The sequence below is a fragment of the Trachurus japonicus genome, chromosome 13 (assembly GCF_045865225.1).
Source record: "Trachurus japonicus isolate A0001 chromosome 13, Traja_1.0".
Classification (NCBI taxonomy): domain Eukaryota; kingdom Metazoa; phylum Chordata; class Actinopteri; order Carangiformes; family Carangidae; genus Trachurus; species Trachurus japonicus.
In genome coordinates, this window is record NC_140919.1 from 28,055,817 (window position 1) to 28,325,810 (window position 269,994).

At 41.6% G+C, this 269,994-nt stretch overlaps 13 protein-coding genes and 1 long non-coding RNA gene across 29 annotated transcripts; 6 read left to right on the plus strand and 8 right to left on the minus strand.

The window, feature by feature from the left end:
• Positions 1-254: 254 nt before the first annotated feature.
• LOC146976161 (cdc42 effector protein 3) lies at positions 255-9,800 on the plus strand. Of its 2 annotated transcripts, none has more exons than XM_085795716.1 (2): positions 255-386; positions 7,287-9,800. In XM_085795716.1, the coding sequence occupies exon 2, from the start codon at positions 7,804-7,806 to the stop codon at positions 8,743-8,745; it is 942 nt and encodes a 313-aa protein (XP_085651842.1). In that variant the 5' UTR covers positions 255-386; positions 7,287-7,803; the 3' UTR covers positions 8,746-9,800. The 2 variants fall into 2 exon arrangements, with proteins under 2 accessions (XP_085651842.1, XP_085651843.1); XM_085795717.1 differs by having other exon boundaries at positions 7,295-9,800.
• Positions 9,801-11,022: 1,222 nt separating this feature from the next.
• Positions 11,023-23,790, plus strand: ercc2 (excision repair cross-complementation group 2). Its single transcript, XM_085795742.1, has 23 exons — positions 11,023-11,186; positions 11,850-11,949; positions 13,042-13,119; positions 13,846-13,908; positions 14,048-14,161; positions 14,323-14,439; positions 14,707-14,823; positions 15,566-15,689; positions 15,856-15,952; positions 17,111-17,244; positions 17,369-17,537; positions 17,831-17,949; positions 18,092-18,161; positions 18,619-18,688; positions 19,106-19,207; positions 19,377-19,440; positions 19,589-19,710; positions 20,057-20,149; positions 20,311-20,383; positions 21,034-21,104; positions 21,543-21,686; positions 21,921-22,064; positions 22,654-23,790. Exons 1-23 carry the CDS (start codon positions 11,182-11,184, stop codon positions 22,744-22,746), a joined length of 2,283 nt encoding a protein of 760 aa, XP_085651868.1. The 5' UTR covers positions 11,023-11,181; the 3' UTR covers positions 22,747-23,790.
• A 2,122-nt stretch (positions 23,791-25,912) lies between these two features.
• On the minus strand, positions 25,913-37,003 carry klc3 (kinesin light chain 3). The gene is made up of 14 exons (XM_085795748.1): positions 36,784-37,003; positions 34,388-34,636; positions 33,783-33,848; positions 32,331-32,495; positions 31,616-31,691; positions 30,310-30,455; positions 30,129-30,211; positions 29,833-29,920; positions 29,501-29,602; positions 28,403-28,576; positions 28,192-28,291; positions 27,354-27,525; positions 26,856-26,922; positions 25,913-26,749 (listed from the first exon to the last, which is right to left on the minus strand). The coding sequence occupies exons 2-14, from the start codon at positions 34,595-34,597 to the stop codon at positions 26,666-26,668; spliced, it is 1,533 nt and encodes a 510-aa protein (XP_085651874.1). The 5' UTR covers positions 34,598-34,636; positions 36,784-37,003; the 3' UTR covers positions 25,913-26,665.
• Positions 37,004-48,951: 11,948 nt separating this feature from the next.
• On the plus strand, positions 48,952-54,430 carry ckmb (creatine kinase, muscle b). Its single transcript, XM_085795749.1, has 9 exons — positions 48,952-49,021; positions 50,578-50,690; positions 50,954-51,050; positions 51,298-51,452; positions 51,986-52,118; positions 52,233-52,404; positions 52,880-53,003; positions 53,474-53,663; positions 53,842-54,430. Exons 2-9 carry the CDS (start codon positions 50,598-50,600, stop codon positions 54,018-54,020), a joined length of 1,143 nt encoding a protein of 380 aa, XP_085651875.1. The 5' UTR covers positions 48,952-49,021; positions 50,578-50,597; the 3' UTR covers positions 54,021-54,430.
• A 129-nt stretch (positions 54,431-54,559) lies between these two features.
• Positions 54,560-119,330, minus strand: mark4b (MAP/microtubule affinity-regulating kinase 4b). Of its 6 annotated transcripts, XM_085795741.1 has the most exons (19): positions 114,641-115,820; positions 95,951-96,148; positions 94,133-94,186; positions 81,845-81,893; positions 81,665-81,730; positions 80,810-80,880; positions 80,184-80,240; positions 79,537-79,773; positions 79,022-79,141; positions 78,546-78,645; positions 77,965-78,074; positions 76,421-76,613; positions 76,118-76,338; positions 75,435-75,538; positions 72,575-72,853; positions 71,043-71,125; positions 60,092-60,136; positions 59,027-59,072; positions 57,433-58,268 (listed from the first exon to the last, which is right to left on the minus strand). In XM_085795741.1, the coding sequence occupies exons 1-19, from the start codon at positions 114,686-114,688 to the stop codon at positions 57,935-57,937; spliced, it is 2,415 nt and encodes an 804-aa protein (XP_085651867.1). In that variant the 5' UTR covers positions 114,689-115,820; the 3' UTR covers positions 57,433-57,934. The 6 variants fall into 6 exon arrangements, with proteins under 6 accessions (XP_085651863.1, XP_085651862.1, XP_085651865.1 ...); XM_085795737.1 differs by lacking the exons at positions 59,027-59,072; positions 114,641-115,820 and adding an exon at positions 119,112-119,330 and having other exon boundaries at positions 54,560-58,268; positions 60,092-60,128; XM_085795736.1 differs by lacking the exon at positions 59,027-59,072 and having other exon boundaries at positions 54,560-58,268; positions 60,092-60,128.
• A 5,395-nt stretch (positions 119,331-124,725) lies between these two features.
• On the plus strand, positions 124,726-128,366 carry LOC146976166 (uncharacterized). Its single transcript, XM_085795744.1, has 2 exons — positions 124,726-125,049; positions 126,182-128,366. Exons 1-2 carry the CDS (start codon positions 124,828-124,830, stop codon positions 128,036-128,038), a joined length of 2,079 nt encoding a protein of 692 aa, XP_085651870.1. The 5' UTR covers positions 124,726-124,827; the 3' UTR covers positions 128,039-128,366.
• Positions 128,367-128,974: 608 nt separating this feature from the next.
• On the minus strand, positions 128,975-137,575 carry LOC146976167 (uncharacterized). 2 transcript variants are annotated; one of them, XM_085795746.1, is made up of 8 exons: positions 137,313-137,575; positions 136,490-136,588; positions 136,007-136,217; positions 132,514-132,584; positions 132,044-132,166; positions 131,503-131,788; positions 130,291-131,036; positions 128,975-129,241 (listed from the first exon to the last, which is right to left on the minus strand). In XM_085795746.1, exons 1-8 carry the CDS (start codon positions 137,424-137,426, stop codon positions 128,975-128,977), a joined length of 1,917 nt encoding a protein of 638 aa, XP_085651872.1. In that variant the 5' UTR covers positions 137,427-137,575. The 2 variants fall into 2 exon arrangements, with proteins under 2 accessions (XP_085651872.1, XP_085651871.1); XM_085795745.1 differs by having other exon boundaries at positions 136,007-136,226; positions 137,313-137,556.
• Positions 137,576-138,705: 1,130 nt separating this feature from the next.
• LOC146976168 (uncharacterized) lies at positions 138,706-143,003 on the minus strand. The gene is made up of 4 exons (XM_085795747.1): positions 142,795-143,003; positions 141,628-141,955; positions 140,562-140,624; positions 138,706-140,314 (listed from the first exon to the last, which is right to left on the minus strand). Exons 1-4 carry the CDS (start codon positions 142,921-142,923, stop codon positions 138,876-138,878), a joined length of 1,959 nt encoding a protein of 652 aa, XP_085651873.1. The 5' UTR covers positions 142,924-143,003; the 3' UTR covers positions 138,706-138,875.
• Positions 143,004-143,054: 51 nt separating this feature from the next.
• On the minus strand, positions 143,055-148,064 carry LOC146976169 (uncharacterized). Its single transcript, XM_085795718.1, has 5 exons — positions 147,474-148,064; positions 146,610-146,920; positions 145,784-145,853; positions 143,776-145,634; positions 143,055-143,708 (listed from the first exon to the last, which is right to left on the minus strand). The coding sequence occupies exons 1-4, from the start codon at positions 147,889-147,891 to the stop codon at positions 144,043-144,045; spliced, it is 2,391 nt and encodes a 796-aa protein (XP_085651844.1). The 5' UTR covers positions 147,892-148,064; the 3' UTR covers positions 143,055-143,708; positions 143,776-144,042.
• A 3,332-nt stretch (positions 148,065-151,396) lies between these two features.
• On the minus strand, positions 151,397-151,742 carry LOC146976170 (uncharacterized). The gene is made up of 2 exons (XR_015037479.1): positions 151,616-151,742; positions 151,397-151,582 (listed from the first exon to the last, which is right to left on the minus strand). It is a non-coding gene; the product is annotated as an uncharacterized LOC146976170 (long non-coding RNA).
• Positions 151,743-153,264: 1,522 nt separating this feature from the next.
• On the minus strand, positions 153,265-234,498 carry sptbn4b (spectrin, beta, non-erythrocytic 4b). 4 transcript variants are annotated; one of them, XM_085795722.1, is made up of 44 exons: positions 234,070-234,498; positions 220,511-220,668; positions 220,005-220,156; positions 219,530-219,703; positions 213,028-213,119; positions 212,803-212,883; positions 212,391-212,506; positions 211,154-211,266; positions 210,742-210,929; positions 209,601-209,718; positions 209,126-209,284; positions 208,461-208,763; positions 208,037-208,187; positions 207,364-207,500; positions 206,150-206,299; positions 205,430-205,798; positions 205,097-205,311; positions 204,858-204,995; positions 200,687-200,927; positions 200,417-200,575; positions 199,619-199,749; positions 198,333-198,558; positions 195,602-195,804; positions 194,394-194,484; positions 188,626-188,772; positions 174,314-174,577; positions 171,041-171,265; positions 170,346-170,435; positions 169,825-170,103; positions 168,863-168,993; positions 167,966-168,170; positions 167,036-167,281; positions 166,182-166,316; positions 165,139-165,383; positions 164,641-164,779; positions 163,702-163,786; positions 163,332-163,528; positions 161,274-162,313; positions 161,095-161,155; positions 160,494-160,750; positions 156,915-157,085; positions 155,948-155,990; positions 155,685-155,813; positions 155,206-155,648 (listed from the first exon to the last, which is right to left on the minus strand). In XM_085795722.1, exons 2-44 carry the CDS (start codon positions 220,653-220,655, stop codon positions 155,448-155,450), a joined length of 8,142 nt encoding a protein of 2,713 aa, XP_085651848.1. In that variant the 5' UTR covers positions 220,656-220,668; positions 234,070-234,498; the 3' UTR covers positions 155,206-155,447. The 4 variants fall into 4 exon arrangements, with proteins under 4 accessions (XP_085651847.1, XP_085651845.1, XP_085651849.1 ...); XM_085795721.1 differs by having other exon boundaries at positions 153,265-155,813; positions 156,915-157,082; XM_085795719.1 differs by having other exon boundaries at positions 154,201-155,813.
• A 4,615-nt stretch (positions 234,499-239,113) lies between these two features.
• Positions 239,114-242,941, plus strand: blvrb (biliverdin reductase B). The gene is made up of 5 exons (XM_085795757.1): positions 239,114-239,285; positions 240,880-241,041; positions 241,743-241,832; positions 242,127-242,258; positions 242,714-242,941. The coding sequence occupies exons 1-5, from the start codon at positions 239,201-239,203 to the stop codon at positions 242,866-242,868; spliced, it is 624 nt and encodes a 207-aa protein (XP_085651883.1). The 5' UTR covers positions 239,114-239,200; the 3' UTR covers positions 242,869-242,941.
• A 1,233-nt stretch (positions 242,942-244,174) lies between these two features.
• Positions 244,175-247,639, plus strand: sertad3 (SERTA domain containing 3). 6 transcript variants are annotated; one of them, XM_085795754.1, is made up of 4 exons: positions 245,057-245,194; positions 245,366-245,441; positions 245,984-246,387; positions 246,499-247,325. In XM_085795754.1, exons 2-4 carry the CDS (start codon positions 245,410-245,412, stop codon positions 247,077-247,079), a joined length of 1,017 nt encoding a protein of 338 aa, XP_085651880.1. In that variant the 5' UTR covers positions 245,057-245,194; positions 245,366-245,409; the 3' UTR covers positions 247,080-247,325. The 6 variants fall into 6 exon arrangements, with proteins under 6 accessions (XP_085651881.1, XP_085651878.1, XP_085651882.1 ...); XM_085795755.1 differs by lacking the exons at positions 245,057-245,194; positions 245,366-245,441 and adding an exon at positions 244,175-244,313 and having other exon boundaries at positions 246,499-247,639; XM_085795756.1 differs by lacking the exon at positions 245,366-245,441 and having other exon boundaries at positions 244,956-245,194; positions 246,499-247,639.
• A 3,913-nt stretch (positions 247,640-251,552) lies between these two features.
• On the minus strand, positions 251,553-267,033 carry kcnk6 (potassium channel, subfamily K, member 6). Its single transcript, XM_085795725.1, has 3 exons — positions 266,619-267,033; positions 258,847-259,239; positions 251,553-252,859 (listed from the first exon to the last, which is right to left on the minus strand). The coding sequence occupies exons 1-3, from the start codon at positions 266,932-266,934 to the stop codon at positions 252,609-252,611; spliced, it is 960 nt and encodes a 319-aa protein (XP_085651851.1). The 5' UTR covers positions 266,935-267,033; the 3' UTR covers positions 251,553-252,608.
• Positions 267,034-269,994: the final 2,961 nt, after the last annotated feature.

Sequence of the window (269,994 nt, forward strand, 5' to 3'; positions counted from 1 at the left end):
ATCCCTTGGTAGCTCATTTAAGAAGAGGACAGACATAGCATGTAGACCATATAACAAGAAATGACACAAATATTTGGCACAGTAACTAGTCAGTAGGCAGCCTCTAGGCTACTACACGTGTTCGTGCTTGAAGCTCTTAATTTGAAAGTCCTGACGGGACACAGACCGGTAGTGCTGCTGATGACAGTGTGTTGACGCCTCCTTGTGTGAGAGGCTGATCCCCTCACTCACTTTCTCAGTGCTGCTGCTCCACAGACAGACAGTCCTGACCCGGAATAAGAGGCTTACCTGCCCCGCCGCTCCGCTCCGCTCTGTGTCGGTGGATTGTACGACTGAACTACACTGGTTTATTGGAGCGACGCCTCGGTCTGTGGACACGACTTCAGGTAAATATCACTGATAAACCTACCTGTCCGTTGATTTTGTTAAACTTTTTTTCTTTTCTTTCTTTCATTTCATTTCATTTCTTCTTTTTTTGTATCGCGACTCGTGTGTAAATGTGGTCAGTGGACGCACCACGGTCTGTGGCCGCTGCCTACCTGTTGAATAGAGCCATTGTTTTCTATTATATTACCAACAAAAAGAGGGAAAACGACCAGAGGAACGTTTTATTTGTCAACATAAAAGCATCTGCTACACTGAGTGTGACACTCCCTTTAGTGTCAGCGTGAGCAGCGTGTGAGACAGATGTAGAGGAGAGAGAGAGAGAGGCTATACCTGAATAATATAGGCGACACGTTTCTTATTATTGACTTGTGATCACATAACAGCAACTCTCAACTCAGTGGTGGTGGTCGTTATTTATTTATTTTTTGAGTCACAGCCAATGGGAGTTCTTGGTTGTGGCATTTCTTCTATTAATAGGCCTATCCAGATTAGTTTTACCCAAGTTTGTAGCTATTGGAAAGTGTGAGTGAGTCCGGGTTATAATGGTTTAATAACTAAGCAGATTAGGTGTTGGAGGAGCGCTCAGATGTGGAGCGCCCCGGCTGGCTGCTCCTGTGAGAAAATCCCCAAAAAGGAAGTCATGATCATTGTTGAGGAAATATTACACAATTTGGAAACACGTCCAATGAGTCAGGGTGGCGATTACACTGCTACCTGTGCTGCTCCAGGAATTAAAACAAAAAACAAAACAAAACAAACCCTCTGTCTTGCCAGAGACAGGATGTCAGGATGTAGCTGGGGGGTTGGTGTCCAGATGTAATCTGAGATAATGAGCCTTATGTTTATGGACATTTCGCCTGAATTTCTTTCTCTTTATGATCTACAGCTGAGTTTCATCCTAAAGCAGGGCGCATGGCTCCTTTTGATGTGTGATTGACAAGAGGATTGGCCGATCAGACCCGCGGGTGATTGAAAATAGACCTGTGACTGTCAGTGCGGATTAGACTAGAAAGACACTGTTTGGTTTGCTCCACTGGTAGCCTACCAATCAGTCGGGCGGCGAGACGGTCTTCAGGAGGACAGGGATGATCTCACAGACTGCAGTTACACAACAGGGAGAGAGAGGAGAGAGGCTGAACTGGACTCACGTCTTTGTCTTTGCGCCTCAACAGTGGTTAGATAGAGGGATCTTCATTTGTTGTTGGCATCCATGATATAAGTAGCCTACAGAAGAGAGGGAGGAAGTCAGAAAGAGAGATGCTGAAATCGCTTCTCAAAGCCGGAGGGAGGCCCAGAGGACTGAGATGACTCACAGGGTATTGCACTGTATAAATATGAAGATTTACTGGTAGATTATAGTAGCCTAAAGTCTGGAAATAAAACACATCAGGGCTCCACAGAAAAATTAGTCATCACCAACTCACATCACTGCCAGACACACGATAGTGAAACTCTGAGGGAGCAGACACATCAGAGAGGACACAAAATTTGTTTGCGTCTATGGTAGCTAAAAACAAACGGATTAGCAGACAAGCAAAAGGCATTTTTTTTGTCAACAACCGCCTGCTGTGTGCGCAATTACGCGTGACGCAAGACCCCGCGGATGACAACAACAATGTAAGGAGCGCGCATTGGGGCGTGTGTTTGTCCTATAGAAGATGACAGGGCCCACGGGTGGCTCCACCGGGGCTCTGTCCTGCTTTAATGGAGACAGGCAGCAAATGGAGCCTGAGAGCAGAAACAGATGTCAGATCAGCCTCCACTGTGGCCGATGATTGCATCACCAGCACTGTCCCAATTTCCAGCTCCCAGCAAAGGTGATGCATGGAGGACATGGGACACCGACTCTGTTTAAACTGAAGCATTTTAACTACGGTGACCTGCAAGGAGCAATGTGATGTCTGCTTGTCTGGAGAGAGAACATCTCTTCTTCTAAGGGATGTTGAAGGGCTCAGACTTTATTTGAGCGTTAAGGTCAATTACTTTTAGGTTATTGGGCCTCAGGGATCAGGCTCTTATAGTACACTATAGATTAAGTCTCTCTCTGTGTGTGAGAGCAGAATAGACCTGGGAACCTTAATGACTGAACTGTAGGACAAACATGCAACTCATGCCTCACTGACACCGGAAAGCTTCTCATAGGGCTGTGTGTGTGTGTGTGACACATACGTAACATTTTCAGGATGTAAAAGTATGGTTTGTTTGAAATTGTAAAATTACACAAGTAATTATCTCATATTAAAATTGACTAAATGTCAGCCTGACCCAGCCCAGAGCCTGGGAATGTGTTGGGGTGACCCTCCGCTGATTAAATTTCCTCAGAAGAACAACCTACTTGCTGTCACTGATGTGGAAGTTAACACACCATGTCCTCTGCTTCAGCCCTATGTTGCTCACAATGCTTTTTGAGTGAAAACAGGACAAAGAAAAGGGATTAATATTGTAATTGTGGACCCATTATGGAGTTGTTAAGCCATTAATCAGTGGACCATGGCTACACAGTTAAATTGCAGGAATGAATGAGGTAAAATTGTTATCTCTCAACGAGACACCATTAAGTCATCTGTCAGATCCAGAGTGATGAGAACACATTTTCAACAGCACTACAAAAAAAGTACCAAATCAACTCAATTAATCAATGATCGACAAAACAGTCAGTCTACTAGAGAGGATGACATCACAATAAAAAAAAACATTGGTTTCAACTGGATTTTCAAGCCCTTTCAGACAAAGTTCAACATGAAACAACCTGCAAACCACGCAGCGAATGTTTTCAAGTCACTTCATGAAAAACAAACTCTGTCTAACAATAAAGCTCCTGTATTTCTATTTGTAGTTAATCGATTCATTGTTTTTCCTGGTGTTGAACTGTCAAAAAGAATATCTGCCACACCTCAAACAGCACAAAACTCAGTTTGAAAAGATATAAAATGATGCAACAGAAACGTTTAACTTATTTTTTTCCTCATTCCACAGCTCATATAGCCTCTGTTGTCAGAGGAGCAAGATCTGTTCTCAGCTGTGCAACTCAGAGTCATTGTTGATGCGTCTGATGTAACATATGATTTAAGGTGAAACACTGGTTCCACGTTAGGTTTAATGATGATGGTATGTGGCAGGTCGACAGGTTTATGACAGGGTTATCTTTATTTGGATGAACTGTTCCCTTAAATATCTGTAGGGCAGATTTAATTTCCCAGCTCTCCTCTGAGTCAAACACAGTAATTAATCAATGGAAAATCAATCAGTGTTGAAATGTAACCGAAGCCGTCACCTTTCTGAACTAGTTCTAACCGGTTCACTACACTGTTATTATTTAGGTGTGTTTGTGTTGTTGTGGTCACGTGGCTTTCACATTTCACAGTCTGCTTGTTTTTGTGGACTTTAATGGAGCAAACAGAGCGTGTCCTCCCTTCATTAGGCTACATGTGATAGGTTTTTAACGCTGTTATTTGTTCCACTTCTTTGCATGACTCTGCTGAGTAAATAGAGTTATTGTTTTCTTTGGGTTTAAATGAGGGCTGGCAGGTTAATGTCTCCCTTTTTACTATTTTTAAAAACCTCATCTTTGGTAAATCTGGGGTTCAGACGTTCAGACAGTCACATGGAGAGACAGTCTGTTGTGTCATTTGTGGATAGGGTAACATTAAAATTGTAATAACAACTAATCTGCACTTTAGTACTATTTCTTCTTGAATGCTAAGATAAGCCGTCGGTTATTTAAACTCAAAACCCGATTATTTTAAGATGATTAAACCTTTTCTATCATCATACCTAATTAATTTAATTGGAAATACTTTAATGTGACGTATTATTTATGTCCGTCCACTTCTCTGAGTGTGAATGAGACTGGGAGTCCACAGCTGTGCCAGCAGCTCTGTAGCCTACAGCTGAGGCTGGTGGAAATGTCACTAGTTCGGTCATAAACCAAAGACAAAATTAAATCTTAACCTGATGAACGCACACAATGAAAGGTCCAGAGACCACAATGTTATTAATATAACCTTGTCTGGGGAGCATGAACGCCTCCGCCAAATTTAACAGAAACCCAATCCAAGAGTTGTTTGGATGTCTCAGTCTGGACCCAAGTGTTAAGTCCATAGTCTGAGAGCATGGCACCACCCGTCTTTATGAGAGCAACACAGTAAACTGAGCTGCGTTGCTTTAATAAGGACCAGTGGCAGCAGGAGAACCTCTTCATCTGGGACAGTCATGTGTATGTGTATGTGTATGTGTGTGATCACAGATGTGTGTCAGCACTGAGCTGATTACAACAGATCTACAGTGAATGTCTCTCATGGATGGACCAACTAATCTGGTGCTTGTTCCACTGGAGCCACTTCTGTCCAACTCCTGTTGGCTCAGGGTCAGGGTCAGGTTAGTGACTCAGCACTTTACTGCAGAAGATCATTACACAGAACTTAATATCTGTCATCTACTAACAATACGGTTACATCTACAACAGTTGTTTCAATAGGATATAAATGATGAGATTCAAAGTGAAACAGGCTCCTTTCACATGTTGAAATACAGGAATTTAAATCTATGAATTACTTTGGTAATCCCCAAAGGGAAATTCACGTATGGCCAAAATCTCAACAACCATCGACTTTCCAACCACGTTTATCTCAGTTTGAAACAAGAAATGTTGTCTTTATGCGTTTTAGCCTGTAAATTGCCAAATCAGTGTTTACTCAGACGATTTGTGTGGGAGAGGTTTTTTCCCAGAATTGTGGCTCGTGTATAAAATGAAACCTATTTTCCTTTTGTGCAAACTGTTAAGTGAGTTTGTCAAAGCAACTCGGAGGCTTTGTCTAAACACTGTAAACATTTAACTGTGCTTTCTTCATATATTAAGATAGTTTATCAACTTTGTGATAATGTGATTTAGTTTTTTTTTTCAGTGCAAAGTTTGAAAGATACACTGTAGACTAGATACACTGCCTCTAACCAAATATTTTGCTCATAAAAAATTTAAAGAAGGAAAAAATATGGTAGTTGGTGTTGATAGTGTGTCCCCAAGGTGTGTAACGTCATACAAGAGAAACACTGAGCAGCTCTGCGTGTTGTAATGTGAAGAGACTCCACCAAAAAATGAAATACTGCAGTGTGTCACCACTCTGAGGAAACCTGACAGCATGTTTATTCCAAAGAACTGTGAGGACATGTAAAATACAAGAGGGACATATTAACTTGAGCTGATGTTCAGCCCCAGAATGAAATCATAGAGGATGTCGGTTTACAGAAGAGTTGGAGCAGAACGTATTGAGCATAGAAAGAGTGTGAGGCTGATTATTTGAAATGATATTACTACTACTGTACCATTCAACCTCATGTCATGCTCACCTCAGACTCTCTTCTTATTTTAAACTGTCATACAACTGTCATACAATGTTAGAACAAAAAGCAGAAGTAAAAGTAAAGTCATTGAGAAATCATGGGCAAGTCGTTCAGATATATTAGAATTGTTCTAAATGTATCTTTGTGAAACTGACTCATGAGCAGAAACCTAGACCTTGCACAGAAATATTTGAATAATTAAGCAAAAATGCAGCCAAGGGATCCTTTCAAAAACAGTCACAAACTAAAGCAAAAAAATAAAATAAATAAATAATGACATTTAACAATTCTTGTTGACAGAAGTCCTACACTGGTTTGATTAAAACCCACTGAAGAATATAGATGACTCTTGAGTCTGTGTAATAAATGAAAAGGTTTGAAGTGTTATTTAATAGAAATGATCAAGTTCCAGCCATAATGTCACTCACATGACATCGCTCAGTGTCCCTCTACATAACAAGGGTCTGTCAACTGAGGGTCATAAGATAAACACCACACAGTGATTTTCTTACACTCAGAGCTCTGCTTCTTAACAACAGTGAGCATACATTCAACCGCTCAGGATCCAGACACACGTCAAGTCACAAGATCTGAAAATTACATAAGAATAAAAAACTGCATTCATGATTAAATAACTGTTAAATCTTCAGTTTGTGTGATAGAAACTTAAGACCTGATTATTTTTAGACAAATTCAAATCCAAACTTTATTTAGAAAGCACATTTCATGCAGACTCAATGTGCAATTCAACCTCATTCTCGTCCTCTGTTGAAACCAAACAAAAGCAGGTGATGGTACTCTCTTAAAGTGGCTTTTTTTGTTTAGATTTTATGTCCTAACTTAACTTTTGTTGAAGCGTGGATGTCCTTCTTTAAATGGTCACAGCCTCTTTCTGGTACTGAATATCTGAGGTTTCCCTCTCTCCTAGCATCAAACAGTGCATGTCTTTATGTTTAAAGAGTTAAATACCAAAAGGGACATGTAGGACGGGGATGGGATCACAAGATCACAGAGCCCTCAGGCTTGACCCGGGAGTCATCTCATAATTCACAGTGCTTTTCTCGGGGAAAGAGGTTTTAAGAATTTTTCACTGATAACAGGCCGCCACTTGAGACGAAGATGCAGCGTTGTGCGGCCAGGAGCTTTTAAAAAAAAAAAACAACCATTTCCATGCAGTAATTTGTGTTTCCACCAACGATGCTGATGGGTCTTGGGGAATGCGTGACCAATTTTCTGGGCTGATTCACTGACTGACTCACTGTAAGAGCAGCCTCAACGCCCACGAGTGTAACTGCAGTCACATTGTCACACAGTTTGGGGCAGGCAGACCCCGCTGAAGCAAACACTCTGGATTCTTGGAGTGTTTTCCAACATCATGTCCTCTGGCTCACTGAAAAGGAGGTTGTAAATCTCCCCCCTGCCTTCATTCCTCACTCCCCCAGCTCCTGCCTCCTCCCTTCCCCTTCGCCCCATCTATCTCCCCCCGGCTTTTCCTCCCTCCACCTCCATCCCTTTCAGCCACTTTCTGACTCGTTTTTCTCTCTGGTTTCTCCTCACAGATCTCCAGTGTTTTGATGTCACATTCCTGAAGTGTCTGAAGAATTCAGCGGACTAACCCGACAGCAGACAGAGATCATATTCTTCATCCCCTCCATCCCTCTTGCCTGAAACGGGATAAACAGGAGAGTGTGTATGTTTTGAGGAGAGGCGGGCCCAGTGTCTGCTTGGATATGGCTTTTCTGTGTATGAGAAAAAGACAGAGGGTGCTGATCTGAGGTCAAGGCCTTCCTCCTCTCCCCCCTTCACCCCCCAGAGTCACATGTCAGTGTGAGGCACAACCCCCGGAGTTGCTGTTGCTACACTGACCGACCTAAATACTTGTATACTCACTCTGAGAGGCAACACAGACTGGATCTCTCAGCTGGAAGTGGAACGATCCCACAGAGTTTCTTATCCAGTGAGTTTGCTTTGTGAGCTGCTCTGTTTGCTTTAGCTACATTTCTCCTGCTGGTGTGAAACACCCTGAGAAACCGACCTCTCCTCACACAGAGACCGATCCACCTTTACAGGAGCAAAATGCCGGCAAAGACGCCAATATACTTAAAAACCACAACTCCCAAGAAGGGAAAGAAGCTGAAGCTTCGTGACATCCTCTCAGGTGACATGATCAGCCCCCCACTGGGGGACGTACGCCACAGCGCCCATGTGGGTCCTGAGGGGGAGGGCGACATGTTTGGAGATGTGGGTTTCCTCCAGGGTAAGATGGACATGCTGCCGTCCCTGGCCCGGGCGCAAAACGGTCACTCGCGCTCGCAAAGTGTGGAGAGACGTCTGGACGATGGCTACACCGCCAAACAGGACTCGCACAGCTACGCCTACAACGGTTTCCACTACCAGCACTCCTCCACTGGCCTGCTGAAGACCACCATTTCTATGCCCGTGTTCATCGCCCATGAACAGGCCCCACCCAAACCCCCACGCCTCCACCTGGATGACCCCTCCCCTCCCTCTCTGCCCTCCCAGCAGAACTACTTCTACCAGCAGCAGCAGCAGCCGCCCACAGAGACCGGCCACAAACAGGCCAACGGCCACAGTCACACAGAAAGCCAGCAGCACCCGACTCTGTCGCTCTGTGAGAATGGCGTGGTGGGCCGTTTGGCGTCAGAGCCGTGCCGTGACATCTCCCTCTCCCCCGCCATCCGCAGGCTCGTCCCCTCCTCTGGCTCCTTCTCGGAGGTTTCCTCCGAGGACTCCATGTCAGAGACCTGTGGGCCTCTGGATGTTCGCCGGGGCCTCAGTCTGGACTCTGACGCTGGCCTGAGCAACGAGGATCTGAGGAGCGAGCGCAGCGAGTCTCCCTGTACGGCCTTTCATCCAGTCGGTCTCACAGCCTCGTCCAATGTGTCACGATCAGAGTCGATGGCAGGGTTAGACCTGGATCTGGGGCCGTCCATCCTGGAGGATGTCCTGAGTATCATGGACCGCTACAAGGCTGTGGACGATCGCTGTGAGCTGTGAAAGTAAAGACTGACATGATTTACAGATATTTTTTTATACATGGGTTAATATATCCTTAAAAACTGTGAGACAAAGAGACTAAAAGAGGACATGGCATGGAGCAGTGTGAAGTGCAGGTGGAGAAAATGACAGCTGAGTTTAAAGGAGGCATGTGGACATGATAGTGCTGAGACGAGATGACAGCAGGCGGGGCCACAGGCTGGTCCTTAGGAGCCTTTTCAAAGCTGAAGCTCAGACTCATAAACACTCAGACTGTCGGACGATAATGAGCAGATCTGCTGTCATCTAGTTCTCATGGACCCTGGAAACACACTCCTCTTCTCTCTGGACTAAATGTCAGACACTATCCATATTGTACAGGCTGAGGATCTTCTCTCCGTGTCTCTGCTTGTTAACAGCCAACTGACTTAGATATACATGTCTAGACCGACCTGGGAAAATGGGAGAAATCACCAACTGTGAACAATATTCAGCAGCAGCAGGACTCACTTATGGTGGAAACCACAACTACTAATACGTTGTTGTTTTTTTTACAATATAGGATGTGCATTTCTTCAGTAGAGATCAGACTACACACACTCAGTCATACAAGGCTGAACTGCAATCATAAATAGATGATCTGTGCATCGTCTGTGGCCATTCACTACAATGCTTCAATTGCAGATTAAATGTGAAGAATGCTAATTTTACTGTGTTTCTGTAACAAATGAAGATATAAGCTTAAGTGGTTTCTACCTGTCCTCTAGTGTCTCTTTTGAGAACAGCAGCTCTGATCTTTCAGTGGCAGACCTCTTTCTTTAGAGAAGAGGGAAATGGAGAAAGTTTATTCCGGTAGTTAAAATTACAAAATGCTTTTTACATGTAAGACAAATGCAGCTTTGTAAATCATTTTCAGATATCGGTCTTTTTAAAAAAACACTCATCTTCCATGTTGTGGCTCACTGTCGGTCTCCCTGATATTCACTGTCTGCATTATCACAGTAGCCTAATATTCAAATGTCATTTATGCTGTATGTATCACTGTACATGTATGAATAAAAGGTTCCTATAATAATGCTTTGGATTCATTTATTAATCTTCATACACAAACACGGGTTGCAGTGACATTTTAAAACAAATTTTTATATTTAAAAAAATACTAAAAGTTTGACTTTGATTAACACAGTATAAGAAAGAGTCAGATATCTGTACACCTGTTTTGAATGTTTTACCAGAAGGGTGTGTTTTTATAGTTGCCTTAATTGTTCTCAGCATACTTTTCATATACATGCACTGAATGTGTAACTATAGATTTGTTTCTTTTGCTATGTTTTTGATATCTGCCTGAAAGCTTCATGAATCGAGGTTCTTCCTGATGGTTATTACATTTATTTCAATGAGTTTAATCAGCAGCATCATCACTGATGTATCACAGTAGGGTCTGGTTTGTAAGCTATTAGTAGAGTCTTTTATTCCTACTTCCACTGTGAATTTAAGGACGGCTGAGATGGAAGCCAATGAGGTGTCGGGTTTTGCTGAACATCACACAATAGGAAAGGCAGACAAATCCCCCAAGCCTTTTATGTAACATCTATTATCACTGTTTCAGTCAGGGGCAGGTGCTGACAGCACATGGGAAACACAAGAGGGCAGGAAGAGGACACAAGAGATTATCAAAATAAGGCAGGAAAGGTCAACCTTAAGAGGAGAACAGATGAAGGGCGTGACAGAACGTGTTATATCCATGATGGTTAGACTGAAGTTCTTAAATGAGGCACATTTGTCCAACAACCTTAAGACTCTGCAGAGGTGTGCGTTTAAATCTTCAGCAGATTCAACGAAGTCTGAGATCCAGCAGCAACAGCAACAGCAAAAATCTTCCACAACCTGAAAGTGGAGGTACAGCCAGGTGGTAGAGGCCGAGAAGCCATGTCTACACTGAGAAGGCTTCTGCTCTGTTTTGATGAGGAGGAAAGAAAATGGACAAATGGAACAAAAAAGAGTGCTGTTTCTAAACCCTGGATCTTGTAGCCTACAAATGTTTTCATTATGACTTATCTGCTACCCCCTGCTTATTTTCTCTTGCCCATGTGCTCCTTTTTTTCATTCTTTTTTTCCCTCTTTCTCTGTATACTGTAAAAATAAATGACTCAGTGAAAATGAAGTTGTTATTGTTGTTGTTTTTTTGTTGTTGTTCCTACTGTCAACAGTGTCACTAGCCGCAATGCAGTTTATCATTCCACCTGTAGAGGGCGGAAGTCCTCCAGGAACCACAGCGGAAGGAGACGAAGGAGAAGCGGGAGGCGGAGCTTCAAGCTTTGAACCGATGCTGTTGCGTCTGTGTGTGTCTCTGTGTGTGTGTTGTTTTCACTCACACCACAGTTATTAATGATTATTTCAAAATAACCCCAGTGGCTGTTGAAGTAGAGGAGCTGCTGTTACACACGTCTCATCAAAATGAAGTGAGTGTTTTCCCGCTTTGACAGAAAATATTAAAAACACTTTTTATTGTTTTGTCAGAGTTAGCATCATGATAGCATCAAGTTTAACAATAACTAACTCTCCGACATGAACTTAGCTACAGGGACAGTAAACGTGACCCTGGCAGCCGAGGTTTTATTCAGGCTTTCCTCTGTGTTTGTTTAGTCACTGTGTTTCCGTAAGAAGCGGCTCGTTACAAAACTAACGTTACGTCAGTGCACATTAGCTTAGCTTCATGCACATGTGAAGAGCTGCACTGACACTGTCACATCCACACCTCACATCTCTGACATCTCTGTTGTCTTTAAATGTCTCTGCTTGTGACAGATAGGTAAATAAATACAGTACTTGTTTATCCAGGCTCAGACCATGTTTAATGAGTAGCCTAGCCTAATGATGGTGTTAATACTGCTGCAACTAAACGGGAAGTACTGACTAAAAAGATGTGAAATACGGGACAATTTTTCAGATTTATGCTCTTCCTAAATAATTTGAGGTTTTACCATTACTTAATGGCTGTCACAGTGTGGTTGGTAAAAGTGTCGGGAAATGTAATTGTATGTACTATAATTATAAGATTTTGCCAAGTTTCAAGAGGCAAATCTGAAAAATCACTTTCAAATACTGTATTGTTTTTATTCCAGGCTCAACATCGAGGGTCTGTTGGTGTACTTTCCGTATGACTACATCTATCCTGAGCAGTACTCGTACATGCTGGAGCTGAAGAGGACACTTGATGCTAAGGTGGGTGCTGTTTCTGTGTCTCTGTTTATTGCACATGATATAGATCATTTAGGTAAATTACACTGTGTGTCGTAGGTCAACAGCTCATTCTCATCCCCTGTTGCTTGCTGCTCTGCAAGTATATTGCACACTCATAAGAAAACATGATGAAGTCTCAGACCTTAGTATGATATACACATACACACTCACAAAGAAAATTTAATTGTGGTCATAATTTAATGAACATGGGTAGCAACTATACAAAAAATTTACCCCAAACCTTTTAATGACCACCACCTGTCTGGACTGTGGACACAATTCAAATCGGATCCATGGATTCATGTTGTTGACCTAATCATCTACTGCCTCGGCAGAAATTCAGTCCCCTCAGACCAGACTCTGGTCCAGTCCATCTGGACAGATGATGGACCGCAGAACGGCTGCTCACTGGTGTTTCTGCACGTATTTGTAAACTCCTGAGATAAAACCTAGGAGATGAGCAGTTTCAAAAAGACTTAAACCATCTTCAAATCAGGTCAAAGTTATAGGATTCAGATGTTGGAACTGGTACCGCTGGCCTGCATTGGTACCATGTGATTGGCTGATTGGATAATTGCATGAATAAACAGCAGTACAGGATTTCTTAACAGTGCATGTCAAGACCAACTGTGAAAGAAGTGCTCAGATCTGAATTTGACTGGATCAGAAATGGTAAAACCATGGTACTGTAATACTATTGCAAGTAAAAGTTGCGCATTTTAAATTCCACTTGAGTAGAAATAAAAAAGGTTTCACCATTAGAGTGATACCATGTAAGTGCCATTAGAAAACAAGTCTTCTTTAACCTACAGTATAATAAATACATCACAGTTTATTCCCATGAATATATTTGACATTAATTATCCAAATCTGCAAACAAACTGCAACTGTCAAATAAATATAGTGTAGTGAAACGTGTATTTGTTTAGTCATTTAAAGTAAAACTTACTTCAAAATTTCACTGAAGTGCAGTACTTGAGTAAATTGACTTTCCAACCTGTTGATAAGTACAGAGTAGACACTGTCTTCACGCATGTTAGAGTCACAGTCTCTCTGTCTCTGTGTGTTTTTCAGGGTCATGGAGTCCTGGAGATGCCCTCAGGAACAGGGAAGACCATCTCTCTGCTGTCGCTCATCGTTGCCTACCAAAGGGTGAGTTCAAGTGTCTCTGTGTTTTCAGATTGTGCCGGAGTGATCGTCCACTGTGGCTTCGCACTAGCACAGTGGCCAGATGACGCCTCATGAAGCCTTGAAGCTTTCCATCCAAATGGTTTGAAAAAAGGTTCAGAGGCTTCATGTGCACACAAACCCCCCTGCTGGTCAAAACTTTTATTGTCATTTCAACTATTTGTGATGCCTCTTGGCTGTCTGTCTTGCAACAGTGTCAAAATGGGAATTATCGCCAAGAATAAAAAAATAAACACTAACTTTGATTTTGTGTGGTCCACTCATTAATTTATCTAACATTTTGATTAATGTGTAATGGTAATATAGGTCTATTAATGTCAAAAAACTTGTCATGTTTAAATAATTCCAATAGGACATGAGATTTTTATTTAAAACTGTTGCAGTGTTTTCAAAGATGTGAGTTGTGCTTATGAATACTAGGATGATGGTGTCTTTATTCTTTTTTATTAAGAAACAATATTTTTCCCACTGTGCTTGAAAATTGGCAAAACTCCAACACGAACAGTAACGGAAATTTTGCAGGGATCTATATTGCAAGTAGTGACGTCACTACTAAATGAAGCAAGCCTCGATGTGCGCTTCATAAAAGACTTCCTGGATTTCTCGGCACATGCCCCGAAGCCTCTGCACAGTACGTCCCATCACTACATAGTGCCACATAATCATATGTGACCTTCTTCTCTCCTACAGGCCTTTCCTTTGGAGGTGACAAAGTTAATTTACTGCTCCAGAACCGTTCCCGAGATCGAGAAGGTGAGTCCAGTGTCAAACAAACTCACACTCAGCTCAAGTTCTTTTCATATGTCCCATGTACTCTTTAACAATCAGCTCAATATAAATAATAATAATAAGATGTTGTATCATCACAACTTGTATTACATTTTGTAATTAGGTTGTGGAGGAGCTGAGGAAACTGATGGAGTTTTATACCAAGGAAACTGGAGAAAGCAACAACTTCTTGGCTCTCGCTCTTTCTTCCAGGAAAAATCTCTGCATCCACCCTGAGGTACGAACACCTGCTGTTTTAATCACATACCGCATAGGAAACATGAACGTGTGTGAAGCTTCTCTTTTAGATACAGGAGTCAGCTTTTTCTTCTTTGTGTAAATGAGTAAACAAACATTTGTCTGCCTTGACTGGAACCAGGATTCTGTGTTTGTGTCCAGGTGAGCGCTCTTCGCTTTGGAAAGGAGGTCGATGGGAAGTGCCACAGTCTGACAGCGTCCTACATTCGTGCACAACGCCACAGCAACCCGGACCAGCCGGTCTGTCGTTTCTATGAGGTAGGAAGTCACCTGAGTTCATCTGATTCAGAGCAGAAGTAGATGACTGAACAAAAATTATCAATTGCAGCTAAATACAATTGTGGTTTTGCTCATTTATAAAAAAAAACCTGTTTGTGAACCACATTAAGTAAGTGAATGACTAATATTTACAACAGATAAAGCAGATCTTGATCACAATTTAAAGTAAACCCAATAAAAGACTTTTGTTGGTTTGCTCCTCTTCTTTCCATGACCTCATCACTTGCTGTGGTTCCTTTTCTGCAGGAGTTCGATGCAGTCGGCCGACAGGTGCCTCTGCCTCCTGGCATCTACAACCTCGATGATCTAAAGGATTTTGGCAGGAGGAAGGGCTGGTGTCCTTACTATCTGGCACGCTACTCAGTACGTTGTATTGCAGACAGATACATTACTACACATTCAGCCTGGTAGATTTTGAGTTGGTAAATCTTAAAGCAGAAGTAAGTGATATATTTGTGTTAATATAAGTCTTAAATAGTTATATCTTCCGACAGCAATCACTTACATAGAGTGTTTGGACTGAAACACGGGTCTGTCAGTCACTCTGCTCTGCTCTGAGCCGAAGAGAAAACATTTATCGTATCCTACAGTTTTTATCCAATGAGGAGAGAGAACGGCATGCAGGGCTGTGTGTGCAGCCAAGGGACGCCGTGAATGTGGCGACGTAGGGACGAGGACTGTTATGGTGCTTTCAAGGAAACTCGTATTTTTCCGACCGTGAAGTGGTACCAGTTCGATCTGGTACGAGTTCACCGGTCGGAAGTTACGAGTGGCCGTTATAGTGACTTTCACCGGTAAAACAGGTCGGAAAAACACGAGTGGGTTGCCTGAAACGCTACAAAGTCGTAAGTTGTGACTTGAAGCTGTAATTTACGATTTCAAAAGCCTGCCTGGAACGCGGCATTAGCGAAAACGACCGGACCACTTACTTCTGCTTTAAGGCGAATGCATTTTAAGAGCAAAATAACGGAATGAACAGCTCTGCAGATAACTGTGAGAGTATTTTATTATGATAAGAAAAGAAAAAGGTTCTTTGCAAAAATTTCTTTCAGTGATTGTTTCATTAACTGAAAACCACCGTTGTCCTGACTTTATTTCCTCTAAGATCCTGCATGCCAACATCGTGGTGTACAGCTACCACTACCTGCTGGACCCCAAGATCGCTGACCTGGTGTCCAAAGAGCTGGCCAAGAACTCTGTGGTGGTGTTTGATGAGGCTCATAATATAGGTGAGGAACTGAACTGAGTTTAATGTAATAAAAGGAAATGAAATGGAAATTAATCTTAGGTGCCACAGAATCTGAGCTTACTTTTATGATTCAGGTTTTTTTTAGAAGTGCTATCTCCTCTTCTTTTAATTCCACCTCTTTTCCCACGCTCTTCCTCTCTCCTCAGACAACGTGTGCATCGACTCCATGAGTGTGAACATCACGAGGCGAACACTGGACCGCTGCCAGAACAATGTGGACACTCTGCAGAACACTATACACAAGTAAGAGGCTGGAGAGGTCGGCAGCAGGAGCTCTGAAACACCGAGCCCGCCCCACCTCAGTACACACCTACAAGATGGTGTTCAACATCTGAAACCTTCTCCACACTCTGCACGTAACCCACACAGTAGTCAGAACCATGTGTATCCCACAATCCACCATGGTTTTCTGTGCCTATTGCTCCCCAATCATCTTATGTGAAGTCTGCACACTTATCATAAAATGAGTTATAGACACGACATTGTCAGCATTAAACCATAAACGAAGAGCTTCTGTCTCTCTGATGTTCATGACAGCTGCTCATCTGGTTGACTTCAGCTTTCATGTATGTGTTTTTAAGGATCCATGGAAGAGCAGCATTGACTGACTGTGAAGGTTTCTTGAAACATTAAATGACAGTCAACTAGGGGCGTCGTATAGCTCACTCGGTAGAGCAGGCGCACCATAAACAGAGGCTGCAGTCCTCGCTGCGGTGGCCCCAGGGTTCGATTCCACCTAGCGGCCATTTGCTGCAGCTGTCCTGTCAAAATAAAGGCATATAAGCCTGAAAAAATACGTAAAAACAAAAAAAATTACTTAAAGGTCCAGTGTGTAAAATGGGGGGAAACAGTGACATCTAGTGTTCAGATTCTAGTTTGCAACGCTCGCTCGCACTCACTCCTCCTGTTGGCAAAGTGACGGTGGCATCCAAGGACAAAAAATCTTGTTAGGGTCAAGAGCATGGAGCGATGAGGTGAATATCTAAACCATTTTACCATATGTTTGCTGTTTCCTACTCCTTCTTTCCTTCCGCCTTCTTCTTCATTGGTTTATTTATGCACACAAAACTCGTGAAACGTGCTCTCTGGTTGGCTGGATTTTTTTTCAGACCCTTGCTATATGTATATCTAAAAGAAGAATTATAAGGCCACGAAAACCAAACAAATTGTATTTTATAGCAATTATACACTTATGCATATACTGTATATATACATATATATACATATACATATGCATATATATATATATATACATATATATGTAGTATATTCAGATTTTGCCAATAAACCGTACCAATTATTACACACTGAACCTTTAATACAAGCATGAATATTATCATAGTTACCAAGTGGAGTGCATCAGCTTGTTGTCTCTGCTCTGCCTCTCCTGCTCTCTGACAGGATAAAGGAGACGGATGCTGCTAAGCTGAGAGAGGAGTACAGGCGACTGGTCGAAGGGCTGAAGGAAGCCAACGTTGCCAGGGAAACGGACGTCTACCTCGCAAATCCTGTGTTACCAGATGAAATTCTTCATGGTACAACCAACAGGATTTTACAATGATTTAGTTTCTCATTCTTTTCTTTCCATTCATTGCAGTTTATTGTTTATACGACAACAGAAAACCAAGAAGTTGACTCTGTCTGCTCTGTCTCTCTCAGAGGCAGTTCCTGGTACTATTCGCACAGCCGAGCACTTTGTCGGTTTCTTGAGGCGTTTCCTGGAGTATCTGAAGTCTCGTCTGAGGGTCCACCATGTCGTACAGGAGAGCGCCCCACAGTTCCTCAAAGACATCTTCGACAAAGTCTGCATCGACCGCAAGCCCCTCAGGTGAGTGTCTTTCTGCTTGAATTTGGGCTTTAATCAGGGCTGCGGCCTCCTATAATCAGCTGCTGCTCAGTTTTTTTGCTAGATTGTTCACCTCCTCGGTCTCTGCTTCAGTAGCTTGATTACTTGTTCTCATTCCTTTCCTGTCAGCAGCTTCCAGCTCACTCAACCTCTCTTAAACCAGGCGAAGCAATCCAACACATACCTGAGATCAGATCAGATCTGATCTTCAGCACACCAAATTGTCTCAGATATCCTATAGCACTTGTCTGTTGTTCCCCACTGCGTCTCACCAGGTTTTGTGCAGAGCGGTTGCAGTCTTTACTACGGACTCTGGAGATTGCCGACGTTGCTGACTTCTCAGCTGTTACTCTCATCTCCAACTTCGCCACCCTTGTCAGCACATACAGCCAAGGTACTGAAACACTGAACCTCTGTATTCTGACTTGTCTTTTGAGTGAATTCTGCTGTGATAAAAGGGATTATTGAGGAATTGAATTTGTTTCTTTTTGATAGTATTGCTCTTTTGTTGAACATCTTCCTTTCTCTCTCTGAAGGATTCACCATAATCATTGAGCCCTTTGAAGACAGAACACCGACCATCGCCAACCCTGTGCTGCACTTCAGGTGGGGTAGAGTTAATAAACAATATAATGCGTATAATGTTAGCAGAGGTGCACAACAGTGTGAAATGTAAATACATATATAAGATTTATGGTCGTTAATCAGCACCAATGAGTCCAGAGATAGTTTTACAAGTGGCAAAGACTCCAGGTTTCAAAAATCAATGTTCACATTTTGAAGCAAAAACATCCTCCATCTACCCACTAAACGTCTCAGCAGTCGACCAATCCTGCAAGACTGAAGCCTGGTTCTGAAAGTCAGAAAAGCAAAGCTGTTGGATGTCATTTTACGCACTGATGATGATGATGATGATGTTCTTTCGATGTTTCTGTTGAATTGAGACAGGTTACAGTCAATCAAAGGGTATCAAGTATGTAAGACGATGCAGATCTGTGTAACATAAACAGTGAAAACAAATGATGGATGTTGATTTTCTGTCTCTGTTCATTTCTGTCCTCAGTTGTATGGATCCATCTATAGCGATCAAACCCGTTTTTCAAAGATTTCAGTCAGTCGTCATCACCTCAGGGGTAAGAGCTCTCACTCGGTCTCTGTTTGCTTACGTTGGGGAGAGAGGATGTTTCAGTCCTGTAACACTTCAGACTATTGCCTTCTTTGGGGGGGGTTGTTTGAATAGTTAAGTTAACTTTACTCCTACTGGAGAGTCTCCACATCTTCATGTGTCTGAAATATAATCCTGCAGCTTCGTGTCATAATTGACTGAATTTGTTAACTTGTCTTGTCACTTCAATTTCACTTCGGTTCCCAGTCTTGGGTACTTTTTTTTTCATAACATATTATTGCCATTTTATTCACAACTGTCTCTTCTATATTAAATCCATGAGTCAATATGATGATGTTTTTTTTTGTTACATAAAGCCAGGAAGTCTGTGTTTACAAGATAAATGACTTGTTGACTAGGACTAATGACTAAATGTCCTTCTCAGACTCTGTCTCCACTGGATATCTATCCCCGAATCCTGGACTTTCGCCCTGTTACCATGGCGTCATTCACCATGACGCTGGCCCGTACCTGCCTCTGTCCTCTGGTGTGTAACCACTTTCAAAAAGCACCTGGTCTGTGGCTCCTCCAGTGGGTTGACGGACAAACTATGGAACTGTTCAAGGACCAAAATTCACAAATGGTCTCACATCGCCATATCCTTGATCATGTGCCTCTTCTTCTTTTTCTCTTTCTCCCTCCGTTGTCCTACGTAGATCGTTGGAAGGGGAAACGACCAGGTGGCCCTGAGCTCTAAGTTTGAGACCAGAGAAGATTTTGGTCAGTAGAAACATCTCCACTGTTATTAATCACAGCAAGATGTTCCAAAGAAAAATATGAATTGATGTAAAAACATTTTTGTTTTTATCTTAGAACAAAACATGTTATTCTTATTTCACATACAACTGTTTTTCGTTTTTGTTTCCAGCTGTGATACGTAACTATGGCAACCTCCTTTTGGAGATGTCTGCCATTGTTCCCGACGGCATCGTGGCGTTTTTCACCAGCTACGTCTACATGGAGAACATTGTAGCCTCTTGGTATGAGCAGGTCAGTGTATGAACACACACACCTGAGGGACTGTGCTGTGCTCCGACTCTTTTAATCCTAGTGTCAGAATTAATTTGGTGGATGACACATCACAACTTCACCAAAGGTGAAACTGACGGAATTGGGTCAACTAAAAAAGTACAGCATTCATTCTTATCACACTGGTCATATTAGCACTCTGTATCAATAACATGCCACAAGAGGAAGAAAAACAATGTGTTCTCGTGTTGACCCTTTAATCTGGGATATTTTGGGTTAACTTTTGGACAGAGCTGTGATGATATTTCTTTTTGTAAATGGAAAATAAGCAGACCTGTGGTGTACTTTTTCCCACATCTATTTTCAGGGTATCCTGGAGAACATCCAGAGGAACAAGCTGATCTTCATTGAGACTCCGGATGCTGCAGAGACGAGCATGGCCCTGGAGAAATACCAGGAGGTCAGACTGACACCTGGCACCTTATCCTAGGCTCAATATATTGTTATTCATAGTCAACAAATCAGAAATCTAATAGTAATATTTTATTTTCTGTTTTTCTTTGTGCTGATGGTCCCAAACTTTTGTCCTCTGACCTTTCTTTATTGATCTCGGCTCGGCAGGCGTGTGAGAACGGCAGAGGAGCCATCCTCCTGTCTGTGGCCAGAGGAAAGGTGTCTGAAGGAATAGATTTCGGTAAGTGATGCTGCAGGAATAGCAGGAAATGAAACAGACTCTTGATGTGTTTACAAAATATTAAAAAAACAACTTACATTTAATTTTAAGTCACTTGAGTTTCTTCAGATTCTTAAAGCAGAAGTAAGTGGTCCGGTCGTTTTCGCTAATGCTGCGTTCCAGGCAGGCTTTTGAAATCGTAAATTACAGCTTCAAGTCACAACTTACGACTTTGTAGCGTTCCAGGCAACCCACTCGTGTTTTTCCGACCTGTTTTACCGGTGAAAGTCACTATAACGGCCACTCGTAACTTCCGACCGGTGAACTCGTACCAGATCGAACTGGTATGACTTCACGGTCGGAAAAATACGAGTTTCCTTGAACGCACCATAACAGTCCTCGTCTCTACGTCGCCACATTCACGGCGTTCCTTGGCTGCACACACAGCCCTGCATGCCGTTCTCTCTCCTCATTGGATAAAAACTGTAGGATACGATAAATGTTTTCTCCTCGGCTCAGAGCAGAGCAGAGGGACTGACAGACCCGTGTTTCAGACCAAACACTCTATGTAAGTGATTGCTGTCGGAAGATATAACTATTTAAGACTTATATTAACACAAATATATCACTTACTTCTGCTTTAACTCTGTCTTGTTCTGTTTTTTCTTCAGTGCATCATTTTGGCAGAGCAGTCATCATGTTTGGAGTCCCTTATGTGTACACACAGAGCCGCATCCTGAAGGTCAGACTGTCACTCTGCCGATATCTGTGTCTGAACTCACTCAGTATTCACCATAAAATGCACAGTGTATTTAGCAACAAACTGGTATTTGAGTTAACATGTCATAGTTTCCAGTTTGAGGATTTGACAAAAACCATTCGGAACATAAATTAGTCATGATATTCAAGATGTAGCTTATTCTACCTACTGTACCTTAGACAATTTAAGTGATGTTTGATTATCAGGAACAACCCTTACTTCAGGATTTGTGTCTTCTATCTGAGCTCAAATAAACTATCCAGAGTGTCAGAAAAGCCACAAGCACAGATGTTTCAGTGTGAACGTGGTGTGTCGTCTATAAATCACATCCCTCTCTTCAGTGTGACTGGATGGTTTCACCATCTTCACTGTCAGAGCTTCAGAATATCTTGTCCACACTGACTCGAGCTGTTGTTGCAGGCTCGTTTGGAGTATCTTCGCGATCAGTTTCAGATCAGAGAGAACGACTTCCTCACGTTTGATGCCATGCGTCACGCAGCTCAGTGTGTGGGCAGAGCCATCAGAGGCAAGACTGACTACGGCCTTATGATTTTTGCTGACAAGGTGTGTGATCATTTTCTCCCAGCTTGAGTTTGTGTTCTCTGATCCTGCGGTACAACAACATGCACGCAGTTTCTCAGCATCATAGTGCTTCTCTTTCATGTCTGGCAGGTCCCACAGTCTTTTGATCTTAGTATGAAGTAACTTTATTGGAGCAGATTTTGCTCCATTGCTCTGAGCGCAGAAGAATTAGTAAGTGATGACTGAAGCCGGCGTAACTCTCTTCCCTCTCTGCAGCGTTACGCCCGTGCGGATAAACGTGGGAAACTTCCTCGCTGGATTCAGGAGCACATCAACGACGGCAGTCTGAACCTCACCGTGGACGAGGCCGTCCAGCTGTCGAAGCACTTCCTGCGGCAGATGGCTCAGCCTTTCAGACAGGTGAGATTCACACCTGCCATTCAAAATCTTTGCTTCTGATAATCAATTTCTTCACTGCATGGGGTGTTAACTAGACAGCGTTGTAATTGTTCACCGAGAAGTAAAAAGGTCACAAGAACCAAAAAAAGACCAAGACAAAAAATGTTGATAGTAAATAAAAGCAAGTGATAAATTATTGTCTGTTTTGTGTGAAAGGCCAGAGATGGACATGGGTAAACATGGGTGTTTCTTTATTTAGTTTTTTAAAAAGTGATAATTCACATTAAAACCATCAGTTTTCTATATTGTGATCGTTCTATCTCATTATGGTTTACAAAGCAGCTTTTTGTGATCACTGAATAAATATTTCATGATCACACTAGATACTAAACGCCCAGAGAGGACATACATTTGTCATGTTGTGTTGACTTATGATTATGGCATAATCAAAGGTAATACTGTACGGCTGAACTATCTTGGACCTCTGCACTCATTCAACTAACAATTATTTTATTATTGATTTAAGATTATGATCAATTCTGTTCCCTTCACCGTCGTGGCTCTTATTATGTCTAACAGTCTCTGTCCCTCTCTGTGTGTCTGTCCTCAGGAGGACCAGTTGGGTTTGTCTCTGCTGACTCTGGAGCAGCTGGAGTCGGAGGAGATGCTGCAGAAAATCGCTCAGATAGCTCATCAGACTTGAAGGTGATATACACTCCATGATGTCGTCACTATGGCAACACCCACGACGGGGTCAGCAGCGCCATGAGGGCGTCATTACTGTGTGATGATCAGAACTGTGGTGACTATCAAAGCCACTCACATCCAGATGTGCAGGGTTGACCACGTCAGGACAGTTCAGATGTGCATTAAGAAGTAAAACATGAGATGGCACTGAAGATGCTCTGTGCTTACGTATGTTATTCTCAACAGTAGGATTGTTATTCCTTCTGTGGGTATGACATCAGTCCTTATGGTGTCTGTCACACAGACAAAACTGCTGTTTACTTGACTCCTGCAGCTGTACAGAGTCACATTTTATAGTTCATGTGAATATTTGTTTTTCAACCAGAAGTAAATACACATGTTTGTATTTGACAAATGTTTTGTGTTTTTCTTCTCAGCAAATAGTTTTAATCATGAGGATTTTTTTTTCTTTCAAACAAAACATCTACATCGCAGCCATCTGAAAACAACAACTCACAAAGATGCAAAACACATCAGGTAGTATGTCCATGTAAACAAAACACTAAAAAGTCCAGGGTGTTAATGTCTTAATGTAATTTATTTCAGCTTCAGTTTGCAAATACAAAATACAAACGTTCATATTTACCAGAAGAAACACAGCATCAGAAGAGATATCATCTGTTTTCTACACATTTTCCTCCCCACTTTGTCACAATCATACAGGAGCTTCATAAAGCTTGTAACAGACGGTCGTTTCTACCGTAACTAACATCAAGTGATTTGAGCCCTTACAACAAACAGCAGTGACCTCTTCTACCACAGCAAATGTACAGTCAGTAGTTCTCCATTGTGGAAAAAATAGAATATACATGGTTCAGTCGGAGCGAGCCCTAGGAGGAGCAGAGTGGAATAAAATCCACGAAGGTCCAGTGTCACATCATTTTGAGAGAGATACGATTTCCTAGCAGCACTCGTTTATTAGCATTCGTGTCTAACTTTAACTTAACTTTAACTTTCCTGAGAGTTAAGTGAGAGTGTGTGAAGTTATTAAGTGATTATACAGCTCTGAAAAAATGGAGACCACTCTAATTTTTTCTTGAATTATTTAATTCCAACAGAAGCTCAACTCCTTAACTTAATGAAGTTTCCTAAATTAAAAAAATCTGTGTTGTTTTGTTTAAAAATTAATATGAACCTGTTTTCTTTGTATTATTCAAGGTCTGAAAACACTGCATCTTTTTTGACCAGTTGGCATTGTCTGCAAATAAATGCTCTCAAGGACAATATTTTTATTCCAAACTTGGGATAAATGTTGTCAGTGGTTTATGGAATAAACCAAAAATGTTAATTTTACTTGACAACAAATAATTAATAGGTACTATTAATACTAAAACCAGAGCAACTGATCATTTTTGAAGTGGTCTCTTAATTTTTTCCAGAGCTGCATCTGAATTAACGTAAAATGTTTTACGCAGTGTTGATGTCAGGACACAAAATCTTGACTTAGAGTCTTCAATAACTAGTTTGAGTAATTCTCTCTAAAACAAATTCAAAAGAGCAAAGAAATCTACATCATATTAAAATCTATTTCATCATTTATAGTTACTTGCATTGTGGATTTTAGGCATTTTAGTGAATATGCATAGAAGATGAAAGACCCACTCAAAGTGGCTTTTAATCAGAGTTACAGAGACTTGTCCCGATTCTCACTTTTCTCAATAGTGTTGTTTTGAGCCACAACAGGCAGCTGAAAACCCACTGAACACTACCTGCCCAGCACCACACATCAGACACACACAGTTAGAGGTGAACTTGCAGAGCTTTCAGCAGTTCAAGAGTCAGATCATCCCCCACAGGTGGGACAAAGACAAAACAGTGAATATCAGGCCCGGAAACATAACTCCAAATAAATAAAGTCCTGTTGTGAAAACTGCAGTAAGAGAAAAGTGGTCAACACAACAGTGGCATATTATGTATCGCTCTGGTAGCTCACCAGGTGGAGGGTGTGGTCGGGATTAGTCCGTACCACAATAACCTCTGTGCCCTTTGCTGCATGTCAGTTCCTCTCTCTCTCTTGGCTGACTTCCCTGTCTACAGTTACTCTGGCTATAAAATACAGCAGAAATGCCAAAATAAAAAAACAAATGTGCTACTTATGCCTTCATATGTTGACTTGTTTTCATGAGACAGATACATAACTAAAAAAAAAAGATCAAATAGTGTTTTTGAATTTAACATCTGCATCACATGCACATATTGCGAGTCCTGCTGGAGTCAGGTATAGTGTGTTTTGTACTTGTGTCATCTTTTGTTGTCTAAGACATTTTATAATAACTGATGCCTGTTTACCTCTATTCAAGTCAGCCTCTTTGTTTACAGTCACTTCAAAAGTTTTCTTTACTTTCAGTTTGTGTGACCTCTGTGTCTTGTTGTGCTGTGCACCGCATGTGTTTGACACAGCTGAGGTGGAACAGGGAGCAATGTTTAAATCCAACACAGAGACTGGCTCTGAGTTCATCTACAGCTGGTGAATCTTAAGACTGGAGGTCATATACATTCAAGATTACTTCTTAATTTTGATTTTGAAGTGTGTGTACTTTAAGAAAAATGAATAACAGGGATGATACACCAGTGTTACAGATTAGACCAGGCTATAGCACACGTGCTGGCTCAGTGTGTTTGGTTTAGAAGGAGTACTGTACATTTTTTCCCAAATAGGTAAAATCACTCACTCGCCAAGACTGCCAGACTGAGCTCACTGGCCGATCACAACATGCAGGACTTTTTACATTTTTAAATAAATAAATTGCTGTGTCCATCTGTTACAAACAGTATCATCTCTCAAAGTCAGATACATGTGCATTCTGTCTGTTTTCAGATGGTCTGTCTCGTTTTCAGTTTCCTTAATTTAGTCAAGTTATAAAAAAAGGTGGTCCTTGTTTTCTGGAATGACAGCAGTGGACGTGGTGCAAAACAGCTGAAGTAAACACATTTATGTTTTTATGATTATCATCTAGACATTTAAAATATTTCCAAAATATAATTTGAACGACCTGCACATCTTAAAGGCAAAAGCACTTATTACATTTAAATACGTTTCTTTAACAGTATAAACTCTATAGCTTAACTTCTCCCTCGTAAACCAATGGTAACATTTATATTTTGACAAACTTCATGTTTTTGATCATTGTGCAAACAACTTAACGTCCCTGTGTCCTCCAGAGAGCATTTTCTTTTAAAAGAAGCATCTGGGAAGTCATACACTTGTTTAACTTTAGAATTCATTTTAAACTAAAAATATTTTTCTTATTGTTGTTAATAAAAATGTACCTTAAAGAGTTAACATGAGGGACAGCCTCAATTTAGTTACACTTTGTAATGTAAATAGGAATAACATCAGAGAACGTGCTGGTGGTCTGGTTCATGTAAATGTGTCAAAGTGTACAGTGTCTTGCTGAACCTTCTTGCTGAATGCTGCTGTTATCTGAAGGAGTCTTTATGGTCAACAAACCATACTGTTCAACATTAACAACAACAAGGAAACTGAATTAGTTTCTGATCTAAACTGAGGAAGGAGGAATGATGCTGGAGTTCAAGTGAACAGGAAGGAAAGGTTATAGTGCAACATGAATAAGTCAGTGTGCAAATCACACTTTTCATTACTTCTCTGAGACATGTGTCGTTACTGGAGACAAACATATCTTTCATAACTCTGTAAGTCAGTATTTGTGTGTGTTAGAGTCTCCACACATGTAGTGGTGACAGGTATCTGAGTGTTTCTCGAGGGGGGATCAACTTTGGTGTCGGGCATCTGATGTGAGCAGTGGATACAGGGCTGTGGGTCTCTTTCTCACCACAGTCAGAGACTTGAACATCTGTCCAGTGAGTGACTGTATGAGAGAGTTGTATCTAGCAGGTGTGTTGGAGAGTGTGTGTTAGCTGGTCCCACCGAGTGACCCGCGTCTTAACAGGCTCTGCGTGCTGCAGCTCAGGCCTCGAATATCTGACAAACGGCTCGACTGAGGAACAAAACAAAAACATAAATTACATAAATACACATGATCACATAATAAGAGAGACACATGTTACAGGTAAAATATACCGAAACACCAACAGTTTGCTCACCTGGGCTCCATCCTGACCGTCTCTGTCTCCAACATTTAACACATTCAGTGAATTGGCCCTCTTCATCCTGAAACAGACAGCATGTAAAAATCAAATGTTAATCATTGTAAAGCTGCTGAGTGTCTGAACCCCACAAGCTCAGTTTTACTGTTTGGAAAAATTGAAAGAATTGTTTTGGAAATGAAACCAACAATGATTTAAAGGCAAATGTGTCACATACAAATACTTGAAATGAGTCATCGATTTAGAGAAGTTAGAATCACACCCTGTATAAACTGTCTTTCAGTTGCTCAACATCTACATTTTGTCAGTTATAAAGTTCATAATCCAAATACTGGATAAAACATGAGGGGCTTTGTAAAAAGTGTGAAAATCCTCAAAGGCAAAAGTGATAATTTGTTTTCTGGGAGGAAAAAAACATTACCCCTTGAGCTTCTTAAATAAAAAAACAAAACAAATAGTAATAAGAACTTTGGCATTTCGGTAACAGAATATTACCCAGCATTCCTCGGGGTTGTTTCCTCCATTCCGACGCCTCTCAGCTTGCGGACCAGTTTCTCGCTGCTTCTCCGTATTGACTCTCTGAGTTTGGTGAAGGAGCCGCTGCGCTTCAGGTTGCTGAGACCGTCCTGTCTGTCGTCCCCTCCGGACCAGCTGGGACGACCTTCTCCTGGAGGACAGACGGACAAAAAGCTCCTTGTCCATTTGTGTTCATGTCTCTAATATTCATTTCAAATATGTACATCTGACCATTGAAGAGAAACCTCTGCAGCAACAGATTTGTTGTGCTACAGTCTCCACAAAGAGGCCTCATTCAAAAACAAAAGCAACATGGGAAGAACACAAACTATCACACTCGGCTTTCATTATCCGACTCACACAAAGTTTTGTTGCTATACACAGAACATCACAAACTGAAATTGAAACAATCTTTGTTTACAACCAAGATTTAAAAGCCTTACTGACCATAACACACAAATATCTTGTTATTTGTGGCCATATAAAGTGTTAATTAATTCCAAATGCATAAAGTAAAATTTATCCCAACAATGCTGCAGAACACAGATATATTGATGATGAAGATGAACCAGGAATGTATTGATAATAAAAACAACATTTGGACTGTCAATATTCCCCTGTTTAAACAGATTTAGATAATACAGTAACAGATCCCTCTTGGCTGCATCATAAATTGTTGATGCCAATATAACAAATAAGTTTAGCTACAGAATAAGATTAACCATTATGATGCGATGCGTTATTTTTCTCATAACATGTAATAAATCAAACTGACCAGCCATGAATTATAATGACATCCTGTGTCAGTGTTTTGTACCTTCTACAGAGCCAAACTCTTTTTCATGTGCTCTGGTCAGGATCTCTTTGTACAGAGCCTCGGCCTGTCTGTATTTCCCCTGTTTCAGGTAGCATGACGCCTGAGAGGGAGAGAGAAACAAAGGCATGACTGAAGAGGAAGAGAAGGTCTGAATGTCTGAACAACAACAAAACACCTTTGAGGAAAATATGGGACCCTTGTCTCATCTCACCAGGTTGTTCTTTGTCTTGGCCACGTTTGCGTCGTCCGGTCCCAGTTTGCTCTGGTAGATGTGCAGAGCACGTTCGTAGTACTGCTCCACCTCCTGGTACTTCCCCTGGTTCTGACACAGCAGAGCCAGGTTGTTGAGCTGCTTGGCCACATCTGGATGGTCTGTACCCAGAACCTGAGGGAGAAGAAAAATACACAGAACTTCCAGTAAAAATCACATTATCTGACGCATAACACTCTTTCACATTACATCACATGACGTTCTTTACTGAGGTAACAGTAGAAATACTGCAGTGTGAAACAGTCCAGTACAAGTTAATGTCCTGGGTTCAATCATGCTTAAACCAAATAATATTAATTGAAAAATAAACTTCTTTTTTTTGGTGGGAGAGACTTTTTATGTCTTTGTTAGTATAAGACAGTGTGAGAGACAGAAAATCGGTGGAGACTAGAGAGACAGAGATAACCTGCAGCAAAGAGCCGCGAGTCGGGGGTTGAACCTGGGCCGCTGCGTTTAGGACATTGTCCACATGGTGTGAGCCACCAGAGCGCCCCAGAAAAACAAACTTTAAATAGGAACGGAGAAACAAAGCCTGTAATGATGTGTCACATACAGTATCCTATTATCACTGAGGATGTGTAAGTAGAATGTAACTGTTGGCTTCATGTTTTACAAAGTCTGGAAACTGATAGCACTGGAAAGGTCGAGATAGAAACTGTGTATTTAGACAAACAGTATTTTGGGAAACTCTGAACTACTTGAAACATCCTGACCACATTCTGTGTATAGACAGAAAAGCCGTGGAGGGGATTTATAGAACTTTCAAGTAGAGAATATAGTAGTAATAGAAATATTTCCATGAAAATTTGATCCTTTTAATGATTTAAAAATAATTAAATAAAGAAAAGAAAATTCCTAAAATAATACTTTTTCCATGTTTAGGACCAAGTTTTTCAATCAAAGTTATATTAGTTGATGTTAGTTAGGGTTAGGGTTGGTGATTAGGTGTTTAGTTCAGTAGCAGTAAGAATTAGGAGTGGTACAGTATCTCAGTATCAGTATCTCTAGTCTCCTCATAAGTGAAATAATAAAACTGACCTTCTCTCTGATCTCCAGAGCTCTTTTACACAGCGGCTCTGCTTCTTTGTATTTTCCTCTTTTCCCATAAAGCACTGCCAGGTTGTTGAGCGTTGCAGCCACCTGCACACACACGCACACACATGTATGTAAATCAAACAGTTCACTCAGTACGACCGTCATTAAACAAGCATAAACGCAACATGTTTTTCAGGTTATGTAGATAACAGAAGATTAAATATCTAGTATTAAACATCACTCTCTGAAATTTGCAATGATAAAACAGCCAATAGTTTCAGGAGTTATTAAATTGTCTGTGACCGCGGCTGCTTCGTGAAAGAGAGGAGACTCACAGCTGGGTGGTCCATCCCAAGAGTTTTCTCCCTGATCGCCAGAGCATCGTTCAACAGGTTGGCTGCTTCTTTGTATTTGTTCTGGTCTCTGCAGGAAACAACACGTCGCATTGTGTCACCTCTGATCAGACTTTTCATTGAAAATCACATGTTTTGATAAAAACTCGTTATTTTCATGTCATTTCTGCTCCTTTTATTGCAGAAAGTGTTTGGTAACTACACAGTATTGTTAACAAAACTGATCCATTTATTTCTTCATCAGCTTCAGCATTTGTCTCCGTGGTAACTGGCCTCACCTGTAAACCAGTGCCAGTATATTCAGCATGGTGGCTACGTCTGGGTGGGTGTGGCCCGAGGACTTCTCCAGGTCCTCCAAAGCCTGTTGAGACATGATCAGACGTTCAGCTCTTCACAAACTGCAGCAACAGTTAGTGCGTGCTGTACGGGGGGAGAGATGGAGATGGAAGTCCCACACACCTGTTTGCAGAGCGGCACAGCAACTTCATACCGTCCCTGGGACGCGTACTGGATGACCAGGTTGTGGAGCGTTCGAAGGCGGGCGGGAATCTCGTAGCCGCCCTGCTGGGCTGCAGCTGCTGCACTGCTGTGGTGAGGCTGAGACACTGAGCAGAAATAAACAGATCAATACAATGCAGTGTTTTCATCCCCCTTTTATAATTAGTGACACTTTTACTCTGGCAAACAACAAACAAACCAAGTGAACTGGCTCCAACTAAATTAGACCAAGATGGAAGGAGTCAATTAAATTAACTTACAGTCATATTAGCACCTTCCTTAGAGTCAAGCATCCCAGCCTATAATTAAACTTGTTTTGTGTATCTTCAGTTTAAGAGTCACGTCATACTCAATTTGGAAAGTGATGATTCATGAATTACTTTACTCATCACATTGTTGACCTGCTTACTGCAAGGCACTGGTTTTTCACTCATATGCTTTAAACTGCTTCACACTATGTGATGCAGACGCTCAAAATGTGACATCAGAGGTTAAAATGTTGTCGCTGTGTGTGAAGTTGTGACTCAGATCATGAGCAGTGGAAGTACAGTTGCACTGTAAAACAGAGTGAACACAGGAAGTCAAGCAGATTATAAACATCAGTGAGAGAACAGGAGGAACTGCATCGACATTTAAAGGTCAGTTCATCCACATTACGAGCATAAGAGCATTTTCACACCAGTTACTAATCAGGTACCAAGTTTGAGTTTGAATAGTCTAAAACTTTTAAGATCTCCATCACTGAGACTTCTTTACCTCACAGTGAGGTTATTATTGTTAAGTTAAACTAACAAAATAATGAAAACTAGATGTGAAAAAAACATTTTTTGTAGAATTAAAGTTACAAACGATGCTTTATTAAAAAGAAAAGTCATCAGTTTTCATCTCTGTCAGTTTATTTTACACCAAAGCCTACTTACGTTTCTCTTTTGGCCCTACCAGCTGTCAGTTCATGACCAACATTGACTGTGTAAACGTTGTCAAGTACAAAATGTGAAGTATTTTATGGTTAATTAGCTGCAATGATGTGCCACGGAGCGGGAGTGGAAACTAATGAAAGACTATTATAACCTTGACTGATCTTCATTTTGATGACACAGAGTAAACACCATGGCAACACAAGTCTCCACACATTCAACATACAATTAAACAAAAATGAGCAAATCACACGTTCCCTAAGATTATTATGAACATGCATTAAATATTATGAACATGCATTAAACTGTTGTACAGAGGGACACGAACGTCTGCAGTAAACACGACTTACTCTGCGACTGCTCCTCATCCTCAGTAGGGAAGAGATCATCCAGAGACTCTTTGTTGGAGGTCGTGTCTTTTTCATCCTGAGGGGAGAGACAAATATACTGCAGATAAATTATCTCAGCACATCACATCTGCAATATTTCCCCATGATATACATTTATGAGGGTTTTAAATTCTGAACTATTAGACATCAACAGTTAATAAAAAAGACAGTGCAGATTTACACAGTGTTTTGGGGGGAAGGGGGGAGAGGCAGCTCAACAACAAATATTCCTTTCAAAACCAAACTAGAACTGAGCACAGTGAGTTGCATTCACAACCCAAATGAACATTGATGCTTTTCTATTTCTGCTGAATGTGTGAGTAAATCAGGAATGCTACAGTTTTAACCTTCACAGTGATAATGTGTCGGCCCTCTCTCTTCTGCAGCTTTAAAATCAATTGAAACAGTGGTTTGTCTCGGCTTCACTGTTTTTAAAAGTTGCAGATCCAGACACTCCTAAACTACATTTTCTCAGGTTTCAGTCACAGCGGGTTTAAATTTCTACCAGTCCTCTCACACACACACACACACACACACAGGGCCTACTGCCAAAATGTGTTCATTCAACCAGAGTTGCCATGCTCCTTATCCACATTCAGACCACTGTTATTCGATCTCCTGGTGGTGGACTGGTGAAGAAGTGACAGCATAAAGACACATTTGTGTTTGTCCTCACCAGCTGTGGCTCGTCCTGGTCATATTTGCGTATGGAGGACATGAACTGCAGATGTCTGTTCTGCTCCTCCAGGGTGACCACCGTCTGCTCCCTGTCCTGCAGCCGCTGCTGGGCGCTGGCCAGCTCGTCCCTCAACCACTGGTTCTCCTGACAGAGACGCCGCACCTGAGGAGGGGTAGGAGGACACAAAGACAAAGGAGGGGGGGGGGTGTGGGGAAAAGATAGAGGGGAGGAGAGAGGATTAATGATAAGGGTAGAAAAAGGAGGACAACAGACGACAAGAGGAGACAAGATGGAGGAAGAGGATGGAAACAAGTGAGGCAGAAGAGGGTGGGTATGTAAGAAATGGAAGAGAAAAAACAAAGAGGAGGGGGTGATTACATGAAGAAGCAGGTGAAGGAGGAAGATTTCAATATATTTATTGTTTTTCCATCCATCCTCTTCCATTTATATGGGGTTGTGCCGTGGTGGTGGCAGGTCAAACAGAGAGACATCCCTCTCCTCAGCAACACTTCCCAGGTCAGGAGGGATACATGTATATAGTCACTCCAGGGTCTGTCCTGGGGGTCTCCTCCCAGTTGGACATGATGGAACAGCTCCAGGCATCTTTATAAGATGTCAGCCACCTCGACTGGCTCCTTTCGACATGAAGGAGCAGAATCTCTACTCTGTGCTGATTCTCATCCCAGCCGCTTCACACTTCACACTGAAAACCGTTCCAGTAAGCGCTGGAGGTCTTGTTCTGATGAAACTGAGCCTTGGGGTCTTGTCCAGCCCCTCTCCAGGAACATGGGTCCTGAACCCTTGCTGTGCGTTGAGGTGAGCCCAACTCCTGCACCGGTTTAGGTTTCTTTCCCACCTCACTGGTGGGAAAGGACTAGGGTTAGTCCTTGGTACCGGGAATCCGAATAGCTCCCTGCTTCGCCTACTGCCCAGATGCCAGTGCACCCAACCCCCGATCTCCTGCTCTGCGGTAGTGGGTGGCAGCACGTTGTTCCTTCAGGCTGTGTCCGACCAGGCCCCACCACCAGATGCTCGCCTGCAAGCTTCCCTCCCAGGTCTGGCTCCACGAGGAGGCCCCAGTTCCGGCATGGTCACTCCGGGCGTGGTCTTTGTGGTTCGTCCATTCAGTGTATGTGAATGGCCCCTCCACTCAGAACAACTGGCCTTGGGAGACCCTAACAGGGCTAGTGACCTGGACAACACAGCTCCCAGGATCTCTGAGACACTCAAATCCCTCCACCACAATAAAGTGGTGATTATTTATTGTTAGAAACAGAAAAATACAAAAACCCTCAAGCAGAAAGTTGGATTAAAAGTACCCACGCAGAAAACACAATGGAGGATTTAGCAGAAGGACTGTTGAGTCACTCAGTATGTTAACTCCTTTAGCAGAGGACCTCCCACCTGCTTTTTCTCTCTTCAGTTGTTCTTCCTCCCACATAAACTCACCTGAGCTCGCAGCTTCTGTTTCTCCGCCTCGAGTGATCCCAGGTGAGCTGACAACGCCATCATCACCTGGAGAGACAAGAGACAACTGAACATGATGCACAAAGGGAAAGGGCCACAGCAAATCCAAATGAACATCAAAATTATACCTTATGCCTAATACCAAACCTCAAACTTTCGACAGACAAGTAGAACTTGGACACAGTACGGGGAATCATGGCAGATAGCAAAGTTAATTAGATAAGATAAGAAAATTGAAAACTAATGATTATAATAATGATAATAATTCTATTTTCAAAGCATATCTAATTATTAATTTTGTACATACAGTCATTTCTGCATTATTTTCTTTCTTTCGTTTTATATTTAGCCTGCATTTATTCTATCCCATTTTACTTTTGCATTTTTGTGCAGCAAACTCAGCTTTTGAGGAAGATGAATTCACTTCAAACCTCAAAATTGTGATTTTCCTGCCGGTTATAAGAACGTTTCAAATTCTGTGACTTTCCTATTTTGTTAGTAATTTTAACGCATAAAATGTTTTATTGTTTAAATGAACACATGCTTACACCAGAACCAAAACTGTAATTTAGGCCGTGTGTTTGTACCTGAGCCTCGCTCAGCCCCAGCTCGATCCTCTCCAGTGATTGGCAGATGATGCTGCTCTTCTCCTGCTCCACGCTGCCGCTCTCAGGCTCCGGCCGGCTCTCCAGCGCCCCCTGCAGGCTCTCCAGCAGGCCGCGGTTCTCTCCTCTCAGCGCCTCCAGCCCTGCGATCACCTGCTGCGTGTTGCACAGAATCTCCTCCGCCGACAACATTGCTTCACCTCTGAGGTTTCTCTTCTTACAGCAACTGACCTGAGAACAGCACAAACAGGAAAATGGTAATTTATGATAAAGTCACTTTAGAAGCACTTGTAGTGGTACGGACAATAGCCACAACTATTACCCTAACAACACCAGAAGAGGAAGTAATATATTTACCATCTGTAGTAGAGGTAGCTGTAATAGCAGCAGTAGTGGTAATATAATAATAATAGTAGTAGGTAGCAGTCATAGTTGTGACAGGAGGAGTCAGTGTCACTGTCCAGCCTTGTTGAGGACGGCTCTGTGTCAGGCTCAGAGAGACTTAGGTTTGCCCGGATGTGCTTGCATTAAATCTGGTTGTTTTAGCCAAGATTATGCCACAATATATTTTCCACAACTATATCCAAGTTACCTGCCACATGAATACAACCAACACTGTTGCTCAGTATTGGTTGTATTCATGTGGCTCAGTGTTGTATGTTGATCAGTGACAGAGTGTGAAAACAAATTTCCCTATGGGACAATAAAGGCATTCTATTCTATTCTGTTAAAGGCCAACCTTCAATTGTGTATACCCATATATTCTTGTAATTTTGCAACCCTCAGTAATAGTAGCCTACTACAATGATTTCAGCATCAAATATTAGCACCTTCCTTAAATTCAAACAGAGTTTAAACTGCATTTTGCAGAATTTAAAAATCAGCACTCGGCTGTTTTACTATAAACTCTGCCTTCCAGTCTCCGTTGACAAAGGTCAACAGAGGAAGAGAGGACCTCTGGATGTGGATGATGGCTGGTGACTGAGAGAACCACTTGTTCTACAGGCTGGATGCACATCTACAAACTTCCTGTTGATTTCACTGAACAAATCCAGACAACAGACTGTAAACAGACTTGAGTGTGAAGACGAGGAAGAAGTGACACACATGGTGTTCACAACATGGTTTCATAATTGTCAGGAACAAAGAAGTGGGAAATGTTACTGTTAACATGCAGGTAGATCATTACCCATAGATAAGCTTGGGTAAAAATAGTCCATTTTGCATGTCAGGTCATCAGCTGTATGAGTAGGCTATTTAGTGTCCGTTTACGTCTAAAAAAGTTTTTTTTTTAAATACTGAAACTGACCATATATCAGACTTCCAAACTGATTTCTGAAATACGGTTCACAACACCGTTACGACTGTCATGTAGTTCAACATCAACTCTGCCTCTATCTGTTTTGCTTGATTTTTCTGTCACAAACAACCTCCATGTAGCATCTTGTCCAAATATTCACAAGCCTCGGGTGTCGTTTTATGTATTCAAGAGTTCAATGAGCATGTTTTGTTATAGCAAAGATACTCTACAATGCTTCCAACCGTCTTTGTTTAAACTTTATAATAATATAATGGTTATGTTGTAATGAATTGTGATAATTAATAGGCTATAGCTCAGGTCTGATCTGAGTGAGTGCTGGGATTTTCACACAAGATCGTAGCATGAAACAAGAATTAATATTTTCAGTCATTTACAAGCATTCAAATCAGTTTGTCTTACATTACAATGCGTATCTTAGATAGTTTCTGCTGAGTGTGTGTGTGTGTGTGTGTGTGTGTGTGTGTGTGTGTGTGTGTGTGTGTGTGTGTGTGTGTGTGTGTGTGTGTGTGTGTGTGTAAACAGTGAATTCTTTAACTTGTGTAAATTGTGATCATCACAATTTATTTGGAGCTCTCTCTGGACACTTGTGTCATATCTATCTTTGCATATTTTGAGGCTCGCAATGAAACTATAATAACCCAAGCAAGTTAACATGGACGCGAGAGAGTTAAGCCTGAAATGTAACACACACGCTCAGTCTATGCGCTGTGTTTACTGTGGGCGGCGCAACAGGCCTCAGGGTCTGTTTTCATCACGTCATGAGTAACGTAGTTTGAAGTCAATGCAAAGCTGCTTCAACTCTGTCTGTTGGTTTCACAAATACTACGTCACATCACCTGAGGTTTCCGTCTGATTAAATAATAAAACCAGTTTTATTTCGCTGCGACTGAATGAAAACACTTAGCTGCTGCACAACATCAGCACGTTTGCGTGTGGATGATAATAGTGCACAACTCCAGGATGTAAACACACACATAAACACACACACACACACACACACACTCAGACGCAGAGTTCACGTCACCTCCACATCAACATTAAGTTATTTATAGCCCACCTGCTAAGTCCGGGCTCCGCGGCGTGGTTTGGTCTTTTTGTCCACGCTGAGCTGCTGCTGTTGTCTCGGTGTGGACAGCGGCTCCTGTCAGACACAGCGGAGCATTTCCTCTCACACTATCTGTCGGTTTGTTTAACGTTGAACAGGTGAGACGGTGGAAACTGGAGGCTGTAAATCATCCACCTGCCGCCTCCTCGGCTCTCAGCTGCTCCCTGCTACACAGAGCCCGCAGCGGCCACTTCCGCCTCTCGCCTTCAAAGTAAAAGTCTCCTGTGCGCACAACAAACAGCAGAGACATTGTGATGTTACTGTAGTCTACAGCATCTTCAATTATATTTTTTTTCTTAGCTTTTAATGACGTGCCATACACTGGCGTGGATTAGGTTTAGTTTGGTTACAATTACCTTATAAATAGTCTGTTTTGTTTTTCACACAAAGTCTGACACAAAGTTAATCTGATTTGTTTTCAACAAATATTTCAATCCATGTTGAATTTCTTTCTTTCTTTTTCTGGTTTTCTTCCTAGTCCCAGTAATGGTTTCAGAGTGTCCAAATTATGAGTCATGTCCGGTTTTTGAACAGATTTTGGATATGATAGTTGAATCATAGTCTTGTACACCCTTTCCACAGCACTGAACTGTGGGAAAACCATAGAGGGGAAAACCCGGTTATTCCATCTCCAAGCATCTGACTGCTGTCTGTTATCTGTGCGAGCTCATCTTCATATCCTTGAAATTCTTCCCATACTGCAGAAGTGCCAAGTGATTACCTGCACTGACAAGTTGCACTAAACTGGCATTAGGGCTTAGTCACATTATCATTTTTCCATAACAGAATGATGGACAGAGGATAGAAACAAATAAATAAACACATAAACATAGAAACTGTGGAATAGTAAACTTAAGTATGATTGCAGTAGCCTGATATGGTTGATGTTTCTAATCTGAGTGGAACATTACAGCTTTAATACTAAAGTTGATGTTTTATTAAATTTATTCTGAAGGCAAAGTCTCATGATTTCCTGCATTTGTCCCGTTGTGTCCGTCAGGCTTGACGAGCTGAGGAGCTTACCTGATCCCATGTTTCCCACCATACACCGCGGCACCGGGGTTGGCCGTCATGTCCTGCCCGTGACACGTACGGCCATCTGCCGGAGAGATGAGCTGCTGCAGGAGGAGAGATTAATAATGACACATAATCAACGGTTCACTCTGACAGTTTGTGTTTGAGCCTCAGCACATGACTGGAGGGAGCATATAGGCTCTGCCTTTGTATACACATTGTTTAGCTATTATAGCCATGTATAAGTAGCCTACACATATATCCTAATGATACTTTTGAATTAACCAACCCTGTGATACTACCACTTGGAAATTGTTTTCAATTTTGAAATCATCCATCCATCATCTCTGTTCCTCTCCTTGGACCAATACAGTTATTAATTACTGTAATCACAATTTCAACAAACACAAATGTGTTTCACTGCAATTATAACAATTATTATTCGTATAAATAAGTGTTCAAAATCATAAAACAGTATAAACTGTTCCTTTTTACCAGTCAGTTAAATGAGCATCTTATTGTTTGGTGGTTATAAATGAGGGTCAGTGTGTTTGTTTGAGCAATCAAACACACACATGTTCTCATGCTCCAGTGTGTTGTTGTGGTTTGTCTTAGGTCTGGTTTAATTTTGTGCAGTGCTTGCATTTTGTTTACTTATGCTGCTCTCACAGATTAGCATATCCATGAAGTCAGATTAACTGGGTGGTCTGTGTGTATGCATGTGTGTGTGACCCTGAGGTCGTAGAGTGGAACCAGCATTAGTCTTATTAAAGTCACATTAGCTATAAGCTGGTGGAGAAATAAGGTTTCAAGACATAATCAACTTGAGTCACAGTGAGATTTTACAGCAGAGTCAGAGGGGCAGTTCAGCAGCTTAACACAAAGCCACTGTAAACAAACAGGAGATAAAGAACAAACACTGTGTGTTTATGTTGAGTGTTACAGTTGGGCTGCTGGATCCGTGCCTCATCTTTTGTCTCATTCTGTTCTCTTTCATCTTCTTTGTTTCTCTCCAGTGTGTTTGTCTGGCTGGGCATGGCTACCAAGCCAAAAAAAAATCTTCTTTTTTGGCTTATCATGCCTAAATATAATACAGAAAGTCATTCTCAAAAAGACTAACCAAGAGGGAAGGTGTGTTTTGGGTGGTGGGGGTCCTGGGGAATTATGGGGATGAAAGGAAGCTGGGTAAAAAGCATTTACATGGATATGTAAGAAAGAAGAGAAAAAGACTGAAAATGTAAAATAAAATGAATAAATTGGGGGCTGTTCTAATCAAAACAAAAATGCAATATGTGGCTTTAAAAGAGGAACAGTCACTTTAAGATTTAGGGCACTGTCCCAGAGGAAACCTGAACTCTGACAGTTGCAGTTCTGCTCGATAATTTGTCCTGGCTCCTCTGGGTTTGTTGATGTCTTTGAGTCCTATCAATGGTTTTATTTTTTCTTTTATTCATTCATTGTACTAGCATGCTGCTGATGCAAATGACTGCAGGGTTTAAGTGAAACAAAGGGCACCTAGCGGTATCTGTTGATGGAAGTGTGCTACCGTGCAGGCAAAATAAATGAAAATGCAGAAAGAGAAAGAAAGAGAGAGAGAGAGAGAGAGAGAGAGAGAGAGAGAGAGAGAGAGAGAGAGAGAGAGAGAGAGAGAGTGTGTAGTTCAAACAAACTGCAACCATCAAACCTGTGAGTGTCTGTGTTCTGTTTCCTATGCGCTTATGTGTGGCAGTTATATGAGTCGGTTGATGGACAGCTCAGCTGTTTGGTAGCAACTGACTGTGGTGGGCGTTTAGGCAGGGTCCAGCCATATAAGGTCACTGGTCCCTGGGGAAACTCCTCCCTGGCTCCCTGCACACACCCAGCCCCCCCCCCCCCCCACAGACTAGATAGTATGACTGGTAGAAATGCACTTGTGCACCATCAGGGCTGTGTCCACAGTTAGCCGTTATTAGTGCAGATGGTGATTATCAAAATTGCACTTCATGTCAATCAGACTTTGATCTAAAAAACATTTCTGGTCTGATCAATAATTCGGTTGGACTGAAATCATCAGTGCCACAAAGCTTTTCAAGTACCACAGACATGGAGCCAGTGACAGAGCAACAAGACAGACAACATAACATAACATGCTTTCATTTGCCCCTCCTGTAGAGAGCCGACTGTAGCTGAACCTTCACAGACCTGCAGGTCCATGTCTTACGTAAGACACTCAAGTTTAAAGAGCCAACACGTAGTCTGTTCTCTCATGTGCAGAGTTTTGCCCCTGATGACAGCAATTAGACACTGATAACAAAATACTATATTATAATTATGACTAGCCCAGAGCAAGACAACTGGACACAAAGACCAATCTGAGCCAAAAATCCTAATCATGCATAACTAAGGCTGCACTGGGAAGGGCAGAAAGAAGAGGGTTACATTTCACATAATTAAAACAAAATGTAATGTGTTGGCATTTAGTATGTTTACTACAGTATGAGATTCAAAAGCCTGAGTTTGCTTGTCCAGCGTCTAAGATTTTCTTCAGTGATTTGACTACACCCTCCAGGGGGGATCTATAGAGTTAATGACAAGACACATTGGTGAGAAACTTTACAAATACAGCTCATAACAATGTTAAAACTCCTTTACCAAGTAGTGTTCAGTGAACTCCACTCCTCCTCAAAAATAGTGTCACTGAACTATGCAGGACCACCAAATATTTCCCATAAAGCATTGGGGGTCAAAGTTCATTCTTTCCTCAACCTCTGACCTGACTGCAGAAAATAGACATGACTTTATTTGCTCATCTGTTACTGTGAAAATATTTGTATGCTTTTATCTATCTTTATTTCTTGTATATATAAAATCATATGTGAAACTACAAAGAGATTAGGACCATTTGATCCATGCTTCAGCCTCTCAGAAAGCTCTACACTTTATTTTATGTGTGTTATTGGGTCTTGATGGACATTTCCTTAATATTCTTTTACTAAATATGAGTTGATATGGACATCACACAGTTAAACTGTAGAGAGCTTTGATATAAAACCTCCTTTCTAAATCAGTTCAACCTCCCAAAGCTACTCATACAGTGAAAGCCACTGACCTATATAATATATTAAGTTATAAGTAAATACAGGCCTATCAAATCCAAAACAATCAAACATAATTTGTCCAAAAAAGTCCAACAAAGTCACAGAATGTGATTATTGTCAGGAGGGGAGCTGCAAATAACGACATCTCATATCTTATGTTGTTGAGTTTGTACAGGTGAGTGACAAAAAGGACAAACTTAGGAGAGAGAGAGTGGAGTAACAGGATAACAATGTCCCTATCCACACAGGAAACGCTGAATGGCTTGATGAGTTATGAAAAAGTTGTATGTATGTGCGTATGTGTGCGTATGTGTGCGTGTGTGTGCGTGCGCGAAAGAGAAGGTTAGATAAAAGCCTGCTAAGCTGCAAAGCACAGAAGTTAAGATCAGTCCTGATATGAGATTGAGAGGTGGTGTAAGTGCACGCTGGCAACACTTCACCAGACAGCTGACAGCAGGAGGAGTGGTGGTGGTGGTGGTGTGTGTGTGTATAGATGTGGAAAAACCCCTAGAGATGTGATGCACAGGAGCACATGCATGATGGTAGACACAACTGCATTGATACAGCATGTAGGCCTATGGGGTATGCATGTACAGCAGACAATGCTTAAAGTCCCCCTCCCGCGACCCTTTTTGGTTATTTTAAAACATTCTCTGTGGTCTTTAAATTGTGATTATGAAGTTTTTAGCCAAAATCACAAAACCTGTGCCATTTCCCAGGGCTCTCCTTCTGCACAGCGCCAGCAGCTCATTAGCAATGCACCTCTGGAGGGTGGGCGGAGACTGCGCTGCTACAGCTACACCGAGCTGTCCAGCCTTTCACCTCTGAGCCAGATGTAGAGTGGGGCGGGAGCTTGTAGCACTAGTGCCCTCCCCTGGGGTTGTGACACGTCGACTCCAGTCTCCCTGAAACTGCCAGTTTGCGTCTGCCATTGATTCACAGCAATTTGAAGGCAGAAAAACTCAGAAATGCAATTTTGCACTTCCTTTTCTGCTGATATGTCCTCTAACATAAGAAAATGCCACAGGAACATGTGAAAAGCACGAAAAACACAATTTTCATGGGAGGGGGTCTTTAAAGACTTATACAACCCCCACACCCCTACCTCTCTCCACACACACACATGCACATGAGTCTGCAGAGTTAAACTGTTTCAAAAGTCTTGGCCAATGTTAATTTTTCTCCTTGGCCATCCTGCTGCTTTGGTCAGGTAACATGAATGTGATCATTCTGGCCATTTGGCAGTGGATGGACGGATGAACGATGGAGGGATGGTAGGAGGGGTCAGAAACACTGACAGCTGAGTCAATGCAATTCAATCAGGAGAACTGGCACCGGAAACCTCAGGACCTGGTGAGGTGGCACTAAAGATAGAAATCCACAGATCATCCGTGTCCCCCTGCTCCCCCCACAAATTACTCAGGTCGCTCACATTTCATTGTAAGTCCACCACCATCACCTTCACAAAAAAACACACACAAAAATGACATGAATTCGATGCTGTGACCAAACAAAAACAAAAACCCTAAATTTGAAATGCAGTATAATGTTACTGAGTGCAGATGGTTCACATAATAAACGGGTCAATGACATGACCCAATTTTTTTTGTGTCCATATGATTTGGTCAAATTTAAACAATTTTAATTTTTTTTTTTAATGTTTCTGTTTTAATCAGTTTTAAGAGAATATATTGGAGAATTATGGCAACAATCTCTAAGTGGTGTTACCATAAAAACTCTGTTCTTTTAAAGGCCAATTGTGCCAAATATCAGTTGTTTATAATGCTAATTTAAGATGTATTAAAAAAAAGGGGCATCGCGTGGCGTAGTGGTTAGAGGTGACGCCCCTTGTATAGAGGCACAGTCCTCGCTGCAGTCGGCCCTGGTTCGAGTCCCGCGTCGGGCGCCATTTACTGCATGTCATTCCCCCTCTCTCTGCCTCCCCGTTTCCTGTCTGTCTCAACTGTACTATCTATAAAGGCATAAATGCCCAAAAAATATACTTTAAAAAAAAAGATGTATTGAAAATAACAAAAACAAATTTAAAGCGTTTTTAGTATATGTCCTGCTCAGTATTGCCATTGATTGAGATGAAGGTAGGTTTCCTGCTGACAGGACAGTCCATGTATTTATCACTGTAACTATGACAACCAAGGTCAGGTACGCTTGGCCTTGGTTGTCATAGTCAGACTTCTATGGGTCATATCAGAGGACTGACTGGTCATTCTCAGCGTTTGTATTGTAAAATAATTCCACTGATGAGTATTGTACTAAAACTTTTAAAGGCCTTTTTGACAGATCTGACCCTTGCAATAGATGTAAACAATCGCCAGCAGACCACATGCATATGCTCTAGTTATGCCCCAAATTGTCTCAGTTCTGGACAGAAATACCTCGAAAAACTGACATGCCTATTGCTTCAAAACAAGTCATAGCCTTCACGATTTTATTAGCCAGGAGACTTATCCTTCTTAAATGGACACATACGTATAACCTCCCCTACGCATAACTGTTGGATAGCCTACATGAGATCCGATATTGTGTTAAACTTGAGAAGATCAGATTCTCCCATCGGGGTTCCTTAATAGCCTTTAACAAAACTTGGCAACCTTTTATAGATCATATCGAATCACTCAGCATTAATGACGAATCTGAAGAATTTAATGATTGATTAATTGCGCAGAACCACCCCCCCCCCTCCATCAAGTGTTTGTGTGAGTGTGTATGTAACATCCATGTCCAGGGACCTGTGTTTCTCTAGTTTTGACATACCAACTGAAAAATGCCAACACTATGGTTCTTCTTTTATTTTTATTTTTTTGCTGATGTTGTTGTTGTTCCCATTTTGAATTATTGTTTATTATCTTTATTAGGCTACTATTAATTTGTATTATTTCATTTCCTTGAGAAAAAAAATCACGCACTAGCTACTATAAGCATAACATACGAACCTGGCAATCAAAGTGTCCGGTGACCACAACAAAGCAAACACAGACACAGACAAAAAAGCAGGTGAGTCTCCTGCCTGTTGTTCTGCTGCTCTGGCAGTGTCAGCAGGTGTCTGCTGCACCACCTGCTGACATTTCCAACCTGTGAGTCGCTTCAGAGTTCAGACGCCAAATAAAGAGATCTAATTCAATTTCATGGGGATGGCTGTGATCACATTCCTATAGCCACTCTGTGTGGAGAGATTACTCAGCCTCTGACACAAACAAGCTGATAATCCTGTCAGATATACAGTTAATTGGTTTCAATCACAGCGTTTTGTTGTAGTCAGTATCAGCCGAGAACCAGCCTGTCCCCAATTACATAGAGGCTATGAGAAGAATATTCAGTTTCTAGATGAGCTATACTGAAAATGTTTGTTTCTGAATTATGTCTTGTGTCAATAAATAGGGTGATTTACTGTTGAGAGAAGGGTATTGAGCACTAATCTCTGTCAAGCTTCAAACATAATAGCAAGGCCTTTTCATTAGCTCCATCACCATTTAGCTGCAATATTTATTTTCATTTCACTCAAAGTAAAACAGTTTATTTTCTAAATCTTGCCAACCAACCTTGCCCACAAGTGGAAATGCCCTGTGACCATAGCCCCTCCCACTGTCGTGGAGGTTCACCTGGGCCTAAAAGCTGTCCTGTGCCTTCACTTGTTTCCCCCCTTCCAACTGCTGACATCCATTTATATCAGGGCCATCTTTTGCTCTTGCACCAACAGCAGCACACACTCATCCTCACATTACCACCCTTGCTTAATGTGCTGTTTTCCACAGCAATGTGTCATATTTGTCCTCTCAATAAGCCGTAATAGTTTGCCTTTGTGTGAACTCCCTTTCATGTCACACTCCTGTCCAAGCCTTGTACTTTCCTACAACAGGACACTGACAGTCTGGACTATGATTCGGGTGTGTTATGTCAGTAACAGCCAATAGCTTTTAGTCTTGTTTAGTGCATATGTCACATGTCCAACATGTGACATGAAATTGAGAGTTGCCATCTGAGGTTAGAACCATGTCTCCCCTGATCATAACCATTTTGTTTTACTGTAGTAACCTGAATCTCTGTGTACCTGAACACACATGACCATGAATACCAGTATAGTACACACAAACATGAAACCTCACATCTCCATGGCTCCAACACCACCACCCCTTCACATTCAACCCTGCTCATTCCACTGCAGCACTTTTCACCATGTCTCAGACTTAGCATGCACACATGTTGTCAGAGTCATCTTACAAATGCCTGGAGTCTATTTAAAGTTTCTTCAAACTACCAACTGTTTGTCTGAAACACTTAGTCCTGGTCAAATCAGAGGGATCCAAAGAAGGCATGAATCCTAAACATCATTGCTGCTTCTAGTAGAGATCTGAAGACTCAGACCACTTTGTTGTTACATCATGAGGTTTCACATCAAACAGCTTCTCTCCCTATGTACAGAACCACAAGGGCAAATTTTGGAGCTATAAGAAGGTGTATACTGTAATGCAAATAGAAACATCACACATATGCGTCAGTAGCCAAGATTGCCAGCTGTTCCTAGCAGCACCCATGTGTGAATGCGTGAATGCATGTAACTCTCAACTGCTCCCTATGGCCTTTACTGTGAATAGGAATCAGTGATCACACCAGCTCCAACAAGGTTGATAAAATGTGGGAAACAGCAGCTTCCTAATGGACGTGTGATGTAACAGATTTCAGCAAACTGCAAGTTGCCACCACCTGCATGTATATATAGTATGTAGGCCTACACATAAGTATGTGCATACACACAATCAATGGACCAAAGCTACCTAACATCCATTCACAACAACACATTTAAATATATATTCACTTCAATATCATGGTATTTGGTATGAACTAGCCCCATAGAATATATAACCATCTTGATTTCTTGTACATCATGATAAATTATTCACACAGAGTTGGTGGTTACATAACTGTCCTTGGTGCCTGTTTCTGCAGGGCAGCTGCAGCGATCTGGGGCTCTTTGGCTCTGTTGTGGGTGGGTTGCGACTGTTGCGTGTGCAAGGGGGGTGGGTGTGCTGAGGGATACAGTGACAGTCTAAACTGGGGTACTGGAACTGTGCCACAGTGGTATCCGAGCTACAGAACTAACTGGTCTGAATGGGCAAGAGGCACACACAGCACATATTGCACGTCAGTCAAGTGTGACCTTTCAGTTTTATTGACGGGGGTTTGAATGTAGTGGGGAATAAATTAGAGTTTCTAGCCCACACCAAGGTCTTGATTGTAATTAACAACATCTATAGGCCACTAGAGTCTGAATAATAACATGAAATGTTATTGAGTTTATTTCAATACAGAATTCAATTTGTGCCAAAGTGCCATGCCATGCCTGAAGACATAAAGCTAATCAAGGAAAAAAAAAATGAGAAGAGATTTAAAATTGATCAGTCAGTCAATAACTTTATACTGTACGTCCCCAGTGGCAGTTGGGTATGCAGTGAGGGAGGCAAGCAGCAGCATTTCATATCAAATGGTGAAGGGATGTGTTGTAATGAAGAAAAGAGACAAAACAAAGTTTTTATAAATCAGAAACTGAAAATGTGAAGTCATACGCATGTGGTTGCAGTCAGATATCACTTGGTCACAATGTTTACACCCTTGTTAATGGACATTATGGTAATAAGTAGGTGTGTATTTGTGTGTTGAATCATATGAGTGTGTTCATAGTGGATGAGCAACAAGCAGCAACATGGAGGAAGACTAATTTGGAGTGTCATAATGTGAGGACGGTCAGGCCACAGCTGTGAAACTGGAGCCAGTGTGTTGATTTAGAGCAAAGGAACTCAGCTCATCAACACAACTGTCACCTGCACAATTTAAGTTACATAAACAAACTGAAAAGATGGATACAACCACTGCTGCTTAATGCACATCCATTATTTGGTAACATGAAAATGCAAGTTTATCATGATTAAAAACTGGCTGTGCTAATTTGCAACATACAGCTGACTGTCATCAGCATAGCAACACACTCGAAAATAATAATAGAATAATAATAGCATGCAGGACACAATTTCAGGCCAGATGTTTGACTGCTGCCCAAGGCCGCCCTCACAAACCATGCACCAGACTTCTGATTTTGTGGTTAACTCCATTTATCAGTGTAACAGGTACCAGGGTAAATCTAAATTTGGCCGCTATTTTAATCTGGGAGGAAAAACAGCCAGGGTACAAAATAAAAATGTTGTAATCTGGCTAAATATGAAAAAAAAGTTAAATTACAATATTTATCTATTACACATATTTGATAAAATTTCTTCAACATTTTCTTTGCAGTTGTATTACAGGTGAAGGCTACACTTTACCATCTAGTCATAGAAGAAATATATTAGTACATGTGGTATATTTATTATTAAAACAGGGCATTAGGTGAAGGGCAGTCATTCTCCAGTGGCTTGCTCTCACTCACTCTGAACAGGGAAACAGAAATCACGTAACTGCTTTAGACTTTTCCTTCTGGTCAGCAGCACTGGATCATTGTATTTGATGGTCATTATCAAAGGCTAACTCAGTGTGGACAGACTGCAGCTGCAGCGGTGTGGAGACACTGTGAGTCATCATACCCAGGTGAAGTGATGCAGGACATCCCTCCACTCATTCTGGTTTGTTATCACTGGTTTAGGTGACAGTTCACAGTAAAGGCCAAAGTGACTCTTTGGCAGGCAACCAGGAAACACCCTGGCTTCCCAGTGTGCTGTCCACCACTGATAGCATGAGCGCAAAAAGAGTGTATCAACAGGCCAAAACAAAACTTTGTGATACACGAAAACAGCACTGAGCATTGCTGTGCATTTCTTCAAAAAAAAGAAGAAAAAGATTCTAATGTTAGTGCTAATTACACAACTCCTACCACTACAAAAACACATGTATATGTATCTGGATATGTACATTACACAAACATATAATCAATAATGAATCTACAGAAAATAACAACAACAACAAAAAGTTGATAGAAAGATCAAATAACAGGAAATATCTGACCTCCAGGTCTCTGCTGAGTTGTTGTGGGGAAACCTGGATGTGATGTGAGACTGCTCTTTGCGTCACTGTGTCTCTCAGCTCCGCCCCCAACGTCTGCTCTGTCACATGATGTGAGTGTGATTTAATATCTGTCCGCGGGTAGATTACTGGGGCCTATCACATCACCTTCGGTGTGTAATACCACTGGCACTTGTGCAGTTGAGGTTTGACAAAAGCAAAATCTGAGTCTGAGAATAACCTCATGTGAGCCCCAATTCAACCAATGACCTTTTACATTGCACACAAAGCGTTGTATCCTTACACACGTCATGACATTGATGACATGTGATACACATGGTCGATCAAGACACATCTCAGCATAAATTGTATGCTGAGATACTTGTGCACTTACTCACAAGCTTTGATACCGAGGTATAAAAAAAACACTGGAGTTCATGTTTTCCTTCCTCTGACTTGCCAAATGTCTTGAGTTTGCACAGCCTGTCACTATGTATGACTACATAACATTTCACACAGGGACCAGTAACAAGTATCCTAAACTCACACTTGCAGACACCTCCAATTAGCAGATTGGTGGGTGAATGAGCCACGACTCAATGAAACTCAATCTGTAATTGCAAATATTACTATGATGTAATCTAAGACAAAGTAGTTATTTTTAACAAAATATGGTGACAGACATTATTCAAGTTACAGGTTAAGTTAAGTCTCATCGACTCACAGGGGACAGACACATGGAGGAGAGATTCAGTACAATACATGTGCATGAACGTCTGGACTGAGTGTCCAAACCATGAGAGCAGTTCTAGCAGGCTGAGGGTGAAAGGTTGGAGCAGGCAGCTGCAGCTGTTGCCTTGTCTCTCGTCTCGAGTGTTCTGTGATGTTCGTTCTTGCCTTTTAGAAACTCACCCGGGCACAGAAGACCCCCTGTGGCCAATCAAATGAGGGGACCCCAAGCCCAGTCAGCCAATCCGGGCAAAGGTCTGGGTATAAATACTTAAGTCCTTCACCTGGCAGAGTTGGGCAACCCCTACATTCGTGGACAGGATCTGATCCCGGGATCTGTTACCTCTTTCTTTTCTCCTAAGCAGGTAAAAAACCAAAAGCAACAAATATCTGTCAGACAGATTCCTCCATTGGTGGACTCTGGAGCCATGAAAACCTTTTCTCGTCTTGGATTCCTCTGAGGCTTTGCACAATTTTTCCTAATATGGAAACTACTACTAAAATCTACTTTGGTCATTCTGTTCTGAGTGCACTTTATAGCCTGAAACTTAGGGTTTTTTTGTTTTGTTTTGTTTGTTTTGAAAGACTTGATGCTGTGTGTTTCGTGGATGTGGGCACCACTTGTCTGCTGATGAGGGGACAGCTGCGTTAATGGCAGTGTGGCCAGTTGTGAATATCTATCAGCTGTTGCTGGCGTTAGCAGGACAGGTTTGAGGCGACTGTGAATAATTTAGGAGTGCTCAATGTAGTCAAGAAACCATCCACAAGCCATATACACACTTTGACCTTTCAGTGTACCAGGTGTCATCACTCTGCTGCTGCACCTTCAGCAAGTGACACAACTGCGTTTTGACCTTTGACAGAAAGAGGCATCAACCTGGAAATAGACACAGAGTGACGGCTCGGCTGGTAGTTGTAAATTTATTCCTGACCCCGCACGTCTATTCTGACTGATTCTGCAGCTGCAGCTCATTCACTCCAGCTTTGCATTTAGACATTTGTCTTTAAGTAATTGGAGTTTAGCTACTGGATCATTAAGTCCCAAGATGATGATGCATGATGCATGTTGGAGCAAGAACATACAAAAATATTCTTTCCTCTTTGGGATACCTTTTCAGTTCACACAAAGCTTTGATGATTGAATGCTGAAGATAACGTTTTTTGTTTTTTTTTACTAAATGTACCACCTTGATTTTTAAACATTGAAATCTTTCTGCTATTTTTACTCTCAAAAGCATAATATCAATATAAAGTATTTTGTCTCTTGAACAAAAGTAAACCTACTGCTGTATAATTGGCTGCTAAATCAGCCTCAGTCTTAGGGTGAATACAGCAACTTCAGAAAGAGAATTAGTTGTCATAATGTAGTGAAGCTCAACGGTGAGGGGGGGTGGGTTGCAGGTGCAGGGGAGGGTGGGAGGGGGGGTGCTGGTGGGAGGGAGGTTGGTGGGGCCGCAGTGACACTATAAATAACATTGGCTGTGAAGGGAGGGTGCAGGTGGCGAGGCAGGGAAGACCAGAGAGAAGCATGTAGAGAGTGAGAAAGAAAGAAAGAAAGAAAGAAAGAAAGAAAGAAAGAAAGAAAGAAAGAAAGAAAGAAAGAAAGAAAGAAAGAAAAGTGGACAGACAGAATGAGGAGGTGTCTCCTCTTCACCAGAAGGCTTGTTGACAAAGCCCTTGAGAAACTTGGAGAAACACCAGACAAGGAGCATGGTACCACATCACTGTGTTGTGTTTCAGGTTGTTCTGTTACTTTAGTGTGACAAATAAACTTCAAATGACTGATCAAAACATCTGCTCATTATTGAGCACGATATGGAATAATAAGTGAGTGACTATCATATTGCAGTCTCTGTGAACGACACACTGTAGATAGTGAGTAAATAACACCTGCTCTCCTCTTTTCCTTGTCTCCTCTCAGACGGAGTAAGAATTGCAGCCATGGCAAAGAACTGCCACAACGACTACAAGATGAAGTTCACAACGGACGATGAGTACCCTGATCTGTCCCTGCACAACAACCACATGGCCAAGGTACAACTCCTGCTCCGTTCACGACCACACACTCAAAACACACAGATGCATGGGACCAGCAGCCTGTAGCGTGACATTAGTATGATCCATCTCAGATTACTGACGCTCTGACACTGAGGCTACCTCAAAGACAGAGGTCACATGTAGCATGATTCCCATTGCTGCTTTTAGAGGCCCTGACGTTGTATAAGATACTCAGCTGCCATACAGCACACCATTAAGTCACACGGTCACTGACCTGCACCATGTGTCATCTGCTGTAGGTGCTGACCAAGGACATCTATGGCAAGCTGAGAGGCAAATCCACCCCCAGTGGCTTCACCGTGGATGACGTCATCCAGACCGGTGTTGACAACCCCGGTAAGAGAGAGTCATCAGCATAGAGATTACACAAACAGCCAACTCTATATATCATCACATTCATCTCTACCATTATATAGTATAGTGTATACATAATCACATTTACATCAGAGGATTGGCAAGTTTTCTATTTGATGTGTTCAGGAACCACATGTGGTGTAGGAACAGAAACTCACTGTGAACAGTCTTCATGGTTGAACTAGCTCACAACATCACCGTCTTTTCTCGTCCCCTGTCTTGTGATCAGGCCACCCCTTCATCATGACCGTTGGTTGCGTTGCTGGTGATGAGGAGTCCTACGAGGTCTTCAAGGATCTGCTGGACCCCATCATCTCCGACCGTCATGGCGGCTACAAGCCCACCGACAAGCACAAGACCGACCTGAACTTCGAGAACCTGAAGGTGAGGAGAGACGATGGTGATTCAAGAAAATGAAAATGGCTCGTTGGCGAATCCACACAGCAAACTGACAGCCTTTAATTTACTGACTGTTGAGGCCACATGACTTCAAGCTTAAATTTCTCCCCAAACATTGACTCATTCTTTAAATACATTTTATTAAAATAAACTTTTAGCTCACAAAGGCACACTAAAAACACTGGATTTACTGTGCTCATAGTCTCTGCTGAAACCACCAGACATGTGCTGTTAATTCTCATTTAAACGTTGTACGGTGGCCCTGAGAGCTCAACACACTGCACCTGAAGAAAAACACTTGCAAAACAATACAAAACAGGAACAAACTCAGAAACATCTTCATCACTTATAGTTTTGTAACTATAACATAGTTTTGTGTCTCCTCGAAACACTTCCATTGTGAGAATTTGCTGTCAACGTGATGAAGATGTTTTGTGTGTTTTGCAGGACACACCTCAAGTGGTCGATCCAGTAATAATGTGTCTGTTGTGTTTTTCTGTCCTGCCTCCTTCTCTCAGGGTGGTGATGACCTGGACCCCAACTACGTGCTGTCCAGCCGTGTCCGTACCGGCCGCAGCATCAAGGGATTCACCCTGCCCCCCCACAACAGCCGTGGAGAGCGCAGAGCCATCCAGAACCTGTCCATTGAGGGTGATTATCAAACTGATGACACTAATCTGTCAATGTGACTCAGAATCGCTAATTCACAAGCAACACAAATGTTTGTGACCGAGACTGACACCTCTCCTCCGTCCCTCCCCTTAGCTCTGGCCAGCCTGGAGGGTGAGTTCAAGGGAAAGTACTATCCCCTGGACGGTATGACCGACGCTGAGCAGGAGCAGCTGATCGCTGACCACTTCCTGTTTGACAAGCCTGTGTCCCCCCTGCTGACCTGCGCTGGTATGGCCCGTGACTGGCCCGACGCCAGAGGCATCTGGTGAGAAACACAGACACACAGGATGGAAGTGAAACAGAAGATGTGATCACAAATGAGGTCGTTCCTGATCTGTTTTTTTAAAAGATAAAAACAATTGGACGGAAATATCACACCAGCAAAACATAACCCCCCTCCCTCTGAGCTGAAATCTCCCATATGGCCTCCCCAAGCCAACCTCTCACACTTTCACCATCTGTCACTGTCTCCCACGGCCCACATATGAAAATCCTCATTATTCCTGTTTCGGCTAAAAACAAGTATGTCATGAATGTGGCCACAGCTCACTAACCACAAACCCACCCTCAGTAAATTAGAAATACTTTAAATCCACCACTGTGGGTCACATCATTCACATTTTCGTCTTAATACCACTCAGACTCTCTGTGGCAGATTTCTCCCCAAAAACTGCAGATTGTAATGTAACCGTGACGTATAAATACTGAGTGAAACTGAGCTGGATTTCTTCCTCCAACAGGCACAACGACAACAAGACCTTCCTGGTCTGGGTGAACGAGGAGGATCACCTGCGTGTCATCTCCATGCAGAAGGGAGGCAACATGAAGGAGGTCTTCAGGCGCTTCTGCGTTGGTCTGCAGAAGGTAACACACAAAACCTCTGTGCATATATGTACACAAACACATGAGCATGATTCAACCAAGAACACGGGTGCAGGGGTTAAAGCCAGTTCACCAAGGCCGTAATTACCCTATACATTGGGGGGGACACATCCCCCCCAATATTCAAATATGCTCAAAATGTCCCCCCCAATATATAGATAGCTGATTAAAAAAATAAACTGTCGAGCACACCTGAATATAAGCCGCACCAGCTAAATTTTAAAAGAAAAATATTTAGAATACTTGAATATAAGCCTCAGGTTTTCATGTTGTAACATGCAATATTTCCACAGAAAGACAGTAGGGAACTATGCAAGTCATGTGCATTTGTTCACAACAAAGCCGGAGAAAAAGCAATATATGATGTTACAGGTGTGTGTTTGTGCAGTCTTAACTGTCATAAACCTTTCATATCAAACTCTTTCAAACTCACTTTCCTTTTTGTTGGTCAGATTGAGGAGATCTTCAAGAAGCACAACCACGGCTTCATGTGGAACGAGCATCTGGGCTACATCCTGACCTGCCCCTCCAACCTGGGAACTGGCCTGCGCGGTGGCGTGCACGTCAAGCTGCCCAAGCTCAGCACACACGCCAAGTTCGAGGAGATCCTGACCAGGCTGCGTCTGCAGAAGCGTGGCACAGGTACTGAAATCAAAACAAGGTCACGCATCCATTTCAATGCCAGCAACAGATGAACGTTTTCAGAGATGGTTTGAGAGTTGTTGGGTTCACACTAAAACAGTCAGCAAGCTGCAGGTTTCTCCTCCTCCTGCCACTTTTTGACCGTGGATTTGTTCCTCTCCCCTTTGTTTCTGTGCAGGTGGTGTTGACACAGCCTCCGTGGGTGGCGTGTTCGACATCTCCAACGCTGACCGTCTGGGCTCCTCCGAGGTGTACCAGGTCCAGCTGGTGGTTGATGGTGTCAAGCTCATGGTTGAGATGGAGAAGAAGCTGGAGAAGGGAGAGTCCATCGATGGCATGATCCCCGCCCAGAAGTAAATAGAACAGACAACCAATGACTGAATGACTGTCTGTGTTTGTTTTTTTTATATTACAAAAAAATGAACGGGTAGCCTTGTTGTAAAGTTATCTTACTGGTCTTGGCCACCTGGCTACTTTCTGCTTACTTCACTCCGTCAAAAGGAGGCTCAACTTTTCTCTCCACTCTTTCCTTTTCTTTCTTACCTCTGTTAATCTTACTCAACTTTTACTTTCCTGCTTTTTCTTCACTATCTCTTTCTAAGCTCATGTCACTTTTATCATCGCTCTGCCCATCTTCTCTGTAACATCCTGGGATCAATCCATGCATAGTCTGGTCGTGGCTATGTATACACACCAAAATAATTTTTTTTTGGTTGTAAAATATAACTTAACTGGATAATTAAACTATGCCCCATGAAACAATCAAACCTTCTGTCTTCAGTTTTCTTTATGAGAAACACTCATGGATCATTTTGCAAGTACTCAGAGCAGACTCACAGTACACTCACTCATCAAACCTCATACAAAAACATGACATCCATACATGACAAAAAATATTAAAGAGGTTGAAAGCCTTTATTTTTGTGTCACACATTATTTCCTAGGAGACATGCAGGATTGCAGGTCGATCATTTCCGCAATTTTAGCCCATAAGTTAACTTTTATTGATAACAGTGACAGCTTCAAACACACTACAACAGAACGGTAGCCTTAAAGCATGGCCCTAACTGTATCTAGAGAACAGGTTCAGAGAGTGAGGCCCAATTGTACACAAAAAAAAAAAAAAAAATTGCAAAAACTAGCCCTAAATCACAGCTTCACATTTTCAGACAGTGGTGGACACGTGCTGCAGCTGAAATCTCCCATGAAACAGATAAATATGTCGACTTTACGGCCGTAAAGATCACAAACCTGCTGCAACATCAAACTCTTCCTTTTCCATCTTTTGTTAGATGCTGCATACTTTGAAAGTACAAGTTATAATTGCTTGGCTTTAAAGAGTTACAATATAAGTACGACAACCTTTTGATTTTGGAGTTGTCAGTGTGGATGCAGCAGCACATGACGGATGTAGCTCAGTGGAGTGTGTGTGTTTTTTTCTAGTCTTTTGTTTTGTAGTCTTGGTTGATTTGTTCTGTGAGGAGTGATGTGCGACACGAAGCCAGGTCAGGAACAGTCAGTGTGAATCTCATCTAATTTAGTACAAATATTCACTTGGACTAAAAGGCGAACCGATTAAAATTTGGTCAAAGGTCCCTCTCATCTCTAAAACATGTTGTTGTTGTTTTGGATGTAACTAAAGAATTGATACAGTTATATGACACAGATGTTGTTCAACAGGATTAAAAAAGACGAAGTGATAGCATTTTAGATCCACAAGTCATAGGTCTACTTCACTGTGACATCATAATGCTCTGCACAGCAACACGCTGTAACTGAGGAGCAGAGTGGGAGATCGTGACAATATTTCCAGCAGCTTGATTTGTTTGTTGAAGACGTAAAACTGCAATGAGCTGATTCTGGTTATGAAAGAAGATGTAATAATCAAAAAGGTCATTCAAGGTCACGTTCTGGTCCTAACCCTCTGCTTCATGACTACACATGTTGCATGCCTTTTGATTTAAACACTGGCTTGATGAGGCAGGAGTTTCATTGGTTAACAGTCATACACCTCTTACAGTAGTAACGGGATCTGATTGGTCAACAGTCGTACACCGCTCATAAGTGCTGCAGCCTGATTACTCAACAGAGAGAAACATCTACGGTTATAAATCAAAAGTGTTGCTGAGGCTCAAAATATGAAATAAATATGAAACTGGACAAAAGAAAACCTGACAAAGATTTTGTGGAGACAACTGACCATGAGTTTATCAGAAATTTTGTATCTTCCAAATGTTTGGTTGATATGACTGTGGCATCAGTGGAGTCAAATGGCACCTCTGCCTGGAGACATTAAGGCAACACTCGAGTTGGTTTTACTGCGGAGATGAATGAAGCCAAGTGTCACTAGGTGCATGTAGGTGAAAGAGAGAAAGGCATTCAGAGCATCAATTATTCACTTCAGTTGGCGTTAGATGTGTGAAACAATTGGATTTTTAAAAACAATTTAATAAAAGAAAAGATTAAAATTCTGGCAGAACAGTTCACATTATGTCTCCAAGCTACACAGTTAAAAAAAAAAAAAAAAAAGTGCTCAACGAATTTAACAACAAATCCACGATATCAAAAAGAGAAAAGGTAAATAAAACAAGGAGCCCTATTAAGTCTTAATCGCTGCCTTTTCAAGTCTTCATTCTTGGCTTTGTGGCTGTATTGCACTACACTTGAAAGTGTATGCGATGGCATTTTAACAGGCAACACAGTATATTAATACTGTAGTGAAACCCTCCATTTACTTTACACCAGAATGAGCTACAGTAATTTGTGTGTGTGTGTGGTCGAATTACACTGAACAAACAAAAACCATATACAAAGCTGTGGCTGCTTAGTTTGTCACTTAATCATCATGCTGGATGAAGAAGTTTCTCCCAATTGTACCTGCACTGGCTTCACAGGAAGAGGATTGAAAGTGAGCTTTTTATTTATTTTTTTACTCTGTATGATACAATGGTAAATTACCATGACACCACCTAAAACCTTGGATGCCATGCCATTTGACCATTAATCAAATATTTGCTCAGAAAAGGAGATTTTTTTTAAGCATTTGCTGCACAGACAAACGCACGAAAACATTCGATATGTGCTTCGAAAAATACATTTCAATTTTCTTATGGGTGAAAATGTAGTAAAATTAAATGCTGACTTAATTTACTTGAGGTGATGTTTGTTAAATAGGGTATAGGTTTCTGACTGGATGACAAAACCTGCTCTTCTAATATACAAAAGCTGAACCTGCTTAGTTTTTTTTTTGGTACAACAATGCTGAGTGGCTCTTCTTGTTTGCTCAGAGTCGGCGGAGACATCCTGTTGTGAAATAAAATGAAAACTCTACTTTGCTCTTTAAACCAATGTTTTGCTGGTGGCAGAGAACTAAACATTGGGTTAAGTTGAGAATGAGCTGACACGGTAAGGTTATCGAGGTCAACATCTCAGCTTGGGTCCTGTGTTATTAGGCAGCTTTGCTTGTCCCATAGCAACTAATTCGCCAGCGGAGACAACATCTTATCAGAAATGGTGCAAACGAACATCAAAATCCCAACTGAGCGGTAAAATGGGCTTTGTCAATGGATGGGCAGAGAGGCTGGGGTGCTTCATTCAGTCTGTCACAAGTCTCTGCATTTCTGCATGTCTCCCTCTCGAGGCTGGAGGTCAGACTGCGCCCTCCCTCCGTGAATATGTGACCTCTGCTTCCGAGGATGACAAACAGGTGTCAAACCTCTGCCCATTTTAAAAGCATTAAAGAAAGAAAATAAACTTAATACACAAAAAATTAAAAGATTTCTTTAAATAGCAGCTCTTTAAAAAGGAATGATGACAAATATGATACAATAGGAACAACAACATCAACAACAACAAATTATCAGTCTCCATCGTTCTCAGCAACAGCATCCTTATCAACATCAAATATGAAATCATGAAAAAAACAACAACAACAGTCTGACTCCATGGGCTCACGTCGTATGGAGGTGGTGGCGTGTTTGTAAGCAGAAGTCGTGGGTCACTGACAGCTCCAAGGTCAAGGGGTCATCATAAGTCTGCCGATGGCGGTCTATCCGTGTCTGTGCATCTGTTTGTCTGGCTGTGATCGGTGGCATCAGAGTAAGAGGGTCTTTGGCGGAGGCGAGGCATCGCTAGCCACATCAGATGAGGTGAAGCCTAGGGAGGAAGAGGAGGAGGGGATGCGTCTGCCTCATCATTCCTCCTCCTCCTCATCCCTCCTCATTCATTAACCTGTCCTCTCCGTCGTCAATCTGCCCCGCCTCCTGTCGCCCTCAGAGCTCCAGCTCCTTGGACACTTTGGTGGCGATGTCTCTAAAGGCTAACGGTGCCCCCCACAGGCGCTTGAACTTCACACCGCTGCTCTGGCCCAGCCCGCTGGGCAGCTGGCAGACCTCGGCCTCGAAGGCCACGCGGGCTCCGGCTGCTCCGTGGGTGCAGGACAGGAGGAAAGGCCCGGCCAGATGGACCTGGCAGCCACAGCCCTGTGCCGCCTCACGCAGCGCTAGCACCACCTCGGCCGGGTCGCGAGGGCTCCGCACCCTCACATCCCAGCCGCATCGGGGGGTCCGGGGCTCGGCCGCTTTCTGATGCCCAGATAGATGGCGACTGGAAGAGGAGAGAAAAGGGGGTGAGGGAGGGAGAGAGGGAGGGATGCAGATGGGGGAAGGACCCGGAAATGTATGAGGGTTTGAAGCAGAAGGGACAAAGTGGGGTTGATATGGGATGTTTGTATGAGGAGGGGATCAGAGGTTGAAGTAGAGGGTGAGATCAGATATGAATGGGAGGACGAACAAACACATTTAAGGGTAAAGGAGTTAATGTATTGAGTGTTTGAGTGAGGTAGATGTGTGAATAGACAGGGAAGTGAATGTGTGAGTGTATGAATGGTTGTGTGAATGAATGAATGAATGGTCAGGGAAAGGGGAGAAGAACAAAAAAACAGTTAAAACAGATCAATGGATGCAGACATTTTGCTACCTAGGTTACAGTCAACACAGGAAAATGTGTATCTTCTAGTCAACAACATGTCGTCTTTCAGACAGTGGATGTACAAAAACAACAGAGGAATAAGGCAATCACTCCTACCTGAAATGTATTATTCATGTGAGGGTTCAGGGGCATGCTGGGATTGATTCTATTTTATAAACAGTGATGTGTGCAATTGATAGCACGCCATACAAATACATTTAAAAAAATCTGATCACTTTGCTTTGGAGCACAACAACAACTATATAATTAAAATACAATTTTTTTTCCCATTTCAATCGAACATCACAGGATCATCTACCACAAGGAGCCACGCTCAGCATCTACGGCCACACCACAGTCTGTAGGTCAGTGTTACTCTGGTGCTACTGGTTTACCTGCTGTTTTTAGCCTGAGACTGACACTGCGTTGGAACAGCTGAGGCTGAGAGGAAGTATGTAACACCTTTAGTAACATACTGATAAGACTGATGAGACTAAAATAAAACAGTATAAATACAGTCAGAGCAGAAGGGATCAATGCAACTTGTATATTGAAGGTTTCAGTTGTTTACTTGAAGACTTGAAAATGCTCTTTCAGAAAATGTTTTAGCCTTTAACTCGGAGCTAAAACAAGTCACTGGTCACTGATGGTGATTCAAAGCGAAAATGGTTGCGTTGCAGTCGAATTAGATCAAAACTCAAAGTGTTGCAAAAATAATGATGAAGTTAGATACTTGGTTTCCTTTGAGCTGCTGTGGTTGTTTTACAACCAAGGAGTGAAAAGCAATTATTTTGTCAGCAGAGCAATAAAGCCATGGCCTCAAATAAATAATACGAAAAAGCAACAATATCAAAGTCAATATCAATCATTAGCGCTTGTCTGCTGCTATATACAGATACAGAATGAATATAGGTCAGGCGGTTATTGATGTTTGGGTTTCAAAGTATTTACAGCAATTACAAGTTTTTTTCTACAGTATGTTGAACAGTAATTAGTTCTTAATCATGAATGTATCATACATTAAAATAGATTAAAATGTATGTATAAAGAGTTCATTTTCTCCAGAGATTTAATGGGAATAATATTCTTATAGACGACACACACAATGTGTCATTCAGGTTTAGGCAGAAGACCTTTAGCATCCTCACACAAGATGCTAAACTGATTGTGATTGATTGTGACCTCTGAGGTTGATTCTACAGGTATTATTGTAACATAAACAGATACATAAACTACCAATATTGAGGAGAGAACTGTGTTCTTAAAAAGATAGTACAGAAGAAATTGAGGGAGAATGGTCAATATTATGGTGTCACTGTTTTAGTTATCGCAAATTTGACCGCGTCTTGTTATTATTGGCCAACACATACAGAGACGCTGATATACCGTAGGTGTCAGTTTCTATAGTGATGATACTTTGGTTGGTCTGGTGGGTTGAAAGAGTGTAAATGATTACTCACCTTGTGACCGGAGATCTGCTGATTCTCTCAGGTTCGTCTGTGACCCTCAAGAAGAAGACAACGTATCTGTTAGGAATCAATCGGCCAATCGTGTTCTCACACCGACCCCTCTTCCCCTCAACCCCCCACCCCCCACCCCCCACTTCTGGTTTTAATGCAACAATCAGCAGCACAGCTTTATCAGTCCACGTCAACGACACAGAACATGACAACTCATCCTCAAATCACAGATGGATCATCACCAGCCTACACTCACTACAACTGGATGGGTCTGAAACAACATGTCAGAGTCGCCACGGAAACAAAGGGAGACGGAGAAAACAGACGTACAGTGAGTGAACCCAGAGCAGACTGTCAGGGATCAACAGACAGCAGATACAGTGTGTGTGTGTTGCAGTGAGTGACACAAATACTGATGCAGGGAAAACCACAAATGGATGAAGTAAAACACAACAGCTCCATTCATCTGCTGATTGTTTTCTACATTGATTCATCATTTCATAATATCGGACTCACAGTGATGTTACTGAATTGTTCTGCTCTGACTGAGGGATAACTAGTTTGTGATCAAATAAGACGGACACCAGAGGAGAGGTATGGCTGATGCTAACTTCAGTTCAAACAGCCTGTTGGCCTGGTACAGTTTGACCAATGCTTGTTTCCTACTTTCACTACAACAGCTCCCACAGCACACTCATTCAGTCAGCACCGATGCTGCTAATGTTACCAACAATATGTCAATCTGGTATTTCAGCTTCATTTCTAATACTTAACACAAATCTTTTTATTTTAGCATTGGGCCGCAACATAAGAAAATGTGAAACGAGTGAAGTGTAAGTCATGAGGGATCCTCCCTTTTGTCCTGCTACGACTGGGATGCAGAAGTTTGAAGCTGATCATTGCACTTCCCTTTCATCACCACCAGAGGTGGCTGTTGCCATTTCCTGCGAGTACACTGCTGACTTTTTCCCCACCAACCTGGCAACCTGATCTCTATTCCAGGAACAGGGGGTGGCCTGGAGAGGCTAGCAGTGAGATTTCATTGACAGATTTTTTTTTCTTTTTGCTGAAAATAAAATCTACTTTAACACGGGCCTGGATCCGACTCAGGAGCTGCTACAGTGAAGTGGCTTTAATCAGATCTAATTACATTTTAAGACTACGTGTCTAGGCTTTTTCGCTGCGTCACTTCATAGCACAGGGAGAGGTCTAATGCTGCTAATCCATACAGATCATCAGAGATATGAATCAGCATTTATGAATGAATGGCAACATGATAATCATCTTGGAGGGGAATTCCTGCTGGATTAACTGAACCTTAGTCCTGACGGGAAGATTTGACTTTTAACACCATTATATTGTTGAATTTAAAAAACACAGAGGTTGGTGTATAAATGTTTAGCTAAACAATTTACATTTTGTAATCTGATCTCTTATCAATCCACACTTTAAACCTGTTGTACAGTAGTAATTATGTAAATGGTTTTTAATTGTCCCATCTAGAGCCTTCCTAGTCTGCATCCCTCAGAAACGAGGTGCCCCGTTTGGCAAGACAAGTGCCACCACACTGAAGATGGACAACTAACAGTGGGACAAATCAGCCCAGGTGTTTTGTAAATGAAGAGTAAGGAGTGACAGACTGGACAGACTCTTATGCTCCGAGCCAGAGACTGTCTATAAACTGTGCAGTGTGTGTGGCAGACTGTGAGATCTGTATGAAGGCTGAGAGCTGACGTCTGAGACAGAAGAGCAGAGAAAGAATAGAGGAAGACATGAAAGCAGAGACAAGACAGAGGGTGAGAGACAGACGGAGAAGCTAGCAGCAGTGTAACAGAACAATCGGTGTGCATCTTGAGGGAGCGCTGTGTAAGATCCCTGTTTCAGAGAAGGATAAATCCCAGTTACATAACTAATCCTGATTTAAAACAGCAGTGACGCTGGGTCAGTCAGTCAGGATGACTGGCGCAGGCTGAGATGCTTCACAAGCATCTGCTCCTGCAAAGGGCCCAGACGTACGGCAGGTACCTTTAATGTCACAAGTTTGAGGCTGAGTTAGTGGAGTTATGCCAAGTTTGTGATAAAGTCAGTTTACTACTTACTTTACTGTTCCCCATCATATCCCTGCTCTTCACCCTGTGACAACCAACCTCCAGAAAGTAATGTGTGTATACCATACTTACAAATATTAATCAAAAGGAATTGTGATACCGAATGTATTGTTTTAAGTTTTTTTTAAAGGAAAAATAAATCTCAAATGTGAATATTTGCTCCCCCCCCAATATTTCTATGATTATAACCCAAATATTTTTTGGGTTTAGACTGAAAAAAGTCATTTGAGGATGTCCCCTTGGACTCTGATGGACCATTTTGGACAATTGATAAAAATAAAAAAAAGTGACAGATTAACTGATAATGAAGTCATTATAGCTGCAGCCCTGGTAATTGTAGCGCATTAAATTATTTTATGATTATTATAATTCTTCATTGTTCTGTCTCCACATTCCCTTCAGCTAATCCTACTTCAGTCATCAATTTCCTGCCGTTCTCAGTACCACATTTCAAAACAGGCCTCACCAGAAAACCTGTCTCATCTTCTGCTTGACTCTGTCTGCACTATATAAACCCTGGTGTCTCGGGCACATATTTCTCCTTTGTTTAATGTTTTAAGCATCAATTTACTCTGATTCAACTCGAAAAACTACACATGCTTTTAAAGTTTTTAGATCACGCATTTTCTAATTAATAATTTTACATTATACACGCAAACTAAACTACAATACCACTGCTTCATTTTAACAGTGAAAGATACATTGTTTACTCTCCTCCTCTGTCTTCATCACTACTCTTCATCCTTTACCTCCGCCTGTGTCTTGTATAAAACCCCAATAAAGCCCCATCCCCCTCCCCCGAGAGCCTGCAGCCCTGCTGCAGGACTGCTGATTTGTTAACAGCATGGACAAACATGTGGTGGTGATTACATGACTCAGACGAGTACAGCTGAGCTGCAGTAAATGCACATACTCAAGGGAACACACACAAACAGACACACATCTTCACAGAGCGGTTTGTTCTAAAAAAGTTGTGTGACTCCAAGTCAACGTCTGTGTGGCTGCTGATGTCTACTGTAGCTACATGATGAACTAATACGGACCTGCCCCAGGCTGATTATACCTTAACGCTAACAATCACTAAAACAGGAGAAACCAACTTCTCAAAAAGAACAACAAAACAAGTCCACTTCCTGTTGTTCCAGAAAACAAACTCTGTTTGTGATGGACTTTGTTGGAAGCAGGTGATGGTGCTGTGCCACCTACAGCCTCTAATGAGTGCTACAGCATGAAGCCCAGCCAGCAGAGACACAAGTCGTCCAGACACACACAGACACACAGACACACACAGACACACACACAGACACAGACACACACACACACACACACACACACACACACACACACACACACACACACACACACACACACACACACACACACTCACACACACAACACACACACACACACACACACACACACACACACACACACACACACACACAACACACACACACACACATTCTTGTACTTGCTGCATAGTGAGGACCGAGTGAATTTCCTGCAAAGTTAGGACCCGGCAATTTCAAGACCTCATGTCAACACAGGAAACATATGTCTGAACACTAGGGGGAACCAACAAACTATACATTCGTTCAGATTGTGGGAAAAACAAAGTTTCTGGAAAAAAGTTTTTTAACCCAATCAAGTGAGGACCGATTTGAACTTTTCACCTTGCGCTCTGATTGGCTGCTGTTGATGGGCCATTAATTAGCAGAGGCCCCAGCTTCTGCTTCTCCAGCAGCTCTCAACAACTCTGTTACTGCTCTGCCTTTCTGATGAAGGCTGACCCTAACACCTGAACATATTTTCACAGTTCCAACAAGTGCATTCTCAAAAAACCCTCATATACATTTTGTGTACATATTCATAAATATGAATAAAAATATAATGAGTGTATTTTTTTTATATTTTTTTTTCCCACATTCAGTCTTGATCATAAAATAATCTCCATCATCATAAACAGGATTTTAACCCTTCAAATGACAGATGGAAATTCCCTAAAATCAAAGGTGACAAGATGTGTGCATATTGCTCTCTCAGGATAACAAAACTTTTCTTCTTAAAATAAGATTTATCTTGTTATCATGAGGAAACAGAACACACTTGGCCAGCGATGGCCGGCGATGGCCGCAATGACGGCGGGGTAGCTATCCATGGCTACTTAACCAAAAGTCTTGAACTATCAAACAAACAAGTGAACTATGGACTATGGAAGCTTGAAATGGCCAAATATGAAGTTATGACGTGAACCATATGTTGCGGTGTGTAAAAAAAAAAAAAAAAAGGCAGTTGATTCGGTGGAAACCCTGCTTACAAAACTGGCAATCAAAGATGATGTGGAAATTAAATTGGAATGAGCACACAGAGCTATCGCCCCAGAATTTAAAGTTTTATTTTGATGAACACTTTCACTGCGGTGAAGTGACTTCATGGTCTCTTTGACATATAAAGAGCATCAGAGTTTCACATAACTCAAGGGGACACCTAATTAAAAAATTCAGATTAAATTTATGTCAATATTGATTTAACCTCTTGATTTATTTATTGAGGAAATGAACAAATGAGTGGAGAAACATATTAAAATTGTACAATTCAGTCAGGCAACTCCAAAATTAGAAAATTAATAACAATGAGCAGGCAACAGGCTCTGTCTCAGATATTCATTCCCTGAATAATGATCTACTTTGACAGACATTACAGGAATGAAAGCAGGGCCTCGCAGGAAATCATAGAGACAGAGCCCACAGGTGGATGCTGGGGAGGTGGTGGGTTTGCAAAACCTCATGGGTAGTGAGGGGCAACAGCAGTAACATGAAGAAGCAGTAAGGGTCCCAGCAGGGCAGCAGCAGTGTCGCAGCAGCATAGCCAAGACTGACTGTTATCTGTCTTAACTAGCTTTGCATCATATTGATTTTAATAAATATGAAAAAATAACATGAATTAACTCTGTAGCTACAGACTTTCCAGATCTCAGTCTGTTATTATCTCTTGGAGACTGTGGACCCACTTGTAGTGCTCCACCACCATAACACGAGCTACATGATATGATAAACCTCTGATTAAAGTTAATTCCGGTATCTGTAACTTTCTCTGATGTTCTTTTGTGACATACTGTTTGAGTTCACTATTCTGTCTGTCTGATATACTTTCAGCAAAAGTCTCAAATAGAATTCCCAGAGTAAATAAAATTTTGTGTTATTGAGGAGGAAAATCTTGAGGGGATAGTTATCTGTCCTGTACAGTTCTCCATAAACTGTAAAGATGATCTGTATATTGATTTTCCTCCTCCTTGCACTCTAAGCATATAACTCTTAGAATCTAAGAAAATTAGACCTCAGCCATCTCTCTAGCTGAACCGTTCTTCAGGAGCTGTATTAGGATGGTAAATTTGAATCAGATGGAGGAAGAAAATGCATCAATACTTTACATTTCCTGAAAAATTTCCAAAATCAAAAATTTCATAGTCCTTTGAATTAATATGATCCCTCCATCATTGTTTTTATATAATTGAAATTGCAGTCTTTTAAATTTCTCCATCTGTCTCTTTAACAGGTGAGAGGCAGCCAGTGTCACTCAGCCGGTGAACTCTTCACCTTGCACAGAGTGCTCTGGCTGCTGAGTTGATGGGTCGTTAATTAGCAGAGCCCCAGTCCTGCTTCTGCTTCTCCAGCACCTCACTAAAACCCTGTTAACCCCTTTCAGTATTTTGCCTTACTGAAGACGTTTGACCATAAAACACAAACATATTTTCACACAATTCCTTTAAACTGGATAAAGTCTAAATAAAAAAAAAGTGCATCACTTTTTATGCCTTTAGATATATTTTCTTTTTCACATTAAGGGCTCTAATTTCGTAGCTCTCTCCCAGTCTCTGTCGTGTTTAGGCACACTTTGCAATTTTCGTCCACCACGCACCCTACTGCAAATCCTCCTCTTTCCCACCTCCGTCCCTCCAACCAGCGCAAGTGGGAAATAGAGAAGGCGTGAGAGGGTTTAGAACAGCTGATTCAAATCTACACCAAATAATTTCACTAACGCTTTAAGATTAGGAGGCAGACATTTGAGTTTGTGTATCAGAAGTGAGGCCCATCAACTGTGTGGAGTTCCGTGCGACCCTCAGACGTGTCAAAGGTCACCGTGTGTTTGTCGTTCTTGTTCCTCTCAAGGACACACAACATACACACTGTCCCATCGGACTCCTTGGTTTGTGTTTCAAGACGAGTCAAGTGCAGCAGACCCCTGGCACCTATTATGTGGCCGATCCCCACCATGGCGACTGTCGTCTGTCTTTTTTTTTTTAAGTAGCCTATATACAGTATTTTTGGCTTTTCATACCCTTTATTTGATAGGACAGTTTCAGAGTGTGAAAGGAAATGGGAGAGCAGAGAGGGGGGAATGACATACAGGAAAAGGGCCGTAATGTTCACTGTTGACTTTAAATCATGTTGTTTGTGCTGTGAAAACTAATGAAAGCTCAAGTCCCATTGTCATGGGCATGATGTGCATGTAAAAAAATGTGTAAAAATGCTCTGCTATGACTATTTTTTGATAAAAAAAAGTTGTTTAAAATAAATCTCCAAAGACACTAACAACACGTCCATATTTCTCCCTCATTGAAAAAATTCACATCTTATTAATATGCATGATTTGCTTGGTCAGGGTTGCTAGGTAACGGCGGTGCGCGCAGTGTTGCCAACTGGCGACTTTCCAAACCCTCTTGGCGACATCTTTTGTAAAAAGCGACTAGCGACAAATCTAGTGACTTTTTCCAGAGATATTACAAAAGTTTCAGGACCTGAAATCACGTTATTACAGCTGTATTCAACGAGCAGCGGCGCTGCCGCGAGCACATTGGCTGCCCCCCCCCCCCCACCCCGCGTCAATGCGTCAGGGGCAAGGAAGACAGACAGGTGATTTGAAAACACGAAGCTCACGTCAGGTTTCAAGTGCAAGCTTGGTTTCCTCTGGGGAGTCTTTGTATTAAAATGCAAATTTGAATGTAAAACCGAAAAGTGAATGAAGTTAAAGACAGAGAAAGAAAATGGATCACAGGATTCGAACCCAAGTCTACAGATTATAAGTCGCGACATTACCACATTGCCACCGCTGCCACACATAATTTTGTGGTGCATCCAGCTGTTATGTAGGAAGTGAAGTGCCGCTATCGCGGTGAATTACTACAACAAACAGCGCATGAGCTCCTGAGCCGCCGCTTGCTGTGAATTATAAAGTTCTTTAGGTGCTCGCATCCAGAGGCCACGCCCACAGTCTCGGAGCTACTGGTAACAGGCTGGTATCCACCGTCCTTAAACCGCTCCCTCACCGAGCACAGAGCAACGTCGCCGTCATCGCTGTTTAACGTACGTTACTCCAGCTTTACACCCTGTGGGTAATTTATATAATGAGATGGGGGGGAAATCAACGGGATTGGTTGCTATAGTTTCGTGACGCACGAAAACGGACTCCAATTTGAAAAATTGAATTCAGTTTTTTTCAGACTCTGGTACTAAAACTGCATTTTCAAGTCTAAAATGCTCAGTTATTGCGTGGATTAGCAATTTTGCTCCTGAAATGCCTTGTAGCAGAGCCCATACACTAAATTGACATGTTAATTATTTTAAAAAGACGATTTTTGGTTTAGGGAATCTTTAAGTATTTATATTATATTAATAAATAAAGAATATAGTACTCAACTAGGTAATGATTGAAAAAAGATAAAATATCAAATTTTCCTTGCCACATATTTATGGCCATGTCATGTCTTTGTATCAGCCAAAACTATTAAAATGAATAATCATTATAAAACCGTGAATTATCAACATTTTCCTGAAGTCAGACCACTTCACATATTAAAACAGATATCAGCGATCCGGTGGTTTTGTCTAATGCTGCGTTCCAGGCTTTTGAAACCGTAAGTTTACAGCTTTGTACGACTTTGTAGCGTTCCAACCCCGTAGCTCGTGTTTTTACCGTCCTGTTGCTGTGAAAGTCACTATAACGGCCACTCGTAACATCCGACCCGTGAACTCGTACCAGATCGAACTGGTATGACTTCACAGGAAGAAAAACACAAGTTACGAGTTTCCTTGAACGCACCATGTGTTAGCAGCCCCCGCCCTCGTCAGGCATCTATTTGGTCCTCGTCCCTACGTCACCACATTCATGCGCATCCCTTGGCTGCACACACAGCCCTTCATGCAGTTCTCTCTCCTCATTGGATAACACTTGTATCCTACTAGGAAAGTTTTCTCCTGGTTTACAGCAGAGCAGAGTGACGGAGAGACCAAACACTCTATGGAAGTGATGCTGACAGAAAATAGGACTATTTAGGACTTATATTAACAAAAACATTCACCTGATATCTGCTTTAAAAGGCGACTGGAAGATAGGCCTAACTATAATGAGCCATAACTGCCCTCTTTAAAAAAAAAAGTCATTAGTTTCCGCATGCAGCAGTAGAGTCATGGATGACATGAGGATGGCTTCTGGTCCACAGCCTCTGATGTAGAGGGGAAACTGTATGGTAACAAACAGTGGTCCTCTCATTGTTGCTCATCTGTTGTGATGGCACGCCATACATTGTAAAAGTAAGGAAATGCCTCACCACCACTGTGCTTTAATTTATGATAATGAAAAAAAAAAGACATTTTAATTGTTTTTCTTTTCCCCCAGATGTAGACCACATAGACCAGTAGTGCTCATGCAAGAAGATGATTTGTCCAAAAAGACAGTATTTAATCTAGTACCTATTACTAGTTGCCTCTGTATGGTGATTTTGGATATGGACCTGGTCCAACGTGGTCTACGTGTCAAACAGAAAAATGTTTCTTACTGAACTATAAAACTAGAAAAAAAGCTTTCACTATTTCGGAACATGAATGGTCTAGACGTGGAAAAAGAAAAACAGCAAAATGTCTCTTTATTGCATTTTCATAAATAGAATAAAGGTTTTATATAACTAAAATTGGTAGTCTCCAGCTCTGTCATGATCTAGTAATGTAACTAATGATCTGTCTTGTCTAAGTAGAGTAGTTTTGGATCTGGACCATGTAAAAATGAAGTCTAAACGACAATAAAAGTTTCACAAATATGACAGTGGGTTTTGGACAGCACTTAGCCTTAATTTGCTTATTATTATTATAATTATTATTATTATTAATAATAATAATAATAATAATAACATTTTAAATGTTAATCCTTTTAAATTTAAACAAATCACATGAAAAATATTGTCATAGCAACAAATTCAATATATTATCCATTGAATTAATTAAAACAATTTTTCAAAAATCACATGGCCATGCAAAACAAAACAAACATGATTTCTAGTAATGTCTTAGTACAGCAGCAGGAGATTAGTCCTATATGCCTAAGCGTTTGGTGAATATTTGGGTGCAGTACCAAATTTCACCAGTAGGCGGAGCAGAGAGCAAAAAGTGTGTGAAATTCTGGCGAAAAATTCTTAACTTACTATCAAACTGAGGACCCTCTGTGAAAAACAGAGGGGAGCTTATTTATAGCATTTAGAGCTAATTTAAAGCTTGACAAAGTGAGGACCGGCCAAAATGTCCTCACATCCCAAAAGTGTCCTCACAGTGTTGGTTAAAAACTCTCGCCGGTCCTCACAATGTAGTATGTACAAGAACACACACACACACACACACACACACACACACACACACACACACACACACACACACACACACACACATTCAGGCAAGCAACTGCTGGTCAGAGGTCTAGTAACACAAACATGATGTTTAGAGATAAGGCTGCTCTAGAGGAAGAAACAAACTGTGTAAATTCAGCGACACTTATATAGACTTTTCTTTCTTTTTTTTTTTTAGTAAGAATTAAAATGAGTCTAAATCAGATGCATGCTTTCAACTCAGGGCTTCAGACTACCCCTAAATGGGGGCTTTTTGCCCCAAAATTTGAGTGTGTGCAAGTAAATTTGTCATCTACTTGCGCATGTGCAACCAGTAAATTTGCTGGGGGTTTTTTTAACATGGGTAAAATGTAGAAGGGGTGACTGAAAATATCTGGTACCTGTCATTCCAGGTGACAGGCCATTGTGTGTGAGGATCATGAATGTAAAGGAAATGTGAATATTTGCTTCGCAAGTCGATTTACGAGTCAGTCAGGGGCCACTATGCTCCTGGTAAAAAAAGTTAGTCTGGAGAACCTGTTTGGACTTCTCAGGATCCTGAATGTAAGTCTTATCAAAATACTACACCAACTACAAATAAAACTACCGGACATAGAATAACTTTCCACCATTAGAAGACTCTTAATTACACCGACATAACCCGTTCAACCTACATGGGTAACTGTGATTGGACTGATTTGAGGCCATATTGGAATTCGTAACAACTCTGTATCAATATGATAAAGTGAACTGTATCTTCTTCACTGGATTATCCAGAATCAGGTTTGTCTATCTATAAACAGTTTCTAAATTTAACCTCCAGGAAACTGAAATCTACTGTGATAGAAAACTGCATCTATTAATATGGTGATCATGGTTTTCTAAGTCTGAGTCTCTTCTTAATGGAACATATATCTACAGAAGAACATCCTTTGACTTGACTCTGTGTGTCCAGAGAAACAAAGTTTTCCACTTCATTGCTCAGTTTTCCTGAGGCCAGAAACCTGCAGGCTGAATTAAACTCAACCACTGATTAAATTCCTGCCTGTAAAGTAGCTTCACCTCGGATACATGTTTGTATAACTAAACCTGCCACAGACACGGTGGAGGGGATGACAGTGCACTGGCAGGCAGGCAGAGAGACAGACAGACAGACAGAAGCAGCCAGAAAACATGGGAAAGGAAGACTTACTAACTGTTTTTGTCCCCTGTGGGAGTGTGCAGCCCGACATGGACTTGTTTGAGCTCTGACGTTTAGTAGGGTCAAGAGTGACCCTAGGAGCAGAGAGAGGAAGAAGAAAAGGAGATGAAGAGAGTATGGGAGGAATGGAAAAAAAGGAAAAATAACAGCAGAGAGTCAGACATTGAATGAAAGAGAAGTGAGGAGGGGGAGGGGGGCACAACATAGAGATGACAGACAGACAGTGAGAAGCACGGGGAGAAGGCAGAGAAGTACAAATCAAACTGTGTGTACTGTAGTCGAGGAGAGAGAAGGGGAAAACGACTGGCAGGTGACTGGCAAGGAAAAGCAAAACTCGTTAAACTCGAACCAAACAATCAAACAAACAAACAGATAAAGCAACAATAAGCAGCCAAGAAGAACTGACTGTGAAAGACAAAGAGTGAGTCCGCCTGATCAGCAGACCTGGGTCCAATAGGTTCGTCAGAGTAGTGACTCATAACTGGATCTGAACAATACTAATACTACCTAAACTAAACTAAACAAACTGTCCTGCAGCATAGATGATGACGGGTGACTGGTTAAGAGAGAGGGACATTAGAGGTGGCCATATTTGTTGCCTTTAAATACTATTAGAATAAAAGGGGGACAAGATGGAAAAACATACCTAAATCTGAGCCTAAAAACCAACCAGCAGCATCACTAGTTTGTATCAGAAGGACACAATATACAGTGGAGAAAATAAGTATTTGATCCCCTGGTGATTTTGTAAGTTTTAACAATAAAAAAATCCAGAAATATTATCATCATATTAAGGTTATAAATTAATTTACATTTGATTAAGTGAAATATGGGCAAAAAACATCAGGGGATCAAATACTTATTTTCCCCACTGTAAGTACGTTTAGTGGTTTTGTTTTCTAATCTTTAAAAAGGGCTTCGAATGCGTCTTACATTGTTATTTACTATTTCAAAAGAGCCTTTATCCTCCCAGGAGGAAGGCGCAGAGAGATTTTCAAAGGCAAATGCTGTAGGATGCAGGTGGTAATGGGAGGAAATCCTACAGCTGTTGGCAGGTGTGGGACTGGAGAAAAAACAAACACACGCACACAAGATGTCTAATTTAAGTCAGAAAAACAAACGGTGAGAAAAACGTTTGAACTCTGAACTATTAGACCCAGGTCTGAGACTCAGAAGGACGAGGCCTGACGCCCTCTGAGAAGCTGTATTATTAGAGAAGGAAGGCTGGTAGGTTAGTACTTGTTAAAGGAGAGACGGTGAGAGGCAGCAAGGTTAGCTAAATGACCTTCATGTACACGTTTACAGCAAAAGAGCTACACTGTCCAGTTACAAGCCTTTAAACATACAGTCTGCTGTCACGTCACCACACTGGGATGATTTATTTCTTAGAACAACACATTGACTCTCTTCCTGTTCCTACTTATGTCCCCTCTAGGAGAAACAAATCTAATTTATTTTTGTTCTTAACAGTTGAGGCCATATACAAACTTCCCACTTCTCACTCTCCCAGCTTCTCCCCTTACCTGCGGGTCAACTTGGAGGTGAGTTTGCTCAGCAGGTTGCTCGTGGCCCGGGTCCTGGCATGGGGCAACGGGCTGGCATCGTGGGACGGTGTCGGGGAAGCCGGGGGAGCGTGGGATGGAGGCCGACGGTCTCTGATCTGCCCTCCGTGGAAAGTGCTCCTCACCGTGGAGCCTCTGGAGAGGCGGGAGGAGGGCGTGGAGGACGAAGAGGAGGCACCGGAGGCACCGGCGATGCTGTGGGTGGAGGGCGAGGCGGGGGGAAGGCGGTGGGATAAGGTACTGGAGGGAGGAAAAGGAAAATCAAGAGATAATAGTTGGTAAAAAATCATTTCAATTGGTAAATGCTGCCTAAGAATCACATATGCATAAAATTATAGACAATTCTGCCTTAAATATATCCTGTTACATAATCCACTGCTGATTCATTATGCCTCATTATCCCTTAATGATGGATGACAGGATTGTTGACCCAATAACTCGTCTGTGCTACATGAGTCAGCAAAGATGATTCAGATTTTTTTTGTCAGTTTTAGACGTACAAATGATTTCTGTTGTCTTTTCACTTCCACACTTATTTTACAGTTCTGACAGATCTGACAGAACACGGCGGATAATTGTGTCTTGATTTTATGATTACAATGGCATTGAAATCCCTATTATTATTTAGTCTTAAAACTAGTTTATTTTATTATTTTTTCCAGGCAGCATAAACACCTTACAGACAGGAAATGTCAGAACCATAATTTCTCTTCCAATATTAGAAAACCTTAGTCAAAATGCTCTCTCTCTCTCTCATCTACAGTATCTACATGCCCCCTACCTCTCATCCCATTTTGTTCTCTTTATCCAACACTCATACTTTGTGACACCTCCGCACACACGCACACGTGTGCACACACACGCACACACACCTCTCCACCCCTGACTCTCTGGCTGGCTGGTGGCCCGAGGCTCCTTTTCATAACGCTCCAGATAACACCCACACACAGGGTTCAAGTGGGGCAGAACCATTAGATGGGTTAAGTTGAAGTGCAGCCGTTGCAGAGCAAAATCATTTAATGTCATTGTGATCTAGCTGCAGTAGGTAGAGACGACCACAGAGTGGTAGAAGGGCTTCGATGTTAAATGGTGGAGAGAGGATCAGAGAGTGAAACGGTTTCAGAGTGGGAAAGAAAAGTATGGAAACAGTGAGACAAACTAAAGATGTCACAGTGTTTTTCCTCATCCCTGCATGATGATGGTCAAATTATACATGTCACTGTAACCTGAATGGCTGGGTTAAGATGATGGGAAGTGATTTGTGATCAAATCAACCAAAGCTAAAGATGGATATACGTATTCCTGAATATCTACAGTATCTACCTTGAAATGAGGAGACGTATCTTTCTGTGTCTTGTATACACAGTATGTGTGTGTGTTGGTACACTGCATGTTTTACACAAACAACATGTGTTGAACCAGAGTGTGTGTGTGTGTGTGTGTGTGTCATCAACCACTCTGGCATGGCATCACATTGACAAGGCCTCTGAGGCAAGTGGAGGTTACACTGGCACAATGCCAGTCCTCACTTCATCCTGCTGCTCACTACTGCTAAGCCCCCCCCCCCCCCCCGACCTCACCCCGCCCATCTCTTCCTCCTTTTCTACTTTCTCTTTTCCTCATCCCATCATCACTCTCTGGTTATAGCTGCCACTTTCTCTTTCCCCTCTATCCCTGCATCCCTCAGCACCACCTGTTAAATCAGAAAATGGAGCTGCAGCAGAGAACAATGGCTCATTGTAATGGCTGAATCAATGTAAAAGTGTTGGGTGTGTCTCTGCTCACAGGAGAGCCAAACCAGAAAAAAAAAAGAGTGAATCCAAACGGTATCATCAACACTAGTCTGGTGATATTTCTTGTGCAGTTAATTTACTTAATATGATTTGTACAAAACCTCATACGTGTTTTTCTTTGTTGCCTTTCCATGAAGTCTTATATTTAACCCCCCCCCCCCACCCATCCATCCACACACATACACACACACACACAATCTGTAGAGGGACATTTTATCGGAGGTCACACAGACAGTCCCCTCTGGCTTTTCCTTCGAGAGGCGACAAAATACAGAGTGAATAAGAGAGAGGGATGGAAAATGGGCCAGCTAGGATGAAAGTGAGAAAGTGACCAAAGGAAGAGAGGAAGGGAGGGAGAGAGAGAGAAAGAGGGAGAGGGAGGAGATAGTGCTCACCATGCTCTGGGAATGACAAGCAGACAACCATCTGTCACAACAACAGACAGTGTGTAGCTGGTACATAAACACACAGAGAGATGAACCCACTCATGCACAGTTTAAGCCCTTTATCCCCCCTTGAAGAGACAAACTGTATGTGAGACAAACACCCTGTGTCAGACACTCTCTCTGTGCAGTGAAGATGGAGAACAAGTGTGGAGCTCGTCTTTATAAACCAACCAACCAAACCTCTACTGCCAGTGTTTACTATGAATATGAATATGAATACATCTCTCACATCTTTCACATTGTCCAGCTCTGCTGTTGTTTTTACACTGACATTTAACAGCCAACACAACCAACCAGTTAATTAATAGCCTGTGTTTTCATATAATACAATCTGCTGATGCTTTTTTACTGAGCAATTACAATTTCTCTAACCTAAAACTAATTCAGATTTCTATTCACACAGTCCACAAGTAAAGTGAAACATGATCTTCTGGTGTATAGAGACTTTCAGCACAAACTATGACGATGATGATGCTCCAACTTCTGATCATGCTAATAAACATACATGTGTGCTCCATATGTCATATTATATACAGTGACAAGATTAACAATGACACAGACAGACACTGATTCTCCTCTCACCTGTTTTCCTTTCCATTTTGCAGCAGTGGATGTCTGTCAGTGCTGGACCGGTCTGTGCATACATACGTGTTCCTTCGAGTCATGGCACTAGCAGGGATGTTGTTCTGGGGGAAAGAACCAGAAATCTTACTGCTGGTGATGAATCAATTACGTAAATGGTAAATGTTTTTTTATCATGATATCTTCAAATTCAGGAAAGATGTTCAGGATGCCTTCATGTGCCTTACAATTTGTTTGTCAGGATTTGAAAACAGACACTTCTCTGCCTTGGCTGTTTGACCTCAGATGGTCGGCAGCAGAACGTATAAGAGTTAATCTCAGGTTAATCAGGCTTCTGTCTTCACAGTGTCAACTCCCACTCCCTCTCCTCCTAAACTTAATTTAACTGAACAACCATAATCTCCATACACCCCCTCCCCCTTGCTGGATGAATCTACAGTTTGTTATTCAGCTGTAGCTTTGTGAATGTTGTACTGTTGAGCTTTTCTCTAATCTGTGGAGGATGTGAATGTTTGCAGTCTCTATAACATCTGTGTCAGTGTGGCCTCCATGTGCTGTAATCTGAGGAAATGGGATTAGGAGGACTGTGAGGATTCTGCCATCTGCACATGTTGTATTGATAAAGGACTCAATGCGACAGATTGGTTACACTGGATGATTCATCGCGCCCACAGAACACTCACTGTGGTGGAGTTGACCTCCTTGCGTCGGTCAGGTATCTCAGACTTATTTGGGTTGTGAGCGGAGCTGACCATGGGACTGGAGGGGGTCGGGATGCTACGGGAGCCGACGGTATTGGTGCTCGGCTTGCGGATGGACAGCCTTTCCTCTTTAAGCCCCGCCCCTTCGCCTACACCACTGGGACTCCTTTTGGGGTGCGTTGACCCTGGAACCGCTGGACCACCTGAGACACGGGAGAGGAGCCGTCAAAACAATCCCATCAAGCTAAACCCGAGGATGTGGCTAATCTCTGTAATCTGCCTTACAGAAGTCAGAGTGTCTTCTCTGGCGGTGGTATGTCGAGGCACTGCGCTGCGCCTTGTGGCCAGAGGAGGAAGCAGGAGCACCGGAGGAGGAGGAGGAGGAGGTGGAGTGTTTGCTGGTTCCGTTGGTGATGGCGCTGGGACGGACTCGAGCTAGACTCAGGCTGCTGCCGGACCGAGACTCATTGCCATCATTCTGAGATACGGTCGCACAAACACAAGACAGAAATTTTCAAAAATGACAGGATGAATCGAGAAAAGCAAAAGTTCTGTTGTTTACTAAACCATTTAGTCCTGAACAGAACCAGGTTTCCAGATCCTGGATTAATTAAAGTCATGAGAGTTCAACACACTGCAATTTAAGAAAACACATGCGGCCTGGTCCAAAGACTTGAACTCTGAAATATCAGCAGAACTTTGGGAGGAGGCACTGTCTCGTGTCCATTGTTGTTCTATTAACTCACGTTACAGGTTAATTCAGTACAAGGTGCTGCACAGGTTGCATTATTCCAAAACAAAGCTAAATCGTATTTTTCCATCTGTGTCCCCTGTATGTGATAAGTGTGATATTGCTGAGGGCTCACTAGCGCATCTTTTCTGGTTCTGTCCTAAGTCGCACAATTTTTGGTCAGCTATATTCGAACATTTGTCAAAAGCCTACTCTAGAGCCATTCAGCCTAACCATGAGCTGGCTATCCTTGGATGCTCGGCTGAGACTTCTGATCTTCTGCATGACACTCAGGTGGCTCTGCACCTAGGGATGGTGGTGGCCAAGAAACTTATTCTCTTAACTTGGAAGTCTACCACTCCTCCCACCTTTGCTCACTGGCTCAGCGAGATGTTATCGGTTATTCAAATGGAAAGACTGCGCCTGCACAAACCCAATGAACAGAACAGATTCGAGAGAATTTGGGGACCCTTCCTGACCCAATGTCAGGTGTGATACCCGACTTAAACTTTCACATGGTACTTGCTTTACTTTAACAACTGCAACTATGTTTTTCTTTCTGTAAGACTATTTATGTAAAAGGTACATTTACAAATGTCTGGCAGCCCCTTTTTTCTTTTTCTTTTCTTCTGTTTTCTTTTATGTGTTACTGTTCCTTTAATGTGTTATGTTTTGTACAGTTTTGTAAAGTTAAAAACTGTAAATAAAGTATTAAAAAAAAAAGAAAACACATGCAAACAGACAAAAAACATCAAATCTTCATCTTCAGTATTAATGACATCACATTTCATCACACCTGCACACAGTACATCCATGCAAGTGTGTCAGTTTCATCACTTTTTTGTGTCTCCTGGAAACACTTCCTTTATTTAATTGATAAGGATGTTTGCTTAAGCTGCGATGGATTGAACTCTCAGGGCCACCATATATTTCAGACTGGTGAAACAGATCTCACAAATCTCACAAACCTATAAATGAGTATTTCTGCCGTTAAAGAAAGTCTTTAGTGCTGTACAACTGTTAAAACTAAAACCACACCCATATAATTGAGCTACTTTCCACAATGACATAAGGAGAAAACAAACAAACCAACATTTACCTCACTCTTACGTCCCAGCAGGAGGTATGTGGCGGTGACCTCGTTGTATTTCAGACTGACCAGAGAGTCCCTGATCTCGTCTCTGGCGAAGCCCATTCCAACCATCACATCTGCAATGAGACCAATCAAATTAGAGGCAGTCATTCCACAATTTCCACAGAGTCACGAGTGACGCAGGAAACACACACAGGTCGACCTTCTGTGGAGTTATGAAAGGTTTGACCTTGATGTGAACCTTTAGCTATTGATCCGTGTGCAGGGCCTGAATTTCACACCTGCCAAGAAAGAGCTCGATGGCAGCACCACCTGCCTGGAGCAACACGTAGGTTCAGTTCAGCCCCTCTAGTTGTTAAACGATGACATCCTGAAGGACATTATTCATGTAAACAAAACTTTGAGTGATACAAAACGCCAGAATGCTGACTCTGGTATAAGCTTTTCCTGAGGGGCTGAACAAAACCAGATGTTCCCAGTTATCCCTCACTGAATTTAACTGTTATTATAAGATGCAACACAACCCAGCAGTGGTCAGTGTTTTTTATGATCATAAATAACTTACTCATACAAGGTGTGTTTCTTACCAATGCGACCGGTGTCATTGTAGTCCTCCACTGGCTCTGTGTGGGGCTTCAGCTCATCACCATCATAGCCGACATTGATCCACTTATCTTTCATTATTTGCTGAAGAAGAAATAGAAGGAGAGACACTGTGACAAATGCAGTACATACAGCAATTCTTATTTAAACAGTAATACAGTATCTCCAAGTGTAACCTTCATTCTTTGGCAGTGGTACCATCAACATTTTACTTCCTGTCCATGTAAAGTGGTTCTCCTTTTAATGTATTTATTAACTATTGTAAAAATCTCAACAACAAATCAATGTGTGGACCTTTGTTCAACTGTTTCCTTCTACAGATACAATCACCTACAGACATGAGACATGAATTAGACATTTTCTCTTTATCTGCTGTACTCAGCAGAGTGTATTGTACGGCTAAATATTTAATGGTGTGTAAAGGTGTTGTCATGTTGTTGTTGTTATGTTTCCTGCTCACCTCCAGCGAGCAGCGCTTGGCAGGGTTGAGAACCAGGAAGCGGCGCAGGATTCCCTCACAGTCTGTGGACATGTAGAAGGGCACGCGGTACTTCCCCCTTAAAACACGCTCCCGCAGCTCCTGAACACAACACACAGTCATACGCCATGAGCTTCAGCTTGAGCCACGCTGTCGTTACATTATAATTACTAAATTCTATGCAATACTGCAAGACACGATTGTGTGGTTATAAAAGTGATAAGATGCAGATTATATGCTAATTTAAATCCTGACTTTACAATGACATTTACATAAAAACCCAACCTGAGCAATTCTGTTTTTATCGTCTTCTTTGCTAATCTTGTTATCGTTATACTGATTTTGAACATACTAAACGACCATGAGACTAAAAGACTAATTACAATCACTTTTGTGACACATACAGGAGTTTAAACAGTTTTAAATAGATATAATGATTTATTTTTCACATTCGGCCTGACATGACACTGAAGCGGTCCTGCCTGCCCGTCACCCACCTTCAGGTTCTGTCCATCAAAGGGCAACGACCCGCTGACCAGAGTGTACAGGATGACACCCAGGCTCCAGATGTCCACCTCTGGCCCGTCGTACTTCTTCCCCTGGAAAAGCTCCGGGGCAGCGTAGGGCGGAGAACCGCAGAACGTGTCCAGTTTACTGCCCGCAGTGAACTCATTACTGAAGCCAAAGTCGGCTATTTTGATGTTCGAGTCTGCGTCTAGTAGCAAGTTCTCCGCCTGCAGAAAAACAACAGAGGCGGTGAAATCCATCAAAATACAGGAAAACTATAACCACAGGCTGTAAGTGAAAAGATGCTGAAAACGACTGTTATTTTCATATTTGCTACTTAAAGCTGGAGCCTGTAATTTCTCTCACTGCTTTCATACAGGAAGTATAAGACGTGTTTTCTACTGCAATGGCTGATTTGAATAAGAAGCAGCTCTCGGTTTTAACTTCATTTCAGTCACCACTTGGTACTACAAACAGATATCAGCTTTAAAGTAAATGTCTGTTACAATCCTATTTATTCATATGTGTAGAAGTCATATGGGCAGCCAGACATACAGTAAGCGTCACAGATATCTGTTTATCTAACGAGGGTATCTGGAAGCTTTTCATTCTCTCTCTCATTACACTGTGTAATCACCTTCAAGTCTCGGTGAACAATGTTCTTCTGATGACAGTAGTGCACCGCTGACACAATCTGAGGAGAAAGAAAGAGGAACAGATGTCAGACAAGGGAAGATAAGTACATTTAAGGTTTGTGCTTACATCATGTGAACGGCAGCTGAACAGGGAGCTCCATTCACAGACGCCTCTCCTCCTGTACCAGCATTACAAATAAAAGGCAGATGAGTGGATTTCTTGCTGGGCGATCGCACCGACCATTTGTTTTATTTGGTCTGAACCACAGTGGAAAAGTTTACTGAATTTCTGTGCTGGTCTGTTTTAGGTGCATACGGCCCAGTTACAAGCAAAGCTGTGACTAAACAACGAGCCACATGAACTCTTACACAGCTCAGACTTCAGCTCCTATAACTTTTATTGAGTGTGATGATTCATCTATCAATTTAAACTCTTCTTATTCAGCCCACAGTTTGATTAGTGCTGCTCAGCATCCAAGTTAACTTTATTCATACTTTGTTTTCAACCCTAATATGACTACAGATTTTCTTGATACCTATATGACCTGATGCTCAAAGTAGAGGCTGTTGGTCTGTTGGTCTGTCTGGCTCAAAGGGACAAACAAACAGACATGAGGGCTTTACTGACCTGTCTGAACTTGGCTCTGGCTTCTTTCTCCTTCATTCTGCCGTGAGCCACGAGGTAGTCGAACACTTCGCCTGGGGGGAAAAGGGTTGAAGACTTGCTGTTCAGACAGGCATGGAATTTGTTTACAAGTCTGATGTTCCATATAACAATTTATCTTCCATCTGTATGAAAAATCTGTATAAAATAAAGTCTCATACACATCTCTTTTCATGCATTACGAGAGCAAATGTAGAAACGATGTAAAGCATGGAAACAGTATGTGAAGTTTGTGTATATTGTCATGTGATTTAAAGGTAGACTCCTCAAATGCCTGTTTTTCATGGTTTAATATTAATTTTCAGCTGACAGCTTGTGTCACATGTATCGTATGTCACACTTAAATCAGATTTCAGAAGATCTGGAAAAGGAAACTATTTCCATCTTGCAAATATTTTGTGTGCAAACTTTCAATAAATATTTTAAACGTTTGTGTTTGTGTGTATGTGCATTCCAGACAACATTTGGCTCTGGAGATCCTAGGAGGTAAAAGAGAGCAGCATGTCGGCTGGTGAGCTGTTACCTCCTTATTAGGCACTGAGCTTAAGTTCACACAACATACAGAGAGAGCAGCAGAGAGAGATCATGAGATCAGGATGAGTGCATGGGAAACATGTCAACAATGTCAACCAGCGAGATGAACAGAAGAACAGAAAAAAAGACAGGAGAGAAAATACTGGAGCAATTAAGAAAAGTGACTATAGATCTCACTAATGAGAATGAACATGACGGAACTGAACCCAGTTCATCTCTACAGGATCTGTAGTCGGTCAAAATAAAGAATCGAGTTGGCAGCATTCAATACTTGATGTCACTCACCTCCACTAGCGTACTCCATAACCAGGTAAAGAGTCTTGTCCGTTTCAATCACCTCAAACAAGTGGACTGTAACACAGAGGGAGAGATCTTAGCATGGAAACACACACACACAGTATACATACATACAGTACATAGCCACCACATCAAACACACCCATGATTACTCTCTTGTGTAACTCACCTATGTTGGGATGGTTGAGAGTTTTCATGATGCGTACCTCTCGAAACAGCTGAGAAAAAAAAAGAATTAAATTAAAGTATTCCATCATTCTTGTCTTAATTGTGATATTACATATGGATCTATGCAGGTAAGTTGCTTGAAATACTCATACATATCTTTAAATTTCAAAGGATAATAATGATTAAAGAATAAAACAGTGCTACACCACATTTAAAGGAAATATTTATGACTTGGAAATATGTCAGAAGCATAAACATAAACGGCAGCATTATCTTCGCTTCATGTGGTTACAGATTTTCCTGTGAGCTTTTGGGAATATGAGATCTAATAAAATGCATTTATGTGAATTAAAAATACATCCGAGTCTGTTTTTAAGCTCTTTCCTTTTGTGCTGAGCTCGAGTTCCTCCCAGCTTCATCTCCACTCATTCATCAGATGCATCACTCAGTGGATTCACACAGCTGGTATATAGACCTCCGTCCTTTTCATCCATTTCATCCTTCCACCCCCCCAAACACACACTCATCTCTGCAACCACCTCTGGACCACCCAGGGGAGTGTCTCGCTGGTGCTCGGCTGACAGCAGGGCCTCCTCCCCTGGGTGTGCTTCCCCTTCCACCCGCCTCCACAGGCCCCCACCCCATCCATCACCCAGCTCCAGACTGCTGCCTCATCCTGCTACTCCGACCGACGGTGTCTCTCCCTGTTTGTCTAATTAAAGTAATGTATTTGTCTGTGAACTCCATTTTAAAAGCCTACAGATGGAGAGTGGAGGGGCCAGATGTGTTGCTGTGAAATATGCTGACGGTGGCTCTCAAGGTGTTTCTTAACACCAGATACAAATTAAAGCAAGCTGAGGTGTATTTTTGAGAGGGAATTGAAATCTCAGATCAGTTTTACCTGAATCTTCAAAACCTTTAATGCACGTGTTTTGAAAAGTCTGCGACAAGCCTCCGAAACACAAGCAATCAGCCCATCCATCCATCATTAGTTGTTTTGGTTTGGTTATTAGTGACAAAGTGTGACATTCTGAACCCAGAGGGGAAATGCCACTTCACTAGGAAGGGTGTGTATGTGTACTGCATTATATAAGAAGCTAAATATACGTGTGTGACAAAGGCCATGTGTGTGTGTCAGCAGGAAACTTAAACAGAAATAGAGTGTGAGGCACATTAACAATGTGCAGGAGATGAGGGGCACAGACAGGGGACAATGAGAAAGTCAGAAATCAAGGAAGAGGGAGGGGTGGGGGCAGTGAAAATAAATGTGTGTTAGTATTTGTTTTGTTTTAGCCGCGTTGATGTCATTTACTCGCTCTGGAAAACACAGCAGCAGAGCCGACTTCTTTCATTTATTAATAAATTACGCACAAATGAAAAAAGTGGAAACAGAGAAGAGACGCAGAGTAGAGAAGAATAGAAAAGGAGGAATGCAGCGATGCCTTCATTCTTGCTGCCGACACTCGGCTGCCCTGGGCAACACACTCCTCCCTTATCGCGCTCTCTATTTGTGCCTGTGTTCCTCTGCAGCTCGACGAGGAGCTGACTGATCGCCGCATCACCGCCGTACTGTCTGAAGGCTCATCAGTGGGACCATCATCCATACATAAGTCAGTGATCATTACATAAACTGACAATAATAGATAAAAGGAACAGATATTGAACATATTTTGAAATGTATATATTTGCTGTCTTGTCTTGCAGACGTAGATGAGGCAATCACGCTCACGCAAAGCTGCAGCTTGGCACAAACACACACAGGGTAAACAGTTAACCCGGCTTGTACGCCTTTGTGTTAAGCCAAGCAAACCGCCTCCTCACAGCAGCTTCATGTTAATTGCACAGACACCAGACTGGTATCAGTCTTCTCATCTTACTCTCTGGTCGACAGCGAGTGTTATTTCCCACAAAGTCAATACTCTATATCAACACTAAATATGCTAATACTAAAAGGAACAAAATAAAGCATGCATGCATGCAAAGAGGAAGGAGGAAGGAATGTCTAGTGCATGATCCCACTCCCCCTATAATTAACATATTGTTTTTATCTTCATTTATTCTATTCATCCAGGCAGCTACATCCGTCCTGCTTCACATTCATATCGATTCAGATTCATCATGTTTCTGACTTGACAGCTGCCGAGCGCCCCACGTGTTCAAGGAATCTGCTTTCTCAGAGTGAACTAAGAACACTTCCACAATGACATAACGCCTGCATCGCCCGAGGCCCTGTGTGTGTTTTCACAGATATGATCAGAGACGGATTCCTCATATGCAATTGACCCCAAGGGAAAAACACCAGTTTTGGTTCGCCTCCGCAAAACAGATGTCCTCCCACACATAACCTCGCCATACTGCACGCACAAAGTAAAGTTTTATTCCAAGATGAGAATCTGAGCGCTTTAAAATACACAGAGATACAGATGAAGGTCTGTTTTTTTTTGTATTGTTTCATATCATTGTAAAATTGTGTCTGGGATGTTGGTCAGATAAAACACGCCAATTAAAGACCTCACCGTGGACTTGACTTGATTAACTGACAGGTTAATCGCTAATGAAAATAATTATTAGTAATGATCTATTAATGTTAAGGAAATGAACTCCTCTGAGGAAAAGAGAGAGAGAAGCACCGCTGCTGTGATTTGACATCCAGTCTGTAATTTAAAATAGATTTTAAAAAACCCTGGTGTGGATTAATATGAAGATCAATGCTGCCTCCACACATACAGTGTGAAGCACCCTGGTTGTTAATGTGTTATAATCATTAGTTTCTTTTCTTCATCTCCATTACTTTTCCTGCCCCGTGTGTTAAGAACAGGAAGCCACATCATCATAAACAGACTCACGGAGGCCCACTGGGAGTGTGTGTAATTGAATTAAGTGCATGGTGCATCAGCTGTTCATCTAAGCTTTAAGAAGAATTATCTGCTAAGCCTCTCCTCCCTCACCTCTCTCTCTCTCCTACACACCCGTTACCCTCTCTCTCTCTCTCTCTCTCCCTCAGACTCGTTCAGCCTTCTCTCTCTCCCACACATTTTCACTCCTTCTTCCTGCTGACTTGGTCCACTCTGTCACCGCTGCTCACTGGGACAGTATTTAGGAATAAAAGTAACAACTGGGGATTGTTTCCTAAACAGAGTGAGGCTAAAAGGAGACGCCGAAGAACCAGAAAGTTCAGAAGCTGGACAGGAAACTGTTGAGTCACTGGGATCATCATGCTTATCTAATGTTAATGTTTCTTATTGAAATGGAAGACGCATTTTGAAGATGACAAATCAGTAGTGTTGTGGTCATGACCACCGGGTCAAGACCAAGACTTTGAGGGGTCCAGACCGAATGAAGACCAAGACCAAAGGGGGGCCGAGACCAGGTCCAAGACTGAGACCAAACCGATGCAAGACCATTTTCTGTATTAGTGCTCATAATGATCATGTAGCTTGATATTTACATTATTCCTCAGCTAAAAAGAAAAGATAATTTTATACATGCTAATCGTTTGGATTGAACAGAATAACACAGCAGCACACAACCTGCTAAAGTCTTTTCCACGTTCGACACTGGTGCAACCAAGTTTTTCAGATGGTTACACAAGCATATACTTTAGAAATACCATTTAAATCATCTTAAGGTTATTGAATTACATTACATAAACCAAGGTTAGAGAGTGACATTTGCATTAGACGTCACTGCAGCTGTCTTCACTGGTCTAGAGAAAAAATCAGAGACACTGAGACGAGACCCGAGTAAAAATGTAGTCGATTCCAAAACAAGACAACCGGGCTTGAGCACCACAACACTACAAATAAACCACAGCATCACACACGTCTTCCATCGTGTTTGAATGGAGCTTTTCTCCAGAACAAGAGAAGAAAAAAATCACTTCTTTTTTTTTCTCCTCACATGGTGATAAACCCGCGTCACTATTGCCATGCCAACCCAGGTATTAATCCCTGGGCCTGAATCTCCTGCACCCCAGGGCGCTGTGGAAAGTCATGGACCGCCAAGCACATGGCAAGAGCTGCACACACAGACACACACACACACACACATAAAACCTATTGACACACTGCGGCTGTGACGTGTGCTCCTCCCATCTCAAAATTAGTTTTGGTGTTTTACAGGATTGTGGGCAGCCTTAATTCAATTGTGTCTGAAACTCTCGGGTTTAGAAAATGCTTCTCCTCCTCCTGTCAGGCAGCATTTATTAACTCCTGAGCGTTAACATCCTGTCTGTCTTTTTTCTCTGTGTGCCAGGAATCATTTATCTGCTGTTCAGTCACAGCTCTTTCTCAGGATTTACACAAAGCGACTTAACCGACTGTCAGCGTTTTTCTTTCCACTTTTCTCTGAGTGGTACCGCATGGCCCTGATTCATGTGTCTGGCCTGCCAGTCTGTTTGACCTTTGACCTGTTTATGCAGGCCTTGAATCTGTGTTTCTCTTCTCCTTCACACACAACAAGTTCACCGACAGACAGAGCTTGAAGAAAACAAAGATGTCGAAAAAGAGAAATGAGGAATTGATAATGCTTGTCTAGCTCCCATGTTTAGATACTCAGCGCCATCACATCTGTACTACACAACACACAGCGAACACACTACACACAGCACTGTACACAAACACAAACACACTTCCACTTCTCAGCCGCAGCCAATCACAAGAACAGAGCAATTCTAAGAAAAAGGGGAAGAGAGAGAAAGACAAAGAAAGACAGAATGAGAGGGACAAACGAACACACAGGCCTCTTTCTCTGATCCCACGTCAGACGACCTCCTGTCAATGACCCTCTGTTTGCGTGTGCGTCTATTAGCTATGAATGAGAATAGTCCAGCTCTCAGTGTATTACAGTTACAGCCATCAGACACAACATCAAAGCCGCCAACCCGTTCACCATGTGTGTGAGCGTGTATATACATACTGTATGTAGATTATAGTCCTGTATGTATGTATGTATGTGTGTGTGTGTGTGTGTGTGTGTGTGTGTGTGTTACACAACCAGCTGGTGTTGCAGTGTTGCTACCAATCAAATACAATCCTGAACCAATTCATGCACCAAAATGCAAAATAATACTATGACTAAGATTACATCAGAATGAAACATCAGCATGACCAACTTTTAAGTTCAATCGTTAACTTCAATCATTAACTAACACATAAGTCAAACAGGTTTCAATTTCCACTATGAAATTATTGACCAATATTGATCAGAATCAGAATCTGAAATGTTTTTATTGATAACATTTCACAAAGTCTTCTCTGAACCTTCTGGATGATAAGTGAAGTGAAGAACTCTTCTTCTGCCAGAGTCATTTCTAATGTGTACATCAGCCACTTCAACACATGTTCTTACTCTAAAGGTCTAGACAGCAATGACCCGCGCTCAGTCTCTAATGAGCAGCATTACTCAAGGATCCACCTCTGCTCTGTTGCTTGTCGTGGTTGAACTTTTGAACAGACTTTCGACCCCGTCTCTTCTTTTGTTGCCTGTTGCTGGGAGCGCTGACCCTCTATGTCATCCATATGAAACAGCTACTATATGAGCTCCTCCTCCCGCTGCATCCATTCCCTTAATGTACAGCAGTAATTAGAGCTCCCGGGCCGGTTGATGAGAGCAGCTGAATCATTAATGAAGAGTAGCTGGAGTTTAATTCTGGTCTCATTTCGCTGGCAGCGCGGCCACAATCATAAGCAGCCTGACTCAGCTTGATTACATTAGGGGAAATAATATGGAGTTTTATAGATGCTGGGTAAACAAGGAGCGGTAGAGGGAGGCAGTGGTGAATAAACACAGGGCATTGAACTTCTCGTCTCTTGTTGTTGTTTTTGTGGTGGGAAAACCTTCTGCTCTCTCGCTGTCCGCCCTCTTGTTCCTTTATTGTGTAATTATTCCCATTACACACCGGCACAATAACAACAATGCATTACAGCAGCAACAATATGATTATGCCCAGACACCCACACAGGGACAACAGCAATGCAGATAATGGCATTACACGTGCATACAAAAGGCAAGAGCAGAGACCGTGTCAGGCTGTGAGGTTATCATTCATGTAGGCCTACACACACACACACACACACACACACACACACACACACACACTGTCTGTTCTCTTTGGTTCTGCTCTGTATCTTGTCTTTCTCAGGGTCCCTGCCTCTGTGCCAAGACCCCATCACACCCCCCACCCCTATCCCAGCTCGGCCGCCCCTTTTGTTTGCCTGTCTGGAATTTAGTTCCTGGCTGAGGGGGCCTGCGTGAGGGACAAAACGCACTTCAGAGCATTAGATGGTGGCCCGAACCCTGCCTGGCATGCACACACACACACATCCATTTTACTTGTGTGTGAACATACACACAACACTGCATGAGTGCCTACAAAAATTCTCCTGTTCTCAAAGTAACACCGAGCTTTGATGGGGCCTGCATAGCCTGGCAAAATATCCGACAACACACACCCGAGGGGGGAAGAGAGCACAAAGAAAGCCCACTTGGTTCTGTGTGTGCTGCTGTTACAGCCTTAGAGCATTTCATTACAGCCATTTTAGCGAGGCATTGACAAAATCCTTCAAAGAGATTTGACTACAGTTTAGAGGACAGACGGGTTTTCCATGGCTCGAAACACAGGTTAAACCCTTCTAACTCTTCTGCTAAGTTCAGGTGCAAAAACTCTGCTCCAACACAGGAACAAGGACCCCTTAAAATAAAGTGTTACCAATTATACACTCTTTTCCAAGACAAGCAATACCCAGGGGCAAATCATAGTCAAGAGCAAACTGTTTACAGAAGGTGTAACTGTAATTCAGTTTGGATAATTTCTCCAACTTTGGCAGAACTGCATCTCTTCCAACACTTCAGTTAGTGTGTGCAACATTAGAAGACAAAATCCTTTTTTTTTTTTTACTGTAGCCACACTTTACTAGATGTGCATGTTACCACAAGTAACTGGTACAATTTAGGTAGATATATGTGTTTGATTTTCATTGCCATATAATCTATCTGCTGTTTCATGCTATATGACGGCTGTAAAATTTACATTTGCATTGGCAAGGTTTACTCCCCACTGCACTGGAGCAGCCCAGCACTTGGGTGAAGCAGGGAGTTTGTACAGTGGCACTTCACTATATATGAAGAACTCTTTTTTAAAGTCTAACAACCCTGACAGTCCCTGTGCATCCCTGAAATAGTTTTAGCAGCCCAGCCGGGCATCCTGTAGTGCCACAGACAGCGGAGAGTACAGCTGTGATTACAGTAGAGCCACTACGGCAACGCAACGCCTGGGGAGGGAGGAGAGAAAGTGGGACACAGAGATACAGTTAAGAGAATGAAGAGTTGATAAAGAGAGAATAAAATGGAGAGAGAGAGAGAGAGAGAGAGAGAGAGAGAAATAGGGCATAAAGCTACAGCACAGAGACGAGGTCGACAGAGCACAGGGTGAGGCGCAGCAGAGTGTGTAGAGGGGCAGAGAACTTCTCTACAGACTGTGTGTTTGTATTTCAGCTTTGAATATTCATGCTGTGAAAATTAAAATGCAAATGATGTGCATTTCCATTTTGTACATTAATGCACACACATCGATCTTCCATGAAAGACAGAGGACTGATCAATGTTGAATAAATTCTCTTCAGTGCCACCGCATGAAGCATCTATTTCATATTTTCATCCAGAGAACAAACTTCGCAGAAATCAGCTGAGCTGATGGTAATAAAACTACAAATAAGACAATAAAAGCTTTCAGCAGTTTTAAGTAACGGTATTGATGTTAACTGAGATCGACAGAAAAATCATTGAGTTACTTGAGATGGTATCGACTAAAACTGTTAAAGGGGAAAATCCCACAATACTGTTCTGCATTTTCTCACATTTGATCAAACAACAAAAGCCTGTTAAAAGATTGATTTGATATATCACAACCTTTCACTCATTTGAAAAATGTGTTGAGTTAAATAAAAAAATAAAATAAAGTCTAATAAAGTCTGAAAAAAGTTGTCCAATTGTGTTTGAGAAGCTTATTAAATTGTACTTTGTAACAGTTAAAAGAGTAAATTGAAAATGCTTTGGTTGAGCCTGAAAAGTAGGAATAGCAATATAATCTTAAAGGTGTTCAGAAATGGCTTGTTTGTCCTGTTTGTCGCCCCTCCTTCTACGAGTTTCAACGAGTTGCCGCACGAGGAAAACAAATTTGATTGATCGTTATCGAGCGGGCGGGATATTCAAAGCTTGGGGCGAGACTGAGCTCGGTGTGTGTGTGTGTGTGTGTGTGTCTCAGACGTTTGATTCACTGATGACGGATCCAATATCAGTGGCTGATGAATCGTGACGCATAATTCGTGTGCCTGCATTATCCAGTGCGGAAAAAAAATACCACACTTTCACCCCGGATTTACTCGAAAATAGAATTTTGCACAAAGTTTGGGCTACATCGTCTGATAGATGAGTTATTACACTATTTTTATGACCCATAGTGGAATCAAATTCATTTTTCTTTTCTGTACACCTTTAATGGTAAGAAATGTAGATGTAGTATAATGACCAGTCAATTCAGCTCCAGTTTATAGGTTGGGGAAAGTGACTGCAGAAAAATGTGGATGGAGAGAGAGAGAGAGAGAGAGAGAGAGAGAGAGAGAGAGAGAGAGAGAGAGAGAGAGAGGACAGACATGTGACAGACAGAGAGAGACAAAGAGACGGAGAGGGACAGTGTCACCTGGCAGCATGTGTAGTGTCCTACACTTCTGCAATAATGCTGACAAGACAGGACACCACTGGCAGCCACAGCCCTGACACTGCTGCACAGCACTATGCAGCACTGGACCACGCCATGCTGCAGAGTGCACACACACACACACACACACTCGAAAACACACACACACACAGTTCTGTACCAGCCTTGTTAAAACCAAGGTCTTAGCTTACAGATTGGGAGAGCAGATTCACAGTGTAATTAAGTCAACACCTCACTGCTGGAACAGAAGGCAAATGATGCTCGGAGAAAAAAAAAAAACTAACAATGGATCTCACAGTGCGTTTCAGCACCAGCAGGTCTGTGTTCCCACAAAGACACAGACAAGCGTCCATCACCTCAGTTTCACCTCTGTTACAGAGAGCAATAGTTTATCAGGGGGCGATAACGCTGACAGAATATCAACTGTACTGCTGTGAAGTGGACCTGAACTCCACTGTGGCTTTAGTGACACGATAATGAAAGATGAGAAGTTGTGTCCTGAGATACTAAAATGATCAACTTCGGCCGACGGCGGTCTGAGAGCTGGTGTGCAGCAGCAGCAGCAGCAGCCTGTAGGCAACCAACACTTCACTGTTTGTCATGTGCGTGATGTTGCATGGCAGCAGTCAGTATCCATCTATCATCAAAACTGTCCACACGGTTACAACTGAACTGGCAACAGTTGATTTTTCACAGCCACTACTGGACACCATGTGAACATGACAGGATGTTGTTTTCCCTCAGTATCAACCTTTGTTTTGTATAATACAACATCTATTGCATGTCTGTCCGTCCTGGGTGAGGGATCCCTCCTCTGTTGCTCACCCTGAGGTTTCTCCAAATTTTCCCTGTTAAAAGGGTTTTCCATGGAGTTTTTCCTCAGTTGATGTGAGGGTCTAAAGACAGAGGATGTTGTTATGCCGCTGTGTAAAGCCCTTTGAGACAAACTGTTTGTAAAAACCAGCTATACAAATACAATTGCCTTGCCTTGCCTTTATTCACCAAGGGTTATTGTCTACTGATTAGTCAGATGTTTTTGTAACTTAGACGGCAGCTAACATGAAATAGATCTGACTCTGTTTATGTTTAGGAATGACTCAGACTGGGAAAGTCTGGTGATTAAAACTCTTTCTGTGCCCTCGTGTAGCTCCACTAAGGTTAGGAGTTGCGCAAAGTCATTAGGAGCTGCCATGTTCAAACTCTTATCTGATGTTATTTCACAGTTAATTAGAAGGTCAGGACGGAAAGAAAACAGAAGGGAGCTGTTTAAAAGACTGTGTTGGACCATAAGAGATATGTAAACTAAAATATATTTAATTTTGATAAACTACTCGGGCTGTCACCTCATGTTATGTATTATAGTAGGATTACTCTGACAAATGTTAAGTGCCAGAGCAGCAAAGTCACCAGTATCTAGGCCGGGTGAACCCACTCTCACTCCAAGCTAGACACCATCAATATCCCAACGATCTGTTATCAGAGTCACAACCCAGTTTAGACTGGTTAGCTAACTAACTGAGCATTCATCAATAGTGTGTGTGTGTGTGTGTGTGTGTGTGTGTGTGTGTGTGTGTGTGTGAGATGCAAAATCAATCTCAATGATGTGAGTGAGTGTGTTTGCTGCAGTCGAGCTGCTGATAAAGCCAGACAAGGCCAAAGTTTGATCAGCAGAGCCGCCACTGAACAACGACTGACTTGTTCGCACAAAGCAAACCACAAAAACTACCCACAGGTTCAAACTATCTCTGAATGACAAAGAACAAAGACAACGCACATCTGATGCAGAAGTGAGGAAAAAAAAACACGTGTGAAAACAACATGGGAGAGCAACAACAGTACAACATGCTCATGACTGTCCTAAATCAGCTTCTCCTCACATATATCCTGATCTTCTCTGTTTTATATCACAAATTTAATATGAAATATGTGGTTTTATGTCAATTAATTAACTGAAAAAACAGCCAGAGATGCTGTGAACGATTTGAGACTCACTGTTCTCCTGCAGTGACAGCACTAACACATAAACAACAGCCACCGATCTTTCAACGCTTGCTTTCATTTTCAGAGGCGAATAATCCACCAACAAAACCACATGAGAAAACATTGCAACTTTAAAGGCTTGAAAACAGTGGGCAGGCCAGAGGCGATGTTTCTCAATTCTTTTTCATTAGATTGCTCTCAATCAGCACATGCATCACACATGCTCACTCAAATAGCCGCGGCAGGCCAAGGTGGCTTAATCTCATTAGGCCATGAATGCAATACACGTAGTTAATACAGGTTCCTGGATGTCACTGCACAAGCATACAGTGACGTACATCACTGTAAGCTCCGAACTGGTTAGTTCCAGTGGACTGAGTGGACAAATGATGGTTACTTTATACCTATTATTATACTGACAAAGCTTCTTGGACTCTCAGTATGAAACAATGTGGAGCTCCACAGATTTACATCACCCCCTAAACCTGGATAGTAGACCTGGAGCATTTTTACTTCTACACCACCAACAATGTTGTCTCAACCCCTTTACAAATCCCCCCCGTCATGCAGCGCTGTCTCAACCTGCAGCCAGTGATTTCCTTCCACAGCAGTAAGTTTCATGTAACAACCAAAAGGTCAACATTCAAAGGACTGATGCAAGCAAGGGTCTGAGAGATACAGCAAAACAACATGTGAGGAAGTTCTGGCTGCTCCTGATGCAACACAGCAGACTGACCTCTCATCTTTAAAATCAAAAGGGTCAAACTGCAGTTCAGTCTAGTGGATAAGGTGACTTAAGGCCGAGAGCAGCAGATGACAAGTAAAATAAGAAAACGGTATTGTTGCTTTAGTAATAGTAGAACAAAAGAAGTGGGCCATTCAGTTTCACCAAGGTGGTTGACTGTGCTCTGTGGTGTTGGTCCAGTCTTCGTTTAGCTCATTGTTTAGTTTTATGCAACTAAGACTGTTTCTCAAAAACAGAGACTGGTTCATATTAGGACATAAACATTGGCCACCTCACCCTCCAGGCGAACCCAGGTCTAAAACCAATGTTGCCATTTGAACATGGTAATCAGTGACACCTGCGCTCAGTACTCGGGCTCCACATGAAAAACAGGAAAACATTTGCTTGCCAACATTGTTATGGAGCGAGACGGGGAAGAGTAAGAGTTTTTAGAGACCAACATCAGATCTTTTTGTTGTTACTCTCTCTGCTGAATTCACCCAAGTAAAACATCCAGGTAACAAGTTTTCTGCTCGGGGAAACAGAGCGGAGCCACTGGATGTGGTTCCTTGGCCTTTTTTTTCTCCTTCTAATTTTGAAAAGCTTTTACCGGTAATTTACCCAGAATTCATTGAGCTAGTTTGTCTTAAAATGGTGAACAACGAACCAGCTTCATGTAACAGATGAATTCAGATGTCTATCTTGCTGTTTTATCTTAACCACACAGTCAAAGTCGGTCTTTGTGTATGATTATGCGTATATCTCTTTGTTTTCATCTTCCCTCTGCTACGTTCAGCTTTTATTTGGACACACAAAAGTCTGCACATGGACAAAAACAAAAGAAAACACATAGGTAACATGTGACTCACCTTCTGTAGGCTGGTCGGGTTGAGTTGCGTTTTATCAATGATCTTTATTGCAACCTGTGAGAAAACAATAAGAGGAATGAACAACAATAATCTCACAGAGACATGTTAATTCAACTCATTCAGTCACTCCAGACAACATCAAAACAGAAACAGAACAGAGAGAAAAGAGCCAACACTGGTGTTTCTGTCCATCTCTAGAAACAGCTCCTGGTGAGTAAATTACTTAACTTTGATGCTGAACTCACATTTCTTACAGACTGGTAAGTAAACCACTGTTACTGCTAACATTAGCCATGGAGCAGTAGCAAAATTTATTTTCTGAAGTGAGTGGTTTGATCTTTAAAATGTCACAATGCACTGGAAAATGTGAAGGATAATTTCCTGTAGCACGTGACAACGTCCTGGTCTTGACAACCACCGGTCTAAAACCAGATATATTCATACTGGATACACAAAGACAAAGAACAAAACCTACAGACGTTCAAACTAAAAGCTCAAATTTACAAAAACCGTGGTGGTGATCATTTTTTTAATTAATTAATTACCTAACTAATTGTACCAATCAGTTCTAATTGAATTTGTTATGAATATATTGTTACTTCAGTTTCCGAACTGTATAATATCGAGTCCAATATGTGACCAGACCTACATTAAAGCAGAAGTAAGTGATATATTTGTGTTAATATAAGTCTTAAATAGTTATATCTTCTGACAGCAATCACTTACATAGAGTGTTTGGTCTGAAACACGGGTCTGTCAGTCCCTCTGCTCTGCTCTGAGCCGAAGAGAAAACATTTATCGTATCCTACAGTTTTTATCCAATGAGGAGAGAGAACGGCATGCAGGGCTGTGTGTGCAGCCAAGGAACGCCGTGAATGTGGCGACGTAGGGACGAGGACTGTTATGGTGCGTTCAAGGAAACTCGTATTTTTCCGACCGTGAAGTCGTACCAGTTCGATCTGGTACGAGTTCACCGGTCGGAAGTTACGAGTGGCCGTTATAGTGACTTTCACCGGTAAAACAGGTCGGAAAAACACGAGTGGGTTGCCTGAAACGCTACAAAGTCGTAAGTTGTGACTTGAGGCTGTAATTTACGATTTCAAAAGCCTGCCTGGAACGCAGCATTAGCGAAAACGACCGGACCACTTACTTCTGCTTTAGCCATGCATCACAACAAGATACATTTTTAGCATTTACATGAGCAAGATCCCTTATTCAGAGCTAAATAAGTAAAACATGCAAATCAAACCACACTGCGGTGAGGACAGACATTGTTTTGGAGTAAAAACACGAGATGAAACCCACCAAACAGACCAACAAGGCTTCGAAAGAGGCTTAACAACATGTGGCGACCTGGTCGTAGACTGCGTCAAACTAACACGGTAAACCACCGATATATGACTGTCTCCTGCTTTATGAGGGAGGAACACAACAGCTCTCACATGATCGAGCCAGCGGCCGGGCACATGAACTTTCTACTGAGTCTGATGGAGTTATCGACCCTGCTGATGTAGGTCAGGTTTTTTACAAGAAGAAAGACTGCAGTGTATTTAAACACGCGGGCGTACACCTACACAGAAGAAAAGCATGACTGTCTCTGCTCAAGGGTTTATGGCTGTGGCTGTGCTGTGAGATGAGACCGTAGGAACTCCATATTTGGGCAAAGCCCCTTGGCTCTCTCCTGCTCTGGCTCCCAAAACTGTTTGTACACGTCTTCTCTTTTTCTTCAGCCTCATCAGTCACAACACACGTGACTTCGTTTACGCCTCACAGTTGTGAACGTGAACGTCTCCTACCCTCTTGTTTCTTTAGACTCACCTCTCTGCCGGTCAGTATGTGCCGTGCCAGTTTGACCTTGGCGAAGTTGCCCTTGCCGATGGTCTTCAATAGCCGGTAGTTTCCGATGTGCGGCTGCTCATCTGAACACAAGGCAATGGAGTTACGACATCGGGCGCCGAGCGAGCGGCTTGACCAGCCGGTACCCTTCTCTGAGCGGCTGGCTGACAGGGAGGTATGCTGAGGAGAGAGAGACATGAACTGTCAGACTGATTTAACACTGTGCATGTCATTTTCACTAAACACAGTTATCCATTCAATACCTGACAACGTACTGTAGCTGGTCATTGCCCTGTAAATGTACTATGTTTAATTAAACTTTCTCCTTTATTGAACTACAGCTGGTTCATAGGAAACGGGACATGAAACAAATGTGAAAAGAGCCAGAAGAGAAGAGCTGCCCTCATTTCAAACCTGAATAGGAAAAACATGATCAAGGCCTTTATCCTGAAGGTTTTTGAGTCTACAGACTTACTGGGTTGTGTGGAAAACTAACCAAGTCTTTGAAAGTTCATGTTCTTATTTTTGCTGTTATCAAACATCATCTGTATCACATCTGAATTCATTAGTCATTCAACATAAAAACTATTCTGATCATTTAATAGCAGCCTAGTCTAGAGACCATCAATACTAAATCACTGACAGGTCACAGCTGGTATGACCTCATGCAAGACTGTCTTTTGAATTGTGTCTCTTTTGTTTCAATTGAATCGAATTAAAATATTCATTGACAGCCCTGGTAAACACCTGCCAAAGTGATGAAGAACACACACACACACACACATACACACACAAAAACACATTTTTCCACAATGATTTAATGAATTTTGGAAAATAACCTTTAGTTGTGGCCCTAAACTATGTCAGCGTCAGCATTAATTAGCATTCAACAATTAAATAAAGGAGAGGTACACCCTCCAGACTAGCTCCCATTACATAGTCATACAACAACATCAGTGCGACAAACTGTGACCTTGACTCTGGTCCTGCAGTCATGTGACTGCAGCTCGGTACCAGACACCCAAAGATGAAAAGCGAGGGGAACCAGGCCACCTACGGATCTCATCTGACCCCTCACCGTCAGCATTCCTCACATTCATGTGTGGCAGTGAGGTCGGTGGAGGCAGACACGTGTTGCTGTGGCTGGACGATGTGAGGCGGTAACTCTGCTAACACACATGAGAGGCTTTGATTTCAAACTAACACAACCTGGGGTGTCAAGGTTTCGTCTGTGACTCACTGTCTGCTCAAAACTCAGAGGTTATCAGGTCCAAATGGTCTGAAATTACAAATAACAAACTTCCACTTCACTTCATATTCACAATCACAGTTTTCCCAGAGGTGCTACTTTTCACTGAGCTCCTAAAAACTAAAGGGGATGTAGTAACAGCAGTCACAAGTGCCCATGAGAATTTGCACAATGTCATAAAATGATTTAATTAAGGTAGAAAGCATATCATTATCCTGTGGTCCTCTTATAATTCATTACACTGCTGAATTAACCTTACAAACAGTAGAATTATGGTACTTCATACATGATTTGCTTCAGAAATGGATATTATGTAATTACAGCATCAGTGATTGAACATGTATATTAACAGTGCATGAATTATCAATGCACATCCACAAGATAAGGTGATCAAAATAAAAGATTGAGAAGGATTTTGTGTGAAATGTGCATGTGCATTTATTTACATATTTGTACTTCATTTGTTAATTTTTTCATTGAAGCTTCGACTTTCCCCCAAAAATCTGTGTACTGAGGCTCCAGTGTGACCCTATCTAAACCTTTTAGATCAAGCAAGGTCTGCGGTCTCGCTGCATAAACATCAAACTCTAATCCCCCTCCCCATCTGCTCTCTTCTGAGCACTGAGCGGAAACAAAAATCCAGCCTGAACTTTTCATCTGGAGTAGAGATGACATGAGGAACACGGAAATACGAAGGAGCAGGAAGCATCAGAGTCTCACAGACAGACCTCAGCTCCCGCCTTCTCATCAGGCCTCGCCACAATGAAAACAAACACAAACAGTACGAACTGCCTTATTTTGAATCTGTTTTTTAATCATCATGTTGGCCGACTTCCGCCCACTGTCACAGAATAAGACAGAAAAATGACAGAGCTGTTGCAGTCTGTGCTGTTCAGGGCAACAGTGACTGATGAATGATCCATATTTTCAGCAACTCACACTCATTAGCGAGTGGGATCAACCTGACAGTTTTAACAGGTGCAATCGCACCTTCAGTTTGTTTTCTCTGGTCAAATCCGTCACAGCAATGTCGATATCATCTGCGTCTGTAGATTTGTGTCATTTGGACTCGGACAGCCTCATTAGAAGTGAACAACAGGTGTAACAGTGTAACAGGTACCTGCCTGCACTCAGAGATGCATGGAGGGCTCTTTAGTTGCTCTGAACTGAGATGCACTGGCATCATCAACAAATGAGACAACACCTGAAATCTGTCCAATAAGGCAGTTCTGAAATGTCAGTGAAAAGAGAAACCGTAAATAAACTAGAACCATATTAACATGAGAATGAGATTTCAAACCCAGCCTCTGATCTTTAACCCAGTCAGCCAGTGAGTAAACGAAGCCAGGGTGGGTTACAAGTGTCACAGATCTTTCTACAATGAGCCATTATTAATATTTAATTTTTTCTCTCTCTCTCTCTATTCTGAGAGACAATGTTTATTTATCTGTTGTCAGTTTTTGATGGTCTTGTGGTGTTTTTGTCTGATTTTACTTTACTGTGTTGCCATGAGGAAGCTGCTAAACTGACAATTGATGTTGATACGATAGATATTATTGAGAGGAAAGGCAGTAACACACACACACAGTCTGATTAAACCACATCCCCTTGAGATGCACGTAGTGTGATAAGCACTGTGGCGAGATGAGCACAGTGTCCGATTGGGAAGTGCACAAACACACAAAGCTTTAACATCAATAACTCTGATATACGATGAATGCTGTTTTGAAACCAGAATTGAAACACGCAGACAGAGCAAAAAAAGTGAAGTACACATTTAAAAAGCACTCCTGTAGGTTAAAGACAACTAACGAGCAGCAAAAAAGCCACACTCACATGAACACAGTCCAGGTGCGAGAGACTCCTGATGTGGCATCACACTCTCTTCCTCCACCATGAACCCTCTTTTTTCCTCGAGACCCCGCCCCCTTCCTAAACCTCCAACCTCATCCCATCCACTTGATCCTCCTCTTCCCGTCCCTCCCATCCATCCATTCAGCAGGAAAACATCTGACAGGCTATCACCTTCCGAGTCCTGGCTCCTTTCCCAGCATCCATCGGGACTCTGTGTGCCAGAATCAGCCGTCCCTTCCTTTATCGATCCCATCACATTTACTAACCTCTTCTTCACTCTCTTCCTCTCTTACTAAAATGCATAGACATTTGTGCGAGGCCATACTCTTGTCGTTTTCTTGTGTGATACAGAATCAATCTCTGTGGGGAGTGAGTGCCCATTACAGCTGTTAAAAAAGTTTCCCCGTGAATACGAGTCGAGATCAAGTTCCACTAAACAGATTAAACCATCAGTGTGTTATCAAGTGCAGACACACGTCCGTACAAAGCCTGCAACATCTGCAGCCACACATATTGTGTTACAAGCACTTAGAGCATGTCTGAGTCATTACAGAGTCCATTCCCTCTGAAAACCAACTCTCTCCAACTATGATTCATGTGATGACTGTAACATAAATCAGTACATCAGGAAACAACCTTAACATGTGATGGTGACTACATGCATCAGGTATTGAGCATCCAACCATCTGAGCTTGAAACAGAAACAAATAATCTGTAACAAAAACTGAAAAACCTGTGTGCAGCAATAAGACCATGAACTAACCACTGGATATCAGGAGGAAACATTAAACGGATTACCGAGGCGATAAGGAGGTGCTTGGTTCTACCACCACCCAGCAGAATATCTTCCTTGTCCAATTTATTTCCCCCACCTTCCCCCATTTGCTCACCCCATTTTCTTATTCCCCTGGCTCATCCCATCCCCCAGACAAATCAATTTGCCTCCCTTCCCCTCCATTCTCCTCTTCGTGCCTGGGCCCGCCCTCTCTTTTGTCTCGCGCCACTATCTTCATTTTCAGCGACCTCACATCAATTTGAGATTCATACAGCCCCCCCCCCCCCATACACGCTCACCCAACCCCCCAAGCCTCACAGATCCCCTCCCCCCGTCTCCACACAGCCCATTCAAGGAGTGCAGCCCATCGACTAACCCACTCCTTCTGATTACCATGCACTTTCATTCAAGAGGAGGCCTGTGAGGAAGATAGTGTGTGTGTGTGTGGTTGTTGGGGCGAAGTGTGACAGGTCTCATTCGTCAGCAGACTGGGGCAAGCTAAAATATTTGGCTGGAAAGTCGGGGTGTAAAGCCCTCCCTCCCCCAAATCATTATACATGTAGGCCTGACATTTGGTATAGAAGATAGATGGAGGGCTAGCGGATGATTAGGTATGTGTGTGTGTGTGTCTGTGAAACTGTGTGTGGGACCGCGAGGGGTGTGAGGGGGGTGTGTGTGTGTGCGTTGTGGTCTTTCGCTATGTAATTTGCACATTCAGCAAACAAGCTGCACCTTGTCCTTGCAAACTGAAAGCAATCCAATTCTCTGTGACGATGCCCCACATCTGACAACATGTCCTGCTCTGCTGTCCTCTCTGCTTTCTGCTGCCAGTGAAGTTAAGCAGGTTAAATATATCCAATATTATATCTCATGTTATTAATCTCAGTGTAAAGTTAGCATTGGCTGCCATTTCTTCTCCCTATCTTCTTAAAGACCCCCTAAACCAAAAATGCCCTTTTTAAAATTATTAACATGTCAATTTAGTGTGTGGGCTCTGCTACAAGGCATTTCAAGAGCAAAATCGCTAATCCACGCCATAACTGAGCATTTTAGACTTGAAAATGCAGTTTCAAACCCAGAGAAAAACTGGATTTTTCAATGAGAAATAGTAGACCTATTTTTAGCCTATTTTTCTTTCTCTTGTCTGTTTTTAAATAATGTTTGCTTTTTATGTTCTTATTTTGCTAATATGTAAAGCACCTTGAGTTGTCTTGTTGTGGAAATCTGCTAAACTTGCCTTGCCTATTTGGGAGCTTTTTTAAACAACTTTTTGTGGGAAAGCAATTTTAAACAAAAAATAGTCATAGCAGAGCATTTATACAAATTTTAAAACTCCTCTTTAGGGGGACTTTAATATTTTGTAATTTAGTTACATCTACTAGCCGTCTTAAAAAGTCCTAATGAAATTTAATGATTTAGTGATTTTTGATGGCCGTGGTTGGTCCCTCTGTTTTGGCTGCCTCTGTCAGTCTGTTCCAGGAAATTGATGGATGTTGCTGTGAACATGTCGGGGACGCAGCCCACCTGAGCCCACATCGTCTCCTTCAGCCTGCTGACCCACACTGTCCTTTTGTTTTGCATTTTGTTTCATATTCACATGCCTTATTAATGTAAAACTACTGAATTATGAAATGTTATTTGACTATGCTGATGATGGCAGGGGTCGAAGTCAGAGTCAAATTTTAGTGTATGTGTGCTGAGTTTTATGACAGACCATTAACAGCATGAACCTTTTTTTTTAATCCATCTAGTTACTTACTTACTCACTCTGCTATACTGTTGCCAAGCAAGCTCTTTTCATTGATAAAAACCAAAAACATTATAAGATTTTCTTTTTTAATTTAAGTGATTGTGTGGTAGATATGTACTTAATTATGTACAGAGACAATTCAAATGGGTCAGCTCATAACACAGTCTTCATTCCGTTTTTCAGATTCAAATCAGCAGCAACAAAAACGAAACTCATCACCAGCAACGGTAAAACTGGGACTAACAGCCTCTTGTTGTGTTCACATGTCTGCAGGGTGTTGGTCATGATCATGCCACAGCAAAAACAGACAAAGACCATGTCTGTCCTTCTATTGATTTAGATATTTCTGATAAAATGAGTCAGTGAAGTTTTCCTCCCAAATAAGATCTCTAAATAAAAAGAACAGGGGCCTTTCATGTTGCTCTTGTTTCACAAATAAGCAAAAGAAAAAGAAACATTTAAGATTTTAAAAAAGCTGTTGTATGCAGAGTTATCTGTATTTTTCAAACGTTCAACACGTTTATCAGACGTGAAGTGAGAAAAGTTCCCCTGAGGGTCATGGCAGAAATATCATGAGGTCAAGCTATAAATCATGAGAAGCAAGTCTACATTTTCACATCCTCCTTGGTATAAAAGAATAAGTGTTAGCTGAAATATGTGGCGGCATCGCAGTGGCATGCACGTTTGCATATCCAACATTCCATCAGCTGCTCTGCAGCACAGCAGCTATCTGCCATCTGAGCCGCGCTGTGTGGGCACACAGCTGATTAAAACCCATACAAATGGATGAATGGAAAACTCTTGTGAATCTTATGATACTGTTCTTCAGCTGCAAGCCTGATTCAAATGCACTTCCTTTTTATTCAGTGATTCCAACATTCGATTTTATGAACCTACGATAATTTCAATTTACCAATTTGAGCCAGCCTTGTCATCTTAGCTTTCTTTTATCTCGCAAAAATCCAAGTCATTATATGAGCCGTTCTATGTTATTATATCGATATTACTGCTTATTCTACTATTGGACTCAAATAACTCGGCATGCAAGTGTCTCAGCTCAATGCTGATAACATCAAATGCAAATGTGATTTTGTCTTTCTTCCCTGCTCCGTTATTGTTGTTGTAAGTGAAGCTGGAGGAGCGGCCGACTGCTGCGTCAAGGGAGTGACGAACACAAACATGTTTCCCAACAATGGACCACGCCCTGAGGGTGGTGTCCTGCTCCTGCTCCTGCTGCTGCTGCTGCTGCGGCCTGGATGCACTCTAGGTCTGAGTGAGTGTGTGTGTGTTGTTGGTAGGGAGGTATTGAGTAAAGACAGGATGTATGACGTTGGTCCCCAGCAGAGGAGTGGCGTAACATCTGTTGACACACACACACACACACACAGGCTCACAGTGTGTGTCCAGTTTCCTCTTCCTCTCTAGCTGCTGTGGCTCTCGGCCTTGTGGCCTCAGTCTGATGTGTCACTGGCCCTGACACACACACACACAAACACACACTCCTCCTCTATCACACAGCAGCAGACACCCTGTCTCTACAACACCACAGAAGACAACAGAGAGATAACACGGTTCAAAATGAAACAAAAGATGAGTTATCCTTGTGGCTCATTTGACTAAATTACATAAGATGCAGCTTTGATGTCATGAGTGCAGCTCACGTCAGTGCTGCTTCTTCTATAGCCCGTGGTCACAATCTCTATTGTCCTGTTAGCAAAAAAACAAAAACAACACGGGAAAGAGTGTTTCAAGCATTTTGAGACCGAGATGTAGCCAGTGATATACCATCAGGTCCCACAGCAGGAGTTAAAGCACAGATAATGATGTACTATGTGGAGGCAAAAGTTAAAGTGGTCAAATCAAAAAGCTCACACATGTAGGTATGCGGGGGGAAAAAGCAAAATGTCTTCTTACTGACAATGCTGCTGCACATAATGGCCTATAATTACATTTTTCTGAAAGTCTAAACCACTGGTTCACTGTGGATAGACTGGCTGCTCTGATCACTCTCTGCTGGTGAGCAGCAAAACCAATAAAAAACATCCCGTTTATAAGTGAACAGATCCCGCAAAGTACACATTTGACATTTTTGCTTCAATAACAATTGCTCTATAATAACTCAGGGTCTCCCTCATGCATCAGGAGTGTGTGTGTGTGTGTGTGTGTGTGTGTGTGTGTGTGTGTGTGTGTGTGTGTGTGTGTGTGTGTGTGTGTGTGTGTGTGTGTCAAATACAGCAGGAAGTTACATGAACTTCGCCTGTGTCACTTCCTCTCCTGCAGATATGCTATGTGACGGTGATGACAGCGAGTCGTGTCACATGTGCTGCAACCCTCAGCGTGTGTTTCCTGGCGCAGGCCTCATGAGGAAGACGGAGCTGCCAGAAAAACATGTCAGCGACGGTGACAGACGAGCTGTGTGATACTGCAGAGGCCTCACTTGGCCTTTGACCATCATGTGCTCTGATTCTCCACAAAGCATGAAAGTATTTCAATCCAGTTAATACATTTGTTCGGGGAAGAAAACTGCCAACTGGTCATTAGTCACTGAGCTTAATGTTTATGTAATGTAAACATCTTGGGTTATTAGCTGTACTTAGTGAATTTGATAAATCAGTCTGATTAGAGAAATTCGGATTGAAAATATTAAGCTGAGTAATGGATCTACAGGGCGTTAATACTCAGCACCATTCACTGGGACAGATAGCATCAGAAACCTGATGATGGTGAACCTTGCTGTAAATCACAAGCACTCTGCCTGATTGATATTATTTCAATATTGATTACTGGCCATCTACTGCAGCCAAACCACCAATGTGACATGCAAACCTTATGCAAACCTCCCAGCCCTGGTGCAACAACACTAGCAGCAGTGCTACCACCACCATCATTAATAAACCAGTTTGGTTAACTTTCATCACACGACATAACCATTAGCAGGGTATATAGAGGTGTTTTTTCTTTCCATGACTAATTCTGCAGCACTTTCTCCTGTAAGAGGTGGCAGAGGAAATTCAATAAGAGAAGAGGAGTGTGTTGAACAGATGAAGGTCACATTGGACCGCGATGAGTGTGAGTTTAAGAATAATTAATAGTGAAAAGGCTGCTAATAGAATCGGCTTTTCTTTTAAAGGAGGTGTAAATGAGATATAATAGCGCAAAAGCTACGCACTGAAATGAACAATTTTACACTGTGAGTAATTGGCAAGAGCCTCCAGCTTTTATTTAAATGACCAAAAATTAAAAGAAATCATCACTAACATTTCTTCTAGGCCACATCTGGTTTTTACCAGAAATATCTTTAAATAAAACAATGCGGCAGCTGATGGACGTTCCTCAGCTCCTGCCAGAGTCATTCAAACTCTAATAACCATTAGCCAGACTGTGAGTCAGACCAGTTCCGCTGCAAGTTTTCTCTCGCTGGCTTCTGCAGTATATTTCCCCAGGGCAGACTAAATTGTGTTTTTCTCACTCACAGCTCAATCTTGTTCCTCTGTTCTATGAGCCAGATACAGTAACCAGTGCTAAAGGTGCATTCAAAAACGGCCTCATCGTTCTCCATCATTCATTATGCTGGTGAGTTTATCTGATGCTTTGGAAGTCTTTGGACCCAGGACTCAGGACGCTGCCTCTGAAACACAAACTATCTGTTGGTGTGATGGTGATTTCCAGGGTTTGAGGTGGGCTTTTTCCAAATAATTAGCAAAATCCCTGTTCACTGCGATTTTTAGGGTTTAATTCATCATCAAAGGAACTTGAAATTGCAAACCTATGGACAATAATCATGACTCGTGGTTAAATACATATTTTGTGTGTAAATCCTGATGCACACAACAAAAAAATCATAACCAGGATCATTTTGACGTGCATTTGGGCAAAACTAAAACTATCATCATTATCTTAACTTCAGCTCACCAACACAGTCACATCTCAATATTATTCACAACGTAAGCCAGATAGTGCAAGGCTGAGGAGGACGACTACCAGAAATTGTGGGTTAAAAGCGGCCTCCCTCCTCCAGTCTGACATTATCTGGCCCCAGTATGCAAAGTGTAACTGGATTCCTCAGTCTTGACAGCGCACAACTCCTAACACACACACACACACACAGATGCTTTCTGTTGGCCCCTGGAGATCTGCCACATTACTCAGCATATCATTCACTGCATGGGCTGTGATGAGCAGGGCAGGCTGAGGAAGGGTCAGATTTATTCTGTTTGGATCAACAGCAGCAGATTAAAGAGCTGAGTCACTGCTTGGCTCCACCACAGTGTCTCTGGCTGTCGCTGCACAGACCGACTCTCCTTTTCTGCGCCGATCTGTTCGCCAAACCCTGCTGTGTCACTGCACGGCACGCTCTCTCAGATGCATTTTTCAGTCAAAAGAGACACAATTTTCCTAGTTACACCCAACGCATTTAGGAAAAACCCTAACTCATTACAACCTGGACATTATTCTTTTAGCGCTGGCCATAATATCTTCTGGTAGTACCATATCTTAGTACCTAGGATAAAATCTAAGAATACAGCAGGTAAGACAAGCTGTCAGATGATCACACAGGTTGGAAACAATCACCACTGTGATTTCTATAGTTTACCTACAGAATAAAGGACATGAAACTGAAAGTACATCATGATAATACAACCTCACTGCAGTAGAGCTGTGTGCAAGTCAGTCTGTGAAGCGCTAAAAACTACGTAAAACGAAGTCGTCTGAAACCAATTTCCCCTTGAAAAAGTCTTGCTTCAACATTTTGCTCTTTAAAATCATTACTCTATCCAAGCCAAGCCCATTGTTCGGTGTATTTGACATACACATAACCTCTCATTAATGTCACTGCATAATATACGTTTAGAAACTTCTATCCCCCTCCGCTCACTGAAAGATAGCAACATATCTACATAACATTTAACAATATACGTCCACATGCCTGAAAACCATGGGGGTCGTCAACAATTGTTTTTGCTAATATGATCTTAATGAAATGTGATGGCTGGTTTGGCTTCAAAGATCCTGAATGAAACAAGGAATTTCCATGTTTGAGATTTTTAGTTGCAATCAAAAATGTGTTTATGTGGTTTTAAACAAAAACACACATAGTTCAGTTGTTGGTATGTTTCTTTAAGATTGCTGTCTGCAGCAGGAAACTATTAGACCTCAGTGTTAGAGGAAGTCACAACACTGCAGTCGACAGCACATACCATACCATGCATTACCCAGGCAAAACTGTCCCAAGAAAAGTCTATTGAGCCCTGAAGGGAAGCTCAAATGGGAAACTTGTGCCAGTGTTGCAAAAATGACCATGTCTCAGGTTTTGTGTTTCTGCTGACCTCAGTTTAAAGACACTATTGTTGAGCTCCAGTCACACTCACAGCAGCCATGGACACAAGCAATGGCAGCTTTTTTTGATGCAACATTCCCTCTGGTTAATAACACACCAAGACATTGTGAGGTGCAATTTTTTATAACAAACAAAAATGAATTTTTGAGCTGCTGCCAAAAGTGATGTTGTCATGAGATTGCTGTGTGTCATCAGCCAACCAACCAACCAAAACCTCATGTGAACATTCGTACCATTCACCTGAATCGGATGGTGTCCGCCCATTGCTGTCGCCAGGACAAAATGAAACATAGATACTGTGTAATTGTGTCACTCTGTTATCTATGTGACTGGAATTCAAAACAATGAGTGGCATGAATGGAAATAAAATGAAGTCACATGGAGGTTAACAGTTTGCAAAGCTGACAACAAACTGACAAGACTCAGTCTCAGTACAGAAACAAACCTACTGAAGAGAACATGAGGAGCAGATAAACTGAGGACAGCAAGCCGACACCTGAGAGGCCCACAGCACAGAAGCCTCATTACACAATGAACACAACAGACCAACTGTGTGCTGTCCATGTGTGTGTGTGTGTGTGTGTGTGTGTGTGCACGTTGACAGAGGCTCTGTGTCACTCTCCAGAAAACACCACCTGTTCAGCGCTGGTCGCCGACTTCCCACTCAACCAGAGTTATACAACAGCTGGCAGAAAACAATTTGTGTTGACAAAAGCTTTTATAGTTATTTGGATTATGTGACTTTAATTAATAGGTGTTTAAGTCAAGCATTTAGATACGACCTCTTTAACCCGACACTGACACAGGGCTCCAACCTTTTCAACCTTCATAAATCCGGTCTTGATTTCCATTGTTCCATCTGGCGCTATGCTAACAGATATGGAGCACAGGCTCAAAGTTACATCATTTGAAATCAGAGGGGAGAAAATGTGTCATCCTATAATAAATAAGCAGAATAAAAACTGTGTTTTGACATGAATCTGCATAATTTTCTGTTCATACATTTGTTGGACAATCACTCAGTGCCTAATTCTAAATAAATCCCTTTTTTCCATTGCCAAAATGGCCATAATCCCATAGCGTGGGGAGAAAAAAAATACTATTTATTGGTTTTGAATGTTTATGCCATCTTCAAAAATGCCTGCTACTCTTCGCCAGCTGATTTTAAAATAACAAGTCAACAACAACAATAATATTCCCACTTCACAACACCCAGTGGTCTGCCATAAAACATCTTCAGACGAACAGCAAGTAAAACTCATCAGAAACTAACGGCTCACAGTAGAGTGCACACCTCCACCAAGGCCAAACAATCCTGCACATGTCTGGGAGATCCACATCATTATTACAGAGCACATGAGCAGAGAGTTTTACGCAAGGATGTAAACATGAAATAGATGATAATGTCAAAAAAATGCATTATCTGGTTATCTTTAGGAAAGTTCATTAAAAAATCTCCTGCTCATGTTCTCTGGCCCATGCCTCCATCAGGTTTTGCGCTAAGTGGTTCAATACTTTTAGCTGATTAGCAAACAAACAAACAAACAAACAAACAAACAAACAAACAAACAAACAGATAAAAGTGAAAATGTGAGCTCACTGGCAGAGGTAATAATGGCTGTTATTTGGAGGAAACACGTCAAGTAACTCAACTTCTTCATTCAAACTCTCCCAGGAAGAAGATGCATGAAACACATCGAAGCAGGAATGAATCTGATTCGACAGTTGCAGCGAAATTTCCCTTCAAAACCAGCCACTGACGTGCTCTTGAGCAAGGCGTTTACAGGAAAGTGAGTTAATCTATTAATCTCTTTTCAGAGCACTGCCCTGCTTTACATTCACTCTCTCACACTCTCAGCTGAATCCACCACAGTTTGCCACCCGGCGGCAAGTATCACTAGTAAACCTGGGAGCTCAGCAGCTGACTCATGGGCACCTTGGCAGGAGCCGTTCAGCCTGCACAGATGGTCACGTTCCCAGCTTAGGCCTGACATTTCCCCTGTGACTGGTCCCACTTCTGTAACCTTTGAGCTACTGTTTCACTCACAACCCCAAAAAACATTTCAGTCAGGTTCAACCGGCGAGTGAACAAAAACCACACAGATCGAAGCATTGTGGCAAATAATAGGTCACACGCCCGATATAAACCCACCTAATTTTATACCGATCATACATGGCTCAGTTGGCCTCTGCAGACCAGATGATTAGAGGCCTGGAGCTGTTTACGACTGTATCTGGGGTGTTTCTAGGAGGAACAAATGCCACCGGGGGCATCGGAGGTGAGTGCCAAATTTTGTTTAACAAGTCTGAACTAATGAATCATGTCCAGGGAACAGAAAAGTCCTGTTCTGCCCTGCAGTGTCAACCTGACAGACATGTTCGTTCGTTAGTTTTTTTGTTTTTTTATTCTATCAACACCGCCGTGCGTGTGCGCACAAGAAATCGTCCACACCTGCCATGTGATTTCCTTTTCTCTCTCAATCAACAGACAAAACCTCAAGATTAGCCCCAAGCAAAATAATGAACCCATTCCCACAGTACAGAACAGACAGCCAACATATGTATATACCTGTTTGTTGTACTTGTAACTTCACTGCCATACACTTCGGTATCACAGTGCTCGACTCTAACCTAGTCTAGATAGCTGCAATCCTAAACCAAAGCAATGATGCAACACTGTAATTTTGAAGGATCCCTTTGTAGGCTTTCATATTGCTACAGAGACAGAAGTTACAACTTCTGTAAATCTTGCATTAGAACATCTTGTTGCATTCTGTTCAAAATAACAAAACAACCCGCTTGAGTTGTGCTCACTGCAGTCACTGATATGGATTGTGTGCAGCCACCTTACCAATATCTACCTATAGCCTGCATGTCAGGAACCCGAGGGAACATCGTAGCATCCGCAGGCAGTCTGTATGCAAGGTGTAAATTATAGCTACAGAAAATAACGTTTTCAACCTCTAAACTGCCATAGAGTCTCTCCCGCAGAACCTGACTCCGCCCCCTAACTCGGGGAGTGTATGAGGCAGAGACTTCGACGCATGCTGGTTTGTAGTAGGCAATCTCACCCACCTGTCACACCCTAAGGAACACACTCTATATTGTGCGACTATTGACCAACTGACTCACCTTTTTGGAGCCAGACTCTAGTGGTCATTAGAGAAGCTGCAGCTTTTGCACTTACGTGTTGGAGGTGGTACATCTTCTACTTGTGAGAAACAGTAACAGATATGAACCCCCTCGGTGGTGTAAAGGACTATGGTTTCCAAAGGAAGGTGAATATAAGGAAGCATAACGAAGTTATATAACAGAATCCCGCGAACATTTTTTTTGCTGATATCAGTAAATGTTAATTACTTTGCTCAGACTGCACAAACACTAGGATGTTGGACGTTACAGGGAGTGAAATGCAAATGCAGATCCCACTGTTTTGATTGCATAACAAAAGCAAACTTTTCTTACTCAGATTTAATACATATTCTGGTGTATTTTCTCTTCATTGACAGTTTCTCTAAAATTAGCTTAAAGGTCCAGTGTGTAAAATGGGGGAAAACCGTGACATCTAACTTTCAGATTCTAGATTGCAGCGCTCACTCGCTCGCACTCACCCCTCCCGTCTGCAAAGTGATGGTGGCCTCCGAGGACAAAAAGAAAACGCGTTTAGCGTGACTGGGACGACTGGGAGTATTTCAGGAGCATGGAGCGATGAGGTGAGGATCTAAACCATTTTGCGATATGTCTGCTGTTTCCTACTCCTTCTTCTTTCCTTCCGCCTTCTTCTTCGTTGGTTAATTTATGAACTGGCTGACTGGATTTTCCGTTCAGGCTGTCGTACATGGCGGCACAAGATGGCGACACCCTCTAAAGCAAGACCCATGCTATATGCATAAATATAAAAGAATAATTATAAAGCTACGAAAAACAACAAATTGTATTTTATAGTGCTTATTCACTTACACAAATATATACATATTCAGATTTTGCCAATAAACGTTGCCAATTATTACACACTGGACCTTTAAAAAGAGTCTGTGTCGACTGCTTTCCTGCCATCTGTGGCAAAGCAGCTCACATCTGAACCACTGTCGCCAGACTGTGTGTTGTTGTTGTTTTGGCCTGACTTTAAACCTTTTGGGGTCAATGTCTGACTGTCCATCTTTGGTCTAATAGGGATTTATAACATTTGTTGTAAAGTTTTTTATTGCACTTAATGTAATGAGTTGTCAACCTGTCTCTGCTCTGCTCCATGTGTGAGGAGAGGGGGTTACGATACTCGCAACAGAAAGCACCATTGCAACTGAGAGCAAAGACAGTAGAGAACTACATCTGAGTACGACCATCCACTGAAACCTGAAAAAGGTTTTGATTTTCAATATCAGGATAAAGAAAATGTATAGGAAAGCAAAAAATAGTTTTCAAAATCTGACAACTTTGGAAATGGGTGATATTATAAAGCTATTTACGTCTCCGTTTTGAAATTAGCACAAGCAGCTATGTCAGAATCAAATCAAGATCATTGTTGGTTTCTTGCCAAATAACTTTTAACGACTCTAAAGCTTAATGAAGAAGGGGGATAAGACCACAGTCTACGTATGGAACCAGGAACAATGCGATTGGTTCCTGGATCAACTAATGGCAGCCACACTTCAAATCAGCAGTGAGTATCTATATACTATCGCTTCTACTAATGAAAGTGCAAATGCTGGGTGCAAGCATTTGCACCAGGTTAACCGGGTTCCTGGTTAACAGCCAGAAAGTCAAGTCAAGTCAGGTTTAACTGTCATCACAACCATGATCTACAGTTACAGTGTACAGCAGAGACCAAACAAGTCCTGGTGCAACACAGACAGGTAAAAAAAATAAAATACTGATACACAACATAGAACGCAGACTGGGCCAGAGAAAATGTCTGCATGAACAGACGGAGGCTCTCCTGCTTAAGAACAGAACCATGATACAACATCTCACTATATGGAGGCCAGTGTTGTGATAACATACTGCAAGAGACACGCTGATCACACACACACACAGCCCTGCACCGTCCACATACAGGTGTTCACCTTTTGAAGATAGTGCATGTGAGCCTGCCTGGCTGAAATGGACTAGAGCGGGTGAGGAAGGGTGGGGGGGTATATGGAGGACCCCCTGCTGTTGCCATGGTGAGGTTGCTAACAAGAGTGGCTTGTGCTTGAATGAGTACAGCAATCACTGTGCTGCCCAGTTTTACAGCCAAATAGTTCCTTCCCAGCGCTGCTTTTAGAAAAGACGCCTCCTCTACCAGCCTGTGTGTGTCTGTTTTACAGATCATCACAATGACAAGGGACCTAGATATGAACAGTTTTGTTCTGTGAAGATAAAAATCTAAAAAAAAGAGATAAGAAATTGGGCTGCATCATGAGACGCTTAAAAAAAAACAATGCAATGACTTTGATAATCAGTGTTAAACATGGAGTGGGAATAGAAATGCTGCAATGCATTTTACATTTTGATCTGCAATCTGGATGTTGCACGACGAGGCCATATTGGGATTGAATGGTATACTTGGTCAGCACATGACTGATGAACTAACACAACAGGTTTTAAGAAGGAAGAGAACAGATTATGTTTCTCATAAGGGCTGACGTGGTCGCTGACTACAACAATCATTTCAGTGATCTTGCTTCCGCAGAGAGAGAGAGAAAGAGAGGAGCTCTGTTCTATGTTAAGACCAGCACTCAACCACTAGCAAACATCAGACAAAGATGGATCTCCATTTAAGCCCTTATAAGACACTGTAATTGCTTTACTGGTTTGCTCAGAGGAAGCTGTTGTGTTATTATCCTTGCTGTTATTGGGGGGCGAAGGGACCCACAAGGAGCCCCGGGAATTATATGGCATCTTCCAGAAACTGCTAAATATTATGCGACCAAACAGATTGTGTTTAAAAATAAATGTTATTTAACACTTACACAAGTAACTGGAAGGGATATTTTCTATTGCTATGACTGAGTTCCTTTATTTTGATTGTTATATAAAAAAGGGGCTTTACTGAGAAGCAGCATCACTTTATGGAGTCGTACATTTGGGTGTGGTCTGACACAAACTGCCCAAACCAATCAAAATAACTAGAAAAAGGATCATTTTTTAAGTGCCTCTGGGTCACGAATAGAGACACGAGCATACACATCTACCTGTAACTGCAGTGAGTTTGCGCTGCCAAAAAAAAAAAAAAAAAGGGAAAGTCACACAGCAGCTTGTTATGGAGAGGTGGCAGCATCTCTCCAATGGGAATGTTAATAGCAAATAATCCCAGGCAGAGGGACCTCATCCCGAAGGGCTTCATGTATTTTCCCATGTGAGCTGTTCAGAACTTACATGACAGCCTGCGACCAGGATGGAAAACTATATTTCACTCATGACAGTCCCTTCGTTTTGGTCCCACCCCAAATATGGCGTACATTCAAGAGTGAACACTGTGGTGAAAGGTCAACGTGAATGCCAAGGAAAAGCTGCTAATCACTGGATAAAAATTCTGTGACAGTCCCAGTCGCTGGTTTGAGATTTTTTTTTTTTTGCACAGTATCTAAACAGCAGACACACAGAGCGTGTTGCTCTGTGACCACATATCCTTTGAATACCCTTTAAAAATAGAGGGGAAGTATTCTGTGTTTTGTTAGCTGCTGCAAAAGGAAGTAGCTCTTTGTGAGAGCTTCAAAATCCAAAGGGGTTCAGTGATATTTCAGGCAGCTGGCCTGGTGTAAGCTAGGTGCCCTTGACATAAAGGTGGGTATTCTTTCTGCAGCTACACCACCGATGTCTATATGTGGTGAGGGGGGATATATGAGATGGTTAACACCCTGACACGCGTCTTTATGAAACACCCCTAGAACAAAAACCTGCACAATGCTTCATAAATCCAATCAACTCAAAGTCCTGTCTGCCCAAAGAAAAAAAAAACCCAGACGCTGCCACAGACACAGGAACACATCAGCTGGACGAACCAGGCTAGCCTGACACAGCACATTTTGCAACAGTGGACTGGCCACTGAGCTGCCTGTTACACAGTTTCATTAAGAGCAAAACTGGACAGGTCGGCCAGGGTGGAGGGGGACAGAGAAGGTGAAGAGAAGGAGGTTAGGGTGATGGAGGAGAGATACACTGGCAGAAAGGAGGAGGATTGGGTGCAGGGCAGGCTGGGTGTGGAGAGGGCTGGGTGGCCTTGCATCAGATGCATCAATTATTGATCAGCTGGAGGACAAGGCTACCATGCACACTGGCTGCTGGCTGGAGGAGGCAGAGGTGAAAGTCTAGGAGGATTTTTGTAGGCAACTCATTCATCGATTACATTTTTTTTTTTTTGCATATTCATGTAATCTATCTATCAACCAGGAGTCTGCACCCAACCCCCCCCCCCCACCCTTTTACGTCATTTGTCCCCCAGTGTGTCCTCCATCCCACATCACGGTCAGCCTGTGTGTCCAATTGCAACCCTGTCCCAAATGAGTTAGGGGAGATTAGCGCGTCTGTGTCGCCTTGCCTAGTTGCAGCTGCTCTTTGCACATGGCAGACAAATCTGGGAACCATTGGAGGGGAGGGGCAGGAGGGGAGGAAGAGGGGGGGTATTATTATTTTCTTCAAAAGCATAATAAGACATAACTTTGACCTATCCCTGCTGCTGGATGAGACAAAAAAAGAGATGCCGTGTGTTTTAATCATCTACTTACATGGTCCGGGTTCCGCTCGTTCCCAGGCAGTGCCGTGCGTAAAGACATGTTCGTCCCTGAGTGAGCTCCGCGGTCCAGGAGGGAAAAAATTAGGTAGACTGTGGGTGTGTGTTCACACTGGGTTTTATATTAAAAAAAAACACCCCCAGATTATCCTGGCTGTCGCTACCACACCAGGGTCCGTGTATCAGGGGGAAAAAAACAGCCTCACTTCTCATACAATCCTCATTGTCACAGTCCGTGAAGGCAGCACAGATCACCAAGACAGTGATCCAGCTTAAAATGATGCGTTTAAAAAACAAAAAAACACAAAGTGGTAAGCTAGAGCCACCTCATGTCTGTCTGCTGTTGTTGGTACCAACCCAGTCTGATCTGAGGAAGAAAAAAACAGCCCAGACTGAACCCCCCACTTAGCTTTTCACTTTCCCCCAAATCCCTCCCTGGCGTTATCGTACCATTTCAGGAGACACTGGCTCAGTCGTTCACAAAACAAACCCGATGGTACTTTCAGCTGCATCGTCCTCTGAAGGGAAAGTGAGGAAAACACACGGCCACTGTGGCATCTGGTCTGGGTGAGCAGCTCCCCGTGTCCCCAGGACCACCACCACGAGCTCAGTTCAGAGAGAGAGAGAGAAAAAAGGGGGAGTTTGTGTTTTTCCTCCTATCTAGCTAGCGTGATTTTGCTGGGTGACGAGGGTCACAGCGGCGGCTCCCACGGAGAAAGTGTCGCGAAAAAACACACAGGACCAAGGAGCCGTCTGAGAAAACATGTGAAGGCACCGAGGGGATGCCCGGCCGGGGCCTTTAGGAAAATAAATCAATGGTAAACTGCGGTTGTATTGAAGAAAGCGGCGGATGTTGCAGCCTCCCCCCCGTCCGTCTCTTCGGGCGGCTCTTCCTCTCCGTCCAGTCCGCCCTTCAGCTCCTCTCGCTCGGCTTAGCTTGGTTTAAAGTGCCGTAGCGGTGAGCAGGAAGTCGCCGGCGTCGGGTGATGAGCGGCGGCGGCGCAGCACGAGGAAAACGATGTCTGCTGCTGCTGCACCGGGTCGGAAACATATCATTTGTTTGAGTGTGAAGGAGGAGAGAGAAGACGGGATCCCCTCCACCTCCCGAAAAACACCGTGACAAGAGAAAGAGGGAGGAGAGGGACGTCAGCGGTAACGACAGGCAGGGCTGCTGCTGCGTCGGGGCCGCGCAAGCGCACACACGCGCGCTTTTCTCTCTCTCGCTCTCGCTCACGCTGCCTTCACGTACACGTCATAAAGCCGGTATTTAGAGGTGACTTGATTGGGAACTGAAAGCACATCTAACTGAATAACGACTGACATTTATGTTCGGATAAATAGAAAGAACGGGGTTCTGTTATTATCATCATAACTTGTCTTGAATTTTACTTCCTGGAAAATAACAGTCTGTTTCTTTCTCCCTAAAATATCTTTACCGCCTCCTGGTGGCCAAAACCTAACTGTCCTCCTATTCATCATTATTCATCATAACGATTAACGTCAACAATAGTTAGTAGGTTAATAATAACAGCAAATTTCCCAAATTATTTAAATCTATCTATCTATCTATCTATCTATCTATCTATCTATCTATCTATCTATCTATCTATCTATCTATCTATCTATCTATCTATCTATCTATCTATCTATCTATCTATCAAGAACTCACAACACAAAGGAAGTGTTTCTGGGGACACTTGACTTGAGAATTTATGAAGACAAGTACTTTTTCTATTCTGTCACACATCCTGTATTAGATTCTTTCATGCACAGCAACTGTTCCTTATCAGGAGGCTCTCTGAGTGTCCCCAGTTATTAGCAGCAGCAGCAGCAGCAGCAGCAGCAAACATTGTGAACAGTCCTCTTCTCTGTAACTGGTTAATTGGTTTTAGGAGCTATTTCCTTCAGTCTGCAGACTAGTTGATCATTCTTCTTGGACCAACACATCTCTTCCATTTCAAATGCTTTTCATATTTTCAAAGACAAATCTTGTGTCTTTGTCACAGTGAGTCTAACTCTACAGAAAGCACCTCTGCAGAGAGGAGACATCCATAAGCTCTGCCAACGTCACAGTTTCACATAAACATACAACTGTGGAGCAGGACAGTCCTGTGTCAAGGGCCACCGCATGTTAAGTGCTGAAATGTGAGTAGGCTACAGTGAAGATCTGTCTTTGGGGTGGTTTAAAGAGGCCTCCCACACTCATCAACCCTCTTTCGTTTGTATAATTAAATAATTACATTTTTTAATAATTTTTTCACAAGAAGCTGCATACTATCATGCAAAGTACAGAATGATTTGTTTTGTTGATTTTGGATATTCTGGAAAATTAATAAATTGATTACAAAAATAAAAATAAAACACCATATTTCCAACAACAACATAAAAGCATCCGTCACCCACCCTTCCCCCATATTCTTAAAGGCACAATCACTGCATTCATGGAGACATGCAGCGGGGTGTGTGTGTGTGTGTGTGTGTGTGTGTGTGTGTGTGTGTGTGTGTGTGTGTGTGTGTGTGTGTGTGTGTGTGTGTGTGTGTGTCAGAGAGCACGAGAGAGACCTCCTACCAGGAAATCTGCTTCTGCCTCATCTGTGTTTGTTGGCCTCTGGATTTACGATTAAGCGTATTAAAGACCATTCAACCAACATTCGTTCAGAAGCTACAGGAGTAATTACACAGCAGGCCATATTACCACAATTATAAGTATTAACACTACAATACTGATTACTCACTCACTTCCATACTCAGTTTCATTAGATGTGGTATAGAACATCTCTGATGTGGTGTTAAAACATAAACACTGGTGGTGCCATTTTTAAGATCTGGATCGAAACATTTGAAAATTCAATAACATATCCTATCCTTAACCCTTCTGTCACGAGAGGATTTATCAAGCAAAGTCACCAAAAGCAGCAACTGTGCAGAGGAGAAGCTTGTTTCTGCTTCATTTCAGGTGTGCTCATAATCAGCTGGCTCACCTGTGATCTCACTTCTCATCACAGCAGGAGAGAAAACAGAGCCCCAAAACTCATCAGCATGACTCAAACATCTGTGTCTTCACACCAAATTCCACTTCACACTTTTCAAAAGCTCTGTGAGAGTGGGTGGGTGCAGAGCTTCACCTGTCAGAGCTCAGGGGAGGAGGTGAGGTAGAGGAGATAAAAGAAGGGCCGGGTGTGTTTTTCACAGACTGTAGGCTACTGTCGCACATGTGAATGTCTTTTTTTTTTTGCCAGTTGTTTATTTTCTTTAAAATGTTCTTTCTTTTTAAATTATATTTTCATGATATGATGTGTATGTATGTCTGAGTGTATTTGACAGATCCTGAAATATTGTCTGAAACTGTCTGATACCTAGCCTGACAAGCCAGACTATATCACTACGAAGCAAATATTTTTGCTGCCGCTAGGGTGCGTCTAGATTTCTAGGCTATCTGACACCTGCATTTGAGGCAGAAATCTGTGGAAGCAGATCATAAACTGTACCAATTGAGTTACTTAGTATATTTTCCTGAGGTAAATGAAACGGTGTAATTAAGGAAATGTGTTTTTTTTTTTATCAAAGCAGAAAGGAATTATACAATCATTTATTAATGTTTTCTGTAAACAGGATCAACAGAATCCAGGTGAAAGCTTTATACATTAATTCATCACCTTAGTGGCTGCATTAATAATGTATGTGGCTTTTCTTTATTGTTTTTGAAGAGTTAGGCACAGCAATGCATTGACTTTTGTTTGTTTACAGAAAATCATTTGTTCCTCCATTCCGCTATCCATTCATTGACCACCTTCCCTCATTCCACAAATGGTTAAATGGCTCTTAATGTGCTCACCAGCTAAAGACTCACAGAGAACAGACTCTTCAACAGAACAACCAAACAGACATTGACACATTTCACATGTGTGACCAAATAATTAATTGTGTAATTTTGATGTTTTTATCCTGTCAAAGTCAAAAATCTCCAGGTCCTGAATCATCTGACTGCACTAATCCTTATCATCAATGATGCAACTCCTTTGTCTCTCTCTAAGATGCCTAAAAATAGTTGTTTGTCTAATTCCTGAAGTGAGTTTGTTCCAGAAAAAGACAACTTACACCCAGCGCTACCATTATGATATTATATCAAACTACTTACTGTCGTTGATGGGGATAAAAAAAAATAGGCTGAAAAAGTTCATTTTTGTATAAAATCATATTGTATAAAAACCATCCCCGAAACAGCATGGCCTGAAATCTATACATTTAGGCCTTTATGCAATGATATGAATAGGTAATTTGGTTGTAGATGTTGTGGACGAGATCAATCAACATCAACTCCTCACTCACACTTCAATTAAACCTGATCATTATGAACCCCATCAGGGTATGATTTAATGACTGTTGTATTAGACTGCATTTTCTTCAGGTGACACTTTTTCAAAGTGAGAACACGTCATATTGTGACTAAATTAAACAAATCTTACCTGGACTGATCTGGACCGGTTGGAGCGAACCCAGGGCCTCATCCTTCCCTCGCTCCTCTGCTCCTCTGCTTCCTGGTTATGACTGAGACCTTCAGTGACCTGAGTCCCTGCAGAAAGGGCCGATACTGGAATAAGCAGGTAAACAACACGCAAGAAGATTTACTGTCATCGCTCGGAGAACAGAGGCAGAGAAAGAGCTTTACCGAGAGAGCAGAATACTGCTGCTGCTGCTGCTGCTGCTGCTGAGAGAGAATCGATGCTGGAAAGAACAGCAGCAGTCTATATTTCCATGGACTGCGGAGCTTGTACTGAACACTGTGTTACAGGGAACACCGGCATCATTAGCAGCGCTGTCCGGTCAGCTGTGCATAAACCAATTAGAGGAAAAAAATACTGGATGTGGAATTGTCAATACATCTAATGGTCTATGGAAAAGGAAGGGAGGGGAACGAGTCTGCTTCTATTGCTTTCTACATCTGTGGTTGGTTTGTGTGTGTGTGTGTGTGTTTGTGCCTGTATGTCTGTATGTGTGTGTGTGCAACAGTTAGTGATTTGTGCTGCTCAGAGCACGTCAGTGGAGATTGATCCAGTCAGTGGCTCACACTGACCCTGAGGACTTCAAAAGACAAACACATGCATGTATTTGTGTACTCTGAGGCTTGCGGGGACCTTCATGGCGTGTTCATGCTGATTCACAAGCTTAATTACCACAGTTACTCAATCCAACCCTGACCCAAACCTCAACCTAATTTAACCTTAATCCTAAAAACCAGGAGCTGAGCCTCAGGGCATGAGGGACAGGCAAACTCACTTTCTAAAATGCCTTCACTCATATTGGTCTAAAGCAATAATACATGAGTTCACATACACACACACACACAAAGTGTTTTCTGTACAGCTAACCTCTCTGATGTAATTTCTCAGTGGGATTAAAAACATTTCAGTCACTGTGATGAAACCTGAAGCTCCACCTGATTTACTATGTTGTACTAAGAGGTGGTTACTTAATGTTTGTGATGTTTTGTTTCATCATTTTTTGCACATTAAGCAACAAATGCACCTCACCAGCAAATTCATCCTGATTAGCCCATTGCACTCTCTCCTTACATTCTCCAAACGGTGTAAATATAAATAATCTGTCTTCAAACAAAGGTGTAGGCCTACCTACTAAAATAAAGTCATTTTCTAAAAATGTCCTCACTCTGAGGTGTAAAAACTATATTAGAAAAACTTGTCTCCTCTTTAAATTGGCAGGAAGCCAGTTGTGCTGACTGTTGTCTTTGCCAATCCCCCACACTTCCTCCCAGATGCCCTGGGCTGTAATCTGGGATGGATTACAGCCAGCCTGACCTACTGTACAGTCCTGAGGCTGCACAGACAGCCGTGCAGCAGACAGCCAGTGTAACAGGCACACACTCACCTCCTGTCATTCTGTCATCTAAACTCCAGATCTCTATTATGGATGTCTCAGACAATTCAACACAGAAATATTCTCCATTGTTTTTGTTGTCGTTTTTTCTTTACTTTTTTTTTTTTTTTTTTTTTCTTAGCTTCTTAGGCTATACAGCTAGGTTTTTAGTCTCTTGTATTCAGAGCCGTACCTCTCAAGTGGATCCCCTTCTTGTCATTTGATCTTGTCCTCAGGTTACAGTTCAGTTAGGCCTGGTTGCTGCTGTGGACCAGTTGACTTTAGCTTGTGAAGTGAGACGCGTCGGTGTGCTCCGACACTTCTACAAACAGCACTACCCTCCTGATGGAGACATTGAAAAAGTATGGTAGACTGCCATCTGTTGGTCAAGCACTACGAGTTGATGCAACAGTTTTATCATCACATTATAAAGGTGGCACAGCACTAAATATATTATCACTGGCTCTTCCAGAAAACATCAGATGAAAGTTTACAAATTTTCATCTTCAGTGTGTCTGAGAGAAATTGTGGATTAGAAAAACATGGAACAACTCTCTTGAATAAAGTCTATATGGTGGCTAACCACGTTTCATACATTAGGACTAAAACCAGCTTCCAATCCAACTAGAGCTGGCAATTTGAGTATTAGTAAAGTAGCCTATTTCTTTAATGAATTATTATTTTATTGACAGTCATAACACATTGAAACATTTACATGACCAGAAGCTGCCAGCAGGGGGAGCCTTCTCATCTTTAAATCAGCAGGAGCAGGTGTGTTAGGAGCACACCACCTGCATGTGCTTTCTTCCTGCAGTGGGAATTTGTTGTTAGTTATACTGCTTTTGTTTTATCATATTGAAAAATGAATATGTTTGATAACTTCCCTATAAGTGAAAGGTGGTGGTCTTACTGAGCTATCAAGAGACATGGCTGAAGTGTAGCTTGAATCTGTTCAGTGAATTCTATAGGAGCCTGCCAATATGTTCTCAATATTTCTTGCCACATTTTTACTGTAGCTGTTATTCACATCAGTTTTCGCTAACCTGGTCAGAGGTTTCCAGGACAGACTCACAGCCTGAGGTCCACTTACAAGGTTGTTTTCCCTATAGCAGAAACTTTCCAGGTCACCATGCAACCATGTGTACCCAGTCCGTGTCCCATTGTTGCCCTCCCTCTGTAATGGACACATTGATGTTCCAATATCAGACTATACAGTTACAGCAATTTGTGCAACACTGTCCATATAGTCTATTGACCCACTCCATATGAATGCTTATGAATAGGGGAGACTGGGGACAGTTGCAACACTTTTTACATTTTTCTCAGTTACTCAGAGACTATTTGGACTAGGCTCACCAAACTTTTATAGATTAAACATACATTTGTCAGCTAATTAGTCATACCATTTAAAGATGGTTACATATGACACATCAATCACAATATTCATTTGAATGGAAGAATCCAGACGTTGCAACTGACCCCAAACGTGGGGACAGTTGCAACACGGATCAGGGACGGTTGCAACATATTAAACATACTACATTAAATTTCACTATTTAACTTTTGATTTTTGTCTCAATAAGCAAAGTATTGCTAAAATATGCATTGTCTTACAATAATACTATAGTATTATTTAGTTATTTAGTAATATTTATCAGAGAACAGTTGGAGTTTTGTTTTGCATAGAACATAGGCCTTGAGTCAATGTGCAGAGGTTAATGAAACTCAATAGCTCAGTGTGAGACAAGAAGAATGGAACTATTTGCAATAGCCTACAAGAAACTTTTATAAACATGTACTCTACTTTTGGATGATTTATTTACTGTATGACATCAAATAAATTTACTTTTCTCTAATTTTCAAAGGAAAATATATGTGGCTACGTCTGTCCCATAGAATAAGATACAACTACAAATTGCATATTTCATTATAGGAAGTTATCTGGAGAATTATTTTGAAATCTTAGTCTCTCGTGGTTTAATATAATTGGCTGTTCTGTTCATCATGAGGAAAAAAATAGATATATTGTGCCTATTTTAAGCTAAAAATGTTTCATTTTATACATTTGCATTTGCATAGTGCTTCCATATTCAAATGGTAGTTGTTGCAACCGTCCCCACCCTGTCAGTCATGACAAAACATCATGTACTAGCTAGACACAATGACACTGACACATGCTAACCATGTCATTTGATAGTCAACAAAACAGTGATTCAAACTAGGTAGGTTTGGATTAATTCATACAAAAGGTCAGGACAGTATGACAAAAATACAGCTCATGAAAAAAGCTACTTTCATACCCTTAAAACAACTTTGTCTCAGTACAAGCGCAGGAGCAGATGCTGAATATGTCTTTTCTATTATTGGTGGGTAGAGGGTCTAACTGTGAATGTGCAGTGTGAGTGTCATCACTCTAGCATGTTTCTGATTGGAGAAATAAGGCTTGTTGCAACCGTCCCTTGTTGCAACTGTCCCCAGTCTCCCCTACATTTATGACCATGTCATTTCTGCAGGCTGCAGAAACTAAGCACATTGTCACAGACACAGATTGTTTTTTGTGACAATTCAAATTTTAAGCTCCGAAGAGGCCTGCAGCATTTGGCTTTAGATGATGAAACGTCATTATTTATTTAATGTATTTGATATTTTAGATATATTATCATAATTAACAATAATATATTGTCCAGTCACAAGTTCCCATGTGCTGATGAATTAAATATTAGAAGTTGTAGAGTGTTGGACAAAACAAGTGATTTGAGGAGAGTAGAATTTAGACAATAGGGATTTTCCACTATGGTTTAATAGTTTTTAGACCTTATGGAAAAATACACTATTAGTACCTTAATCAAACATGAAAATAATCATTAGTTTCAGTTCTAATAAAATTTGATTAAATTGTCTTGCCTCTAGTCAGTTAACAACTCGTGTTAGCAAGGCAAAATGGATATGAGTGTTTTATATAGAGCTGAAATCAATTTGCTGTCAAGTGACACCAAATAAAATTCAATTTTTTAATGGCCAATTAGTTGTTTCAGTCACTTAAATGAGAATATTTGCGGCTTTGTTATCATTTTAATGATGATAGATAGACCACTACTCATTAACATGTCAGGCTCAGACACAGTCTTCTAGAGAGGAAGTCGTCTGGACATGGATCCACTGAGTGCAGTTTGTCAGGGTGCAGAGGAGACAGTAAGCAGTTGTGTGATGCTTCAGAGACGTGAACCTAACCGCATTGGTTCGACCAACATGTATCTCCTGTTTCTGACATTGTTCTGAGAAAACCTATTTGGTAACCACACCTTCCTCTGACTGTAGCTTAAAGAGCTGCATAGACGTCTACAATCTCAGTTTTCAGCAAAACGATCCTGTAACAAAACCTGACTTCAGTGCCTTCTCGTCAGTGGTAAGTCTTGATTAAACCAATTATACAGGTCTGTCAAAGCAAGAGTAACACCTGAAACATTAACTGAATAAGTACTGAATATTTAATTACAAGTCATAGTACTATTTAGATTGTGGCAGTGCAGTGTCCTCAAGTATTGTAAAAATGTTAACTTAAAAAAATAACTTTGTTTACATGTGTCAAAACCAGCAAAGTCAGTCACGTCATCATTGTCATCAATTAATTTTTAACCTTTTAACTAGACAAATCTTTTGACATTTTGATTCAAACCTGACTGAATTTCACCCCTCTCAGTAGATTACTGTACTGTCACTTTACAATACAATGGAAATGTATCTATAAGCCTATAACGGGGGAGCTTCAGATTTAGAACCAGGTTTATCAAAAAAAAAAAAAAAACTACAATGAAGAAAGTGTTTGATTTGATAGATTTTGATGTTTTACTGTATTTAATCTTACAGTGATCATTAATCTATGTAGCATTTTGCAGAGATTTGATACTTCATGTGGTGATTTTAAAAGAAAAGAAAAGAAGACCTGGGTTAGCAGTTGTCAATAATTGTACCTGTAAATTCAAAGAATGAATTGTTACTTTAAATCTGAGGTATAAAAATAACTATTTATCAGGGAAAAGACAACGCAATCAAATATATGACATCAATGTAAATTCATGGAGTATATCTGTTTTTTTGTTGTTGTTTTTTGTGTATGTGTGTGTGTGTGTGTGTGTGTGTGTGTGTGTGTGGCCCTGTCCAATGAAGAATTGGTGTGATTCGATTGAAAACAGTGACACAATGCAGGACTATACCAAAGTGAGTGAGAAACAAACTGTGTACCAACAGTGGAAGTGAATACTACAGTGTTTAATCTCCTCCATGCTCCAGGTGCGTTTTCTGCTGTAGATGATGATGCTGGCAGCTGTAACTCTGGCCTCTCTGAGCCTCTTGGTGTGGGCATCAGACCTCTGCCCCGCAACCTGCAACTGTCTGGACAACTTGACCTCTGTTGAGTGTCCGCCCCAAGGACTGGACGTGATCCCCGAGCTGCCAGAGGACACAGAGAGGCTGTATGTCTCTTACAACAACATACAGGAAATACGCAGCCGCGGGCTGGAGAAGCTGCAGGTATGAAACATACAGAAAAAAAAAGAAAAAACTGCTGATAAACTGCTCAGGGACTCTCACAACAGGAAAGTCCCAAACTAAATGCTGCTTGCGCTCAACTGTCTGTCTATAGCAAATTTCCTGTGGAAAGACAGAGCCTTCATTAAAGACCCACACTTGTGGTTAAGCAGGGTTTGACATATTACACATATAAGTGACTTGCACTTGTGACCTGATACACTTCAACAAATTAACCCCACTGTATGAGTAATATCTTTGGGGAAAATGGAGGGTTACTAACCATGAGACACCCACAGACAGGCCTATCATCCTTTTCTGCAGCCAATGTAAATGCGTAACTAGGTGAGGCTACAAAAAGACAAAGAAGAGCTTTAAAATGACAGTTCAGTATTTTTGTAAAGAAGCAAATGTAGTTTCTGAGGTTAGGCGAGAGGATCAGTGCCACTCTTGATCTACCAGTGCCCCAAGTCTATTCAAAAAATATACCTCTGTTATTTAATCTGTCAGAAAACACTGAGGGATACAATAAATTACATTTTAATGCCCAACTATTTTTGGACAGGCCCAGTTGTGCAGTTAAGAATGACATACTACATACTCCCTCTATTGTCCACAATATAATGAGCTGCTGCCTGGCCATGCTGTTGTGTTCCCCAGATATGTAGTTATCTACACCATATACTGTAGACTCCCAAGAATGTACTGTGAAAAGTAGTGTAAAAGTCATAGTCACTTGTTGCTGGAAAAAAGAAAAACTAAGAGACCCAGGTATCCCAAAGTGTTTCTTTCTCTTTTTTCCCATTTACTTATAGTCCTCTACACAGAGCTCCCTATAGTGAGTAGTCATGAGTCATGAGCAAACCAAGGTGGTTTCCAGTCCTTATGCTGAGCTGAGACAGTGAGAGTGGTATTGATCATCTCATCTAACTCTGTGCCCTGAGGCCTATAATCATCTCTAAGAATATCTAATTATCACTTTATTACAGAATTGTTGCCTTTCAAAACCACATTTCTAAATCATCTTCTTAATCTAAAACACCTCAGTGTTTACCTGGGCTTCCAAGACATTAAAGAACATTTCTTCCATGGTATTTCAATGCATTTATAGATAAAAGACTTTCCTGTCCTGTAGGTCTTGGACCTGACGAAGAACAAGCTGAATGACTTCCTGTCCCTCAACCCTTGGCCCAGTATGACCAGGCTGTCCAAGCTCTTCCTACGTGACAATGGTCTGAGGTCTCTCCGGCCCTTTCAGTTCCTAAACTGCACTGCTCTCACCTTACTGGACCTGAGTGAGAACCTGCTTGAAAATTTGCCGGTCGGATTCCTCTGTGGATTAGTTAATCTGAAAACACTCTATCTGAATTTTAACAGGATTGGCGTGTTACAGGCCGGTGGACTGGAAGGGGCGCTCGTCCTTGCTGAGCTGCACCTCAGCCATAACAACATGACACAGATACAGGAAGGTGTTTTTAAAGACTCCACAGCATTAGATAATCTTGTTCTGTCACATAACAGAATCTGCAGGGTGGATGAGAGCAGCTTCAGTGGAGCGACTAATCTCCAACATCTTGACCTGAGAGCTAACCGTCTGCTCACTGTTCCAGTCGAGGCACTGAGGAAAGTAAAGAAGCTGAAGTTTCTGAGTCTGAAGATGAACAGCATCTCAAATCTTCCAGATGACTGCTTCTCTTCACTAGGGCTGTTGGATTATCTGCATTTGAGCAACAATAAACTGACCACTGTGTCTGAGGGATCACTGACAGGTCTGGCCATGCTGCGTGAGCTGGACCTCAGTGACAACCTCATAGATTCTCTTCCTTCGAGGGTCTTCAGCAACCTGACCAACCTTGAGTCTCTTGATATGTACAGGAACAGGTTGATGTCCCTTCCTGTGGACGTATTCAGTAACTTGACCAACCTGACACAGCTGCAGCTGGACAGCAATCAGATCTCTGTCCTTCCAGATGGTCTGTTTGATTCTCTGCCCAAACTCAGCGACCTACAGCTGTCATACAATCGCATCGTGGAGCTCCATCCTGCTGTGTTCACTGGGCTCAAGTCACTACAGAACCTGTGCTTAGACCACAACGCTCTGAGAGACCTCCCCCGAGGACTTTTCGACAGGACCAGTAAGCTCCGAGAGCTAGACCTCAATGACAACCACATCAGCTTTACACATCCCTCAGTCTTCAATGGTTTGGTGAGATTACAGTCACTGAAGCTTTCTCATAACCATCTCTCCTCTTTACACTCAGATCACTTTAAAGAGCTCACCGGTTTAAAAGAGTTAAATCTTGATGGAAACAATATCGATAAACTCCCTTCAAACCTGTTGATGAATCTAGTGAATCTCACAATGCTGGACCTGGGTAACAATTCCCTCTCAGAGCTGTCTCCAAGTGACTTTGCAGGGTTACCCCGCCTTAGAGAGCTCTCATTGAGCTTCAATCAGCTCTCTGACCTTCCTTTCAACACCTTCCATCACCTCCGCTACCTCCGCAGGCTTCTGCTGACGAATAACAGCCTGGGTAGTTTACACCCTCAGCTCTTTGCACATATGAAGCTGAGAGAGTTAAAGCTGGATGGAAACCAGCTGCATCACCTGCCACGTGATGTCTTTCAAGGACTAACAAACCTCCAAAGATTGAGTTTGAAGTCCAACCAGCTCAGAGCAGTGGAGAGCGGGACCTTGGAGCCTCTGGGGAAGCTGAATGCTATCTACCTGTCAGATAATTTGTGGGACTGCACCTCTGAACAAGTTCTCTACATCAGCTGCTGGGTCAACACGAACACAAAAAAAATAGGGGATCGGCCAACTTGCTCCTTCTCCTCTTCATCAAACCCCAGAGCTCTGTCAGGGCCAGCAACACGCCCCTTCATGTTACAAGATTACTGCATTGCAAATGCTGCAAGTGGTTCACCAGCTTCATTTCCTCTAACACTCGGTCTGCTCTCTATTTTTCTCATAGCTAACAACCAAACATGAAATCCTTTGTAGTGGTTTCATCCTCTGTTTTTTCTTTGCTTCTCATTATTTCATGTTTCCTTTTTGTTTTAACCCATCTGCCTCCTACTCTTAATACGTACACTGTAATTTTCAATTCAAAACTTTTTGATGAGATTAACTCAAGGACATTTATACAAACCTGTTGACATTGGTTTTGTATGTGTTTTGGTTTCCTAAGGAGAAGGTCACAAGTGTGCTTGTGTGTGCATTGCATTTTGACTGTATTTCATTCAAAAGGACGAAGATTTTAAACTGTTAAAGCTCATTATACTGCATTATGAATGTCAATAAAAAAAGAGAAAGATTCAAATTTCAGTGTTTATCCATTTGACTCAGTCACAAAGCTGAGATATAACAAATACACACTCCACAGGAAGAGCTAGAGAATATTCTTACAAAATAACTCAGTATATCAGTTTTTCTAATGCACACAAGGCAACTTTGTTTCCAAAACTCACAGTTGTCTTTCAGTAATTTACTGATATTCAATATTTTGAAAACAAAAAAAGGGAAGCTCTCTTCACGTGGTTTTAACCACTATCAGACTTAAATAGGTGCTTGAAATTTCTGGAAGAAAAAAAGTTATTCAATAAAGTCAGACTGTCATTATCCTTCATAGATCAGAGTAAGAATTTAACAGCTGCCAGTAAATATCAATCATGATGTGTATTCCTCGTGGTTTTTACGTGATTTTCTTAGTTAGAGATTTTATTTCACTCAGTGACAATATATCTGGACAGTCTGTATCAGGCCTTCAAGTTCATAACTGTAAAACGGCTCACCTCAAGCTCTTTAACCTCTGATTTCACTACAAACCAATTCATTTGTTTTTCCAATCTCTCCATATTTTCCATAGCAGGCACAAGGAAAACATCTGCTCTGCCACCAGGGCAGATGTGTCTTTGCAGTTTAACTTTAGATGTAGAAACACTTGTGGTCCTTCAGGTTCCTCAGGTAGGAGAAACTCTTCCCACACTTGTCACACATGAACTGTTTCTCCCCGGTGTGTATCTGCTGGTGGGCCTTCAGGCTGTTGCCCTGGTTGAAGCTGCGTCCGCACATGTCGCAGCTGAACGGCTTCTCCCCAGTGTGGATGCGCTTGTGTCTGTTCAGGTTGCCTGAGTTGCTGAAACACTTCCCACATGTGGTGCAGCTGAACGGTTTCTCTCCGGTGTGGACCACCTTCAAAGGAGAAGGTTGAAAGGAAAGAAAAGATTTACACCACATCTGTCCAAAGTATCTGAAAAGGCTTAAATTTAAAGTCAGTAATCAAAAACTTAACTCAGCTTGTATTGAATCTAAAATATTAATGTAGGGTTCATTTTTGTAATTTATATAACAAGTGTCACAGGAACAGGAAGTGCCCTTTGTTGCATCTGTAACCTCATTCAGTGACAGGCAGAACTGAAAAAAGGTCTGAGAACTCCTTGACCTCATTTCAGCAGTGTGAGAACTTTATGTAATATATCTGACCAAAAACAGATGTTAAGATTCTCTGACAATTGCCGTTGTTGTGAACTATTTTTTTTTATGTGAAGAACCTGAGCTGCAGTTTATGTTATGAGATGAGCTCTGTAAAAAAGTTTGTTGTTATACTATTATTGGTAGCACTGCTATTTTCCCTTTACATCAGATCTGTGTGCATCTTTATCCTTTTTATCCTTTAGTCAAACAAAAATGTAACAAATATCATGCATTCTTATATCAAGACTGATGCTTCCATAAATGTCATCTATATTATTATCACATATAGATTTATAATTTCTCATAACAACATACATATAAACATCTATTATATTCATTTCAAAAGTCCCAGACTTTTGGGCCCTTTGTAAAAAATATAAATATATTGTTAGGCTTTAGGATGGATATATATTTACATAACATGTCTACATGCATACATACACATATATATCTGTAAGAGCTAAACATGTCAGTATAAAGAATGGTTAAAATTTACATTAGGTTTGATGTCCTGTAAAACCTTTACATGTGTTCTTCTATTCTTCTATCCTGTGTGTATGTAATAAAAGAGAAATCAATATATGTACATGCATTACATCTGTGTGTGGATTTCACTTCAGCAGATTTGACTGACTAATGTGCTTATTTAGGAGCTGATTGTTGTTCGAAAAAAAGTTATCATGCCAACAGCAAATGAAGGGAAGGGGACGAGTTCTCTCTGTTGATGTATCTTTCCAACATGAAGACAATAATCTATGTAAACCTACCTGATGTGATTTAAGGCTGCTGTGCTGTGTAAACATGCGACCACAGATGTCACAGGAGAAGGGCCGCTCCCCGCTGTGTGTCTTCAGGTGAATCTTCAAGTAACTGGACGACTTGAAACTCTTCCCACAGAGCCCGCAGCTGTGAGGTCTGTCCACAGTGTGGTGCTGCTGGTGTGAGCGCAGGTCAGTGATAGAGCTGAGCCGCTGGCCGCAGTGTATGCACGTGCACGGGATAGTCGCTGCGTGCGTCTGGAGGTGTTTGCGTAGGGAGTCCACACAGGCCACCTCAGTGCCGCACGCCACGCAGGCCAGCGACTTCTCCCCTGGGTGAGAGGTCTTCTGGTGCATCTTCAAGGCACTCCGCTGGATGAAGCACTTGCCACAGGTCTCACAGCTAAAGGGACGCTCGCCAGTGTGTATCCGCTGGTGGCCTTTCAGAGTGTCAGCCTGGTTAAAGCTTTTGCCACAAGTCTCGCACCTAAAGGGCTTTTCCCCAGTGTGTATGCGCAGGTGGCGTTGGAGGTTGCCTTGTATTGTGAAGCCTTTGTTGCAGTACTTGCAGTTATAGGCCCGCTCTCCTGTGTGGACCATCTGGTGCATCTTTAGACCGTGAGCGCGGTAGAAGCTCTTCCCACACTGCTCGCAGCAGAATGGACGCACCTCACCATGGAGGCGCTGGTGGTTTCGCAGGAGCTGCTTCAGGGTGAAGCCTTTGCCGCAAACATCACAGGTGTGTGGTCTCTCACCTGGACATGGGAAGAAGTTGTATTGTAAATCCAGGTGTCAAATATCTTGAGTTTTTTTTTTTTTTTTTTTTTTTTAAAGCTGCTCTATTAAACATTTTCATGAGCACAAATCACATGACAAGATGTGCTTTCAACCTATTTCACTGTCTGGTTTAGGCACATCATGACCACATTTCACAGCAGCAGATGGCAGCTATGTTTAGCAAACATGTCTAGCACCCACTGCACACCTCCTGCCCAGCAAGCAACTCGTGAAGAAAGTGAAACATCTGGCACCTAGAGTGCCAGAACTGAAAAACGTGCCAGCAAGTATCTTATCTTATCTTTTTTCTCTGACATTCTCCTGTCTGTTGTCTGCTGCTTGTTGCCAATGTATGCACAGTGAACTGCTTCAACTGAATAGCCCCCTTGTGGACAAATAAAGTTGTCTGAGTCTGAAGATGTCTGGTCTGATGGTTAGTCTCACCTGTATGAAGTAGCATGTGTGTGTTGAGGCTGCGCTGGAAGGAAAACCCTCGACCACACTGGGAGCAGTGGAAGGGCTTCTCGACGCTCGCCTCATGGACGACCTGGTGGGCTTTGAGCTGCAGCAGCTTGGTGAAGGTTTTCCTGCAGTGTTTGCAGCTCAGAGGCTGCTGGCTCTGACCCTGACTCGCCTTCTTTGCTCGACCTCTGTTGGACTTGGCCTTTGCAACCCGTTTAGATCTAGTGGTGTAGCCTGGGTCACCATCACCTGGATCCTCTGCCTCCAACTAACAAGAAAACAAATATTAGGCTTTGTTGTTCATTCATTTCCTTTGGACCACTTATTTCTCTTTTGGTCACAGTGGGGTGATGCTTATTTCATAATCTAGAAATCCCTAACAACATCAAAACATGTGGGTGTTGTTCTTTTTAAGAAAAGAAACCATGATTGCAAGTTTAATTATTTACATTATTAAGATAGGGACAAAAAACATTATAAAGAGACAAATTAAACAAACTATTCAGGTATCCATCAAATCAACCTGGTAATCTGGATCGTCATCATCGTGGCCCACTCGGTCTCCATACTGGTCAGAATCAGGAGACAACTGATCAGCAAACGCCTCAAATCCTTCCTCCTTTATTATGACAGGCTGGATACTATCCTGAGAGAGACGGAAAAGTTTGTCTGGACTGAAGTAAGACTATAAATAACCACAAAAAAAAGACAAAGGCAGCCATCTCAACAGAATTTTACATTTTGGCATATTGCTCTTTCATAGTTCGGTATTTTAGATGATACTCTGCTGAAAAACAAACAAATCTGTGATTCCCAGTTTAGCCGACTGAGAAACACATCTAGACAGGGACTGGGGGCACGTCTCTCTAACCTTATTCTCAACTGATGTGGAAAGCCTTTCCGGATGAATGACGGCATTACAGCCACAGATATCTACTTTCACACAGACGTTCAGCCTCTGCAGAGGCTGTGTGATACAAGACAGAAACTTACCTCATATGTTCTGCCTTTCCACAGGTGGATTATTGGTGACCTTTTCACCCCTGCCTCACCAATGGTCACAACTATAAAAAAAAAAGTGAATAATCAGTAAGTTTGCTTTATCCGACCAAAGTTAAAAGCAGACACAGAACAAAGACAGTGGAGACATGAAAATGTTTTCAGTCTGATACACTGCAGTGTCAATGTCTTTTTGGTATCAAACTTCTCCACCATCAGTGCAGTGACATTCAGAGAGTGTCAAAGCAAAGCCCATCTCTCTCATGGTCAATCAGTCACTCAATCAGAAAGCAGTTTCATTTTCCTGGAAGACGGCATCGGTGATACCCGTTTTCAAATCTGGGTCAAAAACACAGGCAGCCAACTACCGGCCCATTAGAATCCTACCAATCATCTCAAAAGTTGCTGAGAAATGGGTAGCAACCCAACTCATTAAACATCTAGATAAAGGATTCACCCCACTTCACCGAATGCAGTTTGGATACCGGGCCAACCATTCCACAGTGATGGCTAACTGCTTTTTTATTGAAAATGTTAAATTGTTATTGGACAAGAACCCCTGTGTAGGAGCAGTGTTCTTGGATCTCAAGAAGGCGTTTGATACTGTCAACCATCAAGTTCTTTTAAACAAACTCACTCATTTTAACCTCTCTGATGATGCTATCTCATGGTTTAAATCTTATCTGTCAGATAGATCATAGTATGTTAAGGTTGACGATGTCATGTCTCATCACCGTGACTGTCATGTTGAGTCCCACAGGGCTCAATTCTGGGGCCTTTGTTATTTTCTATGTACATTAATGACCTCCCTGATATTTTCCCAGAAATGAGTGTTTTAATGTACGCAGATGACGTTGTGATCTACACTCAGGGAAAGGATGCAATGTCAACGGCAAATAACCTAACCAATGCTTTAACCAGGGTTCAAGACTGGCTATGTAATTCGTGCTTAATGTTGAATACTAAAAGAACTGCACATGCTGTTCGCCAAAAATGGTACAAAAGATACTGAACCACCAATGTCTCGTAGCAAATCGGCTAGAAACACTGCACATAGCCTACACTACACAACAAGAACACAACTCATAACACTGAACCACCAATGTCCCAAAATGAACATGCTGTTCTCTTGAATGGAGAGAAATTGGAGACAGTAACCCAATTCAAGTATCTTGGGGTGATACTGGACTCCAACCTCACTTTCAAGAAGCACTTTAAGAAAATTACCAGCACTTTAAAATTTAATATACAAAATTTGAAACAAATCAGACCTTTTATTACAATGGTGGCCGCAAAAGCCTACCTACACTGTATGATTCTGTCCCATATTGAATACTGTTTCACAACCTGGCGGTTTGCTGGTGTCACCACCCTTAAACCTATTTAACAGCTATACAAAAAAGCCATTAAAGCAGAAGTAAGCGATCCGGTCGTTTTGGCTAATGCTGCGTTCCAGGTAGGCTTTTGAAACCGTAAATTACAACCCACTCGTGTTTCTCCGACCTGTTTTACCTGTGAAAGTCACTATAACGGCCACTCGTAACTTCCGACCCGTGAACTCGTACCAGATTGAACTGGTATGACTTCACAGGTCGGAAAAACACGAGTTACGAGTTTCCTTGAACGCACCATAACAGTCCTCGTCCCTATACGTCACCACATTCACGGCGTCCCTTGGCTGCACACACAGCCCTGCATGCCGTTCTCTCTCCTCATTGGATAAAAACTGTAGGATACGATAAATGTTTTCTCCTCGGCTCAGAGCAGAGCAGAGTGACTGACAGACCCGTGTTTCGGTCCAAACACTCTATGTAAGTGATTGCTGTCGGAAGATATTACTATTCAAGACTTATATTAACACAAATATATCACTTACTTCTGCTTTAAGGTTTATGATCAAAAACCCCAGTCTTCCCATCTTTGCCCAATTCTAAAAAAGCACCAGTTACTGACCTTCGAGAATTTCAAGTTATTCAAAAGTTCTTGTCTCACTTATAGGTCATTGAACGGGCTGGCACCACCGCCCCTGGGAGATTTTCTTAGAGAAAAATAGTGCGACAATAACAAGATCAGCCACCAGGGGGAACTGTGAGGTACAGTTTAGGAACAGCACAGAAGGTTTTATCAATCTATGATTGCTCAACATGGAATATGCTACCGCTGGTCATAAGGGAAAATTCAACATTTAAACTGCTGAAAACATGGCTTACTGATAACCAGGTCTGCCAACATTAAGGGTAGTTTTTTTATTTTTATTTTTTTCTTAGAGTACGAAAAATAGTAGGCACTTTACTCCAGGCACTTTAAAAACCAGCACTTTATTACAGATGATGCACTTTAAAATAAAAATATATGGCACTTTATAACAGATGCACTTTAATGACTTTAATGGTGCGCCTTTGTCGATTACACGCACTTAATTTTACTACTGTACTACTCCTTGCTCTTTCGTACCAAAGTGGTATGGTATATTATTGTATATATTGTGATATTGTGATATGGTATTGTGGTTTTGTGATATGGTATTTGTACCATGCTGTACGTTGTTCTTATTTTCGTCCTTGTATAATTGTTGTTGTGTGAACGGCGGGACTACGGATAGAAATTAGCCTAGAGCTAAATCTGGTGTATTTACATTTTAGATGTTCATGAATACGCAGAGTCCCATTACAAATAAACAAATAAATGAAAAAAAGAAGGAAAAACAACGTCCTCACATATATGGTCATTAGTTTGGTCATCACCAAATGGAGACTTTAAAGACTCAAACTGAGGAGGATTTTGTTATCTTTAGAGAGAGTAGGCTACCTGTTTCCCGCTGTCTCCAGTCTTTACAATAAAACTAAGTTGAGCTAAGCTAAGATAAGATATGTTAATAAACTAAAAGCTAAATTAGATTAAACTACGATTATCAGATGTTGGCTTTAATCATATTTTTAATGGACACTTATGACCTTAAAGCAGAAGTAAGCTGAGTTTTTGTGTTAATATAAGTCTTAAATAGTTATATCTTCCGACGGCAATCACTTACATAGAGTGTTTGGTCCGAAACACGGGTCTGTCAGTCACTCTGCTCTGCTGTAAGCCGAGGAGAAAACTTTTATTTTATTTATTTCCTTGTATCCTACAAGCTTTATCCAATGAGGAGAGAGAACGGCATGAAGGGCTGTGTGTGCAGCCAAGGGATGCGCGTGAATGTGGTGATGTAGGGACGAGGACCAATAGATCCATGACGAGGGTGGGGACTGCTAACTCCATCGGCTGACAAGAAGTTAGCCAAAACGACTGGATCGCTTACTTCTGCTTTAACCTTTAACCTTATGTGCTTTAACTGGTAGTTCTTCCTTTTTTTTTCAAAAAGATGATTCAAATACAAATTTTAGTTGCCAGTTCTGTAATTAAATCTGATGTGAACATTGGTCATAGGCAACACAGCTGATTTTGAAGTGTTAGTTAAGACAAACACCACAGTGGACAGACTCATCACCTCTGATATCCCTTCTCCCTGAGTGGTGGCTGATCTGGACCAAATCCTCCTCTACTCCATTGACTGAAACTCTCCTGTCCTCGCTCGGTCCACTGCCGTCCTGTGTCAGGTCCTCCGCCTCCCTCTGACCTCCTCTACCGCTCAACACCAGCTTCAGCTCTGTCTCTGCCACCTCCAGCCTCTGCCTCAGGTCCTCGATCTCTGCCACACCCTGCGACACCTACAGAGCAAAAACAATCAAACAAACAAACAAGATATTTACATTGAAATCAAGTCATAGTCAGGATTCAGTGTGCTTGATTTGTTTTGGAAGTGTCAGATGTTGTCTCACACTGTTTGTACAGTGGTTGCTATCCCTTTAACATTTATTCACACCGCTTTAACAGCCAATGCTTCTTTCCCTCAATTAAAGCACCTTGCTCACGCGGTAGCCTTTAACTAATTTTGCAGAGATAGAGACAGTCTGGTGATCTGCTGACATACTTCTGACTGCAGCAGCTCAGAACATTCGTGGAACAGCTGGCAGATCTTCTCCACAGTTTCTCGCGCCAGAGACGTCATGAAGACACTGAACTGGATGACCTGACAGGAACAAGATGACCACTGTTAGAGGCAGATTAACAGGTCAAGACTTGGGTGACAATAAAATGACGATGATGATTCAGACATGTTTAAGTGTAACAGTTTTGAATAGCTGGAGGCTGAAGTTGAAGCCTGCTCAAAGACATTGGGTACTGATATCTGACAAACACTACTGAGACCAATGCAAGTGTAGCTGAGGCAATAGCTGCAGAGTGACACATTTTACAGTGGGTATTTGACATAAATAACTTTATACATGCAGAGTATGTCTCCTTACAAAGAAGATAGATAGATAGATAGATAGATAGATAGATAGATAGATAGATAGATAGATAGATAGATAGATAGATAGATAGATAGATAGATAGATAGATCGATCAAAAACTATAAAACCTGGAAACCACATCAATAGACTTGACCCAATATCCAATATATAGTTTAATGTCCGATAATCTTTTCTGTTTTTTCACCTCCTCCCTATGAAATATTTTCGCAAAAATGTAGAAATAGTGAACCGAAATTTGGTGGGAAGATGAAAAGTAGGCTAAGTAGAAGAAACGCGATGCACTGACCTCTGTAGCTATTTCATAGCTATTGCCTCATGTAGCTGTGAATACCTTCAATATCATTGTTGTTGTTGTTGGGGTGAATGCCTTCAGCATACACACTAACAACAACAACAACACACCTTACATCGTCACCTGTTCCTAACAGCTCCACTTACCTTGTCCTCCGAGCAGCCTTGTGTGTTTTCACCCGTAACTTTGGTCATTTCAGTCACAGTCGTGTTGACCATTATCTCCAAGATGGAGCCGACCTGCGCCTCCAGGTCCGACATCCTGACGAGGTCCCGACTCGGCTCCAGCTGCTGCTTCTCCGACTGGACCGTGGCCGTGGGTGCAAACCGGTGCAAACAGCTCCAGACGCTACAACATTGTCGCTATGGTGAGAAAACTCGTACCAGTCACAACACGGAACCCACCTTTTACTTCCTGGTCGAGCTCTTCAAAATAAAAGCCCGACCATTCTCTCTCGCTCTCTCTCTCTCACACAGTCACACAAATGAGACGCTGGACGCTAGACACTGGAAATCATCATATAATACAGACTTACAATAGGGAATTATCGTTGATATTGCATCAGTTTTGCTTCATTGGTTTATGATTAATAAACTGTTATGATTATGAATATAAATAGTGATGTGTGGCTGTTTCTGAGAGAGGACAGACATAAGATGGCCCACACTACAGGTGTTACCATGACACCACATGGAAAAACCCCTCACAATGAATGCAGGTCATATGAATCATAGACATATATGAAGCAAGGTCCCACATTACGCTCTCCCTCCTGGTCAGAAAAACAAAAATAAGTTTACAGCCATCTCTCTCATGGGAGGGAGAAGAATCTGACATGAGTTCATGTTCAGTTCACCATACCAGTAAGTTAATTTACAGTCAAGTATGCCGGCATATGGGGAAGCTCTTATTCTTTTATAATTAAATTGCTTTTATCTGAACCTTTTTTAAACTGATGGTTGATTTCATATTATTCATGCGAATAGCAGGCATCAATCAGGGCATTCGGCCTTGTAATTACTGTAATGTCAGTATGTGTTTTACCAATATAAATGTTACTTTGAACAATTAAGTTAAAATGCACTATGTAGGGATGGTGGCTGGCCTTGGCTTTGAGCTTTCCTTTTTAAATGTTCAAAATAAAAGCTAGTGACAGCTTTTGATACTTTCAGATTATTCAGTGTTATAATTATTTAGGCTTATTTGGACATTATTTATTTAATGCACTTTGTTGTTTTGAATTCATCACAATCCAGTACGAAAAAATATCATTTAAACTGACTTTTTTGTAATGCAGTATTTTTGGACATATGTTTGGCTCTTAAATTAGTCAATTTGCACAATTTTATATTCAATTTTTATTTTTAATATTTCATACATTCAACAGACAGAGAAACACTTTTATTGAAGACAAAATGCCTGAAATGTGATCTTTGTAGTTAATGACCAGAGGTTAGTTGTAACCCTCAGAATGACCAAGACCAACTTTATGGACTTTATATTTGTCAGAAAAGTTCTTGAGTCAACAAAACATCTTCTGTTATTGGACACATTGTTCTACTGGAGTTTCTTGTTTTGTTTTTTTTCCTGCAACTGCTCCTCTTTTATAGATTTCTTTAAATATCCAATTCTGGGTGATTCAAGATCTACCACAGGTTAGTGATGCTCTATCTTCAGGCCGTTGGGAGTGTGCTCCCGAGCATTTTCTGCTATTTCTCAGTACAGTTATGTCTCTTAAGCAACCTTGAATCTGAAAATCCAAGTCCACAGCTGTTGCAAGAATATGGTCTTACTCCTGTGTGGACCTGCATGTGAAACTTCACGTGTCCCAGCTGCCTGAACCTCACTCCACACACTTCGCACTCATACGGCTTCTCCCCTGTGTGGATCCGCAAGTGTCTGAGGTAGTTGGTGTAGATCCTGAAGTCCTTGCCGCACTGGTCACATTTATGTGGTTTCTCCCCAGAGTGCTGCAGTTGATGGGACTTGAGAGCCTGACGGATGATGAACCTCTTCCCGCATGTGTCACAACCAAACGGCCGTTCACCTGAGTGGATCCTCTGATGGTAGTCGTATGTGGCTTTGTGGAAAAAGGCCTTCCCACATATTTGGCAGTTATACGGTGTCTGACCTGTGTGGATCAGCTCATGTCTACTCAGTGAGGCGGCAGTGTCGAAACCCTTGTGGCAGCTCTTACAGCTGAACGGCGTTACATCCACTGTGGTTCTGTCCTGTCGATAGATGACTCTGCGATTGCCTCGCCGCTCCCGATTTCGTCTTACACCCACCCGTCCTTCTTTTTCATCATGGACTATCTTCTGGTGTTTCTGCAGCTGGCAGTTGTACAGAAATGTCTTTCCACACAGGTCGCACATGAACGACTTGGAGGCACCGTGAAGGAGCATGTGTGCTTTCAACTTGTTGTCCTGCATGAAACTCTTCCCACAGACTTTACACTTGAACGGTTTTTCACCAGTGTGAATGCGAATGTGTCTCCTCAGGTTGTGTCGAAGGGTGAAACCTGCACCGCATGTCTCACATGTGAACGTCTTCCCTCTGTGGACCGACTGGTGCGCCCTCAGCGATCTCCTCTTCACAAAAGCCTTGCCACACTCGGTGCATTTGAATGGATGTTCTCCAGTATGAACACTTTTATGGCACGTCAGGCTGAAGGCGTACCTGAAACTCTCCGCGCACTCCGAGCATTTGTACGGTCTTTCGGTGGAGTGGACGATCTGATGAGCCTGCAGGCTGCTTTTAGTTTTGAAACCCTTCCCACAGCTGGAGCAGATGAACGGCCTCGCGTCTGTGTGTACCACCTGATGAGACTTCAGGTACATTTTCTTTTTGAAACTCTTGTCACAGAGCTGGCACTTGAAGGTGACGTGCTTCCTCTCTTCGTGGCGCAGCAGGTGCTGCTCGTAAGTCGCCGTATTCGTAAATTTCCTGGGACACTGGGTGCAGGCAAAAAGCTTTTCTTTGTGAATGTTCATGTGCTTCATCAGATGGAATTGCCGGATGAAGCTTTTGTCACAGACTTCACATACAAACGTGCTCTCTTTCCTCTTCACTTCTGCTTCCTGAGTGTTTTGGACGTCAGTGTTTTTGGGTCCTGTCATGTGCGTTGTGTTACACTCCCCTGCAGTGCCTAGGCAGAAGTAGAAAAGAAAAACTGAGCACAGATTTCCACAGAAGCACAAGCTTTTTTGTGGCAAAAGATATTGTTTTGACACATAAAATCATTATTTCAATGAATTCAGTGTTTCACAATTACTGACAGGTTGTGGAATTGATGTCTCATGCATCACATTGTGTTGTATGTATTTGCACTCAATTCTGGAGTCTGTTTGGCAATGTATTAATATGGATATCTTTTCTATCTATGATGTACTCACCTTGTGTCGTTTTTAGTGAAGGCCCAGTGTCAGAATTAATCTGATTTGTCCCCTCTCTGCTTCCTGAACAGAAATTAATGAATGAAACTCAATGAATGAAACTAAAGACACTTTAGTTGTTGCTGAAGTCAACTGAAATTACTGTAACTGATCTGTTTCCAGTATTAAAGCAGATATCAGTGGCACGGCCGTTTCGGCTAATGCTGTGTTCAAGGCAGGCTTTTGAAACCGTAAGTTACAGCTTCAAGTCACAACTACGACTTGGTAGCGTTCCAGGTAACCCGTAGCTCGTGTTTTTACCGTCCTGTTGTCTGTGAAAGTTCCCTATAACGGCCACTCGTAACTTCCGACCCGTGAACTCGTACCAGATCGAACTAGTATGACTTCACAGGAAGGAAAAACACAAAGTACGAGTTTCCTTGAACGCACCATGAGTTAGCAGCCCCCGCCTTTGTCAGGCATCAATTGGTCCTCGTGCTACGTCACCACATTCACGCGCATCCCTTGGCTGCACACACAGCCCTTCATGCCGTTCTCTCCCCTCATTGGATAACACTTGTATCCCACAAGGAAAATTTTCTCCTCGGGTTACAGCAGAGCAGAGTGACGGAGAGACTCGTGTTTAGGCTGAAATACTTCATGTAAGTGATTGCTGACGGAAAATAGGACTATTTAGGACTTATATTAACAAAAACATTCCACTGATATCTGCTTTAATGAAGTATCAGCTTCCCAGGTAAATGTTTCTTGAAAATCTGATGTACAATGAAACTATGATTTAAAAAAAGATGGGTAATATACAATAATTTATGCATTGCTACTCTCTGTATTTGTTGAGCAAGTTTGATAATTTCTATGATTTCATCTTGAAGCTAATTATGAAAAAGCCTGTGTTATTTAATGACCTTCAGTATGCAACTTTATTGCTTTGAATGTCATGTTGATTCTCATTCGCTGTGATCATAGATTATGTATATTCATTTTTTTACACTGTAGAAGTCATCCTGCTTTCCCCACCTACAACATACATACTTTTAGTACATGCTTTTTTCTCCTAGTAACTCACCAGCATCACATCCACTCTGTGGTGCAGCGACAGGTGATGGATCAGTGACTCCCTGTGACACCTCATCCGTTCTTGCTTTTAACATCCCAAGTGGCTTCAAGGTGCAAATCAGCCCACTCTGCTCAAACAGCACGGGGCAGCCACTCAGGACGCTTTCTCTCCAAATTCGGGCATTTTCAAAGTTTCCAGTCATGGTTTTCAGTTGGCTCTCCAGCTGACACACTTTGGCCTTCAGAGTGTTGTTTTCACTGTGCAGCACTGAGGACACTTGGAAGAAAATAGTGTTTATCTTCCTGGTTGCCTCCCTGGCCAACTGCTCATACATGACCTGTAAAGTTAACAAAAAAGTCAATAAAAATGGGTGAAAACATAATCCAAAGAGGTTGTGTAGCTGCTAAATAATGTAAACCATCATTCAGTCTATTCCCTTAGAAGGGCTTCAAATGAAGACCCAATATATTTCATTGATAAAACAATGTGTTTCACATAATTATCTGTGATCAAGAGGACAAAGCTCTTTACAGGTGAGGGCAGTATTCACATTTGCTACTGACAGCAGGCAGGAGGCATTTTCCTGATGAGTCACTCTTTAACTGTGAAGCCAACTGAGGCTTTCAGTTTAAATTTAACCTTTAATCAATTCATTTCTCCACTAATAATTTAGCAAATAATATTTCAGAAAATGTACTTCACAACCTCCCAAAAATAACACTGACAAGTTTACAGAGGTCGAGAGTCTTTTGGACTGACGGGATGGCGATAACAAACGTCTCTCGTTCCTGCTAAACATAGTTCGGCAGTTACAGTTCAAATATCTTGCGAGCTACTATGGTGAATAAAGCAGTGCATCACTCAAAACCAAATAATGTACCCCGCAATAAAAACGTTGTAACAACGTGTTAATTTACAGTCTATGATTGATAACTAAAAGTGTCGCTTATTACGGTACATGTCGACCTTTATCTTGGAAGTGTTTGCCAGTTTCCGTGTAAGCCCACACGACGCCATCTTTGATTAACGTTACCCGTCGGTTTACTTGAGTTTATTCGGTCAGTCCAATCTCCGCCAGTTCAAACGTCTCGGACTAGAATGAGAGAGTTAACAGATACACAACAGCCCTGATATGGATAAAAACCGCCACATAAATAACACAAACCGTTCACTCACCTTACGTCTTATATCTGGTTCCTTTGCGGGGGTTTCTTCATTCAATTTCCCGATAACGTCCACCGTCGTCTGTATAACAATCTCCATGATGGACTTTGTTTCAAGATAAAACACAGAGTTTTCTGACATTTTCTCTGCTAACTTCAGTGCTCACTGTTTTGGGAGAAACTGCAGCAGAGTCGGCGCCATTGACTCCGGAGGCGGAAGTGACGCTAAACATAAAAGCCCCCCCCATTTCAAAATAAAACTCAAATTTGTTTTGATTGCAAAACTTCTTTTAATTGCAAGAACGAGCAAAAAGTATAACAGACACGGCCTTTTAGGATAAAGCTGTACATTCTACGAGGTACAGTTTTAATTAGAAAATAATCACATTTTAATGGCATTCATTCTCTTGCATTATTGTGAACTCACAACATAATATAGTATGAAACTGTTTAAGAAATCTTTCAAAATAATAATATTAATATCAACTCAACTAGTAAAAGAGAAAATGTTTCACTTCTTAACTCTTCTTTACACATAGAGATGGAATTTTTGCAACATTTACCACCTTCACAATATTTACAGAGTTACCTCAGCTCAATGCCTCTGTTTCATAAGTGTAACAAGTGTAAGCAGCCCCATCTATTATTTATCACGTGTTAACAACTGGGGTTGCTGAAGCAAAAAGAAAATTCAGAAAAAAACTATAAATGCCACAAGCATTGCTGCTAACCTCTACTGTGAACGCTCTGGATGAGAGTAGAGCTGCTACAGCTACTTTTACAGCCAAGTACATCAAGTACTGAATTAGATTCATGTGTTTAATCCCTTAACTCTGATATATCAAGAGTATTGACCAGTTATGATAGCCCTCATGTTAAAAGAATATGAGGACACACAAGTACCCCTTTGTATTGCGAAGATGGCGCCTGGCGTGTGGCAGCCTGTTGCAGCAGCGCTTCATGTCTAACTCATTCAAATTCAAGAAGCCGTCACAAGCAAATATTTTGTATTTTTACTTAACAGCTGCAACAATTCAACATCTCTTCAAAACTTCAGAACAAATGAATTAATTTCAATGCACCGGCTCGCAGCAAAAATTAATAAAGACAGAACTAATCAGGTTATGTTTCGTCAGTGTCCCTCTTGCTCAGCTGAGTAGTATTTTGTAATTTTGTTTCCCTTAACACAACATATTGCCCCTTCATTGATGGCCAGGTTAACACAGGTCCTCCCATTTGTCAGCCGAGCATACAGATGGAATCACATCACCTGTGAGCCGTCACAGCTGTGCTTCTTCAGCTGCCTGGAGTCGGAGAAGCCTTGGCCACACTGCTGACACGAGTAGAGCTTCTGCCCGGTGTGAACCTGCATGTGCGACTTGAGCTGATTTGACTGGTGGAACTTCCTCTGACAGTACAAACATTCAAACGGTTTCTCCCCCGTGTGGATCCGCAAGTGTCTGTAGAAGTTCCCGTCTGTTCTGAAGGTCTTGTCGCACTGGTCGCATTTGTACGGTTTCTCACCGGTGTGAATCCTCTCGTGCTGCTTCAGGCTGCCGGCGTGGAAAAAGCGCTTCCCGCACACATCGCAGACGAAGGGCCTCTCCCCCGAGTGGCTTCTCTGATGATACCCAAAAGAGTATTTGTTATGGAAGGACTTCCCGCATATACTGCAGTTGTACTCCTTGTGCTCGCTGTGGCCTCTCTCGTGAAGTTTGAGGGAATACGCAGCGCTGAAACCTCTCAGGCAGATTTTGCAGCTGAATGGTTTCACCAGATTCTTGTTTCGCCGTCGGGTCTGGAAATGTCTTTGCGTTCCGTCTATCTCCTCATTCCTGTCAGCATGCACGTACTTCTGGTGTATGAGCAGCCTGCAGTTGAAGAGGAAGGTCTTTCCACACAGGTCGCACATGAAAGGCTTCCTGGCACCGTGGACGAGCATGTGGGATTTGAGCTTGTTGTTGTCTGAGAAGCTCTTGCCACACTCCTGACAGGTGAACGGCTTCTCTCCTGTGTGGATGCGAAGGTGCCTCTTGAGGTTGTTGTTCAGGCTGAACCTCCCTCCACATATGTGACAGGTGAACGGCTTCTCCCCCGTGTGGACCACGCTGTGTCTTTTCAGAGCCGTGCCGGTCCTGTACGACCTGTTGCACACCTCGCACGTGAACGGAGTGATGCCCGTGTGCTTCCTCTTGTGCACCGTCAGGGAGTGGGCATATTTGAAAGTCTCCTCACACATCGTGCACTTGTATTTTTTGGTGTTGGTGTGAACTATCCGATGGAAGCGAAGAGTGTCTTTGCTCTTGAACTCCTTCCCACATGTTGCGCAGCTGAACGGTCGTTCCTCCGAGTGCACGGCCATGTGACACTTGAGCTGGACGGCCGTCTTGCAAATTTTGTCGCAAAACTGGCACTTCGGCATCTGCTTCCACTTCTCGTGGCGTAGGAGGTGGTTCTCCAGAGACTGCTTGATTCTGAATGTTTTCCCACACTGGTCGCAGGCGAACGGCTTCGGCGGTTTCTGCCGCTGGTGCCGCTTCAGGTGGTTCTGAAACGACTGCTCTTTCCTGTACGACCTTTTGCAGTGAGGACAGGAGAAGGGCAGCGGGGCTTTACTCGCCTCATGACGCAAAAGGTGATTTTCCAGAGACTTCTTCTCCAGGAAGCTTCTGTCGCACTGGTCGCAAGGAAACGGCTTCTTGTGCACCCGCATGTGTTTGTTCAAGTCACCCTTCCAATGAAACCCGAGGTCGCAATGTTCACAGAAAAAACGCTTCACTGTCCGTGACCCTCTAGTTCGCAACCTCTCACTCGACTTGGTTTTGCTCTCTTCAGTGCTGTTGTCAGTGGAAGCTGGAAATGGAGAGAAAAACAAAACAAAATGAATGTAATATTATTTGAAAATTTTGATTCAACATTAACTTTGAAGGATGTATCCTCTACAGATTGATATTTGATATATGTGCATTATGTGAGAACCAAAATTTGTAATCTAGTAGTACCTTTTTCATATTTGGAGGGTGCTCTCCTGATCCTCTTTGATCTCCCTGAAGGTGCCTCCTCCACAGGTTTCTGTGAATGTCAATAACAGGGTTACCACGGGTTATTAAAAAGCATTAAAAGTCATTAATTACTGCAATAAATATCATGGGCTTGTTATTGAGGTATTGTAATATTGTGAGATTTAGAAAAAAATAGGGGGATAATACAATGAATCTACAGTAAAATTAAACATGGGTGAAGAAGTAGAGCATTTTCTAAATAAATATTTTTAGGTGGTGGTACTGTAGACTTTTTTATTTTTAATCGGCATCGGCAAAAATTGGAATTGGCAGGTCAGGCTTTTTAAAAATCGGTGATTGGTGATCGGCCAGAAAATTGCAATCGGTGTCCCCCTATTGGTGTGATAAACATGTGGAACCAAGAAATTGGGTATGTGTTATGTATACACATGCACACGTATAGTATTTGCAGTCATGGATATTAACAATGTTTGAAATTGCATTAAAAAGGGCATTACTGTTAAAAGTGGTCTGAGTGATTGGATCTCTAATGCATCCTCAATAGATCTTGGGTGAATTAATAACTGAACTCATGAGAACAATCATTTCACCTGAGACAGATGTTGACACCAGTCGTGAACAGGGCCACAGACAACACATCCCTCCATGGAGGGAAAATAAACACTAATATAATACTGTGTCTGTCTGGTACAAACTAGTATCATCAGAAAGACAAATAAAAACTAAAAACACAGTAAAGTAGTTCAGACGTTAGATCCCAACACGTGGCTGCTTCTAGACAAACACAACTTAATCAACACCTGACCTTTTCCTGTGCCGAGTCGAGACCACCGACAGAGCCGGAGTCTGGACTGGGGACGTCTTGAGGAGGGGACCCTGCGGTCTCACAGGCAGCGGGCGACGGCGTAGAGGGGTGGGTGACGACCTGGCTGGTGCCCACCAGCAGCACCGTGGGAGCAGAGGTGACGCTGCCCACAAACACCATGGCAGGTTTAGGAAGCGTCCCAGACTGGGCTGCGGAGCCGGGTGTGATGCCACTCTCTGCTGCAGCCGGTTTGGGCGCAGCGGGTTTTAGGGCAGTTTGACGGGTGGAGACTGAGAGCGCTGGTGCTCCGGCTGTTGGAGAGACAGAGAGACATCATGTCACATCTACTTTAGGTCAGTGGAAACTGGCTCATTAAACAAAGAGATAACCAGTCCATAAACTACTGAACTTACACAAAGCAGCTACACTCACTGCATCTCAAAACAACCACACGTGTGAAGATTTACTGTATAGTGCTGTTGTTTATCATTATGCATGAAGTTGGTTTGAGGCAGACAAAGTAAAATAAGTAAGTAATCTCTAATATTTTGTAAAATCAACAGTTCAGACGTTAATAGTCAACTACTAAACCCCAGAAACAACACTCAAATACACTGACTTTAATGTCACATCAACCTATCAAACTGGAACTTGTTCGTTTGTGTTTTCAATATCGCAACTGATCAACTAACTGATCAATCGGCTAATTATCACAGCTCAAAGTTGAACCTAATTGTCAGTAGCTCGAGTCTCAGCTCCTAAACTCTTGTAAAGTCTGCCACTGTCTGTCACTGAGTTTCACGTTGTGACTGATCGATTGGTGGTTATTGATAGATGGCTGCCCCCCCCCCTCTCCCCTCTCACCGGTCACAGAGCCGCCCTGGTCCTGCAGCGGGACGTGGGTCTGCCCCCCCTGAGTCTTGTCGCTGATGCTCCTCAGCTCCCTCTCCAGCTGCTCCATCTCCCGGCCGAGCTGACCCACCCTGGCCTCCAGCTCCTGCTCCAGCTGCCCGGCTTTCCGCTGCAGCACGTCCTCCAGCTGCTCCACCTTGGCCCGCAGAGCCTCGTTCTCCTCGGACAGCTCGGAGGAGAACTCCGCGAACACTTTGTGGAGCTGGACCACCAGACACTTCTCTATCTCCTGGATCTCGCCGAGCTTCGCCCCTTCCCACTCGGTGTTTGTTGGCGCCTCTTTCGTCCAAACATCCCTGAACACGGACACCGCCGCCTGGATGGCCACCTCCACGGCCGACGCCACCTCGCTGCCGAACCGCGCCTCCATGTTTCTGTTTCAGCGTGAGACGGAGGCCGCGAGCTCAACACGCATCTTCACTTTCAAACTCAAGACTTTTTTTTGACAGTCCTCCAGACACAGGAGGGTTCAACAACGCATCTTCCGTGTTCACGTAACATTAACCGTCCTATATGCTGCTGGACCGTGCACCCCTGAAATGAGTCCGTGCCGCACTTCCGCTTCCGGTGTCACGTCTTCGCTTCACAGTAAAAGCTCCAGAGAGGCAGACAGCTGTTCATAGACTGTATAAGAACACCGGTTTTAATAAGTTATTTTCTAGACTAGGAAGTGCATAGACTACCGAACGGCGAATCAATAAAGATATAATATAAATAAATAAATAAATAAATAAAATAACATCTTAATTAATATAGATGAATTTAACTATAATTTAACTCTATATTTCACAATAAAGGCTCAAAAATATAAATAAACAATTAGATATAAATAAAAAAGCTGATAATAACCACAATAAGGTGTGAAAGAACAAAGAAGCTTCATTGTTTTCAGCTTTCCAGAGTTGCTGGAGCAGAATTTGAAGTACAAATAAGTAAAATACAGATTTTATTTGTAATGGGTTGTGATCAAGGCTGGATTTGTGATCAGGTAAAATGCCTCTGTCCAGCTGCCCTAAGCTGAGGGGCCTAAAAGTTTCTAGATTCATCTACACCACTGGGTTGGGAAAGCTTGATTTGTGACAAAAATAAGAAATGATTTGCGCCAAAAAACAACAACAACTAAGGTATAGTCCAGCATTATTCTCTAAACTTCTGACCCTCTCATGCGGAGGGGCCATAGGCTATAAGAAACTCAAGACTTTTAGATAGTCGGTGTATGTTACAATGTTATATGTTATATCACAAATTATCAATGAAATATTTATTAACATTAACATCAGTGCAGAGACTTCTGTTCTTAATATGCTAAAACACCAATTGGGCTGCAACCAACAAAAATTAGTTGTTGTTTTTTTTAATGATGTATTATCATCTTTCTTATTTATTATTTTCCATGTCCTGACCTGGGCTGCTCATGTGGGTAAATGTAAACCTCCCTGAGACACTGTATACATCCGTCTATACAATAAACTTGACTTTAATAATGTGATGACATGAAATACAGGAGGAAGCAGACTGATGCTGACTCCTGTCGCCTCATGTGAGGTCACACAACTCACTTATCTGCTTCACAAAAACACACACACAATCATCGTCTTTCAATATCACAATTTGTATTTATCAATTCAAAGAAACGACTGTACAGAGTCAATGATTTGCAGTTGGTTCGCATCATTTCATATATAATACTGGTTCATTCATTCACCTTTTTCCATGTTGGTATTTGTGTCGCCCCTGTATGTTACAGTGATTGTATAGTGGAAGGATGGGACTTGAAGACATGCACAGCAGTACTGTAATAGAGACTATGTCATTCATGCAACCTCTTTGTCCTGATGTGTTTGTGTGGAGGATCTGTGGATCATTTTCAATTCGCTTTTTGGTACAAATCAACAATCTCACTTCAACACAGAGTCAAAAAAGTTCAACATAACAAAGACAGGGGGCAGTTTTCTGTGCCATCATCGATAAACTTCGTCATCTGTTTTTTTTTTTTAATCTTTTTTTTTTTCTTTTTACAGAAAACACTTCTGAGCAAATACATTGGGACATTATCAGGTTGCTGTTAGGCAAGCATACAGAGAGACAGACAGGCTGAGGGCAGATAGACAGTGGTTCTCTGGGGTCCTGAGAGGAAAGAAAAATCTGTGGCTGGTGTCATCACTTTAAATGCAGAAACATGAGGAAATTATAGTTTGAATGTGTTTGGAGCACAGAAGGAACAGGTTTGTTAAAGCAGACATGTCCTGCAGTTACTACAAATGAATGATTTACTGAGACTGTTTGGCTCATATATCCAAATGATCTCAAGACAAAACAACGATGATGCCAATTCCACAACAAATTCTATCTAATTCTAATGTGTCTAAACTAATCCAGAGATTGTGAAAAAGTGCTGCCTGAATTAACTTTGAAGCTGTGGAAACTGAGTGTACAGAGATAAACTGAAACTCATGAGCGTTCATTAGATTAAATGTAACCTCATATAAAAAATATTGTGCTTTTTTGTTTTAAAGCAGAACGGAGTGCCTTGTGCAGTTTGTCAAGATTTATGCTCATGAATGAATCTGTCTTTATATTTACTGACAAGGAGGCTGAAACTCCTAACATGCTCAGCACACAAAGTCTTACCCCCATTTAAACACAAATGTTATCTTTACATTATGATTTTAATAAACCTAACCATTCTGTAAGAAAACTGTCGCTTGTATATGGTAACTTTCCAATAATAGACTCGACCACAGAATCAGCCTCTCTGTCACTGTCATTGGCTTTGAGTTGAGGAGCCCTGCATGTGTTGTTATTGAAGAGTGGTTAAATAAACCACCAATGATTGTCCTCAGAAAACACAGAAAAAAGTCTAGATTAAAAAAAAATTGTATTGTAAAAAGTAGGTTGATTGCATTCACTGTCATCTGAGCCCTATTCAAAGTATGAATATTTTCTTGTTATTAATAATAATAACACTAACATTAATGAAAATAATAATACTCCAGGCAGTTTGTGTGTGTGTGTGTGTTCAGGACTGAGGCTGATCATCTGTTCTTGTCTGGACGTTGGACAGAGCAGCAGGCTGTGGCTTTGTCAGCACTTCTGGTACCGTAAACAACAGATGAGGTATCTTCAACAAGATATCAAGGAGAAAACTGAATTTTGATCGACAAACTGTCCATAAACCGAAGACATTCAGTTTATGTTCAAAGAGAGAAAAGCAGCTCCACTCAGATAATAATGACTTGAACAACAAATGAATCATCATTGTTTTTTTTTTGGTGAATATTCTGTAGCTCCGCCTATTGATTAATCAGCTAATTGTTTCATGGGTTGCAGCGATTTTGAATCGGAAGGAAAGTGATAAAAAGTGATAAAATAAATAATTCTTGTTCTTTTAAGTTTAGTGGATCTGACCTCCCTGCTGGACCCCGACACCACTGTCCATCAGGCCTCAACTCTGCAACAGGCCAGTGTCCTTAGTGCAAAGAAAAAGTTGCATAAAGTCTCAGGTCATTGCTGACATCATCATCATCATCATCATCATCATCATAATCATTATTGACAGTAATTCCTGAACTCACCCTTCTACAACCGTCCGTCATGAACCAAACTTCATGTTACTGCATACTACTGAGTGGTTTTGGTGTCTTTATGTGAGTGACTGAAAGAAAAATCCGCATCACTGTCTCTGCCTGCTGACGTATTAATAAACATTTATCATGTAATAAAAATAGAGATTTTTACATGTCGGTAAATAAAGATGAATTCTCTTTTTTCTGGTTTGATGTGGATATTTCTTGTGTTTGTAAGTGAGAGCAGGAGGAAACACTGAACGTCTACATTCATGTCCAGTGAGAAAAGAAAACACTGACTATAAATATATTAATGATGAATCAAAAGTAATTTTATTCATCAAATCATCTCGGCCGACAGACTGAGGTTGATGTGAACAGAAGAGCACAGACACACACACACGCACGCACGCACACGGACACACGCACACACAGACAGGACAGGCTCATTTGAACTGTTTGTGTTTGGACTTAAACCAGATCTTCGTATTTGCTCTTCACTCACTTCATCATGATGTTGACGTTCACATATCAACACATTTCTGTTCAACAGTTAAACAACATGTCATCCATTTAGCTGCACGCTCTGTCCTGTGTGTATCCATGGTAACAAGGTGTGTGTGGGTTCACAACACTGTCAGATTCAGACTCTGACGACTGCACTGTGCCACTTTACACATGGAAGTTTTTCTCCTTCAAAACTCACCTCTTTTAACTTTTAACAACTGTTTGTTGTGTCCAACATGCATGTAAATGATTGCATTGATCTGGCATTCACACCTAATTTAGATGCATAAAAAGTGTCAAATAAAAAGATTAAATAAAGCTACAACTTGTCAAGACATGTTTTTTTTTATCATAAAGACAAACAAGACAGAGAAAGATAGAATTTAAAATCCTGATGTGAATAAAATGAATTAAAAAAAACAGCCAGATATAATGAAAGTGTTGGCTCATCGGCTCATTGTTACTCTTCAGAAACAGGATGATTAACTTCACTCTGGCAAATATATATTTCTACAAATATAAAGCAAATTCTCAGAGTGGGATTTCAGGGCTCTACAGCCATGGCAATTACTGCTCATAGAGGATGATGTAAGTTTAAAGTCCAACTGAAATCACAGCCACTCTTCAATAGATGTTTTTTTTCCAACTGTCAACAATGATTTATCATGAGAAGAGAAAAAGTAAAAAGGAGGAGGTGGCCTATGACTGTTTTATGATGCTGTAGCTTATGTGCTCTGGATAAATGAGTAAGAGACACACTGTCTGCATGAGAGAGACTATGAGACAATGTTGCTGAAGGCGCTGACGTTACTGCTTTGACCAAATATGGTTTAAAACAGTGTCATTTCATTGGCTGTATAGAAATAGGTTCTTCATCTACGTGGATAGAGACCACTGACAAATCAATGCAAAAAAAATATGGGGCACTATCAAAAAAATCAAAAATGAATCTATGAAATATAAATTTCTCCTTTTTTGGTGGATGTGAGGGCTGAAGCAGACAAAACATGCAGGATCATTTCAGCTGGACTTTAACTGAAAGAGTCAAAAACATCAGAACTTAAATGAACAACATTTTCTTACAGTAGCAGTGATATCGAGACAGCATTTTTATTTGAAAGGATTAAGAAAAAAAAGATTACAAAGACAAGGTTTGAAAAGCCACCTGACCAGGCTGCTCCAGCCAGGGCAGGACAGTGACTGTGACTGTGACTGTCCGTCAGGACAGCAGCTGCTGTTTCACAACATCCCACAGCTGCATTGACCGGTTAATAAGACTTCCATTAATCTCCGTTTCACTTCTGTGTCCTTGTTTCTTCGCTGTTTTTTTTATGGCTTTGTGGTGAGGTTACGAGAAAACTAAACACAAACAGATGTGTGGATGCAGCAAAGACGAGCTTCTTTAGACGAGTGGTTTCTCTCCAAGCAAAAACATGCAATCTCACAGCTTACACAGTTCAACCCCCTTTTCTCCAGATATTTGGTCAGTATGTTCTCCTGGCTGTCACCTTGGTGTCACACGTCGCTCATCCATCCAGTCGTGACCTCCGCCACAGGACGCAATTTTTCAGTTTGTTTATAGCAGTGCCAAGTGCCGGGGAAGAGGCCATAACATTTTAGTGTAGATCTAATTAAAGAGTCCATGATAACTTCACATTTTTTGTCATGTGTGTGAATATTTGGCCAGGGCGGAGGCACGCACTCTCCTGACTGACGACCTGATCCAGTTGTTCATTCCTGCTTAACTCTACGCTGATGTTGCCCCAGACACTGATGACCTTTCACACTCTGCAACATGTTTATAACCTTTAACATGTTAACCCTGCTATATACTATTCTGTGTGTGTGTGTGTGTGTGTGTGTGTGTGTGTAGGTCTGTTATAGATTGGACATGTCTGGAAGACTGAGGTTGCGTCTGAGGGGACAAACACATTAAGACGTGAAGCATACTGTAAGCACACACCAACATAAATAACCTGAGAGCTATGGAGACCCTGGGAGCGGAGAGCAGCAACACACACACACACACAAACACACACATACACACACACCTGGTGATCTTTCTACAGCTGTGAGGACACTTGTTGACATTATGCATCTCCTCGCCACTTGGCGCAACACTAACCATCAGAAAGAACATTCTGAACCTTAACACCTGAAACAGCCCTTTGAAGTTGTGATCAGCCAAAATGTGTATTCGATTTTCCCAAAACGTCCTCACAAGGGTTACTGTCCACACAACAGTAGAAAGACGTGCACATACGCACGCACACACAAAGAACGTATGTTGAACTCTATATAAAATGGATGCAACAAATCTGTGTGAAAACACGGAAGAGAAAATCCATCGAGCGTTTTGATGTTATAAGACAATAAAAGAGTAGATGAGGCCTGTTTTCAGCCTGAGGGCCTCACACATTAAAAACAACGTCAGGCGCAGGTTTTTGTGCTTGTGACGAAAGCCAAACATGTCATTTATGGGAAACTGATCTTGATGCCAAAATCAGCAGGATAAAAATGAATTTTACCCACATTCTTAAAGTTATTAAAACTTAAATCTCTCAAAATATGACAGCTTTTTTTGTTTTTGTTTTTGTTTTTTGCAGTTTTATCATTTAAACTATATTTTAATGAATGAGGCCCCTGTGAACCAGAGTCCACCATCTCTTTCTGACCACCGAACGGTGCATCTGTCTTTATTATATTTATGATTTAGACGTGTGGCTGCAGCTCAGACTCAGAAGGTCTTTGTGTCACAGATTCATTAACACCTTGTGGATCTTCTGTCCTGCAGAAATCTTCATGACAAAAATCTGGTTCCTGGACAGCCAGATTTCCAGTGTTATACTATAACATCTCCAGCTAACTTCAGGGTTGTGAGCTTTCTTTTAAGTCGGGATTTCAAGCTTCTGGATGCTTTTTCTATTCATATCTGATCAGCGATGAATCACTTCTACTTTCCTTTTGTTTTGACGTTCACTCCGGCCGCTCCTCTACTCCTCTCTTGTCTTATATCATCATCTTTCCTTCTTCCTAAAATCAGCATGGCAGCTGTTCAGCAGTGTTGATTCATCCATGATGGGGTTGGACGGATGTGATATCAGTGTGGCTCGGTGACAAAGCAAAACCAGCTTCGATTCCATGTTTTTCATGGCCAGACCTCGAGACAGATGGGACAAGGTGGAGAACGGTAAACAAAACAGTTTCTCTAAGTTGTTGTATGTCTGTGGAACATTTTGGCATAATTTCATTCTCTTTCGATTTTTCCGAGGAGTAATAAGACCTAGTGTAGGATGTCTCAACTTACAGACAGACAGATAGATACAGTAGATAGGACAGACAGACGAGAAGTACATACAGATAGAGCTCATCTCATAGAAAAAACAAACAGTATGTGGAACAGTATGAGCTACGTTTTATCGCACTACCAGCAATCAGCAACAGCCTTCAAGTTAACGTGATTCGTGTCCCGTCTCTCTCTCGCGCGCGTTAACGCTGCCCGGGCTTCAGCAGCACTAAGCTCCACCCATGGCAGTTTTCTGAAACGGCCAACAGGGGGCATCAGGGACTCTGTGTGTTCTCACAGAGACACAGAGGAGAGAGAGAGACAGAGAGAGAGAGAGAGAGAGAGAGAGAGAGACAGACGTCTCCTGCTCCAAATTTCATCCTGTCCATCCTATGAGTGAGCCTGGGTCAATCCTTCTGTCCTGTGTGTCACTTTCCATCCAAACACAACCTCTTTGTTGACAGTGTTGGAGGCGGAGAGAAGGAGGGAGGCGTTCACTACCAGTCTACAGCCCCGCCTCCCACCTGGAGTTCATACTCTTCAATCCCGACCAATCTGTTGACCGGCTCACTTTTTCTTAGCGGACTTTTCTGAGCGCTTCCCTTCCGACTTCCCACCCCGATCTGACCTCTCCGACCGCTCGCCTCGCTCCCTCTCTTTCTCCTTCTCCTTCTCCTTTTCCCTCTCTTTCTCTTTTTCTTTGTCTGCCCGCTCGATTCGATCGCCCCGGTCTGAGCGCTCGCCACCTCGCTCTGACCTGTTGTCTGCCTTGCTGTCGGCCTTGCTGTCGGCCTTGCTGTCGGCCTTGCTGCCGTCCCGGCGCGTGCCCTCGTCGGTGGATGAGGTAGTTGGTTGGGGCTGACCCCATTTGGCAATCTCCTCGTGCTCTGTTATACTTGCGGTGATGTTGGTCACCCACGTTTTGAGGTCGTCCTGGAGGGAGAGAGGGAACACAGGTGTCAGTCGATTTTTCATTCACTGTTTATATGTTAAAAGTTTGAGTGATCATTGAGACAAAACATCTTAAACGATTCTGAGATGTGAGCAGAAACACAGAAGCATCTCACCTCATCTTTAGCATGAAACAAAAACTCGCTGCCGTCCTTCGTTCTGCAAGAGGAGAGGAGAGGGATCACACTTGGAGCACGGTAGTGTCAAATACCAGTGGGTATGTAATTTAGAAGATTTTTTTTAGTAAAGACCTGACAATTAAAATTTGTTTTTTATTAATCAATTCATTTTTTTATTCAGTTTGATGACTTATAAGTCAAAACTGAAGCAACTTCAAAAACACTTGATCTTAAATTTTTCCAATCAGTCGGAGGTTTCATTAGAGCCTCTCTACCTAGTGAAAGTCAGTGTCTTTCAAATCCCACAGTTCATGTGTGTAACTCAACAAACCCAGGCTCAGATAAGCCTCATAACATCAACAGCATGTGAGGACTTTTGTTGGATGGTATTTTATAAGAATATCAAACTGAGCAGATTTAGAATGGTCACTTGTAAATAAACTGACCTCACAACATTTTCCTTTGACTGAAATCTGTGCTGTGACATGAAAAGTAGATTGTTGACTAGTAGCTAGTGCATAAGCAGCAGGCAACATTTAAGATACATGGGGTTACAGCGCTTTGCTTAGTTCATATTGATTATTCATTTGGATTAATTCAGTGTGTTGATTAATGAGGTGCTATACGTGTGTTGATTTGAAAGTTAGGACCTTTCTCGTCTGCCTGCAGGCAGGTTTCTCGTCTCGTGGACGACCTGTAACTCCACTGTCTTGGACTACAGCTAGTAGCTACTGACAGTGGTTTTTGCTATGCTCAAGAGGAAATCTGCTGTCAGCTATATGCTGCGACCCCAAGGCGGCCAGGTCAACGACTGCCGAACTGCTTCCTCGCTGGAAGTTAGGTGAAAACAATGTCCACTGTAAAAGACAAGTAATAGTCCTGCATAAAAATCACCATTACATCTGTGATTTTTTGGTTCAAAAACAAAACAGAAGTTAACGCGAGAATGACAACGGTTCCTCACTTGAGCGTAAAGACGTTCTTCTTCTTCTTGTAGCCGTTGGTGACGTCGCAGTGGCAGTGGGAGAGGCTGAGCAGCGGCTCGTTGTTGTAGGGCGTAGTGGTGTTCTTGGCATCCTTGTAGAAACCCATCTCCCCTTTGTTTAGCACGCAGTACAAGTTGACCCATGACCTGCTGTGGTGTGGGAAGGCCGGGGGAGGAGGGGGAGTGGAGGAGCAGGGGGAGGGGTGGTGGTGGTGGAGGGGGGAGAGTACGGGGAAGGTGGGGAGGTGGTGTGGTTGGGGGGAGATTGAAGGGTCAGCTAGAGTTGCGGAGTCGCTCTCGCTAAGCTAACACCTCACTCACCTGACCAGAGCAGACAGGTAGGTAGGCGGGATGAACCGGCGCCAAGAAGGGAGGTGGAAACACACTGCTGAACAAACACAGACGAACGCACAAACAGACGGACGGAGGGAGGAGGAGGGAGATGGACGGGTGGGGGGCGGAAGGCTACATACAGCTTGTGTGTGTGTGTGTGTGTGTGTGTGTGGGGGGCTCATATATGACTTACCTTGGAGGAGACGACAGGAGCAGCCAGCAGCACCGAGGAGAAGAGGAGAAAAGAGAAAAGAGGAGTTTGGTTAAATGGCATTTTGGCAACAACACAACATAAAGTCTGGTCATGCATCCTTCCCCTCTGTGAGTGTGTTTACATGCACACAGCATTCCAGGTAACTACTCACATCCAAGTAAAGGTATTATTCAGAGCAAGCTGGCTGTGTGCAGCTTCAACGGTGCATGTGATCTATCATGGTTGAATTTAACGGAAGTCAAGGGAAAAGGTCTTAGGTCTTGGAAAACTATCATCAAAAATGACCATTAGTTTGAAGGTAAACATTTATTTTGACCTGGAAACTGTATGTTTCTTTTATAAGAAAGCTATTTCTTGAATTTCCAACATCCAGGTATTTTTGAGGCTAATACTGAAATCTGTGATGGAAGGTTACAAAAATCAGATTATACTGTATATTAACCAGTAATTTTTAATATAGATAAGATGGTGATAAGATATTAATATACATAGATAAACAACAATCTTGATACAGAAGATTGACAAAGCCTTAAAGAGTTGAAAGTCAACTAGTCTTGGCTGCAGAGATGCTATACAGCGTGATCTTAGGCTGTCTCTGTTGACAGTTGTGAAAGAAAAATACTAGTTTGATTGTCAAAAATGTCAGTCCTAGATTGCATTGTGTCACATCTATAGACATCATCACAGACCTGGCTGTAGTTTTACCTCTAGAGGATTTTTGTTGGTCAGTCAAAATGAACAGTTTCTACACACTGTATGTTATTGAATATGTATTAATTGATATAAGTTGCCTGAAGTCTGACATGTTTATTTCTTTGATTTTAAACATAATTTACTACATTTTTACATTTTACTTACATTAATTAACATTCTGCAGATACACGTCAATCTAGCAACACTACAGGTGGAGTTAAAATAACTAGATCATTTGATATCTCTACTGTTCATACCCAAATTTACACCCATGGATATCAAGCACCTGACACAGACTACAACAAAGATTTTGTTTGGCCCCTCAGTGTTTTATCTTGTGTTCAGATTTCACATTAACTTGTATTAACTTGAATATGAACAGAAAACCATGAGAGGATGTTTGAGCTCTGATCAAAGAATCCTTTAATTTGAAACTGACCAATGATAGCTCAAGGCCAAAAGTGTTGTGAAACTTAAATGTCAAACTAAAGTAAAATGACAGATTTTTCTACCATGCGAAATCAGATTATCATTCACTTCACTGAGTTGATGTGAAGAATAGATACTGTTCACACGCACCGTATATTTTCATGAGGAAAACTTGGATATCCTGAATAATACCAGAATGGTAATGTGCACATAAACATACTCGGTGTCTCGTCATGTAGCTACGTAACAGAGACAGGTTGAATCTCAATCCTTCCTCACAGACTAAACTCTCTTCCCCAGTGTCGACTGGAGGAAAAGATCTGAGGGCGTAACCCTGCAGATCTTCTCCTCCAATCAAACTCGAGTCAAAAAGAGAGCGTACAATCTATCAAACAAGGAGCTGTCTGGAGATTCACACCTGTGCAGATTTAAGCCATTCGGGATTATGCTTTACCTTGCTATGTACATAACAGGGCATGTACATATGAGACATTCATCCATTGCCTTGAGTGGACGCGTGCGTGGGACTCATCCTTAGCTGGAGGGGGATGAGCTTTTAGCTGTGTGCAGTCAGCTCAGCCAATAGGGGACAGTGCAGGGAGGCGTTTCTGTCTGTGTCTCTCCGGAGGAAGCAGGCCAGTCATTTGTAGAGGTCAGGTAGTGCGCTTGTGTGTGTGCTATCTATTCACGCAGAGGCTAAGTGTGCGCCATCACTATCTTTAACCATCAACCTTCACCGGCACAGCAGCCGGTCAGTCTGCCAACCACCGGACCACTTGTGATGTTTTACTCTGTGGACTCACGTTAGATCAGGAGACATCATCAGACCTGTGCCTGAAGTTTTCACCTGTGACGAGCTGCTGTTTGAATTCATATAACTGTTGTCTTCAAATACTGACGCTATTGATCAGAGACGACATGCTGTACATCATATATTAAGAATGAATCTACAGTCTGATATGAGAATAACAAATGAGTGCTTCCTTACACTACCATAACTGGTTGAACGTAGACAAAACTAAAGGTTCAGAAACTTGCAATGCTGCTTCATAAATAGTAAGTCACTTTGAAAGACAATCATGATGGATTAAGATGGTTCGATCTACTACTCTTCAATACAAATCATAAACTGTAATCTACCACTATCAACTGGCAGGCCGTGCACCTGCACTGACAGCGTCGAGAGAACGAGTGACATATTACACACACACTCACTGATAAACTATGTGACTTGTATAGTTGTGTCAGTTACAGGAAACAGTAAAATTCACTACAAATCTGTGAACAGTCAGATTATTTGGGAGTTAACCTCAGATGCAGAAACACAGTATGTACAGTATGAGGAGAAAATCCAAAACAATGCGTGAGCAATGAGTATGTTTTTTTTAATCACGTCAACCTAGAGTAACCAACGAGTCTCCATGTGTCATGATCTGAGCTGGTGTCAGTCTATTCAACGTGTTTCAGCAGAGTGAGTTAGCTTGTTAGCTTAGCATGCTAAGGTCATGCACCTGTCATCATTTGAGAGTTCAGAAATAGACAGTGCTGTGATGTCATGCGACAGCTGGTACAATGACATGTGCAACAACCAACATAAGTCAAACAGTATTTGAAAACACATTTTGAGTTGTTTTACTAATCCTCTGTTTTTACTTAATTATATTATAAATGATATCATACTATAGTAAGAATGTTGCTCTTCTGGTACTGTGGTACAGGTCACATGTAACTTTCCTGAAGTACCAAATTAAACTGTCAGTATTATTTTCAAGTACTATTTGACCGTGCACATGTCTTATACTCATGACACCAGTGTCCATCCTAACTTTCTACGTCATCTATTATCTCGTCCACATGTTGTGATGAGCGTTAAGACCCTGAACACCCACCTATTGGTGCTCTTCTTCAGACTCTCGATGTCCAGCTTGCGGAAAAGGAAGCCCTCGTGGTGTGCGGTGTGTGATGGAGGCTGGGGCACTGCCGGGCTGCTCTGAGCGGGAGCGGACCTAGACCGCCGCGTCGTCTCTCCTGCCTCTTTGGGTCGTGGTCGGCGCCGTGGTTTGGGTCTGTCCCGAGCGCGAGGTCGTTCGGGACGGGAAGACTTCTCTGGTATCCCGTTAGGGAGGCGAGGCACCTCACCACGGGCCTTAGGGCAGGGAGAGGTGATAGAGTCAGTATGAGTTTGGTTAATGGCTTAAAAGTAAAAATCCCCGTCAGGTGTTTGATATTTATTTGCTAAGTTTGTGTTGTGTGTTGTGACCCATGAGTTACAGTATGTGGTGTATGTAAGAAGATGCTGCCGTTGATTCTCTGAGATGTCCCCTGAAAAAACCGATGACGCAGATATACAAAATAGTGGTGGTATTGGATTTGAAAAAAATTATATCCTGTTTTTAAAAACCTCTATAAAAATGTAACTGAAACAAATGAGTTTTCACAAACACAGAATGAAAGAACGAAATAAAACATCAAACATATAAAAGCTCAGACCTGTGCTGCTTGCTGTTCTTGCAGCTGCTCTACAATTTCTGCCAGAGTGGATCTCTTTTCTCTGTGGAAAAATGCATATTAGACAGGAATTAATATTCATTTATGTTTTTTGTCCCCTACAAAACACACACAACACAAAACAAACAACTCAAGGCTCCTCAGAACGAACAAAGTCTCACCCTCCTCCTGAGCGTCTGTCTGAATGCTCCTTCCCGGTGTCGTGCTCACTGGATTCCTGTCTCTCCAGCCGGTGTCGGTCCCTCTCCCTCCGACGGCCTTCGTGGCTCCCGTGTCCCTCCTGCTCGCTGGACGTTTGTCTCTCCAGCGTCCGCCTCTCCCGCCTCTCGGCGTGTTCCCTCCACACCTCCTGAGGCAGCTCGTCGCGTCGCGCTTGGATCAGCTGCTCGCTGGACAGCTGCCGTTCTATCCTGTGGTCCCTGTGGTGAGTGTGCGTCTGGACCTGGGGCTCCGCTTGGCCCAGTGGGTCAGTCCTGGACCCCCGCGGCCCCCTGGTGGGCTCGCTGTGCAGACGCTCCCTGGGCTCCTGGAGGACCACCTCAGCCATCACGGCCACCTCGGCTTTCTCTGTCCCTATCTCCCCCATCATCATCTCCCTCTCCCTGCCGCGCTCCCTCACCTTCTCCAGCCTGCTGGCCACGAGTAAAGGCGTCACTGCGTCATCCAAGTGTTTGATTTTGGGTTGCCGTAGATACGGGGACGATTTCACCTCCACTTCCCTCGCTGCCTGCACCGGAGGTTGGAGGTGACTCACCGCCTTCGTCACCTGCTCCCTCAGCGTGCCGGCACTTTCCCGGGCCTGGTTGGCTGAGACGAGCATGGCTGCCGTGGCGATGGATGCGATGGAGGACGGCGCTGGCTGGCCCAGTCCCAGTCCCGCAGCCACACCCACTACGGGGCCATGGCGTGACTCCAGGGTGTGGCGGTAACTGGAGCCGTTCATTACAGGGGTGTAATTGGCAACTGTCGACCCCAGCCGACGCACCACAGATGAAGGAGAGGGAGTTGGGGTGGCAGGCGAGGGTGAGGGAGGAGAGCTGGCTTCATTCTGCTCATAGATGGTCTGTCTCATAACGGGTGATATGGGGAGGCGGGGGAGGGTGGATGGACTGGGACAGGCGTCTTGGGGGTCCAGGAAGACTTTACGGCCCAGCAGAGGGGTTGGGGGTAGCTTACTTTGTTCTGCCTTCAACTTCTCTACCTATGGAAAGGAAATACAACCAGCATTAAAGAGGAACATTTTTACCTTAAATAAACAGCTTTGGAGTAATTGTGATGGATTAATAAATGGTTTAACTTGTTACAGGGAGAATGGAGGCTCTCTGCCTTCCACCTAGTGTCACTTATTGTGTCAACTTTGCAAGATCTGTACCGCTGCCCCAGTGTCCTAGCCCTCGTCTCCGCACACCGCTACACAAACATGCCCCGTAACTTCTTGTTTATGACAGATTAAACAACACAAATATACACATTGTAACATTGTATATGATATATAACATTATCTTCCACTCTATTGATTGATTTCTCGCCAGTTTAGTTGTAAACAAATGCACATGGCCGAGAGGAGGGTTAGCAAAACAGCGGAAAAGCAACCAAACTTTTGCTCTTTAAAACCAACTAGTAACGCAGGTCTTTGACATGAGTGGATGATGTTTGGCCTTGTCTGGGGGTGAACCCTACTGTATGTGTGTCCTATGTCAGCTGGGATTGGCTCAGCCTCTCTACGACCCTGTACCCTGTAAACTGTATCATAGACAATCGATGGAGGGATGGAGGGATGGATGGATGGATGGATGGATGGATGGATGGATGGATGGATGATGTTCTGTATTCATTTCTCCATAGTGGAAAGCCTCAGCTCTTACACCACAATTACAGTGTTTTCAGAACTTTAAGCATTTTAGGCTTTTTCAGTAGAAAAATCCTTTTCTTTTTTTATTATTATATTTTTTGGGATCTTTGCCTTTAATCAATAGTGTGGTAGTAGGGAGAGACAGGAAACGGGGAAGCAGAGAGAGGGGAAATGACATGCAGCAAAGGGCCGTCCGAGGCGGGATCCGATTCGGGGCCAGCTGCGAAGAGGAATATAGCCTCTGCACATGGAGTGGCTGCTCTACCAACCGAGCTAAATGACGTCCCAAGTGGAAAGATCTTTCCCACGCCGGCCAGATTGTGCATGTATTTCCACAATAAGATGATGATGGTGATGATGATGTTACCGTGGTGAGTCGCCGCAGTGAGCTGAATCGCTCCTCCCAGGTGGCGGCAGCTTTGCGGAAGGCTTCGTGTCGACGAATCAGCTGCTCGACCTCGTCTACACTCGATCCCAGCTCACAGCTGCTGATGAACGGCTCCTGAGCGGTCAGCCACGCCTCCGCCACCACGGCGTCCTGGGCGAACTGATGAACCTCCAACACTGAGGGGATGAGAGGAGAAACAAAAATAACACTCTCTATTCTCCCAAGAACATCATGAGTATATTTAGGCTGGATATTTATCCAGTCTCTTTGTGTGTGTTTATGAAAGCTTCAAGGTTTGTGTGTGTGTGTGTGTGTGTGTGTGTGTGTGTGTGTGTGTGCGTGTGCTCACATTGCTGCAGGAATTCCCAGTGCCTGTCCCACTTCTCAGACAACTCATGTTGCTTAGCAACCACCTTGTCCAGTTTTTCCTTGATCTGAGAATCAAAATCACAAAAACACAATCAAAATCAGTACTAAAATGTTGAGCTGACCATGTGCAGAACATCTCTGCTGTTGTATATAACTGGAACATGTTACTAGTTTTAGTTTCTTTACTTGCTTTTATTGTTTTATGTACATTTACATCTTTGTGTTTCATGTTATTTTTGTTTTGTGACCATTTTTTCACTGAGATAAATTAAAGACATCTTCGTCCATCTTAAAATGTAAACCCTTACAAGACCGACAGCTTTTACACACTCTACATAACGTACATGTATGAACATTTCTGTATTCAAAGATTGAAGAGCTGTTTTATCTAATTTAGTGCTTTTTCATAAAATCCTCATGCTGTGTCTCAAATTGGACACTTCAGTTATTATTACACTCACTTGTGTAATACACTGGCAGTTTATTGTGCACTCATTAAAAATATGATCATGACTGTTGATGACCTGCGGCTGCTTTGCTCACTTGCATTGAAAAAGAACAAAGTGTCTTGTCGGTGCAACTTTAACATTAGGTTACCATCGACACCACCCACTATGGCTGAGTTTTGTATGCACCGTCAGCTTATGCACTTGCTCACTCAAAATAGTCTAGTCAAAGAAGTCTGAGAAATAAAACTATTGCCCTTTCAAGGCCATCCATTCTTCATCAAAAAATACTAAAGTCAAAAATATCTATGGATTTTCACAGTCCATGGGTCCTCAGCTATTAATCAACATCTTGCTCTGTGAAAATAATGTTTAATGTATTTGGTTTGAACCGATTGCTGCTGCAGCGAAACAGTTTCCTTTATAAATCATTAACTTAGGTTCATGCGCCTCATCACACTTCCTCGTCCCACCTCTTCAGCTGCAGGGTTTCTAGCAGCCAGCAGAGTCTTTCCCATCTCGATACACTCCAGTGTGCTCCGGCTGCGAGCCTCCACTTCGCTCTTTAGACTCTGGTGATAATTCATCAACACCTCCACAGAGGACACGTCCCTGCAGGAACCACATAGCCCACAGACACTTTACTCACCAGCACACATATACAGCACGCCAACACACTGCTCTGTTTTTCAGACTACGACTACCACACTACCAGACAAAGCCACACCACAACAAAGTGTTATGCATTTTTAAAGAAATAAATTAACCATGAATGTTATGAATAAAATGTTTGATGGTAATATAGCATTCATAATGTATATGATCTGGTAATAGCAGTCATTTTCAACCTAATTTTAATTAATTAACACTGCTTGTGATTTTACATTGTGTATTATCTTGTGAAATCTGTGCACACTGCTTGATTTAACCCTCAGGTTGACACAGACTTCCTGTGGCTGTGATGCAAATACCTGGGCTTCTCTCCGGTCCCTATCTGACAGATGATCGACTCCATCCACATGATCTGATCTCGGACCATGCCGAAGAACCTCAGCTTGTCTGTCTCGGTGGTGATTTGCAAGCGACACTCCTCACAGGACGTCAGCAGCTCTTTCCAGAACTGCATCACTTCATGCTCACGGCACGCGATTGCTTCGGCCTTCTCGCCGGCGTACACTGTCCTCAGCTGGGCCGCACTCTCCTGGAGCTGACGCACCTAGAAGAGTGGGTGGAGCAGATTTTAGAGAGAAGCAAAACTGAACAAGGTGGAATCTGATACTAAAACATGGATGAAAAGAGAAAGAGTTTATTTTCCAAATGACGCAGAAAACACAGCTGCTCTGGCAGCTGGGTTTAGTCACAGCCAAGATGTACAGGCTCAGAGTCGACACGGAGCAGCTGTGATCTTGCATTGTTCTCCGGTAAAATGTACCAATGTTCCTGTTCCCCAGGTGCATGAGAGAACCTCGGCAGAGAAAAATTAATGCAGACTAGACGGTAGTTTTTCCATAAAGATTCAGATTATTACTACTGTAAGACTCTTACTACCAATTTTTTTTTTTTGTTTAAATTGTATCTACAGTTTTAAAATAATGACAACTTTTAACACTTTAAAGTAGAGCAAACTCATACAATAACTGATACTGTACTGCACTGGGACAGATAATTGAATCCATATAAATTGGACTGAAATAATACTAATGGAAGACACATAATCAATATAAATACTTATAATAATCTTTTTTTTATTTTATTTTTTATAAATATATCATTATTTATCATATTATCTCCAGCACATCTGTATGAATGTGAGGCATTATGTGATGCAGAAAGCATGCATTCCCCCAAAAATATCCACTGGGTAAGTAGATGTGATATTAAAAGTAGCATTAAAAAAAATCACAGTGATCATCACAGAGGAAAGTCTTTGTGATTCTTCCCTGTATGAGTCCTGCAGCTACTGTATACTGTGGCAGCTTTTACATGTTTTCTGTTAATGCACATGCTTCTGTACCTGTGTGACCAGCAGCTGTATGTCCTGTTCAAAGCTGTGCAGGAGTCTCTGCAGGGTGCTGGTGTTGGCAGTGCTGCCCTGCCGAGCCCGAACTTCTGGCAGTCTTCGATGTTTGTCCTCAATTTGAGCCAGGACCTGAAAAAAACACACATACAGCAGTGCAGGGTTGGTCTTGTCTGTGGTTGCACCTACACAAGCATCTTGCAGGCACATTAAAGCCAAACCGATGCATCCAATCTATTCAAAACAGTAAAAATGACCTCCAAATCTCTGTTGACAGAGTGAGGCTCGAATATTTCTTGTCACCATATCATAACATCATTGGAAAAAAAACACATGAATTTTCTGCTTACCTTAAAAATACCTTAAGTTCTTATTCTAACGCATAATCTGCAGCTCATTTACATTTTCTAATATTTTTTTCATATTTCCAAGCTGTACTCATCAAAAAACACGAAAACCTTACATTTGAATAGGAATCAATCAATCAATTTTAGGATTGATTGCGCCACATGGTGAGACTCAGTTGCCCCATTTCAAAGACTTTTTCATGTAGCTTTCCTCTCACGGCGAGTGAGAGGATTACACTTTTAAATAGTTTTTAGGGATTGAGCTCAGTTCAAAAGCGAGTCAAAACCGAATGATACAACTGAGAAAACCAGGGGCTGTTAAACCTCAAGTTTGTGAAAAAAACAATAACACATTTTCAAGGTTGCACCGTGACAAGACTTGTAAATTGTGACGCTGCCAGCAAAGGACAACACCTTCACTTTCCCCTGAATGGGGACGCAGCTTTATGTCAGAGAGTCATCCTTGTGTCCTCCTGCAAGACTCCAGTTCCTCAGAGACCTTACCTCTCTGCAGTCGGAGAAGAACTTGTGCAGCTGGTGTGAGGCGGCAAGCATCTGCGCCCTGGTCTCCATGAGCTCCAGGAGGTCGGCCCAGGCCTCATTCACCCCGTCCTTCCACTCAGCTATGGTCGCTGCCTCCGAGTGGCCGTAGTCGATGAGCTCGTCCACCATCTGGTTGACGGCTGTCACTCGTTCCTGTCCCACACTGCCTGTCTCTGATGCAAACTCTGTGAACTTCTCCTGCAGGACCTGGAGGTGTGGAGGTGAGAAAGGAAATTAAATATAAACTTAAAGGAAAAGTATATTTCTATGGTGATGTCATTTACATGCATGCTGCTCTCTCTGCATTGAAGCCCCTTGATGCACTTATTACCGGAGATGTGTTCAAACCCATCACTGTTTTCTTTATAACAAAGTGGGATGGCCATGGCCAGTGTAAGGAGGGAGCAACATTGCATGGTTTTAATTTACAAACCTTTACTTGACATTTTACCTGTTTATCTTACCAGTTTAATCCTGCACACTCGTTCACAGGATGCCTTGATTTTAAACATTCCTAGTATCAGGACAGAATTGGGGAAGACTGCCTTTCAACTCTATGCCCCTCAGAAGTGGAGAAATTTACAGAACTGTCTGAAACTTGATCACCTTATTTCTTTAGATAGCTTTAATGACTATTAAGTGTTCAGTGCAGTCTGTATGTAATTGTATGTAAATGATTTTATTTGTATTGTGTATATTTATGTTGTTTTTGTTATCATGGCATCATTGGAAAAGAGAGCTGGCTCTCTGTTGACCATGAATAAATGAAAGTGAAAGATGAAAAAATTAAAAACTTAATATACAATCACATGAGACCAGTGTTGTTTCAATATGATTTTTTTTCTCCCCCTCATTTATTCATCCACAGACACCATCCGTTGACATACTTACTGTGACATGCTCATAGTCTTGACCCAGTTCGGGTGAGCTGGCAACCACCTCCCTCTGAGCGATCCACTGCTCCAGCTCGTCCACCTCTCTGTTGAGCTGGTAGAGCCAGTACTGCTGCTCCAGGCGGCTCTTCCTCTCCTCCACCAGGTCTTTCAGAGATACGTACAGACGGTCGATCTGCGACTGCCGCTTGCTGATCTGCTCACTGTCAAAGAGAAGAAGGAAAAGTGTGTCAGGTCATAATCTACAATGGTTTCTTCGTCTCTTCCTGAGGTGCAGCATGTAACAATGCAGACAGAATGATAATAACACCTGAGTCACAGGCTAGAACACAAGAGAATACATAGGACCAAACCATCCTCAGCATGTCATCCATCTGCACTGCTAGAGTGGCGAACAGCTGAGCTAAGCAAAATCGGAGCCCTTGCAATAGTGGTTTGATGTGAATGGAAAACAACTCCACAGAACAGGAGAATAATGTGTTTTTAACTTACATCACCACATATAAGCATCATTACTTGCTGCATTTCTTTTGACATCAGTTATAGCGACTGTGACATTGAGAGGTAGTCATTGTGAATATCTGACAATGTCAAAATTTGGTCCGGGGCTATCTTTGGTCACATGACTGTGATATTAGCCGTGTTTAAACTAAACAACCAAAGATATCGCCACTCAGTGAGATCAATTGTGAAAATGCAAGTGATGAGATTATACTTTTTTAGATTTTTCAGAATTCGACAGATTTTGAAAATTCTAACATCATGAAAAAATCTTCTGATATTATATTGTGCTAATAAATGTAGAAAACACGAACAGTTCTGCAAATTAATTTTGTTGTAAAAGGAAATCTGAGACTGAGTTTGTGTGCACGCGTGTTTGTGTTTACATGCTCACCAGTCTGGATGTCCCATCTCCAGCAGCTGCCGACACTGCTGCGACAGCAGGCCGATGGTCTCAGCATAGTCCTCGATGGTCTGTTCCAGGACCAAATGTTTCTTCAGCAGCTGCAGTGTACTCGGCTCATCCTGGGAGGAGAAAACAGCACGCACAGAAAAGTTTCTCTTTAAAAAAACAGTATACACATACTCACAAAGCATACATGCTCAATCCTGCCTCTATGTAAAAGTCTACAAATATAGGACAATAATGAACTTAGAGTCCAACAAAATTAGAAGACTACTATGATTTGAATATGTTTTTGTGTCTAAATTTTTATGTCCAAGATTTTAAAGCAGAAGTAAGCAATATTTTAAATCTTAAATAGTTATATCTTCCGACAGCAATCACTTACATGGAGTGTTTGGACCGAAACACGGGTCTCTCAGTCACTCTGCTCTGCTCTGAGCCGAGGAGAAAACTTTTCTCATATCCTACAAGTTTTATCCAATGAGGAGAGAGAATGGCATGAAGGGCTGTGTGTGCAGCCAAGGGATGCGCGTGAATGTGGTGACGTAGGGACGAGGACCAATAGATCCATGACGAGGGCGGGGGCTGCTAACTCCATCGGCTGACAAGACGTTATGGTGCGTTCAAGGCAACCTGTAACTCGTGTTTTTCCGACCTGTGAAGTCGTACCAGTTCGATCTGGTACGACTTCACAGGTCGGAAGTTACGAGTGGCCGTTATAGTGCACTTTCACAGGTAAAACAGGTCGGAAAAACACGAGTGGGTTGCCTGGAACGCTACAAAGTCGTAAGTCGTGACTTGAAGCTGTAATTTACGGTTTCAAAAGCCTGCCTGGAACACAGCATTAGCCAAAATGGCCGGATCGCTTACTTCTGCTTTAAAGCCCATAATGTGCATTTTGTTCATTTTTACTTAGTTTACCCAGCATGTTGCGGAGATGACACACTCACCTTCCCTTTCTCCTCGTTCATCATGTGCAGCTCCTGCTCGCTCAGCCAGGCCTCCACCTCAGCCGTGTCAAAGTAGTACTGCTGAGCCTGGTACATGGCATCGAGGACCAGTTGCCTCCTCTCAGTCTCCACCCAGAGCAGCGCCCACAGCTGGGCCAGCTGGTCGTGGCCGGCCCTGACGCAGTCGGCCTCGGGGCTGCGTATGGAGGCGATAATCCCTGCCCTCTCCAGCACGTCTTCAATCCTGGCCCTGTGGCCCTGCAGCTCCCTCTGGAGAGTCTGGGGGAGAAGCGGGAGACATGAGAAAGGCCACTAGCTATGATGTACTCCCTGTAATATAACACTGTACTGTACATCAGAATATGTTACAGGTTGTTCATGTGTCACATATTACATGGGAATATTTCTGTGACTTCACCACGGTATGTTGAAATAAGGGTGGTGATAAAATCTCAACAGAGGCCAGAGTGGAGTTGTGCATTAGGTAAATCTGTGGTTGGAATCAGACGCCGTTTCCTCACCTGATTCTTCTTCATGAGCTGCTGGACGGCCTGCAGAGTCGAGCCGTGCTCCTGAGACATGGCCATCGGGAGACGCTCCTGGACCCACAACTACAACCACAGCAGTGAATACGACTGTGAGACAACATATCTGCACTTTACGGCATTAAATGTAACATGATATAAAATGCACATCTACATTTTACACAGAACTCAAAATGAATCTTTTTTGTTCACAGATGATATGACTGTTAAAATGTATATATATATATAAAAAGTATATACAGTATACACACACACACACACACACACACACACACACACACACACACACACACACACACACACACACACACACAATTTACAAATAATATAACATTTAGATAAAGAAATAGTAATATAATAGTAACTATAGTAAATAGTTGTTTTTTTAAGGTGGATGCATCTTAATGTGCCACAAGTACATGGTTGAACTGTTGGATTGGACCAATACATTTCAGGTTGAAGATATATTTACACACATTCTGCAAATAAAAATAAAAGTATGACAACTTTGAAAATATGAAAATCTTGAAAATATGAGTGACATGAAATCCATTAAAAGTTCAGGTTGTGACATGAAGTGAGACAGTTTCATCCTCTCTAAACACCCCCTGTTCCCATTATAGTGTGTACAGTATGAGTGTGTCTGGTTGTGTGTCAGCCCTTTAACTCACAATCTCGTCCTCCAGGTCTCGTCCGACTTGGTGGACTTCCTTTGACGCCAGAAGGATGCGTCGTCTCTCCTTCAGCGGCTCGATCAGACGCACCATCCTGGCCTCCACAGCAGCCTGACGCCCGGCAACCGTCTCCTTGACCTGCGTCTGCTGAGGGATGGAGGCCGCCTGCACCTGGAGCTGCCCCACCTCCTGATACCACTCCTCCATCTGGCTCTCCATGGTCTGAGGGGGAGTCGGGAGGGGACGTAGAGTAGAAGTTATCAAAAACAGATGGAGGAAAAGAGGATGTGTTGAGAGAGGAAGTAAAAGACAGAACAAGAGAATGAATCGAGTGGAGGAGAATGGCATGTAGTCATGGGAGAGAAGATGAAGGTGAGTGGGATGTGACGACTGAGGCAGTAACACAATAACTGGTAGCTTGGTAATTTGACTGCAGCTCTCAGTTGACTATGAGATCACATTTTAAAAGTTTTTTTAAAATACCATTTTACTTAGATTTTAATTTTCTTTCTTTCTTACATTAAATGTAAGATACATTTTATGTAAAAGTTATGAACAAAATCATCAGATCGTTTTACTTACCACAACAATTTCACAGAATACAATATAAAAAGCACAAAACATTGATTTTTCACCTTGTTTTATATATAGTACAGTGACACATTTATGAAGAAAAAAAAATGTAACAAAGTGGTGTCACCATTTTTATCGTGCTCAAAAAGACATGTATGTACGACCTAATCACAATAATAATTTATTTATAATTGGTTGCTTGTAATGTCTGCAAACAAATCATGTTAGTAAAAATTGCAAAAAAATATCACAACTGAAATAATAACTGCAATCCATAAATCAATAAAGATTTGATATTATTTTAACATATTTTGAAATGTCTGCTGTGTTCACTTCACTGGCATTTCAACATATAATAAACGATGGACATGAAAGCAAAGATGAGAGTGAAAATAATCCAAAGCAGCAAAAGAATAGTTGACAGACATGGAGTGTAGTGAAGGTTACTGTACCCCTTATCAGGATGGATGCTGGGAAGTGGAGTTTGGTTTGATGTTAAGATGATGTGGGAAAGCAGTGCTAATGGCGGCCTGTTAAAGGAAGCTGTAAGCGGCATACTGTGGGAGAGGAGAATGAGAGATGTCTGGTGAAATGATGAATGAAAGGATGAATTTGTGTGTCAGCCCCAGACACAACTGTTGCCTACTGTTTTCGTTAAGTTGTTTTATAACCATACTGCTGTATATGGGAAGTTCATGTCATTTTTAACTGAGTATTAATTCTGGAGTTTGGATGTCTCTTTCTGTAGTCCATTTCTCAAAGCACTGCAGAGTATTTGTGCTGATGATGAGGATAATTTTATGACTGTCCATGGCATGTGTTGGAGAGGATTTTTATTTTTACAGCCTCAGACTAACCCTCACTAAACGACTAAAGAGTCTCTGACTAAAAGCCTGGTCTGGTAGAGATCAGTGTGCAAATCTGCAGTCAATGACGCCATCTGTATGTAAAGCGATATACTGCTGTCTATACCTACCATAGGAGCTCTGATACTGTATGAGCACATGAGGAGTTGGTAGGTCCAAATGAACACATGAAACATGTGAGTAAAAACAAATATTTGGAGAATAAAAGTTGGGGGTTGGTGTTTAGATTTTTTATTACATTTTGGTAATGCTAAATGAACTGTATCACAGTTCACAAAGTAGGCTACTCTTGTTTTCCACATACCATTAACATGTACATACTGATCACCTGACACAATTTGTGAATCAGTGTTTTGAATCAGCCGACATCTCTAACAAACAAGCTAGGTCAACAAAATAAAACATTAATTCCTTATTTTGATTTGACTTTGCTTTAGTTTGTTCAGTGTTCAGTATTAATAAACCCACCAGTTTTAGTTGACTTAATGACCATGTGTGAACAAATGCTCAATTAGCATGGTCATGTAACATATCCAATCAGTGATGCCTTTTGGTAAGCTAACTGCCCTTTGACTGTCTCATTGATTTATTTATATAAAAAAAATCCACAAGCTCCAGGCAGTTTTATTTAAAAATATAGTAATCAATAACTTCCCGTCAGTATCTGTAAAATGATCTTGGGATGACACGTCTGAAAGATGAGTGGGTTGGCATCGAGGACGAAACTGTTTCAAAAACAATCAACACAAAAAAAAATTATGCTGGGGTGAAAATAAAAGCCTGATTTTGCTGAAATGAAATGGAAACTGAAAGCATTGTGAGAAATGTTGTTAGTTATTTTCAAGATGTTTTGTCTAATTGTATTGAGATGATGTCATCACGGTGTGACATTTCAATATATAAAGTAAGATTGTAGCAGACCAACAGCAAATTTTCATGTAATTCACAGGTTTGATTGAACTAAACGTCACGTATTTGCCCAGTATCCCAAAAGTATCTGGCCAAAAAATGTTCAGAAATGTCATCATTAAACTTTCTGACTTTTCTTTTTTTGTTGCTATGAATAATACAGAAACTCAAAACCAGAACAATGCTTCTGCAAACGTTGAGGAAATAATGATCAGCTTACTTCTATGACTGCTCGTAGACTGATAATCAGCAACAGCATAAAATAACCTGAACAACAAATAGAGCCACAGTGCCACTTAACTGGGACATGAAATCCTGCCCAGAAATAAATGCACATTACTTTTAAAACTGAAGTTTAAAAAAGGGTGATCTTTGGTTGGCATCATTAACTCATAATAGATGAATTAATTTCCTGAACACTTATTTACTTATCATGAATATCTTTGCAATGTAGATAATAGTGAAAGACATCTGAAGCCAAGAACTGACAAACTATCAGGACAGAAAGACGTAGTATAATTATCTAAAATTGTTATAGAAATCTTGAAATATCCTCATTGTTGTGTTTTTCAGTGAAATACCAAATATTTTCCTATAAAAGAAAAAAAAAATCAATGAAAAAAATTGCATAATTATTTAATTTAACCGTCAACACTCTCCTTCTGCAGCCACAATTGCTGAATCGTTGTTTTCTGGAGCATTTTAATGCCTTTATTGACATCCACAGTAAATGTGGGGTGAAGTAGAGTTGGAGAGTGAGTCGGAGTGTGACATGCAGCTAACTGACCAGTCAGACGGGAGGAAAACTGGAGAGTTGCTGCTCAGCGTGAACGCACCCCTGCAGTTTGTGCACTGACCAGTCAGCTACCAGGTTGTCCCAGACATAACCATAACTCATGAAATGTTTTTTAATTCTGTGTACCTGTAGTTTTTTGAGCTGCTTGTTGACAGTGGTGAGGTCTTGTCCCTGGTCCACATAGGCCAGTTGACCCTCCAGCTGTCCCAGTCTCTGGTCCAGGCTTTCGTAGCTCTGCACCAGCAGGTCAGCTTTGTTGGCCTCAAAGAGCTGGCGGGCTTTGGCCTGGGTCGTGCTCTCCAGATCCTGCCAGCACTCCCGGATCTCCTCCAGCTTCCTCCGCACCACAGGGCTGAGCTCCGGCTTCTCCTGGATCAGCTGCTGGCCCTCCTGGATGGACGAGAGGACACAGGTAAGGAGGAGTTACTAAATAGAAATATAACACTACAGGTAAATACTGAAAGGAAAATATCAACCAAGATGTCCAACCATGATCACCACACTAGATCAAACACAACCCCTTCAAGATTCAAGATCTTCTAGGTCCTCTAGAAGAGGATCCTCTGTACCAAGATCCTCTATTGTCTTTGCACAGAGAAGTGAGTAGCAGTCAGATAGATACGATAACATGGTCATTAAGGAAAATACTCAGCACCTTAATCAGTGAATCCTCGTCTCTACAGCACCTGGGAGGTATTAACATAAAATCACAAATTTATGTGCAAATTTATGCCAAAAGATACTTGAGAATCAGATCATCTCTGATAAAATGAGCTCATGGGGTTTAGAGCAGAAAAATCAAGTTTCTAATGTGTTTTTTATCTGCATTTATTAAGAACATCTAAACGGACTGGACTGGTTAAACACAGAGAGGAAGAAACTCTAGAGAGGGTTGGTGGAAAATATACAATTTCCAAATTATGACTTTTATCCTCGATTAAACTGGGGATTACTTATTTTTTCCCAAATAATAATCTTTTTAATCTATTGATGATCAGAAATAATAAGTAATCAGTTACTGTAGACAATTTAGCTCAGCCAAAAAGGTAATACACTTCACACTGATACATTGATGATACAGTACAAATCTTCACATTTCAGAAATTGTAATCACAATATTGTGAAATAAATTTTACAGTTTCAGCTGAGATGATTTAATAAAATCAAGTTTAAATAATTAATCACCACGATTAATTGCAAATTGCAAAAAAAAAAAACCAACAACAAAAAAAACCTTGATCACCTCAAGCTCTGAGCTGATATATGTATTTCGCAGTACCCTTTATGGAAAACATAATAAAGAAAGACTAATTGATAACAAAAGTAACTCTAAGTTGCTATTCCACTGAAATGTAATATAAAGATAATCATCAATCAGCTGAGGTTAAAATATAAAGTGATATAAAGTAATGTGTGCGCGTGTGAGTGCAAAGATTAAACCTCGCTGTATTAAAATGCCTCATAAATTACCTCACCATCCCCTCCCCTTCCCCTCTCCCTGTGCTCTCCTCTTCAGATTTCTGCCCCCTTTTGTACCTCTGTCTCCCTCAAACACACAGAGAGAGAGAGAGAGAGAGAGAGAGAGAGAGAGAGAGAGAGAGAGAGAGAGAGAGAGAGAGAGAGAGAGAGAGAGAGAGAGAGATGTACACACCACTATTCCTTATGTACACCTGCTCCCTTTCAGTTTTTTTCTATTTCGCCTCCCCCACAGTGAAATCCTTCCCCCATCCAATTGTAATTCACACTGTGCAGACCATGTATGTGTGTGTTTGTGTGTTACAGGGAGCCACAGAAAAAAGGATGTAACAAAGAAAATAATGTATTATGAAAAAAACACACAGAAAGACAAAAAAAATGGTCAGACGGTCAGAACTAGTGTTATGGAAAGCAACTGAATAAAAATCAGTTTGATTACATTACACATTAACTGATAATTTACATTACTGATGTTATTGTTCATTCAATTCTTCTAGTAAAAAAAAACAACAACAAACAATAAACATCCCTGCTAATGATAGTGCATGTGATAAAAACATCACCGTTAAGAATTCCTCTTGAATTGGTACACTTCAAAAAGAAACTATGCTTTAAGTATGTACTCGCATTTATAGAAATAAATGTTAATAGTGTTTCAGGCATGTACCTTGAACAGTTGGGATATTGTGGGTAGTCAGTGTGGTTTCGTTCTCTGGGAACAATGAATGTGGTGGACAAACTGACCAACAGTCTGATCTAACAGAGCAGCACAGCCCAACAGCTGGTAACGTCATAAATGTTTGTCAGATCACACACATTTAAAATGTCAATATATAGACAAATGACTAATTTTATCAAGGGAAAAACAGTACCAGCTGGCTTCATGTTTGCTTCACCTCTATAGATCTGTACAAAAATGTAATGTAAATCAATTTATACCAACAAACACATTTTTAGGAAATTTTCCAAACATACTTTTACTCATTTCATTAACATGTAAGATATACTGCTTTAGAAATATCATTTAGTTTGGGATTTATTATGCAGTGCAACTGAGTTACCGGACTTCCTGCCAGTTAACTTGTTATTCTAACCCAAGTTTTCAAGCATTTGGTGCTTGGCAGGTGGTGAATTAAGACTCAGCCAAGACATCTCACAAAGACAGTAAAGTAACGCTGAGCAGTGACTCATCATCCACAGAGGACAACATCCTGCCTGACTCACTCAGGTTATGATAAGATCTACAGACAGAGCTGCATGGTGACTGGAAACTGGATGGTACAGATACCCTAAAAAGGTTTCCAGTCCAGTCTAGCATTACAGGTTTGAAGTGGGCAGAAACAATTTCCCTAAAAGCTATTGTGTAGGTGTATATAGTGTATATAACTGCTTTGATGTGAATGCAGTGTAATGTATTATACGATTTATCTGTATGAAATTACATGTTTTCTTCACTTGAATTTTAAAATACATGGTATTTTATTTTTACATTTGTAGGCACTTACTGTGCACAGTGAGCTTGGCGTCATCTTGATGTGTTAGCTAACAATTTACATCATTGGAAGGCTGGATCAATTCGATTCATTCGTCATTGTAAACCATTGGATGTATGATGAACATCTTGCAGCAAAACTCACGCATGTGCATAAACATCAACAGATGTTGATGTTTAGGTCAGATGATTGGGTCAGTACGGACGAGCAGTATGGAGGTATTTGGATGTTTCATAGTGTGTGTTTTGGACGATTCAAAAGTGAGCACCATCCGCCGCCATTATCCGTTGCCAGCCAGACCAACTCCAAAAGCGTTTTGATAACTCTGAAAGTTCTCCAAACCCTTCCTTGGCTTGACGGTGAGTAGAAAATTGGTGAATTATCAATTTTGGGTGAAGTATCCCTTTAAATGGTCTTTCTCCATCCTACCTATCCAAACTACTAACAGCCTATATTCCACCTCGTCCTCTGCGCTCTCTGAACTCTTACCTTCTGGTCATTCCCTCAGTCAATAAAAAAATCAATTGGTTGCAGGGCTTTCTCGCACCGTGCACCTTACTTATGGAATAGCCTCCCGCTACATATTCAAGAATTTTTAAAACCTTTCTTAAAACATACCTTTTTACCCAATGTTTGAGAGAAATTTGAGTTTTCTAATTGTTATATCCATGACGTTTTTTACTTTTGTCTTTTTGTGTGTTCTTCTGATTATTTGGTTGTCTACTCTTTCCCTAAAGGGACAACGAGGAGTTTGTAATTGGTTTTAAAAAAGTCTCATATGAATGTGGATGAATCTACGTTACCCACACTTGTTAATGGGTCAATTTTTGATAAATATATCATTTTGTCTTTATCGTTATTTTGTTATTGAATGAATGAATGAATGAATGAATGAATGTTTTATTTTCGTGTCATGCCACCACTGTGGCCCATCCCATATGGGATTACAAGACACAATAACAAATACAAAAAACAAGAACTAGACAGTCCTTCCTGTTGGAAGGAACTGTTGGATTATTATTAGTGGTCGGCTCGCCCAGCATTTCCTACTTTCGGTTTCGCAGACGCTGCCCGGGGGGTCATGGGAATAACGCAGCTGAATCGCCGTTTATGGTCGGAGCTACGATGGTATCTGATCGTCTTCCAACCTCCGACTTTCATTTTTGATCAATGAAAACATTCTTGGCAAATGTTTTCGCTTTCGTCTGTCTTGCGCCGGTCCAAGAATTTCACCCTGCATGCAGAGGCTCATGGGAAATGTAGTGTGAATACACTTCGCTTTCCAAAACTCCTCGTTGTCCCTTTAATCGTTTTTACTGTAATTGCTTCTGTTAATTGATCAAGACCATGTTGCTACCATGGTGATTTTACACTTTAAATAAACTAAACTAAACTGAACTGAACTATGCCCAAATGTAAACCGAGCTCACTTTTACGTTCACCATCGTTCTTATAACGCAGGACCATTGCATATTTGAAAATAAAGTAAAATTTGTGTGTGCCTTTCTTGGCCACCACATGAGCCCAACAACTGAGGAAAAAGAAACAGAGTAAAGGAGGATGAAGAAATGTGTTGTTTTCCTCCGATGCTACAACAATTTATTCTCTACAGAGCTGCAGGATACTTTCAGTTGTTCCAGTAAAGATGAAAGCCATTATAATTGATGTGTGTACATGCACACAGAAAACAGATGAATTACAAGATGTACAGTACTGCAGGCTACACTACACCACTACACTCACTGTCCTGTAATGTTTCTGCGTTTGGTGTGGTGTTTCTCTGGCTGCTGATGTGTGCCGTCCTCTGTGGTGAGTGGGTGGGCTGCGTGGGCTCCATCAGCTTCACCCACAGGCTCAGCGTGCACACACACACACACACACACACACCAGGCTGCAGTTCAAAGAGGATCAAATATTGTACTGCTAAAACAAATCGTAACTGAGATTTCACAGCAAACAGGAAAACCCGTGTCTAACACATAACTACAATGTTTTCTTTATAGGGTTTAAAGCAGTTATATAAGGCCCTCTGTGGTTATAATTATAATATCTTGGCATGAGCTCTAAGAAAGCAATATTAAGTGGAAAGGCACTGTTACAGACAGTGGGTGTGGAGTTTGATGATTGAAAGACACCGTCTTTTATTAGGTATGGAGGCTCTGTCAAGCTGCATTAATTAAAGGGAATTAAAGGCTCAAGTGTTTTTGCGGCTCAACTCTTACAAGGGACTAAAAGTCAGGTTATTTCAGCCTTGACCATTCTGATGTTCCTCTGGCAATCCATCACAGTTTGTAGAAGCCTAAAACTAAATCTTAAGTGCACCCATTAAAAGCAGTAAAGATTAGTACAGTTTGTGCAATGACTCCACCTGTTTAATGCGGCCAGTGATGTTGTGCTTTTTCTCTTTTCTATTAATGAAGTTCAAGCCTCTTAGGACAGAGCTCAACTTTTGTCAGCATTCATCTGGTGAAGTATTCACTATCAATTTTTCATTAAAATAATTTCATTTAAAATTAATGTTCATGCTGAATTATTATTGTGATATCATAAAGGATGTCTGACTACGGTAGTTAAAACACGTACCACAACATCAGAACAAAAATAAAAAAAGGCACAACAACAAGGCCAAGCGGAAATGCAACAGTAAGAAGAAGCCATGAAGGACAGAGAGAGGACCCCTGACAGGACACTGATTCGAACAGTGACAGATGGTCCATCCTCATTCTGCTGTCTAGTCTGTATATCACAGCGGACATCTGCTCCCGAGCGTCACGGCTGCTGACACTCGGCTGGTCAGTGTGCCTGTCATGCTCAGGCCACTGCAGCTATTGTGTCAATATTTACTTTTCATGTGCAAAGTCTGCAACCACCCTCTGCATATTTCAGGTCATACTGTAGCTCTCCATTTTGACAATACGTTCTGTATGTCAGCCTTTCATGAGGGAGGTCCTCCACTACAGATGGAGTGACGCAAGCAATGGCAGGAGCAATAGTCATGACGGCTGAAAGGATAACAAACAGGTCCCAAATATATATGACATGTTAATTCAATTTTTGTGTGTTTATAATATATTAATGAGAGCTAGTGATGCACGCTGTCTCAAAAAAACACTGAAATGGAAATGGAAGCTATTCATATCAACACATCCAATAATAAGAGTAGCTTTTTGGCAAGACCGGATTCAGAAACATATGAATGTCCTGATGATTATATCACTTGAGTTTATTATTGTTCAGTTCACTGCTCATGTTGTTAGAGATAAAAAAAAACATGTAATCATGAGTTGTCACCCACACATGCAAGCAGCCTGCTCTGTGCTCTGGCTAATGGAGCACAGGTTTAAGAGATATGCACTTACTGCGAGCGAGCATAGGCAGGCACACACACTCACACACCCAGCTGGAGATGACATATTTTCCAGAAGGTACCCAGTTAGAGGCGGAGAGCAGCACTGAAGTCCCATCTACCTAAAAAGTGCCCTCCTCTCCCCCTGCGCTGCTGTAAAAGCATCACTCTGTCTGGAGGAAAAAAGGCACTGGACCTGTTTGTTTTGTCTCAATGTATTACAAACATTAGAAATCCCAGTGTGCTCCAGGATGATTTGGGAGGCATATGAGAGGAAAACACTCTGATGGGTTTCATTTTGTTTCACTGCACTAGCGAGTAGAGAAACATTGTGATGGTCCATCATTAAATAATCCAATCCGCCATTCGTTCAGAACTATGGTTTGTGGGTGCTGATCATCTTTGATTACAAAATTATTATTTTATTTTGGGGCGGTGCGTGGTGCAGTGGTTAAAAGTGGCCGCCCCATGTAGAGGCTACAGTCCTCAACGCAGGCGTCCCCGGTTCGAGTCCCGCGTCGGGCGGACCTTTCCTGCATGTCATTCCCCCTCTCTCTGCCTCCCCCTTTCCTGTCTATCTATACTGTGCTATCGAGGCAAAAAAGCCAAAAAAAAATATACTTAACAAAAAAGAAAAGAAAAGAAAATCATTATTATCTTATTTTATTTACAAAATTTTGTGTTGCTATTTTGCTGAAAACTGAAGCAGATTTAGGTTTAAACCCTTCTGGTGTTTACAAAGGTAAGTCAAAGCTATCTTTGAAGAATAAGAGTCTTACCAGCAAGGTTGCTGTGCTAGCAGAAGCTACTATAGTATCACTATCAGACATATTGAGGCCAACGCCAGCAGGAACACCTGCAAGAACAATTCAAAGGAAAGAGTAGAAGCTCTGGTATATATAAAAAAAAAATGCAGGTGACCTTTTTCCATCTTTTTTATCTACATCAGTGTAGGTGAGACAACGTGAAAACTACGGTAGATAATGTTGAGTAGATGTTTGCTTTAACACTTAAAATGACTGCATGGTCAGGTTGTAGCAATGCATACCTGGATGAATTGTAACATAATACAACATGGGAAATACATTGTGGTAACAGATTGGACATCAGCTCACTCAACATCAACCAGTCAACATCTCCAATAAAATGAACTCTAATGTCCACCCAAAAAAATGTTAAGATTTGCTGCGCTATGGAGCCTCTAGTCTAAACTCAACCTTGTTTTCTCCAGATACACAAGGAATCATAAATGATGAGTTATGTGACTACTACAAATTAAACCCAACATTACTCATTAGAAAAGCCAACTTTGAAAAAGAATAGTCTACATTCACTGAGATACTAGCCATCTATTTAACATTAAAACATTAATGTTGTCTTTTCAGAGCTTCATTTTCATAGAAACATCAACCTAATTAATAGTTACCACTATTAATGTCTTCATTATTGTGTGATAACAACTCATCGAGAGGAAGTGAAAGTGGAACCAGAACAAGCTGACTCTGTCATTCTTAATGAATTAATGAAGTCAATTAAATATTAAAGTGAAGCCATGTCCAGTGAAGAGCTTATTTTCAGTGTGCACTCACACACTCCTCCATACAGTTACATACGCAAACACAATATGCAGCTGAGCCTTAATAGTAGCAGCTTCTGTTCGGACTGAATCACTGCGGTCACATCACAGTATTACCGGGCGTGTTACATTTAATTTCACCTCTGTATGTAGAACAACTCTGGATTTTTGGTTTGGAAACCAGAAACCTACACAACTGGCTTAACAAAATAATATTCTTCTTACATCTGGACTGTTTCTTTGCTTTGTATACCTGCCACAGTAAAGATGTGGTCAGCTGGTTATACTTTTATTTATTTATTTAACCTTTATTTAACCAGGCGAAATCAATTAAGAACATGTTCTTATTTACAATGACTATACGTCATCGTATATGTTCATTCACAAACTTTATTTCACAATACAGATATGATTCCTATATATTTAAATGTGTTAGTGTGGTCCATACAGGAAGCCCAGTCATCCTGCAGCGACAGAGCAGCAGTTATTGATTACACACTGCATTACCCATTCAGAACACTGCAAACCTCAGCTTATTAGTTTTGGCTCTCTACACTACACTACATTAACACCTAGGGCTCAATGAAGCACATGGTCTAAAGCACGTGGCACAATCACATTTAGGGTGTGTCAACATCACCTTCGCTGTTATAACAATGAAATGAAAATGAAACAATGAAAATCTCATTTCTGCACCCGGCACTTAATCTGCAAGGGTATTTCATCTCTTCATTATTCACGGGAGTGTTTCGAGCATAACATGTAATAAACATTTTTAAACGCCTCAAATTCAGTCGCCCTCCAGTCGCCCTGTACTTTCCAAGGCCCTACAAGACCAACAGCCCGATGCCAGTTGGCGTTGCCTGCTCTCCAACCCAAACTGATTTCGATACTATAATGTATATATTGTGTGTTACTTAGTACTTAGCTCATTTGCACCATTGTTTTTGAAACTTTCATGCCAGTAAAGCACCTCTAAATTTGAATTTGTGCGAGCAGGGGTGGAGAGGAGAAAATGACCTTCACACAAGACAAGGTGAAGGGAGAGGGGATTGGACAGCTGTTGCCTGGTAACCGCCACAACGACAGGCAAGAGGAGACACATTGCTCCAGCTGCTATCAGCTGTTTAACGTCACCACAACCTGACGCAGCACAAGAGATGCATCATAATCATCCAAAAAGGCCTCCTCAGCTGGGGTGTCCCCTATCATCAACACTCACCTATAGACCTCAGGTAAGACTGATGCTTTAGCCCTTTTCCCTTTCCTATATCTACAGCAGCTCAGCTACACTGTCAGTACAGGTAGCTGCTGAGGGAAGAGAGATTTACTCATTGTGGGATTTCCCAGCCTATCTAAATACCCAATGAAATAAAACTGATCTAAAGTGACACATACAAAACCTTTAACACTGATTGCTAATCATTTGCATGGCAATGGTTGAACTGGAAAATGTAATAGATAAATGAGTGGCAATCATTTAATTGGCTGCCAGGATGAGGATGCTGTCACACAGATAGCTTTTCTTGAACAGAAATAGAACAGAATATTTACTGATCTTAATATTAAAATACTAAAATTAGACACAGTACAAAAGCTGTTTGTTCCCATCACAATACACAACACAACACAATACAACACAATACAACAACAAACAGCTGGATAAGAGCATCTGTCTAGTTGCACCATTTCACCATACTTGACCTTACAAGTATGTGAAACCATCCGCCCGAAACCCAACAACAACAACTGTTATTTTCAATAACAGAGAAACTAGAGTAAATGTGGTAAATGGTGCTTTCTCAGATGGTGAACAGGTAGAAAAACAAGCTAAACTATGTAGCTATGAGACAGATATCATCTATAGTTTAGCTGAACAGCTCAGGTACATACAACTCAATTCCCTTGTACATTTACTCTACTATACTCTAGATTCAAGTACACTGTGCTATAGAAGAAATATCCATGTAATCATAGATGGCTTTTGTAACCAGAAAACAAGAAATGTGCTTAACAGAGTCCTTCACAGCAGACAGGGTTGTAACCTGATTACATAAATAGACCAGAGATTCTCAAAGGACCCAGAGACACAACCGCACCATGCAAAAGGACAGAACAGTTTCCAACACCAGTCAACAGTGTGTACCAAACCTGGACTGTACTGCCATGATAAAATGCCAAATCCTGTAATTGTTGTCTTGCAAAAATAAGTAATAATATAAGTTGCTAGTCAGCGGCCATGGAGGGGGTTTGTGGGGTGAACATAGCTGCCACCTATGACTATAACATTTACATGAACCCTGAGACCAAGCTGTGACACTTACACTCATCAAAGAAATTCTGCTGAACCATAATGTCTTGTTTTTTCCAACAAACTCCTCATTGTACAAAGACAGGACACATACAGTATATATATCTATATACAGTATATCTATATCTATATCTATAGATAGATAGATAGATAGATAGATAGATAGATAGATAGATAGATAGATAGATAGATAGATAGATAGATAGATAGATAGATAGATAGATAGATAGATGACATCCATAAAAATCATAAACCGGTTCTTTCCACAAATGCCTTAGTTCGGTCAGTTCCGTAATCTGCAACCCTGATGCTCTTTACTTGATATAAGAATAATGTCTCATTAATTATTATCTCAGTGTTAAGCACCAGTATGTGCCACATGGTGTGTTGTGTCAAATCATCCAGGTTGTTGTTGAAGTCTGAAAAATGTAGTGTTGTTGTTAGTGTAAACTGAGCTGCCATTACTCACTTACTATAATAACATGTTGAGACACAAAGTGTAGGTTCTCTGCAGTTTATTTTATAAATACCGGTAAAGACATTTTAGTGTTCTATTTAAAAAAAAACTAAAGTGAGATTAAAAAAGGGAAAAAATCCACCAAAAACCTTAAAGATTTCTGTGTTGTTTGAGTAGTTTAAACATTTAAAGGTACGGAAGGAGATCTTTTTCTGGGGCATTTTTTACCATATTGCTTGAAATCCTGTTCACACCCCGATTGCAACCAATTAATTAATTCAATGCTTTTTCACCAAAATGAAAAATGTCAGTCACCTGTGGAACGGAAAATCCTGTAATACCACCATCCAATCATTTTGAACGCCATGAATGAATTCATTGGATCGTGATGCGTCCATCAAACTGCCATCTGTCCCTCCCTCCCCCCTCTGAGCGTACCCCCCGTGTGTTAATCGCGCACATGCTCGGAGTTTTCAACGATTTACGATACGACACCAGAGCCAAAGCTTATGCTAGCTTGCTAAATTCAACAAGACAGTTGCAGCAACGTTATAGCAGATAAGAACAAACATTGCACGTTCCTGCGCTCTGGAGGCGTGGCTTCAGAGAGAAGTCTGAAGAAAGGGGCTTGGACTTTTGAATCATGTGTTTTCAAAATGTCAACCCGTTTTTCCATCTCCTACTCTTCCTTTAAGTTTTCAGTGCTTGTTATTATTTTTGTTGTCAGCCAAATGAGATCTTTCACCTGACGATGAAGACAAAGAATTTCTGATACTTGACAACAGACCCGTTAATGCATCAGAGTAATGGCAGATTTTCTATAAAATGCAAGTGCAGCGATCTTTCATACATTTAAGAAACCAAAGGCCATTTTTTAACTGCCCTCCAAAGCAAACATCAATTATTTATGCAAAAATGTAAATCAGACACATCATTTTTGTCCAATTCATTTGATTCTTTGTATACTCAAACAACATTTACAGAAGCAGCTCAGTGTTCCTCTCTCTTTCTACATCACTACATCACTATACATCACACATCAGTTGACCAATTTCTCCACATTGTGATCCCATGTTTCAGACATGTACGAACATGCTAACATGCACATTGCACAACCACACCAACTTCAAAGTGTCCACTGTAGAGGAAGATGTGGAGAGAAATGATAGGGTTCTTGGTAACAGGCATACAGTAATTAGACATAATGAGCAGCTTATAGGGCAGCAGTGGGTGAAGCTGCCTATCTGTATAGCTGTGGGTCCATCAGCCACAACGTTACAGTGATCAGAGAGCTGATTGGAAAAGGGCAGAGCGATGATGTAATAACTCAACTTCACAAGTTTATTTGAAGCTTTTCTGCTCTGACAAGACGGTTGGTCCCAGAAAATCAACTGTAGATGTATATGCTTTAATAATAATATTAATAATAATAATAATTATTATTATTATCAACCTCAGCCATGTCAAAGGGAGAGTATGTGCACTTACAACAACACAGTCTTGTGCCTTGGCTCGCTTCACTCTGCTCCCACAGGGGAGTTCAGTTTCAGCCCTGCCCAGTATGAGACTGCAGAGGACCAAGCTATTATGCCATAGGCAACTGTATGCACCATCAAAGCAAGTTTTTATGTCTGAAATACACTACTGTATTTAATGTATCAGTTAGTAACATAAATGCTAAGGTTTACGATGATAAATGTTCTTTGGTGTCTGTTGTTCACAGTCCTTTGATTTTCCTCGGAGCAGATGTACTGCCAAGATTTGTTTATACCATACGCCCCATCAGATAGAAACTGCAGCCTGTCAACTAAACAGTCACAGGTTTGATTTGCTACAACAGCCCATATGGGTCCATCAGCGTCCATGTGTCCTCAGCCAAAGCCTCAGCCACTCTTCTGTGCTCACTCTAGAGGCTCATCACATGAAATATCTAATTTTGTACTTCTAAGGCACAGTGAAGCTCCTGAATGTTACCCACCAACTGTCTACATGTAATCCTCGATGACCCAAAACAAACATGGTTTAGCTTCAAGAAGAAGAAAACTGAAGAGGCCATGATGTGGACCATATCTGGGCTACAGCACAACACAATTAAACCCGGCCAGCACAAAGATATTTTACTCCACATTGTTCCTGAAAGAACGATGCACGCACACAATCCTTGATCATGTTCTATGTTTTCTCAGGATCATAATATTTAACAGATTAGGTACACAGCTGCATAAATCTATTGATCTATTGACAACATACATTAGACAGCAACATAACATCTTGACCCATCTGCAATATGATAATATAAGCAAATCAAGTCATTTAGTTATCGCCCTCACTGCCACTACCACAGAGCCACGTATACTGTACACATAAAACACTTGGTGTGACTTTGCCTGAAACAAAAACCACCATCTGTAATAAGACAAAGATATTCTGAGGAAACATGGCAGTGAACTTCTGCTCTACTGATCAGTGATGGTCTCACACACCCAGACGCAGGTCACAGCAACGAGTCAAAGGCGTCAACAAAAGAGCCCAATGTCAACACAGTGAAACCTGGACATGCAGTGGGGGAATTACTGGCTAACTCAATTATGTTTGTGTCATATGCAGTTTTAGACAAGAGGTTGATGTTCTGTGTAAATCTCCTTAACATGAAATAGATCCTATCAGGACACAGAGCCGTGGTGAAGGTTACAGCGCTCCCCTCTCTATTTAAAACCCCTCTGTAATACTTTCTGTCCTTGCCACTGGCTTTGTCACACTTTGATTAAGTAAGTGTAATACTGAAGTGTTTAATAGAAGGACTATTATATAGAGCAGCTTAAAATAAATTTGATATTAATGAAAGGTTTTGCTACGTCGATGGCTGATGTCAACACTTTGTTGACATCAGTGATGTCTGTCTGAGGGAACCAGACAAAAGAGGTACATCTTCTCTCTAAAATTATATAAACAAGTCTTAACCTTCAGATTTTTGGCAGCTGCTATAAATCTTCTCAAACAAAGATAACATAGTCATTTGTTATAGACCTAAAATAACATAATTTTCTCTTGCAAACCATTACTACAACTGCCTAGCAGGCATCTACTGACAAAATCAGCACAATTCAACAATGAAGACATGTAATTTTCTGTTTGCTCTGCCACTTTCTAGCTCTTATGTTAAAGGGTAAATGTTCCTAATGTACAGTATGTTTATACTTAATCCTAAATGATTGCTCTCAATAGTCAACAATGATAATTTTACCAAGGTGTAAATAGCTAATGTGTAGCCAATGTGATTATTAGCACCTGGGTGTTTATAGAGAGAGACGTTGAGCACCCCACATGGCTTTATGTTGACACCTTCCATCCAAGACAAACTGTGGTAACAAAAGCTGCTAATTGACGGTCGGCATAACTCTAGTTAAAATCCTGTTATTGAAGTGTTAACATTATTTTTCCAACACTATATTGAGCTCACTATGAATTGTTGACAGAGCCATGACATACACGGTGTGAAGGGTTTCTGTAGTACATCAATGGGCCAAACCCCAGACAAATAACATGTTTTATTACAGCTCCAAACTAGTATTGTCATTACTTCTCCCCATTGTAATGAAATACATAAACAAATTTTTTCTCGTTAAACGGTGATATTTTTTTCCCCATTGCAAGAAGCCAAACATCATAAGGCCAAGTCAACACCAAACCGATCCAGTAAACCCCAAGAAAGAGAAAGAGAAATGACCCAAACTGTACCAGCTTGGCAGGATCATGTTTGGATGAGCAGCAGCACTCACCTTTTCAATTTTGTCCAACCATTCCTTATTCTGGGCCAATTCGGCCATGAAGGCTTGGTGCTTCAGCCATTTCTTATGAAGCTTCTGGGTCTCGTCTCTGCTGCTGTCCCTCGCCATCAGCATCTTCTCACACACCCAGTCCCCAAGCTGGACGAGAGAGGCAGGGAGATGATGAAAGGGAGAGAGAGAGAGAGAGAGAGAGAAAGAGAGAGAGACATAGGTCAACACTGGATGAGTAAGAATACTGTAAATAACTGTTGCTGTGGGGTGTTGGTTTTATAGAAACACTTTCACACTAATAAGTTGTACACTTATGCTGAAATTCTGTCCCGTTCATACGTCTGATTGCACCAGAGTCATACACTCACTTACAGTACATTTACATTATAATTCAAACATGTATGTTTTCATTATCTTCTATCATGTGAAAATGCTGAAGAACAACAACAAAGGGTGTGCTGTAGATAAACACACCAGCAACACATATGGTGAGAAATGCAAGGTCAAAGACACAGACATGAATATTTAATGACGCACAGCAGGCACATGTAGGCAGACACACGTGTACCAACAAGCATGGCGGCAGGAATTCACATGTACACACAACAGATCACAGTGTTCACAGTATCAACACTCACCCACACAGTAAACATCCCCACACACACACACACACATACACACACTCTCCATCAAAGAGTTAGAGCTGCACGTTCTGCACACACAGATTGTCTGTGTGAGGCAAACACACAGTGAGAACCCTTCACGCCTGTGCCGACAGCATCACCAACGTATTCAGGTCAGCATCAGCACCCTCATCTCTCCGTCATCAGCATCCTCACACCTGCGCGCAACATTTCCACCTGCACCTCCGTCAGCCATCACCGCTCTCCTCTCACCCAACCGTGCAGCGAATTAACTCGTTTACCAGCGCTGTTTAACAGGAACAGCCCATGGGGTTGTGGCGGCTGCAGGCAGCCGCTGGTATCCGCATCCTCGCTGGTCTGCCGTCACACACATGCAAAGACGCTCTTCACCGCAGAGCCAGATGGAGAGAACGAGGAGGGGAAGGGAAGGAAAGAGTCAGACAGAGATGCTCCTTCTGGATGGGTTAGCACAAAAGGTGTGCTGAGAGGAAAACGCCAGCCATGAGGGCGAGTAACAACAGCACTGGAGGCTGAAGAGACAGACCGGAGGCTTCAAACTGAGGCTGCGCTCCCCTCTTTCCTCGCTGTGTTGCTGAGGACTCGCCGTATGCTCAACCGGGAGAGAGAGAGAGAGAGAGGAGGGGTGGGGGCGGATCAGTGACGAGCGAGAGGGCAAGAATGAGGATGACTGAGAGAAGAAGAAGATGGAAAAAAAAAACCTCTTCCCCAAAACAATAAAATGGCAGGCAGCCGAGCCGACGCAAGAGTGCTCCTCCCCTGCCTCACACCTACAGCAAGCAGGCGAGTGAGTGGGCTGGTCGGAGGAGAGATGGACTGAGGAGGAGGAGGAGGAGGGGGAGGAGCTAAAGAGTGGGATAGGGAATTTTTTGGGGGGGGCAGGGGAGGCAGGCAGTGCCTCCAGGCTCACCGGTCATGGCTAATGATGCTGAGCTGGAGGAGCTGGAGGGGGGAGGTGGGCTGGAAACGGTGTCAAAGCAGGGGGATGGATGAGTGTGAGCACAGAGAAACGGTACAAACAGAGGAAGAGATTTTTTTTTTTTTTTTTGCCGCTTTAATGGATTGAAGCGCGCCCGTCTCCACCAAACAGCCGAGCTCACGACTCCTCTAGAGCTGTTTTTGTTTTATTCTTCCTCTCCCCGCGCACTACACACACCACCCCCCTCTACCATCCCTCTGTTCCTCTCTGCAGCAGTCCCAGGCAGCTGTACTCTGTGTCTCCAGCTTGCCTGATGCCGCTGCAGTGGTAAAGCAGAGAGAAAAGAGAGAGAGAGAGAGAAACAGTGGAGGTTTGGCGAAGGAGGGGTGATAGTGGGATGAGAGAGACAGCTAGTGGAGGATTGGACGGAGCAGTGATTTATCCCGAATGATGTATTTGTAGTCTGATAGATTTACTGCTCCTCTTTCCTTTAAAGGAACCAGGGCTGGATTTCAGTCCGACGCTCCCTTCTGTGTGTCACTTTGTCACCTCTTTCAGAAGCTATCGCGCACACTGTCACACACGGGTGAAGACACACCGGCTCACACGTGTTAACATGGCTCATGTACATGCAGACACAGAAAAGAGTTGTGTGCACGCTGACGCTCATAGGTAGCGTGCAAAGGGACATGAACATACACACAAAACGCACAAAGACAGACAGACAGACAGACACACAGACACACACACAGGTCTCATGACTGCAGAGGTCACAGTGGGTCACAGCCAGATGCCCCCCTTGAGACTGTAAATGAATTGAATGAGTGAAGAGGGAAAGAGATGGCTTGTTGGAGGGGGGTGGGGGGTAAAATAGCGAATGAATGAATGGTTGGGGGAGGAGAGGGGAGGAGATAGAGGAGGGAAGTAAGTCTGACGCAAGAAGAGAGGACAGGGACAAAAAAGGAGAGGGAGAGGAGGAAAGAGGGCGACAACAAGCGTCCCAATCATCACCACGTCATCACACTGATCACATCTCGTCATCACATCACACTCAAACCTTTTCTTTGTTGTAAATCAAGTATCTTTGAGCTCGAGTCCATCAGCAAAAGAAAGATGATTGTGATGGTCAATTAGAAATGATCATCATTATCATTAGAAAAAAAAGTGAGTATCAATCAATAATAAGATGATAATTAGATGCATAGCTATAAAAATGTATGAATGAAAATTATTTCTGGAGTAGAGCTTTTCGTAAAACTAATTTTTAATATTTTTGAATAGATGTGACCGACAGGATGTCAAGACTCACAGATTATCTGTTTCACTGTGTATAACATCATCTTAAATAATTATTAAATAATAATTAAATCATTGTCACAGTACATACTGTAGGGACAAAGTCCTGTTTGTCTGCCAACTCTAATAAAATACACGTTGGACATCAGGGGAAGATTTGGATTCAGACTAATAACAGATGTGCATGTGCTATGCATGTTGACAGACGCATGCTTCAGGCTTTTTCATGTGGTGAACATTTCATTTCTTTATTTCTATAAACAACACAGAAGCCGCCGTATTTACATAGGTTTTGAGGTAAGGAATTATTAAATTGAGTGACAGTGGAGCTCTGGACAAACCCTTGTCCACTGCAGATATTGTATGAAGAAGAGATGTTAACAAAGGATTTTTAAGTCTGGTGAAAATATGAGGAGGATACGGCGTACAATAACTTAAGTCTTCAGCCCACCATAGAAAACGTGACAGAAAAAGAAAGCACAAACAAGAACAGAGTGTCATATACTGTGTTGTATTAGAGACAGTGAGCTTTAGCAGTGCGGCCTTTGGGCATTCACCTGCTCTTTTCTGGAAACAGACCCAGAGGTGAGGCAGGGTAAAAGCAACAGTATGATCTCTGAGTTCACTTCTTTAGTCCCCTATTGTCCTGAAGATGGAGTTGTACTCTGGATAAAGTGGAACAGACAGGTTGAAGAGGGACTTTTAAGGTTATATAAGAGGGATAAAATACTTATTTTTATTTTTTTTCTCCAGTATTTTTAGACTTGGGTTTTGTTAACTGCAACCACAGCCACAAATTCCCAGGGCAGGTTGCCTGAAATTTATAGTGTTCAATTACGAAATAAACTGAGAACCCATGTGACTGTTAAGCCTCACTGTACCGCCAGTGTTAGCAATAAATAGCTGAACCAAGTAAATCATAAAATACACAATATCAAAAAATCATAACATAAATAAAAACACAAACAGAAAAAATAAAAAGAGGTTCTATTTTGCTTTTCTGAGTACAGTATTAAAAAAGTATAAAAAAGCAGTGGTCTATAGATACCATTGTTGTCACTCTAATGGTTTCATTTTTATCTAAATTCCCTTTATCCTCACTTTTTATGGGGCAGTAGTGAACACTGCTTTCTACAAAGATATGTCAGAAATCTACCCATAAAAACGAGAACAATAAGTATAAACAAACATATGTAATTGTGTAAAGGTCGGTGTATATGTGCTGTTGAGTGGACAGGGAGCAGTAGTGAGATGTATGAAACACGAGGAGAGGAACACACCCTGCCAGCTCAGAGCTCAGGTTCCTACAGACTGACGCAGTGTCACTCGCCTACTGTAGGCTACACACACACACACACACACACACACACACACACACACACACACACACACGATCGGGGGGGGGGGGCTCCTCATGCATACTGTACTTCTACAGACACGCATACCACATACAAGCAAAAAGAAAGATGACTGACACACACACACACACACACACACACACACACACACACACACACATACATATATACACAGTGAGATACACTCTTCCTCCTTTGAATTAGTGATGAGGAGCTGCACTGCTGAATTATTCAGTAGAGCCAAAGAGAGAAAGTTGCTGAAACTAAACAAGGTTTTGGCCCAGAAAGAAGCCTGTGTCTCTGCAGGGTGAGAGAGCAAAAACTGCAGAAGGCAGCAGAGAGGTGACCAACACAACTGGACATGCATGAGGTGTGGGATGTACTGTATTGTAAGCACTGTACTCAAACTACTGTGCATTTTTGGTATGTACATAACTGGTGTCAGAGTGGAGCTTTGACTTAAAGGGGCAAAGAATGGACTAATATAAAAATAAAATTGAAAACATATATCCTTATTACACTGATTGTACTAATATGCATATGTATATTTACAGTTTATATGTTACATTAGTATGTTATTATACACTCATGTACAGTAAGGATTTATATAACTTAAAATCTTGAAAGTTACAGTTAGAAAGTTAACAAAGTATTTCAAAGTGTTTCTTGTGTTGATAAAGTTGGGTTAAAACATGATTTACCCATCAATAACGAGTCTTAATGACTTGCAGCTGTGAGGTGTTTACATTAACACCAGCCAGTGATGTGCTGAAGGTGTTTTATAACCGGTGTTGGGCAAATTAAATCTGGAAAAGTAATTCAATTACTGATTATGGATTATTCCTTTTCAAAGTAATCATGTTATAGTTCTGATTACTCTATTTCAAAAGTAAATAGTTACATTACTAGTTACTCCATTCCCTAAAAAAAAACAAAACAACAACAACAAAATAAAACATAAAACAGAACAACCTCTTGCAGGACAACAGAGCCGGCCGACACTGTGTAGCCCAGGACGGGTACTCAAGTGTGGGTGAGAGCAGCGGAGAGACCGGGCTGGAGCATAAAGTGACTGTGGCACAGCAGGACCACCGAGGTCAGGCAGAGCGGGCCGACACTGTACTGTATATCCCAGGATGGGCGAGAGGAGCTGAGAGACTGGTAATGGTAACGTATAGTTGTAACTATAATGTAATTACTATTTTAGAAATCATAACGAGCACATTACCCCTTTAAAAGTAATCAAATTACAGTAATGCGCTACTAAATAATGTGTTACTGCCCAACACTGGTTGTAACCATGGTACAGAGCTGTCACAAAAGCTGACAGAGGGGATAATTTCATTCCAACAAAAACAAGAATGGGGTATAAGACCTTGAACATTCCTACAGACACCAGTGAGAAGTTTTGCTCTCATCAGGACAACTGGACGACCTGATGAAGGCTGGGATCGAGTAGATCACCTGGCAACTAAGGACCTAATGGGCACACCACACCAAGCACAAAAAGGCTGAACTGCAGAAACCTCCTACCTCATGACAGTCCTGAAGAAATCTCTGAAGTTCCCACTGGTCATTTAGTTTATCCAACCACTGCTGGGCCAGCTCTCTGTTTTGGTTTCCCCTAAAAGAATGATGGACAGGCTGTAGTATTAGTATAGTATTTTGTCTTCATACTTAAAAAAATCACAAAAATCAGTTATACACTAATCATTATGTTGGCTAACATAAGAATCTGGGTTGCTGTGATCTAAAATTTCTTTCTCAAGTTAAGACACAGTAGATGTTTATTGAGCCAAACCTTGTAAATGTAATAATTGTCAAATCATTTTTATGGAATCAGACTATGATACATAAAAACAATCTGCCTTTATTTGTCCCCTTGGAGGAAAAATAAAAATCGACTGAGATAATTCATGTAAATTAAATCTAAAAACCATATGGTTCACCACATTGCTATTGTTGTCACACATAGAAAAAAAACCCAACCCCCACACGCACACACACGCATGTACGCACACAAGCACCACCTCAGCTATCACATAGATTTCATGGTCAGGTGTCAGTTCTGGACCAAACAGACTGGGCTCTGTGCTCAGTGTTTTGGGTCTTTATAAATTGCCATTCTTTTTTATTATTGTCATCTTGCGTTTGGACAGCTGCTCAGATCTTTGTGTGTTATAATCAGCTCAGCGTACAGCTAGGACAGTGTGCAGACAGAGAGCAGAACAAAACCAGTGTGGTGACCTGGAACCTGAAACTTTTGGAAGAGTTCAATCTTAAACAAAGCTATCCAAGATTTGAAGCTACTGAGGGTGTGAAAAGAAAAACAGACTTCTTACTGCTTTTCCATTTACACAGGAGACAATAATCCATCACAGTACACTAAAATCATTTGTTTTTCTATGTTAAAACTGCATGTTTTATTGTGAAAACATTATTATTATAGTGTGTATATATATATAGTGTATATATATTTCTTTTTAGTTATTATTTATTAAATTATTTGTTAAATTATTTATGGCATAATTTCTGCCATTTGCTTGCACTTAGCAAATGTGTCCATGAAAAACTTCACAAAGCAGGAGGAAAATGTCAATGTGTCAATTTTTTTTATGGTTTTCAATCATTTTCGATGCAGTAAAGGTGATTAACTGCTAAACATTCACCATCCACTTCAGGCTTTGAGGCTTTAATCCAACTCATTTCCCTCCTTTTGTTGTCATGTGTTTATGTAGTACCTGTTGGCGAGGGTGTCGATGCGTTCCTTGATGCGGTCAGAGTAGATGTTGCTCTGGCTGATCAGACTCTCTCCAGCCTCAATCACAGCTTTGATCCTGTGCAGGTTCAGCTCCATGGTTGTGGTGAAGTCCTTGTGTTTCTTTATGGCCGCTTCAACCGTCTCCACCGTGGTGGGCAGCTCCACATGGGCAAGGGCCGATTCCTGGAAGATAGGGATGCAAGTAGTGAGGATATACTGTTAATCATCTGTTTTTAATCCAAACTGCCAAACATTTCTTTGTTTCAGCTTCTTGGTTGACAAGATTTGCTCCTTCTCTCTGTCATATGGAAGATGAGAGAGCCCTTTATTAGTTTCACAGTGGTAGGGTTTCAAACGTGACAGTAAACTGATTATTTTAGCATTTTGGACATTTTCAACTTTTTCAACAAGGTTTTAAGAAGGCTGCAAAGTTGGGATTTTCTAAAACAACGTTTTGCTACTTATTAGACTAAAATAAATATGATTGACTATCATCAGATAAAAATTTGAACAAAACATTATAAGAACAAACCATATTCTTACAATGAATGGGGCCCCTGGACACAGAAAATAAATTGAACTGAGGCAGAAACAACAGTAAGAGGCAGACAAAGATCTTTGGCCTGGATCGTCTTTGATACTTATTGAAGAAGAAATGCTCTTCTCTAAATAAGCCTGAAACCCTACCCCCACCAGGCTAATAAGGAGAGCTGGACCCTGGTAAAGATCTGTTAGCAAAGAGAGAGACACACACACACACACACACACACACACACACACACGTGCCTGCGAGTCAGGGGCAGGTCTGCCTGTGACATTTCAGATGAGAAAAACAAACCTCTGTGCCTGTTATACCAACTCTTATTCTGTACCACATGGCTCAGGCTAGATCATATATGTCAACAACATAACACATGACAAAAATGATATTCCAAAGACTGCTATCCCAAAGACTTTGGGAATTTATTGAATATAGAAAAAAAAGAGATAATCATCTTTCAGTGTAGTCCCGTTCTAGTTTTAAAGACGTTGAAAACTGTCTATAACATAAAGATTGATTTCATTAATTCCCATCTGTGCCAATCACTGCTTAAGCTACCAAGCTCATATTCATAGCATAACAATTCAATGGGATATCACTTTAAAAGCTGCACTTAATTCATATTGCTACTCATTCATGCCACTAAAATCAAAATAACCGCAACACTGTGAAGAAATATATTCTATTATGATGCTCCTGCATTATTTAAATCCAGTTAAGATACAAGGTATGACCTTTGCAAGCTTCGATACCAAACTACAAGTTTAACCAACAAGATGGACCTATAATTTACACAAAAGTATGAAGTATCATCCTGCTGTATATTGTAAACATGAAGACCCATATATAGACAGACTCGAGAATCAGAGGGCTGCCTCCCCCTACTCTTCATGTAGATCTAGAATTACTAGAAGCTGCTACCTAACAGCTCCTGCTGTAATATCACATAGACACTCTGCAGAAAGACACCTGCTCTCACACACACACACACACACACACCCTTGCTTCTTTCCTCTCGTTGGCAGAGATATAAGCTGACCACACCCAGTCCAGCTGATTTTCTGTGCTTCTCTGCTGCAGTCAGAAGGCATCATTAAGCCTGTGCACAGGGAATGTGTTCATGCAGACACTGGGATGTTACACAGCCGGTGTATATGTGTATATGTATACAGTGTCTGCACATTTATACAGCATGCATATACATTTACACATTCACTTATCAGCCATAGCATTACATAAAACAGGGAAGTGTTTATATAAAAACAGTACATATACTGTATGTACAAACGTATACTTTATGTACATATATATATAAACTGACATGTACTTAAGTGACAGCTCTATTTGAGCTTTTTCCTCTACTGACTTCCTCTGGTCTGCCACCATCAGAAGAAGATGAAGCGGTTAAAATAGCCACAGAGAAGTTGATTTGTGTCTCCCGCAGTCAGACAAGCTCGGACAAACATTACCTAAAAGCTGCAATATAAAAACAGCAACCTAAAAGCACATCGTACATGTTGCACATAGCAGCTGCTCTAGTCTCGTTGTCAAACATCATTTAAAAGGGGAACTATGCAAGTCTGGTCACTTTTTCGCTATTTTGGTTGCTTTCTTCTCTATGGAGCTTCCCCTACAGTTCTGGAGTGCATATTTTCACTGTCGTAAAAACTCACAGCTTGCTACTCCTCCCCTTTCTGTTTTAAGATTAGAGATTACAGATTACCAGGCGTGTTTGCGTCGTAGTGCCATATAGCAGTCCGTGGGTTTTTCATAAACAACATCTGGGACACCGGGTCGGAGCTTGCATGGTTGGTTTTCGGTTTTCGACCTGAGATCCTAGGTGGAAGGCAGAGGCCCTCCATTCTCCCCGTAACAAGTCATTCAACCATCACAATTACTCCGAAGCTGTTTAATTAAGATGCAAATCTTGCATCTTGCGTTTCTCTTTATCAGAACTTTCCTATTGTTAAAATTACTTTGGCAGATTGATAAAGTAATTCTGAATCTGAATCTGAATGATGCAATGACATTGGGGCAAATAAAAGAGGGTCGATGGTGAGAATACATGGTAAGAGAAAACAGATGTTGCTATCTTAAAGCATTGCCACTAGGGTAACCAGAGAGAGCTGCCTGGAGACACTCCTTTGAAAATACTGAGTCTTTGTCTCACCTGGTTATTGAGGAAGGACTCGGCCTGTTTAACGTCCCGAAGGAACAGATGAAAAATGTGAGCCTGGACCAGAACCTCTCTCCTGCTCTCCCACATCTCCAGTAGTTTGTTCCAGCCCACATCGAGCTTCTGGAGCCACTGCTGCAAGGCGGCCTGGGGGAGGGGAGCCTCCTCAGACTCTAGCAGCTCGTTCATGGCCTGCAGCCGCTCGTAGTCCTCTTCATACCTACACGAACAATGACACCCACTCAGTCATTTACTGAACACCTGGCATGGTTTTTTTAAGTCATGTCAAGTTAGCTATATTTATAGAGCACATTTAAAAACAACAAACGTCGACCAAAGTGCTTTACAGTTTTGCACAAAACATGAACAACAAGAGAGTATAGAAGGAGATAGAGAAACATAACAGTGATAAGATATATTGTGTTTCCTTAAGATAGAGGATGGAAGCATGTTAAGTGAAAATAAAATAGGGCCTGAAATTGATCCTTGTGGAACACCAAAGGAGACAGGAGAGGAGGAGGACACATTGCCCTTTTGGACAGAGGCTGAGCAGCCTTGGGGGTAGGAGGCAAACCACTGAGAGGGCCAGTCCCTGAATGCCAACAACAGTCTAGCTGGTCCAAGAGGATGGAGGCATCCACCATATCAAATGCCACTGAGAACAGGATCAGAGTGCCATAACATCCTGAGTCTAAAGATGTTAGTAAGTAATTTGTTACCCTCAGCAGGGCAGATTCTGTGCTATGGGGTTTAATAAAACCTGATTGAAATGTGTCCCAGATGCTGTAACTGTCAAGGTAGGAGATGAGTTGAGAGACTTTTTACAGGACTTTTAATTATATTGAAAGTTTTGATATTGGATGGCATTACCGGGAACAGATGGATCCAGCTTTTCTTTTTTGATAACAGGGTTGGTGAATGATTGCATTTCTAAAGCAGGTAGGGACATGGCCGTTCACTAAAGAGGTATTCATTATGAGAGAGAACACTGGGCCCAACAGAGTTCATGACTTCCTTAGGTGAGAGGGGGTAAAATCTTTAAAATGACATGCCCGATGACTGAGATTCTTCGTGCAGTTAAGAGAGCTTTAATTCAGCCAGTGTTTTGTACGGGGTGCAAGAGGCTAAAATGCTTTTAAACTGGACAAATACTTAGCTTGCGGGAGCAACACACAACTCACAGATTGGAAGTCAACCATTAAGCCATTAAGAAGACCATTTTTCAAATTAAAAAACATCCAAACCAAGATAAAGGCATGTGTTATCTTTCAGTAACCCACCGTCCTATCTCCTCCTTCAGGGCTGCATGTTTGTTGATGAGTTTCTCGGCCTCCTCCAGGTCGTTGGGCAGCTGGTCTGAAGCAGCAGATGTCTGTGTCTGGACCAACCAGGTAAGGAACGAGTCCAGGTCCTAATAGGATGGAGAAACGAACATGATTAACTACATTTACTGTTACCGTACAACACAGACATGTGTGCAGCCTGACACAAATAAAAAATAATGTGACTTCTTGCGCACATTATAACCACATACAGTTTTCAAAAGGTTTCTGTGTAGAAAAGCACTTTGTCTTCTTCAAGGTGAAATCAAAGGTAGATCATAGTATGTGTCCAGATTACAAATTGAATCAAGACTACTGCTTATCTTACAGCAGAGAGAAATTTATTTCCTAACAAATCTGTGTCTCCATCCCCATTTTCAATCTGTCGTCTCTACTCATTAGGAAGGGAGCCTTTCTCAAAACAGACGCATAAATGTCTTTGTTTTTATGTGAAAGAAAATCGAATTATTATTTTATATTTAAATATTTTAAATACTAATTCATACCCAATGTCCTAACAGTGTCAAATGTTTGACCCAAGTGACTAATAATTGAGGTTTGAAGTTTCATTTGGCTTGAAACAGTATTCTGATGAGGGGTTTTTAAAATTATTGTTTACGTCAGTTAAGGAGCAGTATCACAGAAAGGTAAGGGGCACGGTAATCTGTACAGTCAAACACATGCTGTTGGAGTTCCTATTGATAAGTGGGAATCAGTGATACATCCCTTCCTGATGTGTGGACTGTTTCCATGTACCTGTATGAAGCTTTGAAGCCTGCTCGCCACCATCAGTGAGTCCTCACAGCCCTGCAGGGTGCGTTTCAGCTCCTCCCACTCCACACTGATGCCGTCGAACGGCACCAGAATCTCGATGGCCCGACCCGTGTGAACGGTGGCCAGATGCTCTGCCTCTTCCTTCATCACCAAACAAAGACAGCATTATGGTGATTCAAGCCTTTAGTGTTACAGTTTGTATCTTACGTGGTTTCTTACTTTTTTTTAGAGCAATAGATGGCAGCTACCTACCTGCAGATGCAGTAGTTTGGGCTCTAGGACAGTCAGCGCTCCCTCCATGGTGGAAAGGCGTCTCTGCAGAGCCAGGACACCTCCGAGATCGCTGCCGACGTACTGTGTGGCATCGATGGCTTTTCTCTTGTCCTGGATCTGGGACTTGATCTCCGCACACTCCAGCAGGTAGTTTTGAAGACGTAACATTGAGTCCAGCTGATCTTTCTTCATCTCCACCAGCTCCACAATGCTGTTCCACCTGGTGTGATGTGGGGACAGACAAGATAGAGAAACAGTTCAAGTAGTAGAAATGTGTAACGGTGACGACAGCTCTGATGTAGTGAGAAAAAAATGCACCTCCAGTTCTCGTCTGCAGGATTAAGTAACAAAGTTTTAAGAATACATTATAGTTTGAATAATTAAAGCAGAAGTAAGTGATATATTTGTGTTAATATAAGTCTTAAATAGTTATATCTTCTGACAGCAATCACTTACATAGAGTGTTTGGTCTGAAACACGGGTCTGTCAGTCACTCTGCTCTGCTCTGAGCCGAGGAGAAAACATTTATCGTATCCTACAGTTTTTATCCAATGAGGAGAGAGAACGGCATGCAGGGCTGTGTGTGCAGCCAAGGAATGCCGTGAATGTGGCGACGTAGGGACGAGGACTGTTATGGTGCGTTCAAGGAAACTCGTATTTTTCCGACCGTGAAGTCGTACCAGTTCGATCTGGTACGAGTTCACCGGTCGGAAGTTACGAGTGGCCGTTATAGTGACTTTCACCGGTAAAACAGGTCGGAAAAACAGGAGTGGGTTGCCTGAAACGCTACAAAGTCGTAAGTTGTGACTTGAAGCTGTAATTTACGATTTCAAAAGTCTGCCTGGAACGCAGCATTAGCGAAAACGACCGGACCACTTACTTCTGCTTTAAGTTAAGGACACTTAAAACAGCATCATATAGTGATACACACTAAAAGAAAATGAAGCAGACATGTAAAGAAGCAGATCTTTCATAAGAAAGAAAGAAAAAACATCAGCTGAAAAATACCAGCTCAGACTTATATCTCATTCTCTTGCGATGCAGGGTCTAGCGCGGACTATGAAACCAACCATGTTCGAGAAATGTTACTTTTTGAGATGAAATGTGAGATGTCACTGCTTAAACATGAATTTAGTAAAATGACAACGGTTCTATTTGCATATTGATGGTTTGCTTGGCTTACATTGCCCTTGACGCAAGTCCTCACCTTGAGAAGAGACAAGCTGCATTTCTATTAAAACTCGCTGTTATGATGACCTGATATGAACCGTTGCGATTTATCTGGGACAGTTGATTCTGTTTGCTCCGTGCTCTGCTGTGGTTTCAGCCCAGGCCTCTGTCTGCTTACCATACCGTCATACAATATGTTCTCCTGATCCTGCTCCAGACCAGCAGGTCTCAATACACACCCATTCAGCCAAGAAACGCACTCACACACACGCACTGAAGCCCACACACTGAGATCCTTGTGACTGTAATGAGGTAATGGCAGAGTCACTGAGAGGCAGACAGGACGCTCAGCGGGCAGGAAGGAAAACAGCTTGGTGACACTGACCTCAGAGCTGCAAAAGACGTCTTAGAGATCAGAGCAGTAGTGATGGTGAGTTTAGGTGTGAATGAAGGCCACGGTCTCTACTCCACAACAGTGAAACACAAGCTGTGTATGAACGTATACAAGGAGGCAAACTGAGTTTACACACAGCACAGTTTGTTTTTATGTCTTTACTAGGGCTCTCAGTTGGTTCAAATATTTAATCACGATTAATCCCACAAGTGTCCATAGTCAATCATGAATACTAGCAAATTAATCGCACACATTTTGTTTGCTCAAGGTGCACCTTAAAGGGATATTTTTCAAGTGCTTAAATATGGACAGATGTGCTTATTCCAACTATGGGTCAGGCCAAAGGCCAATAACAGAGGGTGTGTTAATAATGTCAAAAATGTATGTATTTGTATTTGTATATATATTTTTTTTGTCTAATTGTTAAAATGTAGGAATATTTTCATAATAACGTTTTCATCTCTAAATGCACAAAAATCAATGGCACCTTATATTCATTGCCTAAACCTAGATAGTTATAATACACTAAATACAGTAAACAAGTGGAGCAACATATTGACTGTCATAAATAGACAACAGAATAGATTACAAAGCTACAGCTTTGGAAAACTGTAGCTGGGTAAATATGAATAAGTGGTAAATATGGTTATTTCCCAGTAGGTTTGGATTTGTGGAAAGATTTTGTTGCTTTGAAGTTTTCAGCTGTTTCACATAAGTTAAAAAGAATGTACATACTAAACCTAATGCGGTACTCAAATACCACTCTAAGGCCAGTGAAGACATTATAATATTAAATAGTTAATAAAACTGAAACTGATTTTTTATTCAAAAGAGAGAAGCCTAAAAGAAGACATGAGTATTTATTGTCTTTGTTTATTTGTATTTTTGGGACAAGCGCTCTCAGCTGGCCTCGTCTTGACTGAGGCAGCCGGCACAGATGGTCGCCATGAGACCAACTCCATGTGCCAAGGTCGTAGGATTCATTGACACCCAGTCTTCGTGAATACTGCTGGCAGATGTAACAGTGGTCAGTGAATATGACATACGAGGTGGATAAAGAAGCCAATCCAGTCGCATGGCTGCCATCGATTAACATGTCAGCCAAACAGAGAGAGAAAGAGACTGGTGCAGTGGATGCACAGAAGAGGTTTGTACTGCTATATTATATGAAATCTTAGGCACTTCCCATAGACAAGCTGTACAATCAATGAATGAATAGATGGATGTAAGTCCATGTAGATCAGAGGGCAGGTTTGAGTTTAGCATCTTGCTAAGAAGACAACAAATGTTATGTATGCAGTGATAATTCAAGAAAAATCAGTAAGTATCTCAGTGATCGCAATTTCAAGGTCAAAGTACTGCAGACAGAAAAAAACTGAGCTGGTGGAGTTCAGTGATCTATTAAACAAAGAAAAAATCAAACCCAGATCAGGAAACCAAAGTCCAAGAACAACAAGCAGAAGGAGACACTGTAAATACTCAAAAAAACAAAAAAATATTAAACCCAAACACTGGTTGCACTGATACACAGAGCAGGAGCATAAGACAAAAGTCCAAACATGATGTCTCTAAAAATATTCAAAAGAAAGTGTCCCTTCCGGGCAGACCACGACACTGTTAACAAAAACAATGTGAAACGTTGTGTTTCTGGATGATGAATTCCCCTAAAAAACTACACAGCCATACAAACTTCCATTACTCTCCACATCTCTTCCATCTCTTAAAGTCATTATCCTCCCCTCCACCTTCGTCACCTGTCCTCTCACCCCTCATCTCCCTATGCAGCTATAACTGGCCTCCAACACCCTAAGGAAATCTAGACAACACAACCATTGTGGACCTGATCACAAATGAGAAAACTGGCTACAAAGAGGAGGTCCAGATATTGTCCCCAGTATCTGCTGAAAGACAATGCCTCTTCAACAAGAAAACACATGACACTAATGAGCTGGTGCCTTGGTGTCCACATATTCGGGACCTGACCTAAAGTGTGAACACAGCAGCACCTTCTCTTCTTGAGGGCCCTGAGGCACAATAAGCTCCCCCAGAAAGCCCTGCTGAGTTCCTACCACTGCACATTAGACAGTGTCTTGGCATCCTGCTGTACAGTCTGCTATATTACTGACTGCACTGTGAGAGGAAGTACCTCGCTGAATAGTGAAGATGGCTGAATGGATTGTCAGTTTGACACTCTCAAACCTGAGTGATATCCACTCAAGCCATCTTCACAGGCAGGGATCAGAAGAGACTCCTCACACCCTGGTCACCACTCCTCTGACAGTGTCTTCTCTGAACAATTGTAGACATTGTAGATTAACACCTTGTGATAACCTCCCTACCTACCTCCTCACTGTGTTGTTAAATCTGGTTTATTTCTACTACTGCAATCAACTGCCCTTGTAATATGCCAGTGGCAGTGATGTGTTTCACAGTAGAGTGTAATGTCATGTAGCGATAGCATTTCTTTATTCTTTATTTCAAGTATTTCTATAGCAGTATACTGCCATGCCACTACAACGCTTAAGTGTGGGGTTGTAGTGGCATGGCTCAGCTGTGGATGTTGGGAGGAATGTTTTATTCTGGTACCTGGAGTTGAGGTGGTCCTGACAACCTCTGACCTCTGTAGAAGATGGATGACCTCCATCCAGGAGCTGCTGAACTATCTGATTCACATCCAGGATCCTTCCCATCAGGCTGTTCATTTCCTGGTCCAGACTTTCAAACCTACAACAATGGCAGTGAGCCAATTAGATCACTCCTCAGTTATGAATAAATTAAAAACAAACAAACAAAAAAAAACACTAATCCTTCACCCTCCTCCTCACCTGTGTGCCACCACCTCCACATCCTCCAGCCTTTCAGGGATCTCCATCTTGTCCAGCCACTGCTCCTTCTCATCAATCCACAGCTCGCAGGCGTTGACCTCACTGAACATGCGGTAGACAGCGAGGGCGTCGTGCAGCCACTGCTGTCTGAGCACGGCCACCTCAGCCACCTCCGTGTACAGCTGCTCCACCTCCGCCATACGCACCTGCACCTCCTGCAGAGAGGAGAGGAGGGTGTGAGGACAAAATGGGGAAAAGGGCAGATTTAGAAAGACAAACATAATACCTTCACCAAATAAGTTAACACATCTTGACTGTGTCCGCTCTACCCACCTCCTGTTCACGGTACTGCAGAGGCAGTCCCACCATGTGTTTCCGCAGCGCCACCACGTGTAGACGGTGTTTGTCGATGGCCTCGCTGACGCCTCTGTGTTTCTTCAGCAGTGACTGAGTGGAGTACTCGTCGTGGCCAAAGTCTTCGCTGGAGACCAGCCGGTAAGCATCCTGCAGCCAGGCCACTAAGTCGTCTGTCTCCGTGGAGAACTGGAAAAAGTTGAGTGCCTCCTGCAAGTGTCCGAGACGCTGCGCCGCCTGGTCCTCCAGTCGTTTCCACTCGCCCTTCACCTCCATGATGCGCTCCTGGATCCCTGCAGTGCCGAAGCTCTTCTCACTTAGGATCTGCTTTCCTCTCTTCATGGTGTTCTGGGGCAACAGGGCAGGACGGAGGGATACAAGTGTTGAATTATTTCACACTGCGTGCAGTCGGGGGGAACACCGGCCAACATTTGAGCGAAAATCTGCATATTTGAGTAGAACTGTGGAACAATGTGCTATAAGTGACATGGTCACAAAAGAGAAGCCCAAATAAACCAGCAGGCCTTTCTTCATTTTTTCTTCTTTAATCGTCAACTTTGCTTAAACATTGTTAGTTGCAGTACTTGCAGTATTTGCACTGTTCAAAATATTCTAGTCAAAACAGTGGGTAAGCACAGACAGTAAATCATTAATGATCAGTGCTGATTCGCTCACTTAAAAATAAAAACACAAACAGACCTGCAGCAGTGAGCGGTGAGCCAAAAGCTCTCCAGCCAGAGTCTTGTGTTTCTGTAGTAAGCGCAGCACACTGCTCAGGTCCTTCCCATAACCCTGAGCTCCCAGGATGGAGCTCTTCTCCCTGATCCAGGCCTCCGACTCCTCCAGTTCCTAAAAGAAGAACAGGCAGACAAACTAGGTTTAATTTTTACCTTTAAACATTTAACCACAGTTAATAAAAAGAAAAAAATGGAAGCTTGATATTGCTAACCTAGAGTTGAAAAGAAATAAATTAAGTAAATTAAAGAGACAGGGACTGAGAAGTGGGAAAAGATAAAAACAGGTCAGAGATACATCATATATAATATGACATTGGGAAAAAGTTCAGATATATAAAGCAGTCTTTTCTTGTGATCCCCAAAGTGCATCTTACACTGATCCCACTCTGTGTTTGACAGCCTCACAAAATGCAGAAGGAGAAATGAATCAGTAACGTTAGTGATTCACCAATGTGAACCAATGAGTCTTCGGACAAAGAAATCCACTGTTCTCATTACACATCACACAAAGCTTCATATTTGTGGAGCTCCACTGGCACACTTACATGACAGTGCTGCAGGTCAACCACGTAAACAACAGCAAATAAAACATTATGATTAGAGTGCTGTAGTGCTTTGAAATTCATTATGTCTTTTAGACACTTCTGTTCGACCTTCACTCCATACTCAACTGTATAAGACATGGTAAACATGACTTAAAAAATAATGTTGTAGGTCAGAATGAAAGAATAGAATGAATCCACATTGTAATACAGGCTTGTCGTTTGTGCATTCACTTGCTAAAGTAACAGAAGTCAAACAGCCCTTGGGATAAAAATATCTTAATAAAGCATGTTTTCACACTGCTGAAGGTTAAGTTTGAGACTATTAACATGAAGTACTTTGGATATCCAAACACGAGGCCAGACATGGCTTCAGTCGTCAAAGAGCAGGGTTAAACAACAAGAGAACTATTTTGTTTGACGTGTTGTTCAGCCACAGTTGTTTCAAAGGCTCAGTTGAGATGCAGAGATAATGACATTTATTTTCAAACTGTTTCTCTCTACATTCATGCATTCAGAGTATTGCAATCACTCATTAAACGATACAGTGAGTGAAAAATAAAAGATAATGTAATTAAGTATATCTTAGATGTAGTAAGAACTGTATCTAACACGACCAGTCCAACCATCCTACCTGAAAAAATGCCCACAGTTGTCTCGACTCCTCAAGCTCAGAACGCCTTTTAACTGCCAGTTGTTTCAGCTCCTCCAGACAGGAGGAGACGTGGTTGACCCGGTTACAGATCACCTGTGGGTCACACGGTTGGTAACCTGGGAGACAAGAGCATGGGGTTAATGACTATACAATACTATATAATAGGAACAGTGTTCATTCAATCATCACAGTAATTTAAAGAAAAGAAAGAAAACATACACTAACATCAAGTTAAAAAAAAAAAAACTATCTTGACACAGCAGATAAATGTATTTTCTGTGTCAATGTCAAATACTTTGTACATCTCTCCTTAATAAAATAAAGACTAAACCCTTAATTCCTGTCGTAATTGAGTAAGTCCATGACATATAGCAAACACTAAGGGCAGTGAAGCAACTGTTGCCTCTTCATACATCCAAATTGATTTTCTAAAGTATGTACAGAGCAATGCAAAACAAGCCAACAAATCTACTGCTACAGAATAATTACTTCAATGACCAGCTCTCCGACAGTCTCAGCCAAGATTGAACTTGAAATGTCCAGTTTCTGCTTTGCAAAGGTTACATTTTAATGTTGTAAAGGTGTTGCTGTGCACACCCTGAAGCTCTTATGTGATATACAAAGTATGAAAGCTCAGTGTGCTTGTGTGTACCCTCTATCGTGGTGAATTTAAGAGCAGCTGTGTTGAGTGTCTTGACCCTTTCAGCCTGCACTGCAATGTCGGCTTCCTGCAGGCTGTGTTTCTGCAGCAGGTCGTCCACCTCCAGAAGATGCTTCCCAAAGTCCTTAGACAGCAGCTGAACCTGAGAGGGACAACAGGACATAGGAAGAGGAAGACGACAGAGACATATTTTCATTTACTAATTTTATTTCTATTATACTATTCGACTTGTTCCTAATCCTATTTCTTCTTGTGGATAAAAATCATGGACACAGACTTCTACTGTGTCTCTTTCTTCTCTTTCAATTTTCATTCTTCGAACAGTTTACTTTTCCTCAGTGTTGCTCTGACTCCTAATCGGTAGTTAGACAGAGTTAGAGTGTCTCACTGGTTCCCACCCCTTTCCCTTCAATACCTGTGTGTCCTCCATCCAGTCGATCATGTAGACCATATCCTGAAAAGTCTTCTGCAGGGCCAGGTTCTTCTCCAGACGGGTCCTCCTTCCTGCCACCAGCTCCTTCAGCAGACCCCACTGTCCGAGGATGTTCTCCTTACGAGCCAAGATACGACGGATGTCATAGTATCCTTCTGCCTCCATCTCAGCTGCGAGTTCCACTACCACCCCAATTCGCTCTTCATAAGACGCGATGTCTGCTTCGATGGCCTCATGTTTCTTCATTGCTGCCTCGACTGCTGGAAGGTCGTAACCAAAGTTGTCCTGAAAGTAGAGACAAGGAAAAAGAGAAAATGGAAGAAGTGTGAGAAGTGTGAGTGCGCTTTTTGACATAGACATGTATACATATGTATCTGACACTAATACAATAACAGATACAGATTAATATACTTTAAAGGGAAAAAGAGGAAAACAGGAACAGGAAATGCCCAGTTCACCCAAAATGTAGCATGGCATCTTCTCTGTTGTAAAAAGAAATCTAGCTTATTCACCGCTGTGACGTCAGTGGATGTAACCCCTGAGTATTGCAGTTGCAAAGGTCAGATGAATTGAAGTACAGGGAAAATAGCCACACACTGCAGCATCATTTCAGACTGAGAGGTTTTAGTTGAGTCTTAAGATCCTACCTGTGATACAAGTCTCTGGTTTTCATTGAGCCAGGCTTGTCTCATGGTGGTTTTGTGGTCAAAGCGCTGAGCCAGCAACTCAAGCTTCTCCTGACGAATCAGCTCCTTGCGCAAAGCAACACCCCTCTCATGTTCGGCCTTCTCCAGCCTCTCCCAGGCCTGCACAGAGAACGACAAAACTAAACATCTGACAGTTGAAATGAGATGGACAAATACAGTCTTACAGTCTTCTATGGAAAATGTAAAACTGGCTGCAGGTACTCTTTCATCTGTTTTAATCAATCAATAACTTGAGAAGTGATATGTGTGCTATGTTTATCACTGCAGGTGCAAAAACGGCTGTGTATGTTCTGTGAGGGAGAAGGGGAGCTTGGCGGTTGTTGTCGTCGAGCTGAAGTTCATCGTAATTACTGAACTAACAATACTGTGTATAGAATAAAAGCAATACAACACTGCTGGTGGAGTGGTGTATGACCTTGTTGATGTCTGAGATGAGCTTCCCATCATGAGGCACGTAGGGTTTCTGGTTGTTGGCTCTAAGTTTGCTTTGGATGGTGAAGAGAAGGACCTCGAGATTCCCCTTCTCCTGAAACCTGAGCAAGATATAAAAAACTGTAGTTAAGTAAATGTTTCGTTATATGAAACAATCACTTTGGGTCTGGGTCAAGGACATGAGGCAGCATGAATGCTTCCTGACAAGGCAATCTGACGACTGGGGGTAAGGGGCGATGTCTCTGCTCTCTCTGCTAACCAGATATCCAGTGTCATTGCAATCCATTAGTCTGGGGGAGATGACTGTATAAACATATGTGGTTTTTTTACTGCTTCAGAACAATGGTGACAATGTCTGAACAAGTGCAGAGCCTTTAATGAAACAGATTCCCCTTTAAAGTAACATTGCGGAGTTTTTCGGCCTTAAAATAATGTTTCCAGACTCACTGCAATGGTAGAAAAATGGTTAATAGGATGAATGGTGCTGCCGCTGCAGCCTGAGCCGGGTCGCGTCGGCTGAAACTGCGCTATGTAACTTCCCTGCACGGGTACGAATCGAAACGAGTTGTAAATGTAAGTGTGCATAAAGAAGAAAAAGAGGTTTCTAAAAATCTTGTTCTGTCAAACTAACAGTTCAAAACTATGTGAAATAATATAATTGTATATGACAGAGAAAAAGAGCAAATCCTCAGAGAGAGAGAGAGAGAACCAGAGGATAATGGACACTTGACAAATGACTGATTAATCAGTTATCAAACATATTTAGCAAATGATCTGCTGATTTCATTATTTGATTAACTGCTTTTAGATGTGAAATCCCACAGATTAAACTAAAATAAGTATCACAGTCATCTTTTGGAAAAGATGAGAAGGTGTTCATTTTGGAGATGGTATCATCATGCTACTGGCAGCACATCTCTTTTTGAACTACATCCTGTACGTACAGTATGTTCTACTTGGATTGTGTCATTTAGCTCAGATACGTTTTTTTTTTGTTTTTTCACACTTCTCCGAGTCCCCATGGTCTTCAGTGCGTGTATGCATGCATGTTTTATGTTAGGTAATAAATGACACAATATCAAATCAAAATATCAAGATGCTATATTGAAAATCACAGAGCATACTTGATCGGCTTCTCTATAGTGCAGTAGGTGGTGAAGGCCTGTAGCTGTTGCTGGACTCCTGTCAGTGAGTTGGCAAACTTTTGGTTGCTGATGACCGCGATGGTCTTTTCAATCCAGTCCAGCAGGTCTGACGCCAGAGCCTCGTACCGGTTGATGATTTTCTCTGCCTCGATACAGTTGTCTAGTACCTGAGTGATACAGACAGACGATGGTTTGAAGGAAATTTGAAGGGAAAGAAGAAGGAAACAGAGACCAACACAATGAGGGACAGAGAAATCTTCAGACCTATGATGATTTTACATCTCTATCATTGAAGCACATTTTGAGTGATTGTGGCTTGTGTTTTAGTTAGATCGATCAATTTCAACTACTGTGTTAGCTGTCGTACACTGGATATGAAGCATCTTATTACCTTGCCAACCCGCTTGCCCTCTACAATAAGAGCTTTCATCTTGGAGAAGTAGTGGTAGTAGGAAACCACATAGGTGATGATGGATTTTTCATCTGGGTTCTCTGTGTTCACATCTGTAGCAGAGGGATGTGATAGAGGCGGATAGAAGAGGAGTTAATATCTGGTTTACTTGACACAAATAAAATAACATTCATAGAACTTTATTTGGGATTAAAAGACACATAGGATACACAAAGTAAATCTCAAGAAAGTGAAGGACTGTCTCTACCCAATTTCTCCTATTACTATTGGGCAGCCAGTGAGTGTTAAAAAGACAAGCTTCTGGTTGGATGATTCCCCCAAACAAACCGACTGCATCCAAAATGGAAAGGGAGGACTGTTCACCCTTGACTATCGGGGCAATAATTTTATCCCCTACACCTCTGAAGAAATGTACCCTCTGATGCGCCTTCAAAACCCTTACGTTAACATATGTGTCAAGGTGTGACAGAGGGTTAATATACAACTACAATCCTATAACACATGATGCCATCCGTATCTGGAAACATAAGAAAATTTGGATCAAACTGAGAAATGTATCCTTTCCTTTTCCAATTGCAAACAACCTGACCTTCAAAGCATCTACCTTGGACACTGCCGGAAAAGACTGGGAATTAAAAATTGTGGGAGAGTTATACATAAATGGAATATGTGCCTCCTTCCAGGAACTGCAAGAGAAATATTATTTGAATGCTGATAATTTTTTCAGATTTCTCTAGGTCAGGGATTTTGTGAAATCACACATGCAGGACTACCCCGCTGCAAGTCCAGACAAACTGAACGAGTGTTTGAAAAAGCAGGAAGACTCAGAGAAGGTGATTCAGAAGGGTCTTCAGACAAATGGGACAGAAGTCTACAATATATTCATACCTGTTCAATCAATGCCAAGCAGCACCTTATTCAGTTTAAAGTGCCACAAAGGTTATATTATTCCAAATCGAAGTTTAGCAATATATTCCCCAATTTTTCTTTTTTCCCCCCTCTCTCCCATTCTCTTTTTTATTCCTTTTTTTTCTTTACCTCTATATTGAGCTTTGTTCATATGTTATTGCAAAATCTGAAGCCAAGGTATATTCTGAATGATTACACTTTATGTACTCCATTGCTTCAAATAAATAATATTTGAAACAAAGAACAATATCCTGGATATTTCTGTATATAATGTGGGTCAACTAACATTAGCCCAAAACATTCTCACCCTCAGGGTCCAAGAGCTTGGTGAGGCCCAGGTGCTGCTCGGCGATGTTGAAGGCTTGCTGGAGGTTATGGGTTGCATTGGAGCGTGTCAGCTTGTGAAACTCTATCAGGTCCGGTCTGCAGGGTGCAAGATGATGACAGAATTTGCCATATTTGTATGCCGGTAATTGTGTATTGCCTGTCAGTCAAAGCTGCCCCATATCTTCCCACTCTGTCTTTGTCTACTAATCTCAACGTGGGTGTTTGCATTTTGTTTTTGTAGTTGAAGCCATTTTTGAACATTAACACATAAAGATACTGATTAAATTCATGGAAAAACTCACAACTTCTGGTGTAAATAAAATAAAACATCTGCTACTGGTGTCATGCAAAATGTAACATTAAACCACATAGATGTTAGAAATACAACTTACCTGTGTCTGTGTATGAGGGCGTTGAAGGCAAGGCCGTCTCTCCAGCAAGTGGTAAAGTTTTGGATGTTGACCTCAGAGTACCTGGGCAATGAAAAAAACCCTTTTATAACCAAGTGTACCAATATCCAAATACTTACACCACAACTTGTTACATTACATTAAGGATCATGAACTTGAGTTGTTGTGAAGAGTTACAGTTTCCTGTATATTTATTTCACTACTCACCCTGCGGTCTTCATCTGGCACCAGAGCAGCAGGGCATCCTTGGCGGAGCGGGTTTCTCTGTTGTCTTCGGTCTCTATTTTGATCACCTGGATCTGAACGAGAAAAAAGCAACAGGCATTGAGCTCCTTTCTTGTTAAGAATATACATTCACATTTTATGTATGTACCTGTCTTTTACTGAGTCTAATAATTTGGTGTTAAGCAATGAGAGTCCCCTCCTGCTTACTGTATATAATTATATTGATCACCATTATTTGTTAGCGTAAAATTTGTGAAATGTGTGGATCATACTGTATATTTCCCTGAGGTTACCGGAGAAAAATAGTGTTCATGTATAACAATCCCACACTTGCACTACCTTACATTTTACAGTGATGTAACACTATACCTGTCAGTGATTGTTTGATAAGCAGAATCTCATCTTACAGAGTAAACTATTGAGTGCCTATGATACTCTATACTCCCACTATACATAGCAATTGGAATTGTTTCCCATTTCTCCCATCGCGAGGCAGATGATTTGTATTTAGCTACAGATCATAAGCAGCGATGTGATCAGTGCTTTACGTGTTGATAGTAACATGTGACGATGTTTGGCACTGTCATCTATTTCATTTCTGCCCATACAGGCTCTGATTAGCTCAGTTATTTCTACATCTGGGGAAACAGTTCTTCACATGAGCCAGACCAGGTGTATCTGGTTCACTTGAACTGACAAAGTGACTGAGAGGTCCCAGAGACATGTCAGACTCACATTGTTGTGATGTGGCACCTGAACCGTCACATGAACCAATGTTAGAGAATTAACAGTAAAACAGGCAAAAGCAAAGGCAGCTGAGGGTTTCAGTGCAAAGTAGTGCAGCAGCATTACAACGCTTGATGATAGGTGACAGTGACAGCTATTCCACCAATCACATCACAGTGACATGATCCAAGGTAATTGGGGACCTGACACTTATAAATCAGCTGCTAGCCATGTTGTGCGGCACATAGTACGCACACACAGATGTTTGTGCTTGTATATTTAGGACATTTAGCGCTACCCAGCATCTAACCACAACCCTAACCATCACTGCTACATCTATATAATCCCTTAACCCTTGTGTTATGTTCACATTTTGGACCCTTTGGAACTGTTCGGGTCAAATTGACCCAGAACATTATTGTTGGTTTTAAAAGAAATATAGAACTAAATATTTACATAAAAAAACTCCAACATATATTTTCTTTATCTCAGTTACAAACAATATAGATAACATACATGAATCATGTTTGCAATTAATGTCTGCTAGATCACATTTAACAATGGAAGTGTCATTCGTTTTTTGTGTCTAAGTTATAATGTATGTAAAAAATCCACTATAGTAAAGCCTTGGGGTGTTTGTGTGTGTCTGTGTCCATGTAAGTTTGTGTGTGTCTCTGTGTCTGTACGTGTGTGTGTCTGTGTCCATGTGTGTGTCTCTGTGTGTGCATGCGTGTTTGTGTGTCTGTGTCTGTAAGTGTGTGTGTGTTTGTGTGTGTCTATGTCCATGTAAGTTTGTGCGTGTCTGTGTCTGTGTCTGTGCGTGTGTGTGTCTGTGTCCATGTAAGTTTGTGTGTGTCTCTATGTCTGTGCGTGTCTGTGTCCATGTGTGTGTCTCTGTGTGTGCGTGTTTGTGTGTGTGTGTCTCTGTGTGTGTTTGTGTGTGTCTGTGTCCATGTAAGTGTGTGTGTGTGTGTCTCTGTGTGTGCTTGCATGTGTTTGTGTGTCTGTGTCCATGTAAGTGTGTCTCTGTGTGTTTATGTGTGCGTGTGTGTGTTTGTATATGTGTGTGTGTGTGTGTGTGTGTCTGCGTCCATGTAAGTGTGTGTGTGTGTGTGTGTGTGTGTCTGCCTGTCTGTCAGTCAATGTATTTCATCCGGGTCAAATTGACCAGAACATCCTATGAAGGACATAAACGCGTAGGGGTATTGTAGCATATCATGTCAATATTTTTTTTTTCTTTCACACGTTCTTCACATAAAATAAGCCAAGGCCATGGATTTTCAGGGCGAAAAGTCGTATCCTTGTATATTTTTTCTTTTAGTAAAAATTTGAAACGGGTCAATTTGACCCGAACACCACATAAGGGTTAACCCAGCTCTTTGACCATGTGTGAGAGGGGAGGACCACCCATAATGACCTCACTCCAAAGGTTTTAAACTCAAACTATTCCTTGTATCATACAGCCATACAAGCACACACACACAAATACACTTTGAAACTCAGTCTAGATGCTACTTCAGCACTTCACAATTTAAATACAAACAATAAATATGGAAAAGCTTAATTAATTCCAGCATTGGATATTTATGAAATAGTCACATCCATTTTTATTGTATTTTGCAGTTAATTATTTATCAGTGACAATTATCCCAGTCCAATAAAATACATAATTTGATCAATTTTCAAGAAGGAACAACAGATTGATAGAGGTAAAATGTGTCACAACATAACAGTTTGAATGAAGAACAAACATGCTTGGGAAGCAAGCAGTTTCTAATGCATCATAATAACTATACAGTACAGTAATTAAAAATGATCAATATTGTTCACACATCCAGCAAATAAGAAAAGGCTGATTCATTTTCTTGTTGTTTAACTGTCATGGTGAGTGAGAACAAAAGTAAGATACTTGAAATACAAGAAGTAGGATCTATAGTTTACTACTATTTATCAATGGTTTGTCTGTTGTGATGTAAAGTGTGTCTACCAGTAGTAAGAAAAAAAAAAGAAGAAAAGACAAGATTGTGATGCGTATGACAATGTGTCAGATAAGCTCACAGGAAGTGTGCCATTAGGAGCATGTTCTGCTACTGAACACACACTCTACATCTCAGCTGTGTCAGTCGTGCAGTATAATGTGCATTCAGTAAAACCTGAATCTCTGAATCATAGGAAAGGCAGATTAATGTGCCTCAATTCAGGTTCACTGTAAACAGCAAGTGAGCTGGCAGTGTGTCAGGTAAGCATACACACTGCACTCAGTACATAGCACAAGGACACTCAGCCAACCGTATATAACACTATGATTGAAGTCACTGCAAATAATAACAGTCTGTTATTTGCGTATGGTTCTGTAAATACAGAAGGATTACCTCTTCTTTTGCCTGTCAATCCTCTCCCTTCTTTTCTTTCTCTCTCTCTCCCTTTCTTTCTGTCTCTTTCCCTCTTTCTGCCTGTGTGCAGCTACTGCAGTGGTTTGGTCCTACCTGCTGACTGGGCAAAGTAAACTCTCTCTTTCACCAAAGAGGAAGGAGGGACAGGGGAAAAGAGGAGGAGATGAGGAGAGACAAAGTGCAAAGGAGAAAGATAAATGGAAGCCACTCGGACAACATAAACCGCTGCCAACTCTCTGACGTTATTCTTAGCAAGTAAATGTTCAAGAAATTAAGTTAGTGACTAATATATAAACATGATTTCATATTTGGAATCACACCTCAGACTCCTAATTTCATAGCTGGTTAAAAAACAGTCGTATAATGACAAAAATCCCAGGCCTGGATCAGTTGTAAATTATGAAATGAGCTGTTTTTGGCCTGAAGCTAGTCAGTAGACAAAAATCTACTGCGTACTTTAAAATTTAATTGGTCCAAGAGAAGCCAAGTCTCACAGAATGCAAACAGAGAACACGGATTCAGCATTTTACGCTACATCCAGTCTAACGTTATAGTTTTAAAACGTATCACTTTCACTTACATTCTCACATGGTGTCCAAACTACTCTGCATTTTTCAGGCCCTTAAAATGGAGACTTTTGGAAATGCTACTGGCCGTTTGTTAGAATGAAAGCTCTGGGGTTGTATTTGAGGAAGGCAGCTTGTGACCAAAAAATAAGCATGAAAGAGTGTGGCATACTGTATGTAAAACAGATGTTTATTTTAACTATTAGTTGAGTGAATGCTCAACTAATTGTGAAAACTGTCCCATTCATTATTTATCACAATATCTGTGATTATTGTTTCCAATGAGAAAACACCCTTTCCCCTCCATCCTCACTTCTCCTTCCTGCACTGTTCTCCTTTCTCAACACATGCAAAATTGAAGAGACCAGCGACCGGCGGCTCTGGGAAGAAGGGGAGCATGACAAAAGACAAGCTCACAGCTAATGGTAGCAAAGCTGGCAGCGAACATTATTCTAGCCCAACAAAATGTGTAGGTACATCTATTCAACTGGACTCCGAACATCGAAATGTTGCAGGTCATATTTTTCAGAAATGTAAAAATCTAGCGTTGTTTTTCTAATCTAATCTACTGAATCAATTGCCTAATAACATGCCATTCACATTAAACACCAAAACTCACTTTAAACACGCTTTATGATTAAATTGCATGTCAATAAAACCCATTCATCTATTTCTGCATTAAACATTTACATAGAAATTATGAGAAAAGTCAGCCATACTGCATACACACAACACTGGCCTCTCTAATTGCTTCTCTAGCCTGGCCTGCAGAGGGGTCATTTGACATAAGCTAATTGTACTAGCAGCGCTGTTAAATCTGCTTTGTGGTAGATAGCCAGCCCAAGCATGACAATACTGAGTCCCAAGAGAGAGCTACTGGGGGACAGTGCACCGTGAATGTTACGGGATAGGGCGGGGGGGTCTGAATAATGCTAAACAAGCATTTCGTGCCGAGGCCACACTGTATCACTGAAGCGTAATGAAGAGGAGCCCTGGGCTTCTGCTGTACTTACATGGCAGGAACTGATCCTGTATCACTGCTAAGGCCTGGAAACCTGTATGTGTGTGAGTTTGTGTGCTAATACATGTATGCCAGTTGGAAAGTGCACATATGTTTGTAATAGATAGATCGATAGGTAGATAGATAGATGGACAGGCAGGCTTTGAGTGTATGTTAGAGAGCGAATGCAGTGTGTGACGGTCGTGTGTGTGTGTGTGCGTGTGCGTCCTTGCTGAAGAGCAGACTGGAAGGCGACTGCTACCTCTCGGCTGCTGAGCCCAGAGTGACATTCAGGCTGTATCCACCAAACACTGCTGTCGCCGTCGCACACTGATGATGCTGCAGCTGTGACAGCCTCCTCCAAACAGTGCTGCTGCTGGAAGCTCATCCCAAATGAAGCCACTGCTGCTGATTACAGCGTCCTGGTGCTCGAGTGAGTAGCATGGCCAACACATGTTAACAACTCAGTGCACTAACAAAGATTCTCAGATTTAAACCTCGGCACCTCATGGGAACAACGTGTGAAGGTCAGTCCAGTAAAAAACGCCCGTGTGATACTTCTGCTCATACCGACCACTACTGGTATTAACTAGACATTAAAAAGTACAGAAAAGATCACAATCATAGTGACCAAAATGATGACAGTTACCAGTGTTATGCAATGCAATGAAAATGTTCATCACATAATAAAACACAACCTGAAATTATTTCCCAGAGTGACTGTTTACATTTAAATATAAAAATAATAACATGTCCAACACATCAGTGTCATACTTGTAGCAGTATTAGGTTCTCCTGCAGAATGCCTGTAAACAAGGGAATGCCACATTTCTTTTCTGTCACCATCACAGGCCAGCGGGTGCTGTTAAACAAGAAACACTACAGCTACAATGCATTCTGGGATTAAACTGTAGCTACAGACGTTTTTTAAAATACACAGTCACTGACTGAAGCATCACACATGGAGCTGAACCTCTCCCTCTCTCTCTCTCTGCTGCATCTGTGTGTGTGCATGCAACACTCACAGCAGAAAAACAAACCTGTCATTTGCCTTTTTTCAGTTGGTGCAAAAACTTTTAGCTGGATGGAAAATCTCTGTCACTGCTGCTGCAACATTTTAACTGACACATAACCCACATTGCTTGTCATGCAGTGACTTGGGAGGATGTTGATGGTTGATGCATTACAGATTACAGAACAGAACAGGGCATGAGTCCAATCAACCATAGTCAACCATAGTGCTAATTAAAATGTAAATAGTAACAACCTGGCCTATCATGTTATATCTAAATAATGAACAAGATAACAAATACATTTAATTTTAATATTGTAGGCATTTATGCAGCAACCAAGACCAGGCACAATAAGATGTTATACTGCCAACACCCTCCTATCAGTTACATCACAGAGCTGTGCTTAAAGCAGAAGTAAGCGATACGGTCGTTTTGGCTAACTTCTTGTCAGCCGATGGAGTTAGCAGTCCCCGCCTTCGTCCCTACATCACCACATGCACGCGCATCCCTTGGCTGCACACACAGAGAGGACCGCCCCTTTATGCCGTTCTCTCTCCTCATTGGATAAAGGTTGTAGGATACAAGGAAAGTTTTCTCCTCGGCTTACAGCAGAGCAGAGTGACTGACAGACCCGTGTTTCGGACCAAACACTCTATACAAGTGATTGCTGTCGGAATATATAACTATTTAAGACTTATATTAACACAAATATTCTGCTTACTTCTGCTTTAACATGTTATTCAATGATCTTTACAATACGCAGATGTTCCACATGTTTGTTTTTACCTGGAAGCGTAGGATGATGGTCCAGATAAGGCCCAGGGTGAGGCGGTGGTTCCCATCCACGATATCATGGGAACCAACGTTTTCCAGGTGAACTCTCTGTTCTTTAAGGAACTGCAAAGCTTTGTCAACATTTTCCAGGCAGTGGATCCGCATACGTCCCCGCGTTGGCCGTGGCTAGAGGAAGACAGGGTGATGAATTACTACCTATCATTAAGTGCTACAAGCAGGAAAAACTCAAAGCAACTGTGACGCAGGGGACTTTCAGTAAGCTGTTGTTAATGTGTTTTTTAAAAAGTACAAGATAGCCAGTGAGTGGCTTTACTCATGTGTAATTAATTTATGATAAAAATAAAAATAAATTCACACTTTAACACAAAAACACACTCACTTCATGTTCTATGAATGGTCAATTCAGAGAGCGTACAAACTAATGCAAGGCCCATTATGATTTGTGTGTGTGTGTGTGTGTTCCCACCAGCAGCTCTCCGCTGAGGACCTCCAGCAGTCTGGTGAGCATGTATCCATCTCTCAGGTCGTTGTAGAGGTCAGCTATGCGACAGGACACTCTGGCCAGATGGGAGTTAACCCATTTGGTAAAAGTCTTCTTCTGCACCGCATCTCGTTCATCTAAGGCACATAAAAAAAATCAACTTAACATTATCTAAAGCAGAACTGGGGGGATAATATTAGATCAAATATTATCTCAAACAGCATTAACTAACACAAGCATTCAATCATATCGTGCTTACAGCTTATTCTTATATGTCAACTTTTTTTAAGTATGAGATTTGTACTGTTTTTTTTTTACTTCTGCTCTCCCACTAAAACTATATTAATATTAGCATTCGTGGATCTGCATTTTTTTGTGTGTCAAGTCATGAAGTTGTGGTAAATAATTGGCTGATTAGTTTGTATTGCATTGTATTTGTAGTATGTTTGCATATGTACATGAGTAACATTGCTGTGCGTGTGACCACTGACCAGCCAGGGCCTTGATACGGGAGCACTCAAACAGCTTGGAGCTGGTACACTCTGTCTCCCAGAACCCAGAGCTGATTGGTCGGTTGTTGTTGTTGAGCTGGCGCTGGGCTTCCGCGTTGTCCAGGTCTGGAGAGGCATTAGCCATCGCGCCCGACGCCCTGAAATACACACGGAAGAGACACATAATTTAAAAACATGCTTAACAATCTGAGATCCATCTAAATAAACATTCATTAACCAAATGAACAGTAAAAAAAGTCAAATATCAGTAAAATCATGATGCTGATTGACAAAGGACAAGTTAATATGGTTTAAATAGTATATATAAGACTACTAAGAGTGAATATTAATGAAAATAAATAAACAAATAAAAAATAAATAAAAGAGAAACAAAAAGCTTGCTTCTTCAAATTTGGCACAAACACTTACTACAGTAACTACTTTGTGGTGTTTCGAGGGTCAAAGGTCATTACTGAAGACTTCACATATTAATTATGACAAAACTTCACACAATTGATTTTTATTTTATCTGACTCTGGATAAACAAGGATGTAACGTCGTGGAACTAGTCTGAGTGGAGGACGCAGAGTGCCACAGGACACCAGTAATCTAGTTTATCCTCTTGACGTCCACAGCCCACAGAATGCATGTGTGTGTACAGTAAAGACATGCACTGTACACACATGTGTGCACACACTCGTGAAGAGGACAGGTGTGATTGCTGTGTTCTTGTCCTGTCTGACTATAAGCACATCCCCACATCGGAAAGGCTGTTCACACTTCATAATCAAACTCTGACTGACTTCACACACCTCATAGGACACTTTAACCCCTATTTAGCCACACAAGTTCACTCAAACAAATTCATATTGATGGAGAAATTACGTACAAAACACTACAGCAACACTGCAACATGACGGAGAATCAAAACGCACAAACAAAATGACTCACTGCAAAAAAAAAAAAAACTACTCAGGAGTAAGTAACAGTTCCTTCCCGTTCATGAATGATGCAGCACCTGTCCTCGGCATCAGAGCATCTTACAATAGAGGAGCTTAAAATAAAATCTCTCTGATGATTCAAGGGATGGTGGGAGACAGAATTAAAATTATTTGGCTCTCTGATCTCTCCTTCTCTTCAATTGACAGCTGAAAGCCAGACGTTAAAAATAACTTCAAAACCTCACTAGGAAATCACACTGTGCAGGGTGAGAGGTAAGAAATGGAAATGTTCAAAACATCAAAAATGATAACAAAAATGATCCATCTCATTTTTGTTGCCTTCGTTTGCAGAGCTGATAGAGCTGTTTGTTTATCAATCCCGGATTTAGACTCAGATAAAATTAACAAAAACTAAACTAACATCTTGACAGAATGGACGGATTCAAGCAGTATGCTTCAGGGACTGCTTCTGTTTCAGGTGTCCATTGGAAAATTCAACCTAAAGATCAGCAGAGTGAATATTTAAAATCCCTGCTCTCACGTGCTGTAAAAGCGTAACAGCAATCAAGCATGAACTTTGTTTTCAAAGGTTACATTCTCACTCTTGGGCAGATCTTTCAACAACTTTTCTTGGACTGTAGCTATTAGCTAAATGTCAAAAATGTCAAATGTGAAGTGCAGACAGCCCCATATTTTGCAAATTAAAGTAATGGAGGCTGGCTACTAAAAGTAGAGAGTAGGGTATTTAGTTATACCTCAGCATGTTTGTGGAGACCTATTTGTAGAGGAAAAAATGGATGGACTTTTTCTATAGATATTTTGTGCTCTATGATGGCAGGGCACCAGACTAACTTTTGTTGGTGCACCAGCACAAATATAGGTACACAACTTTTGCCTCCCACCAATTGCAGGCCGCTACGGCGTCATTTTGGGTTGTGAGTAGGGATGCAAATTATCGATTAATTCATTAATCATTAGTTGGTTGACCGTCAATCGATTAACGGTTAATTGATTTGTGGCAATTTTCCTGGGAACCTAAATTTCCTTTGGTATAGGGACTATAACATAAAAAGCTGAACATTGCTTATACAGGGCTCTACACTAACATTTGTTACTTCCTGCTTTAGGGGCACAATGAAAAATGTTTCAGTAACATGTTATTTAATGTTGAGGGTCTAATATGACGCATTTTTACATTTGAGAACAGTAAAAACACCCTGAACATTTTTGCTCTGACTTTAAGTTGACTTCTAATGTGGTTGCCTGGAGTCCTTTCTGAATGGATGAAAATTGCTGCTTTTCAACCAACCAAGAGGTTTTATGTTTAATACTGAAAAAGACATAAATACGGACAGACATAATTGTCAGTCTTGTTAGATATTACACAACATTTAGTTCAGACAAAGTGATCTGGTTGGACGAGGGTCACTCCATGAGTATTGATATTCAGTAAAGCAGCACTGGGACTATGAACTACACTCCACTTTACAGGTTTTCTATGAACCCATATGTAGCGCAACATTAACTGTTGTTATCTTTGTGACAATCTTCCCAAAGATGAAAATTGACAGAAATTGATTTTAATCCAGGAATAAATGATTTCTGGTCATCAGAGCAAGATGAAGGGAAGCCTGGATATCAGCACCACACACCTGAGGCAGTCAACATCACTCCCTACTAGTGAATCCTAGTGAAAACAACAGACTATCATAGTTTAGTTAGTTAGTTTAGCATCTGTTCCTAAATCTTTCTTTATGTTTCATTTGTGATGGGTGCATGGAAAATACATGCAGTTGTTCCTCCCAGTAAAGAGCAGATGTGCCAAGAGGACATGAAATATGCCATTTGGTGCTCTTCTCCGAAGCTGCTTGCTTAGGGTGGAAGAATCCATGTTTGCATGCATGGCTGGAGCCAGCGGGAAAGAAAACCTTATTTTTACTGAACTTTTTCACATGAAGGCCTAAGGGATAGAGCTGATGATTTAGAGATGTGACGAGGGAAACAACACGCAGCTTTTTATTTATCCCTCTTTTCTTCTGTGATTGAAAGAGGCACTTGGTTCTTTAGCTCTGGTGTTGTATGCTATATTTCATAGTGTATATATATATTTTTTTTTTTTGCAAAATTGATTACAATTGGTGATGGCAGGTTTGAAGCTGGAAAAAAAAAATCTTTGTTCTTTCCGACCCTCAATGACTTCTCCTGCCCCCAGTACAAATACAAACCACTGGGGCTGAAGTAAAAAACACATCTATAGTATACCCTCCTGGCTGTTGGCCTTAACAGTGTTCACCCATTGAAGCCCCCACGTTGCAGATGACACTGAATGAAAAATGTTCTTCACTCTCCTCAGCCTCCTCCCTTCCCCCATCTCTCCCCCCATCCCCACCTTTCTCACATACACAAAAAATGATTACATGGATTTCAATCAAACATATTACAGTTGGCTCATTTCTTACATTCTCAAAAATACAAATCTCCAAACCACTTGGCAATTGCTCATAACAAAATTGAATTTCTCATTCATTTTATCAAATTACAAATGTACATCTTTGCAAATGATTTAGTACAGGTACCCTACAGTTGGCACAATTTCCAAGTGAATGGATCTTGTTGATCTAAACTGATTGATTGATTGTCAGTCTAATGGTTGTTCTCTCTCCAAAGCATCATTTCATTGTATAAGTCATCACATGCACAGTAGTCTGTTCAATTGTCAAAATTAGACAACAGCATAATACCATGATTACCATATATGAATCTCTTGGAACATTTGATTGATTTGATTTAGGCCACATATAATTTTCCCTGTTTTTTGTTGATATGTTTATATTACAGTTTATTATGCTGTATATATTTTCTGTTTACTCTGATGTACAGAAGTTACTTTATGTGTGTGAATAAAAATGGTTACAATTTTCTTGGCAGTAGGCATGCAATGAGTGATGTCAAACATTAGGGGCTACTCTAACAGTAAAATCCTTTTTTTTTCAGTTTTATACACAATTGTATTCTGTTAGCTAGACAAAAAAAACAAACTAGTACAGTAACCATTGTCAATGAAGCACTGGGCTGAGACTGAGAGGTGGACATGAGGGATATTTCAATGGTCCTCTGCCATAGTGACAAAACATCTAAACATTTTGACTTGCAGTGCTCACACGATGCCAAAGGGACGATGCATTTTGGGGGCAATGACTATTTATATGAGGAAGGAATTTAGTTTTTGACACATGATTGAACTGTTTTGGGAGAGATATGAGCTTTTGCAAGTGAGCTATGGTGTTGTGCTGAACTGTAAGACTGTTTTGCCAAATGATCTTAGAGTTGTGACAATGTAATTTCTGTTTCAAGAAATGAGCCAAACCAATGTAGAAAAACTGTAATAAGACAAATGCACCAGTACAAGATTTAATGTGAAGTTACTGACAGCACACACCACATGTTGTATGCTTATTTTACAGGTTTAAATATGTCAAAAGAGTTTTTGATAGATTTATTGATTAGGATTATTAAATTAAAGATTAAAAGCCAAGGGTGAATGAACCTGCTGCATAGGGTTTAGGGTTGTTCTCTGTGATCTTCTGCATCAATCTTTATGCTGTGAATCTCTTTGTCTCTCACACATCCCGCCCCTTTTCTGGCCCGTTTCTCTCTCCACCACATCAGAAGTCCTCACAAACCTCACATATGAAACCCCTGGAAACAACATAGCCATATGAAGTAAATGTCAGTGTACCCTGCAAGACAGAGAGAGGAGGGGTAGCTGTGCACATGCACTTAGCTGTTCTCCCTGGAGAAAACAACAGCAAAACATTACAGAGCTTTCTGTCTGATGATGAGGCAGACGGAGGACTGCAGCAGAACCCAAAACTACAGGTAACCCAAAAACTGAAAATGCAATGGTGATCTCACTACTCTGTTCTGCTCTCAGTCAAGGAGGCAAACACACCACAAGCACACATTATAATATTATTCACATAGTATTTTGTTGTTGTTTGCTGTTACTGTAATCCATGCAAATGTAAGGACTATGATGGATTAATCTGGCAGCTATTTTCTTGATTAATCACTGTGTAATGTCAGAGAACAGTAAATAAAATTGTTAAAAATGTTAATCAAATTGGCCATGAGCAGAAAGTGAATAGTTGCATCTTGTGTCTTGTATCACTGAAACACTGTTCACTCCCATGCAGCTGTACTCAATATAGAGGGATTATTTGTTTACCAACACTGCGGATGCGTGCGCAACCTGACTGCAGAAAGAACCGGTTGTCATGGTTACCTCCATGGATCTGGTGTAGTCAAAGCGGTGTTAGCTAGCGATGTTGTCAGCAAACTAGAACCTTTTATCACCTACTGATAAAAGTGTGTTTTATACATAGACTGTTGGTTTTATAACGGCAGGAAAAAAACATCAGGATGGAGGATCGAGTTTGTACCGCGGCAACGGCAACTCGGCCACGGGACAAGCCACAGACACTCAGAGCATGGCGTCGGTCATCAGAAAAAACAACACTGTGCATCCTTAACGTTACCTACAGCTATTTAACAGACAATCATGTTCAGGAACTCTTACACAATTACAAAACTGTGTGGCTGTGAGGACTGAGGTGCTGCCTGGTCAGAGAGGGAAGAGGACGGACCTGTCTAAAGTCTGGAACAACTGCATCCTGACCCGAACTGCACCTGCATGGCTGAGTACCGGTAATTTAAAATAATATATCTTAACGTTTAATTAATCTCAGCTTGCTTTCCATTAGTATGTGAGCTCGTCTTCAGTCTGTCGTTATTGTAGTAAACATTTCACAACTCATTCGCTGCAGTTACACAGCTGTGCCAGTGGGCATATCTAGCTCTATCACCATTCAAATCAACGTGTCTAACACATTTATGTTGCTCGAAATTAATCGTCAATCTACTATTTTCTTTATTTTCTCTATTTCTTTTTGCTCTTGCTGCTCTCTTTCTGCAGACGACATGCACAGTAGAACGTCAGTGACGTAGACTGATAATCCCTCTATATCTCCACATGATTTGGTCTAGTTTGTCTTTAAGTCTCAGAGGAGTGGCAGCTGGTGATGTGATGTGAACCAGCCCCAATGTTTAACCTCCATGTGTGGCTGAGTCTCTCACCAACATTTCCCTTCAGAATATGTGACAGCCAAAATCAAGATGGGTTGCAGAAGTCCCACTGCAGAGCGAAATGACTGATTCAGAAATCATGAATTTAGCGTTAACGTTGACACAGAAACACAGAGACTGTGTTTGCCACAGAGAGATGGGAGCATGATGTGGATAACTGAAGAATCTGAGAAAACATGTTATCATTTTAGCCATTATCACGCAGTTGTACAATATGTGAATGGCTACAAAGGAAACAAAGAGACTCATAGTAAAGAACTTTAGTGTTGGAATAAAACAATGTGAGATGTGTAATGTCACAGTTAGACATAAGATAACACGTATCAAACCCATCGTTACAGAGGAGACACAGCAACACATCAGTCAAAGTGCTACACTGTCATGTCTAAATACTGTGTGTGTGTGTGTGTCCTTTGCTCTCCTTGCCTTGATCCTTGCCTAACCTCAACCACCTGGTGTCTTTCAATCAATCAAAATCACACCTCACAGGACTGCTCTGATATCTGTGTGTGTGTGTGTGTGTGTGTGTGTGTGTGTGTGTGTGTGTGTGTGTGTGTGTGTGTGTGTGTGTGATTGTCAGACTAATGTTGACTCTCTTGCCTCAGGCTGGTGGATTCCTCAACAGCTGAGTCTGAATCTTAGATTAAAGGTGATAACACGCGCACATGCATGTGTGCACACACACACACACACACACGCTCATCCATTTTCTGCTCCATAAATAAAAGTAGCCATGAGAAGCTTCAAAAATTCCTCTAGAGACTGAGCCCAGAGGATAAAAGTGAACACACAGTGGACTTATGGATTTGCGTTCAGAAAAGTATGAATAAACTCCCTCATTTCCTGGTGTACGTCTGACCACAAGGTGCAGCTACATCGAATCCAGTGAGCTGAATGTAACTACCATCCAGTTTTTATTATGCATATGAAGTGACACAGGTGGTAAGGTACAGACAGGCACACTTGAGCGTAACGTTAAAAATAAATGTTGGCTGGAAAAGTGCAGCATCTCACATATGTTTACTAATACATTTCTTGTTTAGAGCAGACATTATACCAATCAAACACAACTGATCTGTGAGTCAGTAACTGCTACAACCATTGCATGGACTGACAAGAGGATGGATCATCATCTGCCTACATTGGCACCATTGTTTTTTTCATACTTGTATTATTCATTTTTTAGAAGCTGCTCTTTGTGCTTAAGTGACTCAGATACAATACAGCATATTGTAAGTCTGGTAAAAAAAAAAAAAAAAACTGTAATATGTTGTTCAAGTTCTAGCACCACAGACAGAAAACAGCAGCTGCAACCTTAAAATGACTTCTGTGAATGTGAAGTCAAGTCACTACCTTAAACCGACACTACCGGTACAAAAAGACTATAGATATATATAATTAATAGTATGGCCATCATTTTACTTACTTTTCAAAGTAAAGCGTCTTAGCAACAGAATCAGAAATAAAGTGCTGAGTAATGCTGCTGCCCTCACAGCAGCCAGTGTCTGAAGCTGGTCATTATCCTGCTGAGCTCCAATAATGTTGCTGTAATGACATTATGTTATATCTAAGAAAGAAATTTCAATACTGTGTTGAAAGACACTAAACCTGGTGCCTCTGAACATACTGGAAACCACAGCAGGAACACAGGATCAGGATAAAGGCTGTTTGTGGACCACTTTGTACTTCACCAGACTGAAAAGGGATCTGGTTCATGTTCTGAGGTTCGTCCTGCTAGACTCCATGGGATTATAGAGTTCATGTTTCAGTCAGTGCAGGATACAATATCTACTGTTCGCTGAACGCTGAAGGATCAAACACTATAACAGCAGCATTCTCTCTGATCTCCACATGGAGCTTGAAGAGGATGCAGGAATCAGGTGTCTGTTTGTGTGTGTGTGTGAGTACATGTGTGACCTATATATATTTATATTAAAAAATTGAATGATTTGCTGTCATTGAGAAAATAGAGTTGTTGCCTCATGGTTGTCCGCCAGCGCCACTTGGACTAGTTTCAGATTATATCCCTATTTATCCAGAGTCAAATAAAATGTTAACTTCTAGTATGACATTTCTTATAACAGCTGAGTAAAGTCTTGAGTTATGGCTAGAAACTGATTCACTGTGACCAAAATCTAATCCAGAGGAACATTTTTACCTAATTTTAAGAAATTCCTTCAAGGTGCTACACAGAGATAGAAAGCTTGCAAGAACAAAACATCATTTCGTGACATCACCATGACCTTTGACCTCTTACTGCCACAACTCTTTCAGCTGTTGTTCCCTTTGACATTAATAATACATTTCATTAGCCTTAGCCTAATGTTTATCCCTAAACTTTCATCAAATGATAAAGTTGATAAATGTGGTGATGATTTTCAATTGAATGCAAAGGCTTAATTTCATGGTTTTCAAAAACTTCTCTTTTGTTAAACAATGAACACTTTTTAGATGTTGCCTTTGGTCTTAATGGGTTAAGATGATACCAACAGTATTATCACATATTAACACTATTATAATTTCAACATTTGATATATTTTCAATGTATTATTTGGTTTAAATGTTTTGTAAATCATCACATTCTATTCTTATTCATGTTTTACACAACATCCCACAGGGTCGACAGGATTGTAATATATTATCAAATTATCACTGATTAATTTTCTATTGATTCACTATTCAGTCATTGACCTAGTAGTGTCAGCAGTATTGTGTATTTGCCTGTGTGTGTTTGTGTGTGTGTGTGTGTGTGTATGCCGTCATGTGGTCTCCTCTCAACCACTCAGTGTTATTATTGCCCTCTCTGCCTGCCACGCTGTCGCTGGTGGTAACAACAATAAATCACTGTTACACCAATGGTGTAATGAAAGCGTCAGCCCCCCACCTTTCTACTCTCTCCTTTTATTATCCTTCACACTTTTTAACCTGTCCTTCCCCTCATTCCCCTTCCTCTGTTTGTCCTCACCACCTATCCTCTCTGTCTGGCCTGTGTTTTGGCTATTAGAATTTGGCATGATGCCTCCATACTACCAAGGAGTGACAATACTCTCATCTTTTCAGTACATGCCAACACCAGATACCCTTGAAACAAGCACTTAACCCTGAAAAATCTGCAACCAAGCAGTTCAGTCACTAACAGTAGTCTGTTCAGTGGCCAAAGACTGATGATCTTGGGAAGCCAACAATTTTTAATACATAAATGTAAAACTGGATGGAGCTGAAAAAGAGCAAACGAGGCGAAAACATATTCATCCACACAATCCTAATTCTTGTCATGCATTCCCAAATACTGTACATGTGAAAGCAAAACCCAATGTCCATTTCAAGTAGGCTATTAACAACTAAAGCTGGGATACACTATGCGATTTTCACAGTCATTGCCAATTTAGAAAAGACTTGGAGTACACACTGACCGACTGGCTTCAGCAGATTTTTATGATGACTGGGGATCACACATTAACGACTTCGCCAGATGAGGGAGCACAGACTACACGGTTTTTCAAACCGACTGAAGCCACCTGAATGCACCAAACTCTCACAAAAAACTCTTGCAGGAGTGACAGTTTAAGAGTTAAGAGTGTAGTGTGTAGTGATTTCCCCCTGTAAACGCTGTTGAACGCATGTCAACACATTTTACAAAGTGTAAACAAACATGGCCGACATACGGCTCGCTGCTGCTGCTGTTTGCGCAGCTATCTGCTGTGAGAAATCCATGCGACCGGATCGTCCAACGAGGGGGGGGAGGGCATCGTATCAGTTTCGCTTTTATCACGCACTGCTGTCATGCATGCGCTCTTCTCTGCGTGTATGTGTGTGTGTGTGAACGCCAATAACGGAGAAGGAGCGCAGTGCAGAGATGAGTGAACGGAATGATATTTCGTTGGTCGAGCCAAAAGACGAAAAATCTATTTGTGGCGGACGTAATTTCTTTGTGGCGGGCTGCCACGAATAAATGAACGTATGGGAAACACTGTTGTGGCATTGGAAACACTAATTTATGGCGGATGAATATATCAAATTGTATAGATTTCTCCACTAACTGGGATATAGTTGGGAAAGTTGGGAAGTGGGATGCAGTTTTATTTGGAAATCCACCTAATATGCTAGAAAACACACAAACCCTTCACGTACTGTATCTCCCTCAAAAATTCATACCACACATTCTGTGTGGCTCCCACTTTATGATGAATTGTTCAGAAACAGGAACAATCTCAGTGATCATGTTCTACTGTTTGTTTACTACTTTTTCACCTATGAATATTGGTGCTCTAATGATCCAAGAATAGCCTAATGCAGATGAAGGACCCCTGACTGTCCATGTTGTTTGATTTAGAGGTTAGATTAAGAGACAGCGAAAGTGAGAGAAGCAGGCATAATCAAAAGTCATAGAGAGAGAGAGACAGAGAGAGGGATTAAGATAGAAGGTTATATATAGAAGGCAAAACAGACAATGATGTTATAGAAAGAAGGTGTTACAGAGAAACAGGAAAGCTGACATGGGAGAAAAGAGGTAAAATAGAGAGAGGGGGGGAAAGACCAAAGACCGAAGGAGCAAAAGAGAGACAGGCATATCACCAGAAAGATGGAGGAAGAGAGAGAGACAACTGCCACTGTTAATCAGTCAGTGGCAGCAGCTCTGTGTCTCTGTTTCTCAAAGACTTAATGGGACCAGGCCCACAGTGTACTCGCCCCACTCCACCCCTCAAGTCCTTGTCAATATTATCAAAACATCTTGGGGGGACATTTTCTGTAACCTCTGCTAAGTTTATATGTAATCAGCCTGTTGACACTAATGTGAGGAGCATGCTCCGCTTCTGAAGTTTCTACTGATTGATCCACTGATCAAGTACCAATTCAACTCTCTCTGGAGGGTCAGAGGAAAGTTGATGAAACCTCATTATTCTACCTGACAGTGAAAGTCATCTAATGCACTTTTTCAGATACTAAAAAAAACATTTCCATCCACTTACATACAAATGAATGTCAGTTAAACTCACAAATAAAAACTAAATACTGGGGCGTCGCGTGGCGTAGTGGTTAGAGCGGGCGCCCCATGTATAGAGGCACAGCCCTCGCTGCGGTCAGCCCCGGTTCGAGTCCCACGTCAGGTGCCATTTGCTGCATGTCATCCCCCCTCTCTCTGCCTCCCCGTTTCCTGTCTGTCTCAACTGTACTATCTATAAAAAATATACTTAAAAAAAAACAAAAAAAACAAACCAAATACTAGTACAGGGTTTCTGCTTTTCTCTTCTTTCTTTTTAAATGACTGATGTTATAAACCAAGCAACAGACCAAAGTTAAAATGGTAAAGTGGGATACATCCTTCCTAATTATGGAATAAAACTCTGGGCAATTTTCCCTTTCAGAAGGTTACAGTGAAGAAGACAACTGTATCTGACAAATCTAAGTGTTAGTGTAAAGCGCTTTGAATGGTCCGAGTGACTAGAAAAGCACTATAAAAGTGCAAGTCCATTTATTTACCATTTAGCACAATGTGCAGTCAGTGCATGTAAAACTCTATCAAGACTAGAGTGATGGAGAATACTGTTCACAGTTTTGCTGTTCTTCTATGTTTTTTGTTCTCACTATTCATCTAACTTTATTTGCTGCTTTGCTTATAGAGCTGAGGAGGAGTTTTTTCCTCCTGTGAGGTGTTATTAATGTGTCAATAATAAAGCTGAATATAATATTCCTGAATATAAAGACATACATTTCCACGTATTCACTAGCTGGTAGTCACAAACAAAGTTGATAATGGCTTTTGTAAAACCCTTAGTAACACAATTAATGTGACAAATCATTGGAAACTTTCATCAGCTGCTTTATGAGACCTAAACCTTAAATTTGACCAGTTTTCTGACCTTATTTTAACCTTACCGTTTCAACACAGCACACACGCAGTCCTTCACTGTGACGTCACACAGGCTCTCTACACACTGCACTGAGTCACTTACGCTCACTTCCCCTCACTCAAATGAAACATCTGTAAGCAAGTGCAGCAGTCGACGCCCAGTTTTGAGTTGGCAAGAACGCAACACAGTCACCTTGTAAACAACAGAAATACACCAGTAACATTAAATAAACTTGTAACTATTGTCCTGTAACACCTTTTTATTTTCACATTCTATATTCAGTAAATATATACAGTTAGTATAGATTATAATATTAAAGCACTCTAAAATGTGCTATAATTACTGTATTCTATAATTACTACCAGATGTTATTACATAGGTATTTTATGAATCATTATTATACTACAATATATATTTACCAGTGATGGGACAAGATGTAATACCACAAAGTGGAGTGGATTCAGCATAAAGGACAGACATACATCAGCCTCTTGTAGATGTATTATAGAAATTGTTCAGTTAGGCTACAGGACTTAAACTTCCCTAAACTACAATAATGTGTAAATCATTTTTACAGTAAACCACAATGACTCCCCCGTCAAAGAGTATTAATGGGAGAAAAGCATGCTTATTGTTGTGACCGTTTTCAAAAATAGCACAGTTGACTGTATTCCTCTTTTCTTCACAGTTCACCTCCATCAAACGCACACATACACACGAGCAACACACTTTGCACCAACTAACGAAAGCTCACCAAGCAACCGGCACCTACATACTGTACACCTACAGTATGTATCAGCTCTCCACAGCAGCTTTGTAGCTAACATATCCAATAGCCAGTGATTTGGATGCAAAGTCGAGGTTGTAGTCACCTTTCACTGCAGCTGTGAACCGACAGCATTATGATTTGACAGGCTACAGTGCACCTACTGCTTGTGTTCGCTTTGTCTCACTAAAGCATCCAACAAATCTGATTTTATTTACCCCCAAAAGAACAGTAAAGCACCCCAAGGGTTCACAAATCACTGATACCACAAGGGACAGAAATGGCAAAGTGATACCAGGTCACACAGGGAGACCAAAGATACCCAACAACTTCATGTAGGATTAGAAAGCCTAGTATTACTGTACATTTTTAAAGAGTAAAAGTTATTTTTGCTAGTTGCATTGAGAGGACAACAGAAGACGAGCAGGGCCAGAGGACAACACAAGCCACCGGATCCATCAGTGATTTAAAGTTATAGGACACAAGGAAGCTTTCAACTGAGCCGGTACAAGGTGCAACAATATGCCACAACCCGCTCACTAGGCCGCTATTCTGCATCTTAACCCATTTACCCTTTCAAATAAGGCGATAAGCTCTGGCACGAATCATAACTACTTTTCCAGGCATACATCATCTAGCACACATCGGTAGAAAAAAAACAGACATCTAACCGTGCGTCCCCCCACCGGATCACTGCGGTACCCTGCACCCAAATGCAGGCCGGCGTCCCTGCAAAAAAAAAAAAGGGAAAAACACCGTGCACCTCGACTCCTTGCTCTCTAACAGGGAATGACAAAAATGAAACGACATCCCATGCAGAAATGAATCGTCCTGTCGTCCTTCTACCGGCCTTACCTTCAGCTTCAGTGTCAGTTTTGGGGCTGGTCTTGTCCTCCTCTGACACCAAGAAGACGTCTTTTGGGCTGAATCGATGATAGCGGCTTTATCAATGGTGGAGACGGACGCTCCGCTCTTATTCCAGCTGGGTCTTCCCTCGATTAGTCCTTATACTCTGAGAGGAAGCGGTTTGTCTGGGCAATTACAGCAGCAGCAGCAGCAGCGGCAGCAGCAGCAGCGGTCCAGGGAGTCCGTGTCGTAGAGATACACACCGCCTTTGGTGCATGAAAAGGGCGCTGCGTGCCTGCAGCGGTGACCGCCGGCTGGGGGAGAGATGCTGTCGGTGCTGGAGATGCGAGGAAGGTAGTGATGACATCCATAGAGGTAGGACCCGTTTCCACCTGACACAACCTCCCTTCCTCCTCCTCCTCCTCTCCGCTGGTGATGCTGGAGAGAAATATCAGCATCAGTGCGGCGTGCAGAGAGAGAGATGGGAAAAGGAGAGGGAGGGGGAGGGAAGAGGGAGGGAGGGAGGAGGAGGGAGGGGGAGGTGGTGGTGGTGGGGGCGGGGGGGGGTGATACATTTTAGCATGAAGCCACAAGAGGCCGTGTTTTACGGCAGCAGGAGAGGTTAAAAGAGGAAAGGAGTCAAGTTCAAAGTTTTTAAATAGAATAAATAGACGACATTTGAATCGTTTGAGGCAGACACGATGTTACTGTTTGTAATTAGCTACTTGACAAATGTTCAATTGAAAAGCCATGCTAGTTTCACTGTACTTTTCAAAGCCAAGCTAGCTCCCCAAACTTTAACTGAAAGAAGGAACTACCTGTCTATAATGAGTTGAGTCACTTTATCATACCTTATTCATCGTCGTTAAAATTGTGTTAGTCGCTGATCAATTAACTGACTAATTAGCTGTCTGCCAAGCTAGCTAACAGGCTAACCAACTTCTTCCCTCTTCTTTCAGGATGGGTCCAGAAACCCGGAAATTAGTAACATTTTGACACTTCCGGTTCCCTGGTCCCAAAATGGGACTTTGGTTTTAGATTAGATGCATGCAATTCGGTGTGTGGTTAACAGAATGTAGATGTATAAATGTCATGTTTTATTATACCACATTCAATTTGTCCATAAATAAAGATAAAATGTGGCTAAATAAGTGACATCTTAATCAATTAAGACTTGTGCTCAATTCTGACAAAACTAAATTGATGTGCTTTTCAAAATCAGGGAAGACAGATGATGCTTGTCAGATTGTTACACAAAATGAGAAAGTGATTGAACGAGTTTCAGTCTAGGTGGGATTTTACTTGGATGAAAATCTGTCTTTTAAATATCATATTGAGAGTCTTACAAAGAAACTCAGGGTAAAACTTGGTTTCTAAAACAAAAGTTGTTTCTCCTTTAATGCGAGAAAAAGACTGATTCAGGCAACTTTTGTATCAATACTTGACTATGGTGATATCTTTACATGCATGCAAATCTCTCCTCTCTGAAAATGCTGGATTCGGTGTATCATGCAGCATTAAGATTTGTAACAGATTTAGGTTTTCGTACTCATCACTGTAGTCTTTATGAGAGTGTTGGCTGGCCTTCTTTGTACAATCGTAGATGGGAACACTGGTATTGTTTTCTTTGTAAGGCCATCCTGTGTGACTTGCCTCCTTGTTTGTGTTCTCTCTTGGTTCCTAAAGTCAACACCAGAAGCTGTAGTCTCAGGCATGATAGATTGATAATGTAGGCTACACTGTTCCTCGTACGCGGACTGTCTTTGGGGAAAGTGCCTTCAAAGCATTCGCACCCTCGTCCTGGTATAAATTACAGAGTCATTTTAAATTGGATTATCTCCCAAGTATGGAAGATTTTAAAGCTAGGATCAAGGACTATTTGACTACTGAATGCACATGTTCTCTCACCGAACGCAGAGTGATTATAATGTATTGATGTGATTTGCTGTTACTGTTTTAGCTGTTTTTATGTTTGTTTTGTTTATGTTGACCAAATGTGTACTTGATGTGGATGTACTGTGCTGCTTTCTTGGCCAGGACCCCCTTGCAAAAGAGATTCTGAATCTCAATGGGATTATTCCTGGTTAAATAAAGGTTAAATAAAAACATAATAAAAAAAAAACATTGTACTGGGCCCGAACAGTATACCTAGAGGCTCTCAAGGGCACTCTGGTCCTGTTTTCTTTGGTTTAAGTTCCCTGTTTGGGTTTTTACTATGTAGCCTACTGCAAATTGTGGATGGCATCTAACCATTTGATAGATCTAACTAGGTTATACTGCAATAGCACTTTTTTCCTTTTGCATTTGTGACATTTTATGTATTTTACTTACTTGCCTTTTGTATTTTTATTATTTATTTATTTTCATATATCTTCATTTTATTGTTTGTTGTTGTTTTCATTATTTTATTATCATTATTATTCGGGGTGTATGTATGTGTGTGTGTGTGTGTGTGTGTGTGCACATGCACATGTTTATATAGGCTACGGTAATTACCCACATACCTGTTTATTTGCATATAAAGCGGAGAAGTCACATCCAATCACAAGTGGTCACAAGTTGAAAGCACTTTGCTGGTGCATGCAATGCATTGTGCTTCAGAAATCATAAAAGTGGTGTTTATCTGTGAAGATTATTTTGCCAAACCAAACACAGCATATATATAATATTCCAAAACCCCTTAGCAACAGAAAATGGATCAATAAACCTTAAACCAGAGTGAAATAACTTTGTGATTTGTCTGGGTATGATCTGCATAAAGTATTTATTTGCCTCAATCATGTTCCCTTGCTAGGCCCATGCATGGGGACCTGAATGTATCCACTGTTTGAACAGTTTTTTTTTTTAATTGATTGATTGTGGTTGTTCTGTTTTTTCTCTGTGCTTGTGACTGGCAGATTGCAAACTGAATTTCCCTTGTTTGACTTGACTGGACTAGCTTCCGACATTGATATGAACAGAACACGAAGGTGAACTCACAAATTTTCACCCCTTTTCTGCTTTAATGTGTTTCAGAGACAGATACCATCACCTGTCATGCGTGGTGCTATTAAACCAGAAACACAGCAACACCGTGTACACATGGCGATGGAAGAATGAGCTGTAGCTCCAAAAGTAAGTTTTTAAAATACATGATCATTAATTGAAGAGTCTCACAGTGAGAATCAGACACATTTACATGAGCCCCAACCCAGGGATGAAATATGACCAACCTGTTCTACCAGTTTGCACAGCAGCTGGCAGCTCACCCCACAGTTTTTATTTTGTGTTTACTCTGTAAGTGCAATCTTGCAGTTGTGTGTGTTCAGGTTGAACAGAAAGGCAGACTGAATTGACCAATCAATCACACAAAAAACACACTTAATCCTACTAATTTTGGTAAGAAAATGGTAAAATAGTAGAGAGTGTTGTTCATTTCAGCTTTTATTTCATCACATACTGTGCACACATACTTTGTCAGAATTTGGTAGCATTGGTAGAAATTGTTCAACTTGGTCTCACAAGAGGTTGAATAGTCTTGGTCCATTGTCCTGACAGAAATTGTCATGTTTGTAGGCCTTCTTGTTTACAAAGGCTTTTTTCAGTTCTGGTCACAAATTTCGATGGACTTTGTCCACCCCCAAGTTTCATAGTGGACATACAATCTTTTGAACCTGGCTTCTCGAGCCTCTTTATAATGTTCTTTGGTGATGGGATTGATTGCACTTTTTTTGCACACCAAAGCACCTTATCTCTTTGAAGTTTTTTGTCATACTGTAAAACAAGCTAATGGTTTAATTAATTTCTGCTGGTGCATTTTGTCACAGGTGTGCTTAATAATAATTAATGTAGGTATGACAAGGAATTCAAAATACTGAGTTAATGAGATGAAGTCACTTCTAAATTTTAGGTCCTTAAAATAAATCATTACCAATTTAGTTATTAATGAAGTACAAGATGTACTTCTCCCACCACCAATAATTTAAAAAGTTGATTGATGTGAGTGATGACCAAATACTGTAGACCAGCGTTTCTCAAACTTTTTTCAGTCAGGGCACCTTTCAAAAGTGAATAAAATCTCAGGGCACCCCTGTGTAAAATGTAATTCAAAATAACACTGCATAGCCTAAATGTAAATGTCCTGTTTATTTAGATGAGACAGTATTATTTAACAGAGCATAATACAAACTGTAAATGCAGGGTGCATAGGTGCCTCTGTAGCCTACATATGCACACACACGCACACGCACACAATAATCCGCAATGTGAGAGGAAGAGAGAAAGGTCTACATGCGCGCAGCGCGCAGGCACGCGCTCAAATGAATCCACCGGCGTCTCCGCTCCGTTCTGACTCTCTCAATCAGAGAGTTTCTACCGTGTCACTGCAGAGTGTTTTTATACATCAAACGCACCGGAGTCGGAACAGAGCGGACACAGATCCACTGGAGAGAGGAGGGGGTGTGACTCGTGATGTGTGCCTGTCTGTACGACGCATTTTTTTCATAGCGTCCTGTGTCCGGTGGACACGGCCCCTACTGCTCTGAGCGCCCGTGACCAACGACTGTGTCCACGGAGCGGTCTCTCTCTCTCTCTCCCTCCCTTTCCCTCTCTCTCTCTGAACGCTGCTGAAACGAGCCGCCTCACGTCCGAGCCGCTTGATAAGTGCGGCGCTGTTCCAAAAGTTGATTATTTCAACTCTGAGCGCTCTGAGCGCCGCGACAAAAAAAGAGAAGCCCCGACCCGAGAGCTTTTTTTCCGCCGAGGGCGGGTTAAAAGGGCGTCCGGTGGACACGGCTCCTTTGCATAGGCCTATATGTAAAAAGAATGTATTCTATGAAATGTCAGAAGTTTTTTTCACGGCACCCCTGACGCAGTCAGACGGCACCCCAGGGTGCCGCGGCACCCACTTTGAGAAAGGCTGCTGTAGACTACCAACTAACCACAGGCTGGCTGCAGCAGCAGCATTCACAGAGCGCGGCTCCTTTAACTCTGTGTGCGGGGGGAGGAGTCTGAGAGGCGGGGGAAGTCTCTTTTCCTGTCACCTAAAAGATCATTTCTTCACATGTTCACATTTATTTTGAGGTGAAAGCGCCGCTTCTGCCTCGGACACACTTTCACTGACGAGCTGTCGCTGTATCGGGGATCTCGCTTATTACAAAAAATGTCCGAGTCCGTCAAAAACGTCGCGATATTTGGAGCCACGGGAATGACCGGGCTGGCGACCCTGCCGATAGCGGTGTCTGCAGGTGAGGAGAGAGAGAGAGAGAGGAGCAGAGAGGGACAGATCAGTGATGAATGTTTGTGCCACTATATCGTTATATGTCTGTTATAACATGCAAGGTCGTGTTATTATTATGATGTTCAATTTTTAAGAGAAAATAAGTGGTGTCAGTTTTTGACAAAGTTGAAAACTTTACTGTGACACATGGTCAGCTGTCTTCTGTCAAAAAGAGTCAAAAAGATTTTTTGGACTGGATCGTCAAAAAGAAGTTTGCTGTAGCTATTTAAGATTAATTATAATCTAATATGAGATGATCGATGATAGGCTACTATTGATAATAACATAGTTTAGACTTCATAGTGTCAGTTTTGGACTTCTGCTGACTCTGCTATGGCCTTAGAGTTGGGCAATAAAACAATATAATATTTAAAGTTATGTAATTGTGCTTGTCTTAACTTTTCAGTTTTCAGAGTTAAGTCATAACATAGCGTAGTACATATTAACTACATAATTCTTTTTTCAAAATGTCCCCTTGTGCAAATATATTTTGAAGCATCAGTTGACATCTATAAACTGTCATATGATCATAGAGATCAATAGCCATACTTAAACCCTTTATAAGTTTGCAAAAAAATCATTACACTATAATTTAATCAATAACTTTTAGAAGTGAGGTGGTTTTGTAAATCTATTACTGGTTAAGTGTTGTTTATTTATAAATACAATGAACTATAACATTGGTAGGCTATATGGTCCAATGTTACAGCCTAGTCTCTGCTGCAGTATGCTCTATTTTTGGCAGAAATGTCTTAAAGACATTCAAAGACATAAACTTTAGACAGGCCCACACTCACACAAGCACATATACAATCACATACAGTATGTCATATGATTAATTTGATTCAGCAGCACTTTTTCATTTCTTTTCCTCCTGCTGAGGTTGGGTAAAAAAAATGCTGAGTCATGGTTGACGTTACAGCTCAGCGCTGTGCTGAGTCACATTGGCACAGCTGATAGCAGAAGATGTTCACTATCTTGGCTGTTCAGGAGGGGCGGGATCACCTTCAGATATAGGCGGGAAATTATTACTGAGCTCCTTTTTCTATGTCCAGTTTGAAGAAGTTGATATCATGTCATGCCATTGAATTTTACAGGCAGCCGTGTCATGTTTCTGTTTTCATCAGACAGGTGAAAGTGACAGTTCACTATGAGGGTTACTAGGCTATCAGTGTGAGACGGTAGGATCAATCCCTGCTGTTGTCGTTGCTGAATTAAATGGATTTTGATCTGACTCTCTAATCTAGGGTCACATGTAACATGTAAGAGTTTTTAATTCAGTCGTTTTTTCGTTGTACTGAATTTGAGCAACATGGAAAGGGAAGTAGAACTCAAAGCTCAATCCATATTGTCCAAAACTTTCTTTTCACCTTGTCTTATCCATGAACTTGAGGGATACTTGATTGATACTGTACAAAATAGGTAGGGAAAGGTCATATATAACCAAATTTGAATGTCTTAAGGCTGCACAGCCATTGCATACATAGGACTTTGCCAAGATACAGTATATGGAAATATAATTCAACTGATTGTGTTGTGTTGCTATTCATTTCCTCCTCCAGGGTACAATGTGACAGTGCTGGTGCGGGATCCTTCCAAGCTGCCTGCTGACCACAAAGCGTCCAGGGTGGTGGTGGGAGATGTCCTGAATAAAGACGATGTGAAGGTGACCATGGAGGGCCAGGATGCTGTTATCATCATCCTGGGCACCAGGAACGACCTCAGTAAGGCTCTACAGATCAAGGAAGGTCACACGACCCAGAAAATGTTACAAGAGAGGGAAACATCTCATAAACATAATATAGAAATATATATTTTTTATATATGTTACCAGTTGCATTGCACTAATGACTGGGCAATGTGTGATTTTTAAAGTTCACCTTTCCTTACACAACTGACCATGATCACCTTACACAAGGACGATTCATGATGTAGTAATGTGAAATGTCCACTAGAGGGCGCCACAAGATTTACACAAGATGCATTATGACATTGTGTGACATTAGTTTGACACAATCTAAAACACATTATGTATAAAAGGATGGATGGCATTTACAGTGTGACATATATTAAAGACAATGTGCAGCCTTCAGGGCAGGCCAACATTTGATCAAATAAATGATAATTTGATTAATCATAGATAAATTACGTAATAAAGTAACATGCAGGTGATATAGGTACAAGACAGGGTTCAAAAGAAGGTACAATAAATCAAAATGTGTTTTATAACTATTTTATTAAAAACGAATTTTGATGTATGTACTCTGCTCTGTAGTTCTCTGAAATACAGTGGAGCAGGTGTATAATGCCACACAGTAAAAAACCTGTACGAGAGTAAACAGTCAGAGTTGAGAGGCATAGTTCTTGACAAGGCAAATCAGGTAAATAATCAGTGTAATCCCAAATGTTTTTGTGTACCCCACAGGCCCAACCACTATGATGTCTGAAGGCACCAAGAACATTGTGGAGGCCATGAAGTCTCGCGGGATCCGCAAGGTGATCGGATGCATGTCAGGTACAATCCACTGCAGATAGAGAGAGAGAGAGTGCAAATAAAGGCAATTATAAGTAGAAGATAAGGGAAGTGAATAAAGATTTATTTTGACGAACATCTGCGCAGTGGAGGACAACTGGAAATAAATCCTTCTTTTCTCATGTTCTTCTTCCCTTTTCTTCTCCGTTCATATTCTTGTCCTCTCATCATCTTTGTCCGCCGTCTTACTTGCATCCTTCTTCCCATTTTCTCTCATCCTATTTGACATACAATTTCCCCCGTTATGCTCTTTTCTTCACCTCTCTTCCCCTCCAGCTTTCCTGCTGTGGGATCGCGCCAAAGTCCCGCCCCGTCTGGTCCCTGTGACTGAGGACCATGACAGGATGTACACAGTGCTGAAAACGTCAGGGCTGGATTATGTGGCCGCCATGCCTCCTCACATCGGTGGTCAGTAGGAAGCAGAGACTTAGAGCTTTCATTCCAAACAAGTGGAAGAAGAGTCCTGATAATCTGATGAATTTTATGCTCCAAGCACTTTTTTGTGATCTATGTACGCACATAGAGTTTTTTTTCCTTAAAACATTGTGAAGTTGTGATTGCTACAAAGCAAAGTTAAGATATTTACTTTCACCCATGAATATTTGTAGACTCTGTCAGTCAGTCAGTCAGTCAGTCAGTCAGTCAGTCAGTCAGTCAGTCAGTCAGTCAGTCAGAAAATGTATTGCCATGTCAACAAGTGACAATGAATTTGTCTTGGTTTGCTCTCTAATACATACAATACAAACACCACACTCTGCTGCCCTGTTGTTATATTTAACTCTCTATTACGCTTTTGAGTAGTTTTTTTTTCATATATTATATATATCTTATATTTGTATTTTAATTTTTGTTTCTCTCTCCAGGCGACCTCCCTTTGACAGAGAAGTACATGGTGGCAGAAAACATGCTAAAAGGAAGAGCCATCTCTAAACATGACCTGGGACATTTCTTCGTTAAGTGTCTGTCCACATCAGAGTGGGACGGCAAGACTATTGGAGTGTGGGGAGATTACAAATAACCCTGAAAGAAGCATTGCTTATGCAAACCACATGCTGAGACATAAAATGAGGGAAGGATGTTTGTTGATTTTTTTTTTAAATAACCCATTAAAGCTTTGCTTTTGCTTTGTTGACCATAATTGAGCAGGATCTGCTTTGGTTGTTATATTTTTTTTAATAAATTTTAATTTTTATCATCAGTAGCGTGAAGGAGACATTTTAAAACAAGTGCCCAACTGCACAGTTACAGCTACAGCTGTTTACATTTCTAAACATCATGTCTGTCTTTTAACATGAACTGTCTCTACATATTGAATGTATTTCCCAACTTTGAACATTAAGGTGACTGTCGCCATTTTGTGCTACAGTGGCTCTATTTTTTATGGCTGTTGAAAATAAAGACTTTGTTGTAGAAATAGTTGTGGTGAATGATGAGGTCTCATGTGAATGGATATACCCACAAGGCATTTGTTGCACGAGTGACTGAGCAACAGCTATGAATTACATACCATTCATTGGAGTAGATCATGTGTGAAAAGAAGCTGTTTTTACAGACAAGTCAGGTTTCAAAGTGGCACCTGATGATGCATGTCATTTCAAACTCAAAGCACCCCAGATCTTTTTTTGTTGTTGTTGTTTTATAAGGCCACAGCAGCAAAAGTAGGCTACTCCATAGTTGTCACTTTTGCTTAAATTAAGTATAGTACCTCAATACACACAAAAAGCACTTGCATTCCCTCAAGAATATAGCTTTTCGAAGAAAATTAACTTAGTAGTCTGTCTAAATGCACAGCAGTGAAATTAAATGTGTTTTTCCAGTCCGGTGGGATGATTTTGTTGGGATTACAGTCTAAAACTAATTTGGGGTTTCTGATCTATCATGTCTTGTACAGTTCAGTATCACCTTATCAGCATGTCCGTCTCTGAGGGTCAGATCAGAGCGATCGCTCTGGGTCAGATGAGTGGCTGTTGTGCAACTCCCTCCAACAAAAATGTGTCAAGCGACCACGCGCCATCTCAATACAAGAAAGCCTTCAAAATAAAAGATGAAGGTTTAGACGTTTTGTTTTTGGTAGTTGCCATCAGTTTCAGCCATTGCCCTGAGCGTGACTGTGTGTTCAAAGTATAGAAATAATCGTCCCGATCAACGCATACGTTAGGCTGTATTAGATTAGATTTTAAGCATTTTAGCATGCATATTTGCCAGTGTGAATATTTATTTTGAAAGAGACTACCGGTTCTGTGCTGTGATCACTTGATGTTTTCCACTGCCGTCCAATCCAATGCTCAGGCTGAGGAGGAGCCTATAGCTGTTTTTTCAAAGTTGACTCGCTGGTTGTTCGTGTGGAGAAAGTGGTGGAATTTAAACCTAAACATAAAGATCTGACATGTTGAGATGGACTACGACAGGAGGACGTAGCTGAGTTCACTGGCTGTCTTCTCCTGTGGCGACTGAAGTTCTGCGGTAAATGAATGTGGCTGAAATAGGCTACTGATTTATAGTAAGCCTACTGCACGCTTTAATAGAGTTAAAGTGATTTCTCCTGTGGACGTGTACAATTATAGGATGCAATTTGCAGACGTTTCTGCTGTGTCTGAATCATATTTATGTACAGTTTAAAAAAAAGCTATCCGATTGTTTTACTTTGCTGATCAGTCCGGTGATCCAAACTCCTCAAGTCTTTTGTCACATTCATTTGAATTATAACGTTAGGGGTCTGGAGTTTGCGTAATGCATAGGCTATCATGCTTTGTAGTTGTCGTACAATCGCCTGAGAAGGCGACGACAGGATCATGGGTCTCCTGCTCCTGTTGTTGATGTAATCATTGAGAATTAACGTCAGTGCAATGTAGCCTAATAATAAAAAAAAACTGACAGTCTGGTGTGGATGGCAATTAATTAGGTTAGGAATGAGTGAATGGGTATACATATTACAGTACACTTATACAGTATTATCATTCTTATTTTAAATATTTGAAATGTAATGTATTTGATGCAAATGTGTGGGGTGAATTACTCTTTTGGAATGTAATGTAAAAACTCCATTACCCATAATGCCCGTCGACACATCCAGCCCCCAACTGAAAACCTCTTGGCGTGTAACTCAAATCACGGGCGGGAGAAAGGCGAGCCGGTCGGTTAGCTCAGCTCAGCTGTAACATTTAGACTTTTAAATCATGGTGTTTCGACCGAAATAAGTATTTAGAATAGTTTTTTAAACGCCGAACAATTTCTGAAACCACCGACCAGGACGCGTCTCATTGAATTAGTTTTTTGAGGAGGAAGTCGGATAACGAAACACTAACCAAAGCGACGGCGACGAGAGACGGGAAGTGGTTCAACAGGTCTGTTTGATTAAAGATACCTTACTTTTAAACTGTTTAAAAGTCACCGTGCCGGTGCTTTAACCACGTTACGAGTCTTCGTGTCTATTATCAAAACTAATTCAGGTCAGTTTGAGTAGAGTTGCCTCGCTGCTAGGCCTTGTTCAGCAAAGTTTGTGTTTTCCCTCCTAGACGATGATGAAGCTCACAACCCCCAACCCACATTATCTCACTGAATGACTCACTTCATACAAAACGCTGACAAAAGGTAACACTACGGTCCTGCATTTAGGCGCGAGGCTTTTGATTTAATATTTGTGTGATTGGTAGGAGAGTTTAAGTCATTAGATTGTCAAATGTTTGAAAATAGTAATAAACACGAGCACGAGATAGTGACACTCTCCTATTAGGCTAATGTTGTTTTGTATGTTTAAAACATTGTCATTTTGAGTTGTTCTGTCTACCACTGGATGTCAAAACACACACACACACAAATATATAATTTGTAATTAAAAAAAAGATTTAAAAAAAAAGCAAATTCCCCCAATCCTGTGCTGGATCAATACTGTTAAATTGATTGATTCTATTTGTTTTAATACTAAAAATAATAATCAAATACTTGGGTGGCTTGTCACACCAGTGTTTTGATTTTATTTGACACATTTTCAGTAACCTAGGGTTTCCTCTGCCGAGGGCGAAAGTGAGAATTTATCACATTTACTAAATGTTTACCATTCATGTTTACTGTAGATTTATTATTGCTGTCAGTTTACTGTCTGTCAACTTACCAGTTTATGTCTTCCTTTGCAGTTTAAAGATGATCATGAAGGGGCAGAAGCGTAAATTCCCAATGGAGGATGTGGAGGTTTCTGACGGCAGCAGCCCGACCTGGGAGAGCCAGCGCGAGTTTGTTTTCTCCGTCTCCTTGAGCAAGTATCAGCGTGGCCAGGAGCTGCCTGAACCCAGTCTGCGGAGGTCGGTTCTCATAGCCAACACGCTGAGGCAGATCAGCCTGGAAGCGTGTGGGGCGCCCGCCGTGGACATGGAAGTGTCACCTTTCAGTCCTTCACCAATCCAAGAGGAAGAGCAGGAGAGTATGTCCACAGGAGTTCCTGCAGCAAAACATCACTCTGCAGTTGCCGTTACTTACAGCGACCCAGCACTTAACAGCTGCCCTCTGGTCTCCTCAAATTATGCCTCAAATAGTGTTACAAGTAGGTGTCCTGAAAGTTACCACTTAAATGCATCAAATGTCCCTCTGTCTGGTGGAGACGAAGATGAGGACTGGGGATCAATGTCCACTGACCCTGATTTCTCCCTTTCAGCTGCCATTTCCTCCATTCTCACTGCACTGGACTCTACCATTGACGGGAGCCCTCAGGTGGCTCCGCGGACGCCTCTCCGGTCCCTGGAGAACCTGTCCAGGCCTGAGGGAAGTGTTGCATGGGTTAAACCAGAGGTCAGAGGTTATGGAGGCGGAGGCGGCTGGGAGCAGCAGCAGGAGGAGTGCAGGGTACGGGAGAGCAACATGGAAGTGATGAGGTCCAGCTACCTCAGTGACCTCACTGTTGAGGATCTGTTTCAGGACATAGACACGTCTCTGCTGGAGAGGGACATGGGGGTGCTCGGGCTCCGAGGCAGTGGAGCCGGATACTCAGCTGGTGATGATCTCCTTCGCTACCTGCCGCCTTTCTCTCCCTCCTCGCCCTCCTTACACCCCTTCTCCCTCTCTCTCAACCAGAATCTGAAGTGCCTTCCTTCATTCTCCTCCTTCAGCCCTTTGTCTTCCTCGCCATCTTCTTCACCTCCTTTCTCCTCACCACCGTCCTCGCCCTTCTCTGCTCATAATCATGTCAGAGACGGACTTGAGTTGGAGCATCTGATGGAGATCCTGGTGGAGTCGTGATAGGCTCGTCTTCGTCAAATGTAGGAGGAATCCACTTAAGTTGGAAGGAACCGATCAACATTTGCTTACTTAGTGGACAAAACTGATTAGTCAAAGGCAAAAGGGCTGGACTGTCAAACATGTCAAATTTTCTCTTTTTTGTTTTTATATGGCTGAAGAAATTGTGTATTATGGGCTTTAGAAAGTAGTGCGAATGTTCTAGAAAAGTAGAAATGGTTGATGTCCAAGACAGAAAACGCTTCACAAGTAGGTGGAGCTGTGATGCATCTGGCAGCTCTTACTGTAACACAAACATGTAACATGAAGAGTTTGTGTTTTAGGCACAAATGATCTGTGAATAATGACCTGCTGAAAAGCATGTTATTACTGCTTTCAGTGTGACTCAGCTAATTGGAACTAAAGAAGGGAGGAGTCTGACTGGAGAGCAGAGTTTACTCGGCAAATGAGAAATTACCGAGTTGACAGCTGCTTCAGCGGTGTTGCCCTGAAATTTTTTGGATGCATCACAGCTTCAAGTGTGTTCACATTGAACATCCAGAGTTATAGAGAGGAATGAAAAAGGAGCAACCGGTCATGGACTGGTGTTAATTCATGCAGTGTATTGAACAGTGAGTGACACGTGGGACAAATCCCATTAAACAGCGTAAGTGTAAAATGTTAACAAGTGAGTTCTGAGAGAATGTGATTTGGCTGGTGTTGGAATTGGTTGAAACACTAATATTATAAGACAGATCTTCTGTGAAGAAATGTTTTAACATATTTATCAATTAGTTACAACAGGGACATGATACAAGAGATCGGTCTGGATTAGGTAGGAGCATCCTGGAAAATTAGCTTTTTATTTACTGAAAAGCCTTTCGTATTTATGATATCAAGTGGTTCGGCCAGAAGAACAAATCCGCAAGAACTAGTATTTATGTTCAGTTGGGGGGGAGAAAAAAAGAGGTTTCACAAGTGTGTATGAATTGTGAGATTTGTCATTCACTTCACCAGCAGTTATATTTCACTTACCTGTATTTGGAGGGTACACTTAAGATTACATTTCATTTAGTGTGTTCCTGTGTTAGCAGTAAAGAAAGTTACTCCTTGAATATTACTCAGTGGAAAAAGCACAACTCTTAAGTTCTGCTCAACCAGCTGACTGCCAAGCCCTGTCTCCTCTAAAGGCTGACAGGCACGAAACCAGAATTAGTTTCCTCTGAGATGTTTCCTCTCAGAGACGACTTGAGTGCAGCTGTGCAGCTCAGGAAACACAGCAATACGTGGTTGTTCTGTCATGGCTCAGTGCACAGTCCAGCTCAGAAAGAGTATTTAATGTCTTTTAATAGGTGACTCTATTAAATGAACGTTTGCAGTACTGTGAATGTGTACAAAACATTCTCATGAGTTTGAATGTGACAGCACAGAGTCGCCACCTGTATGCGTCACATTATTTAAAGTCACAACCACTACGCAACAGTTTCTGTTGTGCAGATGTAGCATTATTGATCAGCCCTGCTAGGTGATTATCATGGTGCTACAGTCTCAGCCACATTGGCTGACGGAGTCTGGACGGTGCTGACTTCCCTGTGAACAGTTGTTAACTCATCAGTATAGGTCACTTTCTGTTTGTTATAGTGAAGTTCACATGTTTTTATCTGGTTTACATCTGAATTATTGCACTTTTGTTAATAATATGCATTATAGGTCTCAGTCATGTCAGTGTGTGGTTTATTGTGGCTTTCCTCTGTATTATTAAGCAGTAACATTACAGGGAAGATTAGGCCAAATGAATCCCTGTTAACACATAAAGTCTGATCCTATAAAATGTTCTGTCAGTGAATATTGTTAAAAGAAAAGGATAGATATTTTTTACTGAAACGTAGCCAGTTGATGGTATTGATCTATCATTTAAGCCAACACTGCGAAAACGCATGACACGAGTTGCTGTGATGAATTGTTTAAGGAAGCACGTGATATCTGTTTGTTGGGTTTTTGTACGTTTATGTCCTGTCTATGGATCAGAGTTGCTCTCTATGCAAAGGTCCTTTACTGAACAGCAGATGCAGTCTCAAATTATAGATGGCATATTTTGTTAACAAGATGAGTAATTTAATGTCATACCATATTTGACAATTTACTAATGGTATATTAATATACTGTCATGGCAGTTATTTTATTTACTTTTATTTTCTCTACAAATATTTTAATGGTTATGTTTTAAGATCAAGGGCAGAATGCTCAGACTATGTATTTAGACATTTTTTCTAAAAGATGTATTTGTTTATCTGTACTGATGTTTTTAATAAAATTCAAAAATGAAATAATGTGCTTTGTTTCATTGTTAAATATTTAATGTTAAGCAGGAAAGTGTCACGCAGGACTGAATGTAGTCTGGTGGAGAAAGCTGGGTTAATTCTGAGAGTGGATTAATATAGTGGGGAAATTGCATCTCATCTGATATTTGAATTTGTTCCAGTAAAGAAAAGATGCAGTTGTGTATTTAGAGGATCTTACCATGCTTGGATGATTGTCAGGTTTTCTGACAGACAGAAAGTCTCCAGAGAGGTTTCTGTTTTTTTAATTAATTAATTTTTTAATTGACCTTCAGGCTGTAGAGTGGGTGAAGCTGAGCACTTAAAGACAATAAGGCCTGACTCTCAGTAACTTATTTACACCGATCTAAACAAAACAGACAATTTCTATTTAAAGCCATATTAGGGAAAAATGTCTTGACATGTTTAAATTTCTCTTAAAGGGATAGTTCAACATTTTGGCAAATTGGCCCATTGCCATAATTGCTATAGTCATAGCAGCAGGTTCGTTACCTTTAATTGTAGGTGTAAGCTATTTTCAGTACGGCGGAGCGCAGCAGCTGGCTGCTCAGAGCTACGCTATGGAGGCTAACGGAATTTCTTGGTTTCCCTCATTAAACTCATCAAATACAAAATCCCAAAACTCCACAGCGCTTTTGTAGACAAGTTGTGACCTGCACAACCACCACGCTATGAGATAATGACGGAACGATACGAAACGGAGCCGTTTTCGAGGTAAATACATACAAAACCGCTGATGCGCGTTGCGTTCAGGGACAGTTTTTCAGCAAGCAGTCTCCGTATTTACCCTGTATTTACCTCGAAAACGGCTCCGTTTCGTATCGTTCCGTCATTATCTCATAGCGTGGTGGTTGTGCAGGTCACAACTTGTCTACAAAAGCGCTGTGGAGTTTTGGGATGTTGAATTTGATGAGTTTAATGAGGGAAACCAAGAAATTCCGTTAGCCTCCATAGCGTAGCTCTGAGCAGCCAGCTGCTGCGCTCCGCCGTACTGAAAATAGCTTACACCTACAATTAAAGGTAACGAACCTACTGCTATGACTATAGCGATTATGGCAATGGGCCAATTTGCCAAAATGTTGAACTATCCCTTTAACACATGGAGAAAAGATTACAAAGGTACATAGCTTTGCCATTTTTAAGTGTTTATCTTGAGAAACGCTTGGTGAGACAATTTTTCAATGATCTCAGAATACTTGAGTTAACTGAAAATCTCTGTTGTAGTCTCTGTAAGACAACACTGTATAGTATTCTAAAAAACATTTCAAATATTGATATAAATCATATTTGTTAAAAGTCAATGAAAATGAAACTAAAATCTTGACAGAATGGATGATTCACCTGGAACAAAAACCCAGATCAAGATGCTCCTTCCATCCAACTCAACCTCTGGGAGGATGTTGATGTGCACTGAGGTTTTTTACACCATACACATGCCTACCAGACAATTCAAGCTTAGTTTTCATCTGCTAACCAAGTATTTTCTCAGTATAATTATGGAGAGTTAAAGCTGCTCTTGGGCTTGTCACAGACACAATGCTCCATGGTCTGTGTGGTTAATGCTCTGATGATTCCCTTTTTATTATTTCCCTGAACGTCCTTCATTGTTGCCTTTGGAGTCGGCTCAGCAGGACGTCCACTTCTCAGAGTAACCACACAACTAAATCATCTCCATTCATACACAGTTTGACAGTGGACCGACGAAGATCTCCTTGAGATGAATAACCCTTTCAAGTTTATGCAAATCAATTGTTGGCGGTAAATCCTGAGAGCTCAGTTTTTCTGTGAGGGACAGTTCACATTTATTTAAAGTGTCTCCAACACAAACCTCTGATCTTATTTCACTGACTGGAGTCCAGGTTCCTCCTGCTTCTAATTAGCGTTTCTAATCTACACTGAATATTTGAATCGTGTGTTCAGTTCAATGTTTGGTGTGTCATAAGCAGAAGCAGATTGTTCACTCATCAATGACTAATTAAAATAGATTTTGTTCGTTCATATTTGTGATAAAAATTTGGTCATATTTCTCTGATTATTCCATCATCAGGCTGATGGTAAAGGACGAATCCGTAACATTAGAGTGTATTTCAAGTCTCATCTCTTCTGGATTAAATCCAAACACAATACAGTACTCCATTGAAATTAATCACACCCACAATCACCACAATGAAAAACATTTTTATTCATTTCCCCATCAGTCCCTCTATTGATTCCCACCCTTTAAGGCTATTTATTGCTGTTCTGGAGGTGGGGCAACAGGGGCCACTGCATACATGTGGACACCAGGGGGCAGCAGCACAACGCAGCCTGTGTCCTGAAGCGAACACCGTTCTTGTTCTGTAGCTTCTGTGCGCTTCATGGCCGACCCAGACACAGAAGTCACTACTTATCACATAGCATCTGATTAAATAAGAAACACATTACAGTTAATATCCCCACTGTCTGAGACGCACACAGGCAGGTCCATTGTCATTTCACTGCAGTTGTGATCATTTATGCTGATTTGTGCTTGTGAGGATGCATTACAGACCTCTCCAGTGATTAAGTCTGAGGATTATAAATATGACTGGATGTCTGGCAAATTGTCTGGAGACATTTGTGCATATGATGTGCATATTTTCAAATATAAAAAGAGCTGAACAACGCATCGACATAAAAACATTTTCATGACGTAATCAACAGACTGTGTTTAGCACCGTGTTTAGTTTCAGCACAATTACATGAAGACAATATATGTTAGTCTTGAAATAGCAACCCAAACCTAGAGCACAGAGAAAAAGAAAAAAAAAACAGTGACAAGAATACAGACAACACAAATGTGATGTGAAAACAACAAACCATGAACCACAAGTTTTGGTTCCACCCTCTTCATGTGCAGTTGTGAGACTGAACACAGGCCACAGTTACGCCGGTGTTTGGGAGGAAAAGGATCATGTGTAGTTTTTGGTCTAGGTGGGTTGCTGAAGTCACGCTGAGAGAATCTTATAAACATGCAGAAAGTGATGTGGTGACTATACAATGTTTTAGCTGTCCTCCCACAAAGGCTGAATCTCAAAAGTCTCAAATCCTAAAGATCTTTATGTTGCCTGGACATTTTTAACCAACAAAATGCAAAAAAATAAGAGGTTTTGAGATTCAACCCACCAGTACTGTCACTGGTATAATGCAGAGTCAGTCACCAGAGGTAGAGCTTCTGTGTTTCCTGCTCAACAGCTCAGCCTTTGTTGATGGTGTTGTACGACGGCTGTGATCCCGGCTCCAGGGGTTCACTGGCAGATTTTTCTGTGTGGTAAGGGGCCGTCTCCTCCTCGTGGTTGGTCTCCACAATGGGCTCCCTGTCCTCGTCTTGGTCGGTCTCCTCACAGCGGGGCAGCTGCAGGAAGGTGGTCAGGCCGTGCAGGTCAGCCATTTTGTGGAAGGAGCGCAGCAGGAGGTACATCATCATCAGACCCACAAACAGGTAGACTGGAGGGAGAGAGGAGTCACAGGAGGACATTTATTCTGCAGCAAAAAGACTTTTTATTCCATTCCCAATTTATTGGATGAATCATAAACATAAAATAAAAACACGGGGAGTAATTCTCCTCCAATGGAATAAAAGTGCACCACTATTTATCCCATAACTGTCTGTGACTATGATAAACACAACTCTCAGTCAAAAATATTTAAAAACACATCCAGTGCAAATTTAATATATATATTTTTTCCTCTATATGATATAAATAAAATAAAAAATTGAAGATCACAGAATGAGAAAAGATAGACATTTCCTGGATTGGAGGTTTTTAAAATTATTTTTTAAAATTTTGAAGTAGAGTCCAGTCCAATCACAACAAAGCCTCATTTTGTTTCCTGGCGAGTGATAAGCATCACAATCACACAGCTGGGATATGGGAAAAAACAGCTGATAGTTTCCAAGGGTGGTTCCAGGTGGGACAGACCACACTCCACTTGGTTGTACTGGTTTGATACATATTATGTAATGGCAAAAATGGGGGAGCTAGTCAAATGGAGCCCAAGCAGGATGATGATAAATCTGTCAGCTGATAATCAAACAAATCAAACAAATCAAACCGCAGCTATTTGCAGTGCATCTGTGACAAAGTTTTTTTTTTTTTTTCCATCAGGATTCAGCCACTAATAACCATGTGATACATGTCATAAAAGTCTATGTGCTGTGTTTACATACCACATGGAGCCACATGGAACAGTGCAGTCGGCTCAAAGTGGCAGCTGAGTCATTACATCATCATCAACTCTGACATAAATCTTTACAAATTCACTGTTGGTTGTTATTATCAGGAATTAGTGTCAGAGTCTGACATACACTGGACCATGGACACAAAACTATTTTAGTCAGTCAGGACACCAGTGCCCCTGAGCCCCCGAGTTGTTGGCAGAGATGAAAACAAAATCTGCTCAACATTTGTTATTTCTGCTCTGATTCTCTTGTTTGCAAGAACCACGTACAAGTAGGCCAGTTCTTCAAGAAAAACAGTGCAGGATAACAGAGGCCTCTGCTCCATAACGACACTGTTATTGTGGAAGTTTACAGTGAATGGTGGGGGGGAAATCCTGAGTACACAGGACAGCCCCCGCTGGTTTTAATATACGCATACTGTATAATGGAACCAAGCAGCTGAGGTCCTCCATGTTTTTATATCTACAGATTTAAAGAAGTTAAGGGACTGAAATTTGAACCTGCTTGATTTTAAACATGCTTATATTTCTTGGGGGTGAAGCACGTGCTGAAAAACAGCACATGATGACTTTTTAAGACTTTGACCGTGCAAACACCAAACTATCATCCCAAAATATTTGCTCATCAGCGATTCACTAGAAATGTTGTGTCGTCACAGAAAAGCCCTGTAACAGCAGTTTCTTACTTGAACTTTGCATCTGTCCATGGACTATTGAATTTTTCAGTAGCCTATCTTTGAAAAACATGTGGGTCAGCTTCAGACTACATTTTATATAAAGTACAGTATGAGTTTATTTACAAAATAAGCTTCCCCTGACAAAAATAACAGCAGTTACAAATAAATTGTATTGTGTGAAAACATTAGAATTAGAAGTGATGATAAAGCATTTACCTCCTGTACAATTCTGTGTGGAGACTGAAGATGAGTGCTCTAATGTGGGAGTTTTTGGAAATAAATGCCATCTGTTGTATCGGTCCACCATTAATATTATCATGAGGTAAATTCTAAATTGCCTTCCTTCGAAAGATTATGATGAAAAAACAAAACAAAGCCCACAATCACCACAGTTTGGATGTACTGTTACTGTAATTTACAACAAATTTGACTTCAGCTGGAGGAACAAATCTGGGGTTTCATGTAACACCACATCTGTGGCTGTGAGAACAACAGGACACAATCTGCAGCCGGTCTCTAATCCTCCTCTAGACCTGCAGGGACAGTTTGGGTTAATCTCATTCAACCTACATCATTATTATATAATAGAGCCTGTGGGACGGGGAAACAACAGGGCTGCTCCATGTGAACTGCTGGGCCTCCTTCCAAACTGAAGTCAAGGGATTCAAAGAGACCAGGACACAGAAGAAAACACAGTGACTTACAGCAACGACCACTCACACTGAAATAATATCCTCCTACATCCAATCCATAGGAGGAAGCAAGTGTATGTGGCCAAAACAAACATGGTCATGTCTTGAACCTAAAGACACCCAAAGTTCATCATCAACATGTTTTTTCTACAACACACTTGAGTGATGCATTTGATTATGTTGCACAAAAATGAGCAAAACTGCAGAAACAAGGACGAGATGCAGAATTCACTTATTTACCATCAGTGCTGGAAACAGCAGATATTCACTAAAGAGCACGGCCACTTTTGGACAAAAACCTCATTCCAGCCCTGATTCAATTAGAGAGGAAACACTCAGACAGAAACAGAACAACAACAACCGCGCAACTATGAACAGACCTTCCATCATGTGACAGTGATATCTTGATCTAAACAAGAACAAAGAACTTCTGGGGTGGAGTGCAGGGTTCTATGAAGAAACACAAATGTGCTAAACATCTGAATCTTACTGTTGGCAATGTGTAGGAGCTATTTACTGGTTTATTAATCTATTCTGAGTTTGGAATTGTTTCTTCTTTTTTTAATAACATATTCATTAGTTTCCTACTGTTTTTTGTTTTTTCCTGGCATAGTTGGTGCTGGTTAACTAGTATTTTGATTAACTGGGGAATGCTATAATTATGTACTTGAGTAGGTAGACAGGTGAAGGACCGTCATGGGTGGGCTTCCATTACTTGCTTCTTTGAATGCCTTTTGGACGCCTTCTTAATTTATTTTGATCTGTTTTGTGTTGTTTTCTTCAACCCTATCTAACTGCTGTATTTATGCTGAGTTATCATTTCTATTGTGCAATGATGTGTTGTGTTAAATCAAAGACAGAAAAAAAAACAAATAAACCTTAAATAACTAAAATAAAAATAACAACTTATCTTCCCTGCATAAACTGCATGCGCAGCAGTGGCCTTTTGACTCTTATGCTGAATTTAAATCTGTATGAAGACAAATAACAAGTGGAGAGAGAGTCTTGGTAAAAATGCAGGTGCAATGCTCTTTCAAATGATACAACAAGACCTTAATACTGGAGCTTGTAATACAGTTTTACAAATGATGTGCGCTTCAAAAGAAATACTATCTGTAGCTGCCTACACATTTTAAAGTGTTTTAAAGACACTTCCAACAAAACAAAAACAGACATCACTTTGCATTTCTTGATGTTGACGTGAATCAACATCACAAATCATGAATGATGACTCACAAGATCTTGCTACAAGCATGATAAAATAAAGCTCCTAATTTCAATATATTTCAGACAAGCCAAGCCACGAGCATGACTAAAACCTATTAAGCAAAAAGCCCCCGAGGGTTTTTTACTCTTTAAAGCTTCAGTTGGTAACAATTATTCAGTCATATTTGCTGGAATTGTCACTATATTCTGATGGTCAGACATTAAATGAGTAATTTAGGACAAAATCCAACTCCTCTGGCTCCACCTACAGCCTGTAATCGTATTTGCCAAAATCCACCGCGCCCGACGATTCTCCACCAGTCAGGTAGAGGGAGCAGGAGGAGCAGCCAATCGCCGCTCCTACACGTCGTGCTATGGATACGGTACATCTTTTTTTTTTTTTTTTTTTTTCTCTGTGGGTGCGTTCATGGCTACTTTGTGTGTGTCTGTGTGTGTGTGGGGCGCTTGGCAGAGGTTCATAAAGGGACCTGACGGAGTATTGTCTTGAAATTTCCGACCAAGTCGCGGAGTTTACTTTCACTTTCGTCAACTTACCAACTGGAGCTTTAAGCGCCCACACATGGAACCTAAAATTACACTGAACTCACTGTTGCGTCTTAGACAATTTCACTTCTGTTTCAAAACTCAGATCAGCTTACTACGAGCTACCCGGATAAGTGAATTTGAATTTCAAGAGTGTAACAAGATACAAGTCTGAGAGCGGTTTCATTTCCAAAGAACCAAGAAAGGAGAAGCAGCGTGAGGCGCTACTTCTCACATCAGAGGTGAGAATGAAGGCTTCACGCCTGGCTGCAAAGGTCAGCTTCTGTCCTCCCAGCAGCAAGACAAAACAAGCAGCCTGCAGACATACAACTCTTTTCTGTTACATTCCTTAAAGAAATCACATCAAAAACAACTACAATATTTGTCTTTCCTCCAGAAGAAAGAAGATGAGGCAGAGACATGTGAACCTTTTGGTGTTATCGTCTGCCACCTCTGGCTCTGTGCCTCTGCACAGTGTTAGCTCAGTCTCATTTCCATCTCTGCAGGCATGGAGCTCATAGCTGTGTGACCCCCCATTGGTCTCAGTGTGAGTCATGTGACTCCTGTTCGCTCTCGTATTAACATAGCCACAAATGCAGAGCATTTTCAGTCACACTTTGGCGGTGAAATAACAATATTAAAGTGGAAATATGCAGGTATCATGATGTCTCTGCATACAAAGAATTTTAAAATTGACGTCTGGATGTTCCACAGACTGGATGTGCTTGTGGGAACATGTATGATAATGAGGATTCATGGGATCCCATTCATTTTTGCAAACTATTTGGTAAATATGATTCCTCCATGATGGAGAGGAGGCTGTTTCTGCAGTGGCAATACTATTAATATTATACTAATAATACATCTACTGCATCGAATTCTAGGACATTTGCAAAAGTTGTAATGTTCCTTTAACGTAACCTTTGTTTTGGTTAGTTGAAAAGACAAGTACACGATGAGTGGACGCCATTATTGAGCTCCCGTATTTCTCTTTTTCTTTGATTCTCAACTCAGCTAACAGTGAGTAACGTGAGACCGCTTTGTCATGTATGATAAAACGTGGTGTTCTGCTCAATAAAGTAGCAACAGTCATTAAGTCCCAAGTAAAGTATTTTGTGGACATTCCTTTTTTTCCTTGCTCACACCACTGTCACTCACACACAAACTGTTACACACTGACAGGGTTTCTCCTCAGAGAGCAGGATGACCATCTCCTGCTCTCTGAGGAGAAACCCTGTCAATGTCCTAACTAATGAGGAGAGAAGCTTCCTACACACACACTACACACAGTTGAAGCCCATGAAGTCAGTGGCATACTGAGCCATTTATTCAGTATTCCTGACTAATATGCACTGAGCATATGACTTAATTATATGACTTAGCTGTGTTTGCTTTGCTCTGTACATTACAAAGTGTGTACTAAGTGAATCATAACTGGGAGTGCAGTGAAAGTGAGTAATGTGAAGCCTGGTGATTGTGTTTTTCCAACATGTTGGTGATACATTTCAAGTATGAGTGCGACTGTGTGTGAATCCATCTGCATGAACTAAAACTGCAGTTGGTAGAGCACACGCCCCATGTGTTGAGAATAGTCCTCACTGCAGGCAGCCCCAGTTCGAATCCCGCGTCGAGCGGCCCTATCCTGCGCGTCATTCTCCCCCCTCTCTGCCTCCTATTTCCTGTCTCTCCCTCGACTCTCCAGTCCATTAAAGGTGAAAAAGCCCATAAAAAATATATATAGTATATTAAAAAAACTGCATTTAAAGCTGAATAGTTAGACGTGACATGAGCTCGGCAAAGAGTCACTGATAGAAACATCACTGCCATGCATCATGACGACAACACCTACTTGTCAAACATTTACTGCCAGACCAAGCCTTCAAAGACGGAGTGGGTGAACCTGGCACTGGCTACAGACACATTCAGACTAGAACTACTGTAGATGCACATGTGAAAATGCAACGAGACAAAGATGAAAATGAGGCGGAAAATGATGATGATGAAATGGCAATGACAACACCACTTTAACAATATGGATGCTGTAGGCTGTAGTCTGATGTTATAGTACAGGTAAAAGTCTGGCTACACCAGATTGGCTGACTGAACTGAAAGACATAACCAGAACCACACTCACCCATGACAGAAACCTGATACAGCTGCCTGTTCTGCTGCCCTGGCCGCATCGCTGGAACGAAATCCCCCAGTCCAATGGTGCACAGTGAGATGAAACAAAAGTAGATGCCGTCCAGGAACGACCAGGACAACTCCACTGCACTGAATATCGCCGCCGGGGCTACGAAGAAGCACAGCACCACCAGGATCAGCAGCAATATGAAGTGGACAACGGTGGCCGGCCGAGGCTCCATCCCCGAACGCTGCAGGACGCTGACTGGAGCGAAGACCAGAGGGTACATGAGCCTCTGGACACAGGCGGTGAGCACCAACATGGTGAAGGGGACTCCTATCAGGGCGTAGACGATGGAGAAGGCCTTCCCAGTGTCAGACAGAGGAGTGGTGTGGCCATAACCTGGAGATAAAGGTTTAGGAAGGAGGAAGAGCAGAGGCACAATTGAAAAGATGATTGTGTGAATATTTAAAATGGATCAGATAAGACAGCATGGAGGACAAAGACACTGATCTGCTGCCTTTTGTATATAATTGTTGTAATCCCAGGGGATTTTTTAAAATTCCAACTGATATTTGGATTCCAAACTAAAATAAATTACCTAAAAATCTTGCTGAATCTGTTTTTTTAGTTGTGTTTTAGGAGTTGTTGGAGTGTTACTACTTAGCCACTATCAGCATTGTTAGCTTTAATCTACCAGTCTATAAGAAACACTCCAAGTTCAGCATCAAATTTATTTTCCCTTACCCACAAGGAGACGTCTCCATAGGTGAAAATCGGCCTTCTTTTGTTTTGTGTCTGCTTCTAGCATGTCTTTCCTTCTCCTGAAGTTAGCATGCTATGCTAATAAGGGAGCCGGTTCAGATTATCCTCGAGTCACTGTAGCATGCAGTCTGCCCTGAAGATATAGCACTGCTCAGATGATGTCTTAATACGCTGTGCTGGCTGAAGCTTCTGCAAAGACTGGCAGGCTAAATAAACAGCTGTAAATGCCAACGCTGGGAACATATCAAAAGTGATTATTATATTATTATTTATTTTTGTGGGAGTGTAGGCTACTGCAGTACCGTTTTCCTGAGTGATACTTTAGGTCAATCATTCATTTCCACAAAAAGTTCAAACAATTCATAGTTTATTCATAAAAAACCCTCAGCTGGATCACAAGTACATGGACTAATGTGACAGAGTCAGTAAAGCTCCAGGTAAAACTACTTTACCTGTCAAACAAGTGATAATAATGGCTTGGGTGTGAGCCAAACTTTCAGTTCAAAAGCCAGTAACTGTTCCCCATGTGTCTGTCAAACCTGCCTGCAGCGAGGGAGGCCTCGTCTACCAGGCAGCAGTGAATGCACCATGACTGATGCACCTGAGATCGTGAACCTATTTTGACTGGACCAGACCTCAGCTCAGTCTCCCTCTGTGACATTAAGGAAACATGATTTGAAGAAACATCATAAAAATGAAATCATAAAAATGAAAACAACACAGTTAAAGTAACAAAACAATACAATCCTCACAAACACATTAACTGCCACAGAGACTCAATTAGATGAACAAATTCAACCTCAATCTAACAATTTTCCTGCATAGTAGAAAGACCAGACAATTTAAAAGCTCATTGAAAATAGTTTGCCACCATTAGCACTGATGAAGTATGAGACAATGGGACCCTAGACATGCATTTATTTTGTGGTTGTTTTGTTTCTTTGGAGCTTTTGGGTTGGGACCAGCAGAGGCCTGTACTGCTAAGGAGGCTCAACATACCTAGGCTTTGTGCTCAAGATGCAGCTCAACAAACCCTCAAGTCCACAATCAGAGCTAAACGGTACTGTGACGGTAGTCAAGTCCGGTTCTCAGCTTTGTGCTCTGCGCGCGTTCACATAAAAGGTGGCGTTTGACGTCATATTATTCTACTTCCGCACGAAATGGATCCACAACGGGCTGATTTCAGCCAAGACGAGTGCAATTGTTTTAATGGAGAGAGTATGAGCGATATTTTAAAAAAGCACGATCGCAGCCTGAAGCAACAGTGTTGCTGCAAATATGACAAGAGAGGAGGCTGCTTTTAATTTTTCTGACAGCTCTTGCGCTACTTTTAAATATGAAGTTTTATCCATATAAACTAGAGCAACATCAACTGTCATTTTAAATTGTGTTTTATAGCCTATTGTTATATATTTCACTGATCGCAATTATAACGCGAGTGTGTGTTTTATTGGAAGCGAGGCTGAATAGGTTACAGTGAGGTTTTTTTTTAGGTGCTGTAGCTACAAGCAAATCTCATAAACAAAGACCTTTTTAAATGTGAAAACAGCGGAGACTTATTCAAGATTTGAGTTTGGGCAACACTGAAATATAACAGGCGACACATCGGAATTAATTTATTCACGGCCACATTAAAGCAGAAGTAAGTGGTCCGGTCGTTTTCGCTAATGCTGCGTTCCAGGCAGGCTTTTGAAATCGTAAATTACAGCTTCAAGTCACAACTTACGACTTTGTAGCGTTCCAGGCAACCCACTCATGTTTTTCCGACCTGTTTTACCGGTGAAAGTCACTATAACGGCCACTCGTAACTTCCGACCGGTGAACTCGTACCAGATCGAACTGGTACCACTTCACGGTCGGAAAAATACGAGTTTCATTGAACGCACCATAACAGTCCTCGTCGCTACGTCACCACATTCACGGCGTTCCTTGGCTGCACACACAGCCCTGCATGCCGTTCTCTCTCCTCATTGGATAAAAACTGTAGGATACGATAAATGTTTTCTCTTCGGCTCAGAGCAGAGGGACTGAGAGACCCGTGTTTCAGTCCAAACACTCTATGTAAGTGATTGCTGTCGGAAGATATAACTATTTAAGACTTATATTAACACAAATATATCACTTACTTCTGCTTTAAGTGAAATTATTAACTTTACCGATTATCCATCTGATTATCTGTCCTGCTGCGAGCGGACAACTATCAGTGGTGACTGACTGTACCTATATAAAAGTAAAATATAGGCTATAGTCTAATATATAATGAGCTCCTGACGCTCAGCTCAACGGGTGAGGAGAACATCTAGTAGAGACGCTCAGAGAGAAAGTCAACAGCAGCAGATCAGCTGATCTCTCCCTCCGTACAAACGCTCCGTTCTGATCCAGCTCCACTGGACTTTCAAAGTAAAGGTGCCGCCAGCTGTAAATGAGTTAAATAGTGAAACAGCGGCGCTTTTATAGCCGGTTTTATGATTAAACTCTGAACATAACCTGGTCGGGACCAGGTTATGGGCTAAGCATAAGTTACCATTGTGATCTAGCCTCGTTAAAAGACAGCCACCTTCGCAGTACAGGAGAGGCTGGCTTTACACTCAACATACCTCGCTAACCCACTAAACTGGCTTCGCAGTACAGGCCTCAGCATCCCTTAGCCAGACATCGTTGCTGAGCACAGTTAAATGGGGAGGGAACACCGATCAGGTTGCAAAAAAAAGTTTTATCAAACAAAAATCTTAAAACTATTTACAATTATTTCCCTAACCTGTCCTTTGTAAACTTCCATTAGCTGTTTGTACACTTCTGGTGTCACATCCAGGTAAAAGGTTTAGATAACAAGTTGCTGGTTCACTTACAGCCTGTATGATAACATAACACCTGCTCATGTTTTTGACTGAGAACCACCAGAACACGCACAAAAAAGACATTCTTTGACTCAAAACATCAGCTAAGCGCATTAAACCATTGAAGGAAGTGTCTTCTTAAGAACACTTGCAGCATTGTGAAACAAACTAATGCATCACATAGGGCAAACAAACATCTCCGGACACAAAGGTCACCTCTGTTCTGCTTCATGCATGAATTTGCATTTCTTCCGTGGCCATGTGAGTGTCTGCTTTAGTGTCTGCTTTAGCAGCAGAGTTTCTGTGAATGTGACTATTCTCAGTGCAGTTTGCTCAGATTGCACAGCAGCTTGCAATAAAAGGCCCTGGGAGCTTCACTGTGTGTTGTTAACTGCAGTGATGCTGCAGTAGCTTTTGGCAACACATGTCAAAATTGTATTAAAACTCTTGGCCTGAGTTCAAGTCCAGCAACAAACCTCTTAGGCAAATTACAAGTCATGTCTTCCTGCTGACCATTAGAATGACACAGCATTTCAGACATGTGCTGCAATACTTATTACCATTACATAGACAGGGACTTTACAAGTACTTACAACTTTTAGGCAAATCATTCCCACACTTAACTTTTCTTTCCCATCAAGCAGACTAATTAGCATTCAAAACAAAAACGGTCTATTCATTCAAGTTTTTATTTTTATTTTTATAATGCTTATAGCATAAAGAAAAACATCAAAGTGAACAGCATGGCTATCAAACACATTAAATAGAAAAAAGAAAAATGTCAGTGTTTTTGTTGTTTGTCTGAAGTTTAGTGACTTCCTGTCTGGCTTGGTTTTTCTAGACAAAGCCGTGCTGTATTTGTTTTTTTCTTCTTGGAGCTGAGTTTGATTCTGCAGCTGAAAGCATCTTCACTCCTTGTGTTTTATGTTTCAAACATGCTGCACCAGTAGGCGCTCTCTGCATCAGTGTGTTTTGCCAACATTCTGTTACAACAGGAAATACATCTAATTCAGGAGACAGGGAGCAGTCTGGATGTGACCAGCTACATCTGAAGATGACAGAAACAAAATACCATAACAACATCAACTGAAAAGCACCTGAATAAGCTCCCTTTGTGATAAGTGTGTATTACATCCCTCTGAACCACTGACCGGTCTGCGGCTTCTATACGTTGATGTGTGTAAATGAACGTTACTTGCGCACATTGTTATTCTGTGGCAGTGTAAATATCTCAGCGTGTCGAGTATGGAGATGACCTAGATAAATAAACTAACATCATTATGTTCGCAAGGTCTTGTTGGTCAGTTTCTGTAAGTCACAGCATTTCCAACAAAGCAGAAACCAACCACCATTCATCTTATCATTCATCTCTTCATCTTATGACCATCACACTGTTCCTCTGGCAACTCAACAGTTGCGGACAGTTATCGCCTCTGGGCTGGTCTTACCACGAAAGTTATCAAGATGCTTTGTTGTTGATTTTACACTATTATCATGGTCATTGTTTATTAATTTTGATTCTGTAATTTGTTCTTATTGCTTGTGGGTGGAGCTGGGAGGACTCCTGATATGGCAGTCCACTTTGACGCACTAAAGGTTGTGTTCCACGTCTCCAGGTTTTGTTGTTATCTAGCTAATTTGTGTTCCTCTTTTGTCTACACAAGAAATATTTGATCACAAAAAGATATAGCACCTCTCTGGTTGGAATCTCTTTTAACATCAATGTCAACAAGTAACATGATTGATCTGGTTTGAAAGCCTGGTCTATGTGACTGTGCACTGCACTGCAATTTAAAAGGGTCCTCAGAGCATTTAGGATTGTAAAGCTGGATGAACGACTTTTAAAAGAATGGCTGAATTCAAAGTAGTAAAGGTTGAGATATCCTGATTTCAAGTCAGATCATCATGCAAATTTATGGTCAGATTTAACAAAAGCTCTAGTAGAAGAGTACACTAAACTGTGATCCTTAGGATGCGTGGACAAGATAAGACCAATAAAAGAGGTAATTAATTAATTCATCTTCTGTACCACTTATCTTCATTAGGGTCGCGGGGGAGATGGAGCCCATCTCAGCTGATGTAGTGCAGGTCGCCACTCGCCAGTCAATCACAGGGCTAATACAGTAACAGTACCATAGCATTCACACTCCCATTCCAACACTTATGGGCAATTTAGGGTTGCCAATTAACCTAATGTCTTATATCCTAACCCGCATGCTTCGGTCTGTGGGAGGAAGCCAGAGGACCTGGAGAGAGCCCACACACGCATAGGGAGAACATGCAAACTCCACACAGCAGAGGGGTTTGAACCCAGAAAGGTTGCTGTGAGGTCACAATGCTAATCACTGCACCACCATGCCACTGAAACGATAATGTTACATGTACATACTTGGCACAAGAATATTGCACATCAAACAGTAGCTACATCTTACGCATATAAACTTACATCAAAGCACAATTTAACTGCTGCTACTTAAAGGGACAACGAGGAGTTTCTAATCGGTTATAAAAAAGTCTCACGTTAATGTGGATGAATCTCTGCTACCCACACTTGTTAATGGGCCCATTTTCGATAAATATATCATTCTGTCTCTATCGTTATTTTGTTACTATTAGTGGTGGCGGAGATGCTGGTCGAGCCGACCAGCGTTTCTTTACTTTCAGTTTCGCAACGAGTCATGAGAATAACGTAGCTGAATCGCCGTTTATGGTCGTAACTACGACGGTATGTGAACCTCTTTGAACCTCTGACTTTAATTATTGATGAATGAAAACATGAGTCCGTCTTGCGCCGGTCAAAAGAATTTTACGGTGCGCGCGGAGGCTCATAAATGTAGTGTGAAAACGCTTTGCTTTTCCAAAACTCCTCGTTGTCCCTTTAAGATCCTGATGGAAGATGGACCAAACCAGTTTTTATAATAGTTCATCAAACTCTGAACCATCAGCCTGAAGGTAAGCCACCATGTTCACAGTGGATGATACAGTAGCACCGTCAGGTCTTCAGGACGGAAGAGAACACCGTTATTTTACTCTTTAATAGTGGTCTTTATTAGACGAGTGATGACGACAGGTGACTGAACCACACCTTCATATCTCTACTAGGCCTACTACTACTACTACTACTATGGTTGTAAAAAGGCATTTTAACCCATTAGGCAACTAGTGGTACACCAACTTTACATTTCATTTTGCTTTTGTCCTGTAACTTATTGATTTATAAATACCATGGCTCAGAGAATTTTACAATTTCTTTTGTGTTGTTGTTTGTCATTTTCTCTTCTTCACTTTAATTCATCTTATCTTTAATAGCCTACCTTGTAACAATGTTAAGAAAGGTGCTATGTAAACACTGGCAGTGTGACACTTTTCTTTTTCAGATCTAACAAACTAAAAGACAAACTAACAGCACCTGCATCCACTGTCTAAGATGCTATGGGTAAAATTAGCTTTGATGGTCTGGGTGAGCGTGAGCATGAACAGTGAACAGTGAACAGTGAACAGTGGGGAACAGAGGGGAACAGAGGGGAACAGAGGGGAACAGAGGGGAACAGAGGGGAACAGAGGGGACCCCCCCCCACCCCCCCACTGTGGACCTGTGATGTCATCACCCAGCAGCTAGCACCCTTTACTTCCTCTAACATCCGTCAGGCCTCAGTCTACAGACCGGCTGTTCAGACCTACAGTAGGCCTATCAGCTGAAAGATGACAGGACCCTCACTGTTATGAGAAGTGACAATAAATGTAGGCTAAATACTTTTTCTACTTTCACACACAGAATTTCACAACAAGAGCCCCTGAACACACTGACAATATACTTTTCCTTCTATACAGAAAGTGACTTTTTTCTTCAAGAAAACGAAACGGAAATGATTTTTTCCCCCTGAACCACCGTGTCATGCTGATGAAACCTCCTCTCCCTCACACAGACTCTATCACTTTGTCTCTAAAAATCCGACTGAAGCTGAAAGTTACACAGCTGCAATTTGTCGGTCACATCCATGACACGTGGCAAAACTTTAACACAGTAAATCATCAGCAACAAGACAAGAAATAAAGTTCATATATCGGACTGGTGGAGTTTTGTTCATATACCGTAGTTAGTGTTGTAGTGTATTTGTTTTGTTTGGTGGAGGTAGCCTAGTTCAGGTGTTTTGACGTGTGCGCTTTGTGTGAACTCACCGACGGTGGTGACAAGAGTGTTGGCGAAGAACATGGAGGATGTCAGGTCCCAGTTGGAGGTAACGGAGGAGTTTTTGAGGACGGAGACGCCGTACTTGTTGGCCGTCAAAACCTTGACCAGGAACTTTTCGAGGGACGCGGCGTTGACGCAGCTCTGGCCCAGGAACTCCTGCTTCAGGACCTCCATGTCGCGTCGCAGCTTGTCCTCCACCGGCCGCTCGATGCTGGAGAAAACCAGCGCCCCGAACAGCAGGTAGATGACATAGAAGAGTATGAAGCCTGTGAGCAGCAGCCACGACTTGCCTACGGAGTGCATGTCTGCTTTGGCCGCTGGCTGAGCATGAGTGAAGCTGCTGCTCGGAGATTCCCCCTGTGCCTCTCTTTCTTTCTGTCTTTCTTTCTTTCTTGTCTCTGCCTGCCGTGTGTGTGTGGGAACTTTTCAGGGGCTGTCCTAATTGAACTTGAACCCCTCCTAGTCACCGCATCCTCCTCCCACAGTGGCAGCAGGAGGGTGTGTTCAGCTGAGTCCTGTTGTGCATCCTGGACTGGTCCTGCTCAGTCTCAAGGTGCGTTTATAAAGTTGTCTCAAGTTTTCTTTAAAGCTTGGGAGAAGTTGAAAGGTTACCACTGTTTTTAAGACGTTTTAATTTCAACAAAACACTTATCTATCCTACTGAAATGATATACCCCCTTTCTTTTAACTGATTTTCTTAAACACATCTTTCTGCTCCTCTTGTTAAGTTCATTTGCAAATTAAAAGTTGTAACCTACCTATCAGTTAAATTAATCTTTATCTCATTTAGCCTACCATTGTGTTTCAAATCAGCAGTAGGCCTAATTACTTTCTTAACTTGTACAGAGCTCTGTTTAGTTCAATCTAACACTGTTAGGCTACCTACATATTTTTTTTTATCTTTTCATGCTTCATATTGTAGGGTATAGTATTATATTAAATTGTATAGGAGGTAAGCAGAATCTTTAGAAATAGTCACCAAATGCTGAGAACCCCTTCCCAGATAGCAAATATTTTGGCTGTATTCTGGCATGCTTTTGTCACATTTCTTTTTCATGGTCTGATTATGATTAAGATAAGAAGGCGGCAGCAATGGCTAAGCTATGGCATGTGTCTGATTAACCAAAAGATTGGGCAAAGTGTGGGATCAAGTAGAGGGTTGTTCATAGAAAATTGGGTGTTTTTTCAGGGGTGAAGAAAATTGTTGAAATTAGTTAAACCTTTACATTTAATGCAAACTGTTTCTGTTTTTGTTGATGTTGATGTTCTCTGTTGTTTCATTTTGTTAAGACCCACTGTTTGAGAACAGGAAGTGTTGGAACAAAATGTGGCTCTACACCCTCTAATACATTACGAGGACAATACTGTACTGCAGGAAGTGGCACTGCGTGTTGTTATCAGAATGGGGTGGAAATGTCAATTAATAAAGGAAGACTGATGGGTTGGGTTGGTCAGTGATTCACATTAAACATTAAACATCTGTTGTGTATCTGTGGCTGTGAAACTTCCATTTCTTTGCATGGGATCACTTACTATTTGAGGATAAGTGTGTAGGCTACTTGTGTGCAGAGTTTGAAGTGAAGTGCACTTATATTACAGTATATGTAGCTGGGTGTTGTAAACTTGTGTAGTAGTGACTGCTACTTTAGTTTTCTAAAGCATGTTCTCTGGCCTCACGTTACTTTAGTTTCAGTCAGTGGTCTGAAAGTGTTTGTTAACTGGAGTTTCCTCTGTCACCGAGCTTCAAGCTGAACCCTGGTCTGGGTCCATGATGGGCTGAATTCAACAGGGCTGCTGCAAATTCTGGTCTGAAAGAGGCAAAATATATGGACGCTAAGTACAAACTATTAGTTAGTTTGATCCACTGAATGAACCAGGCTTCCAAATCAGCTGTTGACTGCATGCAGCATCATGAGCTGCATCAGCTAAGAAGTTGTTAGAAGTTGTCTGGTATGGATGTCTGTTCAATTTCAGCGCAGAATTTGCAAAACATGTGGGGTTCCTCCAAATTATACATAGACAGATAGGCAACACATGGCCACTAGCACTGATAAAACTAACTGGACTGCAGAGTTTCCACTAGTGCTTAGTTATTTGACATGTGCAAAGGTGTAAAGTGTAAAGTGATATGTTGTCATGTGTAATAGGGGGATCATGGGTATGACCTTGCTTGATCCTAATAGCAAACATTAGAGTGATATTGATCTTTTTGTCTAACTCTTGGCAATTAAGTGAAGATGCAAGATCCCTAAATTGCCGAACTAATAGAGTCAAACTGAATAAAACTTCAATTCCAGTTCATGTGGAGATGACATCTGAATTTCTGAACCTGTCCGTCTGGAACCAAGCTTTTGTTTTCACAGACAGAGGTTTTAAAAGGCACAATACAGCACTCTGCCACACTCTGTTAATTCCTTCTGGAGGTAAAATCACTGGGTTGGTTGGGGTGTTTATGTAAAAGGCCGACTGACTCATGAGATGTCTGTGGTGAGGTCAGGGCAGTCTGCTGCCTGAAGGCCTGTTTTCTACCTCTCAGTACAAAGCTCTGTTATCACCGCGCAGCAGGCAGCTGCTCTGACTCAGCAAATAAAGTGCCTCACTCTCTCTGTGGACCACAGAGCTGCCTCGTGCATCTCAGAGGAGTGAGATGTTGATATCACTTTGCAGGACAATCATGCTGATATTGGCTTTTAGTAAAATGTGAACTTTAATCTCTGATAGGAAAGAATTACCTGAGCATTACTGGGATAAACTAAATAACCTGCGATAAGTATTACTCATTTATCGAAATAAATGCAACCTTGGGCACTGTCACTGTGTATAGTTAGCTTTATCCAGTGGTATGTGAAGACATGTCGTCACAGTATCACACCTACTGAACATCTACAAACCACTCTCACTGTCTGCGCAAACACACATCAAAACACACATTTCAACATGTTACACAACATGTTTTGATAAAGTTAAAGTAAAAGTTGTCACAGTGTGCATTATTGGATGTGTTTGTCTCTGTGTATTGATAGTTGTGTGTGTGGGGGGGGGTGGTGGTTTGCCCACAAGCTGTAAGTTCAGGCTTGTGACCAGGAGGCTCAGCAACTAAGCTTTTGACGTTGCTGTTTTTTTCAACTGCTCCCTTTCATTAAGTTTGATATCTCACATACTGTATGTTTTGATGTTGCACCAGTATCCCCTACGGTGGATGTAAGTGCCTCTTTAATACATTTTAGAGGCAGAATGGCAGATCTATGGAACAAAGCTTACAGCAGTATGATGAATTTCACACTGCCCACATCTCAGTGGTCACAAGTCTAACTGCAGTGAAACTTTACCCAAGCTAACCTCATACAGATACTGGATGCTACT

What these genes read in the sequence shown, in the direction of transcription:
- LOC146976161 (XM_085795716.1), top strand. Translation starts at nt 7,804, where the DNA reads ATGCCGGCAAAGACGCCAATATACTTAAAAACCACAACTCCCAAGAAG.
- ercc2 (XM_085795742.1), top strand. An exon ending in ACTATCTGGCACGCTACTCA is followed by an intron (nt 14,824 to 15,565) that starts GTACGTTGTATT and finishes ATTTCCTCTAAG; the next exon opens with ATCCTGCATGCCAACATCGT. An exon ending in TTATGATTTTTGCTGACAAG is followed by an intron (nt 21,687 to 21,920) that starts GTGTGTGATCAT and finishes CCCTCTCTGCAG; the next exon opens with CGTTACGCCCGTGCGGATAA.
- klc3 (XM_085795748.1), bottom strand. Translation starts at nt 34,597, where the DNA reads ATGTTGTCGGCGGAGGAGATTCTGTGCAACACGCAGCAGGTGATCGCA. An exon ending in AACAGAAGCTGCGAGCTCAG is followed by an intron (nt 32,496 to 33,782) that starts GTGAGTTTATGT and finishes ACCCCTCCTCAG; the next exon opens with GTGCGGCGTCTCTGTCAGGA. An exon ending in CCAAGACAAAGAACAACCTG is followed by an intron (nt 28,292 to 28,402) that starts GTGAGATGAGAC and finishes TCTCCCTCTCAG; the next exon opens with GCGTCATGCTACCTGAAACA.
- ckmb (XM_085795749.1), top strand. Translation starts at nt 50,598, where the DNA reads ATGGCAAAGAACTGCCACAACGACTACAAGATGAAGTTCACAACGGAC. An exon ending in GACCGGTGTTGACAACCCCG is followed by an intron (nt 51,051 to 51,297) that starts GTAAGAGAGAGT and finishes TCTTGTGATCAG; the next exon opens with GCCACCCCTTCATCATGACC. An exon ending in TGAACTTCGAGAACCTGAAG is followed by an intron (nt 51,453 to 51,985) that starts GTGAGGAGAGAC and finishes TCCTTCTCTCAG; the next exon opens with GGTGGTGATGACCTGGACCC.
- mark4b (XM_085795741.1), bottom strand. Translation starts at nt 114,688, where the DNA reads ATGTCTTTACGCACGGCACTGCCTGGGAACGAGCGGAACCCGGACCAT. An exon ending in TATGGAGTACGCTAGTGGAG is followed by an intron (nt 80,881 to 81,664) that starts GTGAGTGACATC and finishes TTTTCCCCCCAG; the next exon opens with GCGAAGTGTTCGACTACCTC. An exon ending in CAATGACACCGGTCGCATTG is followed by an intron (nt 78,075 to 78,545) that starts GTAAGAAACACA and finishes GTCTCATTGCAG; the next exon opens with ATGTGATGGTTGGAATGGGC.
- LOC146976166 (XM_085795744.1), top strand. Translation starts at nt 124,828, where the DNA reads ATGATGATGCTGGCAGCTGTAACTCTGGCCTCTCTGAGCCTCTTGGTG. An exon ending in GCGGGCTGGAGAAGCTGCAG is followed by an intron (nt 125,050 to 126,181) that starts GTATGAAACATA and finishes CCTGTCCTGTAG; the next exon opens with GTCTTGGACCTGACGAAGAA.
- LOC146976167 (XM_085795745.1), bottom strand. Translation starts at nt 137,426, where the DNA reads ATGTCGGACCTGGAGGCGCAGGTCGGCTCCATCTTGGAGATAATGGTC. An exon ending in CTGAGCTGCTGCAGTCAGAA is followed by an intron (nt 136,227 to 136,489) that starts GTATGTCAGCAG and finishes TTTGCTCTGTAG; the next exon opens with GTGTCGCAGGGTGTGGCAGA. An exon ending in GCAGCCTTAAATCACATCAG is followed by an intron (nt 129,242 to 130,290) that starts GTAGGTTTACAT and finishes TCTCCTTTGAAG; the next exon opens with GTGGTCCACACCGGAGAGAA.
- LOC146976168 (XM_085795747.1), bottom strand. Translation starts at nt 142,923, where the DNA reads ATGTCAGAAAACTCTGTGTTTTATCTTGAAACAAAGTCCATCATGGAG. An exon ending in ACAGAGTGGATGTGATGCTG is followed by an intron (nt 140,625 to 141,627) that starts GTGAGTTACTAG and finishes ATTTCTGTTCAG; the next exon opens with GAAGCAGAGAGGGGACAAAT. An exon ending in TTCACTAAAAACGACACAAG is followed by an intron (nt 140,315 to 140,561) that starts GTGAGTACATCA and finishes ACTTCTGCCTAG; the next exon opens with GCACTGCAGGGGAGTGTAAC.
- LOC146976169 (XM_085795718.1), bottom strand. Translation starts at nt 147,891, where the DNA reads ATGGAGGCGCGGTTCGGCAGCGAGGTGGCGTCGGCCGTGGAGGTGGCC. An exon ending in CCAGGGCGGCTCTGTGACCG is followed by an intron (nt 146,921 to 147,473) that starts GTGAGAGGGGAG and finishes TCTCTCCAACAG; the next exon opens with CCGGAGCACCAGCGCTCTCA. An exon ending in TCGACTCGGCACAGGAAAAG is followed by an intron (nt 145,854 to 146,609) that starts GTCAGGTGTTGA and finishes TGACATTCACAG; the next exon opens with AAACCTGTGGAGGAGGCACC.
- sptbn4b (XM_085795719.1), bottom strand. Translation starts at nt 220,655, where the DNA reads ATGGCTAATGCCTCTCCAGACCTGGACAACGCGGAAGCCCAGCGCCAG. An exon ending in GGGACCGGAGAGAAGCCCAG is followed by an intron (nt 164,780 to 165,138) that starts GTATTTGCATCA and finishes TGGTTCCTGCAG; the next exon opens with GGACGTGTCCTCTGTGGAGG. An exon ending in TGTTTCATGCTAAAGATGAG is followed by an intron (nt 155,814 to 155,947) that starts GTGAGATGCTTC and finishes CTCTCCCTCCAG; the next exon opens with GACGACCTCAAAACGTGGGT.
- blvrb (XM_085795757.1), top strand. Translation starts at nt 239,201, where the DNA reads ATGTCCGAGTCCGTCAAAAACGTCGCGATATTTGGAGCCACGGGAATG. An exon ending in GCCGATAGCGGTGTCTGCAG is followed by an intron (nt 239,286 to 240,879) that starts GTGAGGAGAGAG and finishes TTCCTCCTCCAG; the next exon opens with GGTACAATGTGACAGTGCTG. An exon ending in GGGCACCAGGAACGACCTCA is followed by an intron (nt 241,042 to 241,742) that starts GTAAGGCTCTAC and finishes TGTACCCCACAG; the next exon opens with GCCCAACCACTATGATGTCT.
- sertad3 (XM_085795750.1), top strand. Translation starts at nt 245,410, where the DNA reads ATGACTCACTTCATACAAAACGCTGACAAAAG. An exon ending in ATACAAAACGCTGACAAAAG is followed by an intron (nt 245,442 to 245,983) that starts GTAACACTACGG and finishes CTTCCTTTGCAG; the next exon opens with TTTAAAGATGATCATGAAGG.
- kcnk6 (XM_085795725.1), bottom strand. Translation starts at nt 266,934, where the DNA reads ATGCACTCCGTAGGCAAGTCGTGGCTGCTGCTCACAGGCTTCATACTC. An exon ending in CACTCTTGTCACCACCGTCG is followed by an intron (nt 259,240 to 266,618) that starts GTGAGTTCACAC and finishes CTTTATCTCCAG; the next exon opens with GTTATGGCCACACCACTCCT. An exon ending in GTATCAGGTTTCTGTCATGG is followed by an intron (nt 252,860 to 258,846) that starts GTGAGTGTGGTT and finishes CTCTCCCTCCAG; the next exon opens with TCTACCTGTTTGTGGGTCTG.